The following is a 229,947-nucleotide window of genomic DNA, read 5'->3' as shown; positions in this document are numbered from 1 at the left end:
ATGTAGAATATATAAAGAACTCTGAAAATTCAACTGTTAGTAAACTATTCAATTAGAAAATGGACAAAAAACAAACATTTCACTGAAGAGGATATATGGATAGCAAATAAGCACATAAAAAGAATGTTTGACCTCACTAGTCATTAGGGAAATGCAAATTTAGACCACATTGAGCTATCACTACATACTATTAGAACAGATAAAATTAAAAATACAATATCAAATGCTGACAAGGATGTGGAGAAACAATCTCTCACATTGCTGGTGTCATGTAAAATGGTACAACCAGCTATGTTATTCTCAAAAATCAGCACAAGGGACTTCCAGTTTCCAGTTTGGCATGTAAAAAGCTTGGAAATCAGAACTCCTATCCTAATAAAGAAAAATGTGAAAAACTGAAAATCAACTCTTCTTTGATCCATTAGAGAATTGAGGTTACAGGACAAACCACCACCCTAAAGACAGAAGACATAGAGGCAGATGTAAAGAATCACAGCATAACTGGAGGAGAATCTTCCCAGAAACCACCACTGGAGCCCAGATGGGGTAGGAATCTTAAAGGGTAATTGACTAATTACTGGACACTGAGCATGAACTAAATTGAGAGAAAAACATTTGGAGGCTAGGCCTTCTAGGAGTGGAGGAAGGCTCACTTTTGTGAGTTTTGTTTCCAGGAGTCCCACCAAATTCTCACAGTGAATATCAAAGAAAAATCTCTTGTGCTTTTAGCAGGAGTAGGGGTAAGTAACCATTTTGAAATATGCCCAGAGAATTCTTATTTCCTTAACAAAAGCCTGACCTCAAAGGAAACTTGCTAGAGCCTAATCACATTGGGTTTTACCAGTCTAACCAACTGGGGGAATGGAAATACCCAGTTCCAACCCCCTCTAGCCTCCCTGTTTCATCTAAATGGGAGTTGGGAGAGGGGGAGGAAGACTGAGAAGAACTTGTAAAGGTCACAGTCCAGGGGCCCAGTCTCACTCAAAACCTAATCAAAGGTCTACAGAACATTCCCCTTCCTCCCCCACCCCCTGCAATATTACCGTCACATTACTAAAGGTGTATTCACTGGAGTTCCTTTTACCCAGTACATCATGTCCAAAATTCAACAAAAATGAAAGACAAAAAGCACAGTTTGAAGAGACTAAACAAGCATCACTACCAGACTCAGATGGCAAGGATGTTAGAATTATCAGACTGGTCGTTTAAACTAACTGATTAATATGCTAAGAGCTCTAATGGGAAAAAGTATACAACATGCAAGAATAGATGGGTAACAAAAGCAGAGAAATGGAAAAAAAAATCAGAAGGAGGGCTGGCTGGTTAGCTCAGTTTGTTAGGGCATGGTGTTATAACTCCAAGGTCAAGGGTTCAGATTCCCATACTGACCAGCCACCAAAAAAAAAAAAAAAAAAAGTTGAAAAGGAAATTCTAGAACTAAAAAACTAACAAATGAAGAATGTCTTTGATGGGGTCATCAGTAGAGTGGACATGACTGAGAAGAAAGAGGGAAAGAGAAAAATACATATACCATGCTAACACTAATCAAAAGAAAGTTGGAGTAGCTATGTTAATTTTAACAAAGTAGACTTCAGAGCAAGGAAAATTAACATAGATGAAGAGGGCATTATGTAATGATAAAGGGGTCCTTTCTCCAAGAAGACATAATGACCCTTAATATGTATGCACCTAACAACAAAGCAGCAAAATACATGAGGCAAAAACTAATAGAACTACAATGAAAAATAAGTGAATAGACTATTATAGTTGGAGACTTAACAACTCTATCAAATTGCCAAATTCGGCAGACAGAAAATCCTTAAGGACATAGTTGAACCAAAGAGTATCATTAATCAACTGGATTTAATTGACATCTATAGAATCCTTTATCCAACCAACAACAGAATACCTATTCTCAAGCTCACACTGAACATTTACCAAGATAGACAACCATAAAACACACCTTAACAAATTTAAAATAATAGAAATTATACAAAGTATGCCCTCAGACCACTGTGGAATTAAAATAGAAACCAATGACAGAAAGATAGCTAAATACTTGCAGATTAAATAACACTCTTCTAAGTAATTCATGGATCAAAGAAGTAGTCAAAAGAGAAATTTAAAATATTTTGCACACAATCTACTAAACTTACACAAGAGGAAATAAATAATCTGAATAGGCCCATATCTATTAAAGAAATTGAGGCAATAATAAGTTCCAAAACAGAAAGCACCAGGCCTATGTGGGTTCACTGGGGAATTCTGCCAAACATTTAAAGAAGAAATTGTGCCAATTCTTTACTATTTCAGAGGGTAGAAGCAAAGGGAATCCTTCTTACCTTGTCTTGAGGCTGTACCCTAATATCAAAAGCAGACAAAGACATTATAAGAAAGGAAAACTATAGGCCAGTATCTCTCATGAGCATAGATGCAAAAATCCTCAACAAAATACTAGCAAATCAAATCCAACAATATATTAAAATTATAATGCATTATGACCAAGTGAAATTTTTTAAAAATAAATTTTATTGTATGTATTTAAGATATACCTCATGATGTTATACATATAGATATGTGTATATATATAGCAAAATGGTCTCCATAGTGGAACAAATTAACAGGCAAGATTCACTCCAAGTTTGCAAGGCTGGTTCAACCTTGAAAAAACAATATAATCTATCACATCAACAGGCTAAATAAGAAAAATTACATGATCATGTCAATATATGCAGAAAAAGCATTTGACAAAATCCAGCACCCATTATTGATAAAAACTCAGCAAACTAGAAATGGAGAGAACTTCCTCAATTTGATAAAGAACATCTATGAAAAAATCTACAGCTAACATTATACTTAATGGTGAGTAACTGGATGCTTTTTCAGTAAGATCAGGAACAATGCACGGATTTCCCCTCTAACCAGTCCTATTTAACATCATACAGAAATTTCTAGCTAATGCAGTAAGACAAGAGAAGGTATGCAGATTGGAAAGGAAAAAGTTATGACTATCTTTGTTCGTAGGTAACATGTAGAAAATTTTAAAAACATAACCAAAAAACTGGAAAAAATAAGCAATTATAGCAAGGTTTCAGGATAAAAATTAATTAATTTCTTATATACCAGCAATGAACAATTGAATTTGAAATTAAAAACACAACACCATTTGCGTTAGTACCCCCCCAAAAACCACAAATAACAACAAAAGCCCTTTGGTATAAATCTAACAAAATATGTACAAGGTCTGTATAAGGAAAACTACAAAGCTCTAATGAAAGAAATCAAGGAAAATCTAAATAAATGGAAATATATTCCATGTTCATGGATAGGAGGACCAATGTGGTTAAGATTTTATTCTTTCCAGCTTGATCTATACGTTCAACACAATCTCAATAAAATCCTAGCAAGTTATTTTATGGATATCAGTGAAGAGATTCTACAATTAGTATGGGTTGACAGGCTGTTTTGCTCACTTACTTGGGAACTCAGTGTGAGCTGCATGCCTGGAGGTCAGCACATGGCTGGATAAAGGCCATCCCTCCCACTCAGCACAAGAATTACTGCCTAGCAGATCCCTCCCCAGACTGCCCTCCAAGAAGAGTGACAGGGCCACTTCATAGTGCAGCTCAGACACCATGTGGGTCATTGACCCAGTGTCCATTCCTGGGTCAGGGTGCCTGTATCAAGGTATGTGAGGGGGAGACTTGGTTCCCTGGCCCCACCCTGGAGGGGCCCTGTGTGCCAAGTACTGGGGACTCCTTCATGCTCATCAGTACAAAGCTCTCTGCTGAGCAACTACACATTGTCAGATGCAGGGCTTTTGATGGTTCCCCAGTGACTGGGAATCGCTTATGTGGATGTGTTCAGTGCATGCATGGGGATCTCAGCTGCTCCGAGGCCCACACAGCCAACCCCTTCCCATCCAAAGCCATTGGTAGATCTTCTTTGGAATCGTTTGCTAGAATCCCATGGTAGAATCCAAGGGTCCAAGACTATTTTCATCAGGCTCATGTTTTTTCCATAGGAATTTTTTTTTTAACCAGCACCACACCAGGATTCCAAAGGCCATGTTTCATCTTTCCTGGATCCCTACAGTGAAATACTGCAATTATGCAGCTCCCAACCTGGCTTTGGCTTGCTTGGATAAAATTTTGTATGCATTGTATGGCATGGATTCTGTATCATAATGATGTCCTATGCAAAAAGAAAATATAATAAAATTGTAAATTTTATTGTTTTAACGTAGGCATGTTTAGTGATGTTTACATTTTGAAATAAAATTTAGGATTTATTAAAAAATAAAGTAAAATAAAATTATTATGGAAAGAATTAAAGGAAGGTATGATGACAATTATCACATAGAGAACATCAATAAAGAGAAATTAGAAAAAAACAGAAATTCTGGAAATTAAAAGTAGAAGGACCAAAATAAAATATTCACTAGAGAGGGCATGACAGTAATTTTCAGCTGACAGAACAAAGAATTCTGTAACTTAAAGATTAACAGAGATTATGCAATCTGAAAAACAAAGGAAAACAATGAAGAAACAAAAAAGAGCCTCAGAGAAATGCCAGATACCATTCAGTGCACCAGATATGTTCATCAAGAGTGACAGAAGTGAGAGAAGGAGGAGCTGAAAAATATTCAAAGAAATTATGGCTAAATATTTCCCAAATATAATGAAATACATTAATCTAAAAATCCAAGAAGCACAACAAACTTCGAATAGTATAAATGCAAAAAGATCCATACCCAGACACAATCATAGTCAAAATATTGAAAGAGAAAGAGAAAATCTTGATAGCAGCAAGAGAAAAACAATTTACAATAAGATTAACAGCTGATATTTCTTCAGACACAAGGGAGTCCAGAAGACAATAGGATAACATATTCAAAGTGCTGAAAGAAAAATTGTCAACCAAGAAACCTAATTCCAGGAAACAAATCTTTCAAAAATGAAGGTGAAATAAAGATATTTCCAGATAAACAGAGGTTGAGAGAATTCACTGGTAGCAAACTTGCCTTACAAGAAACATTCAGGGAAGTTCTTCAGGTCAAAAAGAAGTGACACCAGATAGTAATTCAAATCCACAAAAAATGACAAAGAACACTGATAAAAGTAATTAGGTAGTTAATTATATAATTAAAAAAATACAATTACAGATTTATTTTCCTTCTATTAACTCATTTAACAACAAAAAAATTTCTGTAAAATGTGCTTTGTGGCCTATGACATACAGAAATGTAATATTTTAGAAAATAACAGAACAAAAGGAAGGATGGGAATGTAGCTTTACTGGAGTAAGAAAATTATACCAGATCTACAGGAAGCAATGAAAACCAAGCATGGTAAATAAGGTTAATATAAAAATTTTATAAATACCTTTAAAAAAAATATTTCCTTATATTTTTTAAAACAGAAAATTGCATAAAGCAATACTTATAACACTATTATTGGGCTTGTGAGATGTGTATTGGTGTAATATGCATAACAATAGCACAAAAAAGGGGGAATCAAGTTAAATAGGAGAAAAATTTCTGTATCTTATTGAGATTAAGATAGTATAAATCTAATGTAGATTGTAATAAACTAACGTATATTGTAAGCCCTAGAGTAACCCATAAAAATTCACTCAAAGTTATAGTTTAAAAGAAATTAAATGTTACACTAGAAAATATCCACTTAATACAAAAGAAGGCAGTTATGGAGGAATACAGAGAGGAAAAATACATAAGACATGTAGGAAATAACAAAAATGATAGAAGTCCTATTTAGCAGTTTGCTCTAAATATAAAAAAATTAAATTACCAATTAAGAGTCAGATTTGGCAGAATGCATAAAAACCATGATCCAACTATATGCTATCTATGATAGGCTCACTTTATTTTTTTAACAGCTTTTTAAGATAACATTGTCATATAAAAATTGTATATATTTAAGGTGTACAACATGATGTTTTGATATACAGATATACTGTGACATGATCACCATTATTTCAGCTAATTAACATATTTATCATTTCCACATGGTTGACATTTGTGTGTGTGTTAAGATTTAAGATCTTAGTAAATTTCAAGTATACAATACAGTATTTTAAACTGCCATTACCATGATGCACATTAGATCTCCAAAAGTTTTCCTTTTACGTAACTAAAACTTTTTACCCTTTGACCAAAAACACCCTATCATCCCTCCCCCAGCCCCTGGCAACCACTACCCTACTCTCTGCTTCTATCAATGTCTTTTTTTTTTTTTTTCTTAGTCTAGCTAAGGGCTTATCCATTTTGTTTCATTATTTTTTTTCCCTTTTGCCCAATGGCTGTTCGAGTGTGTTGTTTAGTTCCCATGTGCTGTGGATTGATTAAATTGTGTCCCCCAAAGTTCATATATTAGAAGCTTAATTCCCACTCTAATTGCTGAGGGTGGGAAATCCTATCATGGTAATCGAAAGGTGGGGCCTTTAAGAGGCAATTAGATTGTAGGACCATGTGTAGTAAATGGATTAATAATGGTGGTCAGGGGTGTGGTTCTAAGGGCTTTAAAAGGAGAGCATGTGGGAGTTTCTCTCTGCTCCACCATTTTCTGCCATGTGAGACCCTTGCATTGCTGTAAAGACACCATCAAGAAGACCCTCACCAGATGTGTTTCCTGGACTTTGGACTTCCCAGACTCTGAAACTATAAGCAATAAATTTTGTTTTCCTTATAAATCACCCAGTTTCAGGAATTTTGTTATAAGCAACAGAAATGGACTAATACACCATGTGTTCATAAATTTTCCTATTTTCTTTCTGTTATTATTTTCTATTTTCATTTTGCTTTGGTCAGAGAAAATACTCACTGTGATTTCAGCCTTTTTACAATTGTTAAGACTTGTTTTTGTGACCTAATGTATGATCTATACTGGAGAATGTTGTGTGTGTGCTTGAGAAGAATATGCATTCTGCTTCTATTAGGTGGGAAGTTCTATTTATATCTGTTAAGTCCATTGGTCTATAGTGTTGTTTAAATTAGTTGTTTCCTTATTGAATATTTACCTGGATATTCTATCTGTTATTGAAAGTGGAATACTGAAGTCTCCCTGGTATTATTGTATTAATTTCTCCCTTTAGATCAGTCAATATTTGTTTTATATATTTAGGTGCTCTGATGTTGGGTGAATATTTATTTGTCTATTTTATTTGCATTTTTATTTATCTTATATCTTCTTGTTGAATTGACTCTTTTATTCTCATATAATGATCTTCTTTGTATATAGTGACAGGTTTGACTTAGTCTGCTTTGTCTAAGTATAGCCACTCCTGCTCTATAAGGGGATGTTATGAACATTGTATGCCAATAAATTAGATAACTTAGTTTAAGTTAACAAATATCTAGAAAGACACAAAATACCAAAACTGACTTAAGAAGAAATATAAAATCTAAATAGATCTTAAACAAATGAAGAAATTAAATTAGTATTTATAAATATATATATATCCACAAAAAAAAGTTCAGACTCAGATGGCTTCACTGGTGACTTCTAACAAACATTTAAAAGAAAACTTAATACCAATTTTTTTTTTTACAAACTATTCCAAACTATAAAAGAGGAAGAAGCTTTTCAACGTATTCTGTGAGGCTGGTATTAACCCAATACAAAAACCAGGCAAAGACATCACAAGTAAAGAAAGTTATAGACCAATATCTCTTATGAATGTAGATACAAAAAATCTTTCACAAAATACTAAAAACCCAAATCCAGCAACATTTAGAAAGGATTATACACCATGGTCAAGTGGGATTTATCCCAGGAATGCAAAGTGGATTTAACATCCCCAAATGGATTATGAACACCATATTAATAGAATTTAGGACCCAAACCACATGATCATATCCATATTCAGAAAAACATTTGACAAAATTCAATGCCTCTTTGAGATTAAAAACTTAGCAAATTAGCAATAGAAAAGAACATTTTCAATCTGGTAAAGGGCATGTACCAAAAAATAAAAACAAAACAAAACAAACCTCATAGCTAATATCATATTTAATAAGCAAAGAAAAAGTATTTTCCCCCTACAATCATAAGCAAGACAAAGATTTCTGCTCTCACTTCTATTCAACATCAAACTGGAGGTTTACTCAGGACATTTGGGAGGGGGGAAAAGGGAAACAAAAAGCATCCAGATTGGAAAGGAAGAAGTTAAACTATCTCTTTTTGTAGATATGTACATAGCAAATTCTAAGGACTCCACTAAAAACTATGATAACTAATAAGCAGGGTTGCAGGATATAAAATAAATACACAAAAATTAATTGTATTTCTATACATTTGCAATGAACAATCCAGAAGTGAAATTAAGAAAACAATTCAATTTGCAATAACAAAATACTTAGGAATAAGTTTTTAAAGTGCAAAATTTATACTCTGAAAATGTCAATACATTGTTGAAAAAATTAAATAAGGTCTATATAAATGGGAAGTTGTCCCATGTTCATGGATTGCAAATCTTATTATTAAGGTGGCAGTATTCTCCAAATTGTTTTGTAGATTCAATGTAATCCCTATTAAAGTTTCAATGCCCATTTTTTGCAAAAATGGAAAAGCCGATTTTCAAATTCATATGGAAATTCAAAGTACCCAGTCAAAATACCAAAAGCAGTCTTGAAAAAGAATAAAGTTGGAGGACTCACAGTTGCTGATTTCAAAACTTAATATAAAGCTACAGCAATCAAAACAGTATAGTACTGGCATGAGGATAGATATACTATATAAATGGAATATAATTGAGAATCTAGAAATAATCCCTCACATTTACAGTCAACTGATTTTCCATAGGTGCCAAAATAATTCCAGGGGGGGAGAAAATAATCTTTTCAAGAAATGGTACCTAGACAACTGGTTATCCACATGCAAAAGAATGACATTAGACCCCATACCCTGATACCTTATACAAAAACTAATTCAAAATGGACCAAAGACCTCAATGCAAGAGCTAATAGATAAAGCTCTCAGAAGAAAACAGAGCTAAATCTTCATGACTTTAGATTTAGTAATTGTTTCTTAGATATGGCATCAAAAGCACAAGCAATGAAAGGAAAAAAATAGATAAGTTGTACTTTACCAAAATTTAAAATGTTTTGCTTCAAAGTACACCATCGAAAAAGTGAAAAGACTACCCAGTTAATTGGTGAAAATATTTGAAAAATAATGGAGGAAAGATGGCAACTAGTCTCAACTTAGCTGTGCAGTGAGGGATTTAACATCTTTTCCGCAATGTTGTTCAGTGCATTAAATCTAAATAATCTTACATGGTGCTTGGCACATAGGACTTGCTCAATATATGGTAGCTCCCATTTTCAGTATGTGCTATGATTTTGTGTCTATTTTTATATCATTATCTTTCAGCGTCTACAATTTTTAAGAGCCTTTTTGATCTCATAGCTTATTATTTCATTGGATATAAGCAATACAATTATATGTAATGTATGAATAATATTCTAGTTTATGGCTGAGCACAATTTAATCTCCTTTGCCAACATATAAAGCTGTTTTGAATTTTTCCCAGATATAAATAGTGCTCTAATAATTATATTTTGTTTTTTGTCTATTTGGTATTAATACCTGTAATAAAATCCTAGATATCACATTCTTAGGTCAAAGAATGTATACATTTTAAAGGATTTTATTGCCCTCAAGAAATTGTATGTGTTCAAATTTGCAACTTAACCTGAAGACTCAATATTGGTTATTATAATTTTGTCTTCTTATTTGATATGTTTTGTAAAGTATGCCAATTTTATTTTTAATTTGAATTTCTTTGATCAAATGATTTTATCTAACTCACTAAGAAAAAATACAAGTTAATTTGCTTTGAGCATTTTTATATTAGAGTGTTTATCCTTTTTTTCCTTCATATTCAAGGAGTCCTTGAGCTCTACAAATATTTTTCCAAGTGACATTGTAGTATAATTTTTTTTTGCTATCTTGAACGGGTTCTTCTGTTACATTTTCTTCATAGTTGTTAGTGGTAAATTTTTTTTTTAAGTTTTGAAAATTCTAGAACACTCTTATTAATCCTCATAGCTTTTACTTGATTTGCTAAGATTTTGTATGTGGAAAATTATCATCAGCCTCAATTACAATCTTGTTTTCTTCTTCCCATATTTATACCATTTATTTAAATTTTTTTTTTTTGCCTCAGTAACAATAAATTTTTCAAAGCCTGCAAGATAATGTTGAAAAGTAGCAAAGCAGTCAGCATTCTGGTCTTTTTTCCTGGGCCTTAATGGAAATACTGAGTATGTTTCATCATTGTGATATGCTGTTTTCTAATAAATTTATTTATGTGACTAAGAATTATTCTTTCTATTACTGAATTTTATGATACTGTAAACAGAAATGAATGTTGAATTTTACAAAATAGATTTTGGGCATTGACCTACATGATCCTGTGGACTTCCTCCTTTGTCCAAAGAACTACATTAACATATTGCTTGCTTATTATTGAACTACCTTTACATTTCTGAACAAATCTACCTTGGTTTTGAAACACAATTCTTGTTGGATTCTACTTTGTATATAGTGTTTAGAATTTCTGCATTCATATTATTACTTAGGCTGGCATACATGGTCTCTTCTCTCCCACCACCTTATTGATATATTTGTCAAGTTTTCTTTATATCAGGTTTAGGGCTGGTATGAAATTTTCCCCATGGTTCTCACTACAGTCTTCTCCATGACTTTTCTATTCTGTCAAATAACAAAAAATTAGGGATTTTCTGTCCACTGAAGATATGAGAGAACTTACCAGTAGTAAATGCTACAAGAAAAGTTTATAGTCTCCCCTCATTCCATCTAGCTTTCCCAATGAAATGCTAATACTTATAAAGAAAACAATAGAAGATCAGGGACAGAAACAAAAACAAAACTCTAAATGTTCTGTCACTTCCTAGCTGGAATTTTAAGGAATGTATTTCTATTTGTTGAAATACATATGCAAATAGTCCCTGACTTACAATTGTTCGACTTAATGATTTTTCAACTTTACGATGGTGCGGAAGTGATATGCATTCTGTAGAAACCGTACTTTTGAATTTTGATCTTTTTCTGCAGTACTCTGCTCTCTCACAATGCTGGGCAATGTGAGCCACAGCTCCAGTCAGCCACATGACCACAAGGGTAAATGCTACAGGGCATGGTGTTGCCATATGATTTTTTGCCCAACTGTAAGTGTTCTGAGCATATTTAAGGTAGGCTAGGCTAAGCTATGATGTTTGGCAGTTTAGGTATGTTAAATGTGTTTTCAACTTACAATGGGTTTGTTGGGACATAATCTCATCATAAGTAGAGGAGTATGTGTATTTCATATACATTTTAACTATTTGTCAATATTTTTAAATGTTTACATTTATTTAATATTTTAAGATATAAAAATGCATATATAAAAAGTTTAAGCAAATGAGTGATATGTTAATATCAGTTTATCTTGCCTTTGAAGAGCAGTTTTTGCTTTGCAAGAGATTTTCACTTCAGTGATCTCCTGGCTTCAGAGTAAGTATGGCCTCTATGTCTGAAAGTATCTGCAAAATGTTTTATGTATATTGTTGCTCAACTAACACCTGTTATTTGATTTGTGTCTATCATCCATGCACCCTGTGAGACAGATGGGACTGGTATCCTAGTTTCTACTCTATAAATGAGGGAACGAGATCAGAGAAGGTACTGAATTGCTTAAGTCACCACCTGTAAAGGCAGAATCATGGCCAGAACCCAGAAGTGTGGAAGTACATTGGGAGTTTCCTTATTTGCAGCTGGACTGTCCCAACCATCCAGCAAACAGGTGGTGGTAGGAGAAATACTGCTCCAACCCTACTGACCTGGTCAGTTTCATAAATGGCATCAGCCTAGGATTGGGTGTTTTATTAGTTTGTTTTCTGTCACTGATAACAGAATACTTGAAACTGGGTAATTTATAAAGAAATGAAATTTGTTTCTTACAGTTTTGGTGGCTGGAATGTTTAAGGTCCAGGCATGCATCTGGTGAGGGCCTTCTTGGTGGGGACGCTATAGAGTCCCTTGGTGATGCAGACTGTCACACAGCATGGAGGGGGCAAGAACGCTTTCACATCCTCACTTGCTCTGCCATCAAGCCATCAGTCCATACTCATGATAACCCACTAAACCATTAACCCATCACTCCATGAATGTATTAATCCATTTATGAGAGCATAGTCCTCACAATCCCATCACCTCTTAAAGGCCCTACCTTTCATCCCTGCCACATTGGCAATCAAGCTCCCAAATGAGCTTTGCAGGGGACAAACATACAGACCATAGCAGGTGTTTAATGGGGTGTAAAGGGTAGGGGTGAGTGTTAGCACTTCATTTGATACAATGAGGCCTAAATAGCAGGGAAGTTGGGAAATTGGGAGTTTACCTAGATGTGTCAAAATTTTGCCTCTTTCTGGACTTCATTTTCTCTATCTGTACCATGGAAGATGGGGTACTAGACACTTACTGGGGTGGCATTAGAATCTGGTAAGACTGTAAGCCTCCAGGGCAGTGAATGTTTCTTTTAAGTGTCCTGCCCTATTTCTCTTTCTCTCCCCCTCTCTCTACCATACCACCAAAGACAGCACTTTCTGAGCTGACCTGATGTGGAAGGTCTTTTTCCTGGTCTCTTCAAGATCTTGGTAAAGAATTAATATATCAGTTTAGGACATTGATTACCTTTTTTCCTTTGAGTGGCCATGGGAGCATGTCAGTTTACAATGCAGTTGATTGGTTGTGTTCTACCATTGTCTTTGAGCCACTTACTCTAAAAAAAACTTCGTTCCAACATAAAGTATTAGCAATCAATGTAAAATTTACTAAGGCTCTCATAGAGAAGAGGAGATGGTTTCTATTCACCACACAACAAGTATATCAAGAAATCCCCTTACCAAATTTCTCTTCCTCACAAAGTCCATGATGGGCTACACCACTCACAGGCACCCCATTCTCTTCTCACTTGGCCATCATCCTATATAGGGCTCTTGATGGATCCTGTCTTTTCTGTTTCTGGATCTTCTCTTGCTCATAACCAATACCCTCTCAACTCGCCCCCTTCTTCCCACCACCCTCCCGCACAGAATAAATCTTCACTTTCATATGCAGAGCAATTTAACTATTTACTTAGCTCCTGTAAACTAGCATACTCATCCCCAGATCCTTTGCAAACAAGCTTGTTTCTGTTACAGGGAACTACCCTATACCATAATGAGGCAAGTTACATTCTTTAAATAAAATATAAACGTGTTATCTTGGGAAAACTATTCAACTACTTGGTGCCTCAGTTTCCTCATATGAAATAGAAATAATAACAGTAGAAACATTATAAGGCTGATATGAGTTAATTATGTAAACTTCTACTTTTCATGTAACAAGTTTACTTTTCATGTAAAAAGTTCACATTTACTGGGATAGAGAAAACACTCAATGAATGTTAGCTATTATTCGCGGTACAAAATAGGAAAGGATTATTAGTAACAACAAAAATTTTTTTATCAAAATGTTACACCTAAAATAGTATTTTAATAACATTGCTCAGCAGTCTATTCAATTAGTAGCAATTAATTCTATGTGGAAAGATATATCTGAATGGTCCTGTATGTCTCTTTTCTGCAAACAGCAAAGTTCAGTGGAAAACCATGCAAACTGGTAAACCTGAATTGGACTCTTGTTTCTGTCATTTAAAAACTGTGTAATCTTACACAAATGATATAACTCCTTTGAGTTTCAGTCACCTCATCTGTAATTGGAGTTTTGTGGTTGTCTGTATCAATTAACCTCAGGGAGGTACGCATGGAACTCAGTGAAGAGAAAGAAAGGACAGAAAAAAAAAGTGGGAATTATTATTTATTAGTACATGAAAAGTAGTCTGCTTACAGATTAAATAGATATTCTATCACGCAGGCATTGCTTCAAATAACTGTTTTTAAAAAATTTCTCTGGTGTGTTTTCTGCCTTTTGAAACTCAAACAATGTTTAGCCTACTGGAAGCAACACTGAAATGATAGAAGGAGAGTGGACAAAAGGTTTCTGAAATGGGACGTGGGATTAGATGATATTTGTGTGCATTCCTTTAGGCTGTGAGAATGGAGACTAGACTTTGAGGATGTAGAGTCTGTAATCCTTCCTACAGATATCATCTTGGTCTGGGCAAGCCTTGAAGAGTCACTGCCTGCACCAACAGAGGGCGCGCTAAGACCACACAATACTGAGTTTTGGGCCTACAGCTCTTAGGTGAAGTCCAGCTTTTTTTTTTTTTTTCCGTATTTTATTAATTAATTTATTTATTTTTAAAATTTTATTTTGTCGATATACATTGTGGCTGATGTCCCCTCTGTTTGCTTGTCGTATCAACTTCAAGTAATTGTGGTTGTTATATCTTCTTCCACCCCTCCCCCCGGTTTTTGTGTGTGTGTGTGTGTGTGTGTGTGTGTGTGTGTGTGTGTGTGTGTGAATTTATATATTAATTTTTAGCTCCCACCAATAAGTGAGAACATGTGGTATTTCTCTTTCTGTGCCTGACTTGTTTCACTTAATATAATTCTCTCAAGGTCCATCCATGTTGTTGCAATGGCAGTATTTCATTCGTTTTTATAGCTGAGTAGTATTCCATTGTGTAGATGTACCACATTTTCCGTATCCACTCATCTGATGATGGGCATTTGGGCTGGTTCCAACTCTTGGCTATTGTAAAGAGTGCTGTGATGAACATTGGGGAACAGGTATACCTTCGACTTGATGATTTCCATTCCTCTGGGTATATTCCCAGCAGTGGGATAGCTGGGTCGTATGGTAGATCTATCTGCAATTGTTTGAGGAACCTCCATACCATTTTCCATAGAGGCTGCACCATTTTGCAGTCCCACCAACAATGTATGAGAGTTCCTTTTTCTCCACAACCTCGCCAGCACTTATCATTCAGAGTCCTGGATTTTAGCCATCCTAACTGGGGTTAGATGGTATCTCAGTGTGGTTTTGATTTGCATTTCCCGGATGCTGAGTGATGTTGAGCATTTTTTCATATGTCTGTTGGCCATTTGTATATCTTCCTTAGAGAAATGCCTACTTAGCTCTTTTGCCCATTTTTTAATTGGGTTGCTTGTTTTCTTCTTGTAAAGTTGTTTGAGTTCCTTATATATTCTGGATATTAATCCTTTGTCAGATGTATATTTGGCAAATATTTTCTCCCACTCTGTTGGTTGTCTTTTAACTCTGTTAATTGTTTCTTTTGCTGTGCAGAAGCTTTTTAGTTTGATATAATCCCATTTGTTTATTTTTCCTTTGGTTGCCTGTGCTTTTGGGGTTGTATTCATGAAGTCTGTGTCCAGTCCTATTGCCTGAAGTGTTTCTCCTATATTTTCTTTAAGAAGTTTTATTGTTTCAGGGTGTATATTTAAATCCTTAATCCATTTTGAGTTGATTTTAGTATATGGTTAGAGGTATGTGTCTAGTTTCATTCTCCTGCATATGGATATCCAGTTATCCCAGCACCATTTGCTGAAGAGGCAGTCCCTTCCCCAGTGAATAGGCTTGGTGCCTTTGTCAAAGATCAGATGGCAGTAAGTGTGTGGGTTGATTTCTGGATTCTCTATTTTATTCCATTGATCGGTGTGTCTGTTTTTATGCCAGTACCATACTGTTTTGGTTATTATAGCTTTGTATTATAGCTTAAAGTCAGGTAGTGTTATGCCTCCAGCTTTATTTTTTTTGCTCAGCATTGCTTTGGCTATGTGTGGTCTTTTATTGTTCCATATAAATGTCTGGATAGTTCTTTCCATTTCTGAGAAAAATGTCTTTGGAATTTTGATGGGGATTGCACTGAATTTGTATATCACTTTGGGTAGTATGGACATTTTCACTATGTTGATTCTTCCAATCCAAGAGCATGGGATATCTTTCCATCTTCTTGTATCCTCTCTAATTTCTCTAAGCAGTGGTTTGTAGTTCTCATTATAGAGATTTTTCACCTCCTTGGTTAACTCAATTCCTAAGTATTTTATTTTTTTGGTGGCTATTGTAAATGGGCAGGCTTTCTTGATTTCTCGTTCTGCATGTTCACTATTGGAGAAAAGAAATGCTACTGATTTTTGTGTGTTGATTCAGTTTGACTCAACTGTTTGACTCGACAGTTTGACTTCATTTTTTCCAATCTGGATGCCCTTTATTTCCTTCTCTTCTCTGATTGCTCTGGCTAGTACTTCCAACACTATGTTGAATAGGAGTGGTGAGAGTGGGCATCCTTGTCTAGTTCCTGTTCTTAAAGGAAAAGCTTTCAGCTTTTCCCCATTCAGGATGATATTGGCAGTGGGTTTGGCATATATGGCTTTGATTATGTTGAGATACTTTCCCTCTATACCTAACTTATAGAGGGTCTTTGTCAAGAATGAGTGCTGAACTTTATCAAATACTTTTTCAGCATCTATAGAGATGATCATATGGTCCTTGTGTTTGACTTTATTAATATGGTGTATCACATTTATTGATTTGCGTATGTTGAACCAACCTTGCATCCCTGGGATGAATCCCACTTGATCGTGGTGAATAATTTTACGTCATATGTGTTGCTGTATTCTGTTTGCTAGTATTTTAGTGAGGATTTTTGCATCTATATTCGTCAAGGATATTGGCCTGTAGTTTTCTTTTTTGTTATATCTTTACCTGGTTTTGGTATCAGGATGATGTTTGCTTCATAGAATGAGTTTGGGAGATTTGCGTCTGTTTCAATCTTTTGGAATAGTTTGTAGAAGTCCAGGTTTTGTGTAGGGCATTGCCCTCCTCAGGGAGTCCCATAATCAAAAATCCTGTCTTGTTCTTTCTCTGCATTCTCCCTGTAGACACTGTTGGGCAGGAGATTCCAGGCTGGGTGGATCACCTTGGCTATTTCACCTACTGCATCCTCTTTGTGCAAAGTTGCCTCTGCAAAGAGTAGCTGATGCCTGCAGCCCAACAGAGCCACACAAACCCTGGACTCCAAAAAGAGATCTGAGAAGCCACAGATAAGAAAGTCTTTCCACATCTGGTGCTTTGAGGAACCACTAACTACCTGTGTCTGAGCTGGGCTCTACTCTCTTCTTTCAGCTATTTCCTCCTGCCTTCATGCTTCTTGCCCAACTTTCTCCTGTTCCTTCTCACTTCCCTTTTCCTTGCCTAGATATGTTGACCACAGGAAACTAGGGCTCCTCTGCATCAGATGTCTCTAGGCAGTAATAATCAAATCCTCCTGCTAGTCCCTTGGACTACCTGTTCCACAAACATACTGACACATGGACACACACACACAGAAATGTACCAGCCAATCCATCCATGGTGATTGGTGCATGGGAAGGGGCTGTCTGAGACAGAAGCCCTGGGAGGCAGCTCTGAGGCCTGCCCTCAACATGTCACAATCTGTATCATCCCTTGAGGGGGCACGTTTACTCTCATGCACTGAAAGTGCAATGTCTTCGCAAATATCATTTCCCTTGACCTGGGGAGTGTCTTTTGAGACTCCCCAGGAAAACCAAAGTTTCCTCAGGCATTGGAAGAACAAAGTAAGAACCTGCAAAGCCTATGCTGGCTACCTATGTGTGAGAAGATGCTCTATTTTCAGAAATCTTTTGCACTCTGTTGGCAAAATCCTAGCAGTAAGGTTCTTCAAGGCTTGTTTGGTGATTTTTGTGAGAGGTGGCCTGGGTAAGGAGACTAGATTGTACTATAACCCTTTTTAAATATACACATGATGAAGTCTTGACAAAACTCTTTTAACAGTGTCTACTCCTAACTACCTTCTCAGAGTTTGCAGCACTGTGAAGACATAAGCTTCCCCAAGGGTAGCCTTCTCTTCCCCACCCTCTATTGTCCCCCTCCCCATCAAGGAGGGGCAAGAAGCCACCACAATTGTCACCCCTTTCCCTCTCTTCTTTTGCTTTGATCTGTTAATTGCTTTTACCATGGGCTTTCTCTGAAGTTCTGGTGTGTGAAGATCTGGGAGGTCTACAGATAGCCAAGTGTTATACCATTGCATGAGCTTAGGCTACAGTTCCTGTTGTGGCCCAGAAAATACTATTCTCTGCAATTCACCAGAAAAAAAATGTAGGTTCTTCATCAATTTCCCCCAGCTAATAACCTCAGCTATTCCTACAGCTAATACAGGACCTACATTTATTAAAGGGTGAGAGAGTTATAGAATGTGAAATTGAGAAAGAATCTTAAAGATCATTTGCTCTAGACTAAGGCTTTCATTTTACAGAAGGGGAAGATGAGGCTAGAGAAGAGAGGTGACTTGCCCAAGGTCACACAGCTGGTTAGTATAACATTCAGGACTGAAATCCAGTTATCCTGTCTACCAGGTGAAAACAGGCCTCTTCACCCTCAGTTTAAAGGGTTGTGTGGGAGCCAGTTAATTTTTTCCCAAAGGTGATTAAATCTGCATGTCTATTTGTGAATGTAGGTGAGAATACAAAGCCCTGAGAATAAGTAAAATATCTTTATCATTTATAAATGTGCTCGGCAAGTACATACTGAAACATATATATTGAGTGAATGGATGAATGTGTGTGAACAGAAAGAAGGAGAGTGGCCATATGCATAATATTACCCATGACTCAACAAAAGCTGACAAGTCAGGGACACAAAGGTATCAGGAAGTGCATTTGTTCATGGGTATGGAGCCTAGATGAGGGAAAGGACTATCTGTGTGTAAGCACCAGGTGTGCTGAGAGTCCAATATGTGATTCTGGGATTAGACTCAACCACCTTGGACTCCATTTCTTTATCTTAACATTAAGTAACTAAAGTAGATCAGTAGGGACTGTCCCAGGTCTATGTCAGACCACAGGCCTATGGATTTTATAGGAAGGTCACCTTATCTTGTGATGCTGTACTCTTTTGGGGGTAGGTTGTCCTGAAACACATAGTGGGTAGAAGGCCAGCATCCTCACCTCTCAGCCTCCAACACATCTGGATCCACTCCCAAATCCCAAGCCCCATTTCTCCCTCTCCTCTGTTTATGAGTCCACTCTCTTGAATGAGAAATTGGAAGAGAGACAGAGGATTCAGTTTTGAACTGCTTGTAGCTGATGAAACCTTGGTATAACCAGTAGGCTGTTTAAATTCTTAGCACCTAGCTGGTCATTAATTTCATATACCAGTCTATATCCAGTGAAATCAAAATCCTGTAATCTTATCTGTCATGGAAAATGTTCCCACAAACAGGAGCTGGTTTCTTAAATTACACTTCATACTGCCATCCCCAGATCACCCACCACCTCTTATGAATACATCTGCGTGGGTGAGGGGACTAGAAGAAGAGTACCAGCATAAAATGGCCATTCTCTTTTGGTTATTAGGTTTCTGGCACTAGACAAGTCTCCTAAGTTTTGCCAGGCAGATTTTGCTGCTTGCCTTCAATATCTGGGAGCAGGCTTGGCCTGGATCTGTGAACCCTAGAGTGAGGAACTGTATCACCATCACTGGAGAGCGTTTTTGGTGCTGAGCCAAATTATAATGTGTTTCTCTAGAAATGAGAATTAACCTGAGCTAAAGTCCTATTTTTATAAAATAAAAACCAGATGAGCTAAAAGGTCAGGTACTCTGACTCACCATGATATGCACTGAATTTTGTGTGGAGAATGGGCTCATTTAATGTTTCTTTGATCTTATCAACTAATGGATATCAGATTTAAATCCAGGCTCCAGTGTTTTTGCTCAAAGCAGTTTTATGATATGTTGCAATACACTAAAATACACCTGGGTGCTAGGGATTACATTCTTGATAGGTACAGTGGTTATACTGGGAAAATAAGATCTAAGAAGAAAAAATATAAGGAATGGAAATATTTAGTCTGAGGCTGGTTAGGATGAGTATAACTTAAACATGGTCCCCAATAATGGGAATTTTGCAAACCAATTGCTGATCAGTTTTTATTTGTACCATCTTATCATGCATCTTGGGCCTTAGGAAATGCACAAAATGCTATATTGGAAGTAAAAATATTACATATCCTGGACTGAATAAAATGTTAAGAAATCACCAGTCAGGCAGATCAGGGGGCTTCTCTCATGGACAAATCACAGCAGAGAAGAGATGGCAAACATTAATTTATGTAACAACTATTTATTGAATGACTACTATGAGCCAAGCAACAATCTCCCATTGGGAATACAACAATGTTAAAAACAGAAAAAGATCCCTGCCCTCATGGACCTTACATTCTCATAGACAGATACAGACATTAAGTAATAAATATGTAAATAAGTACATTCTGTTGTGTTACAAAGTGATGAGTGCTATAGGCAAAAAACCAAACCAAAACAAAACAAAGATGATGGAATTTGAGAGTCTGTAGGGGGAGGGGACAGCAGGGTGCTCAAGGTAGGCCTTATTGAGAAGATGATATTTGAGTAAACACCTGAAGAAAGTAAGGAAGTTAGCTCTGTGTATATCTTGGGTAAGTGGGCTCCAGGCAGAAGAAACAGTGCAAAGTCTTTGAGGTAGGAGTGTGATTGGAGGAACACAGGAGGCAAGTAGGATTGAAGCCAACTGAGTTGGGGATAGTAACAGTAGATATGAAGTGAGAGGTAAAGGGAGGAGGGGATGGGCAGATCATAGCCTTTTTTGGCCATCTCAAGGCCTTTGGCTCTTCTCTGAAGGGAATGGTGAGCTATTGGAGGGTTCTGAGAAGAATGACATGATCTGACTCAGATCATACAAGTATCTCTCTGACTGCTGGTTTGAGACATGTGTTTGACTTGAGCCAAAGGCCTCCTTACATTTCACATCTAGATAAAGAAACAAGCAGATGAAATATGGAGATGTGGCACAGGCAGAAAGGAAGTAAGTTAAAAGCCAGTAAGGGAGTCAGCTATGGAGAGGTTTGTTTTGAGCAATCCAGTGCTAAAATTTCAGAAACATTTCCCAACATGTAATAAGTCTTTTGTGCCCTAAAATTTGTGCCTATTCCAAGTGTACCACTCCAAGGATATTAAACAGGCCCCACTTGGTATAGTGAATCCTCCTCTAGTGGCCAACACAGAGCCAGAAGCCTTAAAACCTCAGTTCATCTTCTTTGGCTTTCTCTATCTGCTTTCTTTCCTAAACAGAAACTGTTTTTGAATAAGCAAAGTATACCTGAAAATTCCTCCACAGCACCAACTTGATCAAGGCACTTGCAAAGAAAACTTCTATTAAAATCATCTATGTTATCATTCATTCAATGAATATTTATCAAGAACTTGCCATATGCCAGAGACTTTTCTAGATGCTAGGGATTCAAACAGTAAGATTCTTTCCTGTCTTCATATTGCTTATACTCTAGTCAAGGCACTGATTTACACATTAAAAAATGACAAAAGAGTATGATAAGTGCTTTGTGATTTATATGAGTCAAAGTCTCTGAGGAGGGAGTAATTTACATTGCCTGAAGAGTAGGAGAGACTTCATGAATCTGATTTCCCTGAAGCTGCAGTTCGAAGTTATGGAAATTCATGGAATACTCATGTTGTCTCCTCTAAGATGGAGTAAGAAGTGAATGGGAGACAGTGGCAGAAAGGCAGGTGAAAGTCATATACAAAAGGCCTTTAATTTCTTGCTAAGAATATTAGAGTGAACACTGTAGACAAAAAGCAGAAGAATCCCATTATCATTTATATCTCTTAGGTAACTTCAGCAGTGTCAAAGATAGACTTGAGAATCACAATGAAGTTTCTTTCTTTTCTTTTTTCTCATATTTGACCCTGTAGACATGGGTGTAGAGAGCAGGAGTTTCTCCTCTGCAGAGCAATAGGAGGCGACTCTTAATAGTTAGGTGGAAGGACAAGTGATTAAGATCGGAACATTTCAGGGGCAGATGGAAAAATTTCAGGGATATAGCATGGGAGATGCTATTCTATGTCATCTCAAATAGTACTTGATAGGTGAGGCAAAAAGGTGGTGTGGTCGGTTGCTGAGTAGAAAATAGGCATTCATAAATAACTGAAGATGACAGGCTATCTGGCAGTGTAAGCATTTGCATTAACAGTTCAATGATAGCAAGACAGTAAGCTGATAATATTCAACCTAACCTCTCATAGTATTAAAAAATTAAAAAAAAAATTTATTTGGTAAATTTCCCATCTCACAAATAACCATAGTTGCTAGAGTACTAGATTCAGAATGCCTTTCTTCCTTAGCTGAAGTACCGGTTTCCGTACCAGTTTGAGGGTGATCTCCAACCGGATTCAAGTTTATAAATCCCAATTGCACGCTGGCGTTCCGGAACCAAAATGCTGAAGCCTTAATTTCCGGGTGGGCACGCAAGCATGTTACAAGGGTCGATTGCTTTTGCCTGGCGGAGGCCCATCAGGAGAGGATGGGACACCGGTTGGCCAACGAAAGTGGTAGGTCTATGACGTCCTTGTCTGGGCGGGAGTTTGAGCCTCTAAGATTCTGGAGGCTGCGCTGGGCCTGGTTGATGTCCCGCTCGTCGGAGATTTAGTCATGTTTGCTCCCGTGTTGATGTGAGGCTGGCGCTGGACCAAGATCTTGTGTTACGGACTGCGCATAATGGTGATGGAGTTGGAGAGGTGAGAGCAGGAGGCTTGAGGAAGAAGCGTGGGGAGGGGTTTCCAGAAGCTGGGGGGGCCTCCTGCTTGGCAGGAAGGAGACTGCCGGGAATCTGTAATACGTGAGGTGAGGCTTCGATGGATTGGAAGTTTGGGGGCAGTTCTTTTTCTCGTCAAGAGTGAGAGACTTGCGGGAGGTAACAAAATTAACCGTCATTAGAGCCAGATGTTAGCCCAAGTGTGGATAATTACAAAGCCTGAATTTTTCTTATTACAGTATGACTCTTCTCGGGATCACTGGGACTAAATGTACTTCCTTAACTGTACAATTTTGGGCGTCTCTCATGCGTCAGTTTCCTAGTTTGTGAAATGTGCTTAATTCACATATTTTGCATAGCTGTTGTAAGGGTATATAAAGTGTTCAGCCCAATGTCTGCCAAATGGTAGGGGACCCCAAGTGGTAGCTGTGTTATCCTTTGTTTCTACAGCTCTTTCTACGTACCCATAGTATATTACTGTTTGCATGATCTAAGATTTTGTTCTTCATGTGTTTGTGTACCGTACTACACCGAATGCCCTGAAGATAGGAACCTTGTCCCATTGTTCAAGAGAATTCAGATTATTGACGTTGGTATAACAATGGAAAGATTAAACCTTGGAATCGGTCAGACCTGAGTTGCAATCTAGACAACTCCGTCTAATTGCTGCGTCCTTGGGCACGTTGTTTACTTTTGCAATCCTCAGTCTTGTCCACTTCGGAACAGGAGTTAGGCCTATCAGTCTGAGTTAAGTCCAATTGTACTAACGAGGCCAAGTTACAAAGGCCACTTCATTTTAAACACAAAATGGTCTATTACTATCAGAGGGGTTATAAGCCTTATCTCACTCAGGTGGTCTGTCAAATATACTAATTAACTTATTGGCATAATTGGAGTCATGAAGAGAGAGATATGCTTTTTTTTTTTTTTTTTTTTTTAGTTAAAAGATGACTGGTAAGGGGATCTTAACCCTTGACTTGGTGTTGTCAGCACCACCCTCTCCAAAGTGAGCCACGGGCTAGCCCGAGATATGCTTTTTAAACCAACAAAACTACTTGTTAGAATGAACTCAAGTAATAAGTCTCTTCCCATGTATGAATCTTATGTAAAGAATGACATATTATTACATATATGCCATAATTACCATAACATTTTCAAGGTGAATTATCTCCTCTGGTAAATATTAGTAATCTTTATGCAACAACGTACAGAACAGGGCTTTAAAGTACCAGGTATACACTGATAATTTTTTCCTTTCCTTTTCTGATAAATCCTTTGAAAAATAATGGATTGTCCGTTTCAGCTTCTTCCCTACTGATTCCCTCAATTTCCCTTGCTGGTATCAGTGACCCAGTACCTTCTAAATTTTCTGATCTTTATCCACCCTGACTGTTCTACAGTATGTGCTACTAATGCTCACTTCCTGCTTTTTGAAAACTCTGTTGTCTTAAATAAAATTGTGCTTTCATTGTTTTGCTAGCTTGCAGCTCTTTGTCATTTTCCATTATGGTTTTCTTTAGTCTGTCCATTAACCTGTACTTTCAGTACTCTATCCTAGGCACTTCTAATTACATATGTCTAAAACCAAGCTGGGTTTTTCCCCCAAGCCTTGTTCTTCACTCTTCACCTCCCTCAGCCACCACTACCACATATCACCAAGATCTTTTTCAATATGTCTCTTAATGTTTCTCTATTTATCACCTATTTATTTTTCCCACTGCCTTGGTTTAGTCCTCAGTCATGTTTTATATTTCTACTCAGATTCTCACATTTTCTACCCAGTAGGTAGAAATAACTCTAATGGCTGGGGGCAAGAATTATCTTGAGGCTTATTCACACACATAATTAGTTCCCAGGCCGGAATGACTATTGTGGCACCTAATTATGGCCACTCCGTGTGGCTTAGGCTTCTCATAGCATGGTCCTAGGTTCCAATAGGAAGTGCACTAGGAGGTGATGTCTGGACACTGAGTTCCATATGAAACAAGTGAAAGCTTCTTTTTATTTTGTTTTATTTTATTTCATTTATTTTTTATTTTTATTTTTTACCTAGACTTGGAAGTAACTGGGTTTATTTCTGTTGCATTCTGTTAGTTATAAGCAAATCACTAAGGCCAGCTAAGCCCAGATTCAAGGGGAGGGAAATTAAGACTCCATCTCTTGATGGCAGAATGGCAAGGTCACCTACTCTAACAAAATGCAAGATGTACCTTATACCAAAATCAACTAAAAATGGATTAAAGACAAATATAAGACCTGAAACTCTAAAACTCCTCAAAGAAAACATAGGGGAAACACTTCAGGAAGTAGGACTGGGCAAAGACTTTATGAATAAGACTCCAAAAACACAGGCAACAAACGGAAAAATAACAAATGGGATTATCAAACTAAAAAGCTTCTACACAGCAAAAGAAACAATTAACAGAGTGAAAAGACAACCTACGGAGTGGGAGAAAATATCTGCAAGCTATGCATCTGACAAAGGATTAATATTCAGAACATACAAGGAACTCAAACAACAGTGAAAAAACCAAATAACCTGATTAAAAAATGGGCAAAGGAGCTGAATAGGCATTTCTCAAAGGAAGATGTACAAATGGCCAACAGATACATGGAAAAATGCTCAGCATCACTCAGCATCAGGTAAATGCAAATCAAAACCACTTTGAGATATCATCTCACCCCAGTTACACTGGCTATTATCAAAAAGACGGAGAATAACAAATGCTGGCGAGGATGCAGAGAAAGGGGAATCCTCCTACACTGTTGGTGGGACTGTAAATTGGTGCAGCCGTTATGGAAAATGGTATGGAGTTTCCTCAAACATCTATAGGTAGAACTGCCACATGATCCAGCAATTCCACTGCTGGGTATATACCCAAAGGAATGGAAATCATCATGTTGAAGGGATACCCATGTTTATTGCATCTGTATTTGCAATAGCCAAGAGTTGGAACCAACCTAAATGTCCATTGCTGGATGACTGGATAAGGAAAATGTGGTATACTTACACAATTGAATACAAAATACACAATAGTCATAAAAAATAATGAAATCTGATCATTCACAGCAACATGGATGAACTTAGAGAAAATTATATTAAGTGAAATAAGCTAGGCACAGAAAGATAAATACCACTTGTCCACACTCATAAGTGGGAGCTAAAAAAATAAAGGAAAGAAAGATGTGACAATCACTGTAGTACACTGAACTTTCAAAAGGAGAAAACAGAACTGAGGTTACCAGAGATGGAAAATGGGGAGAGGGAGGGTGTAAAGGAGGAATTGGCAAAGGGCCATGAAAAACAATTACATTGTATAATGCTGAATATATTAATCTGATTTGAGCATCACATATTGCACACAGGTATTGATATTCAACTCTGTACCCCACAAATATGTACAATTAACTATTTTCAATAAAAAAAATGTAAACGTGGAAATCGTGAAAATGTTTAACTTCACAAAGATGATAAAATTCCAAGCATTATTTTTATTTATTTATTTTTTTAGATGACCAGTAAGGGGATCTTAACCCTTAACCTGTTGCTGTCAGCACCACGCTCTCCCAAGTGAGCATACCAGTCATCCCTATATAGGGATCCGAACCCACGGCGTTGGTGTTATCATCACCACACTCTCCCACGTGAGCCACAGGCTGGCCCTCAAAGCATTAATTTTAAAGGGAAAAATAGGACACAAGGCAAATTTTATCACTGGGAAATAATTCACTAATATTAGTGAAGCAGTTCACAAATATTCAATAGCAATAAAAAAGGTTGTGTAAAATATAAAGTATATCTATGTGGATTTTAATGGAAAAAGTTCTAACATACTGGCAGAGAAAAAGCAATTTTCATAATTATAAATTTATTTTTATAAAAAATTATGAGTTATGGGCTCATATTAAATATGCATATATATGTACATGTATATTTCAAAACAATTTGCTTAGAAAATTTTGAAGAAATAATCCTGAAGCAAATTATTCTGTTAATGCATGAAAAAAGAAAAAATATATTTTAACACCTACCTATGGCAAAACCAGGAAAGTATAAATTTTCAAGTGAAACAAGTCAGGCACAGAAAGAGAAATACCACATGGTCTCACTTATTGGTGGGAGCTAAAAATAAATAAATCAATTCACACGCACACACAAAAAACCGGGGGGGGGGGGGAAGAAGACACAACAACTACAATTCCTTGAAGTTGATACGACAAGCAAACAGAAAGGACATTGTTGGGTGGGAGGGGGGAGAGGGAGGAGGGAGGGGGGTTTTGGTAATGGGCCACAATAATCAACCACATTGTATATTGACAAAATAAAATAAGGAAAAAATAAAAATAAATAAATAAAAAACAAACAAACAAAAAAACCAAAAGGACAAAAAAAAAAAAAGAGAGAGATTTCTTGAAAACTTTCTTTCAAGCTAAATATATATATATATATAAATTTAAAAAGCTAAATATAGAAGAAAAAGAAAACAAAAATGCAAGATGGGAGATGTCTTTGGAAAATACTATCTGCCGGATACACACACACACACACACACACACACACACACACACACACACACACACGTACATATATGAGTATATGTATGTATATATTTGTGTGTGTATGTTTGTGTTTACACACAAACAGATAGGTTTTTTTCCACAAAGAACAACAATATTAGTAAATCAGTCTGAACTTTATATCTGCTTTTTTTTTGGTAGGAATCAAGGTTTTGCCCCTATCAGTGCCTCTTCCTTCTCCTCTCTCCATTATTTTTATGGTATACATAGCTGCTATACACAGAAACACAGACAAGTAAACACTGTGCAGGCAAAATGGCATTTCCTACTTTAAATACTTGGAATAGCATGTCTATGCAGCTCTTTACCTAGTAAGTGAAACTTCATAAGGTGGAAAGTGGTCTGGCTTCTTAGCCTTATTCACTAATCAAAAGATAGGGAACAGGGTGTTCTTTCTTCTAATTTGTGTACTGTAATCTCAATTTATTGGGGTTTCCCTGGGCTCCATTAGCAAATTGCCAATCCTTTTTTACAGGGCTGTTTTACAAATTCCAACTAATCACTTTTCCATCATGCCTTGTGTTGCTTTTCACCATTGGAAGAACATTACTATCATGTGCTTGAAGTTATATTGATAACCAGGTGCAATTTTGAATAACAAGGATTTTAGAATTGCTATGATGATCTCCTAGTCTGGGCCATAGGGCCAGAGGAAGAAAGTGCCTCATTCTGGTTAACGTCAGCCTGCTATAATGTAGTTAGGTTACGTGAAAGTTTCAGCAGAAGAGGAAAATTCCAAGTTCTGTCCACCTCCAAGGTAACCATACTTTCCACCAACAATTACAAATCTAGATGTACACTTATATCTCAGTATCCCCTCAGCCCACAGTGCTTCCCAAATTCTGTGTCCCATTTTCACATATTTTGCAACATCTTTGTACCACTTTATTATCTGTATTAGTTTTCTATTGTCGCAGTAACAAGTTACCACAAACTTAGTGACTTAAAACAACATAAATTTATTATTTTACAATTCTGGAAGTCAGAAGTCTGACTTAGATGTCACTGGGCTAAAATCAAGGTGTTGGCAGGGCTGCATTCCTTTCTGGAGGATCTATGGGAAAATCCATTTCCTTGCCTTTTCCAGCTTCTAGGGGATACCCTTATTCCTTGGCTCTATTGTATTTTCAAAAGCGGCAATGGCAGGTTGAATCCATCTCACATCACATCACTCTAACCTCTACTTCTGCCTCTCCTTTCCACTTTAAGGACCCTTGTGATTATATTGGGCCTATCTGGATAATCCAAGATACTCTTCCTATTTTAAGGTCAGCCATTAGCAACCTTAATTCCATCTTCAACCTTTTTGTCGCCACGTAAAATAACATTTAGTTTCCAAGATTAGAATATGGACATCTGCCTACCACAAGGAGATTTTTATTATTTTGGAGAAATATATATATATGTGTGTGTGTGTGTTTATTTATCTAAAATGTATATGTGTGTATATATACATATATAATCTCAACTCACTAAAATACTTGAATAATGATGTAAAGCCATCTGCAAGTTACCACGTAACCCTGAGATTCTTTTCAACCTCAATAATATCCAAGGCAATATGAACCAATGAAATCTTAATAGTATTCTCTACCTGCCAGATTGGCAAAGATTAAAATATTTGACAGTGTACAAAGTTGATGAAAATGTGCAGAAATATGCACACTCATTCACTGTTGGTATTAATTAATTTGATATAAATTTTATACATGCATCAAAATTTTAAATGGATATCCCTTTTGACCTAACATTTTCACCTCTATGAAGTAAATATTCAGATGTTCTTTACAATATTGTTTGTAATTTTGAAGAAAAGAAAAAAGATGGTTTATATGTATGTTTATAAAAATAGCTCTGGTATATATAAATATGTTACAAGATATATAATAATTAGCAGGTTGAGAATGTAGAGAAGAAAGAAATCCAGAGAGCTGAGTGGGGAATTTGGTGTTATTTTCCCCCTAAAAATGTTTCCAATTTTGGAAGAGGTGGCTGAGATGCTGAGAGACTGAATAGCACTTATGACATTTTTGCAAGAATAAGGAAAAAAGTTGAAATCCAGAGCCCACCAAAAGGAGAACCTGGGAAACTATCATGGAAGGCCAGAAAGCTGCACATTCATTCATATATTTCCTGTGTATTAATTAGGTGGCTACTAAGTGGTGGGCCCTGAGTTAGGTATCAGAATCAAAAAAATCAGACACATTCCATGCCCTCAAGGGCAGTGGGAACCCGTGAAGATTCCAGTGTAGGGTTAAAAAGAGGAGTGTGGCAGGAATAACTTGAAGAAGAGGGTGAAGTTGAGAGACCAGTGAGCAGATAATAGCAGTAGTGCAGAAATATGGGGATAAGGATGTGAACCTGGGTGATGGCCACCAGAATGGAAATAAACAGAAATGAGGGCCAGTATAGAAAACAGAGATATTTGCTGACAGATTTTTGGCAGGGGGTTCTAATCACTTGCCAAGAGACAGAACTGTGGAGCTGAAAGGAATCTCAGTACAATCTTATTTTACAGAAAAAGAAACTGACATCCAGAGAAAGAAAAAGGTTAAAGGAGATACTTTACATGGAAATAAATTGTTAAATGTACACATAAATTTATATATTTATTCATTCAAAGCATAAATGTTCTGGAGACTATGCTAATTAGGGGTCTTGCCAAAGCAATCCTGAGCAAAAAACAAAGTTGGAGGCATAACCCTACCCAACTTCAAATTATACTACAAAGCTATAGTAACCAAAACAGCATAGTACTGGCATAAAATAGACACTCAGACCAGTGGAGCAGAATAGAGAACCCAGAAATCACCCCTCAGGCTTACAGCCATCTGATATTTGACAAAGGGAACAAAATATAAGGGAAAAGACTGCTTCTTCAATAAATGGTGCTGGGAATCTTGGATATCCATATGTAGAAGAATGAAACTAGACATGCACCTCTCATCATATACTAAAATCAACTCAAAATGGATTAAATTAAAGACTTAAGTATAAGACCTGAAACTGTAAAATTACTAAGGTAAAATATAGGTGAAACACTTCAGCAACTAGGTCTGGGCACAGACTTCATGAACATGAGCCCAAAAGCACAAGCAACAAAAGGAAAAATAAACAAATGGGACTACATCAAACTAAAAAGCTCCTGCACAGCAAAGGAAACAATCAAGAGAGTGAAACAACAACCTACAGAGTGGGGGAAATTTTTTGCTAACTATGCATCCAAGAAGGGATTAATATACATAATATACAAGGAACTCAAGGAGTTTTTCTGCTCAGGATTGCTTTGCCTATTTGTGGTCTTTTGTTGTTCCATATGAATGTTAGGATTGTTATTTCTATTTTTGTGGAGAATGTCATTGGTATTTTGATGGGATCACATTGAATCTATAGATGGCTTTGTATAGTGTGGACATTTTCACTACATTGATTCTTCCAATCCATGAACAAGGAATGTCTTTCCATTTTTTAGTGTCCTCTTTAATTTCTTTTGGCAGTGATTTGTAGTTCTGAACAGAACACTAACGAGCAATGAGATTGAAGCAGTAATCAGTAATCTTTCAGCAAAGAAAAGCCCAGGATCAAATGGTTTCACTGCTGAATTCTACCAAACCTTTAAAGAGGAATTAATATCAATTCTTCTCAAACTATTCTAAAAAGTTGAAATGGAGGTCATTCTCCCAAACTCGTTCTATGAGGCAAGCAGCACACTGATACCAAAATCAGACAAATAAACAAGAAAAAAACTACAGGCCAATATCCTGGATGAAAATAGATGCAAAAATCCTCAACAAAATATTAGCAAACAGAATAAAACAGCGCATCAAAAAGATTATACATCATGATCAAGTGGGGTTCAGCCCAGGGGTGCAAGGATGCTTCAACATACACAAATCAATGAATGTGATACACCACATCAACAAAATCAAGAACAAAAACCATGTGATCATCTCAATAGCATTTGACAAAATTCAATATCCCTTCATGATAAAGACTCTCAACAAATTAGGTATAGAAGGAAGGTGTCTCAACATGATAAAAGCCATATATGACTAACCCACCACCAGTATCATCCTGAATGGGGAAAAGCTGAAAGCTTTTCTTTTAAGAGCAGGAACAACACAAAGATGCACACTCTCACCACTCCTATTTAACATGGTACTGGAAGTACTTGTAAGAGCAATTAGACAAGAGAAAGAAATAAAGAGCATCCAGATTGGAAAAGACAAAGTCAAATTGTCCATGTTTGCAGATGATATGATCCTATGTATAGAATACCTGAGATATTCTACCAAAAAAGTCTTAGAGCTGATAAATGGATTCAGTAACATTGCAGGATACAAAATCAATATACAAAAATTAGTAGTGTTTTATACTCCAACAATGAACCAGCAGAAAAAGAAATCAAGAAAGCAAGCTCATTTACAATAGTCACCAAAGAAATAAAATACCTAGAAATAAATTTAACCAAGTAAGTGAAAGATCTCTGACATCTTTTAAACTTCACCTCTTCCTCTTCCCCTTCTGTCCCACATATGGGCAAGCTGATAGGAAAGTTCGGGTGATCTCTCCTTTGGCACACAGGAAATTCAAGCCATGCATGGGAACAACTCTTGCCCCTGTCCTACTCCCCAGTCACCATTAAAATTCCAAGCCAATCATTTCTTTGCTTTCTCAAGCCACTTTAGGGCCTGCTTGGGAGCCAGCCTGCTCTCCCCAGAAAGCCTCATTATGTGAGTAATGATCTTTTTATATCCTTCTGGGGTGTGTGTGTGTCTGTGTGTATGTATTCAAACTAAATTTGGGGTAGGGGTCAATCCTGACTCTACAGAGTGTCTGCAACAATTTTTTAAGATATCTAATGTATACAAAAGAATGTGTACATGTTAATATGTTTAAAATATAGAAGTAGCTGTCTTAGTCCATTCCTGCTGCTATAACAAAATACCTTAGACTGGGTAACTTATAAACAACACAAATGAATTTCTCACAGTTATGGAGGCTGGGAAGTCCAAGATAAAGATGCCAGCAGGTTCAGAGTCTGGTGAAAGCTGCTCACTGCTTTCAAGATGGTGTCTTGTTGTTGCATCTGCACATGGGAGAAGAAGTGCCAATCAGCTCTCTGAAGCCTCTTATGTAAGGGTATTAATCCCACTCAAGAGGACAGAGCCCTCATGAATTAATCACATCCCAAAAGGCCTCACCTCTTAATACTACCACAATGGGGGTTAAGTTTCAACATATGAATTTTGTTGGGACACAAACATTCAAAGTATAGCAGCAGCAGCAAAATAAATAAATAAATAAATATAAATAAAAATAAAAACTTTAGACCTATCACCCAGTTCAAGAAATAGAATATTACCCATATGTTTGAAGTGCTTCTCCCTGATTTCATGCCTCATCCTCCCTAAACCAATCCCCCAATCCAGCTCACCAGGGTATTAATTAGCCTTAATTTTTTTTTATTGTTTGTTTACCACTCCCCTTATTTTCTTATTTTATTTTTACATTTTAACCACAGATTTAAATACTCCTAAATTTTATATATATATATATATATATTTTTTTTTTTTTACATGTTTATAAATTCAGCATAAATTAAATCAGATTGTATTTACTATTTTGGGACTTTTTCTTCTCAACATTATCTTTGAAAGTTTTATTCATATTGATCCATGTAGCTGCATGCATTCATTCTCTACTGTATTGTATGCCCATTGTCTGTAAGTAATTCATTGGACATGTTGGATTTTTCCCCTCTCTTTTGCTCTTACATATAATTTTACTATGAACATTCTTGTACATGAGCTCTGGTGAAAACGTGCAAGTTTCTCTGGCATTTATGTCCAGTACTGGAATGTCTGGATTATACAGAATGCACAATTTTAACTCTATTTGGTTATGACAAATCAGTTTTTTAAAGGGCTATAAAAATTTACATTCGTATATAACCATTTGGATAAACAATTTTCCTAGCACCATTTATTGAAGGGTTCTTAACCCACTGATCCATAGTTTTACTTCTCTCATAAATCAAGTTTCCATATATATGTGGTCTGCTTCTGAGTTCTCTATTCTGATCTATTTATTAGGCTGTTTTCATCCGTCTCTGTCAAGTGCAATGCAGGCTTATGAATATAGCTTAGTTATAAGACTTGATATCTAATAGATCAAGACTCCCATTTTATTCTTTTTTCTTTAGGAGTATCCTAACTATTCTTGACCCTTTGTTCTTCTGTAGAAATTTTAGAAAAACCTTGTTGAACCACTGACCAAAAAACAAAATATGTTAAGTTTTCTATTGGGATTGAATTGAATCATAAGTCAAAACTCTCCATTTATAGAAGTCTTCTTCAGTATCCTTCAATAAAGTGTTACAGTTTTCCCCAAAAAAGGCTTGTACGTTTTCAGTTAGGTTTATTCCTAGCCAGCTTATTTTTATATGCTGTTGTAAATGTATTCTTTTTTCTAAATTAAGTTTTATATTTAAAATGAGCTGTGGTTTTGATGATGCATATAAAATAAACTGACTTGTATATCTTGGTTTTGATTCCAAATACAGTAACCTTGCAACACTCATTAATTCCAATACTTTATCTATAAATTATTTTGATTTTTCTCTGTATCTCTGAATAATAGTAGTTTTGTTTCTTCCTTTCTTTTAACTCTTGTAAAAGCAAGACAAAGAATTAAAAGAAAGGAAGAATCAAAACTATTATTATTCAGAGATACAGAGAAAAGTCCAAGTAATTTATTGGTAAAGTATTGGAATTAGATGCGACCACAAAAAAACTTGAATATAAATGTTTATGGCAGTATTGTTCACAATAGCCAAAAAGTGGAAACAACCTAAATGTCTATCAACTGGTAAATGGATAAACAAAATATGGCATATCCATACAATGGAATATTATTTGGCAATAAAATGGAACAAAGTATTGATACATACTACTACATGGATGTACTGCAAAATCAGTATGCTCTGTAAAAGAAGGCAGTCACTAAATACATATTGTGGGCTGGCCAGTTAGCTCAGTTGATTAGAACACAGTGCTGGTAACAATAAGGTCCAGGGTTCAATCTCTGTACCAGCCATCTGCCAAAAAAAACCCCACCCATATTTTGTATTATTCTATTTATATTATGTGTCCAAAAAAAGTGAATCTGTAGAGACAGAAAAAAGATGAGTGGTTATTTAGGACTGGAAGTGGGAATGGAGAGTGTATATGGACATAAGGTTTATTTTTAGGGTGATGGAAATGTTCTAAAATTAGCTTGTGGTGAAGGTAAAATTGGATTATGTAAAATTAGGTTATTGTACAATTCTATAAATGTACTAAAATTCATTGAATTATACACTTAAAATGGGTGAAATTATGGAATATAAATTATATCTCCATAAGGCTATTTTTTAAAAAAGTCAATAAAAGCAGCTGATGTTTCATGACACTTATCTGACTGGGTGGCATCTAAACCTAAACCTTTTGATGTCTAGGTTCTGACTGATTATTCACTGCCTACAAAGCTACTCTGATGCTTGCATGTAAGGTAAAGTAGCAAAGGGGCAAGGGATCATCACAAATCATTGAACAGCTGGCATCTACCATTGCTTGCTACCTAAGTCCTAACTATATTTCCTGCACTAAAAGCCACTCTCATTCTTACACAATTATAAGCCCTGTAGCCAGGCTACAGAGTACACATCTTCCTCACCTCCCGAGCAGAGCCACAACTCTATTCAGCAGTGCTCTGGGCCATGCTCACCTCTGCACTGTATTATAAGAAAATGGATGAATTGGGCCTTATCTTGCTGAAATGTTCCAAATTCCCCCACCCCCACACAAATAAAACCTATAACCATATCATGTCATCGTGGTGTTTGCAATCACCTATTTCTTCTAATCTTAGTTTGCCAATAATTGGTACCATGACAGATATTGAATAATTGAATGGTTTTCCCCCCATCTATTGAGGTGAGTATCCTATATTTTTCCTTTAAAATGTTAATATGGTAAACTACATGAATTAATTTTCTTTTCTTTTTTTTTTTAACTTTTTTATTTTTATTTTTTATTTTTTTTTAATTTTATTTTGTCGATATACATTGTGGCTGATTATTGCTCCCCATCACCAAAACCTCCCTCCCTTCTCCCTCCCCTCCTCCCCCCCAACAATGTCCTTTCTGTTTGCTTGTCGTATCATCTTCAAGTAATTGTGGTTGTGATATCTTCTTCATGAATTAATTTTCTAATGTTAACCCAATCCTCCATTCCTGAGACAAACCCAGCTTGGTCAATGTAGCAGATGCTGTTGGTGCCCCACCTAGAGTTCCTGGGATCTCTGACCAGTTTGTTGTGCCCATCCCCCAAATACTGCAGTGATGTTGTTAACAGCTCACACCCACATCGTTCCCAGGAGACTTGCCCCTGTTTGATTGGTATTGCCTCACCAGAGGGTGCTTAGAAATTATACCCCACAGTGATCCTGGAGCTGTCTGTGGTAGAGAGACCATGTAGGGGTCTCTAGTGTGCACCAATAGGAGAGTTGCAGTGCATGTATCAACCAGCTGCAGTCTCTGGCAACCTCAGTGCTGATGTAATGGGCTCATGAATGGAGTAGCCATGGTGGCAGAAATGAAGACTATGCATGGGCACAAATGCAGAGAATCCCTCTTGGCAAAGCTGACCTAGCTAATGCTGCCATGCTGCCCATTAGTGACAGAGACTAATGCTGAGCACTTGATAGTGCACGAACCTTCGAGGAGACCCACCAGCCACTAAGTGATACTTGATTATGTAAGACCTTTTCCACCCTAGAAAGTGAATCATTCATTTTGGATAAGATTGGCATGTTTTCTAAGTATGGGTTTGCCTTTCCTGCCTGCACTGACTTGAACAGCTTCTCTGTTCAGGGGCTCGTAGAGTATCTAATTCACTGACATGGGATCTCCTACATACTGTCACTTCAGATCAAGGGACACAATTTATGACAAGAGGTTTAGCAATGGGCACATGCCTGAGCAATTTGCTGATCCCACTGCATCCCGTATTGCCTATAAGCTGCTTGCCTAATAGAGCAATGGAATGGCCTCTAAGAAACACAGCTGAAGCAGCAACTTGGAGGTGATACCTTACAAAGATAGAGCAATATCCTTCAGGATGTAGTATATAATTAAAGCAGAGGTTGGCAAAATGGTTCAAGGGCCAAATAGGGTCTACTTCTGTTCTTATAAACAAAGTTTTATGAGCACAACCACCACTCATCATTTACATAGAGCCTGTGGCTCCTCTCATGCTACATCAGCAGAGTTGAGAAGTTGTGGCAGAGACTGTATGGTCTACAAAGCCTAAAGTATTTACTGTCTCACCCATTATAGAAAAGTTTGCCATTCTTGCCTTAAACCAATGGTCATTGTATGGTTCTTTTTCTCAGTAGAATATGTGAGTCTCAGACAAGGAATGATTATGTTTTATAATGATGAACATGTTAATTATCCTGATTTTATCATCATGCATTGTACACAGGTATAGATATTCAGCCCTGTACCCCACAAATATGCATAATCAATTATGTTTCAATTAAAAAAATATATGAGTCTCAGGGAAGTAGGATGGCCCTATTCCAGGAAGCTACTTGGGAAACTTTTGCTTCCAGTTTTGAAACTTTAGGCTCTTTAGTTTACGAACTGGAGGTACTGGTTCTTAGAAAGAGGACATTTCCACTAGAGGACACATTAATAGTTCCTAACCTTAAGTAAATAACCTTAAATCTATGGCTGCCACTGATCATCTTAGGCCCTTTGTGCCAGTAGACCAGCAAGAAAAGAGTTATGATACTTAAAGGGGTAATTGACTTTGATAATCATGAAGATTCATGATAATTGTTTTGTGGGGTTTTTGGGGAATATCTGACAAAGATTTTTAAAGCAACCATCATAAAAAGCAATTGCAAACACTCTCAAAACAAACGGATCACCAGAGAATTAAGCTGAGTGAACAAAAGTAGTCCAAAATGTTACACACTGTAACCTTATACCAGTTACCTTGATATAACATCATGAAATAACAAAATTGGGGAAATGGAGAACAGATTCATGGTTGCAAAAGGTTAAGCAGTAGAGAGGGAGATGGGTGTGGCTACAAAAGAGCTACACAAGAGATACTTGTGACAGAAGTGTTCTGTATCTTGAGTGTGTCCATATCAATATCCTGACCATGATATTATACTGACATCACACTGTAGTATTGCGAGATGTTACTACTGGGGAATCTGAGTAAAGGGTATGTAGGATCTCTCTGTATTATGTCTTATGATTGCTTGTGAATCTACAATCTTCTCAAAATAAAACATTTAAAATACTACAAGTAACTTCTGTGCCCTTTTCTGTAAACAGACTTGAAATTCAATTTTATAAAGCAAAATACAGAATAAGTGTATTTAATTTAAATTGTAGGGCAACTGTTTCATAAATATTCTTTAATCTTCTTCCTTTTCAAACAAAGGGTAATGGTTAATCCAGTACTTTACATTCATAAGTTACTTGTCTAAATAGCTTTTTCATTTAATATTTCTTATTAAGCACTATTAAAACCAGCAGCTTGATACAACTGTAATTTAAATCTAATGAAGATTAAATCTAAGTAATAAGGGCTTATGGAAATTTTATTCCACATTAGGACTGAATATGAGTTTGTGTCTGACTGTAATGGATCTTACAGAAAGCCTGGAATTATGGTAAAGTCAAGGATATAGTGGCATGAACTGTACTTAGGTGACAGTAGAAGGATAGGGCAGGCTAGAGAAAGTTCCAAAAATTCCCAGGGCTGGGCAAAGGCCAGAGATTTGTGTGGAGTTAAAACGTCAAGAATGAATGGTGTACGGGGCTGGATGCCCAGAAATTACTATAGGAATCATTCTATAGGAAGATCAATCTATAAGAAGACAGGGACAGTTGGACTTCAGCAGAATTGTTGAAGCAAATCCTTGGACACATTTTTTGTGGGTATTTTTTGAAGGATGCATCCCTACAAGTAGATTTGCTAAATTAACAACTATACATATCTAAAAATTTAATAGATATTGTATTAGTCCATTTTGTGTTGCTATAACAGAATTACCTGAGACTGGGTAATTTATAAAGAAGAGAAGTTTATTTGGCTTACAAATCTGGGACGGTCGCATCTGGCATGGGCCTCAGGCTGCTTCTACTCGTGGTGGAAAGTGGCAGGCAGCCGGTGGGTACAAGCAGATCACATGGCAAGAGGAAGAAAGAGAGAGGAAGCGAGAGAGAGAAGGTCCCAGAGTCTTTTTAAGCAGTGAGCTCTCGCAGGAACTAATAGAGCGAGAACTCACTCATTAATCCCCCTTCCTCCCCCAGGGAGAGCATTAATCCATTCATGAGGGATCCGCCCCCATGACTCAATCAGTTTCCAACAGTTCCACCTTGGAGATCAAATTTCCACATGAGTTTTGGAGGGGACAACACATCCAAATTTCCATCATTCCACCCCTGGCCCCCCAAAACTCATGTCACTCTCACATACAAAATACAATCATTCTATCCCAACAGTCCCAAAAGTCTTGGCTTGCTCCAGCACCAACTTAAAAGTCCAAAGTCCAAAGTCTCATTTGAGACCAAAAGCAAAAGTCCTTCCAGCTGTGAACCTGTAAAAGTCAAAACAAAATTTATCTACTGCCAAGAAACAATGGTGGAACAGACATTGGGTACACGTTCCCATTCCAAAAGGGAGCAATAGGTCAGAAGAAAGGAAAAACAGGCCCCAAACAAGTGTGAAACCCAGCAGGGCAGACATTATATCTTAAAGCTCCAAAATAATGTTCTTTGACTGAATGTCCTGCATTCTGGGCACAATGGGGCATCCGGGCCCCCAAAGCCTCGGGCACCCTTGCTCCCACAGCTCTGCCAGGCTTAGCCTTGCCTGCAGCTTTTGCAGGCCTGCGTTTCATGTTACCAGTGGCCCTGCAGTTCTGGGATCCTGGCAGCATTCTTGCTGCCTTGGCTCTACTAGATGTTTCCCTGGTGGGGGCTTTGTGTGGGATCTCTGACCCCACTTTCCTGCTCGGCATTGCTCTGGTAGATGTCCTCTGCAGTGGCTCCACCCCTGCGGCAGATCTCTGCCTGGGCCCCCAGGCTTTTCCACACATCCTCTGAAATCTGGGTGGAGGGTGCCACGTCTCCACTGCTCTCACATCCTGCCGGCCTGCAGACTTAACACAACATGGACACCACTGAGGTTTCGGGCTTCTACTCTCCAGGCTGCTGCATGAACCACACTTGGGGCCGTTCCAGCCAGAGTAGCTGGGATGCAGGGAGCAGGATCCCGAGGGCAGCTGTGCACCAGGTCTGTGCTCCAGGATAACTCAGTCCTTCTAGGCCTCAGGGTCTGTGATAGGTGTGGCACCCTTCCAGACTTCTCAAATACCTGCAGGGCTTTCCTCTCCTTTTCTCCGCTATTAGCATCTGACTGCCTCACCACCAAGATAATGTCTTTAGCAACCAGTTTATCTGCCTCACCCTTGCATTGTTCTCCGGCTCTCTCCTTCTTTACCACATGGCCAGGCTGCAAAGTTTCCAAATCTTTATGCTCTGCTTCCCTTTTAAATTCTGGCTTTACATCAGGCCTTTGCTGCCATAACTCAGAGTAGGCTGCTAGAAGTAGCCAATGCAGTGTCCTTAATGCTTGGCTGCTTAGAAGTTTCTTTGGCCAAATGCTCTGGTTCACAACTCTAATAGATAATTCTGGGACAGCTGCATCTGGCATGGGCCTCAGGCTGCTTCTACTCATGGCGGAAAGTGGCAGGGAGCTGGTGGGGACAAGCATGGCGAGAGGAAGCAAGAGCTTCATGATAGTTGTTGTTGCTATATAGTCATGACGGGGAAGAATATATTTAGCATTCATTTGAACTGCTGGAGTATCTCTTGATAATCCCAACCACAGTTTTAACTGTACATTGGCAAGTAGAGCAAGTGTGGCCAAATAAGGGCATGGTAACCAAAATCTTATGCTCCTCGAGTGACACCACCGGGTAAGCCCCTTAGATCAGCAGAAGTGCTGGCTGAGGGTCAGAGAAATACAGAATAGGTAGTAAAGAAAGGAATCAGTATCAGTTCTGACCTCAAGACCAACAGCAGTAGTGGAAGCTATAGCTTCGTTCCACCATCTCTCAAGTTTTCCTAGAATTTGTAGTCAACCAGAATTCTGGAGAAGTTGTAAAAGAATGGAGGAAACCTAATGTGCAAAGCAAGTGGACCTGAGTGGTACAAGAGATGGAGCATAGCAAATAATGTTGGTGTTCTGTCCAAATCTCCTGGGTTTCCATTTATTGGTTTGGTGTGCCCATTCTCCAGCTGCTGCTCACACCTGCAACACTGTGAAGAAGATTGCCCTTGGTAGATTGAAGCAACATCACCAGGAGGTGTCTGAAATTATGTACTCATCCTTGTAACAGCCTATAAATAATGACTGCCTGATGCCTGATATAGAGTTACAAAAAACTCACTCCCCTGCCTTAAGGTGGGAAAGACTCTGTGGTGTAATGTATGCTTCAGAGCTCCTGGAGGTTTCAGGCTGAGGCTAGGCTTCTGCTGAAACCACAGTTTTGCTTCCTTTGGCCTCTTCTGTTTCTCGCATTCCCTTACAGATTTCTCATGCAGTCATGTAATTTCTCTCTTAATGAAATACTTGATTATTTCTGCCCTGCTTTTGTAAAGTTTATTCTGTATTTTTCCCTAATGTCTAAAGTTGGAATGCTAATTTCACTAATTTTGAGCCTTTTTTGCTTATATGAGAATAGACCAGTGTGAATGCAATTATCCGTTTTCCTCAAAGTGAGACTTCAGCAGCATTCTTTATTATTCAATTCTAAGGATTTTCTGATTTCCATTATGAATTTTTTTGCCCACAAATCCATTTTAAAATTTCCAAACATATGGGTATTTCTACTTGTCTTTTTGTTATTCAATTTTAACTCAATTTTGTGGTCTTCTCTCTATATATGATACCATTTTTTTAATATTGATTGAGACTTGTTTTATGCACTGTCATCAATATTATGTGCTTGAATGTATATTTTGCAACTGTTGAGTGCAGTGCTCTCTATATATCCTTTTCATTAAGCTTGTTAATTGTGTCACTCAGATTTTTTAAATCCTTTTTTTTCTCTCTGATTTACTATGAGAAATTAGTTCAGATCTTCTTCTGTGATGAATTTATCCATGTATTTTGAGACTGTAGTTAAGTTCATACAAGTTTAGAATTCTTATATTTTCCTGATGGTTTAAAACTTTTCTCATTATATAGTGACCATCTCTATCTGTAGAAGAGCTTTTTGCTGTAAAGTCTATTTTGTCCAGTATATCTATACCAGATATCATTGTTTAGTATTTTCCTAGTCTGTTTCTCCCAAGCTTTGATGTTACGCTTTGTATATATCTGTGTTTCTACAACTTATAAAGAGGACAGAGTTGGATTACTTTTAACTCAGTCTGATAATCTTTGACTTCTAATAGGAATGTTTTGACAATTTCCATTGGTTAAGATCAATTTGATATTTAGTATGTTAGATTATTTTATTATCAGAATATTTACTGACATCTGTGAGTGACTTGTTAATGCAGAATACCTTACAAAATCTGATTAATACATTTAAATTTATTTCTACTGTATTATTTGCTGCTCTCTATATATCACTCTCCATATTCCTTTTTCTTTTTTTTCCTATTGTGATTTCTTCATGATTGGTTTTTAAATTTTTTAAAATTTCATTTCTCCCCTAACAGTTTGGAATTATATTCTGTGAGTTCATTCCTTTAAGTTAGTTTCCTCTGTATTTTAACTTGCATACCAGTATACATTTGCATAGGGTATATTATGTAACGGGAATAAGCAATTCCAAATTCCCAGTAGCTTAGAAAGATAAGGATTTCTATTCTTCCTCTGCAATATAGGCTGATGCAGGATCCACCATTTGGGAACATCACCAGTTGCAGCGCAAGAAGAGAGAATGGATAGTTTGCAGTGGCACTTACATGTATCTGCCTGGAAAAGACTTGGGTTACTTCTGCTCGAATATGATTGGACAAAAGTTCACACCCAAATGTATGGGAGCATTTAAGTGCACTCCTGTGTGAGTGGAAGGAAAAGAAAGCTTGAAGTATTGGTGAGATATAATATCTACCACAGTTTGCCCTTTTGCTCACCAAATATTTGGGTCACTCTTCTCCCATGTAGAACACACACCCCCTTCAAAGGAGACAACCCAAAAGTCCAATCTATATATAAAGTTTATCTAGGGTCAGGTTTCCTCTACATTTTGGGTTAGGGTGGATGCACAGAAGTCTCTACATCAGATCTTGATGTGGTTGTTGTTGATACAAGCCCTTTGAGCCAAAAACCATAAATTTTATTCATTATATGTATCCAATATACAGTGATAAAACAAGTACGGCATAACCAGAAAAGCACTCCCATTTGTAAAAGAAAAAACTTTATGATATATAACAATCACTGGTCCAAAACAATTTTGAAATTCTGGTTGGCCCTCCATTCTTGAGGTGGGGAATGTTCCTCGATTAAATCTATTCTCTAGTGGATGGGGAGACTTCTTTTTCCATTGTTCTCTGTGGCCCAGACTCTACCTTCTGGAAAGTTCTTCCTTTTCCATTATCCTTCTTGGTCACATCACAAATAGGACAACAGAGCCTCCTTGTGGGCCATGCAGCATTCTCAGCCCTTTCTTGTCCTACTTCTTTTGTCAATAAAACTCCCCAAAATGTAATAGGTGTCCTATCTACTTGATTCCAATCAGTATCCATATGTGCTGGTATCCATATCCACAGTCCTTTATACAATGTCCTTTCTTAGGAATTATATTTCTCTTCTTTCTCACACATATAGCCCTACTTCCCTACACCCCTCTTAATATCAGGTAACTTGAGTCTATTAGATGTCACTGGAAAAGACACACACTTGAGTTCTTTTATTGAAATGAGACAGTTTGTTGGACACCACACCTTTAATTAGCTTTTTGCCCTGAGATCTCTTCTCAATTGATCTAATAGTTTTCCCAAGGGTAAAATGTCTACACCTTTAATTTGACCTCTGCCTCAAGACTGAATTGTAATTGGCCTTTGTTACTCAAAAATTTTCTTACACTTAGCTTTTACATTTTGGAGTAGTGAGGTAATTTTCTAACCCTGAAAGCCCGTGGAATTTTATATTCTCTCTACTCCATTTTATTCCTGTTTGCAAACAAATTCTTTCATGAACTCTGGGAATGGCCAAATGCAGCCGACAATAATGAACACTCACTAGTAAAGTTTAGTTTTCCAATTTCTTCCCCTAGAGCTACGTATAACTTTATTTGGTACATAATATGCCTCCCAAGTTATAGCAGATGGTATTTTACCAAATATTTTTGTATTACCTCTTTCTCACCTTCCATATGCATTTTCTCACTGCTTCAGGTACCAATGCTTGTTTCTTTTTTTTTTTTTTCTTAATTTTATTTTGTCAATATACAATGTGGTTGATTATTGTGGCTGGTGGGACTGCAAAATGGTACAGCCTCTATGGAAAATGGTATGGAGGTTCCTCAAACAATTGCAGATAGATCTGCCAAGGCCTGTTTCTGTTGGGATAAAGTATGTTATATTGTTTTATAAACAACCCCAAGTTTTCACATTTCATTCTGGGTTACAGGCTGTGGTGATTCAACAGGAATAATACTAGTCACTGGTCACAGTGGCAAGGGACAGAGAATGGTTACTCAGACCAGGTTTTAAATACTTCCTCTCATAAGTGACACTTCATTGATCACAGCTAGTTTCATGGTTAAGGCTAATTTCCAATTAGGCCAGGTCTACTTGGCCCCCCACATTCCCAAAAGGAAAGGAGAACCATAAGTACTAAAGAGTAGCATTAATGTTTGCAGAAGTGCAAAGTTAACATCTTTAGCCTCTTTTAAAAGAATATAAGGACATTAGAAAATTTTAATTCTGATTTCTCCCAACTTACATAATATTTCCCAGGATATTACTTTTATCTTTTTAATTTTTATCCTTCAATGAGGTATTAATATTATTGTTTCCTGCAGTATTTATTTAGGTAATCTCATGTTTAGCACTTTATTCCTTCTCTTATATCACATCTTACTGGGTTCAGTTTCTTTTTTGTATTTGAAATATAGCCTTCAGAATCCTTCAACTGGTGTCTGTTGGTGGTAAATTCTTTATTTTTGTTTGTATGAAACAGTTTTCTTTCACCATTCCTTCCTCTTTTTAAGTGAGGGTTTATTTTCTTGGATACTCAATTCTGGGTTTTGATTTCGTATTTTGAAGTTACAATTCTACTGTCTTGATAGTACCATTGTTGTTGAGAATTCAGCTGTAAAATTGCCATTACTTTGTACCTAATCTGCCTTTCCTTCTAGCTTCTTTTGCAATCTTCTTTTCTTTGCTCTTCTGTAATGCACTGTAATTTGTTTGGGCATGGATGTCCTTTAATGTATCCATCTTGGGGTTTGGAAACCATAAATCTGAAGATTTTTTTCATCAATCTAGAAAACTTTCAACCTTCATCTCTAGGATTATTCCTTTATCAAATCTGTCCTGAAACTCTGATTAGATGTAAGGAAGACCTTCTTACTCCAATGTCCAGGGACTTTTCACCTATTTCATATTAGTTATCTCTTTGCCCTTCTTTTCTCTATACTGTATAATTTCCTTAGAACTATTTGTCAGTTCACTAATTTCTTTTCTTTTATTGTGTATAACCTGCCATTAAACTTGTCATTTTGGTTTTTTGTTTCTATATATATATTGAATTTATATATTTTAATATATTAATATTGTTTCAATATGCATATTGATGTGTGTGTGTGTGTGTGTGTGTGTGTGTGTATGAGGGTATTTCAAAAAGTTCATGGAAAGATTTGTATTATCTTTCAATTCTGTTTTTCCACAAACTTTTTGAAGTACCCTTAAATATATAATTCATGTTCTATTTGGTTTTTTGAAAAACTGTCTAGCCATTTTTATAGTTTGTTACTAGTACCTTCAATACTCTTATTCTCTTATTGAAATTTTAAAAATACTTTTATAGTCTGTCTGATAATATGAGTAGCATAATTCTTTGTAAGATTCATTCTACTATTGTTTTTGTTACTGTTTTTTTTTAAAACTGGCCAAGTTTCATTTATTTCTTGATGTCACATCTGTACAGCTCTCCTACAGCAGGAAGTGCACCTTGATTTCACAACAGCATCTTGCTGCACTTTCAGTTAGACAAGTGCAAGTTCACTTGGAAATGTACATTTCCAATTAGCAAATGCAAGTTCACTTGATACATTTATACACCTTATGTAAATTAAAGATGGCTACACTATGATTTGTGATGGAAGAAGTGTGATTGAAGTTCCATAACTAGACCAATTCTGTTTGATTTAATAAAAATGTACCCAATAACTTAAAAATGGTTGTTGGAGAATGGGCCAGTATATATAACATATTCGTCATGTAAAATTTAACCATTTACCTTTTTTTTTTTTTTTTTCTTTTTTTTACCATTTACCTTTTGAAAAAATAATCTTTGAACTATCAACTTTTGTTATTAAATTATTATATGGATATATATTACAGTAGCAAGAACCAAATTTGCTATAGGCTGTATTTTTAGCAACATGGCTAATTTAAAAAAACTTCATAAAGTAATACATTTTAAAATAAAATCAACGAAATCTTTTCTTTCCACATTTAATATGTTAGGTTCCTTCCAAGTCACCCCTCCCCCTCACAAAAAAGAAAATCAGTCTGAGACTCACTTAAGTGTTTGATTCATGCTTATATTTGTAGTTTCTAAAATCCTCATCCACAGACCAGTTTCTTGTTACACATTTGTACCAATGAAAACAAAAGGGAAAGAGAATCACTGCCATCCCTATAAAAGGAATGGCTCCTTTTCTAACACTCTTTAAGATAAACATTTTATAGTTCTTACACCTCAACAAAGGTGGCAATATCTGGTTTATTTTGTTCTCCTCTCTATTAAATGAATGTCCACAAGCTACGTGTTAGAAGCCCCTCTCTTTTTGGATTTCTCCAGTGCCTTGTCCATTGTTTTTTCATTTTCCCCTCAACATTTGGGACAGTACCACTTGCCCTTTGGTTTATGATTGAGTCCCACGCACGAGCAGAGGAACCACTCGATGGGGCACTCGTCGTTTTCGCAGCCTGTCCTATCTCCACAGGAGACCTGATTGCACAGACAGCAGGTTGGCTCGTTCAGGTCAATGGGAAGGTCGGTCTGCGGGAGATGCTTCCCTTTCTCTCTGCTTTGGCCTTGGAGCGTTTCTTTTTCTTCGAAGTTTTTGCTTTCTTCTCCTTGGCGTTCCTGAGATGATATCGTCGAGGTCATGATTATTAGATGCGTTCTCTGTATTCTTATTTTTGCCCTGTCTGGGGCCTCTTGTCATTCGGCTTTTCTGCCTGCGTGATTGTCTTGGCCAGCTTAGCAGCTGTTGCCAGTGCTGTCGTTGATCTCTCAATGCACCTCAGAAAGTTCCATGTGACTGTCCACTTGTCCGGTTCTCAACCAGCTCCACCATCTGGCTCACAATCTGGATCTTCTCATTGCCTAGCTCCTGGCTCCGGATCAGGGCTCTCTGAGGGCCTCTTCTGCGCTCTGGCCTTTTTGTGCTTAAACTTCTCATAATGTTCATCCAATTCCTTCAGGATTTCTTCTAGAAGTCTCTGAGCCCTGAGCCCCAAGTGTGGCCACACCCCGCGGTCACTCATCCTTCCCCGGCCTGTGGCCACACCCCCAGGGCAGTGGAGAGGTGGCCGGGGCCCTCTGCGCCCTGCTCCGAGGGTTCTCCGGGGCATAATCCCCCGCCCTGGCTCCGTGGCCCTTTGCTGTTGTTCTCATTGTTGACTTTTATTCAGGGGACCTTGTTTCCTTGTGTATTTTGTGATATTTGAGAGCTCGAGTTTGATGAATTATATCCGTGGGAATTTATGAGGCCTAAGTTGCAAATCCATTTCTCCAGTGGGGATTTGCATTTTTTGCTTCCATGTCTTGAAAATACCACAGCTCAATATCCCTTCAAAATAAATTGCTCAAGATTTGCAGTACCATATTAGCAGCGTTAATTTATTCTGCCAAACTGCATAAGGGCCAGATTATGTGTAGGAAAACAGAGGGAATTTGTCTCCCCTTCTCCCAACATCAAAGGCAAAAGGCAATTTTCCTTGTTATCCACTTCTGCAGAGTATATTTTCTTTTCATTCACCTTGTTTTTACCCTGTAGCTCTCTGAATAGAGTCTCCTTCTTGGTAAATCCCGGACTTTGCCTACTCTTCCCATCATTCCATGCAGCCATCAAAACATAAATTCAAGTTCACCAGGGATGGGCAAATACCCTCAGAGAAGATACCAACTTTAATGTCACTTTCCTTTCTGGGTTTCCGCTTTCACTCCATTTTATGGTCTTTGAAAATTTCCTTTACTTACTAGCACACTTTGTATATTTAAAAATTGGAAGGATTACAATATTGTATCCAGAATTTTAAATTATTTTGCTGTGTGAGCTTGGAACTGGGCATATAGTCTACTGTAGTGCCCAAATATGGAAGTCCAGTTTCATTTTTTTTCTCACTTATCGTTTATTCTGTTACTTTTAAGCAGGTACACTAGAAAGACTATTAGATAGCCAGTGTTGGTTTATAAAGCTTTAAACTATACTGACCTATCCAGGAATCACTAGCTTTGATCCTATAAGTAGAATCTCCAGCAGTTCCAATTCTTGACGCTTTCTTACTTTGTCTATTTTCTTATTTTTGCTCCCTACTTGAATACAGAATGTACTCAGTCTGACCTTTGTCTTTGTCTCTCATTTTAAACCCCAAATTAACCACATGGACTTGAACACAAATTTAGCTGAGTTTTTTTACCCTGGTTCTCCCTAGAATTTGCCTTTGCTTACATCAGTGACCTTTTTGCTTTTCACCCTTATAACTGAGCATTCCACTTGATCACTTCCTATACCGAGCATCCTTCTCTGTTATTAGCCACCTGACTTGTGCCTTGGAAGAACCTGTCCCCACTCAAAAAGGAGGAAAAAAATCAGAAAAAAATAGATACCACCATTTTCGCCTGTGATCACTTTTCTGACAGTGATTATATTTTGATGTTCAAAGCCCAATATGCTCTAAGAATGTGTTTTGCTATTAGCAATATTGGTATTAATATGGCATCTCTTATTATGTACCAGGTATTGATCTACTTACATCACATTCAACAATTGTTCTTTACTGCTCATCCTAGATGGCTTCTTCATAGATTATTTTTATTTGCACAGAATTTTCCAGGCTTTAGAGTGGCAGTTTATGTCAGTGCTCCAAACATAATACCTGGTTCCAAGGAAACTTCTCTGTGTACATATTTTGATCTCCAAATAAAATACCATGGACAGGGGAATGCAGTGCTCTTATTGGCTGGGCTTATGCCATGTGATAACTGTCGAAGCCAGGAAAGGGTTTAGCTTCATGCAAGTCAAAAACCAGAGTGGAGGAAGTTATGGTGCTTTTATAAGAATAAGAAAAAATAGATGGAGGATAAACAGAAACACATGTTTACTACCATTTCTCACTGCCCTTTGGACAAAGTCTGGCCACAAAAGGATTTGGCAGAAAATGTCTTCTCACCCTGAAAGCCTACATTCCTTGAACTTTCTTTTCTTATACTTTTAAGTAATTGATTGGATCTATCAGTGCTCTCCCCTTCCTTGTGGTTGACAGGCTGCACCTTTAATACCTGAAGGGTAGCTATGGCACCTGTTACCTATAAACCTAGCAGAGTTTCTACCTCTCCCCAGGCCCAATTCCATTTCTTGGGATCTTCCATTCTCTGGCTTACCACAGGTACTGGAGGCCTAAACAATGATGAGTGCAAAAGAGAGAGACTAGGTGAAGCAGCAAGTGAGTGGTCCAAGGAGGCCTTGGTTCAGTTTACTAATCCCACCACATGGGGGCAATAGAAAGCAAGAGAGGGGGAACCACACATGATGCAATAGCTGCCAGTCAGTAACTGTGGCCCAAACAGTATCTCAGAATTTGACAAAACATTAGCAACTCCTCCTTGGGGTTGAGATGAATGGAGGAAGAGCAAGAAGGGAGAGTGAGAGAAGGGAATAAAGATTTTCTTTTTACTTCAGAATACATCTCTCCAGTCATTTTTCTAAGATAGAGGATAATGTAATATTTAGTAATTTGGTTTTTTACTTAAGAGTAAATTTTCCATGTCCTTAAATATTTGCTAGCACGTAATTTTTCAATAACTGGATAAATTTCTAGTCAAAGGGTATGCTATAATATATCAAAATCAAAACACTATATTTGGACAGGTGAGGTATTTCCAGATTTTCTATATTATAAATAATGCTGTAATTAACTTACATAGGGTTGTATCATTATCCAAAAACCTGGTTATTTTTTCTGAATAAGTAACTATAGATTGAAATACTGCATTAAAATGAATATAGATTTTTAAAGATAAATATTGCTAAATTCTCCAAGAAGTGTGTGTTAATTTATAATCCACAAATAACATATTAGTTGTTTATTTTTCTGTCTTCAACATATCAACACTTGGTGATTTTTTGAAATCTTTGCTAGTTTTACTCTCTGTGTATTCATATTTTTTCCATTGTAATGAGGCCGAATATTTTATTCACATATTTATTGCTTGTTTCTATTTTTTAAAATTTGTCATTAGTATCATTGAATCAGGTACACTTTTTCTTAGTCATTTTGGTCCAGTTTGGATATGCAGTACCCCTGTCACTCCAGGATGAGAAACCATTAGCAAAAGAGGAATCTGTATCATTGCGTTTTTGAAGAAGCACTTCCCTTTATAATGGTAAATTTTGTTAAAGCTCCCTTTTCCTCTCCCACCTCGTAATCTCCCTAGCCCTCTCTTTTCTTTCCCCCTCACCTGGCTGCTCCTATAAAGAGTTGGTGGAAACATCAAGGTCAGACTCATTCAGAGTCCTCAAACAGGAAATTGAGCCTAGCACTCTGCTGCCAAAAGGTGATCACCTCATAAAGCATTCTCTTCTGGCCTTTCCAGGTTCTCTGGTTTGCGATGCACAGCCTTTCATCCAGTTTCCTGTGCAACCTGTTCTGATGAATTCACCTCAGAGTCACGTTTACTATCAGTAGATCCAGCATATTAAAACAGTACTTAGGAGTTGGGTGAGACAGTGAGGAGGAGGAAAATAGAAGAGTGAGCAGAAGAAAGAGAGGAGGGTGAGGTGGGAACCCTGATGCTTGAGGGGAAAAAATTAATTCGACTACCTTGAAAATAGACTCCATTTATTTTTTTAATCAAATCTCAGTGTTTAGTGTGTTTGACAACTGGAGTGGATTATGTTTTAACATTTCTTCCTCTATATAACAAAGTTATTTTTAGGAATAATCATGAAATAAAATAAACAATAATAATGGCCAGAAAAAACAATTTAAACAGTGTACATTTTCTTTTATTGAAGTTCGTAATACATTATGTCAGTAAAAATAAATAAAATAAAGATTCCATTTCAAATCATGTCTTTATTTTTTTCAGGATCAATCCTAGCTGCTTTCAAATATTTCTATAATCTAAAATTCTAAACACAAATAAAAATTTTATCTTATCATACAGAGTGACAGAATTGAAGTATCTCTAGTTTTCTTTGCCTTTACCATCACTGTGCTATCACTGTTTATTTGAATCTTCTGTTTAAACACTGGGCCATTTGGTATCATAGCAATTAAAATTGGTTAGCTTCAATGATTATGAACCTTTACAAACTTACTCTTAAAACCAATGCATATAGCTAAGTCTGCACCGGTCAGGGCTCAAATAATTAACCTCCATGTAGAATGCAATGTCTTTGAAAGAATAAGCAATCAAAAATGCTAGTTCAAAGATCACATATATATAACTAAAACCCAACAGTAGCCAGAGAAATTATTTAAAGCCTAATTCAATAAAATATGTCTTTGGGGAGGAGTACTTATCACTGACTTTGTTTACAATTGCTAGTTTATAGTAATAATTAAAGCAGACAGACTTTCAGTAAGTTGTTTTTAATTCTCTAGAAGATAATGCATCCTCTTATTTTTTGTACCTGAGGCAGACCACTCTTACAGCCCTGATTTTGGCCCATAAATTAGACCACATTCTCAAAATCAAATAACATAGAAGAGCTACTATGTAATGATCAGTCACTTACTATGTTCCAAAGATTGTGCTCAGTGCTTTCCAAATGTTATTTCATTAATCCCTGCTCTAACCCTATGAGGTTAGGTATCTTGATTACATACATTTTACTAATGAGGCAACTGAGGCATAAAGAGGTTAAGAAACATAACCAAGATTATATACCAGCTGGAAAATATTCCAATGAGTCAGGACTTGAACCCATATCTGTCTGATACCAAAGTCTATAGTATTAATGACTTAGTATGTTTCCTAGAAAAGTAATCTGTAATTCTCCTATCTTGCCACATCAGTTTTATATCCAGAGTAATAACTAGGCTCTTGTGATAGGCAGATGTGGGAAAGACGAAGCAGGAACCAAAATGGGATCATAAAGGTATAACTGTGTTGTAATGTAAAGAATATGGGACTTTGAGTCACAATACTTTTATTTGCTTTGCCTAATGACCTATGAGACCAACAATATCTGTTAGAATTTTTGTAGGATGTGATTCACAATAACAACTGAGCATTTTTTAAAAATGTATATTCCCAGAGCTCACTCCAGACCTGGTAAATTAGGATCTTTTGGGTTGGAGTTTAGTAATATAAAATACACCAAATTTAAGTTAAAAAGATCATAAGAAACTGACTATCTGGGACAAAGATGTGACAAAGTTTATTTAAGAAGCTTTTAAAAATCAATAAAATAATCACTAACATCTTAGCAATAATACCAACATCCTAAAAACAGGCAATTAGACAAAGATGAGATACAAATAAGCACAAAATATCTAAAAAGATGCTCGGACTCTATGATTGTCCAAGGTATGCCTAAAGTTGGTGAGTGTGTGGAGGACAGAATTCTCTAACTGATAGGTGCAATATAAATCGATACATTTCAAGCTGGAAAGCCAGCAGTTCTACTTCAACTGGAAATAATAAGGATTTTCATTTCTGACAGTTTGGCAAAAACCTCTGTGGGAACCAGTTCTGCAGTAGGGAAACCTGAACTGTAATTGTCCAATTGCTAGAACCTCAGTGTGGACAAGTCTGAGAATTAAAAACTCCAGGGAGCCCAGTCATGCGGGGAGGAGCCACGCTTTTGTGAGTTTTACCTCCAGGAGCATACCAGGTTCTCACAGTGAATATCAGAGAAAAATCCCCTCGTGCTTCCAGCAGGGGGAAAGAAAAATAATCATTTTGAAATATGCCATGCACTCTGTTCTTAGCAAAGCCTACCCTCAAGAGAAACTGTTTTAGCAAAGCCTAACCTATTGGGGTTTTATCAGAGTCTAACCAACCTGGGGGAAGGGAAATAACTAAATTCAACCGACTCTAGCCTTCTATGTAGGAGAAGGAAAACAGTCAACTCCAGTCCCCTCTATCCATTCTGTCCCACCCAAGGCTGGGGTTGTGGAGTACTGAGACGCATGTGTGAAGTTCACAACTCAGGCACCGAGGCTCACTAAAAGTCTGAAATCTAACCATGGGACTATAGAATGCTTCCTTTGCCCACACCTTACCGCCACTAAAGACCTACTTACATGAGTTCCTTTTACCCAATACATCATGTCCAGCTTTCAAAAAAAATTAAAGCATTCTAAAAGGCAGGAATCGCAGTTTGAGAAGACAGAGCAAGTATAAGAACGGGACTCAACTATGGCAGAGATGTTGGAATTATCAGACTAGGAATCTAGATCAATTGTGATTAATATGCTAAAGTCTCTAATGGAAAAAGTAGACAAGATGAAAGACCAGATAAATAATCTAGTCAGGCATACCTATGCCTAGACATATCATATTCAAGCTGCAGATAATCAAAGACAAAAAAAAAAAAAAAAAATCTTGAAAGAAGCTACAGGGAAAAAAAAAACCTTACCTATAGAGTAGCAAAGATTAAGAATTACATTTGACTTCTCAGGAATTATGCAAGCAAGAAGAGAGTGTGGAGTGAAATATTTAAGTATTGAGTAAAAACAAAACAAAACAAAACAAAAAACAACCACCTAGATTTCTATATCCTGTAAAATTATCATTCAAAAGTTAAAGAGAATCAAAGACTTTCTCAGACAAACAAAAATTGAGAGAACTTGCCAGTAAACCTGCCTTGAAAGAAATGTTAGAAGTTCTTCAAATAGAAGGAAAATATATAGGCCAGAAACTGATCTACTTAAAAAAAATGAAGAGCATTAGAGAAAGAATAAGTGAAGGTAAAATATAAACTTTTTTTTCTTATTTATTTATTATTTTGGCAGCTGGCCAGTATGGGGATCTGAACGCTTGACCTTGATGTTATAACACCATGCTATAACCAACTGAGCTAATTGGCCAGCCTATTTTTCTTATTCTTAATTGATCTAACAGATAATAGTTTGTTCAAAATAATAATAGCAACATTGTATTCAATGATTATAGCTTATGTATAAATGAAATAAATGACAGCAATTCAAGGAACAGGAGGGAAGAGTTAGAAATATCTTGTCATTATAAGGTACTTGCACTATTTGAGAATTGATATGGTGTCATTTGAAAATGGACTTGGATTAGTTGTAATTGCATATTGCTAACTCTAGGTAACCACTAATAAATATGTATATAATTGATATGCTAAGGAGAGAAAATTAAATCATAAAATACTCAATTAAAACCTCAAAAGGCAGAAAAACAGTAGAACACAAAAATGGAAACAAAGATCAAGGGCTACAAATAGAAAACACTAATGAGTGTAGTAGATACTAATCTAACTATATCATTAATCACTTTAAATGTTAATGGCCTAAATACACCAATTAAAAGACAGAGATAGGTTTTTAAAAAATATATGGTGTCAGAGTGGATCAAAAAACGTGACTCTATATATGCTGTCTATAATAAACCCACTTTAAATATAAAGATACACATAGATTAAAAGGGGATAGAGAAAGATATCCATCCTAAAACTAATCAAAAGAAAGCTGGACTAACTGTGTTAATTTCAGACAGCAGATTTCAGTAAAGGAAAGTTATCAGGGATAAAAATTGGCATTACATAAAGATAAAGGGGTCAATTTTCCAAGAAGACTTAATAATCCTTAATGTGTATGCCCTAACAGCAACATATCAAAATACATGAGGAAAAGCATCTGCAATGAGAATAAATGACTTACTATTTATACTTGGAGATTTCAACACCACTCTATCAGAAAATCAGTATGAACATAGTTGAACTCAGTGGTACCATCAATCAACTGGATATAATATCTATAATTCATCTGACAACAGCATAATATACATTGTTCTCAGGCTCACATAGAATATTCACCAAGATAGACTACCTCCAGGCAATAAACGTACCTTAAGAAATTTAAAAGAATGGAACTTATACACCTCCTATCAGACAACAATGGAGATGAACTAGAAATCAACAATAGAAAGATAGCTGAAAAATCCCAAAATACTGGGATACTAAACAACACACTGGGTCAAAGAAGAAATTTCAAGAGGAAATTTAAAAAATATTTGAGCTAAATAAAAATGAAAATACAACTTATCAAAATGTATGGAATGCAGTGAATGCAGTGCTTAGAGGGAAATTTACAGCACTAATGCATATAGTAGAAGAGAAGATAGAAAATCAATGATCTAAACTTTCACCTCAGGAAACTACAGAAAAAGACCGAATTAAATGCAAAGTAAGCAGAAAGAAAAGAAATAATAAATATTAGATTAGAAATCAATGAAATTAAAAATAGGAAATTAATAGAGAAAATCAACAAAATCAAAATCTGCTTCATTGAAAAAATCAATAATTTGAAAAAGCCTCTATCCAGGCTAATTAAGAAAAAAAAATTAAGAAAGAAAGAAAACACAAATTACTAATATCAGAAATGAAAGCAAGGACATCATTATACAATTCATGAACATTAAAAGGATAGTAAAAAGTATATATATTATGAACATTTCTGTATCCACAAATTCAATAACATAGATGACATGAGCCAATTCCTTGAAAGACACAATCTGCCAAACCTCACACAAGAATAACAATCTGAATAGGCCTATATCCACTAAAGAAATTGAATCAATAATTAATACCATTTTCAAACAGAAATCACCAGGCCCAGATAGATTCACTGGTTAATTCTACCAGTATAAGAAATTATACAAATTTTCTACACTTTTTCCAGAACATAGAAGCAGAGGGACTACTTCTTAACTAATTTGATAAGGCCAACATTACCATAATACCAAAAGCAGAAAAAGACATTACAAGAAAGGAAAACTGTAGACCAATATCTCTCATAAATATAGATGCAAAAATCCTCCACAAAAATTAGCAAATTGAACTCAACAATGTAGAAAAATAATTATACACAATGATCCATTGGAATTTATCCCAAGTATAACAGTCTGGTTCAACGATCAAAAACCAATTAATGTAATTCATCACATTGATAGGCAAAATAAGAAAAATTACATGACCATATCAATAGATGCAGAAAAAGCATTTAACACAATACAACACCCATTCATGATAAAAAAAACTCTTGGCAAACTAAGAATGGAGGGGAATTTCCTCAAATTAATAAAGAACATCTATGAAAAACCTACTGCTAACATAATATTTAGTTATGAGAACCTAAAACCTTTCCCACTAAGATCCAGAAGAGGGGAAAGATATCCCCTCACCACACCTTTCAAAGCAATAAGACAAGAAAAGGAAATAAAAAGTATACAGATTTAAAATAAAGAAATAAAACTGTCCTTGTTTGCTGATGACATGATCATCTTTGTAAAAAATCTTAAAGACTTGACATACTCCTGGACCTAATAAATGATTGTAGCAAGGTTGCAAGGTTAATATACAAAAGTCAATCACCTTCCTATGTATAAACAATGAATAGGAGGAATCTGAAATTAAAAACACAGTATCACTTACATTAACACCCACAAAAATGAAATACTTAGGTATAAATCTAGCAAAATATGTACAAGATCTATATGAGGAAACCTACAAAATGCTGATGAAAGAAATTAATGAAGAAATAAAAAGAGACATTTAATTTTCATGGATAGAAAGAATAAATATTGTCAAGAAGTCAGTTCTTCCCAATCTGATCTATAGATTGAATGCAATTCCAATAAAAATTCCAGCATGTTATTTTGTGGGGATGGACAAACTGATTTTAAGGTTTATATGGAGAGGGAAAAGACCTAGAATAGCCAACTTAATATTTAAGGAATAGAACAAAGTCAGGGACTGACACCACCCAACTTCAAGACTTGCTATAAAGCTACAGTAATGAAAACAGCATGGTATTAGCAAAAGGATGGGCAAATAGATCAATGGAACAGAGTAGAGAGCCCAGAAATAGACCCACATAAATATAGTCAATTGATTTTCAACAAAAGGACAAAGACAATACAACGGAGAAAAGATAGTATTTTCAATTGAAGGGTGCTGGACAATTGGATATCCACATGAAAAAAAAATGAATTTAGACACATCAAAAAAAATATTACACCATTACAAAAATTAACTAGAAGTGGATTATAGAACTAAATGTAAACCCAAAACTATGAAAATCCTAGAAGATAACAGGAGGAAATCTACATGTCCTTTGGTATGGTGATGACTTTTTAGATATGACACTAAGGAGTTAATCCATGAAAGAAAAATAATAAGCTGTACTTCATCAAAAGTAGAAACATCTACTGTGCAAATGACACTGTGAAGAGAATGAGGAGAGAAGCAATGGACTAGGAGAAAATATTTACAAAAGACATATCTGATAAAGGATTGTTATATAAAATATACAAAGAACTTTAAAAACTCAACAATAAGGAAATGAGCAACCCAACTGAAAATTTGGCAAAAGTCCTAAACAAACACCTCACTAAAGGTGATATACATATGACAACTAAGCATATGAAAAGATGTTCAACATCCTAAGTTATTAGGGAATTTCAAATTAAAACAACAATAAGATCCACTGCACACTTTTAGAATGGCCAAAATCTGAAACACTGAGAATACAAAATGCTGACAAGGTTGTGTAGCAACAGAAACTCTCATTCATTATTTGTGGGAATGCAAAATGGTGTAGCCACTATTGAAGATGGTTTGGCAGTTTCTTACAAAACTAAATATACTCTTACCATACTATTCAGCAATCATAGTTGGTATTTACACATATGAGTTGAAAACTTATGTCCACACAAAAACTTACATAAAGGTATTTATAGTAGTTTTATTCATAATTGCCAAAACTTGGAAGCAACCAAGATGTCCTTCAATGGGGGAATGGATAAATAAGCTGTGATACATCCAGACAGGATAATGTCATTCAGCACATGAATGAGCTATCAAGCCATGAAAAGGCATAGAGTAACCTTAAAGGCATATTACTAAGTGATATACATATTACTAAGCCAATCTGAAAAAACTACATACTTTATGTTTCCAACCACACAATATTCTGAAAAAGGTAAAACTACGGGTACAGTAAACAAACAACGACAACAACAAAACAGTGTTTGCCAGGTGTTAAGGGTCAGAGAGGGATGAGTAAGCAGAGCACAGAGGATTCTTAGGGCAATGAAACTATTCTGTATTCTATAGTGGTGAACACATGTTATTATATAATTGTCCAAACACACAGAATGTACAACACCAAGAGTGAACTTTAGTGTAAATTATGGACTTTGGTGTGATGTTATAACATCAAGGTCAAGGGTTTGGATCCCCATACTGGCCAACTGCCAAAAACAAAAACAAAAAACCAAACTGCTTTTAAAAATAAAGTCTATTTTTAAAAATTCTTTAAAGCCTTTCTGATTGAGACAAATAGAATGATCCATAAAGGCCAAAAACAATACTATAGCAGGAACTTCAAAAAGTAAGAGAGCATCAAGGAATTGACATCAGCAAAATGGCAGAATAGGAGGTTCCAGCCTTCATGTCCCCACAGAAACACTGATTTTGGCAACTACCCCCAGATAATAACATCTTTGTGGGGGACCTGGAGTCCACCCGAAACATTCCAGAACCCTGATGGAGCAAAAAATACACAAGCAGGTGCATCGGAAAGGGTAAGAAGAGCAATTTCACTTTGTCTATGTCACTCTTCCCCCAAGGTGACACAGCTAGGTGCTGAGAGACTGCCTCAGCCTTTGATTTCTTCCATGGGGGAAAATGAGAGTGAAATCAGCACCTAGGTTTTCTAGTTTTGCAGGATACTGCCTAGGAGGCACATTTATCTCTTGCTCCACACAGAGCACTGAGTGGATCAGCATGGCTGAATTGACTAGAGGCAGCTAGAAGAAGGGAGAAGGTGTGGGTATTCACAGTAACCAGTGCGCAGTTTTCAATAGCTGGCTGCAGATCCTGCTAACTGGCTCATGAACTCCACCATGAAGCCCCCCATGAAACCAACAGGATTACTTGCCTGTGGATCTCTCCAACCAGCTGATGCATGTCCCCTGCACCCTGTACCTCCCTCCCCCATAGAGAACACCATGAGCATCCCCATACCCAGTACCGCACGCATCCATGCACTCAGCACATAAATCTCAACAGCAGGTGTGGATCTTAGCAGCTGGGTCAACTCTGTTGGACTGGGAGAAGGCACAATCTTGAACACTTCAAATCACTGCTCTAGGGGAAAAACATGGTAAGCACTCAGCACTAAACCTGGCTTTGCAGGATAGAGAGAAGGCACACATCCTAAGACTTCCCCCCTAAGAGGGAAAAAAGGAGTGGAGTGGATACATCCATAAAAAAGGTCTTAGAGACCCCCAGAAACTAGCTAGACTCAGTGGTGAAGGTCTTTCCATCCTGGATTCAGTCAGAAAAGACTGGATGAGGTGACTGCTTCTTCATATACAAAGATAGTAATGCAAGGCTTCAAAGAACATGAAGACTCAAGGAAACATGACATCACCAAAGGAACAAAATACAGTTATTGTGACTAACCCCAAAGAAATAAAGATCTATGGATTGCCTGAAAAAAAACTCAAAATAATTATCTTAAAGTTCAGTGAGTTTCTTGTAACTGCAAGAAAACACAGACAACTAAATGAAATAAAAAAGACAACACATGAACAAAATGAAAAGTTTAACAAAGAAATATAAACCATTAAAAAATAAAACAGATTCTGGAATTAAAAAATGTAATGTCTACACTGAAAAATGCAATAGAGCGCTTCAACAGCAGACTTGATCAAGCAGGAGCATCAGTGAACTCAAAGAGAGAGCATTTGAAGTTATACAGTCAATGGAACAAAAAGAATAAGAAAGAGTGAAGAAAGTGAAAAAAGCATCTGGGACTTATGGAACAACATGAAACAAACCAATGCATGAATTACAGAAGTCCAAGAAGGAGCAGAGAAATAGGAAAGAGAAGAAAGCTTATTTAAAGAAATAATGATACAAATCTTCCCAAATTTGGAGAGAGAAATGAACATCCAGATCTATAAAACCCAAAGAGTTCCAAATAATTTAAACATAAAAGGTCTTTCCTGGAATACATTATAATCAAATTGCTATACGTCAAAGACAAAGAGAATTTTGACAAAAACATGCGAAAAGCAACCCATCACATACACAGAAACCCCTATAAGACAATCAGCAGATTTTTCTGCTGAAACCTTGCAGGCCAGGAAAGAGTGGGATGATATATCAAAAGGCTAAAAAAGAAAAAACTGTCAATCAAGAATACTATACCTACTAGAGCTGTTCTTTAGAAATGAAGGAGAGATAAAGACTTTCCCAAACAAAAGCTGAAGGAGTTTATTACCTAGACCTGCCTTACAAGAAATGCTAAAGGGAGTTCATCAAGTTGAAACAAAAGTATGCTAATTAGCAACATGAAAACATATGAAGGTAAAAACTCACCTGTAAAGGTAAGTTTATAGTCAAATTAAGAGTACTCTAATACTGTAATGGTGATGTGTAAACCATTTTTAACTCTAGTATAAAAATAGCTATAGCTACCCTAAGTTGTTAATGGATACAAAATATAAAAAGACATAAATTGCAACATCAATAACAAAATATGGGGAAAGGGAAGGTAAAAGTGTAGTTTTTGTATGTAATCCAAGTTAATTTATAATCAGCTTAAAATAGACTGTTACAACTATAAGGTGTCTTATATAAGCCTCACAGTAATCACACATACACAAAACCTGTAGTAGATACACAAAAGATAAGTAGAAAGGAATTAAAGCATACTATACAAAAAATTATCAAATCACAATAGAAGACAGCAAGAGAGATTATATCGATTAACAGAAAAAGCATTTGACAAAATCCAACACCCATTCATGACAAACACTCTCAGCAAGTTAGGAATAGAGAGGAATTCTCTCAACTTAATAAGGAGCATCAACAAAAAACCTACAGCTAACATAATACCTCATAATGAAAGACTGAAGACTAAATGCTTTCCTCCTAACATCAGGAACAAAGCAAGGATATCCACTCTCACCACTGCTATTCAGCATAGTACTGGAAGTACTAACCACTGAATAAAAAGGAAAAGAAACAAAATGCATGCATATTGGAAAGGGAAATATACAAACACTCCTATTTGCAGATAATATTATTGTCTATGTAGAAAACCCTAAGAAATGTACAGTTGGACCCAAAATCAACACACAAAAGTCAACTGCATTTCTAAATACTAACAATGAAAATGTAGAAAATAAAATTTAAAATGCAACACCTTTACAATCACTTTGGGGTGGTTTGGGGGGCGCCAAGGGCCTCAGCCACGCTCCCCTGACATCTGCAACCAGCCCAGCAATGACCACCAAGCTGGCTCAGGAAGCACCACAGGTTCCCAAGCCAGGGTGGTGGGAGGTCCAAGGGCTTTGGCCATGCCCCCCTGACATCTGCATCCAGCCCAGTGACAACCAAGGTGCCACTGGAAGGCCCCCTGGTCTCCCCTGTCGAAATGAGGGGGGTGTCACGAGCCTCAACCACACTACCCCTCTTTCTTCCTTCTCCCACTCTACTTCCCTCACCCTTTCCTTCTCCCCCTACCCCCCAACTGCCCTGCAACAATATCTTAGAATGTAAAAAAGTAATAATATTAATAAAGAAAGAAATTTTAAAAAAAATAAAATGAAACACTTAGGTACACCTTAACAAAAAGTTTTATAGTGTAACACTTGTATGCTGAAAATTACAAAATGCTGATGAAAGAAACTGAGGAAACACTAAATAAATGGAGAGATATATCGTGTTCATAGAATGGAAAATTTAACATGCAAAGATATAAATTCTCCCCTAATTGATATACAGTTTTAAAGCAATTCCTATCAAAATTCCAGAAAGGCTTTTTTGTAGATATAGACAAGCTTATTCCAAACTTTATATGAAAAAGCTACATTAGCTAGTCCTAGAATAGTTAAAACAATCTTGAAAAGAAGATTGAAGGGGAAGAAATAATCTACTCAATATTAAGGCCTATTATGCTGTAATAGTAATCAAGACAGTGTGGTACTGGCAAAGAGTAAGCCATTGGAACAAAGCAGAGAACCCAGAAATCGACCCACACAAATATGCTCAACTGCTTTTTGACAAAGATACTAAGGTAATTCAATGAAGGAAGGATAGCTTTTATAACAAATGGTACTGGAGCAATTGAACATTCTTTAGGAAAAAAAATGAACCTGACCTAAACCTCTCACCTTATACAAAAATTCACTCAAAATGGATCATAGATTTAATGCAAAATGTAAAACTATAAAGCCTTCTGAAAAGAAAAATCTGCAGCATTCAGGGCCAGGCAAAGAGCTATTAGACTTAACACCAAATACATGATCTGTAAACGGAATAATTGACAAATAATATCTCATCAAAATTAAAAACTTTTGATCTGCAAAAGATCATGTGAGGATGACGAAAAGACAAGCTATAGAATGGAAGAAAAATGTTTGCAAACCACATATCCAACAAGGATCAGTAACTAGGAGATATAAAGCAGTCTCAAAACTAAAAGTAAAAAACCAAACAATCCAGCCAAAAAATGGGCAAAAGACATGAAGAGACATTAACCAAAGAGGATAAGATGGCAAACAAGTACATAAAAAGATGTTGAACATTATTAGCCATCAGGAAGTACAAATCAAAGCCACAATAACTTATCACTACACACCTATTATAATGGCTAAAATTAAAAATAGTGACACAACAAATATTGGCAAGAATGCATAGAAATTGAATCATTCACATGTTGCTGGTGGGAATGTAAATGGCATAGCTACAGCTTGGCAGGTTCTTAAAAAACTAAACACAAAACAACTTTACAACCCAACGACTGCACTCTTGGACATTTATTCTTGGGCATTTTCAGAAATGAAAACTATGTTCACAGAAAAAAATTGTACATGAATATTCATAGCAGCTTTACTTCTTTTTTTTTTTTTTTAAAGATGACCGACCGGCAAGGGGATCTTAACCCTTGGCTTGGTATTGTCAGCACCACACTCTGCCAGTGAGCGAACCAGCCATCCCTATATAAGATCCGAACCCATGGCCTTGGTGTTATCAGCACAACAGTCGCTCAAGTGAGCCACGGGCCGGCCCATAGCAGCTTTACTTCTAATAGCCAATAACTGCAAACAGCCCAGATATCCTTTAACAGATGAAAGGTTAAACAAAATATGGTATATACAACCATGGGATACTACTCAGGATTAAAAAGGAATGAACTATTGATACATACAACAATGTAGGTGAATCTCCAGGGGATTATACTGGCTGAAAGAATAACTAATCCCCAGATATTACATACTATATAATTCCATTTATTTAACATTACTGAAATAAAAAAAATTATAAAAATGGATAGCAATTTAGTGGTTGGCAGTTTCCAGGGAAAGAGGAGAGAAGGGCAAGGGGGAGAAGGGTGTTGCTATAAAAGGATGACACAAAGAATCCCTGTAGTGATGGAACAGTCCTGTATCTTGATTATGGTAGTGAATACATGCACCTGAACATGTGATAAAATTGAATAGAATTAAAAACACACACACACTTTCTCTCACACACAAATAAATACAACTTGGGAAATCTGAATAAGGTCAGTGAATTGTATTGATGTCAATACCCTGGTTGTGATATTGTACCATAGTGTTACAACTGTATTTTTCTTCCATTGAGGGAAACTGGATAAAGGCTACATGGGATCTCTCTGTATTGTTTTTATAACTACTTGTGAATCTACAATTATCCCAATAAAATTTTCAATTAAAAAATTTTAGAGTAGTTAAAAATCTTCCTAAAAGGAAAACAAGCCTAGATGGTTTTATAAGCTAATTTTACCAAGCAATAAAGAAATAGATAATTCCAATCTTACACTAACTCTTCCAGAAAATTATAAAAGGGAGTACACTCTCCAAATCATTTTAAGAGACTGGTATAAAACCATGATACTTAAACCTAAGAAGGAGAGAGCAAGAAAGAAAATTATAGGTAACTTTCAATAATAAACATGGATTTAAAAATCCTAAACAAAATATTAACAATCTGAATTTAGCAATGTATAAAAAAGATAGTACATTAAAATCAAGTTGAATTTCTTCCAGTAATGCAAAATTGTTCAAAATCTGAAAATCAATTTATATAATTCACTACATTAACAGATTAAGAAAGAAAAACCATATAATCAGGTCAAGTAACACAGATACTTGGTGAAAATTCAACACCCATTCATGACTTAAAAAAAAAAAACTGTTAGCAAACTAAACATATAAGGAAATTTCCTTCTATAACAAAAATAAACCTACAGTAAACTCCATATTTACCTCTGCAACAATAAAGCATTCTTTTTAAAATTTATTACAAATTTATTACAAAAATTTACTAATTATATATTACCACTTCCATTAATCATTGTTCTGGAGTCCTAAGCCAGCCCATTAAGGCAAGAAAAGAAATAAATGTATAAGCATTGGAAAGAAGTAAATAAAACTCTTAATTCACAAATGATATGATTTTCTTTGTAGTAAATCCAAAATAATTTACAGATAAATTATTAGGTGAAGAGCACTTAGCAAGTTTGTTGGATAGAATATAATTAGACAAAAATAATTGCATTTTTGTATGGCAACAAGAAACAGTGAATATGATAAAAATAATATTTACAGGAACCTCAAAAATATAAATAACTAGAAAAAGCTAAGAAAAGGCACACAAAAATTTCACTGAGAAAATTATAAATCTTTAATGAGTTAGTTATCCAAATAAAAGAGATACACCATGTTCACGGACTGAAAGTTAACATCGTAAAGATGTCAGTTCTCTCCTAAACTGATGTATTTATTCAATGCAATTCCAATTAAAATCTTAATAACTGTCTTGCTGATATCAAAAGCTAATTCTAAAATGTCTATAGAAGAATAAAGGGCCAAGAATAGCTAAGACAATCGTGAGGGATGGGAAGAACACCTATCAGATATGAAGGGTCCTTACATACTTCTAGTAACTAAGGGCAATGTGCTACTGGTGGGGATGTAGACAGACAGTCTAGTAGAATAGAATGAAAGCCTAGGAGGAGACTCAAACAAATACTAAAACTTGGCATATAATAAAGTTGACATAGCAGATCAATAGAAAAATGATATATGTTTCAATAAATGATGCTGGCATAAGTGGTTGTCTATATGTAGGAAAAATGATATTATACCCACATTTCACATTGTATGCAAAAATAAATATCTATCAGGTGGATCAAGAATCTAAATGTCAAAGGCAACTCTATGAAAGTTCTTAAAGACAATATTGACGAGTGTCTTACAAGATACTCCTCTCACTCCAGGACCTTTATACATGCTGGTCCTTGTGGCCAGAATGATCTGCTATGCTCTCTGTCTGCTTAACTGCAACTCATTCTTCAGATTTTAGCTCATATGTTATTTCCTCAGAAAATCCTTCCTTGATTATCCAGGCTTTGAGGTATACTTTACATAAAATAAAGTGAACAAATCTTAAGTGTATATAGCTTGATGAATTTTCACATAGGTAAATACCTGTGTAACCAGCACCAGATCAAGACACAACATGCTTTTCCCAAGTTTAGACATGTGACTTCTCCCTATAGTCATATGAAAGGGGAGGCAGTGTGGACTAGATGGAAATTTTTGCTGATAGCCCTGAAAAAAAAAGCCTATTTATACGACTCAAAGCAACTTCTAATTCAAAAAGTATGTCACTTCCTGGACTCTTGTGTGTGTGTGTTTGTTTGTCTATTTTTGATATGAGTTTCATTGTGATTTCAATATTGCAAACTTAAAATATTCTCATACATGATTCTAAAAGGTACCCCCTCCATGCACTTATTCATCATTATCATTTTTCTTTTGAGAAATTTTTTACTCTTTTCATCAATATTTTTTCTTCTAGATGTCTTTCAGAATAATTTTATCAAGTAGCCATAAAAACATGAAACATTCTAGGAACATATCATACCTTTAGTTTGTTAAGTTTTTTTATTCCTTTCCTTGGTGGCAGAAACTGCTACATAATTCTGATCGCAGGAATGTGAATTAAATTGATATATGGAATGTCCAGCCTTGGCCTGTAAAATCTTCCCACTCAGTGTCCTTCCACTCAAAGTCCTTCATGTCACTTCCCCATTTGACATGGCTGAAATGAAGATGAAAACAATCCCATGGAACTTTGGAAGCCATGTACTGAACATGGAGGAACCAGAAGATGGAAGTAACCTGAGTTCCGGAATACCATTCAAAGAAAGAGCTTCCCACTGATCTGAAATACTCATTTTGACTTTATGTGAGAAAGAAATAAACTTTCATAAGGTGAAATTTTGAGGCTATGTATTATAGCAGCTAGCCAATTCTTACTAATGCATCCTTTAGGAGGTTCTCTAAATCTCTTTATCATCAAAATGTGCTACTTTAATTTATTTTTAATTATATATTATGTTAATTATACTAATATATAAAAATGTAGAAAAAATGAGAAGTTAGAAAAAGTAAATTAAAATCACTGTAATACTGCCATTCAATGGTAACCATTTTTAACATTTGATTTCTATCTTTTCAGTTGTCCACCAGTTGATTATTTAATCTCTGGACTTTGACACATTGTGATTAGAAAATCAGTTTACATTCCGTGAGTTCCCACTTGCGCTTGCAGTAGACTTGCTAGATTCAGCAAATAAAAATACAGGATCCCCAGTTCAATTTGAATTTCAAATAAAAAATGAATAATTTTTTAGGATAAGTATGTCCCATGCATAGGTACTTATATTAAAGAATTGTTTGTTGTTTATCTGAAATTTGTACTTAGCTGGGTGTCTGGAATTTTATTTGTTAACCCTACCATGCAGGAACTTAACATCACTCAAAGTGTGCCCTGACGTTTTTTCTATGTTTCATGTGTTAAGAAACAGGTCCAGCATGGTCTTTCCCTGTTGTCTAGCTGCCCCACTGCTATCTTCCTTGCTGATGGTCCTCATTAAAAAGCCTAGGTAAAATCTTTATATACAATTTGTTAGAGAATCATAGACAACTATGAGGAAAATGGAGTCAGTATAGTCAGGCCCCCTCGCCTCATATCTGGCTGGGTATGATTCAGCACATCCATTGTAAACAGGTTATATAAGAGTAGTGTAACTGTGCATGTGTGCCCATATACTCTTGGTTCATTGCTACTATTGCGTACTTTTGGTATAAAGATAATGGCTCTGAACCACTGGCCAGCAGAGCTTGCATTGGAACAAAGCATATCTACCCTACAATCAGCTGCTAGAATCTTTTTTCAACTATCTGATTTGCAACCTGCACAGGATGGGGCAGAGGGGTCTGTGATCTAACCCAAAGACAACAAATAAAATAGGGCTATGAGCTTAGATACATCTCAGAGTCCAGTCCCTTGCCTGGGCACCTCTCTCTGAAGCTCCTCACCTGCCTCCAGATGGTAGGATGAATTTATTCCCATCATTAGGAGAACTCTGAGCATCTCTGTGCTTCTAAATCTAGATTCAACTTCCCTGAGGCCCTACCAAACACTTCTTTGTCCAAGGCATCATATTAAGTGCTTTATGTGCATTATCTTATGTACTTGGGAAAAGTGACCAACTGTCCTGGTTTGCCCAAGACTGTCCCAGTTTTGTATTGTGAGTCCTGATCCCAGGAAACCCCTCCCTGGGAAGAAAAGTTCCATTTTTCAGTAATGGATGTGGGAAAAGTACAAAATCTACATGGCAGCTTAAAGAATAAAGGCTAAAAACAATACTGCTTTTAGTGTCAAGTGGATATGGCATAAATTATTCATCTTTCATAACCACTATCACCAATTTCCCTTTGTCCACTGATGCTGACAGCCATAAATTGCATTCCACAATAATGAATCATCCATTGTTGCATCACTCCAAGTGATGCAACTTAAGTGTGCTGCTTCAGAACTTAAAAAAAAAGTACCAGAAAAAGACAGCAAAGTTAAACAGAACTTCTCAATTTCTTCACTACTTTGTAAATTACTTGGAATCCAACTTCAATTTCACAAGTTCAGAGTACTTCTGTGCTTCAAAACCATTTTCCCTAAGGGGAAAAAAAGTTAAACTTAGGATGGCATCCAGTGTGTTTCACAGTATTTTTAAAAAATGGAAATTTAAGATGTAAATAGAGTATGTGATGAACTCATAGATAAAAAGGGCTTGAGTGACAAAGAACTAATCTGTCAAAACAAGTCTGCAGAAACAAAGTTGATAGATATTGCATAGACATTTTTGGAGAGACAGAAACAAGTTCCTACAGGTCTAAAACCCCTGCTGTTGGTGGGAAGTAAAATCCTAAGTATTCCATGTTCATATGCTTTTGTTGAGAGGATATTTAGCCAATGTCATGACATTGGACTGGTACCCAGATTTAGTATAATGTGGGCTTGATAAAAGGAGGAATTGACACCCATTCTTTACAACTATTCCAAAAGATTGAAACGGACGCAAAACTCCCAAACTCATTCTATGAAGCAAACATCATCCTGATACCAAAACCAGGTAAAGATATAACCAAAAAAGAAAACTACAGGCCAATATCCTTGATGAATATAGATGCAAAAATCCTCACTAAAATACTAGCAAACAAAATACAGCAACACATACGTAAAATTATTCATCACGATCAAGTGGGATTCATCCCAGGGATGCAAGGTTGGTTCAACATATGCAAATCAATAAATGTGATACACCATATTAATAAACTCAAACACAAGGACCATATGATCATCTCTATAGATGCTGAAAAAGCATTTGATAAAGTTCAGCACTCATTCGTGACAAAGACCCTCTATGAGGTAGGTATAGAGGGAAAGTATCTCAACATAATTAAAGCCATATATGCCAAACCTACAGCTAATATCATCCTGAATGGGGAAAAGCTGAAAGCTTTTCCTTTAAGAACAGGAACTAGACAAGGATGCCCACTCTCACCACTCCTATTCAACATAGTGTTGGAAGTACTAGCCAGAGCAATCAGAGAAGAGAAGGAAATAAAGGGCATCCAGATTGGAAAAGATGAAGTCAAACTGTCCCTGTTTGCAGATGACATGATCCTATATATCGAACAGCCTAAAACCTCTACAAAAAAACTGTTGGAATTGATAACTGATTTCAGCACAGTAGCAGGATACAAAATCAACACACAAAAATCAGTAGCATTTCTTTTCTCCAATAGTGAACATGCAGAAAGAGAAATCAAGAAAGCCTGCCCATTTACAATTGCCACCAAAAAAATAAAATACTTAGGAATTGAGTTAACCAAGGAGGTGAAAAATCTCTATAATGAGAACTACAAACCACTGCTGAGAGAAATTAGAGAGGATACAAGAAGATGGAAAGATATCCGATGCTCTTGGATTGGAAGAATCAACATAGTGAAAATGTCCATACTACCCAAAGTGATATACAAATTCAATGCAATCCCCATCAAAATTCCAAAGACATTTTTCTCAGAAATGGAAAAAACTATCCAGACATTTATATGGAACAATAAAAGACCAAGCATAGCCAAAGCAATGCTGAGCAAAAAAAATAAAGCTGGAGGCATAACACTACCTGACTTTAAGCTATACTACAAAGCTATAATAACCAAAACAGTATGGTACTGGCATAAAAACAGACACACTGACCAATGGAATAGAATAGAGAATCCAGAAATCAACCCACACACTTACTGCCAGCTGATCTTTGACAAAGGCACCAAGCCTATTCACTGGCGAAGGGACTGCCTCTTCAGCAAATGGTGCTGGGAGAACTGGATATCCATATGCAGGAGAATGAAACTAGATCCATACCTCTCGCCGTATACTAAAATCAACTCAAAATGGATTAAGGATTTAAATATACACCCTGAAACAATAAAACTTCTTAAAGAAAACATAGGAGAAACACTTCAGGAAATAGGACTGGGCACAGACTTCATGAATACGACCCCAAAAGCACGGGCAACCAAAGGAAAAATAAACAAATGGGATTATATCAAACTAAAAAGCTTCTGCACAGCAAAAGAAACAATTAACAGAGTTAAAAGACAACCAACAGAGTGGGAGAAAATATTTGCAAAATATATATCTGACAAAGGATTAATATCCAGAATATATAAGGAACTCAAACAACTTTACAAGAAGAAAACAAGCAACCCAATTAAAGAATGGGCAAAAGAGCTAAATAGGCATTTCTCTAAGGAAGATATCCAAATGGCCAACAGACATATGAAAAAATGCTCAACATCACTCAGCATCCGGGAAATGCAAATCAAAACCACATTGAGATACCATCTAACCCCAGTTAGGATGGCTAAAATCCAAAAGACTATGAATGATAAATGCTGGCGAGGCTGTGGAGAAAAAGGAACTCTCATACATTGTTGGTGGGACTGCAAAATGGTGCAGCCTCTATGGAAAATGGTATGGAGGTTCCTCAAACAATTGCAGGTAGATCTACCATACGACCCAGCAATCCCACTGTTGGGAATATACCCAGAGGAATGGAAATCATCAAGTCGAAGGTATACCTGTTTCCCAATGTTTATCGCAGCACTCTTTACAATAGCCAAGAGTTGGAACCAGCCCAAATGCCCATCATCAGATGAGTGGATACGGAAAATGTGGTACATCTACACAATGGAATACTACTCAGCTATAAAAACGAATGAAATACTGCCATTTGCAACAACATGGATGGACCTTGAGAGAATTATATTAAGTGAAACAAGTCAGGCACAGAAAGAGAAATACCACATGTTCTCACTTATTGGAGGGAGCTAAAAATTAATATATAAATTCACACACACACACACACACACACACACACAAACCGGGGGGGGGGAAGAAGATATAACAACCACAATTATTTGAAGTTGATACGACAAGCAAACAGAAAGGACATTGTTGGGGGGGAGGGGGGAGGGAGAAGGGAGGGAGGTTTTGGTGATGGGGAGCAATAATCAGCTACAATGTATATCGACAAAATAAAATTTAAAAAATAAAAAAAAAATAATAAAAATAAAAATAAATAAATTCACACACACACACACACACACACACACACATGAACCGGGGGGGGGGGGGGGGAGAAGTTATAACAAGCACAATTATTTGAAGTTGATAGGACAAGCAAACAGAAAGGACATTGTTGGGGGGGAGGGGGGAGGGAGAAGGGAGGGAGGTTTTGGTGATGGGGAGCAATAATCAGCCACAATGTATATCGACAAAATAAAATTTAAAAAAATAAAATAAAATAAAAAAATAAAAAATAAAAACAGACACATGGACCAATGGAACAGAATAGAGAACCCAGAAATCAACCCATGTACTTACAGCCAACTGATCTTTGACAAAGGCACCAAAAACATACATTTGAGAAAAGACAGTCTCTTCAGTAAATGGTGCTTGGAAAACTGGATATCCATGTGTAGATGAAACTAAACCCATATCTCTTACCATATACCCAAACCCATATCTCTTACCATATACCCAAATCAACTCAAGACAGATTAAAGACTTAAGCATAATACCTGAAACTATAAAACTCCTAGAAGAAAACATAGGGGAAACACTTCAGGATATAGGACTGGGCAAAGACTTAATGAATAAAACCCCAAAAGCACATAACAAAAGGAAAAATAAACAAATGTGATTATATCAAACCAAAAAGCTTCTGCACAGAAGAGGAAACAATCAATAGACAACCTACGGAATGGGAGAAAATATTTGCAAACTACACATCTGACAAGGGATTAATATCCAGAATATACAAGGAACTCAAACACCTTAACAGTAAAAAACCCAAATAATCCAATTTAAAAATAGGCAAAGGAGCTGAATAGACATTCCTCAAAGGAAGACATACAAATAGCCAACAGGTATGTGAAAAAACATGCTTAATATCACTAATCATCAGGGTAATACAAACCAAAACCACACTGAGATATCATCTTACCCCAGTTAGACTAGGTATTGTCAAAAAGACAGAGAATAACAAATGCTGGAGAGGGTGTGGAGAAAGGGGAATTTTTCACTGTTGGTGGGACTGTACATCAGTACAGCCATTATGGAAGACAGTATGGAGGTTTCTCAAACAACTACAGATAGAACTACCACACGATCCAGCAGTCCCACTTCTGGGTATATACCCACAGGAATAGAAATCACGTTGAAGGGATACCTGCACTCCCATGTTCATCACGGGTCTATTTACAATAGCCAAGATATGGAACCAACCTAAATGTCCATCAATAGATGACTGGATAAGGAAAATGTGGTATATATACACCATGGAATACTACTCAGCCATAAAAAGAATGAAATTCTTCCATTCACTGCAACATGGATGAGCTTGGAGAAAATTACGTTAAGTAAAATAAGCCAGACACAGAAAGAGAAATACCACGTCTTCAATCATAAGTGGGAGTGAAGGAAGGAAGGAAGGAAGAAAGGAAGAGAGCGAGGGAGGGAGGTAGGGAGGGAGGGATGGAGGACAGCAATAATACATTGAACTTACAGAAGGAGAGAACAGATCTATAGTTACTAGAGGTGGGAAACGGGGAGGAGGGGGGTAGTTAGGGAGAAATTGGGTAATAGACACAAAGAGTAATTACAGTTGGTAATGATGAACATGCTAACAATACTGATTTGATCATCACATATTGTACACAATTACCGATAGTCAAATCTGTACCCCATAAATATGTATAATCAATTATGTTTCAACTAAAAATTTGTTTTAAATAGGCAAAGGACCTGAATAGACATTTCTCCAAAGAAGACGTACAAATGGCCAGTAAAGGTGCTCAACATCATTAGTTATCATGAAAATGCATATCAAAACCATGGTGAGAAACTAATTCACACCCCTAGGATGGCCAGAATAAAAATGTCAGATAACGACAAGGATGTAAAGAAATTGGAACCCTCATATGCTGCTGGTGGGAACATAAAGTGCTCCCATAGCTTTGGAAAACAGTCTGGCAGTACCTCAAAAGATTAAATGTAGAGTTACCATGAGACTCAGCAATTCTACTCCTTGGTACATAACCAAGAGAAATTTTAAAATATGTCCACATAGAAACTTGTACATGAATGTTTATAAGCAGCATTATTTATAACAACCATAGGTAAAGATAACCCAGATGTCCATAAACAGACAAATGGATGAACAAAATGTGATATATACATATGATAGAATATTGTTCATTCCATTAAAGTGGATTAAAATACTGATGCATGCTACAATATGGAGGAACTTTAAAAACATGCTAAGTGAAATAAGCCAGACACAAAAGGACAAATATTATATGATTCCACTTAAATGAAATATCCAGAATAGGCAAATTCGTAGAGACAGAAAGATGAGAGGTTCCTTAGGGCTATGAGGGAGATGGATGGGGTAATTGCTAAAGGATGTGGAATTTCTTCCTGAGGTGGTGAAAAGGTTCTAAGAATAACTAGGGTGATGGTTGCACATACAAGCATACGTCAAAAAGTTGATGGAAAGATTCATATTATCTTTTAATTCTATTTTCCATGAAATGTGAATCTTTCCATGAACTTCTGAAGTACCCTCATATCTGTAAATACCCTAAAAATCATTAAATTGTTGACTTTACATGAGTGAATTTTGTAGTATGTCAATTATATCTCAATAAAGTTATTTTTTTAAAGACACAATAATAGCCTACTAAATTGAGATATTCAATACAAAGTTTTAAAAAGAGTTCAAATAAATTGCCTGTGCCTGGGACTGAATGTTCCTGCAAAACTTAATTCCTGCTGTAACTGTTGAGGGTGGGAAATCTTATTAAGGTAATTGAAAGGTGGGGCCTTAGAGAGGTGAAGTTGATGGTTTAATGGTGGTCATGGGCGTGGTTCTGAGGGCTTTAAAAGGAGAGTGCTTGAGGAACTATCTCTCTCTCTCCACTTCCACCATCTCACAATGTGATACCCTGTGTGACTGAAGCCACCACCAAGGAAGACCCCCACCAGACGTGTTCGCTGGACTTTGGATTTCCCAGCCTTTGAAAGTGTAAGCAATTAATTTTGTTTTCTTACAAATTATCCAGTTCAAGGTATTTTGTTATAAGCAGCAGAAATGGACAAATACAGCCTGTGTCGGAGGATAGAAAGCAACATTATAAAAATACTGTTCTATTTTTCTTACAAATATGATTTGTTTAATTAGCAATTATTGCTAATGCCCTCTATCAACTATCTTATTGTTGCTTTGTTTAAATAACTTTTATGTAACAGAAAAGTAAATAATACAGGATAATAACATCTATTTTTGACATTTTTGTTAAAGTAATAAAACATAATCATGTTTATTATAATTATATATGATATATCACAAATATATGTTATATACTTGTATAATACCTATATGTATTAATTTAGTTTAGTCTGGCATGGCTGTGTCCCAGGTTGGCACTTTAAATAGTTGGTTACCCCATTTAACTCCCACATAAACTCTATGAGGTAAATATTACTATTATCCCCCCCAACGTCCCCCCGACTCAATTTGTAGATGAGTGAACAGAGGTTCAGAGATATAAAATAACTTGCTTAAAATGACAAGAAAATAAGTGAAGTTTTCCTCCCTGCCATCTAAATTGATCTACTCAGCTATTTCCTCTTTTTAGGATGATTGAACATGGAAAAGTCCATTCTCTTTAATACAGGATTCAAAAGTTAGTAGCCATGGTAATGTGAGTGAGTGTGAGAGAGAGAGAGAGAGAGAGAGAGTGTGTGTGTGTGTGTGTGTGTGTGTGTGTGTAAATACAGGGTTCAAAAGTTAGTAGCCATGGTAATGTGAGTGAGTGTGAGTGTGTGTGTGTGTGAGTGTGTGTGTGTGTGTGTGTTGGCCAGCAGTGTATTTTAAAATTGGGAATTTTCATATAAGAATCCAGAAGGGGATTTTCTTCTTATAACTCATAATGATATGACAACACTGGGCCTGCATTTCTTCATAGCAGCAGTTGCTGGCCAGTAGCTGTCTCTTTAATCAGGAAATTCATCCCTGGTTCCCCAGCTCCCCTTCTCTCTTTCACTTACCTCCTGCTAGCTTTACCCAAGGACGTAAAGAGGCAGCATACCATCCATAACAGTTAAGAACATGGCTCTGGAGCCAGGCTGAGATTTAAAGCCCATCTCTGCTATTTAGGGGTTCCATAACCTTGGACAAGTTACTGAACTTCCCTGTGTATAGATTTCTTCATTTTGTAAAACTGAGCTAATAACTATATCTTCTTCATAGGATTTTTGAGGATTCAAAAGCAATAATTCAAGTAAGGCCCTCAGAACACACCTTAGCATTTAAAGTGTTTCCTATTATAATTACTACCTTTCAGAGTATAGGCACTTCAGTTTGCAGCCCTTGCCGTAGAGGAAACTCCATCCCTCTACCCTCAGAGGTATGGCTTCAGCCAGACAATTAGATCAGATCAGAATAGTTCAGCAGCTGTGCCTTCAGGGTTATTCTGTCCTAAGTAATTCCACACATGGACATCAGTCATCCATCCCATGTTGAGCTAAACCATGGCCAGTCCAATTACTTTTTATAGTCTCTATTCATAAGGAAAGATCCTGCCTCACATTCTTTCTGCAGTTTTCAATTTCTCAGATCCAAATATCTTGCACATTTAATCAGAAAGGAACACCAATAGCTTCACAAGAAAGCAACACTTTACAAGGCAGTGCTCTCTAAATTCACACAGGCAAGCAACAACATTTGTATTAGTCAGGGTTCTCTAGAGAGACAGAATCAATAGGATATGTTATAATTATATGAGAGGGATTTATTAGGGAGATTAGCTCATGTGACTATGAAGAAAAGTTCCATGATAGGCTGTCTATAAACTGGATGCTGCTAGCGTGGCTCAGTCTAAGTCCGAGGCCTCAAAACCAGGGAAGTTGATGGTGTCCTTGGTTTAAGTTCTGGAACCCAATACCTGAAGAGTCTCGAGCTCTGATGTCCACAGGCAGGAGAGAAGAGTGTATCCCAGCTCCAGCAGATCGAGAGAGAGCTTCACCTCTTTTCTCTGTTTTTTGTTCTCTCCGAACCCCCAGCAGATTGGATGGTTCCCACCCCACACTGAGGGTGGGTCTTTCCCTCTCAATCCAATCAGCTGGAAACACCCTCACAGACACACCTAAAAAGATTGCTTTACCAGGTTTCTCAGCATTCCTTCATCTAACCAAGTTGACACCTAGAATTAACCTTCACAACGTTCTTTCACACCAAAGAAGTTAGAGTCTCAGAGATAACTCTGATTCAAACACACTTGAGAAGGCCCATTACCAAACAGAATACTGACCACTCAATCTAAATCATTTGAATCAGGTTAAGGATGTCCCCCACCTCCAAAAGGTAAAACCAACTCTCCATCTATTTCAGGACTGAAAAAAAAGCTGACAATCGTTGAAAGATTCCAAGAGTCTTAAAGGTGTGGCTTTAAATAATTATATCTAGATATAAATGTAGATTACAAATAAATACATATAATTTTAACAAAATAGATTCTACTCTCCATTATATCTTAAAACCTGCTCTTTCCATTTTTCACTGTATTTCTAAAATATTTTGATGTCAATGCATTTACTTCCACAGTATTTTTTAGAGGTTTTATGGTATTCAGCTTTATAAACGTAATCAATTTCCTATACTTGGACATCTGGATTGTTTCCTGAGTCACTAAAACAACAACGATGTGACAAATATCCTTGTAAATTAAATTTATTCTGGAAATTTTTCCTAGATGTGGCTCCCCTAAGTCACCTTTGGAAATAATCCATTTGTAAGAAAAAAAACCTTAAAATATGCTAATTTGAATATTCTATTAGATCCGGTTAGGCCCTTATTGACACAGAAGCTATTACTTATCAATATCTACTATGTTCTGTACTTTACATTCCTTACTTAAATCACCCAATAGCCTTTTGTGATTGGTATTACTATCATGTAGAAATGAAGCCCAAAGAAGTATAGTAATATGTCCAAGGACACTTACAGTTAGTATCAGAACTAAAATTTTGATTCTTATTGGTCTGACTTCAAAGTTCAGGCACATCCCTTAATACCATATTCCTGAAGAGATTCCATGATCCAGTTTTTGTACACACCCAATAATATTTTAGATGCTGTGAGAAAGATGACCATTTAAAACTGTCAAAGAATGAATTTACAAAATAACCACCCAATAATGAAAAATTGATGAAAATTAAAACGTTTAGTTGTCAGGCAGCTGAAATCAAGAGACATTTCCAATTTCCTTTTGTCCTGTATATATACCACAGTTTCCTTATCCAATCATCCATCGGTGGACATTTAGGATGGTTCCATATCTTGGCTATTGCAAACAGAGCTGCGATGAATATGGGAGTGCAGGGGTCTCTTTGACATGATGATTTCCATTCCTCTGGATATATACCCAGACTTAATGCCATTTGTTTGAGTGTATATGTGTATGTTCTTCAGCATGTATTATGCACTAAAACAAGTCTGACTGATGGCTACACACCACGTACAACAATTTGCTCTGAAAACTAGTCCTCAGGTCTCTTAGCTTCCCTTATTCTCTTTGGATGAGGTCTTATGAACTAGGGAGGGGAGCCAAGAAACCGTGAGGTTGTAACGATGATGTTTACCCCCGAAAACAACCACATAATCTTGGCTTTGACAACCCTGTTCTCTCTTTGCTCTATTTCCCCTGATGCCACTGGAGCTTAGAGACCTGTTTGTGGAATTAAAAGGCAGTGTTAATAGGAAAGTGATTACTATATAACGTTAAATTTAAAATTAGGATACAGGGGCTGGCCGGTTAGTTCAGTTGGTTAGAGCTCAGTGTTATAACACCAAAGTCAAGCAAGTGTTCGGATCTCCATACCAGACAGCTGCCAAAACAAATAAAATTAGGATACCAAATTGTAACTACCAAACAACACTGGGTATACCCAAATATATATGCATAATTTCATAAAATTAGAAACCTTAATAATTATAATAGTTATATCCAGGTGGTGATATTTGGATAAATTTTCTTTATACTTTTCTGCATATCTAGTTTCCCAACAATAAATATGCATTACTTTTATAATTAAGTAAAACTCATTAGATTTTCTTCTTTTTTAAATCAGTGTCACAGAAGAAGATGCTTTTACAACAGCTTGTCTGTGCACAATCTCTGGAAGGAGCAACCTTTCAAGAGCTGTTTTCTTTCCATCAAGTAATGCATTTCTCACTGGTAAAAAGGAGGATAATCAATAGATCAACACCATAAGTTTTGTGATGATTTCCTAGGGGAAAGTCTGCCCAGGATCTTGAGGCTTGTTCTGTCTGGCCCAATGCTGCTCCTGGCCCTCTGGGGGAATTTAGCAGATTAATCACTGTGCTCCATTAGACTTTGCTATTTTTAGCTCTGTTGACTTCTAAATTGTAGGCAAACATGCAATAGGCTGAGTACCTTGCAGGTAGGCAACCAAGCCACATGAAGGGAAACAGCCTTCTATTAGGAAGAGGACTACTAAAACTAAGAAGAATGATATAATATTTTAGGTAGAAAGTATTTAGAGAAGATGAAATCAAGCAAAACTTTCAGGGATTACAGGTTGTCTAGCTTTACCAGCAGCTACAGCTGCAGGTCTTCCCTCATTGTTTCTTACCACTCTCCCCATCAGTCACTCAGCTCTAGCCAATAGCTTCTCCCTGCTCCTTGGACACAGCCGCTGCTCCTCTGCTCCCAAATCTGCACATGGCTCATTCCTTTTATTTAAGTCATTGCTCAAATGTTACCTCCTTAGCAAGATCTTCTGTCATCAGTTCGGGCTGCTATAGCAAAAAATACTATGAACTGGGTGGCTTAAACAACAAATATTTTTACTCACAGTTCTGAAGGCTGGGAAGTCCAAGATCAAGGTGCTGGCGCATTCAGTTCCTGGTGAGGACTCTCTTTCCAGTTTTCAGAGGGACGCCTTCTTGCTGTATCCTCACATGGGGAGGAGAGAGAGGAGGTTGGTCTCTTTATTCCCTTATAAGGATACTAATCCCATCATGGAGGCTCCACCCCCATGTCCTCATCCAAACCCAATTACCTCCCAAAGGCCATACCTCTAAATACCATCACATTGGGGATTAAGGCTTCAACATATGAATCAGTCCACAGTACCTTCCCTGAAATTCAATCTAAATTGCCACCAAAACATTCCCCACCACACTCTCTAACACCCACCTGGCTTGAGTTTTCTTTGTATCACTATTTTCATCTGAAGCTTTATAAAAATTTACTCTAGTTTACTTATTATCCCTCTCTTTCTTGATTATAATAGAAGCACAATGACAGCAAGAACCGTCTCTTGTTTATTGATGGATCCCAGCACCTAGAACATTGCCATGTGTAGTTGGCTTTCAATAAATAATTGTGTAATTAATGAACGAATGAACAAATCATCCTCCCTCACCTCACTTATGAAGGGGGTTTTGTGGCAGCTTTTCTACCCCTCACCAAAGTGAGATTACTCACTTCCCTTTCACTCCCTCCTTCATAACAATGATGTGGCATCACTGCCAAACAGCATGTTTCTCTCCTTTACCTCACTTTCTTTTACTTTTATTCTTGTCCAGTTCATTTCCTTCATCTTCTCCTCTGGGGAATTGCCTGAGAGCCTCAGCCATTTTCTGAGTGTCTCCTTTTGTTATTGTTAGGTTTGAATCTTTAAGGTTTTAGTCTCGAAACGAAGCAAAGAAAACCAGGAGCCAGGCAGTAAATTTAGGGTAGGCTTTAATGGGGGTGCTCAAAGGCGAGGTTCCAGGGCCCCTCAAGGGAGTGAAGCTGGGGAAGTCGCACCCAGGGTAGATACAAGCGGGTATTTATAGGGGAGGGGCTGTTGGTGAGGTTTTTGCCCATATATAGTAAGGAATTGAGAAGGGTTCAGTTTGCGGTTCCTGCCTTCTGGGGAGGGTCAGGGTGGGGTTTAACAAGATGGAGAGGAGGAGTAGAGTTCACAAGATGGAGGGGAGGGGCGGAGTTCACAAGATGGAGGGGAGGGGCGGGGTTCACAAGATGGAGGGGAGGGGCGGGGTTCACAAGATGGAGGGGAGGGGGGGAGTTCACAAGATGGAGGGGAGGGGGGGAGTTCACAAGATGGAGGGGAGGGGCGGAGTTCACAAGATGGAGGGGAGGGGCGGGGTTCACAAGATGGAGGGGAGGGGCGGGGTTCACAAGATGGAGGGGAGGGGCGGGGTTCACAAGATGGAGGGGAGGGGCGGGGTTCACAAGATGGAGGGGAGGGGCGGAGTTCACAAGATGGAGGGGAGGGGCGGGGTTCACAAGATGGAGGGGAGGGGCGGGGTTCACAAGATGGAGGGGAGGGGCGGAGTTCACAAGATGGAGGCTCCGTAGCTACTCTGTTGCCGCTTTGTGGTCTTCCCAATCCTGCTGGTCCAACAGTTATCAAACCTAAGTCCAGCTGCCTGCACCATACAAAAACCTTGGCTTGACTCACCAAAGTCTGTTACCCAAGGGCATTCAGCTCCTGGTTGAGTTGGCCAAAATCTTGTTACCAAACCCAAGTCTGGCTGCCTGCCCCCCAAATAAAAACAACCCCAAGGTCAAATGTTGGTGAAAATGGAAGTTGGCTTTTATTCAGGAATATTGGTGACCTGAGGAGAGGTGTTAGGCTACCCCATCTCTCCAGTAAACCTGAAGGAGTATGGCTGGACTAAAACTATCTCAAAACTCATATTTACTGAGGGTTTTTTAAAGAGGGGATTGAGGAAATGGAATACAGGAAGTGAAAAGCAGGAGGGAAGGGGACATGAGTTGTGGGAGCTCTGTGGAAGGAGCCAGGTGCAAGTTCTCTGCCCTGCCCCACTAGATGGATCTAAGGGGTATAAACTAAAAATGACAATCCATTTCCCCTTTGCCAGCTTCGGGCCAGATACATTGCAGAATTCCAAACAGGTGGATGTTGAGGAGCGTGATACAGTGCCTATGTACTCTATACTATTTAACACACAGTGAGTGTTAGGCAGCATCCTGCATCAAACATATTAATATTTCTGTATCAAAACACAGAAATATTCACATTGACTGTGATGAATAAGAGCTATAAATAGTCTTACTTCTGTTCAGATCAGATTTGCCACCAAGTGAGTTTTGGCACCAAATTTTAAAGGGCTTTTCAGTTTTCAGACTTTGTAGATTTCAGAATTGTCAGTAGGAAGTTGTGAGCCCGTGCTCATTTTTCTAACTCTTCTGTAGGTACAAGGTGTTTTGTGACCCTGATGTAGTCAATGTTTAAAAAAATTTTTTAAAGTCTGCAGAGGGAGCTAATTAGGAATAGATTTTTGTTTTCTGCTAAAAAGGTACAGCACTTCCTACTTTGTTCCCATTTCTTTTTGCCTTTAATTTGGAGATGATCTCTGGAGCTTTGGCTGCCATCTCGTGATCCTGCAGTTACAAGCATGAAGGGAAAAGTCAACATGCTAAGGAAGGTCGAGCAGAAATTACAGAAAGGCCCTGCATCCTTGATGACATTACTGAGCTGCTCAATATCCCTGGGATCACTTTACGGTGAACTTTCTATTATGTAAGTTGCTCTTGGTTGGCACTCTATGGCTTACAGAGGGAAGAAATAAGGTTGTGGGCTTCAGCAAGGATTTCTTTAGGGATGTAAAATACTTGCACAAATTCTGACATGTATATCCCTTTATTTTTTCTTTTGCTCTCTAACTACTATTATTATTATTTGCAAATAGATAACTCCTTATCAAATTACCCATGTACATTTATCTATAATTTCTACATATATTTGTAAAAGTTGTAGTAAATTCTTATAATTTTATGTTGCATCAGTATCCATTGTGAATATAAATAGGACTTTCTCATACCAGAAGGGCTCAGTCACCCCTGACAGTTTTCAGTTATACACTTCCTCCAATTCCTCAATGTGGTCGATCCATTTATCTACCTTACACAGCTACCTCCTGATGACCACCTCCCTACGGGATACAACCTACTTGACTGGCCCCACTGACCCCCACACCCCAAATGGACTGCACAGATATGCTGAGCTGACCACCTCTAATTCAGAGTGACCCCACAAAACTCATGCCTGCTTGCTGTAAATCCACCAATTAGGACTCCTCATGGGAAACCTGTTTGGGTAATGCCCTGAACCCCAATAAAGGCTTTAGTCCACAGGTCCTCCCCCCACCTACCCCTCTCTCACTCCCCACCCACTAGCTGAGCACCCTGCGGTCTCTTGGGCACTGCTCTTCTCTGGTGGATCTATGAGTAATCAAATGCTTCTGTTATTTTGTGTGTTTTGTCATGCTGCCTCCTCTGCGTCTCACCTGACTGACACACCTGAACCTAATGCTCTTTCTGGTCTGGGCTCTTCTAGAGTGGCTATCTTGGCTTATGACCACTCTCAAGACAGAGACTTCAAAATCAATTTAGAAAACAAATACAACAGTTCTATTAAAATCAGAAATAAGACAAATATATCTAATATTTCTTCTACTCTTCAACATTGTTTTACAAGTTTTAAACAATACAATAATGAAATATATGAAACAATTAACAGAAATATTAGTAAATAGGAAATTCTAAATTTTCAGATTAGAGAATTGTTTTCTTAGAAAGATTAAGAAATTTTACTTTAGACCTCAGTTTCCTCATTCATAGAACCAATATAATAATATCTACTTATCATAATATCTATCTATATAAGTAGATATTATGAGGATTAAATGAGCTAATACATGAAAAATACTTAGAATAGTGCCTAGCCTGTTGTTAGTTCTCCATAACTTTTTTCCCGGGGGCATATGGAACATATGACTGTATGGAGCTATAAAGCAAGTTTCAATAGAGTTTCAATGCATTTGGAAGGACAGAAGTCATACAGAGACTGAATACAGTAGAATAAGTTAGATATCAATAATAAGAAAATAAAATCTCTAAATGTTAGAAATTTAGAAGTACACTCCTAAATAAGTCATGGGTTAAAGAAAAAAAAATAACTGTGGAAATGATAGGATGTTTTTAACTGAAAAATAACAATACAACCTGTAGAACTTTATGGAATGAAGTTAAAACTGTGCTTAGAGTAAAATTTAAAGCTCTACAAGCATGCATTTAAGAAAAAGAAAGATTAAAAGTCAATGGTAGAGTATCTATCTCAAAAAATTAGGAAAAGAACAGTAAATCACATCCAAAGAAAGACCAATGGCAGAAATAATAGAGATAATAAGAAATAATGAAATACACAATAACAATACACTAGATAAAATCAACAGAGCTAAAACATTTTTCTTTAAACTATCCTGAAAAGACGAATAAAACGATAAATCTTAGTAAGACTAATAAAAAAAGGAAAAAGTGCCATAAATTACCCATATGAAAAATCAAAACAAAGAAAAATAAAATTTTAAAAGTGCAGATTCTACAGATGTTACAAAATTAAAAGAGCGTATTATGAATAATATTGTGCCAATAAATTTGACAATGTATGTGAAATGGACAAATTCCTTAAAAACACAATTTACCATACCGAAACAAGAAGATATAGAAAATCTGTATATATTTTAAATTTAATTTAAATATCTGTGTGGTAGCCAGAATAATGGTCCCCCAAAGATGTCCACATTCTAATCGCTTGAACCTGTGAATAATATCACATGACATGGCAGAAGGGTCTTTGCAGATGTGATTAAGTTATGGACCTTGAGATGGGCGATTACCTTGGATTATCTAGGTAAGCCTATTCTAATCACCTGGGTCCTGAAAAGTGGAGAACCTTTTCCACTCTGTAGTCCTAGAAAAATGCAACTAAAGAAGAATGGTCAGAGATATTTTTGGCTTTGAAGATGGAGCAAGGGGGCATGACCCAAGAGGGCAGCCTCTGGAAGCTAGAAAAGATGAAGAAAAGGATTTTCCCTTACAGTGTCTGAAAATGAATGCAGCCCTGCTGATATTCAGCCCAGTGAGACCTATGTGGAACTTATAACCTCAAAAATGTAAGATAATGAATTTGCATTGTTTTAAGCCACTAAATTTGTGGTAATTTGCTACAGCAGCCATAGAAAACTAATAAATTTTAATAAAGAAATTAAATCCCTAATTTAAAAATCCGCCCCCCAAAAGAAACTCCAGTTCCAGGCTGACTTCACCAATGTTACACAAACTCTTCTAGAGAACAGAGAAGAGGGAACACTTCCCACCTTGTCTAATGAGAGCAGAAAACCTTGCTAGCAAAATATAAGATCATTACAAGGACAGAAAATTATAGGCCAATCTCCGTCATGAACATAGATACAGGAATTCTTAATAAATTATACGCAAACTATGTCCAGTAATACACGTAAAAGAATAATATAAGACAACCAATATGACTTTATTCTAGGAATGTAAAGTTGTTTTAACATTAGAAAATGAGTTTTTGTAATTTACCACTTTAAAAGATTAAGGAGAAATATTATACAATCGTCTCAATAGATGCAAAGAAAGCATTTGATAATACTCAACGCAAGTTTATGACTAAAATAAAGAAACCTAAGGGAACTAGAAAGAGAAGGAAACTTCCTTAATCTGATAAAGATTTTCTACAAAGAAGAAATAGCAAATATCATATTGAATGAGAAAATATTGAAAATCATTTCCATTGAGACCAAGAAAGAAACAGAGATTCGAGCTATGCCCACTTCCATTTATCACTGAGATCCTACCCAGTGAAAAAATAAAAGATTACAAGAGAAAAACTTTGTAAGCATGGTTATGTATGAGAAACCAAACCAAAAACTCTACAAGTGAACTTTTAGATTTAAAAGCAAATTTAGCAATGTCATGATATACAAAAACCTGTATACAAAAAATCAATTTTATTTTTATTCACCATAAAAAATAATTAACATAAAATTTTGTTTAATCAGAACAAAAAGAAAAAAATACCATTTAGTTGGCATCACAAAATCCAAATGCCTAGGAATAAATCTAGAGAAATATGTGCAAGTCCTGTACATTGAAAATGTTTAGACATCACTCGAAGAAATTAAAGATCTAAATACTCATAAATAGATATTACATGTTCATAGGTCAGAAGACTCAATATTGTAAAGATGTCAATTCTCTCTAAATTGATCTATAAATTCAGTGCAATCTTAATTAAATTCCCAGCAGGCATTTTTATAAAAACTGACAAGCTGAATCTAAAATTTATGTGTAATTGCAAAGAGCCAAAAATAACCAAGGTACTCATGAAGAAGAACAAGGCAAAACACTTACTCTATTAGATATTAAGATTTCTTATAAACTACAGAAATTAAGACAGTATGATGTGGGTATAAGAGTAGAAAACTAAATCAATGGAACAGAGTAGAGAGTCCATAAACAGGCCCATACATGCATGAGTACTTGATTTATAGCAAAGGTGACACTGTAGGTGAAATTATATCTTCTCAATAAATTGTACTGGGTCATTTGTATATTCATATGGAAAAAAGCAAAGTTCAACCCCTACTTCATATTGAATGCAAAAATGTAATTCCAGAATTGTAAATCTAAATTTGAAAAACTTTTTAAAAAGAGTGCTAGAAGCTAACAGAAAAATATCTTCATGACCTTGGCTAGACAGAAAAACAGCAACACTTAGGATAAAAAAGAAAAACATGAAAAATGGACTACATTAAAAGTAAGAACTTCTGTTCTTCAAAAGACACAACAAAGAGAATGAAAAGGGAAGGCACAGACTGGGAGAAGATATTTACCATGCATGTAATAACAGAAGACTCATCTAGAACATATAACCCCCACAAAACAATATGAGAAAGAAAGACAACCCTACAGAAAAATAAGCCACGGATTTGAACAGATACTCAAAAAGAGGATATCCAAAAGCCCTATACAAGTATGAAAAACTTTCCATTGCATTAGTCATTAGGAAAATGCAAATTAAAACAACAAATTAAAGTTCAATACACACCCATTAGAATGGCTAAAATTAAGTAGACTGACAATGTCAAGTGCTGCCAAGAATGTGACAAAACATTTGTCACTTCCTTGTGTTAGGCATGGATTGAAATGACAAACCGTACCCCACAAACAAGTACAATGAAAAAAATAAATTAAAAATTTTTTTAAATGTGACAAAACGATGTTGGGGAAGGGAAGGGTAAATTGGTACAAACAACTGAAAACTGCCATTATCAATTAGTAACACATAGTCACATACTCTGCAAGCCAGTGATTCCATTCGTAGGTATATACCCAGGAGAAGTAAGTGCACATGTGAACCAAAAGACATGTATGCAAATGTTCACAACACCATTATTCAAAATAATAAAAAACTGGAAATAATTTAGATGTTAATCAAGAGCAGAATGAAAGGTTAAATTGCATATTTGTTCAGTGGCAACTATGGAGCAATGAAAAATAACAAACTGCTGCTACACACAGTGATATGGACGAACTTCACAAAAATTATGTTGAGCAAAGAACACAATAGTACATTCTATCTGCTTCCTTTTATATAAAGTTAAAAATCACATAACACTACTGTATGGTTTTGGAAGTCAGGAGAGGAGTTCCCTTTGGAGAGAAGAAGGAAGTAAAGTAGGACTGGGAGAGGGCATGAGAGGAGCACGTGGGGGGTACTTACTAGTAATATTTACTGTGATGATTAAATCAATACTGGTGATGATTAAACAAAATGTATTTGCTGTGTGAAAACTCGTTGAGCTTCTACTTATGACCTGTTCACATTTCTGTATGTATGGTCTACTGAAATAAACAATTTTATTAAAGAAAAAAAAAAACAGAAAAAATAATTGTGACAAATTTTTGAAGTACAAGTTATAACAAGGTTAAAAACAATATAACTCATAAGGAGAATTATGTCTCACTAAACTGCCCTATGGTCAAATGGTGCTCATTAAACTTTGATCTCCCCTACAGAGCTGTTCCAGAACTTACTTTAAGCTTCAGCTTGATTGTCTGCTCCTGCCTCTCCTTAACTTCTATCAGATTGTACAGTCCAAGGGCTGTGGAATTCTGGCACCTAGGTTGCCTGTGAGAAGAAACAATATGGTTCGTGCCAAATGCAGAGCTAATGGTAGCTGGGGCAGGCATGTCTGCTCCTTGTAAAGTGCCCGAGTCCCCACTTTTGGAGAAACACCAACTTGTGGAGTTCTGGGGCATAATGGTAAATAATGGGGCATACCCAAGAAGCTATACCATCCCACTATTCACCCCATCTGCCCCATCACATGCTGCTTTGTTCCCCAGAATTCACATTTGAAGCCCTAACCCCACATACCTCAGAATGTGACTGGATTTGGAGACAGAGCTTTCAAGAAGGTAATCAAATTACAACAAGGTGGTTAGGTGAGACCCAATCCAATATGATTGGTGCTCTTGCTCTCAATGCTGATAATAAATAGCTGGCTTGCTGGATTTCCTGTGAAAATCCCCTTGAGTTCTAGAAAAATCAGAAATAAACAAACAAACAATGGCAGAAATGGAAGGCAGATTGTCATCAGATTTAATGTTGATCATCCTAGTATCATGTAGCAGAGAGAAGTACATTCCCTCTGGAGAGAGAAGTGCATTCAATGACAAGGACTCACAGAATCAGCTAGATTACTTGGATTCTGTATGAGTTTGCTAGGGCTGCTATAACAAAATACCACAGACTGGGTGGCTTAAATAACAGAAATTTATTTTCTCACAGTTCTGGAGGCTAGAAGTCCAAAATCAAGGTGTCAGCACGTTTGGTTTCTCTCTCCTTGGCTTGCAGATGGTTGCCTTCTCACTGTATCCTAACAGGGCCATCCCTCTGTCTATCTGTCCGTGTCCTAACCTCCTCTTCTTATAAGGACGCCAGTCATATTGGATTAGGTCTCACCTAACCACCTCGTTTTAATTTGATTTTCTTCTTGAAAGCCCTGTCTCCAAATTCAGTCACATTATTAGGTACTTGCAATTAGGGCTTCAACACATGCATTCTGGGGGACACAGTCCATAACACATTCTATCTATCCTTTGCTAAGCTCTGTTACTGGGTTGAATCCTCTAACTTCTCTGGGCCTCAGTTTCCTCCCAACTTGAAAATGAGGCTTGTGGCTCTTGCTCCCAATGCTGGCAATAAATAGCTGGCTTGCTGGATTTCCTGTGAAAATTCCCTTGTGTTCTAGCACAACCAGAAATAAGCAAATAAATGATGGCAGAAATGGAAGGCAGATTGTCATCAAATTTAATGTCTGTGTGTGCATGTAGCAGAAAGAGGAAAAAAGTGAGACTATCCAGACTTCAAAAGAGTCACGTGAAATTTGGTTGTAGAACTTAGAAGTGGGAGAGAAGCAGGGTTAGTGGGGAAAAAGAGATAGGGAAAAAAGAAAGTGAATTAACATATATTTGGGAATTGCTCTATACCAGAAACTGTAATGTCACTGAATCCTCACAACAACCCCATGAGGTGGTATTATTATTATTCTTTCCTTTTTACTGGTTAAAACAAGGAGGCCCAGAATGCAGAGCTGGGCTTTGTTATTTCCGTCTACCTAGAACTCAGAGAACCCATACAAGTCAGCTCTGCCTAAAGCAATGGTTGAACATGCTTCGGCATCTCCCTCACCTGTCACCTTCCTACCCAGCAATGCCATGTTACAGGTGACAAGAGGAAAATGAGGCTTCTGTCTGGTGTTTTGGCAGTTTTACATAAATGCCAAGACTAATTCTGTTCTTACTGTTGTTGCTGTTGCAGTTTTAGTGACAGGGTAATGTTCATTGAAGAAATATCAATAGATATAAATAAGCAAAACAAAGAAAATTCTGGAACAAGCAAAACTAATTGATAGTGACAGAAAGCAAATCAGTGGATGCTTGTGAAGATAAGGAATGAGTATGAAGGGGCCTGAGAGAAATTTGGGAAGAGATGAAAATGTTCTATATCTTGATTGTGGTTGTTGCACTACTTGAATGTATTTTTATCAAAACTTATCAACTTATATACTTAAAACAGGCTAATTTTGTATATAAATTATGCCTTAATAAAGTTGATCTAAAGAAAAGAAAATCACCGGAAATCTCACCACCATTAGATAACCATTACTATTTTGATGTTTTTATGCTTCCAGCACCCATGCGTGCGCGCGCACACACACACACACACACACACACACACACACACACACACACACACACACACACCACACACACACACACACACAGTATCACACCCTGTGTTCTGTTTCTCTCTCTCTCTCTCTCAATACTATGTCATGAAAACCATTCCATGTCAATACAAAGAATGCTGCATCAGCATTTTTGTAGTGGTAGAATTCACCATTATGTCAATGTAACATGATTTACTCCACCAATTCTCTCTGTTGGAAAATTAAGATGTTTCCAATTTTTCACTGTTATAAACACTACCATGAATATCCTTGTAACTAAATATTTGAGCATATTCTCAATTATTGCCATAGAATGAATTTCTATCAGTAAAATTACTGAGTCGTGGATTCACATTTTTTAAGGAATTTGATATATCTTTCAAAATTGCCCTTCCTAAAATCTACACCAATTTATACGTTCACCAGTCATCTCTTGGTCGTGACAGTAGACCAGTCAGCATTGTGGCTCTCCATGGGACTAGACACAAGGTAAATCCCATTAATTGACATATCCTGAAATCCCACAACTTTAGAAGTTATTGACACTGGACAACGTAAATGTCTCAGCCATAACTGTAACTGAATCAAGGCCCATAAACTTTCGGGGATCTGAAAACATCTCCCTAATTGAGCACATCCAGGACCCAAACTCAGGACGGCAACCACCACATAACTTGCTAAGGGAACACTGAGTTAAGGGACCAGAAAACAACTCATGCCATCACAGGCTTAATCTCTTTGGACCAAACCTTGCTCCAGAGCAGCCCCTCAGAGGAACCAGAGACCCCGGCAGTTGTGCTATCACAACTGTTGGAGTGTCAGCACAAATCTTGTTGGTTCCACCTTATTCCAATCCTTGGTTTTGCTGCATGTGGTCTTGGGTTGGTTATATAATGTCTCTAAGGCTCAATTTCCTCAACAAGAAAATGGAGTTAGTAATTGTACGTGTCTCATCGAGTTTTACGAAGAGGACATGAGATAACAAAATCAAATTTGCCAGCACCACCCCTGGCGCTGAAGAAGTGCTGATATTTGGATTATTATCACTTGTTATCCCCTCACACTTGGCTTCAGGCCTCGGAGAACAACTTCCCACCCTTATATTCTGTCCCATCTGCACTGGTGTCCCTAGAAAAGGCTAGCTACCATGCTCATTTTGGATCTGCTTAATGCCATAGATAAACTAGGGACGTGAAACGCCGTTCTTAGGAGAGGCCTGCCCACCCCTCATGCCTCCAGGACCAAGCCTGACAAATATAGCAGAAATTACAGGCGTCTGATTTAAGGCTACGTGTGTACACTTCGCCTGAGCCAAGCCCCAAACCCTAGCTCTGCTGCTCATCAAAGGACCATCTCTCTTCCAGTCTCCAGGACCAAAGTAAGCAGCAATTTGGGAGGCAGCCCCCTCTTATTTTTAGCCTTAAAAACCCAAAAAGCCAACATACCAGAGCTCACCCAAGCGTCTCTCACAAGCTGTTGTTTGATTTGGGTTGAGAAAATGACAGGCTGAGTTCTGCAACACGAAGACAAGAAAAAAAGAGGGGGGAAAAAAGGAGTTTTCTTTTCCCTCCACTGCCAACCTCCATCCCCTCAACCCCTCCCCTTAGGTCTGGGTGGACCCTGCCTGGGTAATAATTCCCTGCTATATTTAAAAACCACAGATGTGTTCGGTGGAGTCTTAATTTCGGGATTGCAGGCGGCGTCTCCTGAGGACAAGGGGAAAGCCGGTGCCGCGCGCCCTCCCGCTGCCTGGAGCTCCCACTCGGCGGAATCCAGGTCAGGACGCGCCGCCGTCTCGGAACTGCAGTCGGCCGCGAGGCGCCGGCGCCAGGCTGTACCGATTGGGTGGGTGGCCGCGGGGTAAGGGCTGCGTCTGAATTCAGTCCTCGGGGGCTCACCGGACGCGAGGTGCAAGCTCGGCTTCCCCGCTGCTGGTCGGGAAGCGATCTGCAAGTCTCCCCTCGGCGCGCGACAATAAATATATGCGCGGCTTGTCATTCGGTGCGGCTCCCTCTCCCAGCCGATAGGGTGACGTTGGGTTTGGAGGCTTTGAGATTGGCTTTTTGATTTGGCTTCTTGCGGCAGCTTAATGGGCAAAGCTCTCGGCTCGCCCAGAAACCACCCCTGCGAGCGTCCCTCGCGCGCGGCGAGGCCGAGACGTCTCCCGCGGTGACGGCGTGCGAGGCGGAGAGCCGGCGCGCTCCCAGCCCCGGGAAAGCCCCGGCGACGCGGCTGCGAGCCCAAGCCGGGGTCCCTCGGAGCCGCCAGGGCGCGCCGGGCTGCGCGCCTTCCTGCCTCTCCCGGCCGGGATCCCCCGCCGTCTGCGGCCGGGACTCGGGGCCTCTCTCGGGCGTAGTCTCGAGCCCGCGCCCGGGGTCGGGGTTTTCCCTGTTCCTTAAATCGGCGCGGAGGGACCCCTCCCCGGTCCCCCTCGCCCTGGACCTCGCGCTCCAGATGCCCTGTCCCGCAGCTCCCTGACAGCTGCGAGCCCACGAGCCCCGGCCGGCGGGCAGCGGCGGCGGCGGCGGACTGACATGTCCCGGTCGCGGCTGCGGCCGGCGGGCAGCCCGCGGGGGCGATGAGCCGCTGCGGCCGCTGAGGAGCCCGGCGGCGGGGGCATCGCGCGCCTTCCTCTCCCGCTTGGGAGGCCGAGAGGAAACGGTGAGTAATGGGCTGAGCCGCCTGCCCTCCCCCCTCGGCGGCCGGCCCAGGCAGGGGAGGCAGAGGTTGGGGGACTTGGGATGCCCCCAAGAGGCGCCCTAGTTGTGAATAATAACGTTAATTAAGTTATTGCTCAAGATCATCCAGAGGAACTGCCTTCCTGTGGTTTAGTGCCAGAAGAAGCGGGGGAGGGTGCCCCGGAAAGTGTGCGTTGTGTATGCGGTGTCGTGGGGGGTGGGGGTGGGAGGAGCGTCTACGGAGGGTGCCTGGGAACGTGTGTACAGTCGGGGAGTGGGTTCGCCGGGTTAGTGGGGGTGCCCCTTGGGGAGCGTGACTGCTGTGTTGCAGGCTGGATGCATGTGTTCATATATGCGCCGCCTGTGCCAGGGGGTGTTATGGTCCCGGGGCTGTGAGCGTCCGCCAGGCTTGGGGGCGACGAGGGGAGCGCGGTATCCACTCGGCGCGCTCCCGCGTGCACACACGCACGCACGCGCGCACCCCAACCTCGGGACTCCCCCGCCGCGGGTCGGGAACTGCAGCCCGGCGCACCGGCCCGTGGCTGCCGAGGGGGCGGGGAGGAGAAGGGTTTCTCCAGTCCTGTGCTCTCCAGCTCCGGGGGTCTGGCCGGTCCCAGGCCGGCTGGGGAGAAGCGAAGTACAGAATCCCCCCATCCCCGTCCCCAACACACTCACACACACGCGCGGCCACAGGCCCTCACCGAGAGGCAAGCGCTGCTCCGCAGGCCCTGGCTGACCTGCACCGAGGACCCGAGCCACTGAGGGTCATGATGAAAGCGATATGCTCCAGGGGAAAATAGCAACGTTTCGTCTTTATCCATTGTGTTTTATTTTTAACCCTGGACTGGGAGGGGGGCGGGGGGGGGGACATTAAACAGAACAAACGCCTTTAATGCAGTGCCATAAATTTACCCGCTCACTGTCCGCCTCCTCTCTCTCTCCTGGCGATTAAAAAAACAAACCCCTGAATGTTGGTGGTTAGGTCTCCCGGGCAGAAGGATTGAAATTGGGTGCGACTTATCAGAAACGCAGGCTGCAGCTGGGAGCCAGGCGGCGAGCTCCTGGGTGGTCAAGAGAACCCCTAAGCAAGGCGGCGGGGGAGGGGGGTACGTGACACATCCGGCCTTCTGGTGGGGCACCAAAAGGGAAGCCTCTGGCTTCTGGCGACCTGGTGACTTGCAGCCGCGTGTGATTAATCTTCTACAGCTGTTGTGCCCCATCCACTTGAGCTGAGCTCTTGTTTACCTCGATTTTCAAATATAGCTGCTGCGCCATGCTCTTCCTGAAATAGGGGGATCAGTTCGCCGCGTATGGGCGCTTGGCCTCTCGCCGGTCCTTCTTTTCGCCGGCCTCTCTGCCTGGATCCCAGTTTGAGAGGAGCATGCCCCTTCATGCCATGCAGATCTCAAAATGAGGATGGTTGGTGGACAGAGCTTGGGTGATGGGATGTGGGCTGATCGCCCCGCCCCTCGTTGCAATCCACAGTTCCCATCAGCAGCCCCCTCACACAAGTCCACTCTACAGCCTCCTTTTTCTTTAAGTAAACTATAGATATTGATTTGAAAAGAAGTGTCACTATCCTCTCAGTGATGGAATCGCAAGGATTACTCAGAGCCCAACTTCATGAAAGCAATAAGAGGCCCAGAGAGACTACACCAAGCTAACTCCCACGAGGAAAGAGAGAGGAAGTGCACCCCAAGCTCGGACTTGTCTCCTCTTGCATTGTAATGTCAAGACCTTAGCTATGTAAAAAACTAAGTATAGTAGCAAAAGAAGTAGAGAAAGGAGTGTGTGAACAGGACAAAAAATGATCTCAGTGTTCCCTACTAAACAATCAGAACATTTTTGCTGTTTTAGCATGTGCTGTGCTTAGCATGTGTAGTTCTGATCCTGTGCACTTAAGGCTTTTGCCCTTTGTGCACTCCCTACTCTAGTCAGGCCCCTGTGTTCCCACAAAGCAGATTCTTTCTTTAACTTAATAGAGACAGGAAGGCCATTCATGGAGTTTCCTCTACCTGGAATGTTTTATTGTGCTTCCAACATCCCTAATGTACTCCTATTCATCCTTCAGCTCTCAGCTCATTAGTTATTTCCTTGAGGAAGCCTTTCATACCTTTCCTGACTGGGCCAGATCCCTCTATATTAGACACGCATAACCCAAACCTATTATTTTGAAGTAATTTTAAGATGCACATTGTATTTATTTATGTGGTTGAGCAATGCCAGGTACAATTCTGGACAGTAAGCTCTGTGAAGGGAGGAAAAGTGGCTGATGTCTATTCACACCATATCCCCAGGGCCTAGCACTGTGCATAGCATAGAGTAGGCACTCAGTAAATGTTAGCTGAATGAACAGATTTGGGGGGACAATTTACATCTTCCCCTGTCTGCTCCCACTCCTCCAATCTCCAGTTGTACTACCCTCCACAGCCTCCCAGTCAGAGAAGGGAGAATAGGGTTATCAAACTGACCCTGTTAAGAAAATTCTCTTCCCCTTTGCTCCTTCCTGGGCTGGGACCCTGAAGCTGACAGAATGTCATCTTGCCCCAGCCCTACCCTGTCCCTGTACAAGCCGGTTGCTTGTACAGTCTCTGGGCCCAGTTACTGGTATTGTCTATGGGCGGTGATTTGCAGGCATTGTTCCCTGGCCTGCATGGTCCAGTCATTGCCCACAGTCTGGATATAGGAAACACATCACACATCTTGACTTCTCTTCAGACTACCAAGTTTAGGTAAGAAGAGAGGAATAACTCCCCTTCACTCAAGCCTGGTTGCTTTGCCAAGAAGTTCAAATATTTGGAGAGGATCGGCAATACATCGGGCTGCAAAAGAGAAAAAAAGCATTCATTTAGTCATTCAGTCAACCATTCAATACATTTTCAACAACCACCTACTTTGCCAGGCACATGCTAAGTACAGAGACAAAGAGTAGGAAGGTCCCTTTCCTCATAAACATACATCCCGGCAGGGATAACTGACTAGTGAACAGGTAATTATCATATAAAGTGATTTCTGCCAGTGGAGGGTAAATCCCAGGTCAACTGAAGCATGTAGAAGAGCACTTCTCCAAAGGGGCTTAAAGAGGACTTGTAGGGACAGTTAAGCCTGGAAAGGAAGGATGGATAGGAGTTAGCTTTGGTGAAAGCTGGCAGGGGTGTGGGGGCGGGGGGTGGAGAAAGTATTACCTGTGAAGGGATTGGTATGCAAAGGCCTAAAGTGGATGATGAATGAGAGCTCTTCAAAATGATTGATGACAGAGAGTAAAATGCAGGGGAGATGAGTTTGGAGAAGCCATAGGGGTCAGCCTTGAAGAGCTTGTACTCCATGCTAAGGATTTCTACAGTTTCCAGTGGGGGGTTAGGAAGGTTGTAACTACTGAAGTAGAGGATCAGATTTGCATTTTAGACAGTAGGAAACTGGAATGTAAGGCAGGAGAGGGAGGCGGAGAGTTAGGAGGCTGTGGGAGAAACCCAGGTGTGTGGTCCCGGCAGCCTATGAGTGCGGAGGTAGGGGGCTGCTCTTTCTCTTTTAGTGTACAAACCAGAGATGCTTTTCTAGGAAGAAGTTCCCTTAATTCTCCTTAATGAGATTGGTTTATGTTTGGTTACTGGTTTGTTTATCAAATGGTGCTCTAAACTCAACACTGGACTGGCGCACCTTATGAAAGGTATACATTTCCTGGCTCACTGAGCTGCAGAGCAAGGCAAACTCTCAAAGATTTGAGATGGAGAGATCTCTGAGGGCTGGGAAGGGCCACAAGGAGGCTGGAAGGGTAAGAAGGATTTAGATCCCTATTTAGACCTATGCAGACCACAGAGCAAAAAATCTAGATAGGAAGAAATACATGTGTGTGTATATGGATTTTTTTTTTCCCATAATATGAAGTGACTATAGGCTAATTCCAGAATTTGGTATACTCAGATGTGTTACACAGAGCCATGTCTACTAAGAAAATAGCTCTGTTTCATCCTAGATATAATTCAGAACAGGTCAAATCATATTGACTGCCTTGATACTTGGAATGATGAATAGGGCTTCCCTGGTTGTGTGCAGGAATGCCAGGTCATGTGGGGACTGGATCCAGAGGTGGAACTGGAAACTGTAATCCTGCCCTGGCTTCCATGTGGTAATTTCCAAGTCACTTGAGAGGCGAAGACCTCAAAGTCCTGGACAATGAAGCCAAACCATGTGAGCATGGTCAGCATTCTTCCTTTGCACCCTGGTATTTCCCAACTTGGTTCCTCATCCTTCCCTGTCACTAATCTCAGAGTAAAAATATCCTCCTTCCCCTCTGCACAGTGTCCAGGAGCCACCCCTGTCCCACTTTTGTGAATTGCTCCAGGCTCTTTCTCTTATCTGAAGTCTCTTTCTCTTTCACCACAGAATTCTCTCCCTCCACAAATCCCATTCTAAAAAGAATATCACTCATCCAGTTCCTCCTCCCCATCATTCTCTCTCCTCATGTTGCCTTCAATGAACTCCTGACATTTCAGAATAATCATGTGTCATTCACTCATTTAACCTTGATTCCCACTTTTCTCCATCTTCTGCCCACCTCTCATCCACCAAGGACTTCTCTTGCCCCAAAACATAATGACTTGTTCCTGATCTCTCTCTCTCTCTCCCTCCCTCCCCACTCCCCTTACATCCCCATCAAATAATATTGACTATTAGCTCCTTAAAACTTTCCTCTTTTGGCTTTTTCACACTGATCTCTCTGGGTCCCACTAACTCTCTGTGTGTTCCTTCTTCCACTTCCACTCCAAGATCCTCTCCTGCCTCCCAGTTTCCCTTTCTGCATTATCCCTTGGCAGTCTTCCTCAGTGGTTTGTGCTGGTGCTCCAGTGTGGATAGTTCCCAGAGTCTGTGACTCCAGCTATCCAATCCCAGTGGCTTGTTTCCAGCCACTTGCACAATATCTCCAACAGGATGTCCCCCCAGTTCCTCAAATTGCATATTTACTAACCTGACACCATCTTTGTCCTTCGGAACTGCTTTCCTGACTTCCCACTTTCTACTGATGGCGCCTATGAATTTCCAGTTACCCCGGCTCAAAACCCCCAAGTTTATCTTTGACTCCACTCCCTTCTTCCCCAAGTATTGCTTGATGTCTTTTAAGCTCATTCTCCGTCTCTACTTCCACTACTTAAGTGCAGTTTTATAACCTCTTGCATCATCATCATCATCATCATTATCATCGTATTTGTGTGTTTACCACCCTTCAGCTACTCTGTTGCAAAGTGCTTTCCATTGATTTTCCCATTAAGTTTTTACCAGGCTGTATGAAGTAGCTACTTCTATTATTATACTGTGAAAAACAGCTTTCTACTATCTTCCCAACTTCAACCTCTTCCTCCTTCAATTCATTTTAACCATTATTACAAGATCTGCCCCCTAAAACACTCTTCTAAGTTTGTCATTTTCCTACAGAAAAAAATGTTGAAGGGCCTCCTATTTCTTCCATCTCCTCTTATTAAGGCCCTCTGTGGCCCAGTTCCCCACTCCGTGTGCCTTTTTCACAGTTTACCTTCCCCTAAGAATCCTATTTGTTCTTCAGTGTTTAACTCAAATGCTTCTTCCTGATGGGACGGCTTCATGCAAAAGCAATCCCTCCCTTCTCTGCATTCTGATAACACAGCATCTGTCTTTGTTCTTTACACTTTCTGAAATGCATATATGTATATTTTACTTTTATTTATTAAATAAAAACATTTATTTATTTATTTATTAAATTAAAATAATTACTATTATTTTATTTTATTTTATTTTTTTGCCCGTGGCTTACCTTCCCTCCTGGACCAAGTGCTTTTTCTTTCCCACTCCCTGTCATGTGATGGCTGAAACATGGTGGGCATTCAATGAAAAATGGAGTGAATGAATGAATAACCTGCCTCACTCTTAAGGCAGGTGAAACAATGTCAAGAAAGGAGATCTCTACTATTTATCCTAAAAGAAGCCAGTAGTGGAGTCAAAAATCAAACCAGGAGCAGGCAACATGGTATCATAGAAGAAGCAGTGAACTGGTGGTAAGAAGGTTATGTTCTAGTTCTTATCAATTCTGACAACCACGGGTAAGACCCATCTCTGCTCTCTGGGCCTTGGATTCCTTATCCACCAAAAGAGTTTACATTGGATTTGTGGACTTTTAAGCTCTTTCCCCACGTGACAATTTTGTATTCTGAGTCTTGTTCCATAGCATATAGATTGCCTCCTGCTAAGAGTACTTTGATAGTATCTTTTGCTTCAGACCTTCCAGCTGTAACTTGAAGTCCCTAGTGTGTCTGTTATCACATTGAGTCTCTAGAGGTCAATTTGGCCAGTCAACTCAGCTGTCCATTTGTCTGACCTCCAAGGCACACTGGTTGATGGCCTGTGGTCACTGACCCTCAGTGTGCCATCACCAGTCACCTCCCACTGCAATGTTCCTGGGGAGAATGACTAGCAGTGCTCTAGGTCCCCAAATACTGCAGCCATTCCGTCGCATTCCTGCTTCTGCCTTTCGTAGACCTTCTGGGACATGTATTTACAGCCACATGGTCCCTGTTCAGAGTCTAATGGAACCACTCTGCTCCATGACTTTCCAGAGGCTCCACCCCCCACCAACAACCATACCACTGTAATCCCTCCCCATTGAGACAGAAAGAATCATCTTGAGCCTATGCCTTTTAGCCTCCCCTGAAGGAGGAGTCAATTTCAGGGGAATCATTAGAGGAGTGGGGTGGGAGCACAGCTGTACAAAGAGTAATTAGATTACAGGGAGTCCGAGGAGTCTGCTCCTAGAGCCCTCTTGAGAAAGGAGGACCACAGCATCCCTACAGTTGATTGTGCAAGAGAAGCCACCCAGCCATGTCTCAGAGAGATGACATTGATTGCTTGCCAGATTCCATTTGTCCTTCATTCAGGCAGTGATATGATTGAATTCCATATGTCAACATTTAAAAAATTAAGATATACTAAATGGCATTAAAATAAATCAGGCTCCTGGAGAATGGTCTGAGGAAAATGTACACAAAGGAGGCTTATCACCAGCTTCCCCAAAGGGCTCAGCAACAGGACAGAGGGATGTCAGCCCTCTCTCTATGGGTAACCTCAAAAGATAGAGCCCAGGTGGTTGTCTTTGGGAAGTAGGGAGGGACAGGAGCAATGTCTGTCTCAGGCTGCCCTGAGCTCCTTGCTCCTCTTTCCCCAGCCCTGGTTTCCTGCCAGTTGCAGGGAGAGTTTTCTCTTGTTCTTTCCTAATGTAACACACTCTGTCACGTTTGGTGGAAGGTGACCTCTGGCAGCCAGAAGTCAAAGGTTTCATTCTGGGTCTGTTATTTGTGGGCATAGAAACTCTTGGCGATGAACTGAGCCCCAGTTTCTGCATCTGTATGCTCATCCCTACGAGGATTAAATAAGATCATATGAGTGAGAAGGCCTTTGTAAGCTCTTGGCACATAGTATCGCTTAGTATTTGTTGAATGAATGATGCAGTATAAATATTGGTTATCGTTATGCCATACTCTGAGAGAAAAGTAAGGTGCCAATGAGAGGGTGAGGCTGGAGAGAGGAACTGTATTTAGAAATAGACTCACAACTTCTTTCCGAACGCTATGTGGTCCTGTTGGTTCTTTTGAATGAACGAAACTACCTGCTCTCTGAGGTATTGGCTTTAACCACGTACCTCTGTACCCCAAGCCTTGCCAGGAAGTTTGAAGTCTGCTCTCACAGGTGCATCTTTCCAAAAACCACCTAATCCTGCAGACTTATCATTTATTCATTCAGCAAATATCTGCTGGGTCCTCACTATGCCAGGATGTAGTCAAGGCACTGAGAATACTGTGCTGCGCAAAAAAGACAAATTTCCTACTACTATGGAGTATATATTCAGTGATAAACCAGAAAACAAACAGACAAGAAATGATGGTTTCAGGAAGTGATATGTGCTGTAAAGAAAATGAAAAATGATATGACAGAGAGGACTGGAGGGAGAGGGGGTCATCTTTAGATAAGATAGGTCGGGAAAGCCAATAGAGGAGGTGGCATCTAAGACCTGAATGAAATTTAGAAATGTCCTATGTGGCTTTGTAGGGTAACGATGTTCCATGCAGAGGGCCCAATAAATGCAAAGGTCCCTAGGCAGGCTTATGCTTGGCCTGTTCTAGAAACTTCAGAGGACTCCATTGTAGCTGGAGTAGAATGTGGATGGAGCAAAAGAAAGTGGTAGGTTATAAGATCAGCAAGTTAGAAGTTAGAAGAGAAGTCAGTAGGGGGTGGGGGTAGGGGGTTCTGCAGGAGGAGAGGGGATGCAAGGAATACATGACCTATCTAGTATGCATTTCAAAAAGATATTTTTGGTTGTTTTGTGGAGAGTAGACTATAAGGGGTGGAGAAAGATTGGCAACTATTGTAGTAGTCCAGGTGAGAAATGTAATACTGAATCTCCAGTAGCTAGAACAGAGTGTGACACATATTTGGTGCTCAATAAATTTGAGAGCATCCAGGCAGAAATGATCTTCAGAGAACCTACAGCTGTGATGGGCACACAGGAAGTGCTTGAAAAAAATTTTTTTTTCATGACTCAATGAGAAGAATCAGGCTTTCTTATAGCCCTTCTAGGCTTTGAGTTAATCTCAATATTTTGGATCTCTTAAAAATAATTTTTGTTTTTCTAGCTAGTACTGTTTCCTGGGATCAATGTGTTTCATGAGTTCATTTTCTTCTGCATTCTCATATGAAACAGACATAAGATGTCCAACTCTACCACCTCCATGATATCTTAGTCAGTGTTCCTAAGTCTCTAAACCCTTTGCTCTCATTTGGATACTGCTCTTGAGTACTTTTCTATGTGCTCCTCCAGGGCAGGGACCTGCTTCATCAGTGCACCTCCAGAGCTTATCCCAGTCTACAGCACTGAATCAGCAAGGGGTTATTACTTTGACTGGACTGAGGAGCACTCTAGTGCCTTGGTTGAATTCCGGGGGCTTCCTGCTTTCCTCCTGGAAAGGCTAGAACTCTTACTGGTGTCATTTGTCCCACTGTTCCAGGAAGTCCTAAAGCTAAGCAGATATTCCTTCCTTTTCTGTGTCTTTGGGCCTAGAGATCTCTGAATCAGGAAGAGCTCTGTAAGACCCGTGGGATGAGGGAGGTACTTGATATGCTTTGGTCCTTGCTGTGCCTCTTCCCTCCTCTTTCACCAGCATCTTCTCAGCAGCTCTGCTCACACTGCCTCTGTTCAGGTCCTCATTGCCTCTCACCTGACTGCTGTGAGCATCTGAACTGATCTTCCCGCCTCCTGTCTTGCTTCCGTTCACCTACCCAGTTTCTGCATTGTCATCTCTCTAGGTTGCCTATCCAAAGGAAAAACATGAACCTTATTCCTCCTGTGATTAAAAACTTTCAGGGGTTCCTTATTCCTCCAAGATAATGCCCAAATTCCTTGGCCAGGCATATAAGTCCTTTTACCAGTGATTCCTCACTTATCCCTGCACCTTCTCTCAGTGCCCTATTCTTCTGACTCACTGCTCTCCCTTTTCTAAACAGACACGGCTCTTTCAGGCTTCCATGCTCTTTAGCATGGGCTTCCTATTGCCTTTGTTAGAGATGCAGTGGCTTCCATCCACTTAACTCCTGTTCACTCTCCAAATCCTGGATCTAATGTTACCTGGTTCATGGAGCTGGCCCTGATGATCCCAGGCAGTGTTAAGCCGTCCTTCTTGTGTTCTTGGCACATTGCACGTGCTTCCAAATCTAGTACTTGTTTTGTTGTAATTATTTGGTTTTCTGTCACTGTTCTCCAGTGAAGTGTGTGCTCCTCAAGGGGGATTATGTTTTGTTCATATTACTCAAATTCAAAAAACCTTGCTCACAGCATCCCTGACAGATGGTTCTCCAACCTCCATTTGAACACTGCCAAGGATGGGAGGAATTACTGGATATTATCCCTTCTATTTTTGCATGCTCATTCAATGTGTCCATTCATTGAATAAACATATACTGAGAATCTACTATATGCCAGGCACTGATTTAGGAACTGGGGTACAGAAATACCAGATAAACATTTCTACCCTCTTGGAACTTATATTCTAAATTTTTTGAGTATATGGAAAAAAATGAGTTTGGAACAAATCAGAGTGACTTCACCATAATTCAGTGAAAGTCAGCCTGTGACACATACGCTGGGTTTCATACAAATGCATGCTGAGTGAGTGAATGAACAAAGAGGCCATGAGGAAATGTGGAAAAGTTGACCTAAGTAATTATCACTGAAGGGGAAAATAACTAGAAACACATCTTGCTGAAAATGGATAAGTAGCATCATTTTCCCATGAAGGTGAAGAAACTCTGGATCTTTTATATTCTACAGTAAAAGTGTAAACCAAGCAGACAGCAAGTTTAGGGAGAGACAAAGGGAAAATCTGCTTATGTAGGTGAGGAATTGATGCTGACTATTCTTGGCAAGGTCTGAAAGCAAGTGAGAGTCCAGGAAGGTGGGATGTTTTTCCAGCACATAGAAAGGCCTTGTGGTACCCATCTGTGAGTCAACTTGCCATCCACAAGAGTCTTTCCTAGTCCACAGAAAGATCTGAATGGTTGGGATCCCTGAGATACAGATGTCACAGTCAGGCTATGTTCCTTGTCTGTCTTCTCTCCTAGGATTCTCAACCTTGGCTGCATCTCAAAACCAACTAAGGAACTTATATCTAGACTTTACTCCCAGAGAGTCCAAAACTTGGGTCTAGAGTAGGATCGAGATGTCTATATTTCTTTTAAGTTCCGAAGTTATTCTGATGCACAGCCATCTCTAGAATGTGGTCCTAGTTCCATCATTAGGGAAGGCTTCCCAGAGGAAGTAGAGCTTTCTGGAGCCCTAGGTTCTTGACCCCAGATTCCAGATTCCTACCCTACTCTTCCACTTTCCCTTTCATCCTCTGGGGCTTGAAAGCAGACTTTGGCATTTGACATACCAGGTTTTATAGCCCAGCTGTTCCATTTGCTCAGCTAGTGGACTGTGGGTGAATTATCAGTCTTTGAGCTCCAGTGTCCTCATTTCTAAAACAGTTAACAATACCTGGATCGTTGTGGGGTTGTGAAGTATTAAATAACAGATATAAAAGTGCCCAGGGCAGTGCTAGCCATCGAGTAGGACTTGGATGAATGAATATGATCATTGTTGTTGTCGTCGTTTGTTTTTATAATGGCTGGTTCATGCAAAGCATGAAGAGGCTAGAGCCTGCTGGTACCCTGACCTGTCTAGGAGGCTTTGTCTTCTTGTGTGGTGATGCCTGGGAAAATGTCAGAAGAGTTCCATGAAGCTACCATATGGTTCAGATGTCACTGGAAGGCAAAGTGACAGTTGCAAGAAATCGGAGAGCAAGAACAGTGTAGTATCATGTCACATACCCCTGCAAGATTCTCTGTATTACAAAGCCCTGTTGCTTTGCAGCCATTGCTCATGTGGTTTGAGGCAGTTGTGGAGCCACCAGCCTGAGAGCTTAGAGCAGAATAAGAAAAAAAAAAATCACCTTGCAGGACATAATTGTAATCAATTATTCCTATAATTGCTTGTTTGTCTCTATGCAACATCAGAAGATGAACTATGTGGGGCTGGGGATGCAGCTTGTTCAGGGCTGTACTCTCAATCGCTAGCACAGACTTTGGTCCAAAATAGGCAGAGCAGTTCTTTAAAAAATGGATTTGATCCAAGGGTCTTTTGGTAAATCCAGAATGTAGATTCTCCTTGACTTTTTCTTGACCCCCTCTTCCTGCCACCCTCGCTTAGCTTATTCTCTCACCCTCTAAGGTCTCCTTGGGGGTCTAATTCCATGCCTGGCCCTCACACTGCTCTGGACTAACCTAACTTAAATGCATTTCTTCACTTTCCTTTCCCATAATCAAAGCATCTTTGACTTGAAGGAGCCATGGAGATCATCTAACACACGCTGAGTTTATGGATGAGGAAGCTGATGCCCTGAGAGGGTCACCGACTCTCCAAGGTCTCGCAGCACATTGAGGCACAGCTGGGAAGAAAGTTCTTGCCTCCTGCTTTCACATGCAGGCTCTACCACTGCTCCATGCTGCCTTGAACTGTGTAGAGCCTCCAAGCCTGTGGGGAGGCCTCCAAATCTAGAAAGACTCACTCTGCTCTCCTCGGACCCTTGTGCAAAGGGGTTCCAGATCCAGGGTACATACCAAATGGTTAACACCCTGTGCTCTAGAGACAGGCTGCCAGAATTCAAATGCTTACCTTTCTAATTACTAGCTGTGATCTTGGGCAAATTGCTTAACCTCTAATTTGCCCACTGTAAAATTGGTATGATGATAATAGTACCTCCTTCACTACTTTGTGAAGATTCAAAAAGATAATAATGCAGGAAAAGCATTTAACATCATTATGTTTTCCTCATCAGGTCCGAGTTCCAGTTGTGACAATCAAGCTACCTAAGCAGTGGAGGTCACATTTTTCCTACTCTTGAGAGAATAGGGAGTTTAGTTCCTGTGTTTCTCAGGGACTATTGTCATGGCAAGGACTCTGCACTGACTCTCGCCCCCTGTAGGCAGAAGTCCAAGAGAAGATGCAGTGTGCTTGGACTCGGGTGGCAGGCACATCGGGGCCAGTGCAGCCAGGCTGCACCTAAAATTTTAATGTAAATTGGCTGTGACGCCTGTGCAGGGGCCCAGATTTAGAAGCAGAGCAGGACAACTCTACCCAGGCTGGTGACAGGCCTGGAGCACTGTTCCCATTGGAGAAAGTGGGGGGCGTAGCAGGCGGGAGAATTTGCTCAGTCTGGCCTGGTGGCACTGTTTTATTAATGATCTGGAAGAGCAGAGGAACAGTGACTTTAATTAAATTTGCCAGTGATATTAAAAGATGTCAGGAGCCACTGCTGAGGACACAGACACCTTGCAGATGGCCCCAAGGGGCATTAGGAAGATAATCCAGGAAAGAGATGAGAGGCTGTGGGCTGAGCTGGGGCATCAGTTTGGCAGAGGGAGAGGAAGGTGACATGGGGGCAGAGGGTCACCATATGCAGAATCTGCCCTAGGCCCACCCTCCTTATCTGCATCTGTTCCGTTTGCAATAGATTTCTAAGTGACCTGCCTGCTCTGTCCCCTTGCAACCATCCTAAACCCTTTAGCCAAATTGATTTTTCTGAAATATAAATCGGACCATGTCATTCTCCCATTTAAAATCCTATCATTGGCTTTTCACTGCCCTTAGGATAAAATCCCATCTTCTCAGCCTGGCATGTAAGACTTGCCATGAATCGAGTCTTTCCTACCATCAGGCCTCATCTTCCAACCTCCTGCCTCACATTGAATTCCTGTAATCCCATGCACTCGGCGGGCTTTTTCATGTCTCCATGTCTTTGCTGGGGCTGTTCTGTTTGACTTGAGTGCCCTTCCCACTTTCTTTTCTCTCTCTCTATTTTTTTTTTTTTTTTTGACTAGAGCTCATTCATGCTTGAAGACTCATTTCAGGGATCACCTCCTTCAGAATGCCCCGCTGAGTCCCCAAGCTGGCTCAGTGCCCTTCTCGTGTTCCCACAGCATTCTGCCCTTCCCTCCACTGTTTCTAGTGACGTGTCTATTTGTGCATCCCTCCACCCCTGCTAGATTGTACCTCTGAGGGCAAACGCTGTGTCTCATTTTTCATTTTGTCCACCGACATCTACTGCCGGGCCTGGCACATTGCGGGCCTTTGTCAATGTTTGCCAAATGGAACTGATGGAAAAGAGAATATCGGAGTGGGAAACAGCAGCAGGCAGCCAGCACACCCCCAGTAAGCCTGGGAATGAGGTGACTCTACCACATGGCCTGTCTCTCCTATGAGGGGGTGTGGGACAATCACACCAGACTGGAAGCTGATTGGGGGCCATGCGTGTTCTACAACAAAGTGGGACATCTTGGTAAAATGGAGTGGTTAAAACCATACATTTCATGAGAGTTCTGGCTCTACTGTTTCCTTGCTTTGTACTTTGAGTAAATACTTAACTAAGACTCAGTTTCCCAAAATGTAAAATAGGAATAAAAATATTACTAATCTCATACGATTGTTATGAAAATTAAATGAGAAAGTTCTTAGCATTATGCGACAATAAACACTTATAAATGTTAATTACTATTATTAATATTTTTATTATTTGAGGTTGTCCTAAGGGGGTCTGAAGAAGAGTCATATCCCTAAGTATGCCTTTGGGTTGATTAAGAGCCTTCTGGAACCACAGAAGATGGGTTGGGTCTCTAAGGGCATGAGGTGGACCCCCAGGAGGTGGGGATCTGTTTCAGTTGGTGTCTGGGGCCTGGGGTCATGGCACAAAAAAATGACCATTGGCTGGTCATCAGAGGTGTCCTCTCTCCTTCTCACATCTCAGCCAGAAACCATTTCCTGGCAGGGCTGTGAAGAGCAACTGGGAATTCACAGGGCACTTTCCAGTTTCAATTCCAAAAACTGGGTGCAGGCATTTACTAGCCGCCCTGCCTTCTTGCCTTGTTTTCTTTTGTCCTTTGCTTTAGTTCATTTGTTTTTTCAAGCAACAGTCTTTCTAAACTGGCCTCTGATTCTGACCACATGATAGCATATTCCCCGTAAAAACCTGTCGCCACAAGATGTCTTCGAGTCTGAGGGAGAGCAAGGATAGGATTCCCCTTAATTCTCCTAGTGTGTAAGATAAATTGGAGCGCATGTCCCTGTTAATCAGGATAACTCTACTACTTCAGTGTCCCATGTCCTTTCACTACAGAAGGCCAGCTCTCTTCCCTCACCTGCGGACACCCCACCCCCTTGGGGTTGGTCGGCCCACACAGCTGCCCCCTTCTGTCACCATGTTGGTTCTTGATTAAAGAGCTGCTCCAGCCGTGCACACCTCTGTCTCCTCCTGCACTGGGCTTATCAGAATCCACAAAATGTCAGGGTTTTCAGCAGTCGAGGCAAGGAGCCAAGATAGTTTACTGTCCACATCTCTCCAGGCTGGGTGAGTGTCAACCCTGTAAATGGGGGTCTCTGCACACATCATGGATTACAAAAGCTTTCCCAGCCTCTGAATATGGATGCTGAACATCTTCAACCTCCCTACCCTTCCACAGTCATGCTCATAACCTCTTCTCCTCTGAGTGAGCTCAAGGGCAGAGGCCCCGAGCACCTGTGTGATAACCCCCAGTACCTGGGCTAATGGGGAATGTGAGCCTCAGCATTTGGCTGCCGTTCTGGGGAATGTGAATCCAAGTTAATCCACAGGCCTTTTGGGAGGAAGACCTTCATGGTTACACTAGGCTCCCTGACCTACTGTGTATTTCTCTTTGAGTACAAGGTTTGGGAATTTAAAAAGCTTCTGTATAGTCTCTAAAATCTAGTCAGGTTGTGTCTATGAGATCTATATGCACAGATAATGGCATGTGCAAAGGTCCCGAGGTGTACAATAACTTGGCACAATCCAGGGGCAGAAAGGAAGGCCATTGTTGTTGAAATGTAGTAAGAGAGAGAGTGATGGGGGCAAAGGGGGGAGAGAAGGAAAGAATTAGTTCATGCTAGGCTTTGCAGGTCATAGTAGGAAACCTGGTCTTTATATCAAGAGCAAAAGAAAACTACTAAATGGCTTCAAATAGGGGAGTGATGTGCTTAAATGTTTTTGTTTTGCTTTGTTCTTTTAAAGATTACTGAGGCTGTATGAAGAAAGTAAAATTGAGAACTAGCAAGAATTGGGAGAGGTGAGTTCAGTTAGGAGGCTGCTGCAGTGGATTCAGCAGGTGGGGAGTGATGGTGGCTTGGCTGTGATGGTGATGGTAGAGATGGAGAGTTTATAGGATTAGTGCTGGATTGGATAAGGGACGGGATGGGGAGGAAGGCTTGCAAACTAATACCTGTTTTCCAGCATGAGCAACTGGGTGGATGGAGATGCTATTTTCTGAGATGGGAAACTGGAGAAAGAGGAACGGATATGGTGACTAGGACTTTGAATCTTTTAAGGTGCTATACCAATGTAAATCAGCATTCTTCTATTACTAAAAGTAGCCTGTATGGTTGTAGCAGAGGGGAAAAAAAGAGCAGGTTGCTTTTTTTAATTTTTATTTTTTAAATTTATTGTGTGGTGATTTTTACTCTCATTCCATCCAAATGAGGCAATGAATGGAAAGATGAGTCTGTAGTTTCACTTTTGTTTTCTCCCACTGTTCTGAACTCGTGCTCACCTTTCAGTGGTTTGAGGCCAGCAGATGAGGTGCATTTCACTCCAAAATCTTGTCTCCAGTCAAAAAAAAAACTTATTGGGGAGCCATTTGCATGTCTTATTAATCATGATTTCTACTACTTGACCTTTTCCATGTTTGGGTTTGGAATTGAGCGGCTGATTGATTTTTTATCTTCCTGTAACTGGCTGCCTACACTGTTCATAAGCATGTTTTACTGGAGGGTTAAGAGCTGTGTGGCATTGGTCTTGGGCACACCTTACAAGGCCTCAGTTTAGCTACAATGCAGGTAGTATTCACTATGAATCGACTTTCTGGATTTCCCAAGCAATCTCAGAATTATAATTTGCCTCCCAAAGTTTTGCATTTGGGGAGAGTTTTTTCCCAAGTGGGCTCAATTACACACAGAGCCAGTTATTCTATTTTGTGGGACTAGTCCAAGAAAATTCAATTCAATAGGCTCTCTTGCAAACCTATGTTATGCAAGATTCCTGAGTATGATGACAATGAGGTAAGAAATCATTATTAATAAAATATCCTGAAAACCCTACGAAAAGTATAAGCGTGAATGAAGTTTCAGGTCATACATGGTCTGTTTTAAGTTGATTCTTGAGAACGCTCACAGGTAACAGTGGGCTTGGGAGACAGAACTGGATGGGTATCACTTGCATTTCCAGCACCAATACTCCCAGCTATTTTGAGCATTCTTCAACTGAGTCTCCTCCACCAGATGGTTCTGAGGACAGAGCAGCAATTTACACCTCCCATTGACATCTATTTTTTCAGTGAGAGACTCCCCCATATGTCAGTGCAATATGTCGCTCGAGGTGAAGCATCAGTTTGTGTTGGTGGGAACCTGCCATTTGCTGTCCCCCTTTTCCTCATGACTTTTCCTGCCTCTCTAATCTTTTCTAGGTCTCTGGCCTGTCAGGACAACCATTGGTGCTGCGGTGGAAGCCAGCGGCTAAGTCTCGTGTATGGCGTGGTTAAGGTTGCAGCCTCTCACCTCTGCCTTCCTCCATTTTGGGCTGGTTACTTTTGTGCTCTTTTTGAATGGTCTTCAGGCAGAGGCTGGTGGATCAGGGGATGTGCCCAGCACAGGGCAGAACAATGAGTCCTGTTCAGGGTCATCTGACTGCAAGGAGGGTGTCATCCTACCAATCTGGTATCCAGAGAACCCTTCCCTTGGGGACAAAATTGCCAGGGTCATTGTCTATTTTGTGGCCCTAATATACATGTTCCTTGGGGTGTCCATCATTGCTGACCGCTTCATGGCATCTATTGAAGTCATCACCTCTCAAGAGAGGGAGGTGACTATCAAAAAGCCCAACGGAGAGACCAGCACAACCACAATTCGGGTCTGGAATGAAACTGTCTCCAACCTGACTCTTATGGCCCTGGGTTCCTCTGCTCCTGAGATACTCCTCTCTTTAATTGAGGTGTGTGGCCATGGGTTCATTGCTGGTGATCTGGGACCTTCCACCATTGTAGGCAGTGCAGCCTTCAACATGTTCATCATCATTGGCATCTGTGTCTATGTGATCCCTGATGGAGAGACTCGCAAGATCAAGCACCTGCGAGTCTTCTTTGTCACTGCTGCTTGGAGTATCTTTGCCTATGTCTGGCTCTATGTGATCCTGGCAGTCTTCTCTCCTGGGGTGGTCCAGGTTTGGGAAGGCCTTCTCACGCTCTTCTTCTTCCCAGTGTGTGTCCTTCTGGCCTGGGTGGCAGATAAACGACTGCTCTTCTACAAATACATGCATAAAAAGTACCGCACAGATAAACACCGAGGAATTATCATAGAGACAGAGGGTGACCACCCTAAGGGCATTGAGATGGATGGGAAAATGATGAATTCCCACTTCCTAGATGGGAACCTGGTGCCCCTGGAAGGGAAGGAAGTGGATGAGTCCCGCAGGGAGATGATCCGAATTCTTAAAGATCTGAAGCAAAAACACCCAGAGAAGGACTTAGATCAGCTGGTGGAGATGGCCAATTACTACGCTCTTTCCCACCAACAGAAGAGCCGCGCCTTCTACCGGATCCAAGCCACCCGTATGATGACTGGTGCAGGCAATATCCTGAAGAAACATGCAGCAGAACAAGCCAAGAAGGCCTCAAGCATGAGCGAGGTGCACACGGAAGAGCCTGAGGACTTTGTCTCCAAGGTCTTCTTTGACCCGTGTTCTTACCAGTGCCTGGAGAACTGTGGGGCTGTACTCCTGACAGTGGTGAGGAAAGGGGGAGACATGTCTAAGACCATGTACGTGGACTACAAAACAGAGGATGGTTCTGCCAACGCAGGCGCTGACTATGAGTTCACAGAGGGCACTGTGGTCCTAAAGCCAGGAGAGACTCAGAAAGAGTTCTCTGTGGGCATCATCGATGATGACATTTTTGAGGAGGATGAACATTTCTTTGTGAGGTTGAGCAATGTCCGCTTAGAGGAGGAGCAGCCCGAGGAGGGGATGCCGCCATTGATACTCAACAGTCTCCCCTTGCCGCGGGCTGTCCTAGCATCCCCTTGCGTGGCCACAGTTACTATCTTGGATGATGACCATGCAGGAATCTTCACTTTTGAATGTGATACTATTCACGTCAGTGAGAGTATTGGTGTTATGGAGGTCAAGGTTTTGCGGACATCAGGTGCCCGGGGCACAGTGATCGTCCCCTTTAGGACAGTAGAAGGGACAGCCAAGGGTGGTGGTGAGGACTTTGAAGACACATATGGGGAGCTGGAATTCAAGAATGATGAAACTGTGTAAGTAGCCTTTGCATATTCTACCCCTCCCCCACCCCATCCTCTGCCATCTCTTTCTGTCCTTCTGCACCACCCTTTAAAACTCTTCCTTGTGTTTTGTTAATGTCACACTTTGGTTTCATCACAGGTATGCAGGATCAACAGACACTACCGGACAGGTTCTATCTCCAAACTCTCCTTCAGTGTTCTTGGTTTGAATTGTTTCGGAGCGAGGAATCCTGTAATCTAAGGATGCAGAACATTTTGTTAACCGACACTCAAAATGATGGCTGGTGGAGGTGTGGGATGACAGAACGTTTGTGACATCAGATTTTGGAGAATTCTGGTGACTAAGCAAGAGCTAGGAAACTGCTTGGGCGTCTTCTTCCTCCCCCACATACCGAGGCTGATGAGTTCTGAAGCCAGTCCTTTCCTTCTGGGACAGCAATAGCCCGATCCGAATATTCTCAGGAAAACAAGTGGCATTGACTTTTTACCCCCCGTATTGCAGTTGTGTTGTATAGCCAGATTTCAGGCACCTCTTCTTCAATTCGGAAATTGCAAAATTGATTGAAACTTGGCAATCTCTTTAAACGCCCATCAGCTGTTTTATGGTGTGAGGCGTGTCCAGCCTAGAGGTGATGAATCAGTGTGGCTTGAGTACTGGAGGTATTTGGGGGAAGCAGAGCTCCCAGGGCAGGGCCACCTGTCTTTAGTCACTAGTCTAAGCTCCAAAATCTGGTGAAGCAGTGAAGGAGAAGCCTCTCAGGAATTGTGGGAGAAAATACGTTTTCTGTAGGGTCATCCCTTTTCACAGTCCGGCCTCTCCTCAAATACTTCTCGAGTCACTGCCCCATTTAGTCCTTCAGGAAGTGCAGCGTTGCTCTTCTATTTATTCCATCACCTTAAGGCCTCTCCACACTGAACCCTCTTGCAAATTGAGTGCTCTGTCCTTTTCCCAGATGGATAGCTTTGAAAAAGAAATGACTTTCCGCAGGATTCGCAGCTTACCAAGGTGGCCTAGAAGGATGGAGATGAGAAAGGGGAACATGTCCCTGAATTCCTGCTCGTGTCTGCACACGATAAGCAGCAGCAGGAGATGTTCCCACTGATGGATAAAAGGGGCATAGAGGAAAGGAGGATGTTGGACTGCTCCAAGAACCTGCTAATTACACTTTCAGTGGGAAATGAAACCATACGACTTCTAGAAGAGTGAGGGAAAGAACTTATGGAAAAGAGAGGTCCATAGAACCTAGGGAGAGGTGTCATAGGTCCAGCCATGAGACAGAGCTGAGAAGGTGGGGTTCTGCTAATAACAGGACCTGGGTTCTTCCCAGGTCCAGCCATGAGACAGAGCTCAGAGAAGGTGGGGTTCTGCTAATAACAGAGCTGAGTGACCCAAAGGACTCTGCCCCTGTTCTTACTCAATCCCTTTCTTATAATGTGACTTTGGGCAAGTCATTTAGTGGCTCTGGTACTAAACTCTCTCATAAGCAAAGTGGGAGTAACAGTACTTTCCTTGCCTGGAGGCAGGGTCAGATCTTTTTGCAGTTCTTTCCAGCTCTAAGATTTTCTGAGCCATAGACATGGGCACTCAGTGTAGGTCATATTTGCACTAGCCAAAAACGGAACAGGAGATATTACCTCCTGAAGGGAAATAGCCATTGACAAATTGATTTATTAGAGCTCCATTTAGTCATTTTGCTGGGAAGGATAATCATTTGTTAGCGTTAAGTAAAAACTTGTGCCTTCCAGAGAATACTATCCATTTATATGTGCTCTAGGGAGAGTGTTTATACATACAAATGAAGGACAGGCCCTTGCTGAGAAGACAAGCTCTGTGAAATTTCACACATATTTATGTGATGACAGTATGTAAGAGGTTATTGTCAGGCATTAAATGACATCAAGACTGCAAAATTTGCCAGAATTTGATAGATTCATAGTTCCCCCAATTCAGTACCCTATCTACCAATGGCACGGAAGAGTAGTTTTTGAGAGATCAGCAGCTTGGCTCCCAATATCCTCATTCTAGTAATAATCAATTATGCATCTCTGCATATGACTAAACCTTCTTCAAATTCATTTGTGCTTTCAGTTTGTATAATACTTTGGTGTAAATGGGTCTTGTGAATTATTGCTTCTGAGTGATATTTGTTCTGAATGTATGTCAACTTCCAGAAGTTTGAGATTCTGGTCCAGATATCCTATGGTTTGGCAAACAAATCTATGTTCCCATCTATTCCTTTGTGTTGTCTTTTTTTAGACTTCAGGATAGTTCTATCCTTTTGGTTTTCTTCATGGCAGAATATTAAGTCTAAAACCTGCTAGTCTATCCTCACGTAGCACCTCTACCCTCGATACTTTGAATTGTAATTTTACTACTAGAGGCAGTATTATGTAGCAGAAAAACAGCAGGATTTATGTACTCTGGGTTAGAATTCTGGCTCTACTAATGATTTAACCATGTGGTTTGTGGAAATTTTATTAGCCTATGAGATCATTTGCTCATTGGTAAAATGGGGATAATAATATCTCTTTGCAGGGCTGTTATGATGACTCAAGACAGTGTGTGCATTGTGCCTGGTACAGGGTATGCGCTCAGAAAACAAAGCCCTAAGTAGGAATATTGATGAGTTAACAACATACTTTAGAAGATGCTGTTGAGTTGATCTTGGATCTCTATGTGACCTAATTAGTAAGCATACTAGTGTTTTGGTTACTGTGAAGAGTCCTAACCTAAACTCATAAAATATTAGAGCCAGAAAGGCTCTTAGAATTTTTTTTTAGAGTAGTGCTTCTTAAATTTTAATGTGCTTATCAATCACCCAGAGTTCTTGATAAAATACAAGACTGTATTCAGAAGGTGATTCAGAAGGTCTGGGATAGGGCTTGAGATTCTGCATTTCTAACATGCTCTTGATGATGCTGGTTCCAACTTAGAGTTGAAAGGCTGGGAAGCCCTTGATCAAACCACAAGACCCTGAAAAGAAAGTGGCTTTTCAAATGACTTACTTAATTGAATTACGAATGCTTGCTTTCCAGTTCCAACTTTCAACCCCAATTTAGCAAGAATCCAGCTCTTACCCTGAAGCCCTGCTAATTGCAATACCAATCTGGAAACTGAAATTGAAACCTTCAGGATACTTTGATAGAAGCTGTGTGATACTTGGAACAATTCCACATTCTGATCCCTCTCTCTTTGTGTGGCTTTGTTTGCCTACCAAGCCTGGTAGTATTGTAAACTTTCCCCTCACCAAACTCCTCTAAATATAGTCAAGTTGAAGCCAGGCCTATGTTTTAGCAATTATATTGGATCCATTAATTTGCTTGTTTGGTTTTATGCTTTACTTCTTCAAAGGTGTCCTTAGCAGTGTGGTGGGATGAAAAAAGCATCAGCTTTTGGAATCTGACAAACAGACGTGAATTCATCACTCACCAGCAGTGTAACTTTGAACAAGTCACTTCTCTAGTCTGAGTCCCAGATTTTTTGTTGGAATGATATAAATAACATCTATCCTTCAAGGAAGCGATAAGGTGCTAAATATAAATATGAAGAAAAATGCACAGTGCCTTCTCATAGAAGTTCAGTCATTCAACAAACATTAATTAAATATTTTTTATATACTAGGTATATTGCTAGGTGCTGGGGATAAATAAATGAATAAGACAAGTTGGCATTTCAGCGCCTAAGGATCTTATTATTCTCAGGTGGAGAGGATCAAGGTAGACAGACAAGTCAAAACACATGAGAGAAGTGGTTGAGACAGATTCAATAAAAGGAGAATGAGAACTCCCCGCTCTGAGTGCGACACGGCTAAAGCTTCTAAAGTAATCTTCATCGAGGATGTAGTAGTGATGGGAGTGAAGTGGGGGTGGGCACATGATTAATTTATACCCATGTTACAGTAAACTCTTGACATTTGAGAAGGATACGATTGACGTCTTCATGACCTAGAAGAATCCCCAGTTTTGTGACTATCAATACAGAACTTCATTAGAATTATGCCCTTTAAGACTACAGCATACAATTACAAACCCTCATGGAGATATGGGTTCTGCCGGCAGGCTAATTCTATTCATTAAACAAGTGCCCTACTCCCATATCCCAAGCTCGCAGCACGCCTCTGCAAAATAACAGATTATTGCAGCTCATGGACCTTTGGGGTCTCTGGGAATAGTCAAAGCCACAGATGTCAAATATGCAAATGCCAACATCTACTATAATTAAATAGCACAGGCTTCCTTCAAAGAGCAGAGTATTGGTTGTGATGCACATTTTCCAACCAAGTCAGAACGTTGAAGCCGGGAAGAGTCTGACCTCCCATTTTACAAATTATGAAGCTGAGATTCAGGGAGGTAAAGTGACTTGTTCAAGATCACACAGCTAGATATAATAAGAGTTGGAAAGGACTTTAGAAAGTTAGTGTTGTAAAGCACTTTAGAAGGTGCCAATTTAATGCACTCCCTCTTTCCTGATCTGGACTTCTGTATTTTATTTTTGTCCGTCAGTAAAATGTTAACTTTGGAAAGAATGTGGAAATTCTTGGGTGAAAGATGCTCTGGAAGTGCAGATCCAGGAGTATTATGAAACTAATGTCTTGACTAAAAATAATAGCATATATGGACTATTTTTAATCTCTTGGTTCACCTTGAGACTGTTCAGGAAGAAAAATATTGAGCCCATAGAAATTTTTTAAAGTCTTAATCTTAGTTGAGCCCTTACAAAGAAAAGGTGACATGCACAACTGGGACATCTTTTAGACAGTGCTGGGGAACTGCAGACTAGACCTTGTTCACAAAATAATAAAATTTTTTCAAAATGATGCAGGCCATTCTCTTCCAAGGGTGCTTTCTCTGTAACATTTCAACCCCCAAGAAATCTTTCCATCAAAATCTGTAAAAATTTGGACTGTTCCAAGATGCAATGTGCACATTCTCCAGTTAGACTGAAACACTGTAGGCTTTTTTCTTTTTCTTTGGCCCAGCAAGGTGTTAGGATAGTCTCTTTCCAGACACAGAGGGTGAGGATGCCCTTTCTGTGCTTGAGATGAGCCACAAGCTGCCAGCTTAGTGACAGTGAGAGTGGGATGGAGGAAGCGACCCTTCTCCCCTGGCTGGTGTCCCTGCCATTCTCTTTCCTTCTGCCTGCAGTGCCAGTAACAAGAACCCTCCCCATCTTTAAGTAGACAATCAGCCACTAGAACCATGGCCTCATGAAATCCTCAGAGGAGCTATCTACTTGGCCCATAAGGGAATCCATTTTTGCAGCAATTAATTGTTGAATGGGGTACTTAGCAATACAGGGGAGCATTTCAAGTAGGATTATTCATCCATAACTCCCCCCAGTTCTGGGCCCAAGGGAGTGATTAAAGGCTATGTGAATTTTTTATCAGAAGTATTGGATGTTGTGTCCAGAAGGGCCCCAGGTCCTTATAAAATGTTTTTTCTCACTTTTCTTCTTAATTACTGAGATTGTCAAAGAATATGGCAAAGAATGACATGTTCCAACTCCAGGACCCATAAAGCACCCCAAGTCTGCTGAGAACCTTATGTATGTGCAAAAATCTCCAGGAAGTCCAGAACCCTCCAGGTTAATTTGTTTTTGAGTCTAGGGGTACAGAATCCCCTAGCAATACTGGGTCAGGCAGCTCTCCCTCGACCTGACTTAGGCCAGGGCTATATGCAGCAGAGCACCCAGCGTGCCTGCCCTGCCCTGCTCACACTGGTTTGCCCTCCGGTGTGAGAAAACTCAGTACTGCAGGGCTGGTGATTCCATGGGGAGAATGTCGGTGTGGGTATGAGGAGAAAGACACACTGTGGTTGGAGATGACCACATGCCTGGCCACTCAGCAAATGAAACAGTGTCATCCTCAAAGTGGGCTCTCCTGTGCCATGGTTGGAGAGGTGCTAACTGGGGCTTCAGACAATTATAAAGGGTTGTAGAGGTGGATCCTGCCATGGGCCTTGCTTATTTTCTCTTGACTCTTCTGGCTCTTAGAGTTAGTTTCTTCTTTCACTCACAGGAATGGAGGTGAGGGAGACTTGAGTAAAGTGAGGCAGGTGAGTGGGGAGCATGCTTCCTGGTGGTCCAACCTCCCACCAGCTCCCCAGATGTGTCTGGATGCGGCATGAACATGCATTCCTTCTCCACCCTTTGGCTATATCCCGCCAACTGCATGAGGTGGGTAGCAGAGGTCAGAGCTATGGTCTTCAATTTATTCAAAATGTTCTTCTTGTTGTTTTTTAAAAAGAGAATCTAAGTTGTGCTTCCAGAACCCAGTCTGAAGTTCTGGCATAGAGCCAGTAGCATATGATTGGCAGTTGAAGAGAGGGAACACCTTAATCTGCAAATAGAGCAAGGTCCCCATATTTCAATTCTGCACAGTCTAGAAGCATTTTGCAAGAATCAAATGCTTTGAGGATTTTGCTAAATTACCATGAAGGACAGCACTACTAAATATTCTCAGGTGGCATGATAGTTATCATTCATAGGAATTATATTCTCACGCCTACGAAATGCCGGGTACCCAAGTAAAGAATTATCTGGATAAGTAGAGAAGAATTTAAAATTGAAAGTGGAACTTACTTATTATGGAAAATTTTGTTTTTCTGAAAACTTAGTGATCACTAAATAGGTGTACAGATTTAAGTTCAGCTGTCAATTTGGCACTATCCTTACCCTCCTTAGTTAAAGGTCAGTGTGCACAGACACAACTGGGCTAACCTGTCCCTGCCTGAGTCCAGTTCAGTTACCATTTGGTGGGAAGGGTTCATGAAGAACCAGTTATTTATGATCCAGACAACTCTCTGTAGTAAGTTCTTTGGTTGGTACTTTCAAAATAATTGACAGCTTGACAATAACTTAATATTCAGAATGTGGCAGAAAATGGCTGCACAACATGTTATGGATTATGGATGACTACTTCCGCTGTCTCTTCCTAGTAATCCATCTTTTCCCAGACCATTTGGTCTTCATCTGTGAGTCTCTGCATTTCTCCTCCTGTATCTCACGTGACTTTCACTTACCCACTACCATCTCTGACCATGTCTTTCTGAGTTGTGTTGATGCTGGGTGTACTTTGCCACATTACAAGGACTAACCACGATCCTGGCTGCAGTTCTTGTATGTTCACTTTGTTGCCCTGCTGACACCTTACTTTCTGTTTGTAGACTACTTTCTTACACCTGCTGTGTCTTCTAAACCTTCTCGGCTGCATCCTTCCTTTCTGTACTGTGTGTGCTCCTGGTGTGGCAGAGGCAAGTACTGGGCTTCCACCTCTCCTTGCACTCACGGCCTTCCTCTTCAATTCCTTTCACCATGTCTCTTCTTTTAAACTTATCCTATTCCCAAGATTCCCTTTCTTCACTCTGTTGGCATCTGTACTTGGGTCACCTCCTGTCTACTGTCTGATCTGTGGTTTCTTTGAGAGTTCAAGAGGGAGCTGTGAAAGTATCCCTTAAGAAGTCCTGTTATTTGGACAGAAAAAACTAACTTCATGATAGCACCGAGAAGACTGATGTCTCCCAGGAAACAAACCACTCACAGTGCTGCTCCTTTTTCCTTTGTCATACTGTGTTTGCCCGATGGTATGTGAAGACAAGAAGATTGCATTGCAAGGATCCTGCGTAGACTGGGACTGGTATCAGAAAGCCATCAGGGACTGAGGTAGCCCTAGGGACCACCTGCACTCTCCAATGCCCTCCCTCCTGACATCTCTGCTTCTCTCCAGGGCCTTCTTTATTACTTCCAGCCTGCAATGATAGCTCACAGACCAACAGTCCTATCTCACAGCTCCTCTCTCCATATATGCTTTCAGCTCCTACCTGGAAAGCTCTTTTATTCTTCTAGCTTAAATTTTCAAAAAAGGGAATCCGATTGGTCCTCTTCCTTTTTTCAACTTTGCCATGAGAAAGACCACTGGCCAGATTCATGTTGGTTGTCCAGTGTCAAGCACCTCCTCCCCCCCATGCCCCAGCTAATCTGCCCTAAGTAGGCGATGCAGTAGAAAAATGAAGTTGCCATGGGGAATCTATGGTAAGCTTACCTAAGCAGTTGTATCTATAGGTGGTGGGCAATGCCACTTAGAAGGGAGTTCCAGGTGAGACAGGAACCTGTCAACTCCAAATTGGCACAGAGAGAGCACTGATTTTTACAGTGGTCTGTGCTGGGCCGAGAGTCTGGAGAATGGGAGAAATAGCCATCTCTGGAGCCCCCATCCCTGTCAAATGCATCAAGTTGACCACAGACTCTGCAGCCAACATTAAACTGTCCTCTGCCCAGATCAACAGAAAACATTCCTAGTAGGTGATGCTCAATGGCACAAATCTCAAGGATATTAGGGTCATTTCTCTCCTTTTACCCTTTTCTAGTCTGACATCTCCAGGAGACTAGCGTCAGAAGATAATCTGCTGTCATTTTCAGGTACATTATTTGGGTACTGAGTCATTTTTAAAGGCTCTTCCTGGGTTTGGGTTTCCAGAGCAGCCTGTGTTCCAGACCAAGACAGAAATCCTCCCTGTCACTTGTGCCCGCCAGGGATAGAATGACAGCTCTCCTTGAGCCTCTCCCTCCCCCACTCCCCTGCTGGACAGTTGGTCAGCTGGACTTATCAGGAGCCAGCAGGCACCCCTCCTTACCCTAAGAGCTGTACCTTGGTGCATTTCCAGGAACTCCTCAGAAGCCAGAGTATGTTCTCATCTACATGTGGCACAGTGTGCGGCTCTATCAGGTGCCCATGTCCAAGGGCACAGGGCTGGGTGGAAAATAGGACTTTCCTTTTGTGTCAGCTCCAGCCAGTTGGTAGTGGCTGTCTAGGGGACATCTTGGAAGGGATTTGTATCTGAGCTTAGCCGTGGATATGAGAAGAAAAGACCAAATATCTGCCAACCCTAGTCATGGAACTAGAGATTAAAGAACTTCATGAATAAACAAACGAGGAGTCTCCATTTCACTGAGATGCCTTAGTGTGCAGTTCCCACTATCTTTCCAATACTGGGCCAATTATAATGAGAAAACCTTCCTTGACTCTCTCTTTTCTTTATCCAACACAACACAGAGCCTTCTGTTCCCTGGATGAATCCATAGGGACATAAGTTCCCACTGGACACATGAAGCAGGTAACTTCCTTATCAGACTAGAAGCTCTCAGAACCCCTGCTAACCTAGTGGCTCCATCAACTAGACCAGTGGTTCCTGAACCAACTTCTTACCACAACTGTTTTCATTATCTGCCCCTCTCTATGGAACTCATGTTTTAGAAGATTATTAGCTGATAATTAGATTTCCATTTTCCCTTATAACATATAGCAAAAGATAACTAGTACTACTACCATGAATTAATGTAATTTTAGTCAAAGCAGAGAGAGATGGCATTTTAATTAACCTGTGTGGACTTTGTGAAGAATATATACTTTCTATTTAGGGGGTTAAAGAGAGAGTAGAATGAACATAGCTAAGGGCCGACTGTCAAAGGAACTAACTGATGTAAAATGCTTTGAAAATATTAGGCAATAATTGTTTAAAGTTGTTTTAATGAGGATAGCCCCATAGGGAGATCAAAATATTCTAGAGAGAATAGGCACAGTATTGGTTACGTGGGCTTTAGCATTGTTATCCAGATCTCCAGGAAAGCTTACTGTTGTTACTTTTCTTATATAATAAACCTTCTAATATTTGTATAAAAATATAAAATTCTACTTTTAAAAGTATACAGATTTTTCATACCATTAGGGTTACTATTATTACTTTATTAAGATTAGGTAACAGAGACTAAGAAATATTAAGTAGTTTGTCCCAGAACACAAAGTTTTTAAGGGTATCAAAACCTAGATCTTCTGACTCTGAATTGCATATTCTTTCTACTGTGGTATATATTTTAGCATCAGAATTAGGTTATGAAGCTGAAAGCCGCTGCCTTCTCCTCATATGGAGAAAGTTGAGTGCATCCTACATTTCTTTCTTAACAGCAAGAGTTGGCTTCTTTCTTTTCAAATCAGGGGCAACTGGGCCCCAGGAATTTGGCAAGGGCCAAAAAGACTTCTTAATGCCCAGCTCAAAATTCTGGACTCATCACCCTTGACTGCTGACTCAGACCCACCCTTGCCCAAGCCTGTCCACAGAGGATTCTTGTTTGTGTCACTTCATCACTAGGAACTACCAACACATCTGTGCTGTCCTGTTGCCTAGGGAGCGGAGCACGCCAGCTTAGGACCAGGCATTCAAATCCAGGGGTGTTGCTTTGTGTTGCTTCGCCCCCCACGGATTTGTCACCCCACTTCCCCTGGATGACGAAGATGCAAAGGATTACTGAAAGCCCATCTCTTCTGAGCAGTGAGAGACCCCAAAGCGGTTAACTTCCCTTGGGAATGCTCAAGCAAGAGGCAACACTTCCTTCGGAAATTAACCCTGAATTGGTGTTCTCTTCCTGCATTTATTTTCCAGACCAGGAAGTTACAGGAAGAGAACATAAGTGGGATTATAGTTTAACAGTATAGGCTGGTAACTCTCTGTGAAACAAGCCAGATGACATTCCAGTAAGGCAATTAAGGGGTCCTATCAACAAAAGCTTGATCTTAGCAAACATTCCTTCTCCCTCCAGAAATTTTCCAGTATCTTTACATTTCAATCAGTAACTAGTTTGTCCTTGAGCCAGCAACCTTGCTGTGCCACAAATCTTTATCTTACACCAGAGAATTTATAACCTGAGGAAAATTTCCAGTCCTCCGTAAGGTCAATATTTGAAACTGCCAGGCTTTGGAAAACCAGGCCTGCGAAGTACATATGCTTTATAGTATATTCCACACAGGCGGCCTCCTTGATGCTGTGCCCATGATGTCTGAGGGCAGCCAGGACCAAGGGTCAGAGAGGAGTGATGATGAGAGAGCAGGCGGGTCTCAGCCGTGATCCCAGGAGAGCCTGTGACAGGCCTCCGAATCAGTGAGCATCAGTCACTCAGTGTACCATCAGTGAACATCTGTGGGTGGAGCACAGTGAGAAAACGCACAGTCCCTGTCCTTAGGAAGTTCCCAGTCTGGTGGGAGGATGAGGATGATGTGTGATAGTTGCTATAGAAGAGGGAGCCACCCCACAGGCAAACCCTCTCTCCCTCTTTTTGTCAGAGATTCAATTTGGTGTCATTAAAAGTGGCTTATGCACTCAATTCAGAAGGATGTGTTAAGAAGGAGTGGCTAATTGGCTTCAGCCTGTGGAGCACACACAGATATAAGTAAAAGTTGGCCTCAGGAGCACATGGTCCCCATGCAGGCTGGGTCCTCAGGCCAGAGCCGTGCCTAGTTCTTCCCCATGCCTAGCAGAGAGCCTCATACACCACAGAAACACAATTAATGTCTGCTGAGTAAAGAGCGAGCGAGTGAGTGAATTTCTGTATGTCCTCTGCCTGTGTCCCACCTCCAGGTTGCAGCAAGCCCGGGAGACCTGAGTTTGGAACCCGCCACGCAGGCATGAGGCCCCCCGTTCCTTACTCTCCATCCCTTCTTCCTCTCCTCTCCCAGTTTCAGCAAGATCCTCAGAGCCCTCTGCAGCAAGATCCTCAGAGCCCTCTGGGCTCTGGCCTCCCTGAGTTCCTTCACAGCCTGAACCCCACCCAGGCACCAGCTCTTCAGAGGGTCTGTTCCTGCACTGCTCAGCTACCTCTGATGCCCAGGAGACACCCTGTAATTCAATTAAGTATTCTCTCCAGGGAGCATGTAATTATGTCCTATCTGGGCCTTGTAATGACAGCCCCCTGCCACTGCACAGGGAGCTGCCCTGCTCAGCTGCCCAGAACCTTTCCCTGGGAGAAAACTAATCTGCTTAGCCTAGATTGGATGCAGTTCTGTGCAGCACTTCTCCAAATTCCTCTGAAACAAGCCCTGACTAGCAGAACGGGCCTGCCTTGGGGGACCTGCGGGCTCCCTTGGTCTTGCTCTGCTCTTTGCCACGAGTTCTCTGCCCAGGATTGTTCTTGGATATGTGCGAGGTTGAAAGTGCTGCATTCTCTTCTCATGGCCAGAGCCCCCTAGTCTCTCCCATTCCTCCTGGGGGTTGGAAGAGGGAGGAAGGAAGACTGAGGCTCATGCCTATTTTCAATGTTAGCTTGTGGGGAGAGGGTATAACATTGATGGAGTTACCTTCAACATTTTACCTGGGTAACTCAAATGCTGAATTTTGGGGAGAAGGGTGCCTGCTCTGTCTTGATCTGTGGGGGAAGTTGCCTTAGTTCTCTGTGTGACTTTCTTTGCTTCTTTGGGCTTGATTTCTGTGCAGTGTTTTAAATGCACGGGTGGTGCCTCAGTCTGACACAGACACTGCAACCCCCACCCCACTGAGAACCAGTAGCCCAGATTTACTTGAGCCTTATTCTTGAGGAACCCAAATCTTTTCCTTGCCGTTATGTGGGATCTGTCCAAAATGCTATTGGCAGGCTGTACTGGGTTGAATAGTGTCTCCCCCACCAAACTGATGTCCACCAGAAACCTCAGAATATGCCCTTATTTGGAAATAGCGTCTTTGCAGCTGTAATTAGTTGTGATGAAGCTATAATGGTTTAGGATGGGCCCCAGATCCTGTGACTGGTATCCTTACAAGAAAGCCATATGAAGACACCCAGGGAAGGAGGCCATGTGACAACAGAGAAAAGACTGGAGTGACCCAGACAAGGGAACCCGAGGATTGCCAGTAAACACCGGAAGCTAGGAGAGAAGCACGGAACAGATTCTCCCTCAGAGCCTCTAGAAGGAATCAGCCCTGCTGATACCTTAGTTTTGGATTTCTAGCCTCCAAATCTGTGAGAGAATAAAATTTCTGTAGTTTTAAGCCACCAAGTTTGTGGTGATTTGTTACAGCAGCCCTAGGAAACTAACATGTAAGCCCTGCACAATGCCTTCTGCAGACTTCAGGGTGTGAGTTAGGGACCTCACACCTACGGCCAAAGCACTTGGGCAGAAAAGAGTGCTGCATGTCGGGTTCACAGTCGCTCGGGACACCACCCCTCAGCTTCAGGGGAGGAGAGGGACAGAGCTCATTCACAGCTTTGTTATACACAATCTCCAATTTTAAACCTCTTCAATTCCTCTTTGTAAGTAGATGAGGGTCCCCCAAAATAAAATAGCCACTTTCTGTAAGCCACATACCCCAATCTGTTCACTTTATTACAGCTCTTATAATGGCCTCCTCTTCTGTCTTCCTGTCTCCTAAGCCCTGGTCCCCTGACAGTTCTTAAACAACTGCCCAGAGGCTCCAGCCAATGCTACACAACCTGCATCCCCATCCCTGCTGCCCCACTCTTTCAATGGCTAAACTCTAGGCCACTGAAAACAATGCCCTGCTGTGTAGATGACTCTTTTATCTTGTGACTGGCGAGGCAAAGAAGGGCCTAGTCTCAAATCCTCCCTCCCTTTGGAGTCTGCTGGTGCCCTGAAGCTGTTCCTGAGCTGCAGGTGTCTTTCTTGTCCAGAAATGCAGATATGTTACCTGCTTTCCTCTGCAAAGGGAGGCAGGCCTGGCTGGGGCATGGCTGGAAATGCCATGGGCAACCTGAGGGCAGCTGAGGCCATAGCTATCTGTAACAAAAGGAGGCCAGCACCAAGAGGTGGGCAGAGAGCACTGAATAAATGTCAGCCAGAAATCAGAATTTTGCCTTAGCATTGCCACAGTGAAATCCCCAATAACAGAAGGGAGAAAGCAGCTATGTGGGTTGAAGCCTGTATGCACATGGGGGTAAGAGCATGTTGAGATGCCAGGACCTGTTGTCAGACATACCGAGCTGCAGTCCCAGTGTGGCTGCTTATTGGTGATATGATCTAGAGAAAGTTACCCAACCTTTCACTTTACTCATCTATATAATGTGGATAAAAATAGTACCCGCCTCACAGGGTTGTTGTGAGGATTGAATACAATCATGCAATATAAGACATGAACATAGTGCCTAGTCTAAATTACTCACTGGGGGTGTTATGTGCTAGTTATTAGTTAAGAATCTTGGCCATGACACAGCCTTTGTGACCTATCTGGGCCAGCGTTTCGCCCAGGTATCCCCATCAGTAATTATATTCCCTCCCTGAGCCCAAGGTTAGCTTTTAGGAAGAGACCGTTGATCTAAAGATAGAAAGTCAAAGAGTGTTGTCTGGAGGAAGTTGGAGGGAATGTCATTATCTGGGCTCTCTTTGACAATGTCAGGGAACGTGACAGGCTACTGCCCAAAGAGAGCAGCCGCAGGCTGGGGAAGAAGGTGACCTTGAGGTTGACTCCTCTGCATCTTGATGTGGACTTTATCAAACTTATTTGGGAGGTGAAGGGAAAGAAAGAAGAAATGTAGAGAGTGAAGGAGAATAAAAAGAGGGGAGGAGGAAGGCCTGGGAGGAGGATAGGCAAAGTCTTTCTTGTCTCTAGGATAATTACACGTGAAATCACTTGCTAGTGGGACTCGGGGGCAGGAACAACTGCAGTAATTACAGTACAGGCTCCAGAGGGCTCTTGGGCATGTCTCTGAGCAGCATGTAGGCAGTATTGAGGCTCTCACTCGACCTACCTCCCAGGCCCCGCCACACATACGCCATCCACCCTGGAGCCTGTCAATGATCAAGCAACTCAAACAGAACAATTACGGCTTCAGAGTGGAGTCTGATCTGTGGGCTCATGTGATGAAAACCAGAAGCCTGTCAGACCTGGACTCCTTCAGATGGAGAGCCCTGCTCTTAATGGCCAGGTGATCTGGGGAAAGACCCTCGATGCTCCCACAGCGCTGTCCGTGGTGCTGACCTCCCCCCCCCCCCAAGCCTCAGAAGAGGAAGCTCAGTGATTAAAGAATTGTTTTCCAGCCCAATTCTGGTTTTCCCAATGGGGCCCTTAAGCCTTTCTTTTTTATCCTTACATTTGGAGATGACTCACCCTTGCCTTCATCTTAACTAAGCAAGGCAGTTTTCTGTCATCTAATGAAGTGCCAAATAGTAATATTGCCATTCATTTAGTACTTGCCATGTGCTCGGTACTATAACTAGTGTCTGCCATATATTATTCATGGTTCTTACACAAAGCCTGCAGTGGTGTTACCCCATTCCAGCCCTGACCACTCTGCCTGTTCGTCTCCCTTCACAGCACAGCTCATCACTAAACCAAAATCAGAAATTTGAAGGTTCAGCATGGGTTCTCCCTAGGTGTTCATCCTGTACCACAGGATGGTACAGAGCTGTTCACTAAAATTTCCCATGATTGGGGCATAAGTGTGATCACTGACATAGCTCCTCTTGGCTCTGAGCACTTAGTTGTATTTCTGCCTTGACAGTGTCCCCACCCACGTCTCTTCCCTGCAGAACACTTGGCTTCTGCCCTGCTTCTGGTTACTGATGTGGCCCTGGTGTAACCATTGGCTAAGCCTTGTCCTTGTACTTGCTAGTTGAATCATATGTAATTGCTATTTGTGTACATCAAAAATATAATCATACTGGCAAGTTCATGTGGTTCATCCAACACTAGGGACCCAGTGTTCTTAGTTTGCCCATCTGTGAACCCTGCTGCCCTCAAATCCCCACTAGCTATTTTCTGAATGAGAGGAGGTAAAATGCCTGCCCACACCCATCCCTCATCTCCCAACACTGAGAGGCTCCCCACTTTTTTACCGGTCACAGTTACTGCCACCATCCAAGGCTGGAGAGACTTCCTTTGTGTTAGACCTTAGCCATTTTTTCTGAATGTCTTCCTTATCCCCTTCCTTGAGTGAAAATATTCCCCCTTCCACAAACCCCCTCCCCCCATGCCAACCAAACAAGCAAGCAAGCAACAAACAACAAACAAAATGTGGTATTGCATGGTATAAAGGAAAGAACACCAGGTTTGGAAGGAGGTGGACCCATGTTTGAACCTCGACCCTGTAACTCCTTGACTGTGTGTATTAGTTTTCTATTGCTGCATAATTAATTACCACAAACAACACTCTTTTACGGTCTCTCAGTTTCCATGAATCAGGAGTCTGGGCACAACTTAGCTGCAGTTGAGATATCAGCAGGGGATGCTGTCTTATCTGAGGCTTGAGTCCTTTTCCAAGCTTGGGTGCTCGTTGGCAGGATTAATTTCCTTGTGGCTATACAACTAATGGCTTGTTTTTTCAAGGCCATCAGGAGAGAGACTCTCTCACCTCTTTGAAAGGGCTCACCTGAATAGTTCAGGCCCACCCAGGATAATTTTCCTTAAGGTAAAGGCTTAAACATCAATTAAATAGGGACCCTAATTATATCTGCAAAATCCCTTCACCTTTGCCATGTAAGATAATCAAGGCATGTAACCATTACCATGTCCCACTCACACTTAAGGGAAGGGATTGATTATACAGGATATAAACATGGGAGGCAAGGGAGATATCTTAGGGCCATATTAGAATTCTGCCTGCCACACTATGTGATCTCAGGTAAATTGACTAATCTCTCTAAGATTCAATTTCCTTACCTGGAAAAAAAGGGTAATAAGACCAGCCATATAGGGTTATTACAAAGTCTACATGAGAAATCATGTGTTGGAGAAGTCTGGCAGATAGCAGACACAGTACATAACAATTTCCCACCTACTCTTCCTTTTGTTGTTCACCTATCCTGCAGTGTCTGTAATTTGGAAACCACAGAAAGCCATTCCAAGTAGCCAAAATTATGCCAAAAAGTAAAGTAGAGTCCCATTGTTCCGTAAAGTTACTGCACACACGGAATTAGCAGATACTGAAACTCTGCTCCTGGGGGAAACACAGGGTTAGGTTCCCGTGAGCCTCTCTGGTCACAACATTTTCACCCACTGATCAAAACATAACCTTGTCTTATGTGTTTAAGACACCTTATTTAATACATACTGTTGATTCATTAACTTTGAACTCACTGGCAACAGCACTTATAGCTCATGCCTGAACAAAGCTTCTCTAACACGTATTTTCTCCTGCGGCACATCACAGTCTTTTTGCACTTTGGGACATTGGACAGCACTTTAGCACTATGCTTGGGGGTCATTTTAAACAGCAAAATGAACAAAAACACAAAATTTTTAAAAATGTGGCACTAAATAGACTGCAGAAAGGATGCTTGTTTACAGTGTTAGTGCTAAAAAGAAAAGGCAGAGCATCACCTTGCTTGACTACAGCTGGGAATGTGCGGTCAGGTCACTCAAATTTTATAAATATATAAAAATAATGGGCAGGGTTTTGGTTTTTTTCCCCCCTCAAATCTTTTTCTAGTGTTTTTTTGTTTGTTTTGTTTGTTTGTTCGTTTCCCCAGTGAATAGATGGAGGAGGTAGATAACAAGGGTCAGAAGCAAGGGCCCCTTTTCCTTTTCCCTTGCTGGACCTCTGGAGAACAGTGATCCCCTCAACACATTTTACAACTCTTTTAGCCACTGTTAAAAAAGGGAAACTGAGTTGCTACTGATAAAAAGCCCAAGTTTGCCATCACTCCATACTAAGAGGCAAAATGTGCTGGGGGGCTTTTTGAAGACAGAGGCTCAGCACCCCTGGCCTCATCGCAGACCCAGATTCCTGCCAAAGGTGATTTGGCTTGAACTTCCCAGCCACGGCATTGTCGACATTACAGATTTTCCACTGCCCAGAGTGGGGAGATGTCCACAGCAATCATTTTATTTAGTAGAACCCTCAGACGGGATCACAAGTGGCCGGAGCTGGCTGGACAGGATGCCTTTTTTTCTCCTTCCTCTGCCTGTGGGAAGGATTGCAACCAGCCCTGGTGGCGGAGTCTTCGAATCTCACTCGTACTATTCCAGAGGACACCTTATGCTGAGCCTCTCGTTCTGATACTTTGGGACAAGCTGTCTTCCAGCCCTGTCTGCCTGCCTGCCTTCCTTCCACTCATCACCTTCAAACCAGCTTCCCTGAGCCTCTGTCTTCACACCTCCTCATTAGTGACATTGGAACCGCCTTCCTACCCTGCTAACCTCAGCTCATTAGAGCTCAGCAGCCACAGTTGTGTGCTGGCAAGTAGCAGCTGGAGGGCATAAAGGGGCTGGGATCAGTGTTGGGGGACAGCGTATTGGAATGGTTCCTGGGGCAGGTGAGTTCATTTGTTTCTTTTATGTCCCCTTCTTCCCTCATACACTTTTACTGCGCTAGAGGAAAACAATAATCTGGCTTTTTGTTTGTTTTTTATTTATTTATTTATTTATTGTGAATATTCACGAGATACAAAGCTAATTGTCACCCCTCGTGCCCATGATGTGAGGGCCAGATTCATACTGGGGGAATACCCATTACCAGAAATTACTTTTGTACCCCTTTTCTCCACCCAATTATCCCCCAACCTCCCTCTCCCTCCTCCTATCTCCCCTCCACTTTGTAGCCCTAGGAATGTTCCCTCCCTCTGTAAGACCAACGCACCACTGTGGTCTTTCTTTCCTTCCCTCCTTTCTCTCTTAGCTCCCACATATGAGTGAACATATGGGGTATTTATCCCTCTGTGCTTTGCTTATTTCACTCAACATAAGTTTCTCAAGGTTCACTCATGTTGTTGCAAATGGGAGTATTTCATTGTTTTTTATGGCAGAGTAGTATCCCATGGTGTATATATACAACAGTAGTATTCCATGGTGTATATTCCAGTCGTCCATTGATGGACATTAGGTTCCATGTCTTGGCTATTATAAACAGAGCTGCGATGAACACGGGAGTGCAGGTATCCCTTCGACATGATGACTTCCATTCCTCTAGGTATATACCCAGAATAGGGATTGCTGGATCGTATGGAAGATCTATCTGTAGTTGTTTGAGAAACCTCCATATTTTCCATAGTGGTTGTGCTAATCTACAGTCCCACCAACAGTGTAGGAATGTTCCCTTCTCTCCACACCCTTGCCAGCATTTGTAATTCACCATCTTTTTTATTATAGCCAGTCTAACTGGGGTGAAGTGGTATCTCAATGTAGTTTTAATTTGCATTTCCCTGATGACTAGTGATGTTGAGCATTTTTACGTGTATCTGTTGGCCATTGTACGTCTTCCTCTGGAAAACGTCTATTCAGCTCCTTTGCCCATATTTTAATTGGGTTATTTGTTTTTTTATTGCATAATTGCTTGAGTTCTATATATATTCTGGATATTAAACCTTTGTGGGATGCATAGTTAGCAAAAATTTTCTCCCACTCTGTAGGTTGTTATTTCACTCTGTTGATTGTTTCCTTTGCTGTGCAGAAGCTTTTTAGTTTGATATAGTCCCGTTCGTTTATTTTTTCTTTTGCTGCTCGTGCTTTTGGGCTCAAGTTCATAAAGCCTGTGCCCAGACATAATTGTGGAAGTGTTTCACCTATATTTTCCCTTAGTATTTTTACAGTTTCAGGTCTTATACTTAAGTCTTTAATCCATTTTGAGTTGATTTTAGTGGACAGTGAGAGATGCATATCTAGTTTCTTTCTTCTGCATATGGATGTCCAGTTTTTCCAGCACCACTGGTTGAAGAGGCAGTCTTTTCCCCAATGTACATTTTTGTTGCCTTTGTCAAATAAGAGATGGCTATAATCCTGAGGGGTGATTTCTAGGTTCTCAATTCTACTCCACTGTTCTGAATGTCTATTTTTATACCAGTACATGCTGTTTTGGTTGCAGTAGCTTTGTAGTATAATTTGAAGTCTGGTAGTGTTATGCCTCTGGCTTTATTTTTTTGCTCAGGATTGCCTTGGCTATTCAGGGTCATTTGTTTTTCCATATGAGATGTAAGATTGTTTTTTCCGTTTCTGTGAAGAATGTCATGGGTATTTTGATGGGGATTGCATTGAATCTGTAGATCAGTTTGGGTTGTACAGACATTTTCACAATGTTAATTTTTTCAATCCAAGAGCATGGAATATCTTTCCATCTTTTTGTGTCTTCTTTAATTTCTTTCAGAAGTGGTTTGTAGTTCTCATTGAAGAGTTCTTTCACCTCCTTGGTTAAATTGATCCCTAGGTATCTTATTTTTTTCTTGACAATTGTAAATGGGCTTACTTTTTTTATTTCTCTCTCTGTTAATTCATTATTTGAGTATATAAATGCTACTGATTTGGGGGCATTTATTTTGTATCCTGCAACATTACTGAAGTTATTAACCAGCTCTAGGAGTTTTTTGATAGAGTCTTTAAGTTTTTCTATAAATAGTATCATGTCATCTGCAAATAGAGAGAGTTTGACTTCATCTTTCCCAATCTGGATTCCCTTTATTTCTTTCTCTTGCCTGATTGCTCTGGTTAGTACCTCAAGTACTATGTTAAATAGAAGTGGTGAAAGTAGGCATCCTTGTCTTGTTCCTGTTCTTAAGAGAAAAGCCTTCAGTGTTTCCCCATTCAGAATGATGCTGGCAGTGGGCTTGTCATAAACGGCTTTTATTGTGTTGAGATATTTTCCTTCTATACCTAATTTGTTGAGAGTATTTATCGTGAAGGAATGTTGAATTTTGTCAAATGCTTTTTCAGCATCTATTGAGATAATCATATGGTCTTTGTCCTTGAGTCTGTTGATGTGATGTATCACATTTATTGGCTTTCATATGTTGAACCGTTCTTGCAACCCTGGGATGAATCCCACTTGATCATAGTGTATAATTTTTTTAATGTGTTGCTGTATTCTGATTGCTAATATTTTGTTGAGGATTTTTGCATCTAGGATCATGAAGGATATTGGCCTATAATTTTCTTTTTTGATTCTCTCTTTATCTGGTTTTGGTATCACAGTCCATCCAGACCTGGACTTTGCTTTGTTGGAAGATTGCTGATTACTGCTTCAATCTCCTTGCTTGTTATTGGTCTGTTCAGGTTTTTTATCTCTTCTTGATTCAGTCTTGGTAGTTTGTATGTGTCTAGGAACTTATCCATATCTTCCAGATTTTCGTATTTGTTGTCATACATATGATTCTTTGTATTTCTGTGATATCGGTTGTAATGTCTCCCTTTTCACTTCTGATTTTTGTTATTTGGGTCTTGTCTCTTCTTTTTATTGTTAACCTAGCTAGTGGTTTGTCTATGTTATTTATCATCTCGAAAAAACAACTTTTTGTTTTGTTGATCTTTTCTTTTGTTTTTGGGGTCTCTATTTCATTTAGTTCTGCTCTGATCTTAATTATTTCTTTCCGTCTACTACCTTTAGGTTTGGATTGTTGTTGTTTTTCAAGTTCTTTGAGGTGTAGTGTTAGGTCATTTATTTGAAGTCTTTCCATTCTTTTGATATAAGCATTTATTGCAAAAAATTTGCCTTTTAGTACTGCTTTTGTAGTATCCCACAGGTTTTGGTATGGTGTATCTTTACTTTCATTAGTTTCTAGAAATTTTCTGATTTCCTGTTTAATTTTTTCTTGGACCCATAGGTCATTCAGGAGCCTATTATTTAGTTTCAATGTATTTGTATAGCTTCCAGAGTTTTGCTTATTGTTTATTTCCAATTTTAGTCCATTGTGGTCTGAAAAGATAGTTGGAATGATTTCAATTTTTTAAAATTTGCTGATACTAGATTTGTGACCTAACATGTGGTCTATGCTGGAGAATGTACCATGAGCTGATGAGAAGAAAGTATATTCTTTAGTTGTTGGGTAAAATGTTCTGTATATATCTGCCAAGTCCAGTGGTCTAGGGTGTGTATTAAATCCTGTGTCTCTCCGTTGACTTGTTGCTTGAAAGATCTGTCCCATACTGAGAGAGGTGTGTTCAGATCACCCACTATTAATGTATTAGGTCCAATTTCTTTCTTTAGGTCTAAAAGTGTTTGCTTTATATATCTGGGTGCTCAAGTATTGGGTGCATACATGTTTATGATTGATATGTCTTTTAGTTGGATAGATCCCTTTATCATTATTTAGTGGCCTTCTTTGTCTTTTTTTATGTTCTTTGGTTTAAAGTCTATTTTGTCTGATAATAGAATAGCTACTCCTGCTCATTTTTGGTTTCTATTTGCATGGTATATCTTTTTCCATCTCTTCACTTGTAGTCTATGTGCGTCTCTACAGGTGAGGTGAGTCTCTTGAAGACAGCATATACTTGGGTCTAGCTTTTTAATCCAGTCAGTCAGTCTGTGTCTTTTGAATGGGGAGTTTAGTCCATTCACATTTAGGGTAGTTATTGACAAGTTTTGCTTGATTCCTGTCATTTATTTGCTTCTTGTTTAGATGGTTTAAATATCTTTTCATCATTATTTCCCCTTTTTATTTCTCTTCTTCAGTGTTAGTTGGGAATTTAAGGTGGGATGATTTAGCTTCTTTCTCTTCCTTGCTAGCATTTTTGTTTTAGCAGTGGGTTTTGCCCTTTCTTGTGTATTTGTGATGTTGGTCACCATTATTCAGATTCCAGATGAATGACTCCATTGAGAATTTCTTTCAGGGCTGGTCGTGTGGTGGTGAACTCCCACAACTTTTGTTTGTCTGGAAAATACACTATTTCTCCCTCATTTCTCAAGGAGGGCCTTGCTGGGTAAAGAATTCTTGGCTGACAATTTTTTTCTTTTAGTATTTTGAATATATCATTCCACTTTCTTCTGGCCTGTAGTGTTTTGTTTGAGAAGTCTGCAGTTAGTCTGATGGTGGTTCCCCTATAAGTGACCTGACGCTTTTCTCTTGCTGCTTGTAGAATTCTCTCTTTGTGTTTGAGTTTTGCAAATTTAACTGTAATGCGTTTTGGGGAGGATCTTTTTGGGTTCAATCTGTTTGCGGACCTTTGAGCTTACTGGATCTGAAGGTCTGTATCTCGCCCTACACCTTTCTGTTACTATTCCTTGTATAGGTTTTCAGTACCTTTTCCTTTCTCCTCCCCTTTAGGAATACCCACAATTCGGATGTTAGAGTGCTTGAGGTTGTCTGCTATCTCTCTTAGATTTTCCTCATTATTTTTAATTCTTTTTTCCTTTTTTTAATTTGCCTGTGTTACTTCAAAAAGACCATCTTCAAGCTCTGAAGTTCTTTCTTCTGCTTGCTCTACCCTGCTGCTCAAGCTGTCAGTTGTGTTTTTTATTTCACTGAGTGAATCTTTCATTTCTAGGAGTTCTGCTACACTTTTTTAAGGTATTAATCTCTTTGTAGATTTCCTCCTTTGTATTCTGGATATTTTTTCTTGTTTCATTGTGTTCTCTAATTGAGTCTTCCTTTATTTCTTCAAGTTTTCTTAAGGTCATTGCTCAAAATTCTTTTTCAGACATTTCAAGGATTCCCTGTTCCATGGAGTTTTACTTTGGAGCACTACTGTATTATTTTGGTGGTGTCATTTCTTCTTGTTTGTTTGTACCTCTGGTATTTTTTCATTGACATTTGGTCATTTGGTAGAGGGTTTGCTTCTTCTGTTACCCCGAGGTTGGCTGTGGAGTGGCCCTGGTTGCTACTGTGGTGGTGAATTGTCTTTACTTGACTGTAGGTGTGGTGGTGGTTATGTTAAATCATCTTGGGTCCTGTTCCAGAAGCTGTGGTTATAGAATGAGCCCCTAGTGCTACACAATACTGCTGGACTCACCTTGGCGTTGTGTGGGTTGTGGTGCGGGGCAGGGGCTGGGCTGGAGCTCCCCTCTGGGTCTGAGGAGGGGGGCAGGGCTGCCTATAGCCATGTGGGTCTGCCACTGCTCACAATAATCTGTTTGACAATGTGTCTGTCTTTGGTGTCAAGCCTGTCATCTGTGGGGAATCATCTTGTATAATCAGTCAGCAAAACAGAGCAGAACCCTGTGTTTTGTAGCTGATACAGCAGGGTGGTATCTCTAGTGAGGGGGCTGGGGCATTTATTTCCTTCATTAAAAAATTAAATAGCAGACCCAATTCCATATTTAGAAATCACACTTTGGTGCAAGCATGGAGGTACAGGCACCAAACAAACCCAGCTGGCACCTCCGTCTTCTCTCTGTAGTGACATGTTAGATTTAATAATGGAGATATATGAAATCCAGGGTGATTTGAATTGAAGGTTTAGTGGCTTTGTGTGAAATTGATATGTAAGAGATTTGGAAGTGGGTGAAAGATTCTTTCCCAATACTTCTCATTAAACGTTGGAGCTGAATAACCAAGCATTTACAGAAAGCAAAAAAAGAAATTGAAAGAGGGTTTAATCCAGGAATTTCTGTGCCTCTTATGAACCACATCTTATAATAAGAATTATCCTTTTTCATTTTATACCCTGTCAGCAAATATGATTTGTGAGTACCTAGTAAGTTCAGGGCACAGGGCTAAAAGGGGTTACCACATGTCTTCATTTAACACATTCCAGCCGAGCACCTACCTGTGCGAGCACCAGGCCTGTGCTGTCATATGGAGATTAATGGGAGAGAGCGTGAGGCCTTAAAGAGCCTACTGTTTGTCAGGAGACATCAAACAAGTGAACCAATGAAACGATGCTGCCATCTTAGAAAGAGTCCTGAAATTCATGGAGTTTACAGTCTTGTTAGGAAGATAAAACATAAACCTATGAGCATTAAAAAATAACTATTGAAGACAGTAACAGAGGAATACAACCAGCAACTGAATTTTACAGACTGTAATAACTATAAAAATTCATTAAAAGAGATCATTATGAGCTGGGGGCAATCCAAGAGACTTCTTTTTGGAAGTAGGTTTGGAGCCAAATCTTGAAAGGTGAATTACTTTTGTTATTAACTTCCTATAAAAAGTCTTTGTGTCAGATGGAAGTGTATGGAAAGAGAGGCTGTGGCAACAGAGAAATATTTTTCTGAGAGCAGAATTCAGCTCTTTGGGTCTGAATATATTCTTTCAACTCACGTTGTTTGGGCCCATCCTATGAGCCAAGTGCTCTGCAGCACAGTGGGATATGGAGAGGAACCAGACACAACCTCAGTCCTTGGGCAGCTCACAGTCCAGCGGGGGAGACAGACTTATAAACAGTGACAGTACTGTGAGATCAGTACTCTATGAGGCAGGTGATCGTAGTGTCGTGGAACTCATGAGAGGGAATGATTAAGCGGGGGGGGGGGGGGAGAGGGACCATGAGGGCAGGGGAGGGATTCACAGAGGATAAGTAACAGCTGAGTCTGCGAAGTGCGTGCACATCCAACAGCTATGTTACATTTCGGAGTCCAGATACAAAGGGGTAGAGCTGCCTGTTCTCTGGGGGGGCGGGGGGGGGGGTGGGGCTGAGGGAAGTGTGAGAGTCAAGAACATCAGCAGCCAAACCAGCAAGTTACTGGAGCTGTGAGAGCTCAGGTCAGCTCTGGAATGCACAGCCTAAATACTCTCCCAAGGATGAGTTCAGTTCTTTCTTGTGGTTGAGTGGTTCTCAGCCTGGCTTCTCACTAGACTTACCTGGGGAGCTTAAAAAATATTGATGCCTGGGTCCTATCTCCAGAGAATCTGTTTCATTGGGCTGAGGTGGGGCCTGGGCATCAGTATATTTGGAAAGCCCCTCAGGTTCTTTCAGATTCTGATGTACGGCCAGGGTTCAAAACCACTGCTCTAAATTATCCATCTGCACTCCAGTGGTGTTCCCTGGCTCATCCCTGAGTGGAGAGGCTTCTTACACTTGCAGATGTGCCAGGGCTTTGGAACCAAGCACACTTGGGTTTAATGCCAGGTGTCACTACTTAGTGAGCTTGGGCAAGTTACTAAACTGCCTCAACTTTTGATGCTATAAGGGGACAAGAATCTTGGCTACTTTGAAAGACTGTGAGTGTCTTTTGCACATGGGAGGGATGTGAATCACAGGAGGCTGGAGGTGGGTGTGGTGGAGAGACTCTGAGATGCCCCCTGGAGTTCATGCCTTTGTGTAATCCCCTTTCCCCTAGTCAGAGAAAAACCTGTGACTTGCTTCTAACCAACGTCATACAGCAAAGGCTGTGGGATGTCACTCTGGGGATGACCTTAGGTTACATGAGACTCTATCTTGCTAGTAGATGTGCTCTCTCTCCTGGTTGGCTTTGAAGAAGCTAGCTACTGTAATCCTATAACTGAGAGAAATGAAATGCAGCAACAGCAGCACGAGCAGGGATGTGCGTGCTTCCCCAGTCAAACTTCCAGATGAGAACCCAACCCTGGCTGATACCCTGATTGCAGCCTTGTGAGACTCTAAGCAGAAGACCCAGCTAATCTACCCCTGGACTTCTGGCTCATGTAAACTGAGATAATATATGTATATTGTTTTTAGCTGCTAGGGTTGTGGTAATTTGTTATGCAGCAATAGATGATTAATGCATGCAATTTATTCCTTTAACATGGGTAAAGAATGTGATGCCAATTTATGAAGATTTTAATAGCTACACACACACACAAATTTAAAAAATAAATAAATTGCCTCAACTTTACAAATCCTTGATTTGTAAAATGGGCACAATGATATTACCTCCTCACAGGATTATTTTGAGGTTAACATGGAATAATACCAGCTCATAATAACCACTTGCATAGGTCCCATGGGCTAGGTCCTAGAAACTTAATATAATCACAGGGAACAGCCAGATGTAAGGAATTGTATGCCATGCCAACAAGTCAAAAATCTGTGAGCACTGCTCAGAATTAAAAACCCATTTCTAGTAGCTCTCCTTTGGGGGACTTGTGAGCTGCAGAGGGAAGAGTGAGCCCCATGAGGTTACCTGGGGGTATCTGGAAACATAACGAGGATCAGTAACACTTGGGTGTCAGTGCTCAACAAAATAGTGAAATGAGTACAGCCCCTAGACCACAACTTTGTTGGTGAGACAAAGGAAATGATTTAATCTTGGATTCATTGAGGAAAAGCTCTGAAATTGTCACTTCTCTTTTAAGGGAGCAGAAGAATCTAGATGATATATCATCTAAGCCAATGCATAGGACAGAACCTTTCCCCCTTCACTTGATAAGAAAAAAGTCAGATAAGAGAAAGAACAAAAGAAGCTTCCACCAAAATGCTAATATTCAGATGACTGCTTTTGATTTAAATCTCCTGGAAAAGAGGTTTTCTCATAAATGAATAGACTTCTCTCCAGTGCAATCACCAAAAGACAATACATGGACTTAGTGTGATTCCCAAGAGAAAATCCCATGACCTTCCTGTGTTTGCTTTTGAGAGAAATCCACCTGCCTGTGGTTAAATTGAGAGAATGCAGCCTTACACTAGTTCTAGAAAAAAATCACCCCGCCACTTTATTTTACACAAATTCCTGAATAGTTGTATGGAAGTTAAATCATATTTCACGGTGCCTCGGTGGTCAAATGAAGAATCTTTCGGATAAATTAGTGATCATTTGCACCACCATCCTGACCCACCCACCCTGCTTTCACATAAATGTGAATGATCACAGTCAGTCTGAGTTTCTGAAGTGTTGGAGCTCCTTTTCTGAGCTCTGCAAGAACAGCATACAAACGTCTCCCAAGAGAGCCCAGGGCAGATTGTCTGGGAGAGATTGGAAAACTGTCTGATCCTTGCAGTAACATGAATCAATTGAAACGTCACCCTATACATCAGGCCTGCTTCTCTCGTGTGGTTTCTGATCAGCCCAACTCGGGTTACTGTCCCTTCTGATTCCTCTCTCCTGGCTCCCGTGGGGCTGCATTGGCCATTAGGTGCTGGGCTGGGCTCTGTGGAGCTGGGTTCTATGGCAGGACTCCTGTCACTAGTGAGAGGGAGGCGATTGGGTCCGTTGGGATGGATCTACAAATCCCAAGGGTAGAGGAAGGTGGGCACACTTTTCAGAGACAAGAACAGATTACAAGGTGAAAGAAAGTCATACTGTAAAGTCAGCCAGGGAGAAAGAGAGAAAGAGCTGTTGTAAGAAAGGTACTGAGTCCCTGAGAGTGTGAGAGAAGGGTATCAGAATGGCTCTCTAGGATCGTAATGTTCCTAAAATGTAGCATTTAACTTCTGATGGTATACGTTAATTGACTTATGATATTCATTGAAACTAGAGAGTATTTCCTTGGTGTGTCATCCAAAGCCTCACCATTTCCCCCACTAAGTCTGAAGAGCTTGTTTTGTTGACAAGTATACGAGGTTAGAAGAGGAACCCATGAACTCTTTGTCCTATTGAAGAGGTCCACAGATTAAAACGAAAGTCCTACAACATTTACAAACCGCTGCTTCTGCTACCACACGTTGGAATCGACTAAGCTCTAAAGCCAGGGAGTTCAAGTCTCCAAACTGTCATTTATCAGCTACATACACTTTGGCAAGTCACTTTACCCATTAACACTGGAGCACAGGGGTTAGACTGTGCTTTATAGACAAGTTTCAAAGATGTAAATCTTGGATCTTTCATTTACTAGCTATGTGTCTTTGAAAAATGTATCTAACTTGTCTATGCCTCCTTTTCCACCCATGCAATGCCTACACTAGTGTCTACCATATAGCTTTACAGTAAGGCCTAAATGGGATAATACATGTTGAATACATTTCCAACAGTGTCTGTGCAATGGTAAGCTCTTGATAAATTTTAGTTAAAGCCAACTGTATTAGTCCATTTGTGTTGCTTATAACAGAATACATGGAACTGGGTGATTTATAAAGAAAAATGAAATTTATTGCTTACAGTTTCTGAGACTGGGAAATCCAAAATCCATCTGGTGGTGGTGACAGTGACCCAGAGGTCTCACATTGCAAGATGGTGGAAACAGAGAGAGCAGAGAGAGAGAAAGACAGACTCTCCTCTTCTTTTAAAGCCCTCGAACCACGCCCCTGACCACCATTTTTAATCCATTCACTACTGCACAGTCCTACAACCCAATCACCTCTTCCAGGCTCCACTTACAATTACCATAATAGGATTTCCCACCCTCTTAACAGTCACAGTGGGGGCTAAGTTCCTAATACATAAAACTTGGGGGACACAATTCAAGTTTCAGTGAGTTTTGGGGGGAAAATAATTCAATCCACTACACTAACCAACTAACCCACCAACAAACAAACCTTTTATCCAGGATTGATGGGAGGAGTCCAGGAGAGAATACACTTAAAGCATCTGGTAACCATGCCTGACACAGAGTAAGTGCTCAGTAAATTTGTTGTTATTATCAGTGAGAGTATTATTATCATCATCCTCTTCTCTTTTATAGGCTTCAGGTTTTCCTAGCTGTTTAACAGAGCAGTATTCCAATGGAAGCATTGATTTAACTGGGCCCCTACTTTGTGTGCTTGTTGGTATAGAGCATCCAGAGAAGAGTGAATTTGGTCCTGCCCTTGAGTAGCTGATAGTCTAATTAGAGAGATGTAATCAGATGGAAAGGAAGCTAACAATATGCAGAGCAGCATGTGGTAAATGGCAAGTGCTGCAGATAAAGGCTCAGTGAGAAGATCTCACTGATACTGGTAGGAGGTCAAGTGAGAAGGGTTCACCTTGAGCTAGACCGTTAAGATAAGGGGTGAAAGCAATTAATGTACACCTCTATTACCTGCCGGACCCTATACAAAAGCATTCTTATCAAATTCTCACAATATCTTGTTGGTAGATATTCCCATTTTATAGAGGAGGTAAGTGAGGTCCAGACACATTAAGTAACTTGCCCAGAATCCCAAGGCGTGAGGTGGAGCAAGAACACAAATCCGTTGCCGCCTCATCCCTAATCCATGCTCTAAGTCCCCCATACCATCTGCTCACAAACACATCTGGAATTAGCACACAGAGAGGAAGTGGGGAGATAATGTTCTGCAGAAGTTAAGAGCACACATAACCAGCCTGTGTGGCTTCTGGCAAGTTATTTTACCTCTTTCACCCTCCATTTCTTCATCTGTTCAATGAAGATTGCATGTGCACACCTTATAGGGCTGTAGTAAGTATGCAGTGATGTAATGCATGGGTAACTAGTTTCTTAGGCAGTCTGAACACAGAAGGTATGACAATGGGACAGTTTTCCTTTTCTCCATTCATTGTCTCCAAAAGTCTTATGTTGAATTGTTCTACCTCTCTGGGGCATATACCACAAGCTCATGTCTTAATGATGTCTTGGGCAGTATCCATGATTTCCTGGCAATGTTCGTTGTTAAAATTACTCTGTCTAGTTTAAAGCACCAATCTCGAAGCTAATTTGAAACTCTCTCCTCTTATGTTAACTGGGTTCACGACTCAAGAAAGTTGCAGACAGAGAGGGGACTTCAAGAGTGGGGATCTACTGTTTGATTTCCCTTCTCATCACCCCTCACCATTTTTGGAGTAGCATTGAGGACACGTGGTCTGCCTCTGGAACACTTTCTCCTGTCCCCCTTCTCGGCTGAAACTCTTTTGAGTCAGGGGAAGGGAATAGAAGAAATGTCTGGGGTTGTCACTCTGGTGTCTACTCTCTACTGACATATTGGTTATTTGGAGACAGTATTCAGCTTCACTACACCCCTCAGTCAATGTGGACCCTCCCAGAGGGGGACAAACATACTTTAATTAGGTCAGGTTCATTCCTCCCACCTCTCTCCAAGGGATCACCTTGCTTGATCCAGCAGCTGCCTGGGCAGCTCCAGCTCCTTCCCAGCCTCTAGCCTTTATCTTCTGCTTTGTGGAGCCATGGGGACCTCTGGGTTCCTCTTTCATACCCTCTGAGATCCAGAGGTGACTGGCATCCAGGAAGTCTCTTCATCCTTTCTCTGTAGGCACTTTACTGTCCCTCTTCACCTGCTGGCTCCACCACTCCAGCAGGCCACCTGCTGGGCAAGAAGCTGCAGATGTGAATCCCTGTGCTGCCATAAGCCCCCAAACTCTTGAGATCACACCAGCTCTCTTAAGAACTCAATACTCCACTCTACTCTGCTGACATTGATGGGAGCAGCAAAGAGGATATGCAAATTACCAGCTGTGAGCAAACACAAGTGTCCCCTTCTTGGAGGCACCCCTAATACTTCTGAATGATTTTCCTGGCGCCCCCTTCATGTGGCTTGGCCAGGGGGAGAGGGGACACTCCTCTTCTTTCCCTCATGAAAGGAGAGGCAGAAGCCAAAAATCTTCCCACTGGTCAACGACTCAGGCACCCCTCCTTCTCTCCTCTGTTTTACAGTCTGGGAAGGGGCTGCTGGATGGAGTGATGTTTGGGGGTGACAGAGCCAGTTCAGCTGCCTTTGGCTACGTCCTGAGGGGGGTGTCTGTCTTCAACTGTTGGCTGCTCTTTCTAAGTATGGGAAGACTCAAGGCCTCTTTGCCTCAGCTCTGCACTCCAGCTGCCAATGTTGGGACAGCAGGAAAAGTTCTGTCCAACATCCTGTTAAATATGTGACGCATATTAGTACAGTGCCTGGCACTGGGCAGGTGTTTTCTAAGTGGTAGCCAGTGGGAAGTCTGCTATATTATTTTCCTCTTTGCTTAACCTCTGAGGCGGCTAAAACTGTTTGTTTGTCCCCACACAGTAAGATTAACAGAGCACCGAGACTCTGGTCCTCTCTGTTCCATGTCCTCATCTCACCCGGGAGTCTGGAAGGCAAAGCCTAGACATGATCATTTCACAAATGTTCACGGAAGCCTGCTCTATGCAGAAGCACCATGCAGCCTCGGAGATCATCTTTTCTGAACTCCAAATGGGGGCGCGTGGTTGAATAACTTCAAGTACAGGGACTAAGGAAGGAAATGGTTCTTGTAAGCAGAGCTCTGAGTCCTTGCCTTCCAGGAGCTCCTAGTTGGTGCACTGATGGGAGAGGTTTGAGCCAGGATTCAATCTGCTTGATCCACATGCGTGGTACAGTGGGCAGAGCTGTGAGCTCAGAGCAGGAGCAACCACTGGTTCAAGAAAGGATCTGTCACATCCAAGCTGCTTTATAACCTGGTGAGAAGCATGTATGATCATTCATTCATTCATTCTCTCTTTTCTTTGGTCAACAAAGATGTCTTGAGTCCCTACTATGTGTCAGGCACTCTTCCAGGTACTGAAGACACAGCAGTGAACAAAGCCAGTAAAATCCCTGTCTTGTGGAGCCTATATTCTACTAATTGAAAGCTCCTTTCTCAGCGGCCACTCTCTTTATTTGGGAAACCACAGGCTGTTCTCCTCCAGCCCGGGGGCCAATGGTTCCACAGAGTCACACAGGCCATCAGGATGCTCTACCAGTTACCCACCTGCTCAAGGTCAGGGTCTGCAGCCGCTGGCAGTGTGAACAGGGCCACTTCCTTCCCTGTTGCCTCTCCTCTCTTGAAAACAAGATCTCAAGGAACATCTGCCATTCATTTCCCCTCCCTGAGCAGTGACAGAAAAGGTGTGTAGAGGGGATCAGGAGGAGTGACGGATTACGGTGACAGTGAATCATTGCCCAGCAGAGAGAACGAGGAGACTTGCTTCAAGGGCAGACAATGCTAAGTCATCCATTGTTCTCCATGAAGGAGGTGAATTGAAGATCCCATTTTTCCCAGAGTCAAATTAACAAGATGCTGGGAGATTTCCAAATTAGTGCAAAAAAAAAAAAAAAAAAAAAAAAATGTCACCACCAGCTCTCAAAAAGACAGGCTAGTGAGTTGTTTTCTGGAGCAGATCATCAAAGTTGGCATCTGACTCTGAAAAGGGGGTGGAGGCCCACAATTTATATTGAAAATACATCACCTCTGAGCGAGTGGTACACATAAGCATCATTTGTGTTTTCAGAGGCAGAAATCACAGCCGTGCCTTGATATCAACTACCTCAATAACGACAAAGCTGAAGTTTCACAAATTATGAATTAGGAAATCGTTGCACATTTTATAAATTAGTTTACTTGAGGATTCCTTTTAAGTGGTCAGCTCCCCCAGTGCTTCTAACATATGACTTGATTTATAAAAACTTGATATATAAACACATTGCTGTGATCTTCTCAGCAAGAACTGGTAGAGAAAGTGTGCATTTTAAGTCTCGGAGGCTTCGTTTCCAATCCTATTTCTGACTTTAAAAAGGTGTGTTTCACCTACAGTGATCAGCCCTTCTGTGCTTCATAGGAGCTACTCCAGGATTGCTCGCTTCCTTTATTGAAAAGAGGAAGGTATAACAGGATGTGCCTTAAATGTAGCATTCAGTCCTCTTATTCACTCATTCAGAACGTTCATTGAGTCCCTTTTATGTGACAAGCACTGTGCAAAATGCCAAGGCTGTTTGGTGAGCATACTCCGTCAGTATGTCATACAAGTCAGACGATGACTGTGAGCTTGTCTTAAGACAACATTCCCATTTTAATGGTCCATGACCTTATGCTGCTCATATTCTAGTAGAAGAGTAAACAAATAAATAAAAAAACAAAAATTTAAACGATCTTAGGTTGAGATGGGTGCTGTGAGGGAAATAGCAGGATGCTTTGAACCTGCGTGAGTAGGATGGTCTGGAGAGTCCTCTCTGAAGCGGTGACGTTTAAAGCAAACCAAAATGGTGAGAATATGCCAATAACAGGAAGAGCTGAAAGAAGAGAGGTCCATGGAAAAGGACTCGCATACATGAAGTCCTCAAGGGCGATGTAGGCTTATTATGTTCTAGAACCTGAAGAGAAGCCAGTGTGTCTGGAGTCAGGGTGGGAGATCATAAACAGAGCTGAGCGAGGTAGGCAGAGCCTCACCACACAGGCTCCCAGAAGCCACGTGTGTTAGTTTCCTAAGGCTGCCGTAGCACAGCAAATTGGGTGGCTTAAAACAACAGAAATTGATTGCCTCACAGTTCTGGAGGCTAGAAGTCTTAAATCAAGGTGTTGGCAGGGCCACACTCTCTCTAAAACATGCAGGAGAATCCTTCCTTGCCTCTTCCTAACTTCCGGTGGGTTGCTGGCAATCCTTGGCATTCCTTGTCTGGCAACTGCACAACTCCAGCCTCTGCCTTCATCATCACGGGCCATTCTCCCTGTGTGTCTCTGTCTTCACATGGCCATTTTATTATAAGACACGAGTCATAATGGATTAGGGGCCCACCCTATTCCAGTATGACCATCTTCACTTAACTATATATGTAGCAACCCTATTTCCAAATAAGGTGACATTCTGAGGACTGGAGGTTAGGCTTTTGTCTCAGTCTTTTGGAGCTGCTATAACAAAACACCTTAGACTGGGTAATTTATAAACAGAAATTTATTGCTCTCAGTTCTAGAAGCTGGGAAGTCCAAGATCAATGCTCCAGCAGATTCAGTGTCTGTTGAGGGCTTGCTCTCTGGTTCAGAGGTGGTGCCTTCTAGCCATGTCTCACATGCAGAAGGGGTGAACAAGCTCCCCCAGACCTCTTTTATAAGAATGCTAATCCCATTCATGAGGGTGAAGCCCTCATGACCTAATCACCTCCGAAAGGCCCCACCTCTTAATCCTACCACGTTAGTATTAGTGTTTAGGTTTCAGCATATGAATTTTAGTGTGACACAGTTCAACCCATAACACCATGGTTAGGAGTTTGGACTTTATTCTGCATGAGGTACTGAGAGTCTAAAGCAGATAGATGGCACAAAGTGAGATATGTTTTAAAGGCGGCTGTGTGGGGATGGCCTTGGGTTGGTGAGGATGAAAGTTGGTGACTAGGAAATGACTTGTAAAGGGCTGGTCCACATGAAAGGTGATGGTCATAGGACTAAGATAATAGCAGTGGAGATGGGAGATATTAATGGATCCTCACCTGGTGGGGTAAGGAAAAGGAAGGGCTCAGAGATGATGTCTAGGCTTTCTACTTTAATAGTGAGGTGATGATGGTGCCATTTACCCTGTTGGGACAAACTTGGAGAGGATCAGGTTTGAGGCTGGGAGTGAATAGAAAAGGAATGGGGAAAATGCAGAGATGAAAATCAGAAATATGTGCACCCCCCCTCCACCACCATCTTGCTTTTATCTGAAATATCATAAGTAATAAAGCTTTTCTTTGTTGGAAAGTGCAATCCCTTGCTAAAATGCAAACGTTCCCAGCAGAGGAAACACAGTCAGCCAGAGCACGTTCCCCCAAAGCAGCCACTGATTGGGAGATGAGACAAGGTAGCAAACAGGACATGAGAGAGAATATGTTCAGGGCAGAAGGAGCAGTGAGAGTCTATGGCAGCGCTTCCCGGCATCGAAGTTTTTGCTTAGACTGGCTGTGGGCGAGGGCTTGATTCTGCCTCAGTGCCAGAGCAGGACCAGCACCCAAAAGCAAATCACCAGAAGTACCAGCATAATGGAGTTAGACGGTAGAAAGTACACTCCATGGAGACCAGCCGGGAGGTAAGATAGAGGGGAACTTGAGGGGCATGTGGGATGGGGTGAGAAGAGCACACGAAACTGAGGAACAGGGCTTGGAGTAAAATCCAGGCTAAACCCTGAGGGTGTTTTGGAAAGAACTGCTCCCTGAGCTCAGCCCAACATCACGACCCGATGATTTGTGATGCCCCCTCTTCTGCATTCCTGGCAAGAGCTCTCCCAAGCCCCTGAATTCTGCTTCTACCAGAGCTGGGTTTTCATCAGAGCAACCCCTTCAGCCTGTGTCTCCATTGTCTGTTTTTTGTGTGTGAGTTCCTGTCAGGTCAGCTGAATTTGGGCATTTGGGGTGATAACCATCAAGGGTGGTGTCCTGGCTTTGGGAACTGGCTTGGTGTGACCCCACTCGTCTCTCCCCGCCATTTGATGTAGTCTACACATGGACTTTGCCAAGAGACATGCTCAGTATTAGCTCCCACAGCCTCAATGCACTTGTTCTGAACAGGGTATTGCCACCCAAGAATGTATTAGGGTATTTGCCTATGCCCAAAGGGGTCCCCAGCCCTCTTGTAGTTTTTCCTGGGTGACAGTGAAGGAAGGGTGTTGCAGGGCCTACCTTCTTTGGACAGACCACCTCAGAGCCTGGTGTATTAGGACCACCTGGCCAGCCTACACTGGAAGCCCAAGAGAGTTTTAAGTACCATTTTCATCCCATCTTATTGCTTCTCTTTTCCTTCAAGGCTTCATTTTTTGGCTCAAACAAATGGTAATAACCATTCCATTAAAGGTACCAAGCCAACCTTTCCTTGGTTTTATTGCCACGTGGCTGGGGAAGGAAGCTCCCTTTTCCTTTTTATAAGTTCAAAAAATATGACTTGTTTTGGGAGATTGGAGGAGGGGGCTGTTGCTGGAGGAAGGAAAGATTTCCTAACTAATGTTTTCTTGGCTTTGTCAATCCCGGCAGTAAATTAGGATCAGAAGACAACAGTCATCGATAAGCAGAGAGACCAAGGGTGTTGCCATGGGCCTGCAGCAGAGGGAGGTAAATTGGTGGCTGGCCCCCCAAAAGGGAGTTGAAGTTCTCATTCTGTCACTTAGAATCCCCAGATGCCCGAGGGTGGTCTGCAATTACCTGAGCTCCAGCATTCATGGTCTCAGTTTGCCTGCCTTGAGACTGACAGATGACACACATTTGCGTGGAGTCAGGTATTCAGCAGCAAAGCAAAGAGCAAAATTTATTTGGTTAATCTAGATACCACCTACCCCCTTTTAAACACTAGATTACCAGCATCATTACCTCAATAGGCTGCCCTATTGCAACGGGAGAATGGGACAAAGGGTTTTCTGTTTCCTCCACGTTTGCCTTCAGAGCTATTTAGAGCAGCAAGTCAAAGCAGCCAGAGCCCTGCTTGCTTGCCCACGCTGTGCACATACAATGATGTTCCTGTGGCTGGAAGTCTGAACACCTCCGTTCTAGTCCCAGCTTGGCCTCGGATTCCCTGTGTGCTTGGCAAACAGGTCTCTTCATCTGTAAAAGAAGTTGGCTGTTCTATAACTTATTTTAAGTGCTAACATACTATGATTCTCACTAATAAACTCAAATACTGTATAGTGCAAAGTGTGCCCCCCACGCCCCTTAGTATTTCAACGATGGCTGCAGCATTTTCTGACTTCACTGCTTTCTCTGATGGAGGGTTTTCATTTCTTAGTTTGGTTTCCTCTCTCCCATTCTAATCCAGCAAGAAGTGATTACCAAAAGGGAAACTCAGCAAACCAAGACAAGCTAATTCTTTCATTTTTAATTTATTTCAACCAAACAGACGCCATAGAAAGAGCCAAGAGATACAGGCTCTAGTCCAGCTCTGCCATTAACTACCTGTGTCATTTCTGTAAGTCAGCCCTTCTGGTCTTCAGCTTCCTCCTTTGCATGATGAAGGGGCAACCTGGATGATTTCTAATCAATCTTTCCACCAGATAGAAATTTGCTCAGTTGAGAACTTTCCTGGGATGTGTAATACCTGAGGACATCTCTCCTCCTATTTAAAGGCAGCCCCTGACCCACCTCCACTTCCTTCCCTGTGACCTTGCTTCATCTGCCATCTTGTTCCTACCCCCTCAATTGTCTTTCACTGTACCCGTCACTTTTAAACTATCTCTGAGCTCCCCCAGGTTGACTTTCTCCTGAACTTCAACCTGATTTTCACACATACGTAGTGTCTTCCTAAACAATTACAGACTCTGACACATTCTGTACCTGACATATTTCCTTCATCAAGTGCTATCTAGGAAACCCACATTTTCTCCCAGTTTCAGCAAGAGAAATCAGTAGCACTTGAATTATGCAACTTGATGTTATTAGGGCCAGTGTCTGAATTTGTTTTATCTGTCCCTGTCATTTCTGTTCTACCTGTCTTTTAGAAAACTTATAACCTCTGTCCTCCTCCAGCTCCATTTATCATGCACCTACTCAATACTCTGTGGGCTAGCTTTTAGGCTTGGAGGTTAAATTGGCTACCCCGAGACACACAGTGGTATGAAGCTGAGATTCTAACCAAGACCTGTCTGAGTCCAAAGCATGGCAGAAGCTCCACTCTCTTCCTCCCCTTCCTATATCATCTCAGCTTCTTTCCTCTCCCACCTCCAGTTCCCATCCAAACGTCTCTATATCCCCTCCTCCCTCCCCTCCCCAGCCCTCTGCAGTCAGACTTCTACTCTGAGATCATCCAAGGCTTCTCCGCGGTGCTCGACGCTGTTTAGTCACTCCAGAACAGCGCATTCTCCTGGCTCTTCTCGTTCTGCATCTGTCTCTTTAACTGGTAGCTTTTTCTCTATTATACCCCACAAATGTTGGAACTCCTCAGGGTCCCACCTTCGGTCCCCTGCTTCCTTGCTGCACAGTCTCCTTGACCTATTTCTTCCACTCAAGTTTCATCCACAACTTCTCTATTGACAAAACCCAAATCTTCATCTTTAGCCATATATTCAGGTGCCTGCTGGGCATTTCTACTGGAAGCTTTCACAGGCCTCTCAAACTCAAGTCCAGTTGTGTTTCCCATAGAGCTCTCTCTTCCTCAGTTGGTAGCACAGTCTTTCACGTAGTCACTGGTGCTAGTAACCTGGGATTCATTCAAGCCACTCTTCCTTTGCTCCGCATCCAATCAAACCCCAAGTCCTTCCTCCTAACAACTTTTTCTCAGGCATGTCTCAAATTCCTCTCCTTCTTTCCATCTACCTATCACTACCCTACACCAGACATTCATTCTCTCCATTCTTTTAAACTGAGGAACTTCCTAAATGGTCTCTGTGTCTGTAGCCTGTCGCCCTTCAAATTCATCCTGCACATGGCCACCAAAGTAAGCTTTGCTCCTGAAACTCTTCAGTGGCTCCCCAGCATCAAGCTCCTCATCCTAGAGAATGATGGCCTTGTGCCCTGGTCCACGCCCACCTTACCAAGCTCATGGCCCTTCACTGTCTGCCTCCTCACACTCTACAGTTTAGCAGCACAGAGCAGCCTCAGGTTCCCTGTCCATAACCCACTGTTTTTTTGTTTCTTTTTGTTTTGTTTTTTGTGTCTTTGTGCTATTTCAGTTGACTTGAATGCTTTCCTCCCCTTCCTTGCTCAGGAAATCCTACCTCCCCTATAAAACTCAGCTGCAGGTCACCTCTTCTAGGAAGTCATCACACAAGGGTACTTCAAAAAGTTCATGGAAACATAGAATTAAAAGATAATATGAATCTTTCCACGAACTTTTTGAAGTACCCTCATGTGTACACACACACACACACACACACACATACACACACACACATACACACACACACACACACACACACACACACACACACCCACACCCGGCACATGGCCCAAGCTGCTTTAGGGATTGTTTCTTGATCTTCCCTAAAATATTTTGTGTATACCTCTGTCCTCCCACTCGCACTACTTCCTAACTCTCTGTTTATGTCTCCATCATCCCTATCAGAGTGTGAGGACAATGATTTATTCAGCCTCAGTGCTTGATCCAATCCTGGAACATAGCAGGCACCAAATAAATGTTTAGAGGGTAAATGAGTGGATGCATAGGTGCAGAGCAGATCTTCATCTTAGATATCCAGATGTAGTTTCCTTTTCCACTCTCCTCTCCTAACTTTTATTCTGTTATTATAATTAACCAAAATGCTTGAGAAGACTTGACTATACAGGTCTTGAGGGCCAGCCTAGAGAACAAGAGTGCCTTAAGACACCTTGGGGCATGGGAAAATATGTCGCCTGTTTTCCAGTCTACATGAATAGCATTTATGGGTCCTAGGGTCTCTCAAATTCAGGTATAAACAGATGAGACCATACCATAAACAGCTTTTTCAAGATGAGATTAGCCAAGGGGCAAATAATGATGATGATAATAATAATAATAATAATAGAAGATAGTCTTTATATATAGTGGGTACTATGTGCCAGGCACTGTTTCGAACATGTTTGTTTAATTCTCAGAACAACCCAGTGACTGAAGTCTCTTTGCTCCCCCATCTTGCAGATGATTGCAGATGAGGTGCAGAGGTTATGTAGCTTGCCCGAGAAAACATAACCAGTACGTGTACGTGGTACACATAATATTCAAATGTTTAGATAGTACAGAGTGCTGGTAAGACCAGTTCTGCAGGCTAGATTCTCATTGGCTGATTAGCCTCACTTCATTTGGGACCACATTACATCTTGAGAAAGGAGAGCAGAAAAAGAAAAAAAAGGGAAGAATTGATATTTTTGAGTGCTAATTATGTGTCAAGAACTGCCGTAAGGGTTTTGCAAAGATTGGCTTATTTGTCACAACAGCCTGACAAAATAGATGCTCTTGTTTTACAGATGGAGAAACTGAGGCTCAGAGAGGCCAGATGATCTTTCTGAGGTTGCCTAGTAAGTGCAGAGCCTGGACTGGAATGCGGGCTGTCTGATGGCATTTATATTGCTCCTCAGTCAGGCCTCACAGCAGACAGGGCTGGTGCATGGGAGCAGAACAGGGAATGCACTGCCCAGCACCGGGAAACACAGTCCAAGTACAGGCCCTAGAGATGGTGGTTATATTGGTCAGGATAGGCTAGAGTGTGCTGCAGTAACAAATAAACTCTGAAATCTCACAGGCTTAACACAATGAAGTTTATTTCTTGTTCACAAGAATGCAAAACCCAGGGCAGAGCACATTGCCCTTCTTCATCTCATGGCCACGCCATCCGGAATAGATGGCCTCCAAGATCACTAGATGGACAAGGGGGAGAGAGAGAGATAGAGAGAGAGAGAGAGGGAGGAACTCCATGAGCCCTGCAGGCTCTTAACTGCCTCAGCCTTGAAATGACACATTGTACTTTCACTCACAGGCCATTGGCCACAGCTGTCACATGGCCCACTCCAACTGCAAGGGAGGCTGGGAAGTTTAATGGGGACATGGATCTTTAGCGAGCACTCTCTCTGCCACAGAGCTTTAGTGGCTTCTGCCTCTTATCCCCAAGGCTGCCTATTCACACATATTGCCTTGTTAAAAGACATTGATGATGTGAGCTTTCAGGTCTCCTGATGTGCTTTTAATCAACACAGTCCTCAGAGCTCCCTCCTCCTTCCCGAAAGTTAATCCCGTGTGGAGGAGAGAGCAGGACATTCTCAAGACGGCAAATTAGCATATGCCCTTTGAACTCTGCACCCTGTGGCTGAGACCTATGAATCTGAACTTTATCCCTTTGCCCTCCCAGGAGGGAAAATGCACTGCTATGAAACCCACCTAGCCATCTCTTCCTTCCCCAAGAGACAGGAAAGAGCAGACCTGGGGATGGGGTAGGGAAACAGAATGGGGGGTTGCCAGTGGCCCTCAACTCACAGCTGAGTTCAGACTCCACTGCAAAAAGCAATCCTCTTTTTATTAAGGCATAGTGCCTCTTTCAAAATAATTTACAGCAAACAACCAAGCCTGCTGTGCAGCATTACAATTTGTCATTAAATCTCCATTCCTCTTGCCAGAGTAAATGAGCCATTTACAGCCAGGGCGCCAAGATGGACTGTTGTTATTTTTTCTGCCTTTGTGTTAGGAGTGTTTGTGGCTGTCCTCCGACAAGTCCCTAGGGATTCCCAGAGGAGTGCACTGCCATTCAGGTCAATTAGCCAGAATTGAGGGTGGTTTCCCAGACACAGGTATCCCCCCTGCAGAGGACTACAGGAAAGCTGACCTGGGTTCCCCAGTGTGGATGCTGATCCCAAGAAGTATCACTTGTACCTGCATGTGCTCTCTCTCTCTCTCACACACACACATGCATGCATGCACACGCACACACTCATAAGCTCACACATGCACACACACATGCATGCACAGGACAGAAGAAAGCATGTGGGAACCCAGCATCTCTGTCTTCCCAGCCATCAGTACTGTTGCACCTCCATCAACAGGTGGGAACGTGTGGATCAGCAGGTGAACTTCAGGTGAGTTGAGTACCATTAAGGAAGGTTATTAAGTCTCTAAGACATGTGCATAGACAGGCTCAGTAAGTAACGTGCAAATGAGTTAGAGTGTGAAGCTTTTCCCCATAATCTTTCAGATCCCAGAATTCTAGACCCTGGTGCTGTTCTGGGTTGTCTGACCCTGTTGAAATAGAGGACAGTGAAAAGCACATCAGTCTAAGATTCACTGAAATAAAGAGAATGAGGAGATTCGTTGGGCGTCTAGAGGAAGAAATGCTGCTGGTGACTAAGGAGGAAGTTTGTCCTGAGGCTTAAGGGCGACAGCTCTGTCTTATTTATCTTTATATCCTACTCACCCCCTTTTCATACACATGCTACCCTGGGAGGTGCATAGAAGATGTTTGATAAATAGCTCTTGAACTGATTATACCCTCAAGGAGTTTACAGTTTAGTTTCACAGAAAGCACATGCTCTCCTATCTCTGACTTTTGAAGTCTGACCTATCTCTCAAAACCACTGGCCCATTCTTTTTTCTAAGCAAGACCACTGAGTTGACGGCAACCTCTCCCTCTTCCTAACAAAATCTGATTTCCTTAAATACATGCTGTCTGCCCCAATGGCCTGTGAACTTCTTGGGTCAGGGAGCATATCTAATTTGTCCTTGTATCTCCCATGGTATCTGGCATAAAATGCTCAATAAAAGCATTAAAACATTAATGAAACTTACTAAATGCTCTGTTTTATGAGCGTAAAACCCAAAGTTTTCTAAACTTTATTTTTCTTCTCTGTTAAATAATGATAATAATAACAATACCCACATAGGATTGCTGGAAGGATTGAGTGAGCTGGTGTATATAAAACTCTCGGCACAGACACCCACCTCACAGGGGTAGTAGCTACTACCATAACGGCAACCTCCAGGGCAAGTGTTCTCACATTATGTACCCCTCATCTGCTCTACGTCCGGCAGTCAAGATTGGAATGGGCGGGTTCCAGGATGCCATGTTTTCTGTGGGAGCTTCCCTGAGAGTATAAATAAGATTATTCTGGTTCACCTCATGCTCTGCTGTACCCTCTTCCTCTACTCAGGCACTGAGTGTGGCCTTTTTAAGCTTGAGAAGGTATGATCTTAGGTGGGTTTGAGTATTGAGGGGAATTATATCTGGATCTACCCTGTAGGAGAAAACGTGCCTTCCCAAGTTTTATCTAGCCCAGGATACTGGAGTTACATGTTGATATTTAGGCCCAGAGCACAAGCCAATAATGGGACCCACTTCATACATGGGAGCCACCTCCTACTCTTACCATAACAACTACCATGCCTATAATTACAACAGAGGCTAGGTAACCAGGTGACAACATTGACAAATGTCAAGGCATCCTAGGTTCAGACACCCTTTGTGTCTGCTTGAGTTTTTAAACTGGTACAGAAGGAAAACTTTTATACCCACACCTGTCATGGAAGGCAGAGGGCAGGAACTAAGACGAAAGTACAAAGGACAAACGCAGGAGAGAAGGGTTTTAGCCTGAGGTCTGACCCACTAATTAGTGGAGAGAAAACATGTTAAAAGAGGCTGCCCTATAACCAACTTCTCCAGGTTTTTTAGGGTTTTGCTTCTTATCATAATCTTATATAATCATCATCAACTTAACTTTAAAATGTTAAAAATGCAACCACTGTGGGAGAGTGTGTGAGATGGGAGATGGCTTCATTAAAGAAGTGGGTTTTGAAAAAGAAGTAGGGCTTTGTCAAGGTAATATTGGAGGAAGGACATTTCTGGTCAAGAGAAGGAAGTGCAGGGCCCCTTGAGGAAGGAGTGAATAGTAAAATGTGGCTGGAACCGGGTGTAGATGGAAAGGACTTCAGGGTATGACCAAATAGTGCAGAGCTTAGACTGACAGGCTGAAGGGTTAGGACATTACCATACAGGCAGTAAAGCAACCACAGGAGTTTTGGAGCAAGGAAATAACATGACAGATCTGTGTATTAGGAAAGTTAGTCTGGCAGCAGTTTGGAGGACAGACAAGTGGCAGATGGGGAAATCCAGGAAGAGGGTCATTGATTAGGGAACTCATAGTAATGCAATGAAAGGAGATGGGAGCCTGTATTGTGTCAATCAAAATGGAAACAGGAGATGGGTGAGATGGCATTCTAGAATGAGAAATAGATTTGGAGACTGAGTGGCACTATAGAAGGAAAATGAGAAGAAAAGGCAGAAGACAGCTACCCAATTTCAATCTAACACAATAGGATGGATAGGTTTGCCCTTAAATAAGATGGAGAATCCAAAAGTGGGGATTTTGTAAGGTATTTGGGGGTCAATAATGAATTCCATTTGGGGCATGTTGTTTTTGAGATAACAATGGGATATCCATGTGGAAATGTGTCGGACAGTGGAAGTATGGACTTGGAGTTCAGGATCCAATCAGGGTGAAGGACACAGGTTAGAGGGGCACCAGAATGGAGGTGATAAAGAAGATGTGGGGGTAGCTGACAGCACTGAAGGGGAGAATTTAGAATGAGGAGAGAAGGGCAAAGTCTAAACCTGCGGTGTCCTTTCTCCTCATTATACCCTTCAGACCTGAGCACAAACCATCAGTGTCATAATGATAATACCACCTAGTCTGTGACCACGGACAAGTGCCTTCTCTGTAAGGGCCTAATTTCCTCATCTACGAAATCAGGAGTTGGACAGGATGGTCCACATTCTGTGAGCTATGTGTGGAGAGCATGTAACAAACTGGTTGCTATCAGGAGGGGACATTCTGAGGTGAAACTAAGCAAAAAAGTCCAGCACAGGGAAAACACTTTCTGGTGCTAGTCCCAGATATGCAGGACTCAGTTTAACCCATTGCTTTCACTGTCAGTAGCCATCACTACTGATCACCCTCGCTGGAAGAGAAGGGATGAGAGTTGAGAGCTAATTCTTTGGAGATGACCAAAGAACACTGGTCTGCAAGACTGTCAGTAAAGCACTAAGGTGCCTGGACAGGTTTAAAAAGTCCCCCTGCTTTGCATACAGGGCCCAGATGTTGACCTTTATCAAGTTCACACACCACTTCCTCAATGGATCTAGTAATGGCATCACCCAGACTCTGTTTTTAAGTAATAGAACATTTTGTCCTCAATTGCAGGTGCCTGGGATACAACTTATGTTCTCCCACCCCCACCCCTAGTTTTTTCTGCCTTCTTCTAGTCTAATTCGCACATAAATTACTTGGGAATGAATTTGGGAGCCATTATTAGGGGAAAAGAAGGCAGACATAACAAGAAGCATGGTAGGTGTTTTTTGTTACTTCCCGCTGTGCTCAGCAATTAGGAGGCATTCTGGGAGCCCTTCGCAGTGGCCAGGTACTGGTCAAAGCATGAATGAACTTGATCATAGGTTTGGGATGATGCCAGCACTCTAAGGTCGAAGAGACCGAGCCAGGATTGGTGGGAGGAACAGGGATCTTTCCCTTCCATGGGTACCACCTGAACACCTTACTGTCAGTGCCCAGTATTCAGTTCCAAATTGTGTGTGTGTGTGTGTGTGTGTGTGTGTTAATTTTCTTTCTTCACTTATATTCTAAGTTCCTTGGACAAAATTTTGTTTCTTTGTATTCTCCCCACAGTCCCTTGCATAGGGATTCATTAAGTCCTTGACTTCAGGCAGCTCTCAATTTTCTATGTAGGAGGAGCCCTAGAGGCAATAATCTGGTTGCAAGAGAAGTTTAGGAACTTTTCTTAAAGCATATTTCACAAATATGAGGAAATGTCAATTGTATATATCCAATAATGAGTGGGGCTTAATGACCCCCAATTTACTCCTTGTTATTAGCAATTGATTGATTGAGTGAGTGATTGAAGAGGCAATGTTTCCAATGGCTAGAACAGGCTAGAAAAAAAGAAAAGAGCATTAGTTAGGCTTTCCATTTCTTCTAATTCTGGGAGCATCTGATGAAGGCCTTTAGATCCCCTAAAATAAGAGCTAGACGCTGCTGGTTGTGAAACTCTTTAGGAAAAGGGAGAGAATGTTGTTAGAGTCTGACTGCACTTTAGAAAAAATGCAGTAGAACCACTTTATTTTCTAAAAGGTGAAATGGAGACCCACAGAGGTAAAGTGATTTGTTCGTGAGCATGCAGCTATTCAGTAAAACTGGGACTCCTGAGATCCACTGCCTTTTCCTTAAAGCAGTGGTTCTCAACCTTGAGAAGCTTTAAAAAACTACTAGTGCTGGATCCATCCCAGACTAATTAAATCAGAACCTATGGGGTGAGGCCCAGACATCAGTTTTTTTTTTTTTTTTTCTTTAATTCCCTAGCGTTGAAAACCACTCCTCTACCCTATGGGGCTTCTGCTTTACTGCAGCTCAAAATGGGTTTAGAAAAATTTATGGATCAATTTTAAAATAATTATCAAGTATCCACTGTGTGCAAGGCACTGTGTTAAGTGGCTGTAGGGAAATTAGATTGGGGGAAAGGTGAGGTCATGGCCTAGGTTTCAAACTAATAAAAAGACATAAAGAATAAGAAAGGAACGTCGCCTTCTTCCACCACCCGCCCCCCCCCACGATGGAAGATCGTGCTAATTGATCGTGGCACCCTTTGTCTCGACCCAAATATGATCTTATAAACCTTTTCCACCCATTAGGCTGGTATCATCTTTTGATGTCTGGGCACCTGATGTCTTGAACACTATTTGCTGTTCTTAGATCGTACCTATATGGCTGGAGTTGAATGACTGAGTAGGGGAGTAATGAGCGTTATAGCAAGAAAGATAGGTTTACAGGACATCAAGGAGGGTCTTGTCTGTCAGGCAGTAATTTTGAACTTTATGTCATAGGCAATCAAGAGCTGCTACAGTGTTTGCACAAGAAAACTATAAATAAGATTAGCCTGGTTACCTAGGGACAAAGAGATTGCAGTTAGACCAGCAGCATGGTGGTCAGGATATGCAGTGGCAAGGGCCTGAGCATGGGGGGCCACTGTGGGAAAGGAGGAAAAAGGACAATTTGAGAGATGCTGAATGAGAAGAATTGATGGGACTTGATGATTGACTGAGCAAAGTAGTGGAGAAGAGAGGAGAGGAGACTGATGAACAGCAGGTTTGGGGACTGATGAGTGAGGAAATGGTGATGCCACTACTGAGATGAGAGGCCAGAGGAGTCACTGATCTAGTGGAGAAATCATCAGTCTGGGGCATCCAGACATTGTATCCTCGGGGAAACGTGTTCTGAAGGGGCACCAGCTTCCCTGGGTTCACATTCCCTGCACCACCCTCTATCACCTGTGAAATGGAAACAGAGTGGGCAAGACTTTTAATTTGCCCAGTTGTGTCTTCTGTAAAATGCGGATGGTGGTATCAGTAGTCATATCACAGAGTTATCTGGGATCGAATGAGACAAGTGTGACAGGGCTTTGTAAACAGCGATACACCATGTGCAGGTGCTTAATTATGGATTCTGCTGGCTCATCCACATGGATGCATGCTGGCCCTGTGGGACCAGAGCCTGGGAGGGAGGCCAGACCTGGAGATGGAGACTTGAAAATGTTCTCTGTGGAAAAGATAATTAAAGTTTGGGAATGGTTAAGACCCTTTAAATAGATGTCAGAAAGAGAATGGAGATTGGATAGACAGAGAGTTGGATAACACCACTTTTGCAATATTTTATTTCCATAATAAAAAAAATTTCACAGTATCCTACTGCCACACACATTATTAACATTCTATTGGATTTCTTTATTCTTTGCACTTTGTTTTTAACAAAAACAATTGTTTTTAAGAGAGAATAAGAGAGTGAGTAAGATAGATATTTTTTAAAGTTGAAATAATCCTAACCATGGAGGGTAATCAAAATATATTATTTTTGGAGAAGTGAGGATAGAAATCACAGCCTCCTATAAGTAGGAGAATTGTAACGATCATCTTCTCTAAACGTGAAAATTTTTTTGCTAAAGTTACATTTGCTAAAAACCAATTATGTTCCAGGCCCTTGGCTTAGTGCTATCTGTGCAATATATCATATAATATACCCAGCAATCCTGTGAGGCAGATAGTATTACTCTCCATTTTACAGATAAAGAAATTGAGACTCAGACTTTTAGTATCCCAACCCAAGTAACAGAGCCAGGAAGTGGCAAAGCCAGGCAAGGCCAAGTCTGTCTGACACCAGAGCTCGTGCTTTTCACTGCTGTCCTATCAGAGCCCTCCCCACTGTTCTTGACCCAATAAAACTGGAGCTCTTCAGAAGGGGTGGTTGGGGGACATGGCCCCCAGTGGTGCATCTGAGTCAGAAACAGCTGGGAGTGGGCTGAGCAATGAGTCTTCTGTGAACAGAGCAGAAGAAAAAATGGGTCAGGAGACAATCATCATCGTCAATCTTTGTGTGTGTGGTGTGGAGTGGGGCAATAAGGGATTCCAGAGTCACAGAAAAGGGATTTGTGGCTGCCCTGCCCTTCGCTCAGCCTTCTCTGATACCACTTTCTTTCTGGTTATATCTCTGGCTCCTTCAGACAAGGGGTGCCCAGTTGCCTTGTCCTGGTAGGACAGGAATAGAGCTGTAGCAGTGGGGAGAGGATGAGAGACTCGGTGAGGCTGAGTCCTTAGACAGAGACTCCTGCTCCGTTATCATTTGGAGTGACCCTTGGGCCATGGCCCCTTTTTTTGCCAGCTGGGCAACTCTGTGACAAAAGATGTTCTAGGGCCAAAGGCTGGCCCACCACTCCCATCCCCTGCAGAACTCAGAAGAGCTGACAGGATTGTTTTCTCGCAAACTGTTCCTGCCTCATTGGGAGGAAAGCCCTCTCCCCAGCTCTGCTCCAAGGCGGCCTCCTGCAGGGCAGCCTTAGCATTGCTGAGCTGTTCCCATGGCAACAGAGGAAGGGGCTTTTCGTTTTCCTCAGAAGGTTCAATCCTTTCAACCAGAAAGTAGCTGTTGGCTCTTCCCTGCGGTCCACACTCCACCGCCTACCCTTGTTTGGCTACATGACTAGTTTCGCACTTATGGGTTTTTAAACATAATTGAAATAGGTATAATATATAGAAACTGAGGCTGAAAGGCTTAAGGGGGCAACTGCTCCAAAGGTTTCTGAGCAACCACATTGTCAGAGCTATAGATGTTAGATCTGATTAGAGCAAGACATCAGGATCTGTAGGGGAGCATCAAGAGTCTCACAGTTCAATAGCTTCCCCTAAAGAAATCCAGAGGTTTCCAAAGCGTGGAATCTGGGAGGCACTGCAGAGGCAAACGCTCAGCTGGCCTCGTGGCAATGCTTTTTCGAATTTCCCCTCCTTTCCACGGCCATGACTAAAGATGACTGGCATAGGGAGTCTGGACCTGACCTACTCTTCAGGTAAGTGGCCCCAGATGAGCGTTTTATACCTCTGAGCCTCAGTTTCATGTGTAAAATCAGGGACTATGAGATAATAGCCTCATTTGGGGGGCTCTAAAATGCAGGGTTTTTGAGTTGCTAGAAGGAAGAAAGACTTTTTTGAATTGTTGCCATGTTGCAGATTCCAGAATGAACACTCTTCATAGAGTACTTGGCCTTGTGAAGTAAGTAGTCCTTATCCCCTTTCTCCTCTATTTTACATCAAGGTAAGTAAAGCCCATAAGTGGCCATCTTGTCAGAGAACACTGTGCAAAGACCACTCCATCCCGCTGGGCTCCAGGATAGGCAAATCCTCTCTACATGATGAGCATCTTGAGATCAGAGACCACATCTTAATGATCTCTGTACTTCCAGCATCCAGCACAGCACTGAATAAATTTAGTTGAACAAATGAACTCATAAAAATCCCAAATCATTAGAGATGAAGGATTCTTTAAGATGCTTCGGTCCCTCATTTTACAGATGGGGAAGTCAGGGCTCGAGACATTATGTGGCATAGCCAAGGGCATGCTGCAGGCTACAGGTAGAGAGGGGACCAAGACCTGGCTGTCTCAGCCCCCTGGCTGCCACCTTTCCTGCAACATTTCTAATTCTTTTACCATTCTTGCAAGGGATTTTACAAAAGCATACTGCCGGGGCTGATCATTTAGTGCCTCTTACCACTCATCCGAAAAGCTATGCCAGCCTCTAGGGAGGGCAGAGCTAGCCCAGACTCTGCCTCTGCCCTCTGCTGTTTAATAGCAAGAGAATGTAAGCCTTCGAGTGTGAGGATTATTGCAAGTAAGGATGGTGCAAATGCGCATTTTGCCTATCTTCAAACCCAGAAGTTGTAGCCAAGAGTCATACTGGCTAAACATTCCAATTTTCCCTTTTATTTTCTCAACATGTGTCCTGTATTAGTAACAATAGCAATAATATATTCATCAGGCTATTTCATGCTAGCTGTGGTAACAACCTCCAAGTCTCATTAGCTAACCCAATAAAACTTCTCTAAGCTATAACTCAGGGATGCAGGCTGCTTCCGTCTTGTGGCTCCACTGCTCTGGGGCTGCAGAGTTGCTCTGGCATACTCCAACCAACAGAGGGAGGAAGACTTGTCACCTGTTACTGAACCACCAGGCCCAGAAGTGACACACATCACTTCTACTTACTCCTCTGGTTATCGCTTAGTCACTTGGCCTACTTAGGGGCTGCACAGGGGCAGGGAAATGTAGCCCCTGGCTGGTCAGCCATGTCCCAGCAAGAACTGTACACTGTGGAAGGGGAGCCAGAATCTTTACTGGTCTCCAATACATGCAGTAGCGTTTATACAACACATTATTTGTCAGGCGAGGTGCAGAACACTGTTGCATTTAATCTTCACAGCAACCCTCTGAGGTTATCATCATCTTCAGTGTGCAGATGAGAACACTGGTTGTGGAGATATAACTTAACTAATGCAAGGTTGCAGAAGTCACTGGTGGCAAATCCAAAATTCAGGCCGTAACTCCAGAGCCCAGGCTTTTCACTACTGCATTCTGTTGTTTTGAGCTTCTGGCCACTAAGTAGCCTGTGTAGTCTTCAGCAATTTACTTCTCTCTTTTGGACCTCAGTTTCATCCTCTGTAGGGTAAAGATGTTAAACTGGATAAGATCTGAGGTAGCCTGCCAGCTGGCATATCATATGATTCTTGGAGTGAACAGATCAGATGGGTGGGGTCCCCAGTGATGTTTGGCCGTAGCAAGTTCCTTCCAAAGTTTTCCTAACGCACCATAGAAGCGTAAAGTCTCACAGTGTCCATGAAGGGAAAAGCAGGTCAAATTATTCCCATTTACCTAATAAAGCATTCAGTGTATAGAAAAAAAAAGGAGTGTTTCCCTACCAAGGCCTCAAAATGATGTGGGGGTGGCCTTGGAAATAGAACTTTGTACTTTTGCCACTAGGGCAGGGGAAAAAACACTGCTTCTGTGCCCCAAATGCTGGTTTCCTGAAACCAATAGCTGTCACATGGAAACAAACCATCCCCAACAAAAACCACTTACACTTGAATGAAGGAGTGGAGCTGTGGGACTTCAATGAGCAATATCCCATAGGATCCTCGCATCGACCTGCTCTTGAAGGGCTCAAGGTATGTGAATGACCCAGCATTACTTCTCCTTCGAGGTTTCAGGTGATAGTGGAGTGAACTCCAATCTCATGCTAGGTCCAGATATTTAATGAAAGAGCGATCCTTGATGGCCTTATATAGCAAAGCTGTATTCCACTGCATACAAATGAAATCTGTGTGTGTGTGTGTGTGTGTGTGTGTGTGTGTGTGTGTGTGTGTGTGTGTGTGTGTGAGAGAGAGAGAGAGAGAAAGAGAGAGAGAGAGAGAGAATGCCTGCATGTGTCCTTTCCACCTACGTCCTACTGATGCCTCTACCCATAGTATCCCAAGACCCTAAGTTTCTTCTTGAGATGTCCAAACTTGGGGGTAGGAGACACTCCAAGGCCTCTTGTAGTATCTTTTGGAGGCTTTATATTGCAGTATGTTGGACAGATGGTTAAGAAACAGAAAGAGCACGACCTAAAGGATTTCCATTTTACTTGGGGATACAGGTGCCATTAGCAGAGGTGTTCCTCCTTGGGAATGAATTACGCCTCTAGAAGCAGGTTGACCCCACAAGAAGCCAGGGAGAAATAAACACTTGAGCTTAGAACTTATCACATGGCCAGAGCTGAGAAGACTGAGTTCTAGGCAGAGAAGGTTCATGAGTAGCTTCAGAAGACCCAGTGGCTTATTCGGGTAAACTCCTCTGGAGTAAAGTGTTCTCCTTCATACTTGTTCCAGAATAAGAATGTGAGCAGTCAGAGGGTGAGTGGAAATAGGGCAGGAAGTGTGGAGCATTTGGAATCCACCTGTTGTAGCCTGGCCTAGGGAGCATCAGGCAGCATGCAGGGGAATGACTAGCACTGACGTCTTCCCCATGGCTCCTCCATCTTAATAGGTAGGATACATGCAGGGATCCAGACATCTTGTTGGGTTAAGAAGCTCCCCTTTGAAGAAGACACAACAATCACAATTCCTTGAACTTGTTAAGACAAGTGAACAGATATGATGTTGATAGGTGGGAGGGAGGAATCGGTAAAGGGACATGAAAATCAGCTACATTGTATATTGATAAAATTTTTAAAAAATAAAAAAGAAGCTTCCCTTTAATTCCTTGTTTTAAAATGTACCTGAAATTTATTTTATTTTATTTTATTTTATTTATTTTGGCGGTAGCTGGCTGGTACGGGGATCCAAACCCTTGACCTTGGCGTTATCAGCACCACTGTTTCCCAAGTGAACTAACCAGACAACACCCCAAAATTTATTTTACTAAGGTGTAGGATGACACACAGACAGGGAAATGTCTTTCGTGAAGGAAAAAGTATTTATACTCACAGATCCCTAGAAACAGGAGGCACAGCACACCATGCAGGGCCACATGGGGACACACCAGGGTGGGTCAGGAGACAGAGGGAGCAAGGGGAAACATAGACAAGAGCCTCTACTGTGATTTCCATGGGAAGGAATGGGTGAGACGTGGTAAGCAGGCTTGGGGTTGTCCAGTTTGAATACTTTCAGTAATCTGTGGGTTTAGGGACTGTCTCTGTTGTCTGGTACTGGGCCCTGGGGTGATTAGCACAAGTAGATCGTGGCTTAGAGTATGAGAGAGCTCAATAAAGGAAGAGGTTGTGGTGTGGGCTCTGGATTGGTTGGTTTGTATGTGAAAGTTGCGCTTGCAGGTAGGTCCTTTACTATCAGTAGAAACTGGCTAGCCCTAGGAGGGGCAATCTCTCCAGGGACAGCAAGCCCCCAGATATCAAAGCATCAGAAAATACAGATTTTTTTTTTTAAGTGTGATTAATATATACCTGCAGGAAATCTAGTTTTTTGTATCAACCAAGGGGAGTTGATAGTTGGTGTTGCAGGTCAGATTCCCCAGAAATCAAATTCTGAGATGGATGGAGATTTGCATGAAGGGAATTTAATGCTCTAACTAAACTCTGAGGCCCCATACCTGTGGAGACAGTGAATAGAGGAGTTGGAATACAGTTCCAGTCCTGGTCCACAGGGATTTCCTGGGCATAGGGACCCTCCAGAAACGTGCTCATTGGCACAGTGAGTCCGACCAGTCACTGGATGTGGGCTCCCCACCCCAGCCCAGGAGGGGCATGGTCTTAAATGAGTGAGCTCTCTGTACACAGGGTGCCCTCAGAGGGGCTCAGCCACGTTGGTCACTGTCACTCTCGGCAGCTGGAGGGAGCAGTGCGTCAGCCCTGCAGGGGGATCTGGGCAGCATCTTTCACAGTGGGATGAAGAGCAATCTCAGAAATAGGCTGGAGCCCAGGGAGGGAGCCCTGAGTTATTTCATTATTTTTATCAAGCTATATATCTTAAGCTATGTGGTAAGACATCCCAATTTGCTGCTGAGGAGAAGTCACCTAACCAAATTGACTTATTCATGTTGAAACGTCTGAAAATCACACTCCAATTTTGTTGACAATTCTGCTCAGATAAAATGGATCTATTGGTATGCTTGTGGTATAGCAGTATCATTGCTAAAAATTCCATGGGGAGAATCCAATCCACAGCATTTTCTTTCTCATGGATTTGTCTTTGAAGGCAGAAGTTCATCTCGTGCCCCTTTTGGATCCTAGATGAAAGTGCTAGCTTCCTCTTTAAAATGGAGAGGCAGCGACCCTGCTGGAAAGGATAGCTGGAGCTGCCTTTTTGTGAAAGGAGGAAGACTTAGTAGAAATCACTTGTTTGCAAGCCACAAATAAAGGCACGTCACTGCTTTCTTTTGCCTTCCAGCCCCTGTAAATCACAGACTTGCTGGTATACCTGAGAATCAGTGATGAAGTGGGCGATGTGTTTGTCCACCTGTAAAGTCCTGGGTCAGCTGGTCTTTATGGGAATATGGCCCACAACGTGGCTGTTAGCCAGCTCCGACTGCAGCTGGGGAGCACGCTTCCTAGAGTCAGAGTTCTCAACCTGTACTTCCTGCTAAGCTCCACAGATGCTTCCCATTCCACCCTGTAACATGCACACACTCACAGACACACACACACACAGTGTTCTCAACACTCACCATTTAGTTGGTATGCACCAAATGCATGTGGCATCTGGTTCCACTCCCGGCCTCTCAGAAAATCGTTTTCAGGAAGTTGGAGAAGGGTCCAGAAGATCCACATACCATATTTATAATCCCCCAGCTGCCACCACCAAGGCTATGTCAAAGTTCCAAAGTTTATGATCCCCTCTCTGACTTTCAGCACTACCCATTTTGGGGGGTCTTGCTTCACTTTTCTCTCATTATCCCCTTTTGTAAAATAAATATAAGCCTACACATTCTTTTGGGAAACTTGGGCCTGACATTGGAAGATGTCTGACATGAGCTTTGTTAAAAGGGTGGAGGGGTGGAGGGTCTGCAAAATGCTTTTTCAGGTGACATAGGATGCCTGCCTTTTCTCCAATTACCATGGGAAAGAAATTTTTTATAAAATTCTACAATGTTAGGGCTGGAATGTGCCTCAGACATCACCTGGTTCAGTCCCTTCATTTTGCAGGTCTGAGGCCTAGAAAGGTTTGGTGACTTGCCCCAGTTCAAAGCTCACGGAATTGCTAAGTGAAAGAGCCAGGAATAAAATACTCAAGCCCATTTGACCACCAGCCATGTGCTCAGCAAGTAAGTCACGCTTGTCTCCATTTGCACCATCTATTATTTTCATATTCCCTCCTCCTGCTGCAGAACCTAACTCCTGTTCTTCCAATCTCCCTTCTCATGTACAGGCTTGGTAGAAATAACAGCAGCTTTTATTAGTACTTAGTACTCACTGTGCCAGGAATTGTGCTAAGTGCTTCCCATGAATTCATCCACATATTCTTCATAATAACTTTGTAAAGGAAGAGCCGTTATTGCACTTGTTTTGTGAAAAGGAAAACCAAGGCACTAGGATTCAAACCCAAAGGATCCTTGCTTTTAACCAGCACACAATCCCGGCAAGTAGCCGGCAATGAAAAGACTGGTATCTGCATTCATCTTTGCAAAAGACTGGTTTTTTAGCACCTTATCAGAGGAAGGGCTCCTTTCTCAAGTTTTGGAGGGGAAAAAGTGGGGAAAAGAGATGACACAACCCAAAGCTCAGTGTAAGGAAAGCACATTGGACGTGGAATTATGTGCCCTGCTCTCTGGTCCCGATTCTGCCACGATCTTGCTGAGAGTTCTCTGTGTATCATTTTATCTCATGGAGCCTTGGGTTCTTCTGAGAAAAAAAAGGGTAGGAGTCTACAGACAAGATGATCTTTAAGAGTCCTCAGAGCACAGGCGTTTTCAGAATCTGTGATTCTGTATCCTTCACATTATCTCTGTGCAGGGAATTCCTGCTCATATCTCCTGATGAGGGAGTCAGACACTCATCCATCAACCCCACCAGGGTCTGCAAAGTCCACTTCATATGGGCCCTGCCTGGCTATGACACAGAGTGTGAGGCTGAGAAAAGGGAGCACATCTCTCAGACTCTATGGAGCACGCACGTGTGCGCACGCACACACACACACACACACACACACACACACACACACACTCATTCACACAGATGCTCAGGTGAGGAGAAATCTGCACATCTCCTCAGAGCATCTGTAGACTCCCAGCAGGGATTTGGTTTTCCTCTGAGGCAGCAGAGCCCTACTGTAAACTGGTCTGGGTTTTGCTTGCTATGATAATGCACTCAGTTGAAGAGTTATATAATTGCAGAGTTGATGATGATCTCCAGGCCAATTTCAAGTCAAAACTATTTTTAATGGGATTGCCACAGGAGGTAGGGATGGGGGCAGGGAGAAAAGATGTTTAGAGAGTGATTTTGGAAGCCAATAAATCTCCAACAATTTTAGCCTTGGCATCTCTGAACCTGAATTTTCAGGGAGAAATTGCAGAAAGCCAATTAAATTGGAGCAGGTGTGTGTGAGAGCTGGATTTACTTTCTTGCACCTATGTTTTTCTTTTGGGTGCTGTTACATATAACAAAAAGATCACTGGACCGAGAGTCAAGAGACCTGAGTCTATTACCAGCTCAGCCAAGCACCCTCAGTGTGTCCTTGAACAAGTTACTTTCCTATCAATTTCCTCATCTGTAAGTGAGACGGTTGAACCAAACGCTCCTAATATTCCTTCCCACTCTGAAATCCTAGATGATCCTCAGATGTCAGCAGTGCTAAAGCTCCAGAACTGTGAGATATCATGTGGTCCACAAAGGGTTAGATTCTTCTTTAAATTCTTTCCTCCACCCAAGACCTCTCAGTTACCTTTGTTGGTACAACCTTGCCTGTCCTCCTGAGTATCTAAGAGCTTTATTTTATAAACTTTCTTGGGGAAGAAGGTAAAAGACATCTACATTTCTGGCTTATGAATGCTGCCTGGAAAGAGCATGGTTTGAGTTATTCCCAGTGCTGGGAGTTCATGAGGCTTATTCTTAAATCTTCAGAGAAGAAAATTCTACCAACACGTAGAAACATCAGGGGAAGAAGTCCCCTAAGCCACATTCATGTTAGGCTGCTGAATTCTGATTTGACCTTGAACTTGCTATCACTGAACAGGATAGACAAGTTACTAATGAAATGCTTTAAAACTTGTTGTTTCCTTTAGCACAGATGTGGATTTTGGAACCAATTTTGGGTAATCCTGGCTTTATCTGTGCATGTTGATTTAGCCTCTGGTTATACTGTTTACAATTTAGTGATTCGCCTCATTTTTAATCTCACTTTCCCCTTTAGCAGGATCATTTTTTCTGTGTTAAGGGATCAACGTTGAGGTAAGAATGGCTAAATAACAGCCCTTTCTGGAATACAAATGACTTCATAAATAAAAGAAGATAAAAGGAAGAAGTAGGGAGAGTTCTTAGTTCTACTGCAGCTGACAAACACCATGTGCTTTCTCTTGTGTGTACTGATCAGGCCAGTCATGGTATTATGGTCCAATTCCAGAGAGTATTATTTTAAGACTGTCCCCACTCTTTGAGTCTCCACGAGGCACAAAGACCACTGTACCTGGTTGAATACTGTCCCCCACAAAGTTCGCGTCCACCTAGAACCTCAGAATATAACCTTATTTAGAAATAGGGTCTTTGCAGATGTAATAAGTTGAGGCCATACCAGAGTAGAGTGGGCCCTAAATCCAGTATGGCTGGTGTCCTTATGAGAAGAGTAAAGAGACACAGACACATAGACAGGGGAGAGGCCATGTGAGGACAGAGATCAAGATTAGAGTGATGCATGTATAAGCCAGGAACACCAAGGATAGCCCGCAACCACCCAAATCCAGGGAGAGACAAGGAAGGATCGTCCTCTAGAGCCGTCAGAGAGAGAACGCTCCTGCCGGCACCTTGATTGTGAACTTCTAGCCTCCAGAGCTATGAGACAATACATTTCTGTTGTTTCAAGCTGCACAGTTTGTGGTGCTTTATGACTGCAGCCCTAGGAAACTCATTTAGTCAGGAAGGAGAGGCTCTCGGGAAGCACAGGAGAACACGTGGAAAGAGCCAGAAACCCCAGCCTCAGCTTGTTCACTGCCCGTTTCCTTCATTCTGTCCTCTCCATCACTCCTCAAATCTAATTGGTGATCTAATTCTCTGGATTCTAGCCCCATACTATCCCTCAAAACTCACTTTTTTGTGTGTTTTTTAATTTCTGATATTACCAAAGAGGCTTTCATTACATTTCATCCAGACCATTGCAACTGATTACTAACTAGTCCTTATGTCCTGGGTTCCCCTCTAAGCCAATGCCAACTTAAATACTAATAGAAAAAAATTTCCAAAGTACTGCTTTGAGGTCTGAGTTGGAGGGAGCATGATTCCATCCTACTTAAAAAAATTCTTCTGTAGCAGAAGACAAAAGCTGGCCTCACGCCAGCCTCATCCCTCACTGTATAGTGCAGGTGTATCTCCCACTACTCTCCTGTACCTACTCTACTGCTCACATGCCCTGGCACTCCCAATGCTTCTCAGCCTCTGTGTCTGGCCCCCCTTCCCTCGCTCCCCGCATCTATCACTACCTTTCAAAAGCCAAGACATACCTCAAAATTTATCGCACATCATCACCGCCATCATCAACACTGTCACCTTATGTTTTAATAGTGTTTCAGAGTTTCAAAAATGTTTTCCCATGCACTTTCTTAATTGAGCCTCACGAAAACCTAATAGCTGGGAAGGGTAAGGATTTATTAGTCCTTTGACAAATGTGGAAACTGAGATCAGGAAAGGTAAATTGCTAGCCAGTGTCACTGTCTTTGGACTTCTCTTTATATATATGTACATACACACACACACACACACACACACACACACACACACATACACACACACACATACACACACACATATATATATGTACACATTATTTGTCTCACATTATATTCTACCTCTTCATATGATTATTTCTATACTGGTCATATCTTTCTTTCTGTATGGAGCCTTGAATATGATAACAAATAAGAAGAGGAATGTTTTATCTTTGTATCACACTTGATGGTTTACAAAATGCCTTCAAATTAAGCATGGCCCTTAGTCCTCAAGATATTTATCACTTAAGAATGATTATCTCCATTTTAACATACAGGTTTGTTACTTGGGCTAAATTTTTTTGTTATAGTTGGAACAGTGCCTGATCCATAGGATGAATGCAGTATCTCCAGACTGTCATGGCACCTTGAAAACCTAGTACAGTCATGCTTTGCTTAACAACTGTGATACATTCTGAGAAATGTGTTGTTAGGTAATTTCACCGTTGTGTGATCATACAGTGTACTTACACAAACCTAGATGGTATAGCCTACTACAGACCTAGGCTAGCCTTTATTATCTTATGGGACCACTGTCATATACACCATCCATCATTGACCAAAACATCATTATGTGGTGTGTGACTATACTTGAAAATCTGACACATGGGAGAGCAAGAGTAGATTTTGTCTATGTGTCTCTACATTGTAAAACTAAAACCGGTCAGTGAACTTTAGAGGAAGGTGATTGTGGACTTGATATAAAAACAACATTCAGAGCAACCTAATCCTACAGCTGTCTCAAGATGTAGTGAGCTCTTTAATCCCATGTTAGGGATATTAGAGAGGTCATTTCTGTATTAAAGAGAAAGAGGGGGAATGACTAGGTAGGATATATTCTTTACTTATTCCTTTATTTTAAAATGTTTATTAGGAACCTTCTGTGTGCCAGTAACTGTGCTAAGTGATTAGGATATAATAGCAATAAAAACAAAGTCCCTCTCCTTGAAGAATTTTCAGCTTAGTGGAGAAAACTGGTATAAATAACATCTAAATATGTAAATTATAATTTGTGAAAAGTGCTATAAGTAAAAGTGCTGAGATGGAAAATAATGGATGAACTTTAGATTGAGAAGACCTCTTGACAAAGCAACATTTAAAGTGAAACCTGAAAGAATAGTAAAAGTTAAGCAGGCAGTTATTAAGGAAAGAGCAGTCTGGGCAGAGAGACCATCATATGCAAAGGCCCAAGGCAGAGAAGGCCAGTGTGGCAGGACAGTGACAGGGGAGATGTGGGGAGGGCCTCATGGTCCACAGCAGGTAGTTTAGATTTTCTTCTCAATGCAATCAGAAACATAGGAGATTTAAGGTAGTTTTGCATTATAAAATAATATGATTGTTGTTTTAAAGCTAATTTATCTAAGGTGGCAGATTCTTAAACAAACTCTTGTATGCTTGGGCCAAACCACCACGGTGAGCAGCAGCTGCTCTAATTCAGAGCAGGTCCTCCTGCCAAACTCTGTGTGGGACAAAGCTCTGATGCATAAAGGGGGCGTTTTTCTCTGGGAGCAACCCAACAAACCATCTGGTGAAGTCCCTGAGTCTGGGAGGAGATGAGGCAGCAAAAGAAGTCGGCGTGTTAGGATAGGGATATTTTAAGGGTGAGAGAGGAAAGGAGGTGCTGAGCACTTCTCCCGAATCCACATCCTTCAGGTGGGTCACACACAGGAGCCTGTCTTCACTGTTTGCACTCAGTGGCTGAGGACAGCATGGAAGAGAATCTCAGAAATAACTCTGGCTGCTCACCCAGTTGTTCAATGAATTGTTTTTTCCTTATTTTTTCTGTTCATTTTTTTATTGTGGTAAAACATATAGAACATAAGGATTGCCATTTTAAGCATTTTTAAACATACAATTGCATAGAATTAATTACATTATAGTAACTATAATTTTAGTAATAAAAGTAACCACTATCTCTGTTTCTAAAACTTTTTCGTCATCCTAAACATAAACTCTGTACCCATTAAGCAGTAACTTCTCATTATTCCTTCCCTACCATTCCCCACACAAAGAGGCGATGAATGTTTGAGGTGATGGATGTGCCAGATACCCTGATATGATGGTCATTGCACACTGTAGAAGTGTACCCAAGTATCACATTGTACTCCATAAATGTATACAGTTATCATGGGTCAATTAAGATAAAATAAATTTTAAAAATTTTCAGAAACAGAAGTAGATTAGAGGTTATCAGTGAATTTTTATTGAGCCTCTAGTGGGTGCCAGGCTGTATGAGGCAATGAGATATGACAGTGAATGAGATAGCCAAAGCCCTTGCCATCAGGACGCCTGCATCACAGTGGGCATGAGGGGGTTGAAAGCAACCCTTATAGGAAGTCATTGTAAACATGTCCAGGAGAAGGAAGACAAAGGGCAAACACATCTATTGATGCCAAACATCTATCAGAGGCAAGAGAGAGAGGAATTTTGAAACCTGACTTAAATGACAAAAGGGATTGGGGGAAGGAAAATAGAGAGGAAGGACAAGGGAAATTATCTGGGTGACAAAATTTATCAGCTGTGGTACCTCACTCTCTCTCTCTAATATTTTTCCGCTCAGCCCCAAACTTGAAAGGCTTATAGGGAGCTCCTGCTGGAGTCATTTCTGGGATAAGTGAATGTACGGAAAGGGAGATTTCTGTTCTGAGTTGCACACTTCCCCATGTTTCACATCTATTGCAGAGAGCAGCTTATGTAAAAGGATGTGCGGTAGCCCTTTGAGCTTCAGTAACTGTGTTAGGACCCCACTGGATGGTGTTGGCATGAATTAATCTACTGCAGCCTCTCTGCAAATCAAGAGGCTGTCTTCTACTGGAAACGTCCCAAGGCTTTGTGCACAGGGCAAGCCAAATATCTCCCCACACCAAGACTGAAAGTGCCTCGTGTGCCCTTGTCAATAGGGTCTGATGTATAGATGCATGTGTACAAGCACGTGGTGGCTGCTGGCGACATTTATTACAATCTGGATGTGAAATGTGCTCTTCTACTCAAGGATTCTGATAAAAAATTATCAGCCACAGTGGATGTATAAGGAAGCTAGTTTCACTGTGACTGACCAGAGTTATCTTATTTCCTATTTTTATGCCACCTTTAGTCTGAGAAGCAAGCAGAAAGTTGCTCACCAAGTGCTGTCCTTTTTCAGCCATCAGGGTGTGGTTATTTGATTTTCTATAGAAGACATATAAACCAGTCATGTCAGAACTAAAGGATCCACAATCTGGCCCCAACCTACCTTTCCAGCTTCAACTCCTCCCTATTCTTTTTACCTTCACTCCTCCATACAACTTATGGGATCCTGAACCTGCCACCTTTGCTCAGACTGGTCCGTTTGCACTTCTCTGCCAGGGAAGTTTTCTCTCATCTTTTATGACCCAGCTAAAATCTCAATGCTTCTGAAAATTCTTCCTGCCCCCACTGGAGAGCTTCTTCCTTCTGGGTTCTCATAGGTCAGGTCCTGTGCTTGGCACTGGGGATACAAAGTCAAGTGACATAACGTCTGTGTCCTCAAATCCTCAGAGTCTGATAGGGAAGTAGACACAAGTAAATACACCATGTGCAGCTTCCTAGAACAAAGGTATAAAAAGAATATGAAATAAAAGATTTAATCAAATCAAATCAAATGGGATGTGGGCCCCAACTGTGAGATCTTGCATGATGATGAAATTCCCGGTTTGGTCTAGTAACATCACAATCCCATCCTGGCACCCTTCTTGGCCCATTACCTTCCATCCTATGGTTAAATAAAGATAATCACCATTCTCATTACAATCAGCAGCAGCCTGAACACCACCATCACCAAAAAATAACCAAAACAGAGTTAATCATGTGTGAACCTGCCATACCAACAGTGTATCAGATGATTATTCATATTATACAGACGATTCTTCACTTTCTAAAGGTACTCTACATACTAAGATTCCTGCTATAGTAAATCTTGGGTTCAGTTTACAAATATTAAATTTAGTCCATATTTTTAAGAATATTTTTTCATAAAATAAAAAATACATATGCGAGTATTAGCACAAAACGGTTGCAAAATAAATTTTATTTAGTCAGATGTGCAACAGGATGCACACGCACTAAGAGAGGGAACAGTGACGGCCCCTGTCATATCCATAACACTGACATATCTCACCCCTGGGTCTTTTCACGTGTTGTTCTTTCCAACTTAAAAATGTTCCACCCTCTCTTTCCCCATTCACTGATACTCATCTTCACATTTCAACTGAAATGTCATTTCCTGAGGATGGCCATTCTGGCCCAGCCAGGCTAGGCCTCATCCTCCTGTTACATGCTCTTCTTTCACCCTATATTTGTCCTTCAAAGCACTTATTTAAATTGTAATTATGTGGCTTTTGTTTGACGTCTGTCTGCCTCTGTAGTATGTGCAACCCAGGAGACCAGAGATTCTGTCTCTTATCATTTACATCACATCTCTAGTATTTCTTAGTGCCTGGCACCGAGTAGGTACTCAATATATGCTTCCTGAGTAAATGAATCAACCTCTGTTTTCTAGATCTTCTACTCAATTTATCAGTGATAATGAATATAATACCTTACGTTCCTATAGTCTTTTTTACTTTTCAAAGAGGGATTTCCTGCATAGCTCTTCTGAGCCTCACAAAATCCTGTAAGGAAGATTGCAAATATTATCAGACAGAGATTTTGAGACACAGAAAAGTCAGATGATTTGCCAGAGCTCACACTACCGGATGCAGAAACATGGCTAGAGCAGTCTCTGGGCATCTAATCAGGAGTTCTTTCCAGAAGAACCCTTGGCCTCCCATTCTCTTGCCTTCTTTCTACCCTTAGAGCAAAATGTGTACAAAATATAATCCCCTTTTTGAAACAGGTTGGAATCATCTTGGCTTTTTAGGTCCTTAAAAAATATCAGTGAGCACAGAGGAAACTCCATGTGGGTTTATTAATCATTTTGCTCTCATCATTTCCCAGACTGAGCAGAGTTTCCCCATTTCCATTCTGGGCCTTGTGGGGCTTTTTGCCATCCTTGTTAAAAATGTAAAGATGCTTAGGCCTTTTTGTTGCAGAAATACATCTCAAACATTCTAAAACCGCCTTTCTTTTTTTTTTTTCTTAAGCCAATAAAGACTGTGCCAAAAATCAGCCATCAATCTAGAAACCCAGCCGTCATTGTGTGCTGTTGTCCCTAATAGAAGGGAACGTGCTGACCCCTACACTCTCCATCTAGCTCCTGCCTGTGACCAGCATGGATATTCACAGGACAACTGGCTAAGTCTGGGAACGCCACCTGAATTTTTGACCACGCAATACTGAGTGGCTGATCCAGGTTTAACCTTGACCTCATCAGCACTACCTTCTCAGCACCACTCTGGCTCAGCAGCCCAATTATTTTTTTCCAGTGACTGAATGCAGTGCTAGTGTTTCTGTGGGGCTTTGAACTCATTTATCTATCCAGTCATTTATAAAAGAAGAGGAGAAAAAGGTAGGCCAGAGCAGTTTTGTACTATTAAAGACTGCCTGATTTCTAGCTGCGTGTTCTTTGCCATTTTTCTGCTATTCCACATTCTTTTTTTTTTTTTTAAGATGACCGTACAGGGATCTTAACCCTTAACTTGATGTTGTCAGCACCACGCTCACCCAGTGAGCTAACCGGCCATCCCTATATGGGATCCGAACCTGTGGCCTTGGTGTTGTCAGCACCACACTCTCCTGAGTGAGCCACGGGCTGGCCCTGCTATTCCACATTCTGAAGACCATAGGTAAGTTAGCACAGGGTTCTTAACATGAGAACATTGGTTTTAAAAGATCTTGTGCATAACTGAACCAGACTTAGAGCATAATGCTATAAGGTGGTGATTTGGGTGAGCAGCAAATTCTGGCTTTAGGTGTTCATCATCAGAGGCTTTGTCCAACTCTTTATGGCCCAAGATCCCTACACCCATGGAACACCCTGCAACCTTAGAACTCTGGGAATTCTAATTCCTAAGTCAGTCATGAAGATGCATATCTGGTGCTTAGTCCAAACCAAAGGGCAGAATATTTGCAATCAAGGTAAACCTTGAAAAAAATCCAGGTCATTTTCCTACCATACTTCAAACTTACTTTCCTATCCCTTCCCAAAGGTAGTGCTAATGCCATTTATAGAGCACTTATGTGACCGACACTGTACTAACTGTTACCTTCATTTTCTATGAGGTAGGTGCTATTAGCCCAAGCTTATAATTGGGAAGACTGAGACTCAAAGAGATTAAGTAAATCTCACAAAATCATTGAGCTAGTCCATGGAGGAGCTGGGATTTGAACCTAAACCTGGCTGATTCCATAGTCTTTGCTCTTAACCAGGGGTCAGCAAACTATTTCTGTAAAGGACAGATAGTAAATATCTTAGTCATTGCAGGCAACATGTAGTCTCTATCATGTATTCTTTTACAACCCTTTAAAAAAATGCAAAAACACATTGTACCCCACAAATATGTATGAGTAAATGTTAAATTTTTTTAAATGTAAAAACCATTTTAAAAATCACAAGCCTTACAAACACAGGTCATGGCCCAGATTGGGCTGTAGGCTAACCCTGCTTTTTAACTAGTACACACACCGCTTCTCAGGATGTGAAAACCCAGTGTGTTCGCAGTGGGAAATAGTGAGACAATGGTAAGGGCCTGGAAGAGGTAGCAGGATTCCAGCGGTGCTGTCCCTGCTCTGGTGAGATGGGGCCATTTAACCACTGGCAGCTGTGTCAAGGAAGGTTTCAACTTTCCCTCTGAGATTTCTCACGCCTCCTGCTGCCCAGAGAATCATGGGCTAGAAGGAAATTCCTCCTCCAAGAAGTAGAAAAACTGCACGGCAGAAATTATCTTCACATCTGGCCGACCTTTCTCACCCTTTCTCCCCGGCACTTTCTTGGTTGTAATCAAAGCATTATCAGGAACCTCAGAGTCAGCAGCTTTTTATTTTTATACTTTCTTTTTGGGGCGCTGCTAAGTGCTTGATGGTTTAAGGGACACCAGTGGTAAATATTTATCTCCAGCCTGGAGGAAGCTGTAGTTCCCTTTGCTGACCTCACATGGTGTGGCTCTTAGAAAGCTGCTGACCAGGACAGCTGACTGTCCCCAGTGGGTACAGTCCCCAGCTGTGGGCTGAACCCCTTCCAAGCTGCTGGGCCAAGAGGCTTCCTATGACTCCCCCCTGCCCTCATCTAACCACCAACTCCGTCTCCTCTCCACATGTTTCCCTGCCCTCTCCCTCTTCCTGGCACAGACACATTCTTCTGCCTGGCAAAAGGAATCTTGTTTCCATGGAAGCCTCATTAAATCTGCATCTTGCTCAGTTTGGGTTTGATCACGGCTGCCAGAAGTATTTTTAGCCCATGCAGTTGCGTAATGAGATAGGGATTGGGGAAAGGGGAGGGGACTGTATGGACAGAGAGATTTAAAAAAAAGAGGTAGGAAGAGAAGGAAAACCTCAGCAGGAGAGAGTTTTATGAAATGGGGGAAGGATGGAGCACTGCTCTTGGGCAGCTGGGGCTGCTCTTCTCTGGCTAGCTCCTTCCACTGGAAGCCCATGGATGCTTGCCATGACAACTGCCCTGGTCACATGTCAGGGGAGCCTCTGATCTCCTTTTTCATGAACTCAGCAGGCCCCGACCAGTGACGCTTAAGCCAGGGAGCGTGGCTGCTGCTGCTTCTCCCTGGCTTCCCCTCCCACAGTCCCCAGGGGGCAGGGAAGGCGTGAGTGGCAGAGCAGAGGGCTGGTGCTCTCAGGGTTGACAGCATGTAGTGAAGGCAGAGCCAGAGCAGAAGAGAGAGGGTATTGTTAACACGTGGGAAGTTTGCTCCCAAAGATGATCTGGGGGTCAGAGAGGGCGTACAAAGAATTGGCTGGAACCGGGAGCCATGTGCGTCCCTTGGCTGCTTAGGTTCTGAGAACTCACTTCTGCTCTTCATCCGGACTATGCCCCCACCTGCCCCTGCACTTTATTTATTTTTCTTTTTATTGTAACAAAGTTGATTGTACATACCTGTGGGGTACAGAGTTGAACATCAATACCCACATGCCATATGTGATGCTCACATCAGAATAATTATTATATTCAGTAATATACACTGTCATTGCTATTCATGGCCCTTTACCCACTCCTCACTCCCCCCTCCCTTCCCACCACTAGTAACCCCAGTTGTCCTTTTGGAAGTTCAATGTATTATTGGTAATATTGTATCTTTCTTTCTTTTATTATATGTTTACAATTTTAACTCCCACTTGAGTGAGAACATACAGTATTTCTCTTTCTGTGCCTGGCTGTGACCCTGCACTTTAAAGTGCTCTTGAAGCTGGGTTGGTTGTTTGCACTGGAGTTGTTTGGGCGTTTGTGTGTGTACATGCACGTGTCCTTGTTTTACAACACATAAAGAGATAGAAACCACAGGCAGAGATAATAGCTAATGTTTATTGAAACTTTACTCTGCACCGTAGTGTTTTAGGTATTCTATACGTGTTAACACATTTGTCCTTTCCCTAATTCTGTGCTCTGGACACGTACTGTCTCCTTGCTACAGGCAAGGAAACTGAGGCATAAAGACATTGTGTAACTTACCCAAGGTCATCCAGCTAATCAGTGGTGGAGCCAGGTTTTGTACCCACACAACCTGATTTGAGAATCCGCAGTCCCAAGTCAGTAACATATCATTGGCTTGTCTTACATTTTAAATAACTTTCTGTACACAGAACCATTTATAGTAACTTTGAATTGATGAGTTGAAAGTGCTGCTAGATTTCATTCATCCTCAAAGAGGTGTGCGTGTGTGTGTGTTTAAAGGTTTTCTGAGGGCGGTATCTAAATTCATAAAGATCTTTACGATCAGATGTTCCCAAGTTCCATTCTGACTCTCCTGCATTGCCATTCTTCCCACATTTCCAACTGGCTTTTATTGCCTTGTCTCTCTTGAGCCCATTTCCTCCACGGTTGCTTGTAGGACTGTGTCTTGCCTTCGCATTCTCTGGCCACAGGAGTTTCTCCCTTGTCCAGCCCCGCAGTCCTGCTGCTTCTTTCTCAGGACAGCATTTAAGTCACCATGTTTCTCTCCAATCACTTCCCCAAGGGATGGCTGTGACGGCCTTACCTGGGCTTGACAGGTTCCTTCCCTTCTTTTCCCACCAGTCTCTTTGATCAACTCTTTGTTGACCTGCCCCTCTTCAAGGCCTTCGTTTCCTCTGAAGTTACCAGCTTCCCTCTTCATCCCTCAATAAACTAGAGTGGGGACAATGAAACCAAAATCCATTCACAGTCCCACCCTACTGCAGCCTCTCTAAATGCTTCCTCTGTTCTGTTTAGGACATGAAAATAATAGGTGACATGTATTGAGGATTTATTATTCTATGTACCTCAATATTTATAATATCCCTATGAGCTAAGTGCCATAAATACCCCCATTTGACACATGAGTAAACTGAGACAGAGAGAGATGGAGTGACTCACTCAAGGTCACACAGCTAGTAAGTGGTTGGAACTGTGATGCAAAACTGGGTATCTGACTCTGAGACCTGTGCTTTTAGTCACTATCCTGTATTCCTCCCACTTGAACACATCCGAGGAAAAGTTTGAGATACATCAACTGAAATCTTCTTGCACAATAAAGCAGAGGCCAACTGTTCTGGAGTTACCTTGACCTTATTGTTATTGTCAATGGCTTGTGTTCAGCAGTAGCCTCTGAAGTCCAAGGAATTGCCTGGGTGCCATGACATTTGGACACCACTAGGAACAATCAGTGACCATGATTTCATCAGTGATGTAGCCCATTGAAGGGCAGGGTAGGACACATACATTATCATGGTCACTCTCTTGGTTACAAAAAGCAGGAACCCACTAAAGGTAGCTTAAAGTTGAATGTATAAGATGTACGTGTATCTTGAAGAATTCAAAGAAGGCCAAACAGGCCTTATGAGGTGATGAAAACAGAAAATGGGAAGTTGCCAGCACCTCCGTGTCTTTTTCCCTGAAACCAAATGGTTTCTTACTTGCTTCTCTCTGCAACTCTCTCTCTGTCCAGACTATCTTTCATTGCTTAATCATGCATATGGAAGAGCTTGTATCAATATTCCCAAGTTTACACATCCCCATTTCAGGCAGCCAAGGTATCCTTAAAACTCCACATTCCAGGGAGAAAGCTTGGGTCAGGGGCCCAGCCAAAGGGTATGGAGCTGCTGGGCCTGCAGTCAGCAGGAGGCCAAAAGGAAGCTATTGTCATGGTCCAAGAAACAGTTCAAAAGGTCAAGGCAGGGCTGGCCAGTTAGCTCACTTGGGAGAGCATGATTCTGGTAACACCAAGGTCAAGGGTTCAGGTCCCTGTGCAGGCCAGCCACCAAAAAAAAGAGGTCAAGGCAGAAGTAAGTTATGTTCTTTTCACAGATGGAGAAACTGAGGCACAGAAGGAGACTGGCTGGGATCCAGACTTCTGGCCTTTATGTCAGCACTAGATCCAATGGACATGGTATTTATCTCTACCGGAAGTGTGGCTTCTCTATTTCCCTACTTTGTCACACAGCCCTTCACAGAGCACTGGCTGGCCAGGTAGGGAATCCTGGGCACCTCTTAGGATAAACTCAGGTCAAGAGCCCTAGGACAAAGCTTCTAAAGTAAAGTTCTGGAAGAACTCAGGATCTGGAATAAGGACACCCTGGGTCCTGGGACCAGCTCTTTGCTAATCTGGTATATGGTGCCCTCATGGAATTAACACCAAGTGCACCTGGATTTGAAGACAGGTCTCCAAAGCCTATGTTCTTTCTACCATGTGGCAAGTCCTCATAAACCTCACAACACTCCTGTGAGGTGGGTGCCTTCAGACCCTTATTACAAATGAGCAAATTGAGGCTAAGAGGGTAAGCAGCTAGTTCAAGGTCACACGGCTGAGCCAGGATATGGACACAGCTCTGTGTCTGATTCCTAAGAGCCCATGCTTTAGTCACTTACAATACTTCTCTCTGCTCATTTCCTCATTTGTCAGATGGGACTGATAATACTCATCTCACATGGAGACTGTAGAAGGGAAAACAGATAAAAGAAGAGGAAGTGCTTTGGAAACGTAAGCAGCCCCTGCACATGGGAATTATTTTTGTTGCTGTCACACATGACAAGCCCCCAGGCTTTGTTCAGCTGTACCCGGCTCAGAGCACTGAAGGTGCCTCCTCCCTGCCAACAGCAGGGGGGATGGTCTGTCTGCATCCCGAGCAAGGCTAGCAAACTGACCCCACTCCCCTCCCAACGTCCCGAGGCCGGGAAGGAGTGTAGCTTAGGCTGTGTCTTCCCTTGTTGCTGAGGGAATGCAGAACTCAGAATTTGGGTCTCAGTAGGTTGAGAACATAAGGAAATGTATTTTTGCACCCAAGATTTCTTTTTGAAATACTTGTATACGTGGATTCAAATTGTACATGCAAGTTTCTTCCAGAAATGTAAGATATCCCAAAGATGGGACTGTTTATAATTGAGGGATGGGAAAGGAAATTGATGTTTATTGAGCACCTACTGCTTACTGAGTAGCTACCTTCCTTTCGGTCATTCTTGCAATGTAATGCGGGCTTTATTATCTTCATTTCACAGACTGGGAATCTGACCCAGCCAGGTTGTGTTCAATGTGCTAGTTCCCACAGGTAGGTGGTGTCAGGGCTGGGACTTGAGCCCAAGTCTCCAAAGCCTCCATCTTTTTACTACTGCCACCCATTAGAGGGGAGGCCATGGACTGGGCATCAGAGATGTCTCTTTCCAGTTTAGCAGACTGAGAAGCTGCTGGAAGCTACTTATGCAAAGGTCAGCAAGGAAGGAAGCAGAGTCGGAATTAGATGGGATCCCCAGGCAACTCGCCCAGCTGGCCCATACCATCTGGCCAGCTGTCATCATCAGGTCTTATATATGGCTTGCTATGCTCTACAGAAACATCCTGAACATTGCATAAGCTGGTGGAAGCCTGTGATGAAGCAGTCTATCATGTTTCACCAAGATTCAGCCCAACTCATTAGCTAGGGCTGTACCAGGGGGCATGTTCCAAGGGATAGAGCAGGTAGGCAGGAGACTCAGGATCCATTTTCATATCCAAAGGCTGAGCTGAGAGGCTTTCTGAGCAGTGGCAAAACAGGAAGCAGCCAGAAGCTTTGTTTGACAATCTAGCCAGGAGGACAGAAAAGAAAGAAAGCAGATATCAGACTTGGGAAGGCTCACCTCAGCTCCTTGACAAAGGTGCATCAAACCAGCTCTTGCAGCAGTGACCCTGCCTTGGGCCATGTGTTTGTCAAGCAGACTTGTCGGCCCTGCAGTGGCCTCTGTGTTTAGAGAAGGGCCAAACATGATTCTCCGAGAAAGGATTTGACAACAACAACAAGGTACCACCCTATGTGTTTTCTCAACTCATCGCCTATGAGGTATGTGAGACAGATGTTACTCTCTCCACTTGGCAAATGGGGAAAGCAGGGCCCAGAGAAGTGAAGCTGCTTTCCCAGGGCTGCATAGCTGGTAAACAGTATCTGTCTGTGCTTTTCCATCTCCCATATCCAGTGCTCTGTGCACCATGCAAATAGGAAGCCAACTGGGCAACCAAATAGTCCATCAATGATTATGCATGCTACGGTCTCCCTCATTTTGTCTTTTAGGACTGTATCCTGAGAGACCCAATTATTTTTAGTGAGATAAGAAATAGCCAACACTTCTTCAGGATGGTTGACCAAATACCAGCAGAACAAACTCAGACTCAGATGCTCACAATGTGTGAGGAGCCACTATTTCATGCTACAGCTCTAAGGTGTGGCCCTCATGCATTTATCACAGTATGACACGTGTTTCCTCTCACCTAAATCCCTGATTCCATGCATGTTACAACGAAAACAATTTCAGGCTTTGAACTAACAATGGCTAAGTTTATGGAGCACCTATTGAGTGCCAAGCCCAGAGTCAGCTACTAGAAGAGGTAGAGACATGGATAAAGTGGTCAATATTACTGGAGAGGATTCAAATGCCAGGATTTGCAAATGTCAGAAACTCAACTTGAATTCATTTTGGAAAAAGGCTTACATAAGCAAAGTACAAGAAGGGAAGTCCCAGGGATGACCAAAACCAGGAATTCATATGTCTCCAGGATTCTTTCTTTCTTCTCCTTTTACACCAGCTTTTTTCTCTCAGACTGGTTCCCTCCACCAGGCTGGCGACATAGTTACAAACAGCCAGCAAGCCTACACCTTCAGCTTAAATACTGGAGATGGATTGTCCCTCTTCTGTCAAAGAACACTTAGACCATCTGCTTTACAGGAGAGGTAGGATATGAAAAAAAAAAAAATGGCAGCTCCCATGTGAACCACACAGTTAGAGTTAGAGGAATGAATATATTCCAAGACACTCTAGATGATAAACAATACCCCGTCTCTGACCTTAAGAGCTTTCAGTCTAGTGGGAGGTGTGGGAATGGACAAGAAAGTTAGCAGCTCTAATAAGCTGTACAATGCAAGAGCTCTGAGAGTCTAGAGGAGAGGGATCCGTGTGGGTCTGGATTCGGATGAGGAAGGGCTTCAGGGAAGCATTACAGGGGAGCCGAGGGACACTCGAGCATACTCTCAAAGAATGACTGGGAGTCATGGGGTGTACAAGGAAGGAGAAACGTTCCAGAGAGAGCAATTGCATTTGCAAAAATACAGAAGGGCATGAGTGCCTGGGAAAGGCAAAGTAGCTCAGTATTGTTGGAGGCCAAGGGACAAAAGGGATGGGAAGGCCCTGTTGCTAAGGACAGAAGAATGAAAGTCCTTGAAAAATACAAGGGGTCTTCACAAACTTCACAGACGGATTTGCATTATCTTTTAATTCCATTTTTTCGTGATCTTTCTGAAGCACGCTTATACTTATAGAGTTGAGATCTCAAGAACCCTAAAAGAATTTATTTAGAAAAGAATCAAAGAACAACCTGAACAAAGTACGCAGGCACTGAGGATTGGCTGGGAAGTAACATGGTGAGAAATGCTGGCTTGAAAACTGTATGTCCATATCATGAAGGTGTTTTAGAGGATTTTCCTGTGCAAAGGGAGAGAAATACCTCACATTGTCCCAGTAACTAATTAGCTTTCCTGTATATATAAAATATTAATAAATGCTATTATGAGGATAATGGTGAGATAGGCAGAATAGATCACAGTGCAGTTTGTAATTAGTGATTATAAATTGGTGTGATCTTCAGGTCACACATTTAAACATGACTAAAAAATTAAAGGTCAGTTAAGTTTGGAAGAAGTATTGAAAGAGGGAAAAGTATTAAAGGATGTTGCCTCAAGTTTAAAGAGAGCACAGGAGATGGTGATTCAGAATGATCAAAAGCACCTAGCTGCCCTGTAGGATTCAAGGGAACGGTGTGCAGCTCAGAAATCAGATATGTGCACAGCAGTACGGACTGAGATAAATAGCAGACATTCAGAAGATTGGATCTGATATAGGATTTCCACGTTCCAGCTTCAAGAAAATGAAATGAGCCCTAATAAAGGAGAGTAGGAGTCAAGGGAGTACAAGCTGTTAGAGAAAGTGAAGAGCTAGGCTTTGGAGGAAGGAAGGGAGTAGAGGAATTTCCAAACAGGAGATTCCTCCTCCCCCTCCCCCCTCCAGCTAAAACACCGGTTTGTTTTAGTTCACATGATCGTAAGGCAAATTTTTGTTTTTTAAAAAAGGAGCTATTTTGTGCTCATTTACATCTAAAATCAGAGCTCTGCTGACATAAACTAAAATCTCATAAGAGAATGAGTATAAAACTTGATATTCTGTGGAAGGAAAGGTCAGCGGCAGCTCGCTCAACACCACACTGGGCTTGGTCACACGCGTGCTGCGCGTCTCCTGCTGGGAGTTGTAGGACGGCCCAGCGGTCCACATTTCATTGCAGCTGTTTCCTTCACATTCTGAGGTTTATGAGATCCCTCACCCATCAACAATTGATCTTTAGTCCTTAGACCAGGGGTTATTAACCTGGAGTCTGTGGACTTTTAGAGGATCGGTGGCTGGGTTTTCATAGGGTTTGTGAACCCCCTAAAATTATATACAAAATATTGAGCATGAGCATGTGCATTTTTCTGCTATGAGACACCTGAATTATCAAAGCAGTTCTTGACTCCCCAAAAGGCTAAGTACTTCCCAGAACAAAGGGACATTTTGCTACATCTAGAGATTTCCAGATTTGACCAGGGCAACTCATACCACTGGGATGCAGTCATACTTCAACAGCTGGTCTACTTCCTGCTGTACAAATTCATCAAGGATGTATTACCATAATTCTATAAGAATCATAAATTCAGTGTATTTAATTTATTTAGAATAAGAACTACCATATACAAGTTTCTCCAAAAGACTGATGGTTCTTCCCCTGGCAGGAAAGAACATTATCAGATTCACGAAGTACGCTTGCATTTGTATTTCAACCCTGAAAAGTAATTGTGATTTCATCTATATTAAATCTTTATTCCTCAATTAGGAAAATATTGGCTGATTTTGGCTTCTGGAGGTAAACCGAAACTCTTGTGAAGTGTCAATGCACTGTACTTTTATCTACATTGAACTTTTGAAATTGACAAGTAGGCAGAAGGATGTGTGCATATTATGTGATGTTTAAGTCCTCACAAATATTCACCTGACATGGAAGAGAAGAAAATTCAAAACACGGAATTTCGTATGGAAAATCAACTTAGAAGAAGCAAGGGGGAGAGTGAGCAAAAATAGGTCTGGTAAAACATGTATGATCAATAGCCAGCCAATGTGTTGATCAAAGAAATCATCTTCGGGGGGAAAACAGTAGAAGCCAATTGAAAAGCAAGCATCATGCTGCATAAAAACAGAAACAGAAGTCACAATGGCTTGATTGTGTGATGAGGTAATTAACAGCTGGAGTTAGCAAACTGTTCAAAAAAAGAGAAAGAGTAGCTAGAGTAGGAAAAAAATATCCCAGCAGATCTTCAAAATCAAAGACAATGGAGACAATTATTCAGAAAACTAAGGAAAAAAATCTCATTTAGACCTAAATTGTCTGGATAATTAGTAAAATTCTACATATAGAAGCCTTGGTCCTCTGCTCCTGTCTCTATAAATTCTATATTGAAGATATAATCTATGCAGTTGGATTCAGAGATATCTTCTTTGTGTATAAGTCCCTAATCTATGTTTCCTGGGTTCTGTTCCCTCCTGTCTAGCCATTCTCCAAGTCAGCATGCCCAAATCGAAAGGATCATTTTCAAAACCAATTTCTCCTCTTCTGGAAGTTTCATCTTTCTATTCAGTGTTCCATGATCCCCACCTCTTTCTCCTGGTGTGAAATCTTAAATTTATCCTTTACTTTGTCTTACCCCCCATTTCTGCATTCAAAATGCTTCTCTCTTGCATCTTTTTTTATTCACTCATCCATTCATTTTTCATAAGTGTCTATGACTCCTGCTATGTTCTGGAAACCATTCTTGGTGCTGGAGATAGACTTGTAAACAAGCAATTTCAATTCAGTGTGGTAAGTGTCATTACAGAGGCAAGCATGGGCACGGTGGGAGGACATAGGAGGCTCACCAGCCCAGTCTAAGGAGGTTGGGAAAAGCTTCTCAGAGGAGGTGGTGTCTGAGATCTAGAGGATGTGTGGGAACTGGGCAAGACAGAGAACAAGTAACAGCATTCCAGAAAAAGGCCTTGTACATCCAGGAAATCAGTTAGGAGATTGTTACCAGATCCAGGCCAGAGATGATGGTGGCCAATAAATGGGAGTTTGAGAAGGGAATGAAAAGAAGAAAGTGTATTCATGATATGTAAGTAGGTAAAACCAACAGGAGCTGGTGCCTGATGGGAAATAGGGGTACAGAGGGGGAGCCAGGATGCAGGAATGAATGGATGGTGGCACGATCCACTGACATGGGGAATAAAGGAGGAGAAGCCTGGTAAAGACAGTAAAAAGTTCAGCCGTGGGATGTTTGAATTTGGTATTCCAGAGGTGAAGCAGTTCTAGGTGATGATGTAGACATAGGCTCAGATGTAGACTTGAGAGTGGATGGCTGAAGTGAACATGAAGGTCATTAAAAATAAAAAAGTCAAGGGACCGAGGGCCAAGTATTTTTAATTAGTCATCTTGGGCCACTGACATTACCCAGGATGCTGGCAAGAAATTATGAGCCAGGTACCACAGTCTTCAGTGTTGAGGAAGGTGACTCAGATGTCAGGAGAGAGTAGCAGGAAGCAGCAGGAGAGAGGTTTATAGCCTGATGGGTGAGGAGTCGTTCCTGGAGAGTAGCAGGGAAGATAGAATTACCCCCAGCTGACACTGCTCTCAGAGATTTGCTTAGGAAAGAAACAGCAATATCCAGAGGAGATGGGTGGGCACTGGCTTCCCCCAAAAACCTACCTAGATGAATTCTATTTCGAAGTGACTCCTGTCTAGATAAGAGGCTTTGTTAATTTTCAGAACATCACCAACCAGATGTATATCTCATTACTTGCCCCCACACCCCTCCCGCTCTGGCCACATGGGCCTACCCATTGTCTGCTGAACACACTTCCTCTTTTCCTATCTCAGTGCCTACTGGTCATATCCTTCTTCTCTCAGCCTCTGCACCTCACCTGCTCATCTCCCTGACCCAATTCATGCCCACTCACCTTCATCCTCCCCACACAGCTGTAGTCATCTGCTCAAGATGCAAATCCCATTGTTCCATTCCTTCCCTCCAACTCTTTAATGGTTCTTCACTGTCCTTCAAACTTCTTAGCATGCTGTACAAGGCCTTTTTCTGGAATGCTGTTACTTGTTCTCTGTGTTGCCCAGTTCTCACCCATCCTCCAGATCTCAGACACCACCTCCTCTGAGAAGCTTTTCCCAACCTCTTTAGACTGGGCTGGTGAGCCTCCCATGTCCTCCCACCGTGCCCCTTCTTGCCTCTGTAATGACACCACACTCAATTGAAATTGCTTGTTTACAAGTCTATCTCCAGCACCAAGAACAGTTTCCAGAACATAGCAGGGGTCATACATGCTTAGGTATTCTTAACATAATATTATGTATTCTTAACATAACATGTTAAGAATAAACCAGATTCCCACACATGTTAATTTTCATAACATTATGTATTCTTAAGCCTAATGTATTCTTAACCTGCTCCATCCCAGCCCTTCCTCTTACCTACCAAGTGATCATTCTCTCCACTGACTACACACTTCCTCTAGCACCTGTTTTATAACTATCAAATACTACCTATTATGTGCATATATTGCAATCTCTTGGTAGACAGAGAATTCAATTTATACTTTGTCAGTTTATAGCACATTTCCCTGCATATGTAGATGCATCATGAATATTTTGAAGGATGGTTAGCCCTATTTGACATGGGCTGCAAAGTTCTGGCCCATGTGTGTCTTTTATAGAGTAAGAATGACAGACGGTACATGGAGTTCAAATTCCATGAAGCAAAAGCATAGGAGAGATGGTGCTGAATTTTTTTTTCCTTATAGCTCTTGTAGCAATTGTTTTGCATTTATTCAATTTGCCTAAGACCTGGAATTGTGAATGGCAGCTCAAGTGATTTTTCTGTGCATTCAGAAAGGGAATTAAGTATTTGATAGAGAGTAACTACTTAAGATAGGAAAAAAGGGAGATGGTAGCTCTCAAGTTTTGTTTTGTGTTTTGTTTTATTTTTTATAGCAAAACACTAAAAAAAAAGAAAGTGAAGATAAATGAGATCGAATGGCAAGTTTCTGAACCTGATAAACACAAGCCCCTGTGGCCATTGATAGACAGTGTTAATATGACTGCTGGGCCATTGATGGATAGATAATGCACATTCACAGCCAGTGTTCCAGGAAGTTTGAGGAGATGGATGGAAGTCACACAGCGACCCAGGAGCCTCCTTAGGCAGGCAGTGCTCCTTCAGAGCGCCATCTGCCTGTCTGCCTGTGCTTTATTCTTCACATTAAGCTGTCTTCTCTCGTTTATGTGATGGTATCCTAGACTTTGGCCAGGATATCTGGATAGCAATGATCCTGCATTATTTTTCCCTTTGAGCAATTGTAGCAACTTTGATAATATGTTAGATGGCTGGAGATCCTTGGAGAATTTGCTTTTTTGATTAATCATCAAAGACAGTGAGGCCTGTTCTTTGGATAGTGGCACCTGCAGAAAGCGATGTCATCATTGGCCCCCAGGCTCCAGTCACTCAGGGCCTTTGGAACTACAGGGGCTCATCTACTGACATCCCCACCCTCTTCCCTCCAGCACTCCTAGCTCGGCACTGGCTCTGTGTGGTGGGCGGTCTGGTTTACGGAATCTCATCAGTCTCTGCAAGAGGTGGATACAAACAATTTCCAGAGCAGAGGATTTGGCATGCCTAGTCTTAGGCCGACGGAACTAGAAATACTTATCCTACCGTTCTTGAGATTCCAGCAAAAACAGCCCATTGCACAGGAAGAAGAAATGCAGGGAAGACTTTGAGCTTGGAGTCAGGCTAGGCTGGGCTGGATTCCTGGCTTCATCTCACTTCTGTGTGCAACTTTGGATGTTTTGCTGGATCTCTCTGATTCTCAGTTCCTTCCTCTGTAAAGCGCAGGTAACCTTAGGACCTGCCTCATTGAGTTGTCATGAGAGTTCAGTGAGATGTGTTGAAAGCATTTAGTACAGTGGCTGGTAATTAAGAAACTCTCAATACTGGTTGTAAAGAAGCCAGAGAGACCCAGAGGTGACACCAGAGGCCACAACCTTTTCTGTTTCCTTGAAAATTAATTTTTACTATCTCTTTTGAAAGGCAATATCGTATAGTGGTGAAGGACATGGACTATAGACCTAGACCTCCTCAGTCCAAATTCTGTCTCTGTCACTTATTAGCTGTGTGACCTTAGGCAAGTGACTTAACCTTCCTGTGCCTAAGTTTTATTGTCTGTAAAAGAGGAGTAATAATGGTTTCTACCCTTTTGGGTTATGGAGATTACATGTAAAGCATTTATAACAGTGCCTGGAACATACTAAATGGTATGTAAGTATTATCTGTTATTTTATTAAATGATGTGTGGCACAGGACATGTATGAACGTCACAGTCTTTGAGGTCCTCCCCAATTTCATAAATAAGACTGAATTTGCAGTATAAATATCTACTTACATGTCTACTTTCCCTTTTGGACTGTGAATTGTTGAAGAGTAGTGAGACTGTTTTATTCATCTCTTCATAGCATAGCGTCTCATTATGATGCCTGACATTTAACCAGGTGCCAGACACAGTACTAGGCATATTGTAAATATTCAGTCAATGTGGGTCAGTGAAGGTGGGGAGGTGGGTCAGGTTAAAGGTAAGAGAAGGGCCTCAGGAGCATCCCACTCAATAGTCACCAACGTGAACTACAAGCATTGCTCTCCAGGAGAAATCAGGTTAATATTTCAACTTCATGTCAACCCCAATAGAATCCAAGGAGAATGTGTGGAATGAGAGGAAATTATAATCTGCTTGTCTGTGTTTTATTAGTAGTATTATCATTGCTATGTTCTGTGTGTATGTTGGTGTATTTTGTTTTGGTGTCAACCCCCTCCCTTTCCCAAGGCTAGAGCTCAGGGGAAATTGCCACAGACAGGGACCTGTAGGCTGCGAATTTGGCTGTGAGGGGTTACAGGTCACTATTTCTCAGTACTTGTAATCTATGCCATGCCAAGCTCTTTGAGGCAAAAAACAATGTCTTACTCATCTTTTTAACTCCTTCAGTCCCTAATGCCTAGCACATGTGAGTACTTTGCCCATGAAAACTCAATAACCATTTGTAAATGGAATTGAATTCCTGAAATCCAGAAGAGCCTTCACCTTTTCCCCTCTCCGCCCTGCTGCAGTTTGTCTCGCCACATCTTCCCTCCCATCATCCGCCTCCTAGCTAGCGGCAGACATCCCCACCGTTATTGGTCTTGACACCTCCACCACTCCTTGTCTCCCATGTCAGATGCTGCAAGTGCCATTTGGGAAACAAAGTTCTAAGGATCTGAAGATCTAGAGCTCTTCAGACCCTGAAATCCAGTTTTCTGAGCTAAGACAGGTCCCTAATTCCTCTCCCCAACTCCATTTCTCCTCTTTCTCAGTGAATATCTTCTAAGCCCCCATTAGGCACATAGTAATTCCAGAAAAGATTCCATTCCCCCTCTCTTAATGCCACACTCCTGAACACCACATTCTCTAGACACTGAACATTGGAGACAGACGGAAAAGTACTTGGAAAGTGTGTGCCTGTGAGGAAAATGTTAAGAGTTCTGTCTGATTGCTTCAGTGACACATTTGCTTCTTTAGAAACTTGACTAGACAGTGTGTGAGGAAAAAATAAAAGACAGAAATGTGTTAAGCTTGGCTGAACCAGCAGGGTGAAAAGATGAGATAAGCACCCACTCACAGGATTTCTATCCTCAAACCCAAGAAGGGTGACAATAGCAAGCACTGAAACTACTCTTAATGGAGGGAATGCCTAAAAAGCAAAGTTATAGCCACAGAATAGGAAAGTTTGTGAGACTGAGATGTCTAAGCATGTGGTATACACCACCTCCATCTTGGAAAATTGCTAAGATGATACAATTTTATTCCGGATCTTTAAATTAAAACAGATTCAGTGATTAAAGACAGTTGTGCTGTCAACAATCACAACAGCACTGAATGTATATTGAACAATTTATGCTAAACTATTTGCAGAAGAGTATCTCGCTTAATCCACACATCATCCATTTATAGATGAGAAAAAAGAGTCTGAAAAAGGTGATTTTCCCAAGGGAATCCATGCAAATGGGGAAGAAAGGAATGTGTTCAAGACACTTCCACCAGTGTTGAAGTTGCACAGAGGCTGGTGAACTTGGGCTGCCCATTCTCACCTCCCTTTGTGCCCACAGTTCCTTCACCTCCTCCAGTTTTATTTCCCCTTTAGTTCAATCTTCTGCTGCTGTATGGACTGCTCAGTGGCCTAAGTTAACATCGATCTTCCAAATGCTGGAGAAACAGAGAGGTGTATTACGTGACCCTGTCCCTATGGGGCTCACCAGACAGTGAGGATGAGAGTCTGGGGATGAGAGAAGACAGAAGTTATGGGTTCTGGATGCCAAGTGGTAGCTACAGATCAGAAATGAGACCAGGTTTGGAAGAGAGAGAGGGCCTGCAGGAGGCCCTCTGGAGGAGATGGCATCTTAAGTCTGCCTTGAAAGCAGGGCTTACATAATAAATGTGTTGCAGTCCTTTGTGGTTTTTGTCATTTTAATACAATTTTGTAAAAACAACTGAAAAAATGCAATCTGCTGGAAACAGCAAAGGAGAAAATTGGGAAGAGAACCGTCTTGGGGATGTTCCTTTACCTACCTGATGCTGGATTACCCTAAAGCATCAGCTAAGTAGGGTGACTCCTCCAAAAAATTAGAAAATTTTTTGAAATAATTTGATGTTTTTTAAAATTTTCATCATGGGAACTTAATTGGACTGTTTTCATTTATTTTGGGGTCATGCATGGGCCTTGGAATCAGACCACTGGCATTCAATCCTGGTTTTATTCCTTCCCAGCTGGGTGACCTTGGGCAAAACTACTTAGCTTCTAATAGCCTCAGTTTCCTCATCTGCAAAATAGGAATGCTAACAGTACCTCATAGGATCCTGGGAAGGATTCAATGAGTTATTTGTGCAAAGCACAGTGTCTGGCCCACAGTTAAGCTATTCTATTGGAGGGGGGCATCATAAGGTCTCCAGAATTTAGAAGAGTTAAAAATCTTAGTCCATCCCTGACTGCCCCCTTTAACAGCACCATCAGAACCTCTTTCCTTTGTCATATGGTTCTTTCAACCCTTCAGTGAATGAGAAATCAAGCGCTAATTTCCCTGCATATTATTCCAGACTTTGTGCTTGGCCAATAAACATAGTTTCAGTCCAAATCTCACATACTCCTTTGGGACTTTTCACCTGATTCATATCCCTTCTGTGCTCTTGTGTATGGTACCCTTCCTCTCTGCCCTCCACCTGGAACCTCCTTGCATGGACGTCTGCTCTGTTAGGAACAATGATGACCCTGCCAAGGTCAGAGAGTAGGCTGTGGACTCCTCTGGACCCTGATGACTCCCATAGACTAGAGCCCAGGGCTCAGCAACTGATGGAGGCCCAAGGGGCAGTTGGAAGACTTCACAGAACAGTCCAGCCTGAGTGTGCTTAGATGCCTGACCTCAGGCCGCTACAAATGAGCTTGAGGAATCAGATAGGAAGAGAGAGACAGGGGATGTAATTATGTTCCATCTCCCAATCTTCTGACTCAAGAGTTACTAGTTTACCTCCAGTTAAATTAGTATTTATCAGAATCTCCTAGATACTTGTCCCAGTGCCACACCCCAGATGTACTGAATCAGAATCTGGGCCTGGGGACTGGGAATCAGCATTTTTACAGATACCACAGATGTTTCTAATATGGGTGCTTCAAAGGCCACACTTTGAGAAGTGCTGCCTAGAACTCTCTGTTCCCACAGGTGAGGTGGCAGAAGGGGTTGTCCAAGAGGGACTCCACATCGACTACAGCAGCTCTGCTTTTATCTGGTTATATTTCACTGTAAGCTTTCCTCACAGATTTTCTTCAGCTTTAAAAACTTGTTCTTGGCAGCCATTGGAATACTGGAAAGATCATTGGATTTGGAGTCCACATGGCCCAAGTTCGATTGCCTCTTCTGCCGTCTCCCAGCTGTGTGACATTGGGAAAGTTGCCAACCTCTCTGCATCATGTGCTTATGTAAAGATAATCCTACTTCACCAGGCCCTTTTGAGGACCTGGTGAAGTGATGTGTGAGGAACAGCTTTAGGAACACTGCAGCATTTTACAGTGCAAGCTTTTATCATCAGCTCGGAGCCTGCCGTGCCCACTTTCAAATTCAGCGAGTGCACGGAGTTCTGCACACAAATAAAGAAGCCTTCTCCTTCTTTCTACCCTGTGCAACTTTGGTTTCCCCTGTGGACTGAAACCATGGAAAGCCTGGGCCATGGCATGGAGATGGGACTTTCTTCCCAGAAAGGAGTCTGGTCTGAACATCTTCCAAACTCCAATATAACTGATGTCATTCCTCCACTCAATCCCATTTGCTGTCTCCTGCCTCAATTGATAGAGAAGCCATTTGAGGAAGGTTCTAGGCATTAAGGCTGTGTCTGGGCCAGTGGAGTGAGCAGTTTTCAGCAACCAGTCCCCTTTATCTCTTCCTTTCTTAAGTGCTCTTGCTAGGCAGTGCCTCCTCCAATCTCCTTGCAGCATCTCCAATATAATGCACAGGTGAGGATCCTTGGAGATCCCAGTTCACTGGGGACAGTCCAAAGCCAGAGCCACTGATCTTTGTGGCTAAGCTTCATCCTTCCTTTCAGCTGTCCTTCCCTTCCCTCTCCACCATCACCATAGCAACACAGTGGTGTAAAAAAAGTAAAAGAGCCAAGGCATCTAAATATAGTCTGAGTCTCAACATTTCCAGCATGGAGCCTAAAACCTAGGGGTGACAGCTAGAAGCATCCAAAGGATAACTGGCAGCCAGGAGGGAGGATGAGTCAAAGGAAGGGGTCAAGGATAGAAGGACGGAAAGGGAACAGTCATTTACTAAACCTACAGCCTGTGCCTTCTCATTTAACCCTACCACCACCCAACATGGATGTTATCATCTCCCTGTTACTACTGAGGAAAGAGAAGCTCAAAGAGTTTAGGAATATGGTGAAGGTCATACAGTTGTAAGCAATAGAGCTAAGATTTTTAACTCAAGTTTCTGTGACCCCAGAGTTTGTGGGTACCCCCCCATACCATATATACAGGTGCAGGTGAGAGATTTTGTCAAGAGCCCTCAGCTTTTTGAGAATGTCATATAAACAATCTGAGTCCAGAACTCAGCTAAATTATCGGACAAGACTAGGCCAAATATATGGCTTCTACCTAAGTAACCCCTGCGTGTTCCTCCAGAGCCAAGGAGAATGAGGGGGAGCGTTTGTGAGGCTGCATTTCCCAGGGTGTGTGATCATATGGAGTGGGGTGGAGGCCATTGTGATGCCCTAAAATGGAACTCACGTGAGGGCAAAAAGGGCAAGATGAGAAACCCCAGCCTAGAGAATGCTCACTGCGATTCACACCGCCATCCATTCTCTCACTCACTCATTCGCAAATATTTTTATTAAGCATCTGACATGTGCTCAACTGTGGAGATACAAAGAGGATTAAAACAAATACAGCCCCTGCCCTCATAGAGCTTAGGACAGTGGAGAAGACGAATAAGAAAATAATTACACAATTGATCGATTCTTTACAACGTGATATGTACTCTAAGTATATAACAGAAGAACACTGTGCCTGATGGTATCCGTGGAAGGGAAATACAGAAGCTCCTACGAATGAAAGAAATCCACTGGGTCAGTTATAAAGGTGATGTGCATTTTCGAGATGAACAGAGAGACTGTACTATTAGCTTAACCCCAGCCGTGGGCTTGTATGGTCAGCACACCCTGCAGATCCATTCTTTACCCTTCATTTTCATAGTAATCATAAAGTCCATCTGAGAGCCGTCCACGTGAGTCTTTAAAATTCAACAAACTAGACCCAAGTGACATCTGACAGTAAGGAAATTTATTGTGTCTTCTTTTTATATCCCTTTGTATCACTGATGTAAAATGAAGTGTGCATGCTGAGGGTGCTTGTGTCATGGTGATATCTGGACAAGGTGATCAGGCTACCATATTGGCTACTTAAGGGTAGCAAGAGCAGTAGTGGGAAGTGCTTGTGAATTACGCAAGAGTGAGAGTGAGGGAGTAGGCATTAAAGTTGTGAATTTCTAAGGATCCAAAGTTTTCCAAACTACCTGCAAGGCAGCAAATGCGGGGGATGTTGCATGAATGAGTTAGAATTAGATAATATAATGTGTGTGCTGTCTAAATACATAGTGTTCACATCCAGGTAATGATACAGTACTCTATTTATAGTGCTCTGCTACCTAACTGCCAACTGTTTCCCAGGAATGTGGTAAAGATGAATGGGCGAGATCTGGGAAAAGTGCTTTGAAATCCTTGATTAAAGGCCTTCCAGGCAAATGTAGAATTTTAAATGTATTATATACTGTCACTGTTGTTACATTGTCTTTTATTACCCCAGAGTGTCGCCACCTTCTGTTTCAGGTGAATGACTCTCCCTGACTATTCCATGTCCTGAATGTCAGCAGCCCACAGATGTGCAGTATAAACGAACGTGTTTTTAACTGAGGGATCCAGAGACTTTCTGAGCTGGGTCCTGTCACCTGGTCCTCATCTCCCTGTAAACCTTTGCTTTCCCAGACTTATTTTATTTCCTCCAATAGGACAAGAATATGTAAATGTCCTGCAAGCCTTCTGCTCCAGGACAGAGTTGAGAGGTGGAAATTGGAGCAAGGGCATATGTGTTCTGAAAGGTAAACACTCTGTCTTCCACCACCTCGTTCAGTCTGGCCAAAAGAGTAAGGGGGCAGAGCTCAGGAGAATTCACTGGAGTGGGGGCAGTGTAGAAAAGGAACTTGGGAAATGGGCACTGGGACCACAAAATCAGATTCTGGCATCTCTGGGAAAAGAAAATGGCGGGGGGGGGGCTTCCCTGTCAACAAGAACAGCTAGGATTGGCCAGAAGGAAGTGAATTCAGTTGCTGCCTCCACCCACTTGACCATTCATGGAGAACTTCTCCTCATCCAAGGTTAGGAGCCTTCAGTAGTGCAAATTGGTACTACTGGTTCTCCCAGACATACCGCCATGGTGATAAAACAGGACCCTTGAAGGCCTTTCTGCCTCTAACCAGTGGGAGTAAAATATGCAAGTGAACTGCCTCTGTAATCCCATAGAGCTGCCATAGCAGACAGCAAAGTGCAGCACTGGTAAGAGGGAGGGTTACCCTGTGAAAGGCACTCAGCTAAAACTGGCGCAGTGGGTGTAAGGGAAAGACGATTCCCATTCCCAGACGGACTTCCTGAGCAAGGCAAGGCCAATACGCATGACATGAGAATACGATGCTGAGAAAACTCAAGGCTCTCAAGGCGTACCCCTTTGTCTGTAGTTCTTCCTCAGACCAGAACATGGAGTTCAGAAAATACCCTGCCTGCTCCCAAACTAGCACCTGTCAGACTCCCAATTATCTCACCCTCTTCGGACCCTGTCCTGGGAACTAGGAGGAAGATAATCTTTTTATTGGTTGCTCTGATTATAACTTAAACAGACCATCATCAAATTAAGTGACATTAATGACTATTTATTCCATGCCAGGAACTATGCCATGAGTTTTATTTGCATTATCTCACTTAATCTTCTGGGAAACACTATGAGGTAGGTTTTATTTTTGCACTCATCGAGATAAGGAAACTGAGGCTCATAGAGATTAAGTAATTTGCCAAAAGTCCTAAAACTTGTAAGTACTGCATCCAGATATTTCTAATCCTAAGGCCCATGCTCTTAACCACTAAATGATGGACTGGGTACTTATTTTCATGGCATCAGTCACAGGAAGGAACAATGGAGAATATGCTTGTATTAGCCCGTTTTGTGTTGCTATAACAAAATACCTGCAACTGGGTGATTTATAAACAAAACAAAATTTATTGCTTACAGTTTCTGCTGGGAAGTCCAAAGTCCATCTGGTGGTGGCAACAGTGACCCAGGGATCTCACATTGCAAGATGGTGGAAGCAGAGAGAGCAGAGAGAGACAGACAGAGACAAACTCTCCTCTTATTTTAAAGCCCTCAAAACCATGCCCCTGACTGCCATCTTTAACCTATTCACTACTGCATGGTCCTACAATCCAATCACCTCTTCAAGGCTCTACCTTTCAATTGCCATAATAGGATTTCCCACCCTCTTAACAGTCACAGTGGGGGCTAAGTTTCCAATACATAAAACTTGGGGGTCACAATTCAAGCTTCTTTGAGTTTTGCAAGGACATAATTCAATCCACTACAATGCTTAACTAAAGTCATAACTGAATGATTGAAATGACAGCAGAGCCAGGATTCTAGCCAAGGTGACTGCTTGCAGTCACGCTTTGAAGGCCAGGAAAAAGAGTTTAGACTTGTTTGGGAAGGGAAAGGGGAGCTATTAAAGTGATCCTTTCATAATAGTAGCCCAATAAGAGTGCCCTGAGGGGAGCAGTATGTACAAAAACAGAGCCAGGGAGACCAGCCAAGAGTCTGCCTTAGCACTGCTATCACTAATCACATGGTAGCATTAGCATAGGCTGGCAGTCAGACAGTCCTGGGCTCAAATTCTGGCTCCACCATTTACTAGTATTCATTAATCATTCATTCAACAAATATGTAGTAGGTAGCACATATGTGCCAGAGACTGTGCCAGGTACTGGTAAACAAGACAGACAAGGTTCCTGCTCTCACAGAGCTTTTATTCCAGTGGAGGAAACAGACTGTACACAGATAAATAAATAAGATAAAAATGAAACAGGATGATTGGAGGGCCAATCAGATTGGATAGAAAAGGAACTGGTATGTAAGCTGAGACATTTAAAAAGAACCTGGTCCTGAGAATGTCTGGAGAAGGGAAGTTACATGCAGAGGAAACAGGTAGGGCAAAGGCCCTGAGGCAGGAATGAGGTTGATGGGTTTAAGAAAACAGAAAGAGGGCAAGTATGGCTAGGGCAGAGTGGATGGAGGAAGAGTGGTAGAAGGTGAGTTGCATGGTAAGCAAGGTTGAACTTTGCAGTCTTGACCAGTGATTCTCAGTGTGGTTCTAAAGCCAGCAGCATCAGCATCACCTGGGAACTTGTTAGAAATGCAAATTCTTGGACCCCACCCAGACCTATTGAATCAGAAACTCAGGAGAGGGCCCAGCATTCTGTGTTTTATGAAGCCCTACAGATGATTCTGAGTATGCTAACGTTTCAGAATTCCTTGGCTAGGTTATGCAGTTTCAATTTTATTCTAAGTGCCTTAGTGCCTTAGGAAACTATCGAAGGTTTAAGTAGGGGAGTGGCATGGTATCATTTTCTTAAAAATTTTTTTAAAGTACTCTGGCTGCTGAGAGAAAATGGATTGTAACAGAGTAGGAGGAATGTAAGCAGGGAGACGAGGTAGGTGACTCTTGCAAGAGTTCAAGTGAAAGGTGACAGTGGTTTGAATAGGGTGGTATGGCCAAGAGGAGGGATCCCAGCAGCGGGGGACCATGCTGGCAAATACAGCATGTGCCGCTCACATGAGCCTGACAAGGGCAGGAGACAAAAGCTAGGGCCACAGAGAACTGGCCGCCATCTGTCCAGAGCACAGTTCAAAGGCAACGTCCTAAAAGAAGACATTCCACCCTCCTCCCATCCCCTTTCTATCGTCTAAAAATAGGGAGCTTGGTAGAGATCCAGCCTATGGCAAACATCGGGCAGGCTGAGCTCTTGCAGAGGGCGGGCACTTCCTCTGGTGAGGAAGAGGAAGAGGAGGGGACAGGGAGGAGCAGGAGCAGGGATAGACACATAGACAGAGGGGTTGAGAAAGTGGTCTAGCTTCCTGAAGGGCTTAAGGGATTAACTGTGGAGGGTGAACTAGGGGCCGTATTTGCATCACACACACACACACACACACGCACACACACTCTCTCTCTCGCACACACACTCACACACACGTACACACACTCACACACACACACACACACACACACACACACACACACACACACCACTTGAATGAGACCTGCTGTTTCCGAAATCAAGGGTTGTATTTTTTTGCTCGTATCATTGCCTATAAAATCCCAAGAGAGAAATAGATCCTCTTGTCTTCCATGTGTAGGCTCAGGGCGGGTAAATGGCTTAAGAGAATCTGTAGCAAGTAAGTAGCAGCAGCAGCAGAACTCAAACTCAGGTCTTTTCCTTGTGTGACATTCTCTCCACACCACAAAGTATCCAATGACCAGTACAGTGATCTAACCATCCTAGGATTAGGGTGAGGGGAATCACACAAGTGTGGGACTGGGACCTGTCTTTATTTAAAATGTGGTTATTTTGTTCATCATGGATTTTTTGCATTTATTCTGATTTTTAAAAAAATATTGCATTAAAATATTAGTTATCTTGATTAATGAGATTTTTGGTGTACCCTTAAATTTTGCTCCTGGGCCTCACATGTCTCAGCCTAGTCCCAGCCCTGAATCTATTACTTTCTATTCTAAATCAGCCTCTCGTGTTGACATGAGAAAGATTTCAGACTTCTAAAGGTAAAGGAAACAGGAGTTTTGTTCCTCCTCCCCACCCTTGTAAAAATCTCAGCTTCTGCATTTAGGCTCTACTCCCCATGAAGTTTGGCTGCTATGTTCCTCCCAAGGTTCTAGGTGAAACTAGCAGTAGGCTAGATTCTCACATTGGAACAAAGGATACGCCACTCCTTCACTGACCTGGGACTAAGACTTAGGCCCTCCATCTCCAAAGCTTTGACAGCCTGGGCCCCACTTTGTCTCTAGATGGTACAAAACAAGAATTTTCCATTTGACCAGGAGAAGGGAAGAACCCCAAACTGGGAAATAGGTCATTTAGATACTATCACAGATAGAACTTTCTGACAGCCCCTTTGGGATCCACAATTTGATATACCCAAAATGGTGACAGTGGTTGGCATGTGACCGGTATGCTGTTCTCTCATCCACTGCACAACTGCAGGGAGCAGGGTTCCCAGTGACCTCTGAGTGCATGGAGCCCAGTGCAGTGGTGCAGTGCTGCAGCTCTGCTTTAGTTTAAAGAAAATGTCTATAGAATCAGCTAATCCTCCATGGAGTTAAGTCTCTAATTGAAGGATATTCTCTGCCCAGCCGAGGGATAGCAATCATTCATGGATTTGCTACTCACTGGGATCTCTAGAAACTATCCACCAGAAATATGGGCTTTGTAAGTGCTCGAGTGGACAGGGAATTAAGGTGGGAGGCAGGGAGCTTTGATTGCATTTGACTCAGGTCCTGAGGAGCCAGCTCCTCTCTCTTCCTATTATTAGAAAGTTTTTCTTACACCTGAGGTTCCATGTCTGTCTATACAATATAAACTTCTTTCTTTTCTGCTTGGATCAAAGTCACTCTTTAAAAATGAGATCCCCAGCAGAGAAAGAAAAGCAAGACAGAAGGATCCAACATCTCCAAAGCCTGAATCAGATAACCAGCCATTTGTTCTCTTCAGTGCTGGGAGCAGACACACTGTTCAATAAAATGTATTTATAGATTATTCTCACTGCCTTTCCAGGAAGGGGATTTATCAACTTCAGGGCACAGCAGCCATTTATCCCCAGACTGTTGGTATGTGTTTTTTGTTTGTTTTTTTTTTACCTCCCCTCTTGACTTAGAAGACGGAGAGAATTAAAGTTCTGAATCTTCCTCTCTTCCCCACCTTGCTCCCTCAGAGTGAGTCAGGGCAAACTTGGGGCCCAAATAGGGCTTAAAAAAACTGAGTCACACACAGAGCTGAAACCTGCACAGGGCCACTTCTATGGAGATTGGAAATTTAATTTCCCTTTGAGAATAACGAGGCAAGACCCCTATGGAGAATATGCTCAAAATGGCCAGATTTTCCCTCTAATGTGCTGTATAATGAAACGTGCTAACCCTCACCCCACTTGCCCACACTCCCACTCACATGCTACACACACAGTCAGAAATATAAAGGTCTCCCCACCGTGGGGCAGCAAGGAGAGGGAAATCTTTATCATAGCTTAAAGAGATGAGAGCACTCTTGTCCTAGCAGAGAAACTATAATGAGCCAATGTATAAGCACATTTATTTTCCCGTGTGTGTGAGCACACACACACACATACACATACTTTCATCTTTGCTTGGTAGTCGTGAGAAATAGCCAAGCTGAAGAGCCTCCTTGAGGTTTGTTGAACACTCAAGCCAAGACTTATTTGAGCTGCCTAAGCAATGTGACTAAGTTCTTGCCCTCCCCAGACTGTAAGCTCCATGAGAGCAGAAACATGCCTCTGATACATTATGAGAGGTGGGTAGGTGGATGGATGGATGGACGGATGGACAGATGGATAGATAAGTCAGGGACCATGTATCCAGTAAACATTTCAGAGCTCTGTTCCCAGATGTGGGCTGAGCATTGAAAAGAAATCAAAGGAGGAGATGGGGCAAAACATATTTCAAACCCCTAAAATACAGACTAGCTCTACACTTGAAGCAACTAGGAAATGCATCACGATTAATTTCATGCAACAGTCAGAATGTAGGAAACTCAGCATGGGCTGGTTGTTCAGGAACATCCTCCCAGACCTGGGCGGTACCTGGGCTCTACTTTGATGGAACAAGGGGGACCTGGCTACATAGAGAGGAGGACAGGCCATCCCAAACTCCTCAGCATGGCTCACACTCTCGATGCTCTAGCCAAACTGAGCTCACTTCATCCCCTTGAAGCCACCAAGTATTTTCTCACCAGTAAGACTCTTGCACATGCTCTCCTCTGTCTGGAAGGATGTCCTCCTGTTGCCCAAACCAGCTCAACTCACCAGTCAGGCCCCTGCCGAAATATCCCTTCCTCTGGAAAGGCTTGCCCAATCTCCTTGTTCTAGACCATGAGCTTCCCCAGCTCTACTCTTCCCCCATCACTACACTATCACACTTCACTATAAATAATCATTTTCCTCCCCACTACACAGAAAACACTTTAAAGGCGTAAATTATGTCTTTCTTGCTTGATAATCATGCCTGACATGTCTTAGGTACTTAATAAATATTTGTTGGATGGATGGATGTACATTACAGAGAGTTTCCAATTCCTGGGATGAAGGGTTAAGTCTTTACATAACTCCAAGAAAGGAAGGAGGGGATAAAAATTTGAGATTTGAAATCTCTTCTACCCTATAAAGCTTCCCTGCAAGACATGACAGCCTTAAAAAGGAAGAGCACCTACTTTAAAAGACTGCTTTTCTAAGAAAGTAGAAATTCCTTCTGATCTTTGGGAAATGGCATGAATGGCCCCTTTGGGGTTTTGGATACCACCTTGCCTCTGAAGGCAATATCCTGAAGCCTATGCCCGTAATTCTAGTTATTTCAGATGGCCTTTTCCCTCTAGTCACAGGTGACAAATTCTCCAGGCACTGGGAAAGTAGATATTTCAGAGAGCAGAGGAGTCAACCATGAGTTGTGGTGCCCAGTTATGAGCCCAGACATTCTCGAATGGACAGAATGAGCATCAAGTCTTCAAATATGTGGGTATGCACACATAGACATGCCCAGCAGTTAGGTCTTAATTGTCAGCAAGGACAAAATGTTCCTACATTCTGCCTAGAGGAAGCCACATGCTCATGGGTTTTCTCTGCTCAGTCCAGCTAGTCAGAGGTACACACAAGCTGTAGGCAGCAGAGGGCTCATCAGGAGGGTCCAGAACAGACACCAAAGCAATAGGGATCCTGTGCATTCTCCCCCTTGCACACCTAAATACCTTTTCCTCCCACTTTCTGCTTCCCTTCCTGCTCATCCTCCCACCTGACCATCCCCTCAAACTGCAGAAAGTTTTGCAGTGAAATCCATCCTCTCTGCCTCAGTTTGTCCAATATTCCTGTTGGTTCAGGCCTGTCTGTGGAATAGTGAACCAGTCAGGAGACTGCCCATCAGGGCTGCTGTGTACTGTTGTTCAGGTTGTGCACTGCATAAAGACCCTGGGTGGCAGCTAGAATCCAGTCAATATTCTCCATACCAAGCCCTGCACTTTGACATGGTGCTGTGTAAGCCAGAGGAAGGCACCCTGTCCTTGCCAAGCTGTGTATCTCCAGGGATGTATCTATCCTTTTTCTACTTTGCCCAAAGGGTCCTTCCATCAGGACAAAGTATTCTGATTACAAAATAGATGCTGAAAGATAGTTCTAAGAGATCATCTGGCTCAGTTCCTGCCTCTATAAAATAAATAAGCCTCCCATATTAGTTGTCTATTGCTGTGTAACAAATTCTCATAAATGTAGAAGCTTAAAACAATACCCATTTATTATCTCACAGTTCTGTAGCACAGAGGTCAGGCAGGCTTAACTGGGTTTTCTGCTCAGGGTCTCACAAGGCTGAAGTCAAGGTGCCAACCAGACTGGGATTTTATCTGGAGGCTTTCGGGAAGTATCTGCCTCCAAGCTCATTCAGATTGTTGGCAGGATCCAATTTCTTGTGGCTTTAGATATAAAGTGCCTGTTTTCTTGCTGGCTGCCATCTGGGGCCACTCTTTGCACCTAGGAACTAGCTATATTTTTTCTTAAATGAAGCCCTCTGTCTTCAAACCAAAAACAGCATATTGAGTCTTCCTCATTCTTCAGATCTTTCTGGCTTCTCTTTCTTCTTCAGCCAGAGAAAACTCTCTGCTTTTAAGGGCTCAAGTGATTAGATCAGTCCCACCTGGATAATGTCTGTATCTTAAGGTCAACTGTGTCATATCACATACCATGCCATATAACAATACTGGAGCAATATCTCAGCATATTCACAGGCTCCAGAGATTAGGGCAGAACATCTTTGATAGAACATTTTAGAAATTCTACCTACCACAGCCTCCTCTCCCACCCATAATCCTTTTAAAAGCCAAATCTTTAAGCCTTTTTTCCAAAGGTTTTTTAAAATAAGCACATTCATACCTTACTTTATCAGACACTTACCCACTTTGAGCAAATGCTAGCATGTGGCAAAATAATTTGTAAATCAATCAGATCTCCTTTTCCCATCATAACCTCTCTCAAACATTTTAGTAGAATCTGAAACTGTCAGTGGTGTGCTGGAGAAGGCTCCTACCTGCTCACAAGAGCTGATTGTTAAATATTTAGGAATTTTGCAAGTTTGTTGTTCAACTATTAGAAGCTTGAAATTGACTCTAGTGGAAGTATTTTCACCATGGAAGGCAAACACTCCAAATCAGGGTTCCTTTCTTCCCCCAGAGAGCTGGTTTACCAGCTCACCACTGGATGTAGTCCTTTAGATGTCCCCTACTTGGCCTGCTAGAGCATGCAGAAATCCCGTCCATGGTCTTTTTCATGCATGGTCATCATTCTATTTTTTAATACCGCTAGAGATGAGGAAATCACTGCCTTATAAGCCTGGTCATCTCACTGATGTAATGGTACATGGTAGAGTTGAAGTCCACCTCCTTGGCACTTCTTGCCAATGGCCCTAGTCCTTTGGAAGCGGCACTGTGAGAGCCCCAGGCCATCTGGAGTGGGTACCATCTCTCCCAGGAGATGTCTTTCCTCAGGATACCTGTCAGATCCAAGTAGTCAGAAGCACAGTCTTTAGAGCCACACTGTCTAGTTCAAACCCCAGCTCTGCCACTTATTTAGCTATGACCTTGGGCAGGTCTCTTAACTTTTCTGGCCCTCTGGTTCCTCATCTGTGGGAATAGGGATAAAAATAGTACTTACCTCCCAAGTTACAGTGAAGATTAACGGAGGAAATATATGCGGAGAGAATAGCCCTTTGCCTGGTCCTTACCCACCTCACTTGACTTACCTGACACTCATATGAGCAAAGTGCTTAGAACTGTGCCTGGCACAAAGTAAACACTACACAAATATTAGTAAATTAATTCAAAATGTGGCTTCTAGACCCCTCATCACCCTAGTCACTCTACTCTGGGTGTACTCCAATGTCCCTCTCAAAATGTGTCTCAACAGACCTGGTTAGTCCAGCTGTTGGCTGAAATGCTACACTTTGAGTCCTGCCCCCCACCACCTGACTGGCACTAGCATCTGAGCAGATGCTTCCCTTGCCCTAAGTTCTTAACAGAGTCAGAGAGAGACGTCTCCACGGAGTGTAGGGCCACGACCAGCAGCACTGGCACACGCTGGGACCTTGTTAGCAATGCAGTCAGCCCCCACCCCACCCCCTAGATCTACTGAATCGAGTCTGCACATTAACAAGGTGCCCAGCTGATTCACATGCAAATTAAAGTTTGAGAAGCGCTGTTTTCAGGGACCCTGTGACACTTATTTTCAAGAGAAAACCAATTAGAGCAACCTAAGCCTTCTCGGGAGACAGGAGCCTTTCCCTCAGACCTTGGTAGCGGGGCCAGCAGGAGTGTCGGTGTTGGCCTGTCAGGGTGTGTGTGTGAACCTGGGGGAAGGTCTGCCCAGGTTCACAGTCAGAAACCTGGCAGGGGAAGACAGGAGGCTGCTGGCACCCAGTCAGGAAGATAAAGGACACTAAAAGAAGAACACGACACAACGCACAGATGAGAGGCTTCTGGAAGCTCCTACAGAAAGGCTCACAGCTCCTCTGCCAGCTCTGTCCTGCTGCCCCAGGTCACAGAAGCTTTATGAACACTAGCTGGCCTGGCACAGCAAGGACACATCTAGACACGATGAGGGAACCCTTCTCGAAGTGGTGGAGAGTCACTTAGTAGGAATCAGGAGGGAAGAGGTCACCGAGTCAGAAGCCCAGCCTGTATTTAGAGATTATTTCTAGAATGGGAGGGCCAAGGGGTCATGAGGCCACCTACTAACAATGCAACACAGAGGCAGAGCCACTTGCCTGTGCTGCCTGAATTTCTTTTTTTCTTTTTTACCCCACCCCTGCCTGAATTTCAATGGAAGAATTCAGTGGTTCCTCAGTGTGGCTGCAGCTTGGGAATGGCACCCAGAGCTTACCCACCTGCTCGTAGGAGTAATAGGGGACATATGCTAAAACTCCAGCTCTGCTGCTTACCAGCTGTGTGGCTTTGAGCAAGTCACTTAAACTTTCTGAGCATCTGTTTTCTCTTCTCTAAAATGGAAGTAATAAAAATACCTGTGTTAACACAGTGGAAGTAAGGATGAAATAAGAAAGTTCTTTTTATGGTGCCGAACACAATGTAAACATATTTATTATCTTAGATTCCTTCCTTCCCGTATAAAGTGAAATTCACAGGGTCCTCCTCCAATGTATTATTCATCCATTCATCTAATAAATGCTTCCTCCCCCTTTGACCCTAAAGGAACTCAGTGGTTAAAGAGAATCCTTCCCTTTGCAGTACCCGAGGATCAGACGCCTGATTTAGAATTGGATGTCCTCAATGCAAAGGAATGTTCTGAGAGGCCAGCCAGGCAGCCCAGAAATGTATTTTCTAATCCCTTCATGGTTGTTGGTGGGACATCTCCTGGGAGCATCTTTTTCAAGCAGCGCAGTGAAGTCTTAGCTGGGAACACTGTATGCTTTGACACCTCCCTCAGCAGAAGGCTCAGAGGGGAAGCAGGTGCAGGCTCTGGAGCCTCTGACGGCATCACTGGCTCTAGGGGTAGCTGTTTGGGATAATCTGTCCACATGATCATTCAGAAATGCCACTGAGCTAAAAGGACGGATTGGGAATAGGGGGGATGAAGGATTCAAAACTCTCACCTGAGCCAATGAGTTAGATCCAGGGTTGTTGTTGGAGAGATCTTTCATAGAGTGGACAAGGTGGTAAGTTTTATAAGCCATGGGTCTAGGTTTGAAGATACTGGGCTTCCGACCTCTGTCCCACTGCAAATCCTTAGGCATTCCATCAAAGCAGCCTTCAAAATATTTTTTGCCTGTAATAACTTATATTCTTACTGCAAAAAGGCAGAGTAGATTCATTTCATGAAGCCCCAGTTACATTAGAAATTTACCATTAGTCACTCAGCAAGCCGTGATTGAGAGCCTCCTATGTGCCAGGCACTATGCTGGGTGCTGGGACTAAGTGGCAAATAAGACAGACAAGTTTCCTGTCCTCATGGAGCTTAACTCTGATGTGGACAGGCAGACTGTAAACAAGTGAGCTGGTACACAAGCCAGCTTGCTTCAGGCTGTGATAAGTGCACTGAGGGGAATGACCAGAGTGACATGATGGAAAGTGACCGTGAGGGGAGGGACATCCTGTACATAAGGTGGCCATGGAAGACCTCTCCCAGGAGGTGATGTTTACATGGAGACCTAAGGATGAGGATAAGCACAGACCTGGTGAAAGAGTGTCCCGGGCAGGGAGAGTAGCAAGGGGAATGCCCTAAAGGGGAAAAGACTTGATTTGAAGAACAGGTCTTGGACCCACAGCAAGGGGGGAACATGATTCCCTATAGGCCACGGTAAAGGCTTTTTGTTTATTCCAATCACAGAGGGTATGACAGGACCTGGACTGAATTTATTCAATAGATCTTTATTGAATAGACAACTCTGGCTGTTATGTGGGGAAGGAACTGAAGAAAGCGGACAATATCAGGAATAGGAAAACCTCGTACGAGGCCACTGCTCAGTCCAAGGGAGACGTGACAGTGTTTTGATCTGGGGCTTGATAGCAGAGGGAAACGGGGAGGCAAATTAAATGTGTTGGGAGCAGGGTGGGGGCAGGGACGGAGGGATGAGGGGAAGGAAAGAATCGGGGTAGCTCCAGGTTTGGGGCTCAGACAGTTGGGTAAGTGATGGTGCCCTGGACTGAAATGGGGAAGAACAAGAGAACTCAAGACCCAGCTGGTGACTCTTACTAAATTTAAACATTCTTGTGGCCTTGTTTGTGTCTTAAGCAGAAGTGAGAACTTTCTCAGTTTTTAAGAGCTGGAAGGGATTTGTCTAGCTTCCAGGCAAGGGAACACCTTCAGTTCAAATGCACATGACGCCTTCCCCATGAACGGTCTTAGCAGGGGAACCCACACCCTGCCTCCCCCACCGAAACCCCCTCCAGCTGGTGGTTCCAGCCGGCTAACCTAAATTGCTTTTGCCACTACTTAATGCTTGTCCTCATTTCCTTGTCTTCAACTAAGATGTCAATGGCATCTCTTTTTCTGTTTATCTGCTCAGTAAAAATCAAAACCTGCACAAGCCATGCTATGTTGTCCAGCCCAGAGCTGGCTGCTAACAGGACACAGGCCAGACTTTGGGAGGATATGAGCATTGCTGTCTGTTACCACTTGTATCATTCCAAGTCCCTCCAGTAACCCATTAGGCATCTGTCATCCTGTTTTCTCCAAACCTTTCTTGACATTATTTCTGGGTCCAGCCTGTACCCCTTCCTGGGTCACCACTTCTATTTACTGATTTCCCCTCTCTTTGGACTTAATCATTGGAAATGATGAGATTCCCTTACGCGTGGCTCTCAAACCACCAAACTGGGGTCTTCATTGCTCTTAGTAATATTGGTTGCTATTTATTAAATGCTTAATAGGGAGTAAACACCCTGCCAAGGGCTTCACATATATTATTGCATTTAAGAGCACTTAAAGTAGCTGTTGTTATTTCATTTTACACATGACACTTGGAAAGCGTTAGCGAGTTGCCCAAGTTCACCCAGCTAGTGACAGGTGCACACGGGATGTCAACCCAGGTCATCAGCCTCCATCACCTGGAGGAAGGAAGGTCTAAGCGTGGTGCCTGTAACAGATCCAGTAGTCACGTGCTCCATGATAGCTCACTAGGTCTTTTTGTGACCGGGGTGGGTATGGCGAATGATGAAGGTTTGTAGTCTGTTTTTATAAGCGGTGGGGAGGGGGACCCAGTGTGTTAGTAACTGCTGTTACATTCACTTCGGGAGCTATAGACCCAGATCTGATTCAGCAGGATAAACAGGGCGGACATCGGAGGCTCTGTAGACATCCAAAGCTCTAATGGTGACTTGGGAAAGCTCAGGAGACCAGAGAGCCTGTCCCGAGTTAGAATGTAAATATATTCCTACTGTATAGGGAAGAACACAGAGAGGTGCTGAAGGCCTCGTCTTCTCTACAAAGGCCAGTCCTCGGGGCGGCAGTCTGAGAGGTACCTACCCAGGGCAGCTGGCCAGGGCTCCTGCGTGGGTCTCCTCGCACCATTGCTGAGGGGACACTCAGCTCCGTGCCCACCCCTGTCCAGCAATGTCTCGACGTCTTGACTGGGATCTGGTCCTGAAATATTCCCCCACTAAGGCACAGTTCAGAGAGGCCCAGGTCCTACTCTATTTTTAAAGCTCCTGGTAATATAAAGAAAAAAAGAAGTGATGCGAAACTGGATTACTAAAACTGGTGTATGTCTTTAAATGTTTACATTAACAAAATAACACCATTTAACATAAAACAATAGAATTGTGCTAGTCACAAGCTCTTGCTAGGACTTAGAAACCCAAATCGTAATTTGGAGTGCCCTGGAGCTTTTGGGATCCAGCCAGTGCATCCAGGGACTGCAGGAGCTTGTTTGGAGATAGTGTCAGTAGTTTTTGAGACCCACTGTGAATTACCAGAATGTGTAGCATGAGCTGAACAGCCCTCCTGGCTCTCCTGGGATCATCACTGCCATACAGAAAGGGAGAAATTCTACTATTTCTGGGCAAGATTCCCACAGGCCAGTTTGTCCCTTCCTTTCTGCCCTTTCTGTAAAATAAAACTTTCAGCTGGTTTCAAAAGTCGAAAACTGCTCCCCTGTCCCAAAAGCAAGAGGGATAAGGAAGCAAACACATGGACATGGGAGGACCTTACTGCCTGAGCCTTTATATGTATATTTTGTCAACTGCCCCAGGATGGAAGCATTGTTCATCCTGTTTGTGCATTGGTTAAATTATTTGTCTAAGATCACACAACATATTCAGGATTAGAACCCAGAGCCTTTGGCGGTAAAGCCCTACTCTTTTCAGTCTTCACGAATAACCATAAAGGAAGCCACACAAAGCCCAAGAGGAGCCTGGAGGCTGGGGGCCCAGGGCGGCCATTCTCCTGCATGCCCTGGTGCTGTCCGGCAAACGTGGACCCTTTTGGATCTCTTCGCTATTTCCTTCTCTTCTTGTTTCTTCTCCTGGCTGCCTTGCCCCCCCCACTCTGCTCCTTGCTTATGATCCTTCTTTTTCCATCCACAGCAAAACAATTCACATCAAGGTAATTGATGATGAGGCGTATGAGAAAAGCAAGAATTACTTCATTGAGATGGTGGGCCCCCGCATGGTGGATATGAGTTTTCAGAAAGGTGTAGTACCCCATCCTCCACGCTAACACTCGCACTCTTCTCTCCTCTTTTCTCCCTGCCTCTCTCCAGTCCTTGTGTCTCCTTCTCTCATCCTCTACCTCTCTGGCTCACTGTCCTTGTTCCCTCTCTTGCTCTCCCTCCTGCTCTCCCTTCTCTTCTCCCTCTCCTCCCTCTTCTCTCTGCTCCCAGCTGTGTCCTAATACCTGCCAGCCTGTCACATGGCATCTACAAAAGGGGTGCCCAAGACTCATGGTAATTTTTGTGGGATGAGGAAATGAGTACAGTATGGAGACAGAGAGAGAGAGAGAACCAGCCGAATCACTAAGAGCGTCATACATGAGATGCTTGGCTTCTCCTGAATGGCTTAGTCTAGAGGAAAGAAAAGGGCCAGGTAGCACAGAAGTAGGCAAGAGGGCAGAGCTAGGCAGCAGAGTCCCGGCACAGATTTCCATGGGGCAGTTATTCTCAGGGCTAAGCTTATAGTCCTGGGAAGTTGAGAAGCAATGGATTTGCATCACGGGTTATCCCACTCCCCAAATCAGGCCTTAGGAGCCATTTGCTTTCCACATCCCTTCTATCAAGGCTTGTTTCTCTCCCTGACCTTGACTAGGCTGAAAGTACAGGTTTGAGTCTAGGTCTCAGTCACTACTTCACTTTCCCTATAGAGCATTTAGGTGTAAAGAGTTACAATAGTGGGAGAGAGGATTCTGACCTGAAGGGGACCTTCCCCAAGAAGTCCGTGGGATTTCTCAGAGTTGATGGAAGCTTTGCCTCCAACTTAAATGACCCTATTCATCCCAGGCCTGCAATGGACAAGTCAGAACATTCTTTTCTGGGTAGCTCATGCTGTGGAGAAGGGAGCTGCCAGTATTTGGGGCAATGTTTCCTCCCTGGTTGAGTGGTCAATCATGCCCCTCCAGGCCATGCCTATGGTCACAGAGCACTCATTTCCATCCCACAGCAAAGACCCTGCAGCTGAAAGTCAGGACAGGCTCACATCCTGTAGACAGCCCTAGGGTCTCATATCTAGGGCCAACAGACGCCAAAAAATGTCTCCTAACTATCGGTGAGCTTTGTCTTTTGTCTACTGAGCAAGGTATGAAAAGGTGTCAAAAAAGTGCCCCCAAACTGACAAAAACTGTATTTGTCACACACACATCCCACCTCCTCATAAATGCACAGCAAGTCCTGTGCACAAACCACCTCAGGTCAGTCTATTACATTTTAGATAGCAATGCTCAGAATGTAATAGGAACATCAGAGGGTCTGGGGAGACATTTTGGCCATCGCTCATGAGCAACTCTTTGCCCTTTAAACAGCATTTAGGTCCCAGGCCAAAAAATGAGCAGAAAATAACAATTCCAGCTCACTGAGGATGACCAACTGATCACCACAGTGGTTCCATGAAGGACTGGGAAGAGCCACACAGCAAGAGCCAGGCCCACTTCACAGCCTCCCCACATGACGATGGGCCTGAGCCAGTCTTTGGAGGGGAGCAGTTTTCAAGAAAACTTTGCTTCCTTCCACGGCTGCTTTGTTTTCAAAAGACACTTTGCTTTGTTGAGATACCCAGAGATGAACAGAAAGCTTTATCACCTTGTGCCCCAGACCCGTGATAATCAACACCTGAGGAAGCCAGCCTTGGGACATGTCACCCCTATATGATAGAAGTTCAAAGATGATTTAGAATTTGATGATTTACGTCATCTTCTTCACATTTTTCCAGGAGTGCATCAGCTGTAAACAGCAACGGATCCCTGTATCATATAGTGGTTAATACATATTTATGTTAGTTCTCACCACTGAAGCCCCGTGAGGTAGATCATTAGAAAGATCATAGAACTGTGCCTCCGATTCTCTCTCTCTCTCTGGCCTCCCTTCCTCATAAATACTTTCCTTTTAAAATTTTCCTTATGAGGCTCACAACAGAGTACAGACACAAAGAAGAGACACAGCCCTGGGTTCTGTTGACATTTTCTGGAAATGTCAACAGAAGGGCCCTGGGTCGTTCCTGAAGGGCCAGTAGTTCTCCTGTTGCCAGAGACTTGCCACTGCTGCCATGTGACACCCAGTGGAATGTGCTGCCCAACTCAACGTCCTACTAACCTCGGCAGGATCTGAAACAACTCCCCCCCCGGTCATCCCCTCTCCCCTCCCGTTCCCTTCCCATCCACCTTGCTCCTCTCCTTTGCCCACCTTTCCTTGCCTCCTGGGTCCCTTTCCCTCTCACCCATAAAAACAACTATGCCAAGGAGACAAGAAAAGCTAAGACCATTTTTTATATGAGAACGACACAATCCACCATGGTCCTGTCAAAAGCCACCATGGCGGGACTGGGCTGCATGTGCCAAGAGTGATGGGGAATGATTTTAAAGGCTGTGCTCCAGGTGGCCAATCAACCTGCTGACCCAGTCTACACACTCTCTCTCTTGTTGTCCCTACAGGAAAACCATAAGGGTTAAAATAGTAGATGAGGAGGAATACGAAAGGCAAGAGAATTTCTTCATTGCCCTTGGTGAGCCGAAATGGATGGAACGTGGAATATCAGGTGTGAGATTCTTTGAAAACAAAACAACAAAAAAAGAAAACAAAAAAAAATTTTAAACAAACCGAAAAACAACAAAAAAAGAAAAAGCAATTACTATATTTTTTTCTCCCCCTTTTTTTTCTTCTCCTCCTTTTTCCTTCTGATCAACAGAGTTTTTTCTTTTCCCTCCTGTATTCTCGCTCTCACCCTGTTTCGTATCATCTCTGCCTTCTCATCAGCCTTAGCTTATTTCCAGATTCCTCCTTTCCCGCCTTCTGGGCCACACTGCAGCCTGAGCTCCTCATTACCCTCCTGAGTTACTTCCGTGTTTTGCTACAATGATTATCCCATTGCCAACATCCCCTGAACTCTTCCCACCCCACCCCACCCCCACACTGTGACCTGTAAATGTGGGAACTGCTGGGTGGGTGGGGAGGAGAAGAGAAAGAGAGGAGTACGTGCGATGCATGCTGTGCCCTCCCCGCCTCCCTCTCTCCAGCCTGGATCGAATGGGGGAGGGTCTGGGATGGGGGTAGGGCCCATGTTGCAAAGATGCTTTGACAGTTTTCTGCTGCATCCCCAACTTTTGTTGAATGCTTGGCAGGTTATTCACTTGGGGAGTGGCCCACAGGCCCCTCTGCCCTTCGTGAAGGTAAGTGTATTATCTGGCTATTTCACAGTTGGGTAGATCGCTACATGGGAAGATATACTGATTGTCAGAGGCCATGGCCTCTGAGAGCTCTCTGAGAGGGAGCTGGCTTTGGAGGTAGTCATGCAATTCAGAATCCTGAGCTATTCTTCCTCCCCAAGGCATCCCACCCCATCCCATCTTACCCCTATTCCTAGCCCAAGGTAGGGTACCTTATTCAGGCTTCTTTGAGATAAGGCAACCTCTAAAGCAGAAAATTGAGAGTCTACAAAAGAAAGGAAGTAATTCCTGGTTTGAAAATCCCCCTCGTTAGTGGGCCCTGGAAAAGGACCGACCTTGGGCAGGCCTGGAGTATGGACTTGTGGATTTTCCAACAGAAGGGACTCTCAATGGTGTAGTTGGTGCTGATCCCTGCAGACAGGTGTTGTGCAGTTCGTGGACACCTGCCATTTGGCATCTGCGAGTGAGCACATCACCCACATCCTGAGACAACCCTCATCCCGCACAAGAAGTGGCCTCGTCGCCTGCTTCCTCTGGACACACATCTCGGAATCCCTGCCAGGGGTTCATCCCTAATGGGCTGACTGTGTTGCAACCAGGGTAGATGTAAGGAGGGATTTCTTCCCTTGAAGAAAATGGTACAGTTGGAAGCCATGACTTTGAAAGTGTTGGAGAAATAGATGTGAAAATGGGTAAGAGTGCTTTTGGGAAGTACCAAGAGGACATTCACAATCCTATTCAGGAGAGATATGCTGCTGGGACCCTCCTGAAGCACGGAACAGTGAAATCCACTTGTTTTCCATAAAGGGGTGATTATTCTGCAACAACTTTGTACTCACATGACAAAGAGCAGCCTAACGCCTTTCTCTCAAGGACAGATCTAAGAGACTCAGCAGCCACACCCCCAAAGGCTCCTCTACAGTTTTTCTTGGACCCGTACAATTGGTCAGTTCTCATTACCTGCTGGGAGTCTGCAGAGCTGACCACCTCTGTGCCCGTACTGGTTTGGACACACCTGGTGCTCTAGGGACAGAAGCCCTCTCCATTTTCCATTGCTCATTATCTTCTTGGTCACCTAATAAGATGCGGCTGCTAGCATGACTGCCAAAGAGTGCTGGAAGAAAGAGAATCTTTCTGGCTCCATTGCTTCCCACATTGTACAGCTGCCAATCTTCCAGTTTCTGCCACCAAGAGTATTCTCAGAAGTTGTCTCAGCACCCGCCCTACCTCATTTCCACCTCCCTTGAGCATTTACTTTGCATCTTCATGATTGTTTGGAAGCAGCAGATACTGAAGGCCATTGTAAGCCAGCTTCAACAATTTGCACAGTCCCAGCTAATTAGGTGCAAACGAAAACAGCACGAAGGATCGTTCAGGGCAGCTGGAAGGACGGTAGTAGCTCCAGACAGGAGGAAGAGATTGGTAGTCCATATGCGCCTTTATTCCACCAGTAAAGAGGCTCTCCTTTTCTACCTTCCCTAAAATCCCTACCAACAGCAGGGCAGAGTGTGACCTAAGATAAGCCTTTCGCTTTTCAAGAGACCCAGCCAAATGCAAACACCTATGGCTACTCCTCATTTGAGGACACCTTCCTTTCTTGCAAAGGACTCTTTGTCCAAACTGATATCAGAAAAGCCCTGGTGGAGCCTAGACCTGGGGGAGGAAGTAGGTGAGAAGATAAAGATTTCAGCAAACTATCTGTGTGACATGCCCCCAGATCTTCCCAGTGACCAAGAGGCCAAGAAGGAAGATGCCAATAAGAAATTTGTCAGTTTCTCAGCCTCCTATTCTATTGTCTATTGAGGGAGTTAATTTGCAGTTTCTCTAGTTCTTCCCATATTTTGGCATCAGACCATAAGGTGAAAGTTCATAAAATCTGATTGTCTAGGCTCGGAATCAAATGAAAACCCATTCTGATTTCCAGAATTCCCTGCTGTTCTCAGAGTGAGAGACAGTACAGTGGAGATTGCTTTTCATTACCAATGCTACATGGGAGCGTCTCTGGCATTCAGAACAACAGAGGCTCTGCATGGTCAAAATGACAATTGCATTTAAAAAAAAAAAAAAAGGACTGGATTTGAAATAGGAGACTCTGTTCTTGGCAAATAAAACAGACTTCAGAGGTAAGATCAAAAGCTCTGGATAAGCTTGGGGAGGGAAAAAGAGAGGATAAATAGGAAACATAGTTGCCCTGGAGTGGAATGAGCCCGGGAGTCTGCAAGTGGACTTCTGAGAGCAACACCGAGCCACATAATGCCTGCTTTTGGGCCTGGGCCTGGACATTGGAAGTCTCGGGGAGAAAGGAAAGCACTCTCTCGCAAGAATGGGACCTGCTTGTTACAGGGGTAAGGTCAGCTCCAGCTTCTCTCAGCATCAGCAGCAGCAGGAAAGACACCCTTGAGGTCTTGTGTCACTCAAAGTTGGCCTACTGGATCTCGCTGACCCATCTGTAACTGTTGAGTGGAAGGTCTTGGATTCGCAGAGACAATGACTGGAGAATTATGCAATTCCAGCTGACTGCAGACCGTCTCACTGCTCTAGGGATGAGCAGGATGCTGAGAGGGATGTCTGAGTGAAAACCAGGGCATCAGGGACCTTTTCTGGAAGAGATGGCATTGTCCAGCCTACCTGGGTGCATTGGTGTGTTGGGATCTCTGGTCTTCACTGAAGTTTGGGGGCCAAAAGGGGGCTCTTCCATGCAGGTACATGGAAGAAGCAGAATGAACAAGCTCCCTAGCTGTCTATCTTCCTGTCTATTTATCTATCTGTCTGTCTCAATGTAGTGAGGAGATCCATTGATCAATTACCCTCTGGAATTCTAGATGGGAGATACCAGAAAAAGTCATCTCCTTGTTCGCCCTGTTCATATACCATGCAGATTCTGGATGTACATGTGTCTTAAGTGGCTGTGAATCTAGAATTATGGATCACAGGCCTGAGTTGCATTCCTAGAGATTTTTAGAAGAAACAATTTACTGACCCACTCCTCCCACACACACACTCCTTCCTCAGCAACCTCCATCAGTCACCAGCTGCACGAGGTATATGTGACAGGATGTTTCCAGATCTTTATCTGACAAAGGCCAAGGAAGGAGGTGCTGTGCTGACACCACGGAGATGAAAATGTGGTGTTCCACAAGAACTTTTTTTAATTTTTGGACCTTGGAGTCTAAGAGAGTTTAGCATAAGTACAAATTCAGGGGCTAGGGACAACCTGTGTTGGGTATGTCTTTAACTTAGTTTTATAGTTCATATAGAGACCTTGTATGTGTCACCTCTCATCTGTGTATAGCTATTGGTATGACAGTCTTTCTGTTCCAGAATATCTTGACTCTGATTTAACCTGCCCTTTCTGGATTAGAAAGACCGCCACCCAGAGATGCAGCACCATGGGAATGATGGAAAAGACAATTGCCAAACTAGACAGCAGACAAGTCTTATTGAACTCTACTAAGTTTGGGGACTTTAGTAGGCACAGGGACACAAAATGGTAGGGGTCCATGGCCCCAAACTCCAGGACATAGCTATAAAAAGTACAAACCACTCCAAGAAAATATTCTGTGGACTTACCTTTTCACTAAGTCATTCTTTGAGCGGAAATCAAAGTTCTGGCCAGCACAATAGCTGGGAAACCACTTGTGGCCATGGAAAGCTTATGGGCACTGGGAAGCTGAGCATGCTCTGATTATAAGGTTGGGGATATAAGACATAGAACAGGGCACTGTCCCACTCTACACACCGCTACCCAGTGCCCTGAGCTCCCATTCAAGCCCCCCGGTCATATTTTCCACTGGTAAGCCAGCTGCTCTGGCAGAGTTGCAGCCTACAGTTTTCATGCTACCTGGATTCTCACTCCTTCTTTACACAATGGATGTGACAACCAGATACCCCACAAGATCACCAGTGACCAACTCTGTCTCTGCCCCTCCCTCTTGGTTCCCCCATCCTCATTCCTTCATCCCTACCCCTCAGGGTTGCAGGGAAGGCATGGGGAAAGCTAACTCATACCTGCAGGCCCCTGGAGCTCAGCAGTGTCTTCAGCTGCTCACACCGCTTGCTGCTGCTACTGCTGTGCATGCTCTAAATGCTGCTTTCACATGTGGCTGCTGAGCTCTCACCTACTAAGCTCACTGCTTTCGTTTATGCTGTCAACAACCCCGAAGCCTGGGGATACTTTCAAGATGGGACCTTAATGCTCTCTCCTTTTCTTTCTTCCCCTTGTCTGTATCCATTTGCAAACAGCGCTCCTGTTATCTCCAGGTAAGAGGTGTCTTGCCCCCTCTTTTCCACGTCTTGCCAGTGCCACTATTTGGTTTAAGACCAATGTCTTTTGATTTACTTAATAGGAACTGCAGGCTTGAGCTAACCAGACAAGTTCTCTCAAGGACGGGGTGATTTATTTCCCCATATGAAGTAATTGTGATGGAGTAGCAATGCCTTGAGTGTCATTTCTGTCAGTGAAGTAGTAAAGGCATAGCTGATCCTCTCTGGAACCAGGAAGAGAAACAAAACTTACCAGAGATAGTGGGTCATAGATTCCTGAGCCTTAATTCATCTGTCATCTCTTGTTGTAGGGGAAGAGAGGATGAGAGTCAGAGCTGGAATTTCCGAATAGGATTTTGATGGAAAATACTTTGATCCTGAGGGATCAGGGGAAAATAATCAAGAGCTGCTGTGAGAACATGAAAACCAATTTTTAAAGAATCTGGACCCATCCTGGAGATTTTCCATCTCTCACAGCTGAGACCTAAATGCTAGAATTTTTGGTTCATTTGTCTTTGACCCTTGAAGTCACATGTACCATGAATAAAAATAATTAGGATGATATGAGGGGTGGGGGTAATGTTTTAGCTAGAAATAGAAACTTTAGGTATTTATTTTGGAAAAATTCTCATGCAGAATCTAGATCCTGTGTAGGACATACATCTACTTTGAGAGCATGCTTGCATGAGTGGAAACCAGTCATAAACAGCATCCAACTTTGTAAGCAGATAGTTAGGAAAGCATTTCCAGCATATCCAGCAATACTGTAACTCTTGGTGCAGGCAGAGTGTTCAATGCAAGACAGTTTCAATATTTAAAAAAAAAAAAACAAAAACCTTACATCTTATCAGTACTTTGTTTTTTTTTTTTTTAACTTATATATTTTTTAAAAAGATGACTGGTAAGGGGATCTTAACCCTTGACTTGGTGTTGTCAGCACCACGCTCACCCAGTGAGCAAACTGGCCATCCCTATATTGGGATCTGAACCCGTGGCCTTAGCGTTATCAGAACCACACTCTCCCGAGTGAGCCACAGGCCAGCCCCTTATCAGTACATTGAAAATAGAAAAAAGTTTCAGGTCACTTAAGAGGCAAAACATCTTGCAGAGTTCACTGGTATTCAAAGTTACCTACAGGCTACCCCCTGGATTTAGGAAGGGGTGGTGTACATAATAAGAATATTTTCTTTCTTGGAGCTTTAAACAAAAGAATGTAGTTAACTCTTACACTTTCCTTTGTGTAAAAAAAAAAAAAACAAAAAAACCCCCACTACTCCTTACTTTCTTTTTATAGCAGCAGGATAAGGGCTACCCCAACCCTGTGTTCTCCACTGTTCCCCCAGGGTATTGATTTCATAGTGTCGTGTCTTTCTTCTCCATTTCACTCATCCTCTTGCCTGAAAAGGTGTCTAGGCTTCTTTGTTCGAACTCTTGCCCCCATTCCGCACATAATATATGCACAACAAAGATTGTGATTTACTTTAATCTTCTTTATACTTTTAACATACTCGCAAATACCAATAGAAGATAAAATGGGGATGGAGGGGAACGGTGCCTTTTCCTAGATCTTTTGATCTGTAAACCTTTAATTTAGGAGCCCTTGATTAGACTTTAAATCCACTGGAAATCTCAAATCCGTATTCTAATTTTCCTGGGTGGACAGGCAAACATGATTAACAATGCCAGTGGTGAAAGAGGGAGAACAAATATGTTCATTCTGAGCTACCCCACCAAGCTCAGGGGCCCTGCAGCAAGAGCAGTGGCTGACTCCTCCTACTTCTTTCTTTTTTTTTTTTTTTGCGACCAGTAAGGGGATTGTAACCCTTGGCTTGGTGTCGCCCACACCGTGCTCAGCCAGTGAGCACACCAGCCATCCCTATATAGGATCTGAACCCGCGGCCTCTGCGCTACCAGCGCCACACTCTCCCGAGTGAGCCACAGGGTCGGCCCCTCCTTCTTCTTTCTAAGGATGCCTGCAGAGCATTCACAGCAGCCCATTCTTGTCTGGCCTGGCAATCTCTGTTTTTCCAATATTTGTTCAATCTTCGATCCTATTCATATTCTCAATCTCTCTCTCTCTCTCTCTCTCTCTCTCTCTCTCTCTCACCCTTCCACCCCACTTCTCTTCCTATTCCTACACTGAGAGTTTGTTTAGTCCATTTGAATATCTAGACCACCTGTCATTTATTTTCTCTATTTGAAATTCTGAGGAGTCCCATGAAGAACAAGTGATCAAAATCACTATGTTATCAGTTCGAGACTTATCATTCTTTCAAGAAATTAACTTAATTTGAATTTAAAGCAATGATCATTACAAAAATAGAAAAAGGCAGAAATGCCTACCAAACCAAGAAAGTATCAAATCAATCAATTTACAGACATATACAGAATGCCTGTGTGAGGCTGTGGGAGATCCAAAGATAGAAGATTGGTTATTCGTCAAAGAGATTTTTGCAGAAACCTAGATGGAAAAACTGACTGTCACTGTAAGGTGGACAGGTCAATAGATAGATCAATATCCTGCCAGATGGATATAGTGCCAGATTGATAGCTGGACAAGGGGTCAGACAGGTACATTTATATGTTACTGGAGAGTTTATTATATTGGTATAAAGTTCTTGTGGCACATGTGAAGTATGACATGGGGGAATTGGGGAGGAAGGAGTGGAGTAATACTGTCACTGCTAAGGTAGGCATTGTGACATGGTGCCAAAACCTGCAAGGAGGGCAAAAGAGCACTCATGCTTTGAAGGAATCTATACGTCTTCTTTCTAAAGGCTTTTTCTTAGAATGGCTTGCAGTCTGACTTTTAGGATTGATGGCCTCATAGCCAGAACCCTACATGCACCCAGATTTACCTTCAGAACAAATTAACCGAAGACTTGAATCCAATGGATTAAATGCAGTCAGGCTGCTAGAAGTCATCTGCTGATTTGGAAATATATATGACATAGATCCTTGAGAAATCATTGTTTCTGAAAGTGGCCACCAACACTAGAGGGAGAACAGCACCACGGACAGCTCCTAAAGATGTGGGGAATTGCCTTCTGTGTCTGGTGCCAGAAACACTGAGGAAAAGAGCCAGCTCAGGAATTCTCCACACGCTTTCATACCATCTTCATTCAGGCTGGCTAAGAAAATCCTTATATCACAAATAAGGCTCTCTGCTTGGTAACTTGCACTCTTGGCTTATAGTCTTTTCAGTGAATTCCTTTCCTTGCAACCTCAAGAGCTTGAGTCCCACCCCTCCCCTTGCTTCACCAATTCCCAAACTAGAGAGAAAAGAAGACCTTGGCTTCCGACCCATTTTGTCCTTGAGATTACCCAAGGACAGAGAATTCCCCTGGGAAGTTTACTGTGTGGAATGAAAGCAATTAAGGAGTCGAATAAAAGAATTAATTGCATGTGAGAATGTGGACTTGGATGGAAAGATGTTTAAATGAGCTCTGAAAGAAACAAGATGCCAAGAGCAATTTTCTAATCAAAAGGGAATAAATAGATTCAATCTTGATTTCACTCTAATCCAGAAAACATGTCGTCATGGTGAAGGGGTATTAAAATGGACTCACCCGCTGAAGCAGAAAAAATGATTATCTGTTCAATATGAGAAGGGACCATTGGTAATCAAGTCAAGATGCTGAGGGACACAGAGAATGCCTGAAAAGAAAGGAAAGGAAGACCATTTTTGTTCTGATTTTGAACAAGTTTTTGTGCCCCCCCAAAAAAGTACCTGGTTCCTATAGAAATCCTGGGGATCTTTCACTGGAAAATCATGAATTTTGGGGAACTCTTCCAAGTTTCTCATTATGAGGATAATATTCATGTGTATGAAATATAGATATTTATGGAAATATTACCCTTTTCTTCTTTATAGAGGGGATAGTGCCAACAGCACTGGAAAAAGATGTTACTGTGAACCAGTAGATATTCCCTTTGGATAGATGTGCTTCCGTACCTCCGAGAACTCTCACAAGAAGTAGTTGAACTGTCAGGCCCAACAGTTCAAAATAAAATTTGGCTTTTCTTCCCAGCTCCCCAACATCTCACCAAATGACTTTAGAACTTCACTTGGTTTTATTTCTTGGAAGGTCTTTGGGTCAGGTTGCTCATCCAGGTATAAAACAGAAAGAGGAATTTTTATCTGAAGCCTACAAGGAACCCTCTTATGGTCTGGTGGTCATAAAGTGTTCAGCACTTTACAGAAAGAGACACTAAAAAATATACAGTGTCCCCATTCCCAAGAGCAATCTACTTTGTATGCACTGTCCATACCTAATACTTTGAGCTATAGACTTCCAAAGAATGGAAAAGATGCTAAAGCTAGTCTGATTTTGTTTTATTGCAGATGTGACAGACAGGAAGCTGACTGTGGAGGAGGAGGAAGCCAAGAGGATAGCAGAGATGGGAAAGCCAGTATTGGGTGAACACCCCAAACTGGAGGTCATCATTGAAGAGTCCTATGAGTTCAAGGTCAGGCCATCAGTGAGGACTAATTGAATAGGTGGGAGGCAGAAGACCTGGGATTTTGTCCCAGTTTCACCACTGAATATGTGAAATTGAAACTGAACAAATCACTTACCTACCCTGGGTCTCAGTTTCCCATTTGAACATTGAACAAGTAGTGCTGGCCATTTGTATGCTAGGAATACTTTGAGGAAACAAATAGAATATAGTATAAATGGGCTAGAAAGCCCCTGGATGTATCATCACTATTGTTTGCCTGTGTTTTTAAAACCTACTAAAATTCACTACTCTGGGGCAAGGTTTATTGATATTATTGTTAATCTGTTTGTATTACTCTGAATATCCAACATCAGAAGCCACAGCCAAAAGAAAAGAGAAATAGAACAACTGTCCCAAAATGTATCACTCCAGGCCATTCTATGTATAACTTTCAGAACCCCTGAAATGCAGGGCATCTTTCAGTCCTTTGAAGAACCAGACTTCTCATTGGTTCTGAGCACTCTAACTTCATGTTTCCAAGTTTTTCTTTCTCTAACAGACTACAGTGGACAAGCTGATCAGGAAGACAAACCTGGCCTTGGTTGTGGGGACCCATTCCTGGAGGGACCAGTTCATGGAGGCTATCACTGTCAGTGCAGGTAAGAAGGGTCTCAAGGTGGCCTTGCTGGGAGAAGCAGGCAACACCTGAGAAGGAAGAGCAGCCACGTGAATAGCCCGCCAGTGCGTGGGAAGGCCTGTGTGTCCAGTCCTCCCAGCTCTAATCCTCAGTGTTTACCTGTTTCACTGGGTCACCTTGGAAAAGAATCATGGGGTAATTAAAGCAGCATGGCTATCTCTGGTTTTAGATCCTGGTTTTGCTCTGTGAACTAGGACAAGTATCCTCTCTGATCTCAATTTTCTCATCCCTAAGAGGGAACCATTGCTACCTTTCTCAGAAGGGTAAAAGGGTACAGAGTCGGGTACATAACACGGACTCAATAAATTCTGGTTTCCATCATTCGTTCCTTTCATTAATTTGGTCCCATTTTTCTGTAAAATAGGGGAAAATTCTGATTTAGAGACACAAGGGTCAGGAGTTTGTAAAACACTTTGCACTGACTCTCCAACAAACCTCCACCCTGCATGATTCCAAACCTGTCCTTTGGCATTTACTGACAGGTTCTCTCCATAGTGACCTACAGCAAAGCTAGGAGTCCCAGAGACCTTCAGACATGTTGGAATGGGGATGGAAAGGGTCCCCAGCCATCTCAGTACTGCCTGTCAGCTCCACCGAATGTTCCTGGTGCTGCCGAGCACCACTGGCCTTGCCTTTTTTCATGAGGCTTTGTTGTCATAGCAACCCACAGGGTCATATCCCCAAGGCCCCAGAGCCAGGGCGAAAGCACAGCCAGGAGGAGAGGCCTGTGCTGCTGCTGGTGCCCAACTTTTGTCAGCACCTGCTTCAGATCCTTCTAGTTCCCCTGATGACCTCACTGTGTTCCTCTAGAGACAATAAGCAGAATGTAAGCCATATCGTCCACCCCCTCCTTTTACAAACGAGGGAACTGAGGTTCAGAAACAAGAGATAATTTACCCCAGGTTACAGATTTTCTCCATGGCAAAGCTGGAATCAGAACCCAAGTGTCCTGACTCTTGCTGTTTCGAAACCTAACTTCTCCCTGTTATGCCAAAGCCTTACAAAGGCTGCCCTGGACGAGGCGCCAGCGAGCCTCAGCACAGCCTCTCTTCCTGGACTGCTGAATGGGCAGCTCTGCCAGTGTCTGGCAAGGACAATCAGGGCCCATCCCCGCTGTATCCCATGGGATATTTGGAGGATGGCACTGGCTCTCTGGTACACCCTCATGATCTGGAATGACAGCTCTGGGGATGGACTGTAACCAGCACCACGATGGTTATTGCAGCAGTCAGGTCAGGAAATTCGAGAGGAGCCCGCTGGCATCCAGTGGAGAGTGGGCACACAGACCTGATTCTGCTTCTCTTCCCCTCGGCAACCAGATGCAGCCTGCTCCATCCCTTGCTTTCTCTGCCACTGTCTTGTCCCCCCATCGTGGTCTCCCACCCTAATCTCTCTCTCTTCTCTTCCTTTTTCCCGCTCTCTCTCTCTCGCACTCTCCCTTTGTTCCCTGAATTCAAATTAACCAATGAGGCAACCCAACTTGTCTCCCTTTTCCCACCTGTTTCCTGGTGTCCCCTCCCTGGCCCTTGCCAGCGGCCCAGAAGAGAGCTGGAGTCTTCTTCTCACCAGTGATGCCTGTGCCATGGGTTGGACTTGACTTTCTCAGGAAGGAGGATCTGACCTTGCTGCCCTTGCTTGGGCCTGTTTTTCTTGCCTGCAGCTGGGGACGAGGATGAGGATGAGTCAGGGGAGGAGAGGCTGCCATCTTGCTTTGACTATGTCATGCACTTCCTGACGGTCTTCTGGAAGGTGCTGTTTGCCTGCGTGCCCCCCACAGAGTACTGCCACGGCTGGGCCTGCTTCGTCGTCTCCATCCTCATCATCGGCATGCTCACCGCCATCATCGGGGACCTGGCCTCCCACTTCGGTTGCACCATTGGTCTCAAGGATTCCGTCACAGCTGTTGTTTTCGTGGCATTTGGCACCTCTGTGCCAGGTGAGAGTGAGAGGTGCTTGAATGTGCAGAGAGGAGAGTCCTCGTTCAAATGACCCTGCATTCTGCCTCATTATCTTCACCACCATCTCTGATCTGAGCTGAACAGAGCCTCTGCCCTTAAGTGCGCAAAAGTCAACCAAAGGGATTAATGATAATATTAATAATGATAGCTGACCTTTCTTGAGCACTTTCAATGTGACAGGCGCTATGTATGCTAAGCAATTTACATGTTTTGTCCCTGTCATGCTCACCAAAACCGCATTAAATAGGGAAAGTTATTATCCCCAGCTTGACAAGTGAAGAAACAGGCCCACAGAGGTTAAGCTACCTGCCCAAGTTAGTGGCCCGATTTCTTAACCTCTACATTACATGAATAGGCAAAAAAAAAAACAATGTAATTCCAAGAATAAGATATTGTTCTCCTTCCGTTTACCTCTGGCAGTATCTGAGAGGCTAGTGTACAGCCTGTTTGAGGACATCATGATAGGCATGTCCATGAGCATTCCTGGCCTCCTCTGCTTGTAGTACAAAGTGTCTCCTAGCAGGACAGGGAAAGAAAACAGCAAGCTTTTATCCTTTCACATGAAGAATGATACACTTTTGTTTTCTTCTAAACACTCAGAGACAAACAGAAGTAGACATTCATTTATTTATTCATTAGCACCTATTATGCTTGTTAGAGTACTGTGCTAGTTGCTGAGACTATAATAAGAGACATGCTTTCTAGGAGACTGCATTCAACTACTGTAATTAAAATAATCTCTATAAGTTCTATGAAGAAAAAGCACAGGTGCTATGCAAGTATCCAACAGGTGGACCTGGACTAGGCTGGAGTCATGGGTGGCTTCTGAGGGAGATATATGGAAGCCGGGCCTGAATGACAAGGAGGAGTTAGCAGGTGGGGAGGGGCTGCATTAGCCCAGGTTCCTTACTTAATTCAGTTGGGGTCTCTGGGGAGCCTGAACCCTGAACTCCTGCCAGCAAGCTGGAATATTGATTGAATCTCCTCTCACCTGGCTGGACCAAGGGAAACTCTTCCTGTACTGAGAAAGCATATCCTCTGGAGCGTAACTGAATCTACATCACACTCTAGGAAAACCTCTTCCCCAAACCCCAGCACACACTAGTGGGATTATTTGTACATTTGTGATGCAAGAGGTTTGGCATTGTGCAAATGTGTCAAGTGATAGGAAATGAGGTGGATGATCCAGGGAAGGCTTTGTGGATGGGTTGCCCTGTGATCTCTGTTCTCCAGGCCTTGAGGGGCCAGAAATATCAAAGGGGAAGGAGCAAATATGGAGAGAAGAATAAATGTGGGACTAAATAGCTAAGGATCAGAGGCCAAAAAAATAAATACATAAACCAAAGTCATAGGCAAAAAAAAGGCAAGAGACTTTTTCTGGGAGATCTGAGAAAATTGGCAACAGTGGGGCAAGCCAAGGCAAGCCAGGCAGGGAGATAGTTGGGGCACTTGCATGTCCTTGCAATTGGTCCAGAGAACAGCTAACAGCATTAGGGACTTTAAGAAGGTTATGCTCTCAATGGTCCACTCATCTGATTTAGTGGCTTTGGTTGAAGCTCTTTAGATGTAGTTGATGATATGGAAAGGGAACTTACATGAAGGTTTTAGGGCCAAGCCTCTTGCTAACTTCCTTCATGACCTTGGGCAGATTCCTTTGCCCTTATTTTCCTTACCTATAAAATAAAAGAGTTGGGCTACTTGTCACTGACTGTCCTTCCTGCACCTACAATCTGTGCCACAATCTAAAGTCAAACATCCTGCAAGGCCCTGTGTTCCATATACGAACTGCAAAGACAGAGCCCCTCTTTCCTTGAGTCCACAGCTCAGCCCGCTTGTCCCCACCATGGTTCCCCCACATGTCCTCTGTCCCTGTAAATCTAGCACTCAGTCCAGAGCCAAGCCCATAGGCATTGTGCAATAACTGTAAAGTAAGCAAATGCCCCATATGACAGTTACAATCAGGCATCTATCCTAAGTAGCATCCTGGATGTCAATTCCCTGGGGAGATATTATGGAATGGCAAAACCCTTTACTGAAAAAGTAGTCAAAGGGAAATAACAAACTCACTCGGTAAATATCAGGACTGGAAAGGCCCTTACAAATCTTTCAGATTCCTGAAGATGAGAAACGGGAAGCCCAGACCAGGGAGATGACTTGCCCAAGGCCACACAGCTTGTGGCAGAGTTTGGAGTAGCCCCCAGCCCTTGCCTCTCATTCCTGGGCTCAACCCACCAGCTCAAGCTGCCTTTGGGGCTTACTCAAAGACAGACCCTCCGTATCTCAGCCTCCCGCCCACTGTCATTTGTCTCTGTCCTTTTCCAGATACGTTTGCCAGCAAAGCTGCTGCCCTCCAGGATGTGTACGCAGACGCTTCCATTGGCAACGTTACAGGCAGCAATGCTGTCAACGTCTTCCTGGGCATTGGCCTGGCCTGGTCCGTGGCCGCCATCTACTGGGCCCTGCAGGGACAGGAGTTCCACGTGTCAGCCGGCACGCTGGCCTTCTCCGTCACCCTCTTCACCATCTTTGCATTTGTCTGTATCAGCGTGCTCTTGTACCGACGGCGGCCCCACCTGGGCGGGGAGCTCGGTGGCCCCCGTGGCTGCAAGCTTGCCACGACTTGGCTCTTTGTGAGCCTGTGGCTCCTCTATATACTCTTTGCCACACTGGAGGCCTATTGCTACATCAAAGGGTTCTGAACCTCAGAACAAGGCCTCCAGCAGGGAGGCCTAGGACTTCTCCTAAGAGAAGGGCACTTCCCCACCAGTGACCTCTCCAGGATGAGCAGCCCTGGAGAGACAGCATCAGGACCCGAGCCCCAGGAACTTCACCCGACCTAGACCCTGGCAGTGAACTGAAAGGGCAAAGTCTTAATCAATCAAACAGAATGAAGGAAACACCCACTTTACAAAGTATTTAGTTACTTACAAACCAACAGCAGCAACAAATCCACCTCCACCCCATCTTCCCACCCATGTCCCTGACCCATAGCAAAGGTCAGACCCTTTCACCTCCTGCTATTCCACCTTCTGATTATTCCTTTGCCTCTGTTTTCTCTGGGGGCAGGGTGTCTCCTGTCTGTCCAATTCGATACATCACAGTTCTCTCGCTCAGCTGGCACAGCATAAAAATCAGTCATATCCCCGTGGCTAGCTTGGGGTTCTCTTTTCCTTATAGTCATTATTGTGGTTGCTTTCGTTTTTCCATCAGGTTCTGCTTGCTGTTTTGTCTTGTCTTTTCTTCCTGAAGTTAGTGTCAAAGGTGCCATGAAGGAACTCCAGGTGGGAGCCGACAGATGTAGGCATGCACTTGCAGACACTCACCCTCCATCCTCACAGGCTGGGAGACATCTCTTGGCTCCATCGAACTCCTTTTGCTCTCTGAGTTCTTTGGAGGACTGGTGGCGTTTGGGTGGAAGTAAGCTTGCACACTCACACGGGGGCACTAAGGAGCAGGGGCTTCTACCGGAGCAGGGGGAGCTTTCTGTGCTTATGCTCAAATCAAGTCAAAAACAAAAGCAACTGTCCTCTTCCCTTCCCAAGCCTTTCTGATTCCGTGTGTGTCACGTCAGTGTCTATATGTGCATCCTTCCGCAGGGAGACCGCCGAGTGGGAGACACGAGACGAAAATAGGAACGTGTGTGATGACAAAGGGCAGCTGGGGAAACAAAAGAGACATGTGCCTTCTTGAGTGTCTTTGGCTTTGTATCTGAGGCAGGAGAGAAGAAATGTCCAGCCAGAGGGATCTCTAAGGCAAAAAGATGATATCGAAAATGTCAGTGTTTCTGAGAAATGTCGGCTTCACCACCCCTTGTTTCCTAATGTGCCACACTAGGAAGGCAGACTGTATTTCTTGAAGTGATGCAAAACCTCAGAGGTTTATAAGAGAACAAGGGGCTCCTTCCACCTCTCCTTGGCCCTCAGGTTCCGAACGAAAGCATTTTCACAAGACAGCAACTGGAATTCCTCATTTTCCCCACATTCCTGCTTGTTTCTAAACCTCATGAAGCTGTTTTTCCAGCTTACGGGGTATTTCTTGCCCTAGTAATAGGAATCTTAGTTGCCATAATCCCATGGAGCCTGGATTTATAGAAAAAACAAAAAAAAAGATTCCCATGCTCTCTGGATCTTTTCCCAATAGATTCTGAAAGGACCTGGCTTTAAAAACACACACACACATGAATAAACACACATACAACATCATCACGAAACTGCCCACAGACCTTTATGCTTCCTGCATTGACATAAATACATTTTCTAAGGGGGAGAAAAGAAATTTAAAAACACCTGTTTAATTTTAAACACATTTTTTAAAGAAAAAAATAACTAAAAAAGAAACAGTGCTTGTGTCATAAGCTATGTGGACAGTTGCCAGTGGAAATGTTGGGTTGGTTTTAAAAAAATAAATAAAAGCTATACTTATATCTCTCTACATATAGCTTGTTTCTCTCTGTGTTTCTTCAGTGAAAGATCCAGGAAGCCACCTTGGGTCACTTCTGCAGCAGATGCGATTGAGGTGAAGGTGTCATCTCCTATCACACTCAGGTGCCAATGTGTCAGAGCCGGTACTTTTTAAGCAAAAATACTTCAGGGCAATACTGCCTGTCAAAAGCTGGACCTTGAGCAGCTGAAGGACATAGAAGTAAGAGCTGTGATGATTAAAGCGGAAGGAGCTTTTTGAATTAGAAAGGCACGGTGGGGCAGGATTCCACTAGGAAGACAGTGGCCTGCATTTATTCCCATAGACATATATGCATAATCATTTATTCATTCCCTCACCATTCATTCAGCAAACATATTTTGAACAGTTTTCATGCACTGAGCTACATTCTGGTGACACAAAGAAGAGTAAGATACAATTCCTGACCTCAGGAAATGGGAAGTAAGCCTTCTTTTAATCAAAGCTCTTTTGGTCACAAGAAACAGAAACCCATCAAACTAGTTGCAAGAAGTGGAGGGATGCGATGCAGGGAAGCCTTGTAGGGGGTCTTGTGGGACCCAAGGCAGGAAGCACAGCCACGCCATAGGAGCCTGAAAGCCCTTCGGGACGGAGGCCACTCACCCCACCTCTCCAAACCATGTGGTCTCGCCCACCTTTGCCTCCCTCTGCCCATTGGGCCTGCCCTCTTCCTCTCTCTCTCTAGGTGCTTTCTCTTCTGTGCTTTTCTTACACACAGCGCAGCAGCCACCAGCCCTGGCATTATATCATGACCTCACCGCTCCACTCCCCACAACTCACCAGAACTTCCCTCTTTTTCTGAGTGCACATTCTCAATTGGGAGAATATGGCCAATTCCCCATCTCCAGAGGGCCATTCCCAGAAGGCAGATCCTTGGGAGATGGCTGTCCTGGCTGGGGCACCTGAGGATTGGTTGCTTTATGTCTGGTGTCCACTCCTGCTCCAGACAACTCAGGTAAGGAGAGGAGGGTGGTGCTCACATCGTGTGTGCTATTGCCCCTTCCGAAAACAAAGTGGTAGGAAGGAGCTGGTGAAGCATGTGAACACCAAGGTACAAATAAAAATGACCATTCTATGCCGGGAGTGCTCTAGGAGTGGCCTAAACAGTACAACGGAAAGAACACTCAGCCCGGAAGAATTGGGAAAGACTCCCCAGAGAACGTAACATTTAAGTATGATCTCAAAGGAAGAATGAACACAGTGATTTGCTTGGGTGAGGGAGCTTGAATCATGACAGAAAAGGAACCGCATGCTCAAAGGCACAGGGTGCTACAGCAGTCATGGAGTGACAATAGCGGGCGCGGTGAGAGTACAGGGTTCGAGAGGAAGGGTGAAGGCAGGTGGATCCTATCCGT

At 41.7% G+C, this 229,947-nt stretch overlaps 1 protein-coding gene and 1 pseudogene across 8 annotated transcripts; one reads left to right on the top strand and one right to left on the bottom strand.

Annotated features, from left to right (window-relative positions):
- Positions 1-46,257: 46,257 nt before the first annotated feature.
- Positions 46,258-47,075, bottom strand: LOC134372770 (inhibitor of growth protein 1-like; annotated as a pseudogene).
- A 43,732-nt stretch (positions 47,076-90,807) lies between these two features.
- Positions 90,808-228,565, top strand: SLC8A3 (solute carrier family 8 member A3). Of its 8 annotated transcripts, XM_063092154.1 has the most exons (9): positions 91,144-91,769; positions 107,419-107,473; positions 108,866-110,711; positions 209,491-209,597; positions 217,016-217,033; positions 221,382-221,506; positions 222,039-222,138; positions 223,837-224,112; positions 226,457-228,565. In XM_063092154.1, exons 3-9 carry the CDS (start codon positions 108,928-108,930, stop codon positions 226,831-226,833), a joined length of 2,787 nt encoding a protein of 928 aa, XP_062948224.1. In that variant the 5' UTR covers positions 91,144-91,769; positions 107,419-107,473; positions 108,866-108,927; the 3' UTR covers positions 226,834-228,565. The 8 variants fall into 8 exon arrangements, with proteins under 8 accessions (XP_062948225.1, XP_062948224.1, XP_062948226.1 ...); XM_063092155.1 differs by lacking the exons at positions 91,144-91,769; positions 107,419-107,473 and adding an exon at positions 90,808-90,884; XM_063092156.1 differs by lacking the exons at positions 107,419-107,473; positions 209,491-209,597 and adding an exon at positions 212,042-212,145.
- Positions 228,566-229,947: the final 1,382 nt, after the last annotated feature.

Source organism: Cynocephalus volans, chromosome 3 (assembly GCF_027409185.1).
Source record: "Cynocephalus volans isolate mCynVol1 chromosome 3, mCynVol1.pri, whole genome shotgun sequence".
NCBI lineage: Eukaryota > Metazoa > Chordata > Mammalia > Dermoptera > Cynocephalidae > Cynocephalus > Cynocephalus volans.
The sequence above is the reverse complement of the archived record's forward strand: the minus strand, read 5'-3'. Positions and strand labels throughout refer to the sequence as shown.

Bases quoted from the DNA above. Each gene is read 5' to 3' on its own strand.
- SLC8A3 (XM_063092155.1), top strand. From the start codon at position 108,928: ATGGCGTGGTTAAGGTTGCAGCCTCTCACCTCTGCCTTCCTCCATTTT. The intron at 221,507-222,038 runs GTCAGGCCATCA...TTTCTCTAACAG, and splicing joins AAGAGTCCTATGAGTTCAAG to ACTACAGTGGACAAGCTGAT. The intron at 224,113-226,456 runs GTGAGAGTGAGA...GTCCTTTTCCAG, and splicing joins ATTTGGCACCTCTGTGCCAG to ATACGTTTGCCAGCAAAGCT.